The sequence below is a fragment of the Gossypium raimondii genome, chromosome 8, assembly GCF_025698545.1.
Source record: "Gossypium raimondii isolate GPD5lz chromosome 8, ASM2569854v1, whole genome shotgun sequence".
In the NCBI taxonomy this organism is placed as follows: Eukaryota; Viridiplantae; Streptophyta; class Magnoliopsida; order Malvales; family Malvaceae; genus Gossypium; species Gossypium raimondii.
This window is the reverse complement of record NC_068572.1, coordinates 55853396-56107670: the sequence shown is the minus strand read 5'-3', so window position 1 is coordinate 56107670 and position 254275 is coordinate 55853396. Positions and strand designations below refer to the sequence as shown.

Below are 254275 nucleotides of genomic sequence, written 5' to 3'. Positions count from 1 at the left end.
TATGATATTTTTATTGTATTTATTTTTAAATAATAAAATTAAATTATTAAAATTTATCTATAAAAAATTAATATTTTAAAATAATAGAATAAAATTTCATATAAGACAAGAAAATATTTTATATAGATAACTTGTTGGTCAAGAACTAGGCAAACTTCAGTTTGACTCTAATTAGCCAACAATCTTGTTGATTCTTGTACTTGTTTTCTCAAACAATTCATAAAATATTGTCTAAAAAATAAATTCAAAATATAATAATTGTAACAAATATATCAAAAAAAAAAAAATTCAAATAACTTAGGGGAATCAAGTCATAGCACAACATAGTCAGGAGTTTGTAGGGGGAACAACAACTTCAATTAATGCATTCAACATTCATCCATCATGAAACTAAGTTCGAAGGTAATAAAAATAATATAAACATATTAAACTCGATTGGGTCTTAACTTGATTGATATTGATATTATTGTTGATACAGGAAAACGTGAGTTCGAGTGCGCTGAAACCTATAAATAGATTATTGTGTATGGACCTATTTATGGGTCAGATAGTTCACTTGGCTCGAGTTTGAGCAAATGTTTTTCACATTAATTTTGCATGGTTCTACCTGGATTTGATTTAAATAAAAATTTAAATCTAAATTTAATTTTAATTTTAATTTTAAAACATATAAAAATAATATAAATTATATTGTTTCAATAATTTATTAATATATTAATAGTGAAATAGGCCATCAAATCGAGTTACGATATAATTTGACACCTAAAAAGATTTTATGGAAGGATAAAATTTTGGATTGATTTGGAAATTTTAATAATGTTTATATGTTAATAGTGAAAATGAAAACACATGATACCACATGGAATGGTAGTAAAGACCTTTGAAATTACAAGGATGGAATATTAATTAAGAGATCTGCTTGAGATTGATGGTATTGAAATTAATCAAAAATTGAGATTTTTTCCCCAAATATATTCAGATTGTTTTGCACCAAACTCTCATGTGATGTTAAATATAGTCAATTATTCTGTTATTGACCAACTAACAATTAATTAAATTGTTCATTATTAAGGGAAATTAAGATGATGGGAAGTTTAGTTTAAAGAAACAAAATGGTACAATCAAAGTCTCCCCTCTCAACCTGTGTTGGTACGATGGTTAGGGTATTCACTGTCTCAAGTGTGGTCTGAGTTTGAATCACACTAATCGCGTTCCTGTTGAAACTTTATCTTCCTCTTATAACTCAAAAAAAAAAAAATCTCCCCCTCTCTATATATAAAAATTCAAAGTAAAAGTGTTTATCAGTCGAGTTTATGCTTAGTATGGTACTGAAATTATATGTAGTTATTAAAGTTCGATCCGTTTAGTTCAATCCATATTATTTTTATTCTTAAAAATATGATTATTTCAGTTATTATTTATTAAATGTAATTTTTACTATCGTTATATTTTTTATTGAATTTTTTTTTGAAATAAAACTGATATTAGATAACAGCTCAAGGTGAACAGTAACAGAAACGTCAGCAACCAGAAAGAAGAAACGACAAGCCAAACAACTGTAAACCAGCAAACGAAAAGACATAACAAATTAAAACAAAAAAGCAAGAAACCTTGAGCCAACCAGCAGAATACCAGCCCCAATATCAGCCACACTCTCCTTGCCTTTCGAATCCGAACCAAGTATAATGAGAGAAGAACCTTTGGATGAACCAAATTCATTTCCAAAGTAAAAGAAGCTCAGCTCCTCTGAAACCAAGCCGAACAGTCCTTCAAAGCCGCCAGTCGCACCGACGCCGGCACTCCCTGGACCCAACTCCCACAAACCTTTTGCTTCTTGCCCTCTAGTGCCAGTGCGTGGGCCGCCTCATTAGCTTCACGGGGAACAGCAAGGTAAGAAACTGTTTCAAAGCTCATACCCAGATTGTAAATGTGATGAGTAATCGAGCTGATCACTGAGTTATCATTCCATTTCTTTTGAATATTTTTAATTACTGTCAAGGAATTGCCTTCCACAATCAATCGTTGACTACCCATACTTCTTGCAAAAATCAATGCCCTTTCACAAGCCCTTGCTTCAGCCACGAACGCATTCACGATGTCAGCAAACAGATAAGTTTCTGCTCCTACAATTTCACCTGTATCATTTCTGGCAAGCACAGCTGTTGTAGCAGTCTGCATCAAAATTAAATTTAAGAACTCCCATATCTGGGGGTCTCCAGATCCCTTTAACCTTAGATCTAAGAGTAGGACAGAGTAGCAACCGACTGCAATAAATTTCTTGTTCGTAACCCCGAATAAACCCTAACACCGCCTGCATCGAAAAATTAATGCCCTCATGAACAGACTTATTTCTATGGAACCAAAGGCTCCATATGGCAATTACAATGATCCGTTTCTGTTGGTCATCTGCTGCAGAAAACGTATTAACAAATCGGAGCTTGTGGCTCAACGACTCATCAAACGATGGGACTTTAATGGAAAGCGATGCCCAAACCTGTTGCAGAATATCGCAAGACCACACCAGATGATTAGTGTCTTCCAGTTCGTACTTACATAGCGGACAATATGTGTCCACACACAACATTCTCCTCGCCAGATTACCGAAATGCGGCACCAGATTATTAACAAGCCTCCAAATGTGAATTTTGATTTTATCGGGAATACTTAATGACCATAAATCTTTGTAAAAATCTATGTAAACCTTATCAATAATAGGCATGTAAGCAGTACTTTGTAGATGAGCTGCAAATAGTACCCGATACCCACTCTTGACTGTATACTCCCCAGAGCCTTCATGTTTCTAGACCACCCTATCCTCTGGTCTACTTATAGATATGGGAATAGCAAGAATTCGGTCCGCTGTATTCTCATCAACGATCTTTAGAAGCAGCGTTCTATCCCAGGTACACGAATCTGCATCGATTAGCTGATTAACCGTAGACCACGATTGCTGAATTTCCTGTACTTGAATATGGTTGTTCTCTCTACCAGGAAGCCAAGGATCGTTCCAGATGTTAATGCGATCCCCCTTGCCAACCCGCCACAGGACCCCATCTCCAATCACTTCACGCGCAATACAAATACTTCTCCAGGTAAATGATGGGTAAGCTCCAATCTTTCCTGATAAGACATCAGACTTAGGAAAATACCGGGCTTTAAAAACTCTGGCAAGCAAACAATGGGGTTGGTCTAAAATACGCCAAACCTGTTTCGCAAGTAAGGCTTTATTAAAAAGGAACATAGCTTTAAAACCCAACCCTCCAAGACACTTAGGCTTGCATAACGGTTCCCACTTACTCCAGTGAATGACATTCAGTGACTTATTATTAGCCTACCAAAATCTGTTCATAATACTCTCAAGCTTTCGGCATAATGATTTCGGCATAAGAAAATATTGCATTGCATAAATCGGTGTCGCTTGTAGAACTAATTTGATAAAAACCTCCTTCCCCTCATAGATAGGTATCGCAAACTCCACCCTTCGATACGTTTCTTAAATCGATCCACAAGGTTAACAAACACCCATGTTTTCCTCCGGCCTATCATCATAGGCAGCCCTAAATACTTCTCTGAGTTCAAAGCCTCCCGAACACCTAACAAATTAACAATATCAACCTTAAGATCTGAGTCTACATTCGCCCCAAAATAAATCAGAGACTTATCAAAATTCACCCGTTAGCCTGATACAGTCTCATATTCCCGAATGACATCCCGAACTACTCTTGCTCCATTACTCGTCGCATCTCCAAAAAGGATACAGTCATCAGTAAAGAACAAATGATTAATGGTCAACCTCTCCCTACCAATAGCTGCTCCCACCATCTGCCCCTTTTGCTTTGCTTCCTGAATAAGTGTAGAAAAACCCTCTGCACAAATTAAAAACAAATAAGGGCTGAGGGGGTCTCCTTGTCGCAACCCTCTTGATGGAGAAAACCAATCACCAACAGCTCCATTAAGACTGACGGAATAGGAGACAGAACAGACACATCTCATAATACGTACAATCCAGTCAATATGAAACCCAAGATGCGCCATCATTCCTGCCAAGAAGTCCCACTCAACTCGAACATAAGCCTTGCTCATATCAAGCTTCAATGCAAAATTACCCTTTTTACCTTTTTTCTTCATTTTGAGAGAATGGAGTACCTCGTAAGCAATCAAAACATTGTCAGAAATAAGTCTTACAGGAATAAAATCTCATTGGGCTTCATTGATGCAAACACCTAGTGTATCACTCATACGGTTGACCAAGACTTTCGCCACAATTTTATAAATGACGTTGCATAGACTTATAGGTCTAAAATGGCCCATATTCATTGGTTTGTCCACTTTAGGAATCAAAATGATTCGCGTTTTATTAATGTTCCCCACTTCAGCTTGGCCATTCAAAATTGATAAACAATAACTAGAAACATCTGACCCAATAATATACTAGTACTTCTGGAAGAAAAGTGCTGGAAACCCATCAACCCCTGGAGCTTTTAAAGGGGCCATCGACTGAACTCCATTAAAGATATCCTCCTCAGTAAAATGGTGTAAAAGTTTTTCGTTCATGCTATCCGTAATTCGTCTTTCAACTAGCCCGAACAGATGTTCATCCGATCCCACATCTGATGCTGTGAAAAGCTTTTCAAAATAATCTAATGCTATTTTTATGAACTTAGAAGTCGAGGTAGTACGCCTTCCAGTCTCATCTTCTAACTCAACAATCCTATTCCTTAAATGACATTGCACCGCAATCTTATGGAAATAGCTTGTATTTCGATCTCCATTTTTCAACCAATTCACACGTGCTCTTTACTCCCAAAACACTTCTTCTTTATCAACTTCCATGTTAATTCCTAACTGGGCTTCCATAATATCTGCTAATATTTCATCAGAAGGATCCTGAGAATAAAGATGATTTAACCTATTTTCAAGGTCCACCCGAGTCTGTTTCTCCTCTTTAAACTTGGCTTGACTCCACTGTTGCATTTGAAATCCCAAACTATCAAGCTTACTCAAAACACCACCAGGGATGTCTTTCCACCATTTTCTAACCATCTCCTCAAAAGAATTCTCCAAACACCACTTAGCCTCAAACCGAAAGGTCTTAATCTGTTTATTCCGATCATACGTACCTGGCCCCGTGGTATCAAGAAGAATAGGACAATGGTCAGAAAAAGAATGACTCAAGTGTTTGAGTTGATATCCTGGAAAAAAATTCATCCAATTCAGCGTAGCAACTCCCCGATCTAGTCTTTCTCGAATGTTAGTAGCAAGAAACCGACCTCTTTCCCATGTGAACCATCGACCAATGTAACCCAAATCATTGAGACCGCAATCCTCTAAAGCCATACAAAATTCTTTCATCTGTCTTTCTGATCGGAGTCGACCTCCCTTTTTCTCAAAAGACTTGGTAATTTCATTGAAATCTCCCAAGACTACCCACGGAATGGATGGATCATAGTTTAAATGCCTGAGTAGATTCCATGATTCATATCTACACTTTTCATCCGGATTCCCATAAAACCCTGTTAACCGCCAACATCCACCACCTTCATTATCGTGAACCACAACATCAATATGAAAAGAAGAGAAACTCTTTAGCGTGATTAGAGAATTCCCATTCCAACCCAAAAATAAACCCCCTCTAGTGGCCATCGCCCCAATGTCAATTCCATTCGCAAAACCACACTTCATCCTAACCCATTCCATCTTATTCGAACTTAATTTTGTTTCCATGAGAAACAAAATTCGGGGATTAATGGCCCTCAATTTATTTTTGAGCCTACTCACTGTTCGTGATCTCCCCAAACCACGAACATTCCAACTAAGTATTTTTATTGAGCCCGGCTGCTCTGTTCCCCAGAGCTAGCCGAAAAATCCATAGATCCTGGTCCACCTTTCGGGCCCAAATAATCAAACGACCCCTCCATCACTCTCTGCCTTTTCTTACCCTCCATTATAGCTATGGGATCATTTTCCTCCTCCAATGCAAAGTCCATGGGTCCCTTTCCTACTCCAGCAGATACTAAGCCATCTTCCCCCCAATTGCGCCAATTCTTATTCCCACCCGCAACATTCTGTAATAAATCAGTAGAACATTGAGAACCATCTATCGTTCGTAACCATTTACTCGATTCTGTAGCCCTACGCCTCACCACCGCTCTTATTGATAGATCCCAACCAAAGACAATTTCCATCGGCTCAATTCTTAATCTGAAAGGACAGTAGCTCTCCCCATGCCCTAATTTTCCACAAATAAAGCAAAATAAGCTTAACTTCTCATATTTAAAACGAGCATAAGTAGTCATAGCCTTCCCAAATTGGATCTTCTTCTTCCGTTTCAATGGTGCATTTACATCCAGACAGACCCTAATGCGCATATATGATTTTTGCCCCAAAAGTGGGTTATTAGAATCATACTCAATAAACTTTCCACAGAAGTTACCTAACTACACAGCCATCGATTCAGATATCAGTCCTGGAGGTAAATCATGGATCTGAACCCAAAATTCAGTGGAGTTTAACTCCACTACTGCCGGGTTATCTCTATACGATATTCTCTTCAATAAAAGCAGATGGTTATTAAAAAACCAAGGAGTTCCCACAAGCACCCGTACAATGTCAACTTCATGAAAAAATTGGAATAAATACCTTTTTTCCCCAATATCAGTAATACAGATCCCTCCAATAGGGTGCCAAAGATCTGCCATAGTATTCCTTAACGAAGGAAAATGAACCACACTGTCTGTTAAACAACGCCCCACAAGACACAATTGCGAAAAGTTTTCCACAGCCGTAACATCCTCGTGGATTGCTTCTTCATCATCATCAACTAGCCTCAGATTGGCCAACACATCTTCCATTATAAAACACGGCACCCGACAAACCGAGCAGCAAAAGGAATCAAGACCCCACACTGTACTCTGTCAATGCAAAATAAAGCACTATACCCCAACAACACAAGAAAAACAAGAAAAAAACGTGCCAGGCGGCAGACTAAGAACACCGTGCCAAGCGGCAGACTTTAAGGTTTTTTTATTTATTGAATTTTTAAACATAAGTAACTAAGTACATTTTTTAATATTTACATTATAGTAATATATTTTTTAATATTTTTAATATATTTAATTTTCATATGGTATAAGCTATATAATATATAAACTTGAAAATGGATTGGTTTGAGCCAGGTTTGGGTTTAAATATTAGAGTCCGAATTCGGTTCATATTTTAAATAGGTCTAATTTCTTTACCAAATTTCAATTTTTGGGCTCAATATTATTTTTCGATAAATTTTTGAACTTGGACAAATAACTTGTACCCTTAAACAAGTTTACTTCAAAGCTTACATTAACCAATCTAAAAGGAGAGGACGTTAGCACCCGAACTCAAACCCCAAATATTGAAATGTCAACACTAAATTTTTAACCATTAATTTATTTGAGTTTGAATTATCGATTCATAACATCGTCAAATTTGTAAATAGAGTTACGAATAAAATTTTATTATTATTATTTTAATTTATGAATAAAATTACCCATGAAAATATTTAGTTATAAAATAAAATATTATGCAATTTAAAGTTAATTATTTTAGACTTAAGTTATGAGTACTTAAATTATTATTTTAATTTATCTCAAAAATAAAAATCAATAATAATATGATAGGTGGTACATTCTTATTAAATGTCAATATTTTTAAGAGTAAAATAAGACAAAATGATAATTTAAATAATAATAAAATTTGAAATTGTAAACAACACATAACCCCATTCTTAAAGTAGAGAATACAAGCGTTCAATGACAAAACATAATAAAAGGACCCTCCAAAATTTGAAAAATTGTCATCAAGACTTCCAAAATTTTCAATTAGGTTCTCAAATTGTTTTGAAAATTTTAGGTGAGCTATCTAAAAGTTTTAAAATTTTAATTAAATCCTCTAAAATTTAAAATCACACTATTTCTCTCAAAATTTTTAAAATTTTCAATTAAACTCATTAAAATATTTTAAATTTTTTTAATAAACATTCAAAAATGTTAGAAATTATTCAATTAGTAGCCATCCAATTTTGAAAATAGTTTGATTGTGCCAATTTAGAAAGTTGTAGGTGAAACTGTGGTCCAAAAATCTTTATCATCAGTCAGCACTATCCATAACTCAATTTTCCAAGACAAATAGGGCAGCTAGATATGAAAGTAACTATTTTGACTTGATTGACTGGGAATTTATTTATTTGATTTGTTTAATTAAATTGAATTTTCACTTTTCCGACTCTTTGAAATTTTTTAATTTAAACTTTTTAGTACCTACAAATGGTTTGTGGATAACATTTTTTTTAAATGATTCGTTATATTGAATTTTATCGAGAGAAATTAAAATTACCTTCTTTTAGTATCCATAAATCTTTCGAGATTTTGTTAATATCAAGTTTCTTTTTACGAATTTGAACTTACATTTTCACAACAATGCACTCTCCACGTGATATATACCAAATAGGATGTATATGATGCATGGAGAATGCCATGTAATGTTGACCACCAGTTTCACTCTAAATTTTTAGAATTGGATCTGTAGCTAAATTGATTAAACTATCGGTTTGTCAGCGCGACCGACTCAATCGATTCAACTGATTTTTAATTTAGATCAATTCGTCTGATACTTTTTTTCAAATCAATACTCTCATCAATTCTTAATCTAATAGACCTGCGCGACTCCTAATGAAAGTGAGAGACAAGACCTTATAAAAGCGAATGGGCCAACTCTAAACTCTAGAGAGATGAGTTAATAAATGGGTTACAACAGAAAAACACCTAGAAAGAAAGAATGGCAATGATCAAAATGTGAATGGGGGACCAATTTGACCAAATTCAAAACCCAACCCTTTCTTCATTATCCACATTCTGATTCTGTTTGTAATAATGTATCCAAGAAACTGGAAATCTATCCATTGGCAGCTTAGATTGAGGGAATTTTTTTTGCACTCGATATCATAGAGGGTGGTCCAGTTGCGGTCCATGGCCTATAGCCTAAAATGCCTCGATAGGTTTATACCTTACCTCCAAGGCAGAAGCTATTCCGTGAGGAATTCATATGGACTGCCAACTCCCCCTACTTCCTTTCATTGCTTTTTCATTTCATGTATAGTTGTCGCTTTTTCGTCTATAATCTTTCTTTTTATTTGATAGTTTATTTAAGGGTTAAAAAAGGTTAATTTTTTGCAAAATTGTATAATTTAATTCGAACCCCTCAAAATTTTATATCTTTTTTTATGACAAAATTATATTTTTACTATTATAAAAATATATAATTTAATTCAAACCCCTCAAAAAAGAAATTTTTAACTTTGCCCTTATATATCGCGGCAAAGAAATGTTGAATCGTGAGTTTTTTTGCAAAATTTTAGCTTCTTCATATCATAATGTTGATGTTAAGATTACTCAATTTAATGATCCACCTGATGCTCTTCTAAGACTTTTACATAATGATTTGTTAGATGTGACAATATGTGTATTACTTTTTTTTAATCGAAACAACTACAAACTTTAAAGAAGTATTAACTTATAAAAGAGTACTACGCTTAGCTAACAATATATTTCTTACAACATCTAGAGGCTCCCAAAACAGTTGTACATCACCCACATCACTTGAATTTATTTTGGCCATATGATCCAACAACCTTATTCTGAAATCTCGGAATGTGAGAAATCTTATTTTAAGGGTAAAGAAAAATTAGGACAAACTACGTAGATAATCATTCAACTATTAAAAATTTTCATTTTAGGTATTCAAATTAATTTTTTAATTATTATCAAAGTAATCATATTTATTTAATATTAATATAAATTTTAATTTTATTATTATATTTCTTTGAAAATATTTATGTATTTTTATACATTTTTTAGAATTAGGATTATATTTAGACTATTTGTAAATTTTAAGGGTTAATTTTAAAATTTTGAATTGTTATCATACCAATTTTTTAAGCGCCAAATCGACTTTTCTTTGTGATTTTAACAGGAGAAATGACGATACTATGTAACATGAGTGCTTAAATTATAAATATTCTATTTTGAGTGCCTAAAATGAAAGTTTTTGATAGTTAGACAACTATTTATGTAGTTTACCTGAAAAATTATCTTAATCACATTCATCCGTTATAGGTTTTTATTAGGATTATACATAATCCCTCCCCAACCTTTAAATAGGAGGATAAACGCACTTCAATGCATTTTAATTCACATTCTCCTCCACTACAACAATATTGATGCCAACCAAGCTAGAACTCAATCGACTAGATTTTTATTTATTCAAAAAAAAAATCCTGTGTAAATTTTTTGGCTTATTGGGATTGAGTTATACTATCATGTTGAAGTTATTCAATTTAATAATTAACATGTTGCTCTCATAAGAATTTCATAGAATAATTTGTTATATATGACTCATCCTAAATTATGTGTTACTTAAGCAAATGTTCCTTACCTATATATATATATATATTATCAATCACATTCCTCTTGCTTAGCATTCAATTTCATTTATTCATATCATGAAATTTGGGATTTTAGGTTTACATGTACTCAATTATGTTATTTTGATTATTTGATATTTATGTTTAACACTCAAATATGAATATAAAAATATAAATATTTTTTAAAATATATAAATAAAATTTAATACTCTAATATTTATATTTAAATATTTTATTAAATTAGTGTCATTTAACCAAATCATTAACTCAATTACGAAAATATAATTTTTTAAAAATTAAAATTAATATTTATAATAACATTTTCATATTTTCATACTTTTATATCATTTAAAAAAACTACAAATCCAAAGATAAAAACAAGTAATTAATGATATTAGAATACAAATTTATTATCACTTCTACCTATATTGTTGTTTTTCGCTCATTGAGTGTAATAAAATTTAATAAAAGTTAAATACATTCAAATCCAATACATCATCTACCCATGGTATAAGTAAAAATATTTATATATCAAATATATTTATAAAAGAATTGATATAAAAATAAATCAAGAAATGATTAAGTGAATAGTTATTATTTTATAAAAAATAAATCTATAACTATATATAAAAAGAAGAAACATAGAGTACTGAAGAAGTGTGGGTTAGAGGTGGGAGGAAGGAAAGAGAGAAAAAGGTATAACTATTTATCAATCCCTTATACTTTTCATACTTTTAACATTTAATCCTTTTACTTTTACTTTTACTTTTAAGAATTTATTCTTTTACTTGCTTCTAATTTCAAGAATGTAGTCCATTTACTTCTTTTATTTAATAAATAAACTTTAATTGACAACATTCTTAATTGATATCTATTAAATTATATTTAATCTATACACGTTAGTGGCTTTCTTTCTTTTCCTTCGTTTTGGGTTCAGGAGGGAAAGAAAGAGAGAAAAGGTATAATTATGTATCAATCCCTTATATTTTTCAAAATTTTAAAATTTAATCTTTTACTTGCTTCTAAGTTAAAAATGGACACTTTCTTTTATTTAATAAATTATTTAATTTAATTGACAACATTGTTAATTGATCTCTTAAATTATATTTAATTTTTAAAAATATTAAAAATATTACTATTTTTGGTAGAAAATGATAACATTAAGCGATTATATTAGATAAAATTATAATCAAAAGTAAATAGACATGTCGCGATCTTTTCCAACAAATTCTTGACCAAAACTGTATCAAAGAGCTACTTGTATCAAACATGCCTCATAAATCATCTTAACAAATTTATTTATTTATTTATTTACAATTTTGCTTTAAATCATGCGCTTAAAATGATTGTCTCAAAATCATCTTAACAAATTTAAGTAACCGTAAATTATTATCATAAATTTAATTTTCATAATTAAAAATTTAAGAATATTAATATCAAATAAATTATGGAAAAGATTATAAATCCCTATGCGTAAATGGGAACATAAAGGCTAGTTTTAGTAAATTTTCACATCAAATTAAAAAGTGGCATCAACTCAGCCAATTTTATTAATATTTTATTTCTCAAATTTCCATCACAACTCTTCTTTGCAGCAAAAATACATGCAAATACATGGCAACCCACAATAAATCATAAAAACTTTGAATTTTCAATGAAAATAAAGATGGAGGTGAAAGAGGCTGAAATAGAAATAATAATCAAGCATGGTAATAAACATTTTCAACTATATATAAAATATGTATTTATATATGTATGTACGTTTCCATAATATGGGGTTGCTTTATACAATAAAAACCCAGGCCCCATATGGCAAAAGAATAACCAATATAAAATAAAATTTAAAAAGAAAAAAAATCAAACCAAAATCGTTGAAAATGCCAAAGAAAAAAATGCAATAGAAAATTTAATGGATGTAATGAGAAAAAAAATTATATATCAAGGGGGATAGATGAAATGAAAAATGAATTTACAACAATCATTTTAGTTGGCAATAGGGTTTTTAAGTCTCCATTGCCACAAGAAATTGGGGACGGATAGCACATCGATTCGAAGCTTCCTAAGCCTTACTCGAGTAAAAATTCGAAGGCTGAATTCTGGAGAAGTTCGTCTGCTGGTTTGACTTCCGAGAATTCTTTCTCTTGGAGCGATTTGGCAAGATCGTCAAGGGAGAAGGGAATGCTGTATTAAGGACTGATTAGTTCATTACTTTGTTTCTACAATGTAGATTTTGAATGCTCGATATGGCTATAAAGTTGTTTTGTGTGTTACGTAATACGAGCTACAAAGAAATGTTGAATTCTTTGCGAATTCACATTTACGTAGAACCGGACATCGTATGTAGGCAATATGAAGGGATTTTTACCTGGAATTGTCGTCCAATAAAAAGGAACTACTAACAGCATCATTGGAATCCTCTGTCATCAATACCCTCATGCTGGAAATAACCTGGTAACGAAGTGCGGGTTTGCCTATTAATCATATCAGCTTTACGAACTTTGTAAGCAATCAAGAAGAAAGATTGGTATTTGAAACTTACATCTGGAGAAACACTTCGAGTATTATAGTTGTCGTCCCAATACAGGGTACATATTCTGTACAATTGCTGTACACTAAGAATCTGAAGAAACAAAAAGTAAATGTCAAAGAGAATGAGAAAAATGCAATGTTTTCAGAACTGGACTGGTGGTTGAACCAGTCAAGCCACTAGTTAGCTGATCCAACCGGTTCAACAAAATAAATCATTAAAAAATCATAAAAGATAGAAAAAATGTTAAAAATCCGGTTCAACCGCCCAGTTCAACAGGTCTGTACCAGTTCCCAGGTCAACCAGTTCAATGCCCTTCTCCGAACCGGCACCCCGGCCAATTTCCGGTCCAACTGGCCGTTCAAACAACCTTGGAAAAATGGGGAGGGAAGAGAGAGAGAGAGAGAGAGAGAGAGAAAGAAAAAGGCCTTACAGGGCAGAGATCATTTGTAATGTCATCATATGAAATTCTGTACTTCTGATGTATAACCTGTATAGGATTTAATACGATTCAAGTTAGAAGCATAACTTTATATTTACTGCTATTAAATATCTAGAGAGATAAGCTGGAAACTAATGTCTTTCTTCAAGTAGTAAAAATAATCTTCTGGATAAAACGACATTTCTAATTAACACTCAAAAGGAAATAACGAAGCAATGGTAAATCCGGTCCTTATAGATTCCCACATCTGCTCTCCCGAATTGTCATGATTTGGGAAGTCAAAAGTTAAAGCTTTCACTTTCCTATCTACAATTATTAAATTCAAACTCATATTGGCTTTGCTGAATGGGGCATTTGAGAACTATTAACAATAAATATGATAATGTTGAACTCAAACTATATGCAGTGTCAAACATATTAACAAAATTGAGTACGAACGACTGCAAGCTGATAGGATTTCGGAAACAAACATACACGAACAATCCATCACATTATCTATATTGTCAAACAGTGCCTGACATACCAAAAAACCAACAGCCTGTCTAATGTGCTTAAGTTCATCCCATGACGACCCTGCATACTGCAGTTCAAGGCAAGTGAGGTATAGAATCAGCACAATAATGGGCCTTAATTAAGCCAATAAAAGGAAGCAAATAGTCCAGCAAATATGTAGCAACAACTACGTGTACAAACACGGATGAGAAGAAAAATAAAAAAATAAAAACCTTACCTCTTCTTTCACTTGGCAACTCCAGAGCTCTAACTCCGCTAACCCAGCTTTAACATATTCTCCGTTGCTAAACGTACAACACTCACGGCGTAAAAGAAGGCTGGAAAATTATAACAAATTCTAATAAGTACAAAACGAAACCTTTTGAATTAAAACCACAAAGGAACTATCTAAAACCCACAAAAGATTACCTATTAAACAATTGTACATTTATGTACGAAAATGTTTGAGTAAATATCTTCTGGATAAGAACTTGTGGCACCTGAAAACCAAGCAACCGTAAACATCTCTATACATATAACTGGATATCAAGATGCAATGAGTTTATGAAGCACAGTGAGAGAAAAAAAAAAAAAAAAACAGGTTCCTTACAAAATTTTCTTTCAAAGTACTGAGGAGGGTGTTGAGGCTATCAATAATGCCCTGCCAATGAGTTGAAGGAGAATCTTTGCCAAAGGACCGTCCAGATCTTAGTACATTTCCCTTAGATGTTCTAGGTGCCTAAATTTCATCATGACCAGTTGGGAAAAAGAAACACGAAGGAATCAAGTTAAACTTAATTATAGCTACCTACCAAACAGTTGACATGCAGCTTCAAACTCTTGACCAGAAACTAAATGAATCACAAGATACCTGGATGCATAGAGAAAGCAAAGATGATATCTCTTTCTTCAAGTTGTCTCTAATAATTCCATAGATCTTTTCCACATATGCTGCAAGCTGCTGCTTGAAAAGCAACGCAGGGTATTTTCCCTCTACCTTGCGAACTACTGCAAGTGCAGCAGCTGCAGCAAGGTTGTTGGATGAAGGGGAAGAGCGAAAACTCTGAATTAAGAGAAAAAGGAACGCAAAATTAGTCTTATTCTTCCTTAAAATTGAAAATTTTAGAAGGGAAAGAAAGAATTTCAGATACCATTGTCATTCTTCCAAACAGAGAGGTTGGAGTGGGTGGTTTCCGACTTGGAGTTGCACCATTTGCACCAGAAGCCTTTAGAGTCTTTTGGAGCAAGAACAATAATGCTGATGCGTTGGACAACCAATAAGCCATATGGCCATTGTCTTCTTCATTCTACAACCAAAGAAGCTTTCATCACTTGTTAATGAACCCTCGTACATATTTTACTATAGCTTAAAGAAACAGAAGAAAGTGTGGGCTTCTAAAGAAAGCATTTTGCAATTACACAAGCAGGACAACCTAAGAAAAGGGCAGCAAATTATGCAAGTAAAAAAAAATCTTCAACAGTCATGTCTCAAACCCATCACAAGCAAGAACAGTAACTCGCCTTATAAGGACTGCATTTAGGAATTAAATAATATAAAAATAAATACAATCAAAATCCGCGAAAATAGAAGACATGCAAGAGGAAGAATAATAAAGGAAAAAGAAGGAGATACTCCACAAACAATGACCATGAATTATAATTTTTTTTTTACCTCAATTGCAGTGCCAATCATCTGAATGAGACGGTCAAACACATTGGTCCTTTCTGCTTCAAAAGATTTCCAGTGAAGAAGACATTTATAAATGGTAAGCGCAGCAACAGGCTTTCCGTGACTGAACCCAATGTCCTTTGTAACGCAATTGATCAGTGCGTCGACGTTCTCCTGTTTGAAAGAATGATACAAAACAATATCTGACACACTGCACAAAATTATGAGGCTTGAAAATGCATAAGCCAATTATAGCAAACACATACATGTTGGCGTTCAAGATTGGATTTTTGCAACTTGCCATTAGATTCTATGCCAACCTTCTTCACCGGAGTCACACTCTGTGGTTCCTGCACAAACAGGTCATCAATGGCCATACCATAGAAACAACAGAAGTATGATCATATGTTAACAATTATGTAACATACATTTGATTTGTTTGCTTCATCTATATGGTGACCATTTTCCAGATTCTGCAAATTTACAAAGAAAAAGGATAATAGGAAATATCAACATGATGACAAAAGAGGGAGGAAGATTTTAGATAGAAAAAAAAAATCTATGTTATATTTTACCGGAGTGGCTGGAATCTGTAGATGCTCTGAAATCTTCTTAACAGGTGTACTTAACAGGGTTTGCTGCCTCAGAACTTGGTTTTCAGATTCCATGTCCAAAATTTTTTCTTCAAGCCTGCAAACAAAAGATACAATGAGGACCAGGAGAAGAGAAAAAGGAAAGTGAAAACCATGAATAACTACAGCTTCACAAATATGCACGCAAAGGTCCATCTAAGATTCTGAAAGTTAATAGTACGAATCTATCTCAAAATCTTTGCCCAGTAATGGCACAAGCTAACCTGTGCATAACAGTCTTCAACTGAACTATTTTTGATTCTGCCTCCAAAGCTTGTTTCAACCTTTCTTCACTAATCTTGTTTGTCTCTTCAAACTTTTCCTCCGTTTCACCAATTTTCTTTTCCAATGAACTCACCATTGCCTGTGGATAATCAGCGCACAAGATATGTACTATGAAACTAGTATTCTACCAAGCTTAGGAAAAAACTCCAGGTTATCCTAAATTATCATATGTTCACCATATCTTTATGCAAAACATAGATACTAGATTCAACTTCCCCACCTTCAGTTTTTCATTCTCACTTGTAAGCTTCTCCAGCGTCACATTGTCCACCACTAGAACCTCCTGAATTACAGGGACCACCTCAGCTGCCCTTCTGGCAGCCTCGCGTTCCTTGGCAAGCAATTCTTTGGTTTCTTTAAACTGAAGTTGCATGTCTTGCAAAGCAGACTGTAATTTTGCGTTTTCTTTTGTTTTAGCCTCTTCCATGTCAACCTACAGAGTAAGAAAAGAATGCATAATTAGGAGAGAAGAAAATTATAGATGCAGTGTCCCACCTGTAAGACCATTATATTATTAAAACTGATTTAGAGGAAGAGACAATGAATACACAATTTTAACACCCTTTCTCAAACTAAAATGGCACATTGAATAAAAAAAATTGATTGACACATGCCAAGCACATAAAATGCCTCAGTTCATACGTTTCTCCGGTCAATTTATTAGCATGCTTACCCAACTAGCTTCAGTCAATTTATTATCATGCTTACCCTCATACGTTTCTCCAGCTGTAATCTCCATGTCAGTTCCTCAACTTGCTTTTCCAGTTTGTTCTTGGCAGCTTGCAGAGCTCCAGTTTCCCTAGCAGCCTGCAAATAAAAAAGAATAGCGGAAAATCTGAGTGATACATTCATGAAACAAGATATCAGCATACACAAGGTTTTAGATATACTAAATTGTTTCAGAGAACAAAATTAGCAGGTAGAGAAGAAAAAGGTGTAGGGTTTCTTTATTTCCCTCCATTATGTAAGCTGATAGGATTATATATTGTTATTTTGATAGATAGGATTGCATTTCATTGATTGTTGATAAGAAAGATTTTTCCAGAGATAGGCTTGAGATGACTTCAGCAGTCAAACTCAAATTTGAAGAACTCCTAAATTACTTAGCAAGGACACAACTTTTTACTGTTTTGATATCAAATTTAAGCAAAGAAGAGGACCACATAAAGCAACCATTCCAACCGCAAAGCATTTTCAAAGATCTAGAAGCAGAAGACAATAGAGATTTCCTAATGAAATTCATGACGAAGTTTTGCCAGAAATGCAACAGATGATAAAGATGGGAATACCATCTTAAGCTTCCGCAGTTCCTTTCGAGCAACTCTTCCTCTCCATGCGCATTGTGTTGCAATTGCTGCTTTCTTCAACTTCATATAATGCAACTGGGCCAAGAACTTGCGGCATTGGCTCTGGTAAGTACAATAGAAGTCATTCCAAGTTAAAGAAAGTAACTAATATAAAACAAAAGGAGGTTCAGCCTCTCAAAGAAAAATTGAAGATTATGACATCTTTTCTAAAAAAATTATCGCATGTGCAGTATGTTATAAGAACAATTTAAAAACCTTGACCAACCTGAACTATAATTGATGCTCTGGTCTGCCTTCTGATGCATAGCTCATTGCGAGCAGCCATCCCCCTCAAGACCGTCTGAATGGAAACAGCAGAGGAACACAATTCTTTATAAGCTTTCCTACCAAGATGCATACGCAAATGTCTCTGGATCCTCAAACTTGCAGCTTCTCTTCTCATGCCATTGTAAACATTGCGAGCAAGTTGTCCTGAAATCATCACAGACAAAAAGTATCACTATCAACATGTGTACATAATACCAAAAGCCTTAGTAGAGAGTAAAGGTTAGTTAAATTACACCAGACACACACAGAAAGGTATAAATGTACCTCTGCAAACAGATTGAATCTGTAATGCAGACCGACGAAGCATGATAAAACTTCTCCGAGCTAAATAAGAACGGATTTTCCTCTGGATAACACTAGCAGATCTTCCTAAGACCTCACTCCTACGGGTATCTAGTTCAGCCATCTGACCAGCCCTGAGAAAAACCTTTGTCTTACCAATCTGCCAAAGATAAAATGGCATCAGTATGATATTTCCCAGAATTCAACTAGAAGTCAGATTTGTAGAACATTTGAGTGAACAATCATAAAACAGCGGAAGAATATACAATTTGACAAAAGGAATGAACTCCCATTTGGAAGCAGCAGGTACCATTTCCATTTGCACTTATGCTACACGTTGCTCGCAACCACAAGCAAGAAAAGTAGAGATAATAACATTAGCCAATATAGAGCACTTATGACATCAAGTTTGTAGCATGAATCCAACTTCTTAGATTCTGTACATGACAAGTGCTTTGCTCTTTGCTTGCAGTTGCTGGCTTCCGGTAATTTCTCATCTTGGGCCTAGTTTCTAGGGTTATTTCCTAACCTAATCCAAATTTGGGCACTTCCGGTAACATGTTAATGGTCTTCACCCTAAAAACAGAAGAGTAGAGCGGGATCTCCTCAGGTTATTATTGCCAGTTGGCATAAACCAAAGGCCAAACATAAATATTTGCCAATTGAATGTCTATGATAAATTTTATTGACATCTTGATGACATGGTTTCTTGCATAAGATATATCCTAATGATTCAAGAGGAAATCTAGTATTGGCAAGGAAACTAAATTGACTAAGAGAAGATTGTTTGAATAACCGTCAGACATTTACCTGATAGCCTTGAAGTTTCCCCTTCTCTAGAAGTTTCTTGCACGCAGTAACCTCATCAGAACTAACATGTATAGTAAACAGGTCAGAGTAACGTTTTGAAGAAACCTTTAGAGAGCCAAGAAAATTATTAACTGTACCTCCCATCCAAAACTTCAGGTGCAAGGAGGCCAAATCGGTCTACAAATTCAACAAATGGTTTTTAGTAGGGTATCCAGCACAACTAATCCTGATTGCCTCCATAACTCCCTGAAATGAAATAAACGTGGATAAAATAGGCAAGCAGAACTAATTAAAAAAAAAATACATATTTCAGCTAAACCTCATAGAACATCATCATTCTTACCCCACACTGTAGTTGTTGTAGAACATTTTTATTCTCAAATATTGAAGGCTTAAGAAGATTATTGGGCTTTACACAACGTATGTAATGTGGCTCTGTGGAACTCAGGGTTTCAAGTAATGCTTGTAATTGTTGCTGTATAATACCAAAAAGAGCACCACTTTCTAACTCATTAGACTGGAAAGAACAGGTAACAATCAGCATTTAAGAAATAGAAATACCAGCACACCTTAAATCGAGAACCTATTGAGGAGAACTTTGATGATTTGGAGGACTCCTGAGCTAAAGGTGGAAACAAACCAGAAACAAAGGAACATTTGGAAGCAGTCAAAAGGGCCTGATGTTCAGCAACAACATAATCTTTGTTCTTGTCCAGGAATAATTGAGTTTGATAAGTGACCTGCAGAGAACATATATTTTCTGTTTGAGTACATAAATAGAAATTCATTCACTTCTTAGTTTAGTTCTCCAGCATGAACTTACGAAAAAGAGAAAACAAACTTACATCACCAGCATAATGGCAGATTGTAAAGTCGCTACGGGACAATTTGGGTTTGCTGAAGCGCTTATGGTTTTTAAACATCTGGTACAGCTTCTGAGCAAATGTTTCATGTGTTGATCTTGGAAACATGCTTTTAAAATTTAATAACGGTCAGATATTATTATTAATATATGGTAGAGTAACTGAAAGAAACCGAAATCAAGTTTTGAGATGTCAAAAATAAGTAAAAAGCTAACTACATCTTACCAAGCCTCATCTAGAAGAGCAATTATTCCACCTGGTTTCTGGAAATCAAAAACAGGGAAATTTTTAAATACATATAATAAATGCAACAACCACAATAAAAATGCACGGATCATTTAGCACTTTTAATTTGTCTATTTGTTTACTCAAAGTCCATCACCATACAGGGCCACGTTAGGTAAGAATGTTCAATAAATCAAATAAAATTTTTACGATCAAGAATATATTTCCTTGTCCAAAGGAAAAGACAAAAATACAAGCACACAGGAATGCATGGAAAGAAAAATTACAAGCATAATGCTAATCAAGTAGTTCACACCAGAAATTCCCAAAGGGGGGTCCAACAATAATTAATAAATCAGTAAGAACAATCCAACATGAATGACACTAATACAAGATTTAGAACTCAGTTAATATAGCAAACAAATTAATAATTACATAGGATTTATCAACTGAACTATCACTCTTATATAATTTCCACAGCAATTTGATAGAAGCAGGCAGTACTTTCTGGCACTGCTTGCACAAGAAACTCATTTTGGACTTGTTAATATGAAATGAAACTAATATGATTTGGTCTGGTTATAACTCAACAGCTTTGTATTATGCTAGACAATAGCTGGTGGCTTTATAACTATTTCAAGACCTGACAATTAATCCATCTTCTCTCTTCACATTCCTCTTTTCCCATCTTTCTTCCACCAAATTGCTTATCTTGTTTTCAAGCTGAGCATTTTATGACACAATCCTCACCAATCAGGTTTTTAGCATGTTTTAAAATTTTCAATGAGAATAAAGCATAAATGTGCCACTACCACTTAATCTTCTATATAGCATGAAAAAAAACTACATAGTTCATTTAACATCTAACATAAAATAGAGAGAACGGTTTGGCACTTTGGCTTGTCAAAAGTAGGCAATTCCATTTGCGACCACAACATTACATAGACTGTCCATTCACCACAGCCTTCCCACATGTGTTCCATGAAAACAGAGAATGCCAAATGGATGCAACTAAAACTGGAATCACAGGACAAAAAGGAAACAATATCAAATATTTACAAGCGAGAGTGCATAGTAATAGTAGGCTCTATCATAAATTTCTTTTACTAGAGATATATAGTTAACAACACAAACCAACTCCAGATGATACAACACTAAAACAGTCTGTAAGAAACCAGCCAAATAAATTGCAGAGGTAGATCCAACAGACCTTTTCAATGAGGTCCAGAATATCCTGATTATCAACAAACTCAATGTAGCTCCAATTAATTTCTTCTTTTGTATACTCTTCTTGCTCCATTTTGAAGACATGCTGAGGAGCCAGAGGTTTAAGCATTACAAACTAAAACAGATAATGAGATATCTTAAGAATGATATAAGCATGTTTTCAGACACAAACCTGGTTGAAATGCTGCTGCAGTTTCTCATTTGTCAAATTAATGCAGAATTGCTCAAAACTGCAAAACAAAGTGGTGCATCAAGCATCAGATGAACAGAAGCAAATAGCAAACATCCAAAAAGGTCACAATATCTCTAAATTTGTTTATCCTAGAGAAGCACAATTGGAACTAACTTTATCTATCAAAAAGAAGCACAATTGAAACTAACTTTATCTATCATAGAGAAGCACAATTGGAACTATCACTGTCTGAACTCCCAAATCACTACCACGCCTTAAAAAGGCAATTTGGAGAAAGAATAGGCTTCCTCTAATCATTGCTTCTTTTAGTATCAATCAATACATGACTGCCACAGTATTCAAAACGTGCCTCTTTAAGACACAACTTCCATTTACATCCATTGGTTTCAGAAAACCAACTTCAGTCAATCATAAAAATAACAGGCATACCAGTTAAGCACCTGTTTGTCTTGAAACTCTCAAATCCATAAATATCCAACACCCCAATTAAGAACTTCGAGTCAGGATCTTGACCAATTGAACTATTGATTTTATCCACAATCCTGTGAAAAATAAAAAAAGGAAACCCATTGTCTCAAAAAAATGTCCACAACTGAACAAAAAACAAAATAATAAGCACAGTAAACTCTAACATATCATATTCAAACAGCAAGATTGAACCATACCAGTCAAACAATCTTGAGTACACAATTTTAGCCAAAGCATCTCTACTAAGTGCAGCCGATTCTGGATCCAGCCATTTTGTAATGGTTTCATCACGAGTTACGATTATACGCTTGCATAGGGAATCTTCTAATAACTTCTCATCGCACCTAAACAAAAGTGGGGATTAAAAATGATCCCTTTCTTATCTTACAAAGCATATGAAGTGAACAAATATCAAAGAAGTATGTGTTTCAGTATATGCTAGTGCAAGTCTCAGATTGTCCACCTACATGAGAAGCTCAGCAGCAGTTCTTAGATGGAACCATGATTTTTCATCTTTGGGCACAGATGAGTCTATTTCTTTCCCTTTAGCAAATTCAATGTTCCCAAGATGGAGAATTGCAGCCACAACGCAGAATATTGCATCCTGAAGAGGGCCAAATGCAAAAACCAAAAAGATGACAGAGAAATTTCATAAAACATTATGCTTAAGAATTGTCTGGCAAGTTCATATTTCATTAAAATACCTGCTCCTCAGGACTTATTCCAACGACATCCATTGCCCTTCTCGTTGCAGTATATTCCTTAGAATCATCAATTCCATCCAATTCAGTAGCAATTAGATTGGTTCAGATAGTGAAATGTTCTTGGATTTCCCAGTTTGTACCGCTGAATATCCTGAAAAGTAAAATGGAGAAAAAATGGAAGCAGAGGAAGACAAATATCAGAGAATTGATTTTCTGAAGCATTACAGTCTCATGTGTGATAAATTTGCTCTCAACTTTTCGAAGAAATGTGAACAACAAACTACATACTATCCATAACTGAAGATATAGGCCAAGAAAATTTTCCTACTCTTTCATTGCAGAGAAGTTAAACAAAAGGCTAAAAACCGGTTTTCTAGAAACAAGAAACTGCCTCATATTTGATGTTCCATACCACAACTATTACAAGCTGTGAATGTCTCTTGGGACCACTGGCATGCTAGGAAATCTGATACAAAATCACTAGACACTAAACTTGGAGGATAATAGATTGTATACACTAACGCAGCTTTAGAACCCAAATTAATGATTGGAATTAAAAGAAGGTGAACTAGGTAGGAGCCATAAATGACTCATGTCTATAATCACATCACATGGAAGCCATCACACAATCACATAATAATGCTATCTCAGGGCCTCCAATGTACATCCTAAAAGACCCCAGTTCAACAATAATAAATTTGACAAAGAGAATGTTAAAGTGAAACTCTTTAACTTGTAAGTTGTTCTTCTGTTGGCTAAGAGAATGACACCAATAAATAAATCAAAGATAAGAGAGAGATGGAGAATCAAATAGAAAAGGGGGATAGATAAGAATGAGAGATAATAAAAATTATCATAGTTCAACCCAAATTACAACCTTCAAGCATTAAGCATATCCAGATATATTGAAATCTCAAGCTAAAAATATGGGAAAGATCATTCTCACAATAGAACTTCCCAACCCAAATCCTTTTCTAGACAGAACATTTTGGTACTAAGATAATCTAGAAATCATTAAAAGTAAACATGGAAAATGCTTAATGGGGGAAAGACTATATAAGAACACATTGTATCAAATAATTTATAAGCAACTTGATTAAAGCAATCAAAAACTACTTACTTCTGGTGGTGCTGCACAAAGCATGTAGAAACAGTGATAATTTCTCTCAGGATCAGACACTTGACAAACACGTGATCTTTCTAATAAATAAGTCCTGATGGCAGCTCCTGAAATCCTTCCCCTCCGGTCAAATTGAATCTCCACAAACTTACCAAAACGACTACATCATTCAAAACATGCATGTAAAGGTAAAAAAAACAATTATAACATAGAATCTACTACATGCAAGGTGTAAAACTTGTTAAAACAAAATACACTCACCTTGAGTTATTGTTCCTAACAGTCTTTGCATTACCAAATGCTTCTAAAACAGGGTTGGACTGCAGATTAGCAGAAAACAAAAATAAATGTTGTTGTTAAACATGGTTACTTGGATGACGGATTCAAACTATCAACATTAAATTTATTGTCACACGAATCCAAATTCATAGCCATGTTTACCTCCAGAACTTGCTGCTCAACTGTTCTCCCTCAGCAGCTGCTCTCCCTCCCATGTAAGCAAGATACTGCATTAGCAATTTTGTGCTTTCTGTTTTACCAGCCCCACTTTCACCACTAACCAAAATCGACTGACTTATTCCCTCATTGATCATTAGTCTGCATTAATGAAAATCATTTCATTGTCAAATACAAGTAATCATATTAAATGAACTTCTGGTCAGAGTAACAGGTACCTGTATGCAGCATCAGCTACAGCAAAGGGGTGTGGACTCAACTCACCAAAGGCTGCCCCTTTATATTGTGCCATCATATGGCTATCATAAAGATGAGGTAGTTTTCTGAATGGGTTCACAGCAATCAATATATTTCCTGTATATGTCTGGAAGCACCAATTGGGGCAATTGCCACCTTGAATCAGTAAACATTGAAAAATGATGAAACATAAAGATCTCACCAACATTCATCAATGCAATATATGTTACCGCAAAGAAAGCAAAACATACATCCATTTCAGCAAAAAAGTATATAGAAAAAGACAGAAATAATGCCGATACATTGAAAGAATAAGATGAATATCTGTTTGAAATCTTACATATATTTCATTCATATCATATCTTGATCTTAAATTTTGAAGGACTCCAGGTTCATGCAAGTAAGCCAGCTTTGTCATATCATCAACTCCACATGGTGGGGCCTCGGCATCTTTAGGATATAAATTTGAAGCCTTAACAACAACCTGTTGCAAAAGTTGTGAAATAAGCAAGTCAAATTAAGCAACTAGCTCATCCAAGAATTTTTATGTTCCCAATGAATTCCAATAGTACCATACTGGACTTTCATGACACGTAAAAGGGGCAAGGAAGATTATAGCAAGAGAATTAGCAAAATATATTTAACATTCACTAAAAGAAAAATGAGATTATTATGCACATAAAATAATCCAATTAAATTTTATAAAGCAACTCACCGTCTTCCCTGAAGTGCACAGAACTTTAATATCTTCACCATTAACCTGCACAACTTCGCCATCTATCCAGGCAATGTCAGGATCCTCCACCCAGACGAGAGATCCAACTGCAAGACTGGTCATGGTAGCCTACAAAAGCCATGAGGGCCCAGGATCAACCAATCCATTTGATATCTTTTATAGACACTTTTCACTCAAGATTCAAGCATTAACGCAAAACCATGTAGATAATAACTTCTTGCTTTTCAGTCTCGAAATGACTTTAAATAGGTATTAGGATAGCACAGAGAACAAGTAAACATGCAAAAGTAAAATAAGGATGGTAGGCAACCACTGTTCCAACTTCGTTACAGATTTAATAACAAAATAAAAAAAACTAGGTTCGGATCACGGAGGTGGTTACTCTATTTTTTGCTTAAAAAACAATAACTTAGATGAGGGATATTTTACACTAACATGACCCATCTTAAACCCTCATTCTTATCAAATTGGAATATCTTTGAGGGATAAATTTATCTAGGGCATGTTGCCATTCTGGCTTCATCGGAGATATGGAGTCCATTAAGTAACACTAAATCTCTAAACTGGAAAGTCTATGAAGGCCTAAGCACCAGAAATTTCAATTTCATAGCTCTATTATCACATGAGCAAAAAAAGACATCCTAGTTTTCATGCTCCAAAGATAGTTACAACAATAGATAAATCACCAGACCAATCACAGTATCACAACCCAGCATGAAACCTCCACTAACCAAATATAAGCACAAAATCGCAAAACAATGCTCAAAGGCACATTACTTCATATTAGAGTGAAATGTACAACTTAAAGTTCTAGATAACGGCAATATGGCTGTCAAAACACCTTAATTTCAACTATTTTCAACTAACATAGCAAACAAAACAGTTAAAACCTTGAAAGGTGGATCTCAACAAACAAAAAAATTTGAACATATCCAAACAGAATAATAGCTAGCTTCAACACCAGTCCAGATCAGTCAACGACAACAACAACTCCTCAAAATTACCAGAAACAATTTTTTTAAGTCACGTAAAATGAAATCAACACATTCCAAAGCGAATAAATATCAGAAATAACGAAAATAACGCAATGCAATGAAAAATCCAAACATATCATCGATAAATTACCATCTGTTTTACCAAAGATTGATCGGATCAGAAACCTGTGTTGCTTCTCGATCTACTCCCAATGTGTTGAACAACAATCACTCAATCCAATCCTTTTAAACAAATGAAACTATTCGAACTGGTCTAATTCGCAATAATAAGCAAAACAAAGCCAATAATAATCGATTAACACTAAAAAGTAGTTCCGAAAAAAAAATTGAATCAAAAAATGAGAAGCTTAAACCTCTTCAACAAAAGTTCTTTTTAAAAATAAAGTATCTTGAAGGAGAGATTAAGCCTCTTTTGGTATGCTTATGAAAGCAGTTTGGTTGTAGTTTTTTAGTTTTTGTACTTTCTACGTTTTTCTAATTCTTTTCATTTCTTCTTCTTCCCTCTTCTTAGGGCTGGTCTTAACACTATGAAACTCTTTTTTTTTTTTTTTAAATTTTTATTAATATTATAATTCATTATTAATTATTAATTAGTTTTTAATTAAACCGTAACTTGGAGAGTAAAATTCCGAAAATACCCTAGATTTGGGAACATAATTACGAACTTTGACGATAACTCAGATTCTTTTGAGGGGCCAGTACGACAACTCAGATTAATTTTTTAAAGAAAAAAGCGCGTTTGGTTTGAGTCCGGTTCTCGCAGAATCAAAATGGATGATGGTTCGATTTAGTGACGGTAATACATAAATACGTAAATTAAGTCAAATATATGAATACAACAAAATTTTGAAATTCGTTTATTAAATAAATAAGATGTGAATAAATTTTAATTGGTTTATTTATGTTCATAAATAAATTTGTTTATATTTGTTTAACAGAGCATGTTTATTATTCGATTATTATGTATTAATAATATTATTGTTATTTATGTGCTTCTTTCATTTACTTATTATATAATTATTGAAATTTATAAATAATTATTTTAAATCTAAAAAGTATATATGTTTATTTATTGAATGTTTATAACTCAATTTTTGTCCATAATTTTGATGCTTTTGAGTAGTTAGTGCTTTATGAATTTATCATGTGAGCTTAAAGTATTAAATTTTGGTAGCTACTAGCTATGATTGGTGCTTTTGTGGTAACTTTGTTGAATACCTTTTGTTAATAAAACATGAGAAGTGTTTGATTACTCCATTGCCTATATTATGAGTCAAAGTTAAAGGCCCAACTGAGTAATTGAGAATAGGTGATTGAGTTGTGATTTGTCTTTGTGTCGAAAAATTTTATGTTTCTTAATATATTTCACTCATATAGTTACTAATAAAGTTAAAAGGGTTGTTTATGTAACACCTTACACCCCGCTTGAAAGATAATCGAATATCGAGCGTCACACCCGTTGTCAGTGTTACTCAAAGTGAATGTATAAATAATTATGATTAGACAATTTCGAATGTAAAACATGTTATCTAATGCATAGAAATCTTACAAATCAATATAGGTGAAAATTGAATTCAAATGGGTGCACATACGATGATTCAGGGTCAAATATGGTCAAATATGAGGCTAGATTACAAATTTTAAACCAAAATATCAAAGTGCAATGCTATGTCTTGAGACATGCTTTCCCTACTTAGAATTGCAGAAAATTAACACTTAAACTATACAAACATGTCCCTAACATATCAAACATATTACCAAAGTTATGTAAGCAAATATGGCATGTCAAAACATGAAAATCCCTAACCATAAACTCATTAAATCAATAAATGATTATGCAAGTAAAATGAAAAGCTAAAACATATTGCATACATATAAAATCATCAACATAAAGTCAATATAAAAGTGTCTAATGTTACCACATAGCATTAACATGTTCTAAAACCTCAAAACAACTAAAATCAACATCAAGTTCGTAATAGAATACTCGAATATCAAACTTTAAAACCTAAGTACATGGCATACACTACTAGAAACATAAAAGATTATATAAATAACAATTGAGCAGATAAGATCCCACAAGATGATGCAATCCAACACTTGAACTACTTCCAGTTCACCTGTAGTCTACGAACAAAATTTTACATAATGAGCTTTCCTTAAAGTTTAGTGGTTGCAACAGCCCGTTTTTAGTAAAATCAGAATAGTGGTTTCGGGACTACAAATCCGAGTTCGGAAGGAAAATTATTTTAATATTATTGCATGTTCTGCACTATGACAGGAATGTCATATGGAAATTTCGTTAAGAAAATTTTACCGATTATATGTTTAATTAGATGGAAAGGAACAAATTGTATAAAATGCAAAAGTTGAATTCTAGTAGCTAAAAGGATCAAATAGCTATGGAATTCAAAATTTGAGGTTCTTTATATGGCAAATAGACCATTAATAGGGGTTAGTAGATAAGTATGATGATTCATCCATGGAAAATTAAGAAAAGAAAAGGATAAAATTGGAAATATGATAAATAAAGATGATAAATAATAAAATAAAACAAAATATCATCATTTATCATCTTTCCTAAAATCAAAATACATGGAAACCCTAGCTAAGAGAAGATAACTCAAGCAAGCTTAGTTGGCTTAATTGGGTAAGTAATCTTGTCATGTTTTTAGTAATTTTTATGTTTCTAAGTTCGTAATAGCTTAATCTAGCTATCTCAGGGATTAATTTGTAAAGTTATCAAAGTACTAGGGTTTTTCCATGGACGAGTATGCATGAATTATGAAGTTTTATGGTAGAAAATGAAAGGTTGTTGATAGATAAACAACTTTTGTAAAGGGAATTTTGATGAAATTATGATTTAGGGACTAAATTGAAAAATGTAAAATTCATGGAAAAAATTCTAAATTTTATGAAATACATGGGCTATTATTGTTATATGTAAAAATCTGTTAGGCTTGGAATAAGGATTAAATTGCATGAATTTCATTTTCCGAGCCTAGGGACGAAATTATAATTAATCAAAAGTATAGGGGCAAAATGGTAATCTTGCCTATAATGTGAATTGAATTGAATTGATTACGAATTGTATTAAATTGAGTTAAATTTACTCGTATAGATCCAAATAACTCAAATACGAAGTTAGATCGTGGAAAAGAAAAAGTGTCGGATCAGTAGATTGCAATTCACGAACATTCGTCAAGTTAAGTTCGTGTAACTAAATTGATAATTTATATGTGTTAATTGAATTGTATGTGTGTGTGTTGGTATTATTGTCATGTATATGAAAGTATTCACATATTCGACAATGACCGATAAGTATAAAGTCCCATTTGAATATATGAAATTCGATGGATATAGGGTTCTCAAATTGGTTATGGTCCTGCATATGCTGTGGACACACCACAGCTCGAAAGAGCGTCTCGTCATTAGCCCTCTTGAGCTTCTCGTTATATGGTTCTTTCAAGCTTCCCGTTAATAGCTCTTCGGAGCATCCCGATTGGTTGTGATTCGCATGTGTTGTAGACACACCATAACTCTTACGAGCGTCCCGTTATATGGCTCTTCGTGAGCTTCCTGATTAAAGGTTCTTTGTAAGCTTCCTAATTAATGGCTCTCCGGAGCTTCCCGATATGACTCGCTTGAACTTCCCGATATGTGGCTATCCAGAGCTTCCTGATTAATGGCTCTTCGGAGCTACCCGTTATTGGCTAGCACAAGCTTCCTAATTATGGCTCCTATGAGCTTCCTGTTATACAGCCCAGATAAGCTTCCCGTTACATGGCTCACATGAGCTTTTCGTTATATGACTTGAGAGAGAGCTTCCTGGTTATGTGTTCTAATAAGCACTCCCGAATATAAATTGACGGATTACATATTCGTACACTTCGTGTGTACTACCTGTGTATCCATCGATATTTTAAACGATTCAACGAACAAAGTTCTGACATGAGAAATTATGAAATTGAACCGAATTGTTACGAATATATACTTGAAATACAAGATATGATATGTGCATGTCCATGGACACTTGATGTGATAAATATATGTATGCGGAAATTGAATATTGATGAGTTCATACATGTTTCTTGATAGTCATATGAATTACATAACTAACATGCTTGATGAGGATATGTGTTTAGGCAAATGGCCAAATTGGCTTGAGCATGTTTATTTGCTTACCTTAAATGTGAATTTAATGGTAAGTTAATTTCCTGTTATACAAACTTACTAAGCATTAAATGCTTACTCTGTTTTATTTCCTCTGTTTTATAGTACTTCAGAAGCTCGTTGGGTTGGAAGCTTGGCGGAGATATCTCACACTATCCATCGGCTCATTTCGGTATAAATAGTAAATTAATTTTGGTTATAATGGCATGTATAGGTTTAAATAGCCAATAGTGGCATATAAATGTTTTGGTTGTAATTAGCCATTAGAATGGCTTGTGATGAATGTGTTTTGTTGTATATATATGAGATAATGTCATGTTTGATAAGAGTGTTTAGTATGGTTAATTTGTAGTAAACTTCATAAGTATGTCTATATGCATTTTTGGTCAAATAGGTAAGTTTGGATATATAGATTTATGAAGTGATATGTCATGCATAAGACTTGATTTTGGCTTGGTTTAAATGTCTTGGATTGGCTTGTGAATGTATTAAAGTGTTTATGTAGGTCAAAGACAAATTGGGTGAGAAAAGTGGCCTTCAAAATGGTCTATTTCCGTCCATATGTGCAGAGACATAGGTGTGTATCTCAGCCGTGTGTCCCCTACATCTTTGAAATTCAAAATAGAATGCTCAGAATTGATCACATGGCCTAGTATACGGGCGTGTGGCTTGGTCGTGAGACCCTTGCACTTATTTAATGATGTTCACATGGCCTAGCACACGGTCGTCTGGCTTGGCCGTGTGACCCAAGTTAGAGAGTTACACAGGTACTAACACGGGCTGGGACATGACCGTGTGCCCTATTTTGAATGCTCACATGGCCTAACCATACGAGCGTGTGTCCCCTGCACCTAGGAAAAATTTTGAAATTTCGCGAAAAATTCTCTAAATACCCAGCTTAGTCCTGATTTGTTTCTAATGCATATTTTGGGCCTCGAGGGCTCATATAAGGGAAGATATGATTCATTATGAATGATTTCTGATATGAATGTCAAATAACATGAGATGTTTGTTATACATTCTGTAATTTCTAGTAATGCTCTGTAACCCTGTTCTGACGACAGATATGGGTTAGGAGTGTTACAGTGGTGCTTTACAAGCTTTGAATTACATCATACACCGATTAAGTCAAATGCATACTAAATGAACATAAAGCCAAAATTTAAGCATATCAACATAACAATTATAATGCCCGAAAAATTCTAGAAACGAAAAGCTTGGAAAATGTCGGGAATTCTTAAATCAAGCCATTCCATGAAGTAAAATTAAGAGGTTTCTGGGAATGAGTTCAGGTGGATGTTATGTGTTATTATATAGTTAGTAATTGTTATTAAGTTGATTTACTTTGTTTTAACTATAGAGTTAGAATTTTGAGATATGTACTTTATTGTAAGAGAGGTCAATGTTTTATAACTATACATATGGATTAGATTTAGAGGAGGTCTTTAAGTAGTAATTTGACTTAGGTTATGAGAGCAATTTTACCCATTTGAAAAATTAGTTGGAGTGAACCATTTCCTCTTGTCATTTACACAATTTCATCAAAGTTTCTACATAAAATTCTTTTATGTTTCTTCATCAAATCTTGACTTCTTGTTATTTTATCATAAAATAATATTAATTTATAATATAATTTGTTATTTTGATTATTATTTAATTGCATAATAAATAATAAAATAATCAAATGTAGTCGTCTAAGCCTTAACTCGGTTAGCATTGGCGTTGATATAAAAAGAAGTAATTTAATATAACAAAACTTTTATTGTTTCTATAACCAACTTTGTTGATTTGAACAATTATGATTATATACAAGCTTTCGCGTTGGTTATTCTCTTGTTTAGACTTAAAAAAAAAACAAATTAGAAGTAGTCATCTCTTCCTCTACTCTCCGCTTTCTATCCATTTTTATCTTTTTCTTTGCTTTCAACACATAAAAAATCTTAACCTTTCAAATTTGAGACATATTCTTTTTTTTTCTTAAGCTATCTTTTTCTTATAAGAAACTAAAACTCTTATAAATCATAACACTCAACCATTATTGTCTTTCTTTGTTTAGGCAATTCATTCTTTTTGTTTCTTCTTTTTTGTTACCAACTTGTAAATCCATTCTCTACGTCTTCCTCTATTTCAAAAATAAAAAAGTGTTGAGGTTTTTTTCTTGATTTATGTGTTATTATGTTGAATTGATGAACGGATTTTTGTTGATTAATCTTAGAAAATCATTTTTCCTGTCATTTTCTTTTCGGAGAATAGCAATTTAGTGCCAATAGCTGTAATACCCCGAAAATTACTATAGTAAGAAAGTAAAATAATATCCTTGATATAGTAAAATAAGAAAATAAAGTGACAAAAAGGGAAATTTTGAGTTATGACAACATTGGGAAGTATATTATGACATATTAATTCAAGAAAGGATTAAATCGCAAAAGTGAGAAAAGTTTTGTTGCCCATGAGTAAATACTCAAAATTTGAGGGGTTAAAGTGTAAATATGAAAAATTTAAAGGACCAATAGTGTAAATATTTTAAGGGTGGAATGATCTAGAAACTAAAGAAAATGGATGAATTAGGATCAAATTGAAAAGGTGAAGAATTTTGAGGGACTAAATCACAATTTTACCAAATTAAGTGATGACTTAAGGATGGAATTTTAAAAGATCATAAAAGGTAAAATGATCAATTAGAAGAGAGAAAATCTAGAAGGCAATGATGATGTTGGTGATATTTTAGATTAATTAATTAATTAATTATTAGTTTATTAATATTTTCATGAGATATTTTATTATTTTATTATTATTTTATTTAATATATAAGGAGAGAAAGATGAAGAATTATCATCATCTTTTCCATGCACCAACGTGAGAAGAAGAAGAAAAAGAAAGAAAGTTTTATTTTCTTTACAATTTGGTCCTTTCACCAAATACTCACCATTTTCAGAAATTAAAAAAATTTTCATATCCATCAAGAGAGAAAGATAACAATGAAACTATGGAGAGCTAGAATATCAAGTTAGATTCAAGAAATAGAAGCTGGAGGAGAGATAAAATCAAGTTAAAGGTTGAAACTAATAGGACAAGGTAAGAACATCAAGATTTCAATATATTTGTAAGTTTGATATTATTAAAAAACCATAGAAATGATGTTATAGTAGAGTTTTCTTATATAAGGTCTTATGTTCTTGATATATTAGTGAAGGGGAGTAAGTGAACGTGATGAGAAATATTATAGAGAAAGGGAATACGAGAATTATAAACTTAGTAATCAACATCTTGCACTAAAACAGTTTTGGATAGCAGCAGTAGGTTAAACTTTTAAAAATCACCATAAATTGTGAAGATCGAATTAGAGGATGAAAAAAATATGGAATTAAAGCTTATTGAGTCTAGTTTATCATAGAAGAAACGGTGTAAGTAATGGAATTGTAAATCATGAGATATAATAAATTTTGTGAGAAAATGTCAGAATGAATTTGGGTTCCGCTGTTCTGACTTTGGAAAATCATTAAAAATTATATAAAAATAATTGTGTTTAGAATTTATATGTTTAAAATTCTTAATTAATCTATTTTCAATAGAAATAAACAGGAACATCATCCGAATCCCGTAAGAGGAGATAATTAATTTTAGTGAATAAGGGTTGAAATTGTCGATAATAGAACAAGGATAACTTTAAAGAATAAACTGTATTTATTGGCTAAAACATAAATTTTGAAAATTTTATGGTAAGAATATATGTGAGTCTAGTTTCTTAAAATTTAGCGGATCTTAATTTGGAGTTTCATAGCTCAAGATATAAATAATTTACTGACTATGACTCAAGTGGACAGCTTTGAATGAACATACAAATAAATAGTGAAATTATAGATAATGTTACATATAAGCATGTTATATACATTAAGGATGTGGAATGAAGAGAAGGAGGAGAAAATTTTGTATAAACGTCAAAAAGTGACCAAATTGCATGAAATGAATTGTTTTATTATTTAAATTAATAAATTGAATGAAATATTAATTTAGATCAAGATTGGGTGGAAATTGAGAAAATAGAAAATTACCAAAATGTCCCTGAATTATGGTATCTTTACAATTTAGCCTGGTGAGTTGGTATGAACTATATTCTGTGTAATTTTAATTAAAGTGAATGTTATTTGGTGATGAATATTATATAAATATGTGTTTGGTTATTGGAATTGAATTATTATTGGTAATATGTATAATTATTAGATGCATTGAAATGATTATATGAAGCTCGATTGGGTTGGAAGCTTGTCGGAGATATATCACACTATCCATTGGTACTATCGGTAATTTTGGATGATTTGATTCTGGTTATAATGGCATGTATAAGTTAAATTGGTCAACGTTAGCTCATTAATGTTTTGATTTTGATTGATTATAAATATGAATGCTTGAAGAAATGAAATGTCTGTAAATTAATTTGTAAACTCCGGTTATACTCTATAACCCTATTCTGGCGATGGATACGGGTTAGGAGTGTTACAATAGCACCTCATTTTTGCCACTATTCCTGCAAACCTTACAATACGAGGTAAATTGAAGGAGGAATTGGCGCTTGCCCTTGAATTAGATAAAGGTGGAATAGAACCTATCTATAAAGAATATCCAAAATAAATCGAATAAGCTGATGTGTATCCAGTTCAACAAGAGTCTTTGGTTGTTCATAAAGTGCAAGAAAGATTGAAGGAAAGTGATAGAACAAATGTGATGCAATCTTTCCAAGAAAAACTACTTGCAATCAACCATCAATGTTGACTTGTTCACTACACTTTAAAATATATTAAAATATATGTAGAAAAATAGTTAAAATATTATATTTATATATGTATATATAAGTCATATGTTTGTTTATTTGTTTTTATTTTGGTTTTAAGTCTATCGTATATGGGTTTTGTTCAAATTTATTCTATTTTAGATCCAAATATATTTTGATTATCAATCTCATCATATTTTTGTAATGGTTAATTTGGTAATAATTATTTGGATGTATATTGTTTCAACTGAAAATTATAATTATATGTGTAATTCAACAAAAAATGGGAAAAATAATATAATAAACACGATACAATAATTTCAATCTTAAATAATATAATATATATATATATATTTAAAGTACTTCAAATGAATTTATGAAACCATAAAATATATTAACATAAATTCATGAATTATCTTTGTTATAACACAAAAGTTTATGTGGCTTATTATGACAATTTACACCATAAGGGGACAAAAATGAGGGGTAGTTCACACCACAAAAAATACAAATGCCCAATATACTTGTGGTATTCTAGGAAGCTTAGGGGATGTAGTTTTTTAGCAAAGTAAAGTCTATATATTCTTCTTGTCTTTTACTTTAGTGTTGATGTTGTATTTACAGAGAGAGGAACTAGACATAGGTTCCATCCCTTGAGTTTTCTGCTCCCGTCAATGTCATAATAAGGTGGCAGGTGTCAACCTAGGGTACTAGTGGAGTCAACCTGAAAGGACCGAATAAGACATCTATTGAATGTGATTGATTGAAGGATACCATAGAAGACCTTTCCCAATATATTCTGTGTATTGTGTGAGCTCGCTAGATAAGATGTTTAGATGAAGTCACGAGATTGAGTTCTCCTAATGAAGTTATGATGAAATTGCATATTTTTAAATTCTTTTAATGGTTAATTATTTTAATGAGTGCCGCGAAATTTTCTTATGATGTGCAGGTGTACACAGTCGCTCTTTAAAACAATAATTGCAAAATTAATAACGACAACTTGGAAAGTAAATAAAAATATGAGTGAATGCAAAGAAATATACGAAACAAGCTAAAAACAGTAACACAAATTAATATCAATGAGATGAAGAGTCAGAACAATTAGTTCCCCCTAATATGCAACTATTTGTAGCAATGTCATAGCAATGTTGTGGCAATATGACAATTTATTAATTCAAAATCAACAAGTTGTAGGCTTCTCTCGAAGTCTGTACGTTCAATCTTTTATCAATTTAACATATATCTATCCCAAGTTAATATCAATATTACAATTGCTAGCACCGTTCCTACAAGATTATGCACAGTAACAATATATGTCTATACCATTACAATTTTAACATCAAGGAGAGTAAACATGCACCATTCAAGCTTTATGTCCATTAATTACAACCCTTTCAGATTTAGCAATGAACTCAATTACCCACTAATGTCGATTAGGCAATAGCAAGCATTAAACGTGAAAATCACTTGAATGAATAAACATCAAATTGCACCAAGCATCCTTCACGAAGTACCAATAATCCCATATTAGGGTTCAATAATCATTCTAGCTAAATAACTTGTAGCCCATAACCATCAAACTAAAAACACTCAAACAAATTTCAACCATGGTTTCAAACAACAGAGAAACGAAATAACAGATAAAGAGAAATGTGAAGAGATGTTGAGCCAAATGTCGGTCGTTCTTTGCAAGTCGTTCATGTCTCATTCTTCCTCCTATTCTCTACTTCTTTTCTAGCGCATTTACTCTGAAAGTTCCATTCTGTTTTGTGAACCCGATGACTACTCCTCTCCTTGCTAAAAAATATGGTATGTATATCCCTTCAAGCAAGATAGTCTAGGTCAACCATTGTCCTTTTCTATTCTTGTCCTCTTGGAAGTGATTTGGGCTTTTACATTCTTGTCTAGCCTATTTTTCGGGTCCTTTGATTGTTATCAGCACTTGATTAGGGGGTAATTTAAGCCCAAAAGATGATATGGCATTCTTTAGATATGAAGTTTTCAATTGTTCTTGTTGGGTAGGACACTGTAGCATTGCTACACATTGAGCTTCAATTGGTGAATTTTGGCAAATTATTTTCTCCTCATCTTCAATGTTCTACCAGCCACCTTCAAGGATAAAAATTTATATTTTTAGCATAGAAATTAGCAAATACATTATTAAAATACAAGCTTCAAATATTAACTACTTAACAAAAACATAATTAAAACAACTACTAAAACACTCTTAATTTGAATAAAATATAAGCTTAAAATAATAAAATAACTCTATATCCTAGAGTTATCAACAAGAAAAATCTAACACGAAGGTGTGGCAATTATATTTACACAAAGACCGAAAATAAATAAAAATCCAATTATGAGTTGGTTGAATCTGAGCAACTCTCTTTTACTATTTGTAAGAAAACAAAATTGAGTTTACTATTTGTAGTTAAAACATGAAACCCTAACATAATTATTTCCAAATTTTGCATGGTTTAATGTTGAAGTTAATAGAAAAATAAAATGCAATACATAGATTTTTTTTTTATTTTTTGGTAGGGGACCTACCCCAAGCTTTATGTGTTTCTCCATTAATGTTGGAATCTTCTTTAATTGCACCCATGTGTATGGCCTGGTCACACCCAAAGTATTAATTCTTTTATAGTATAATAAAGTATTAATTTTGAGTTAATAGTAAATGGTATTACAACCAAATAGCTTTGAATTTAACTGAGTTGGGGTTTGGGAAAAATTTTGTGTATCAATGGTGCTTGAATTATTATTTATGTAATAAAATTCTTTATTTAATTTAATTAAAAGTTTTAATATTTATACTATATATTAAATTTTGGGTAAACTATATTAATAGTCATCTAATTATTAGTATTTTTTTAATGACTCAACTATGGAAAGTTATAAAATGGTTATCCAACTATTAATAAATTTCTTTTTGGTTACCCAATTATAAAAGTGACAAAATGGTCACTTAACTATTCAATTTTACTGATAGTTGAGTGACTATTGTAATACCCAAATTTTGCCCTGTCCGAGCCCAAAATTAAAACCCAAATATAATATATATATATATAATAAATATAATAAAAGTCCAATACAGTCCAGTATTACATCCAAACCTAGATTACATTAAGCCTCAAACCTAATTACACTTAGCCCAAATCAGCCTAGGCCAAAATTACAACCAAAATTTAACTTAGCCCACTAAATCAGAAGACCTAGCCCAACACCTAGCCTAACTAAATCAGAAAACCCTAGCAGCTAGCAGCAATGGCTCCCAGCGCCGCGACAGTAGCACCTCTCGGCCTTCCCTCGTACGTGCGCCACTGCCACATGCCACGCCTCCACGTCCACTGCCCCGTACGGCTGTACCTGCACACAAGCAAACAAGCCAAAACAAACACAAAAACAACAGCAAAGGATAGCAAAAAATACAGTAAATAGGGCAATATTCTTCTGTAACTTTATTTTTATTTTCATTCTGTCATTTTTCGGCCATAAAAAGGCCATTTTCAGCATTTGTAAAGGACATGGACACTGAAATACAAAAAAAAATTAAGAAATCAGTTTGAGGAAGGTGATTTTGAGTTTTTTTTCTTCTCTCGTTTTTGGTTTTCCAGATTCTTTGATTTTTTTTCTTTTATTTACTATTGAAGAAAAAGAAACAGAGGAAGGGCGAGGGATTTACCTGATTTTCGTTCGCTCCGTCACAATCGGAGTCGGACGAGGGTTGAAGGTCCCCTCAACAGTTGATTTACAGATGCGACGTAGAGGGTCTGTTCATTTTAGGTTTTTTTTCTTCTTCTTTCTTAAAAAATGGTGAACAGTCTGCTTAGATTAGGGTTTGTTTCAGTTTTTATATAGCTAGAAACGGCGTCGTTTGAGGCCGAGTTTGGTGGTCTCAAAAACGGCGTCGTATGAAGCTGGTATTCGCGCGGTGACCCAACCCAAGGGAAGGATCCTCGCGTTTTTGTGCGATGGTTTATTTTGCAATTGGTCCCTTTGCATTGAATTTTATTTTAAATCAGTTTTTCTTCAGGATTTTTAAATTTCGCCGCATATTTTATTCTGATTTCATTTTAATCTGCGACCAAACGGCATCGTTTTCGTTAGGGGTGAGCAAAACTCGATTCGATTCGAAAAAAATTCGAATTTCGAGTTAAACGAATCGAGTTAATCGAATTAATTCAAATTTTTTTTCGAATTTCGAGTTCGAGTCGAGTTGAATTTTCGAATTCGAATAATTCGAATATAAACCATATTTTTTTTATTTTTAAAATATATTTTTTATTTTTAAAATACACTACATTTAAAACAAAAGTCACTTCTAAAATCCCTAAGCAGCCCGTGCCCTCTTCCTCTTCCCTTTTTTTTCCCAATCCACCTCCACCGATCCACCTCCGGTCCTCCACACGGCTCCGCCCAATTCCAGAATCAGAGGTTAGCTTAGAGCAGTGCTTCTACCGTTCTACGTATTCTACCTTTGAATTTCAAAGGTATGTTAACTTTTATTCCTTTCCTTACACTGTATTTCTTCCTCCTTACACTGATCCATCAATTTTCTTCATCTCATCTTCCAATCTTTGAAGATAATCCGTAATCTTGGATAACCTTTGAAACCCATTTTTAATCTTGAAACTTCTTTCGAAACTCGGATATAGTTTTCAGTACATAAACCAAACTCAAATCCAAGCTTTGAGGACCAAATCCAAACTCAAATCGTCGATAACCAAACTCCTTTCTTCCGCTTCTACCAGCGTTTCATTTATTTATTTTTAATTTTATTTTCGTGGTTTGGACATACATGGCGAATCTATATAAACGAACAAGGGATTAACGCATGTGTACTTTGTCGACGCCCATTGCATTTTTTATTAATTAATAATTGAATAAATAGTTACGTTCCATTATTCAAGGCGATTTGAGCATTGTGATTACTGTCATATTCTACCACTCCATAATTTGGTGATGAATCGACATTGTTTTTCTGCTCATTTGATTTTTCATGCTCGACTAAACAAAAGGGTGTATCCCTTTTTTTTGCTAACGAAAATGAAATATTAGGTTGCAAATGCTAGTGCTTGCTTCATTTTTGACCTTGTACAGTTATTTTCAAATTTAAACTACAAAAATTTTAGTAATTGAAAATGCATATAGTTCTCATATGCTTTTCCATGTATGTACAGGCATATTTTTCCTATCTTCATTCAGCACTCTCTTGGTGCTTAGTTCCTTCCAGCATATTGATTAATTGTAGAAGATAGTATAGTTTGGTCTTTTTTGTTCTCTTCTTTCCCTCCCATTCCTCCTTTCTTTTTAAAGTACTCAAGTCGTATGTTGTTTGGAAAACAGCAGAGTATTTCTTGAATGCAAGTAAATGATTGATATTGATGGCGTGCTAGAAAGTTGCATAGCTTGGTTTGCGATGCATAATGCCTATCGATTCCTTGGAGTAGTTCATTTTTGCCACTAATAATTTCTTCTATACCCCTTCATTTTGCAAGATAGTAGGCCCTCAAAACATTCTTTTGCATATGTTGAATGGCTAAAAGAAGATGATGATTTTAGATATACTAGTTCGGACATCTCCATTTAACGGCATGCCTTTCCCAAAGCTGAAGTGCGATATAAGCCTTCACTTGTACAAGTAAGCAATATGTTTATGTGTCTGCATGTCGTCCTTGCATATTTGTTTAATTGTATCCAAATTTGATTTATTCCTTTTCTTTTTGCTTTTTGGTCTTCATAATTGTATTGTGTTCTTTTTACGTGATGCGGTATACACATTTGCCTTTAGCTAATTACTATTGTAAAAGGCTTACATATTAGTTGTAACTGTTTAACATAGAATTTCTTGATGGAATGTTTAACTGTTTTAAATTCAATACTATTACACTCCCACCGGTATTTAAATCCTAATGGAAGAAGCATATTAATTGTAACTTCATAATTCATAAAATAGCTACCTTTAATGTAACCTTACTACCTTAGCATGCATGCTGTTGATATGCTTCATAAAGGATTCAACAAACTTAGAAAGATGAAATTAGGTGGAAATAATAGGATGAAAGGTACAAGATTCAAAGCTAAAAACACCCTCACCTTGTGTCTTCAACATTTAGGTGAACCTTATTTCAAGTAAATAAAGGAACACTATAATTTTTAGAACTTGGGACTTCAACTTGGAGGATTTGGATTCAGATCTTGTAAAGGGAGGCTAGGTATATGGAATGTGAAAGAGCCATCTTTTTTCTATGATTCAAGTCGACTGGCTTCCTAACATACTGAAAGGATAAAATGTTACACTGTTAAATCCCTATTTCCCTTGTTTTTCTCACAATATAGTTCAACACTTTAATCGGTCAACTTAACGGTATCTAATAATCCCTAGTTGTCCTACATATTGTAGCATAAACTTTAAAAATTGTATTTGTGGTCTAACTTTATGGATCTGTGTTCTTCCAACTTGTTCGAAGCATCGATTTCAGATTAGGATTTTACTTATGTTTAGGATGGAACTATTTGTTGAACTTGCATTTGATGATTGTGACTATAGACAATTTTTCATTAATCTCATTGTTCTTTTGATGTTTGGGCATTTATATACCTTATTTCTCTCTCTTTTACTCATCCAATTCACTTGAATATACACACACAAAAATGTGTAAATATCGAGGTTGATTGCAATTACAGCAAAGTTGATTGCAAATGATATGAACCCCAAGTTCTGGTTGGTATATATGTTCAATAAAACGTGAAGTATGAAATGGCGTTTGGATGACTTTTAGTAAATTTCAAACAATTGATTATTGAAGACAAGTAAGCTTGATGCTTATGTTTTGTTTTTTATTATAATGTTGTTTATTTCGACTCATGCTATTTACTTGGACTTTTACTTATGTTTTTATTATAATCTTTTGTATTATGTTTGTTATTTATTTGGAATCATGTTGTTTATTTGGGTTGATGTTGTGTTACTTTTATTTATTCACTTATTTACTTCAATTTTTGTTGTATGATTATGTTTAAAAACTTTAAAGAAAATTATTTTTGAAAAATTACATAAAAATAAACAACAATAATTTTATTTTATTTTTAAACTTAACTCGAACAAATAATTCGATTCGATTCGATTCGATTTCTATCTCACTCGATTCGATTCGATAAAATTTCAAATAAAGTTAGGATGATAAAATGAGATTCGAAAACTCGATTAACTCGAAAATTTTCGATTCGATTCGATCGAATGCTCACCCCTAGTTTTCGTTGACCGAGTTTGAACGCCCAAGTTTTTGCGTTTAATTGTTGTTTCAGTCCCTCGGTTCTGAGTTAATTATAAATTTAGTTCATCTATATTCTTCATTTTATTTATAGTTTCGTGTTTTATTTAGATTCCAACTCCATTGTTGTTATTATTATTACTCTTATTTCTTCTTTATATTTTAGATTATGTCTTAATTTCAGCTTGGTCTTTAATAGAATAATTTTAAATCGCACTAGTACTTATTTTAATATACTTATTTACGGCCTATTTTAATATTTAGTTTGACATTACTTTTAAACCTATTATTAATATAGTTTTAAGATGTAGTATGCTGTATTTTTTGAAATCATCATTAACTTGTTTTAAGTTTATCATGCATTATTTTTAATCCATTACATGCTTTTACTTTCAAACTTAACATGTTATTATTTGATTCATTATTTACTAATATATATTTCTATAAGAATTTGATAAAATTTGTATATATTTTAATATTTTGTTTTAGGTTATATCTTAAAGTTCTATATGCTAAATGTTTGCATAGTAATTTTTCTTTTTTTTAAATGCTATTATTCAATGTTGTTATTTTTCTCCTTAAGTCTATTTGGAAGTCATGTATATAATTTATTGTAATTTCTCATATATAGAATATATTAATTATATTGTCTTTGTCTTAGTGTACCTTTCAAGATAGATGATAGGTTTATTTAGATTTCGAGTTTTGATATTATTATTTGTATAATGTGATTAAAATCATTGTTGCTATTCTTATTTGCATTTATCTATTGCTCATTCAACTATTTTGTACATCGAACTTCAACATTTAATCATATTACATTTGTTTTAAAATGGTGCTTCATTGAAGCATTCAAATCATTTTATTTTTCTAAATTTTTAAAGTGCTCGGTTTTCACGATTCTCGAGAGGATTGCGCCCTAACTCACTGGGCTTCAATTCTTTACGACGAATTTAGATAGCCAAGTATTTATCTTGCAATGAAACCAGTTAAACATAAATAAAAAGCTCATTATCGGGAATTCGACATGTTGTGTCTTAACGCATTGGATATGACATGTTGTTTTCTCGAGACGAGGATTTTTTTTAAACAAAATCAAAATAAAGGCAATATTCGATATTTAGGAATTTTGTGAAATCGAGCCCTAACTTACTGGGTTTTGATTTTCTCATTTGACCCAAATAATCTGATATCCTTCTCAAAACGCATAGGTTTTAAAAGTTAGGAAATAAATTTAATTTTGAGGATTTAAAATGTTGCACTCTAACTTACTGAGTGTGACGATTTATTTCTTTGAAATAAGTGAATATCATCGTCCAATTCATTTTACTCAAATTTTCTTTTCAAAGGATCGTATTTTAAAATCTTTTCAAAGTTTTGACACTAAGATGTTAAACAATCGATTCGGTATCAATTTTGGGCGTTACGAGGGTGCTAACCCTTCCTCGTGCTAACCGACTCCCGGACCTATTTTCTCAAATCTCGCAGACCTAAAATTTATTTTTAATGGTGAACCGATCACACCTTAATAAGAGATCAGTGGAGACTCCCATTTTCATTTTTAAAAGTCGATCCCTCTTTTTTCTAAATTTAAAAAATGGTGTCAACAACTATTTTGTAACTTTTCGTAACTGAATGATTAAAAAAGAAATTTATTTTAAATTATTTACTAAATCGATATTATAAGTCAATTGAATGTCAATTTAATTGATTAATTACTTTAAAACTTATTTTTAAGAAAGTAAATTATAATAACAACAATGTAAATTAAATTGAAGCAAAATAAAATAAAATTGAACAGGCCAAAACCCATGAAAATGGTTGATGAGCATTTCTTTTAAAGTTGAAGGATAAGTTATTATTAGTATGTTTAAAATAGTTTTGTGACGTTTAAATTTAACTAGAAATTTTATTATGCGTGTAAAATTCGTATTTAGAATATGACAGTGTTTAAGAATAACTTTTAAAAATAGTAAAATGTATGGTTTACAATTAATTAATTATAAAGATACATGCAATACGTACTATGTTAAAATGGAAAAATAGATTAAATTGTGAGTAAAACGAAATTTAAACACATAAATGCATCAGATTAAGAATATTAAATGCACTCCTATCATCAATTTTAAGTTGATGTAGAGTTAACTCATGACATCGACTCAATCAATAACATTATCAATATATATAATTGGTGAAGGTAATATATATTATTTATTTAAAAATTCAAGTACCCAAAATTAGTATAACTTATTTTAAATATGGAAAGATATTTTTAAATTTTTTTTAATAAAGAAATTATATATTTTTAAAAGAAGAATGATGTAATTGATGCTTGGATATGGGGAAATCATTGGGACATTTCAACGATCGAGAAAGAGGAAAAAAAATCAGTAGGACAAATATTTTTTTTAAATATATAGATTGAGACATGCACGTAGATTGATTGATTCCGTGAGTGATGGACCCACGGCCACGCACGAACTCTTCGCTCTTATTATTTTTATTATTATTAGCTTTATTACTTCATTTCATCGCAAGAAAATTTGTTTGACGAGGGATGGGAGTAGTATTTATGTAATTTATTATTTTAATAATTTATATTTTTATAATTTTGAATGATTAAATTAAATTTTTATCATTTTGAGAGGTGAAAAATAATTTTATTATTATTTAAAATATTTCTAAAATCATTAAAATCTGAAAAATCCAAAAATATAATTTTAAAATTATAAAACATATTTTAAAATTATAACTACGCTAAACTTCAAAAATTTGTGGTTTTATAAAATTTTAGGATTTTTTTTGCATTTTCTATAGAATCTTTTATATAAAATTTTAGATTCTTTTTACGAGTGATAATATTTGATTAGATAAAATATTTTTTAATGAAAATATTGATAGAGTAATGGAGTATACATAAAAAAAGTACAGAGCTAAATTGATTGAAAAATAATACAAATATTAAAGTGATAATTTAACTATAATTCTGAAGCCAAAAAATGTATTAAGCCTTATTATTATTAGTTTTTAATATAAATAACTCAAAAATATTAATTCATTACGAAAATAATTTGGTGGGAAAATTATATACAAAAATGATTCGTTTGTTATAAAGTGTCGTTTGACCAACCGGCGACACCGCCCTACTTTTTCCCTAATCATGACTCAATCATCAGTGTTAAAAAAAATGGTGTTGCCACTGTGTCAGGTGACACTTGTATGTTTTTTGAAATACATGTGAAAAATATAGGTATTAACAGTGGAGAAAAAAAAGAGAAAAATATATTTTAATGAGTGTCACTGGTTTGTTAGATGGCACCTGTCAATTTTTTTCTTAAAGTGTGTCAATAATAAAAAGGAAATTTTTTTTTAATTGCTGACGTCGGTGAGTCAGGTGGCACAGGTGAATTTTTTTATTTGGTGTCATCGGTATGTCAAGCAGCACTAGTGGCAAGTTGACAGGAAAAAAAATTTTAATGGGTGTCACTGGTGTGTCAAGCAACACCAGTATTTTTTTTTTTTGAAAAAAAATTATTAGTGGTGTCGCCGAACCCCACCCCGGCCAAAAATTTGTATATGTTTAATATTTTGGTTTTTGTTTAAGCTTTTTGTATCTATTCAAGAGAAAGAAGAAAAGAGTGGAAGATTTGTGTTTAGGAGGGAAGAAAACTGAGAAAAAGAAAGAAGAAAAATTTGTGTTTAATTTTTAAAAATCAAATTCAAGCTTATAAGATTAGTTTGTAATTATTTGTTTGAAATTATACATTTTTCTAATAGGAGCTACTATTTTTTTAAATAAAATCTATTTTTATTTTTATTTATTTTACAAATATTGTATCAAAGACGAATAATCAATTCTTTTTATACGTTCATTTCAAGGATAATTTTACAAACAGCAGTTGATTATATATTTGAATCTCGTCAGTAAATAGGAATAAAGTTTAATAAGAATGTAAAAGTCGAAGATATAAAACAAAATATTAGTGTAAAAATAGCTCGATGTTGTGGGAAGAGGATGTTCAAACTATTCTACAAATTTTCAGTTTCATCAAAACTGTAAATATAAGGAGATGAAACTTGTAGATGATGAAGATGTGGAAACTTTGATCGCACTTTATTGTTGATGTTTCGATGTCCAATTGTTTGCTTCTTTTACCCTCTTATTAATTTCATGGACACTGTCAAAGTTAGGTGAAATGTCCGAAACATCTTGTTTGCACCCAAAGTGTCGTAGAACTCGATTCCCGTTGTACCACTCAACAGTTGAAAATTTCAACACGGGTGTGTTAATGTATCACACGAGTGAATCGTTGTGAGCCCATAGGGGAATGATAGTCAAAACATTCGGCACAGTATATGGCATTCACACGAACTGCACAATTAATAACATGGTTGTAGTGACATGAGTCAAATAACATAAACAAAGTAATTATAGATGACATAAATATAATTTTGTTTTGAAATTTTTTTTACCTCCTCCACGACATATTTCTCAATTATTTGTCAGTATACGAAAAGGGTTTTGAACTTCTCGATATTCGAACAAATAAACCATCTAAAAATAAAGCAAACTTGTTAGAATACATTTTCAGAAGAAAAAAATTATTGATTGAAGTTTTAATTTTTTTTTACCTATTTACAAGTGGGAACACATGTGATTAATGACTCACTGATGCCAAAAATAACATCCTGTACAATGTCCAGAACTATAGCAGTATCAGACACTCATCTATATCTTGTGTATCATGCTTTGCCTCCCGACAAAGCTCATGATACAATGTTGCTAATACTGTTGAGCCCCAACTGTACGAACATGTAGCATGCAAATAAGTCAATAGAGACAAGTACATCATGTGGACTTTATTATTTGTGTCTGGCATAAGTACCCCCTATCAATTGCAGTATATACGCTCGAGCGGCGCACATCTTCTCCCACTCAATGACACAACTCGATAAGGTTTCAGATTTTTTTTAACCAATAAAATTTCAAACTGGTAAACCTAGTTTCACCACCAAAGGGCGAGCGTCCAAGCAGGTGGTAGCAGAGTGCTACAGGTTCGAATACTTTACTTGAACCCATGACAGCATCATTGTCAACAGGGAGTCCGAGCTGCAATGTGACGCCTTTCATGATAAAAAATTATTTTTTTCCTTTTTTCATTGGTAGCAATTTTTTTTTAAAAAAAATTCGATTGGTGCTGCCTGATAGACTAGCGACACCCATTAAAAATATTTTCCTCCTTTTTTCTCCACTATGAATACTTGTATTTTTTACAAGTATTTCGAAAAAACATACGGATTCCACCAGACACAGTGACGATATCAAAAAATATATATTTTAAATTTTGATGATTGAATCATGATTAGGGAGAAAAGTGGGGTCGTGCCGCCAGTTAGTCAGGCTATACCGACTAATACTATAACAAACTGATGTTTTCGTATAAAATTTTTTCATAATTAATTAATATTTTAGATTCTTTTATATAAAAAAACATTTATTATTATTGGCCGAAACTGCCGCAAAAGCATAGCCCAACCATCAAGCCCAAGGAATCGCCTCCACCTTATAAAATGATCACGTGTCCGCCTCTCAAACATTCCAAAAGCTTAGCTCCTTTGATATTGGCGAGTCCTTCGGCTTTAAAAAATTTAATATTATACGTAACAAAAAAAAAAAAAAAAAGAGAGAGTAAAGGATGGCACGATAGCCAAAGATGAATAAAACTCTATTCAATTTAAAATTGGTTTAAATTTTGAGTTAATTAAATTAAGTTATTCAAGTTGTTTGAATAAGTAATTTAAGTTCGAATTAAGTTTAATTTTGCAATTCAAATAACTTGAATAACATAATTTAGTCCCTAACAATTTTGAAAATGAACAAATTGCTCTTTCACTCTCAACAAAAATATAAAAAAATTAAAATACTTTTTAAAATTCAACATATTTATAAAAATTCTAAATTTTATATTTTTAAAATTTTTTATAATATATAAAGAGAGTTAAAATTTTAATTTTTTTTTAAAATAATAATTTTGGGACCTAAATAATTAATTTAAATTCAAGTTTATGTGGTTTTAAATTTATGTACTCTAATATGAAATAAGTTATACTATAACAATATTTTAATTTGGTGTTTAAAATTTTAACTTTAACTCAAACAATTTCACTCTATTTGACTCAGAAGACGGTTGAGTCACCCCCTGTCTTTTGTTCTGTTCTCAAGTCCCTGAACTTATGAAGCCTCGTTTCTATAGTGAGCCAATTTGTTAACATACCACCGAGCCATTTTCTATTAACATAATGACACCGAACCCTTATTGCAGCCCGCGCCACCGAATTAGCGGCTTTATTTTTGGTACCAACAATTAAGAATTGTTTTCCCTTACTTGCCGCATCAAAAACTAAATTACAAGCTTCTGATAAAAAACGAGCGGTTCTAATTAGATTTGTAATATGAATACCCTTAAGTTTTGCACGACTCAAATTTCATTTTATTCAACTCGATTTAAAAAAGATTCAAATTGAATTAAGATGATAAAATAAAACTCAAAGAATTTATTTGGCTTAGGGTTTCATCTATATTTTATCTCGAGATTTTAAGATGCAACTCTATGGCTTTATATGAATATATTTATTTTTTCAGTTCATTCATATTCTTTTAGTTATTCAAACATATACTGTTAGTGTAGCGTACGTACAAAGAAATTATTAATTTAAAACCCATAATCATCATTTTCTTAGTTTAACAAAATTTAAATTCCACCTGAATTAAAAACAGTTCCAAATCCTAACCTCATTTAGTTTGCATTGCTACATGAAATGATCAAAAAAAGGAATGATATTTTTGTTTGCAAGAGCGATTAACCCAATTCAACCCCATGGTTTGTAGCAAAAAAGATTCAGCATTGGATCATAAGAAATTTAACTCTTTTTTCTTGCCAATTAACATAAAAACAGTCGAGAAGTTTTCAACTTACATCTCCATTTTTTTTTGTATGGTAAGGAATCAAGACTTAAAAATAAAGTAGCTAAGGTCGGATCTCTCTCCTCGACGAACATGGAAACACTCTGGAATCCCCGAAATTCTGCTACCCATCAACCACACCCTGGCCTTTTCGATCTCTGTACAATTCAAAAAAAAAATAGTTGGGAAAAGAAATGCTCAAACCTAATTGGAGTCGCTCCAAATTCGTCTCGGAAGGAGTCCCCCATGCTCGCTCATGCTCCCTCTTAATGTATAAAAGCTTGGCTTGCTTCGGACCGTTCTCAATGGACCTGATCTGTTACCGTGTCTAATTGGTAACGATGTTCTATCTCCAAACAAACTTGAAGTTGAGAACGGTCGGTTTTCCATTTCGTCAAGTTGACCAGAACTATAGTCCATTGTGACGAAAGGATAGGATCGTCCATAAGTTAAACTGGGGGTAACCGCACCAGCATTCCACCAACTGCTATCAGAAGGGGCTAAATCTCCTTTAAAGTCCGATTCGGGGGCAGAGGACTCCTTTTGACTACAACAATCCCCGCCAGTTTCGTCAGTGTCGTTGTATATAAGCTTCAGAGCCTGCACAACTTCACCCATAAAAGGTCTGTGAGTCACCTCAGGGTGAACACACATGGACGCTATGGCTGCCACCTTAGCCATGTCGTCAAAGTTATATGTCCCAGCCAAGGAAGGATCTACCAACTGTTCTACACCTTCCCGACTGCTTAGTAGTGGCCGTGCCCAAGTTACGAGATTTTCCTGTCCCTGAGGTTGGGACATATCCACAGGTTTTCTTCCGGTTAAAAGCTCAAGAAGCACAACCCCAAAACTGTAAACATCACTCTTAACAAGTAGATGCCCCGTCATAGCATACTCGGGAGCAACATATCTGCAAATTCACAAATTTCACCTTTAACAATATTTTGAAGAGCGAAAGTGTTTTTATGGATCAATTCATAAAATTCGCATGAATTAACTTTTGATACTTATTACTCTCCCTTCTCCGGTAAGTTGGAAGACATGTAGAAGTATGTAATACGTTTCAAGGAAATTTAATGCTAACATATGATAATTAACGCAAAAATGAATAATTACCCAAAAGTTCCCATGACTCGGGTAGAAATGTGCTGGCTTCCTTCAGTTGCCTCCCTTGCTAAACCGAAATCTGAGACCTTTGGGGTAAAGTCATCTTCTAATAGAACATTACTAGCCTTAAAATCTCGGTGAATCACTCGAGGGTTAGAATCTTCATGAAGATAAGCTAATCCTCTAGCAGCTCCAAGGGCAACCTTCAGCCGTGCATCCCAATCGAGAGGTCCTTTGTTTTTGTCAACACCTAAACCAACAATATAAAGGAAACTTGGATTAAAGGTCAATCCATCTTTGTCAAACTAGAATTGCATATTTATATACATATATATTGGATAGCATTGCAACAGTCATGACCTAGGCAACATATTTCAGGATAATTGAACAAGCAATCAGGCCAATAAACGAAACAGACAAATTTGATAAGGAAATCATACCATGCAAGTGTGATTCCACACTTCCATTTGGAACAAGTTCATACACCAAGCAGCGTATGCGTCCTTCAATACATATACCGACAAGTTTGACAAGATTGCGGTGGTGCAATCGGCTTAGCATCTCCACTTCTGCAATAAATTCACGGTCTCCATTCTGATTATCTCTTGTAAGTAACTTAACAGCTACCTCACTTCCATCTCCCATAACACCACGGTAAACACGTCCAAATCCTCCTTCACCGAGTATCCTCATTGAACTGAAGTTGCTTGTTGCCTTCTCAAGCTCAACAAGTGTAAATGTTTTAACCGGGAGAGCACAAGTAGCCATGGTGGAAATGAGTGACATTGATGGAGAGCTTGTTATACTGCTTGACAGCATAGAACCAATGCCTGCATTAACACAAAGGAGAGATTATCATATATTCCAACTTCACATGCATCAAATTAGTCCATCCAAACAAGGAAATGTAACTAGCTTAGATCCAGGCATCAAAATTCCAATTATTGCATATTCAAACTTCACAGCTTTAAGAGAAATTAACCATTAAAATACATAAAGATATACCAGCTTAGGATTGTGCGTGTGTGTGTGTGCCTAAACAGCAATAGTGGAAAACCAGTTACCAGCATCGCATTACATTGCAATTCCATGCAACAGAATCTAAATGTCAAACATAAAGCCAACTAGTAAACCTACCAGATCTTTTGTTCAATGAGGAAGGAAAAGCTGGACCAACAGCATTGGACGGTCTTCTAACCTTCCTCCATTTTATGAGGACAGAGATTGCTCCAGCTAAAACCAATAAGAGCACAAAAGCAGATAAAACAATAATGGCAATAATCCTGATGTTCATCTTTTGGTTCTTGTTAACAAAATTAGCTGTGATTGGGAGATCTCCAGTACTTCCAGTTGGACCACTCCCGAAAATATTACCATATGGCGGTGAAGGAGGAACCCCTGATAACATGTTTTCAAGTTATAACCATGACATAACAACAAAATAGCATGACGTTAAGTTATCTAAAAAAAAACAGATCACTACCTGGATAACTGATGGATACCACATCATATGTTCCAAAAAGAGTTGAATTTAGAGACAGTCTTTTGTGCAAAAGCCGGTCAGATGTAAGTATTGCAGTTGTATTATCAAACTTCTCTCCAAGTGGAACCAAGTTAATCTCCACCAATGTTCTCCCTTGATCTTGAGCATCAGCAGTAGCACCCATGATTTTCACTTGACTTTGTTGTAAGTATAGGCCTGCAGCAACCTCAATCTCTAGCTCATTCATCACAGGGAAAACAGCATAAGGAGCTACAGATAGAAGAAGTTTGACTTTCATAGGGAACACACAACCACAAGGTGAACCAAAAGGGGTTGCAGTAAGTGGGTCCACGCATTTTTGATCGCAACCTGACAAGTTTAATAATCAAAAACCACAAAGAAGCAAAAGAAACTATACATGTATTTAAACAAAGTAAATCAACATCACCATAATCCCCTAGACTAGCAATATGTTTGTAGTTCCCTCAATTAAGGTTAAAATTTAAACAGTAATTTCTTTTTCTTTTGGGACAAAAGAGAAACCGAGCATTAGAGGCCATCTCCTCTAGATACTGCTTAAGGACCATAGCAAGTTACCTTGCTCTGAAGGAGATGGAGCATCTGTTCGGGGTTTAACATGATGACGATGATGATGACCACCATGACGATGTCTGGGTACCAAGTGCCTACTGGGGCTAGCAACAGGAGCTGCAATGCAATATGCATCAGCCACATGATAGCATTAATGTAGTAGCAAGGTGCTGGAAATGGATTGCAATAAGTACCTTGATAGATAGGAGAAGGTGCAGGCGCAGTGGCTGGTCCAAAGGAAGGATTACCATGATCTTGGGATGATCTTGGTTGAGAAAATAACACACGCATTGAAATCAACCTAGCTGCTAGGAGTGGAGCAACCTTATTGGTAATCCATGTGAAAAGCAATAATGCACAGTAATGAAAGGGAAGTTAGAATGCCTTTAAAAATCACCCATTAACCAGCCCCAAACATCTATAGCAAATTGGTAAATATAACAAGTTGACCTTGTACTGTTTGCCTTCTGTTAGTTATGAATTTAGCATATTGGGTTATATGCCCAAACAACTAACAGGAGGATCAACAAAGAGCTTCCGCTTGAGCTTTCTAAAGATCAGATACACTGAGGGGAGAGAACCAGATAGCATAAACGAACAAGAAGAGCATATCTGATAACTAACACATGCTTCATAAATAGACAAAACTCAGAAGAGGCAAATCGTCTTATGATATCATTTTTTTGGCTAAAACAATTAGTGAGAAGAACATATACAACTGTATAACAGAAATCCTAAACTAGTAAAAAATGACAACAATTTTTCAGCAGGTACATGCCACTCCATCAACAAGAAGTAGACAAAATATGCCTCTTTGAATATTTTCAGTCATTTGTTATACTTGCCAAATATGTGGTGTTCATGAAGACACATGGCTAAGAGCAAGTTCAGTAGCTTAAGGCATGGTAAAGCACTTCAGGACGATAATAGCTTAGGCCACAAGAAAACACATATTACTCTAAAGTTCCTTTTCTTTAAAGACCTTCAGTTAACATTCTTCATGATACTACATTTCTACATCAAGCTCCACCTATTTGGATATAAATGGTAAGTTCTTTCAAGTATAGACAGGAGGCAAAATAAAAAGAACTTTATTTGACTACATTAACATTTATATAAATGAAAATAAATCATTACCATGGTCAACTATTGTTTCCACAGCAGACAACCGGTGCACTGGTTGTAAAGGATACGAGAATACTTGCAGCTCTGAAAATAAAGAAAAATAAAATGGCAATGATATCAATCTTCCATCATGAACCATAGTTAACTTAATCACTGCACTGATACATGTTCATGCCTTTATTTCAGCTACAGCTATCATTACTGGCCAACAAGTATTGGTTCTGAAGAAAAACAATCTTACAATATTATTTTATTTTAGTATAACCTTTTTATTCGTTTAACTAATTACTAATGTTTTTCACTCATGATTATTTTTATTTTCATAATTTCACTCAAAAATCAAATATACTCATTAAATTAGACTAATGAACCTAATTAATAATAATTTACTATTTTTCTAATATTTTTATGTTCTTTTTATTTATTAGATCTTCATAATTTTGAAATTTTACATTTATATAGATATAACGGATAAAGATAAATTTGCATCTACATATAATATATATTTTAGTAGAAAACTTGAAAATGGACTATATATGAAATATTTAACAGATGCCGACAAAACCCGAAACGGTATATCGATTTGGTAAGTACCAATAACAAAACAAAAAGGGTATGCCTACAAGGTAACGACCACCTTTATTAGCATGGATCATGTAACAATTGTATATTACAAGTTCACAAAAATATGATAATTAGTACAAAGATTTTAACAGTTCCAAGAGTGACTGATTTTGACCCTTTACTCATAAAGGATATACCCAAAAGAAAATGCTAAAAACATTCTTTAATAAGATATTCAACGCTCATACTTCCTTTTAAACGACACCATGACGAAATAAATCATATATGTTTATACATGAAACATGGTATAAGCACACTTAACCACAAATTTTTCAGTTAACCAGCATAAAACTAACACGGAACGACATGTTGCTGAGTGGCTAAAATACTAATAAATTATCTAACATATTTTTTTCCCTCATTTTTTTTCAAATTCGCTATTTTTTTCCTAATACTATATGGAACTATAAAATAGAAGACGGAACAATTACTCAAACAGCAAAGCATCTGTTTTTTTTTCTGTTCATTTTTTTTCGGCGAAGGCCAGAGAATGAGCACTGAGCTAAAGGGAGAACTTTATAGTGGAAAAGATAAGTAGCCATAGGAGAGCCAATCAGCAAAGTCTACTTAGCTTAATAAAGTATGTTTAGTTTTTATTTGTTTCCAAATAAAATTAAAGCTTATCTCGAACTCAATTTTACTCCACATTTCTTCCGTTTTGCTACTATATTTTCCAGTAACCAAAGTAGATTAAAAATAAATTTAACTAAAAGAAAAAGAGCAAGTATCCAGAAAGAACAATACCTAAACAAGAACAAGAGAGAAAGCTGAGTAAGTAAACAAGAAGCAACTGAAGCAGAATCAAAGCAGGCATCTTATCTCGCCGAACCAGAGTCCAAAACAACCATCGTCAAACACAGATACCAACTCGAACCTCGTCAGAGAACAACCGGTGAGTCCTAAAGCTCCATTGTACCATTCTCCGCCGTCCAAACTCTCCGTCCAAAACAACACACCTCATAACCAAACAAAAACTGAAGCTCCACTGCTCCAACAAGCGACAAAATTAAAAAAAAAAAAACTAGAAAAAAAAAACCTAGAAAAAAATAAAATATTAAGACAATGTAGCTCGCCGCGATTGTAGATCCATGAAATGCGGCAAAGATCTACCGCAGAATTGCAGAAAACAAAAAAGAAAATTTCTTTTCTTTTCTTTTCTTTTTCCTTTCCAGAGAGAAAAAAAGAAAAGGGAAAAAGCAAAAGAGGGATCTAAAAGAGAGAAAGTGAGGAAAATAGAAAGGAAGAAAAGGATATCTGGAATAGAGAGTATATAAAATTTAAAGAGAAAAAATATACGAAAATTTTTTTGAGAGTGGGGGAAGGTGGGAGGTGCTTTTATTGCTTGAGTGTAGCTACAGCAAAGAGGCAAACACGAATAGTAATACTGATTCTTTTTTGTATTAAAAAAATAAGAAAAAGAATTTACTAAACAGTGTACTTGTAGATTATAAAATTAGTTTCTTCACTATTTTATTAAAAAATAGGGTAAATTGTATTAGTAGTCATTCAATTATTAGTATTTTTTTCATTCAACTACAAAAAGATACAAAATGTTTTAACAATTTAACTTTTTTCTTTTTGGTCACCAAACTATTTCAATTTTTCTTTTTGGTCACCAATCGTTAAATTACTAACAAATATATAACATGGTAGCTTTTAAATTTTGTATAGTAACAACTTTGACTCTCAACATTTATATATTGTGTCAATTCAGTATTGATTTAAAAAATTAACTCTCGACATTTACACATCGTGCAATTTGGTCATTTTTTTTCTTTTACTTTTATTTGTAACATTAAGGGTTAATTTTAAAAGGATGAGAAAATACGGAAATAATTATCTTGGATTGATAGGTGTTTTCATTTTTGTATATTTCAATCAAATTTATTTGATAGATTTGTTTTTAGTTTTTAGGTAAAATGATCACAAAGAAAAGTAAATTGAAAAAGAAAACCAAATTACACAATGTGTAAACGTTGAGGGTTAAATTTTTAGAACCAAAGCTAAATTGATACAATATATAAATATTGAGGGCTAAAGTTGCTATTATTCCAATTTAAAAGTTGTCACATCATTTTTCTATCGACCAATAAATAAAAAAAATCGAATAATTGGGTAAAAAAGGAAACTAACCAAAAGTTGGGTGACTACTATCGTAGTTTACCCGTTATTAAAAAATATGTATGCTTAACAAAATCCAGAAAATAATAAAATAAATATTGTTTGGGGGCAATTGATGGTGGTTGTCGACCACGATCCTTTTAATCAGCGCGTGGTTGTGACGCACCGACGAAAACGACAAACCTTAGAGCCGTTTGTTGCCGTCACTTGGAAACTGTTCGGATTTTTTTATTATTATCTTCTATACTATTAAATTAATTGCTTATTTCATAAATTAGTACCTAAACTATAACATTTTTTCATTTTGATACTTAAACATTTTCTTTTACAAGTGATTTCTAAACTATTCTTTTTCCAATTAGGTACTTCCATTAGCCTAATTGTTAGCCAAACCTTTAAGTGTATTTAAAAAAAAGCTTAACATACAATTTGATACATAAATTATGCATTTTTTCCATTTTGGTTTTTTTTTATCACGGGTGGTACTTAAACTACTTTTTTCTCATGTTGATACCTCCACTAGTTTGATTGCCAATTTCACTGTTAAGTCTATTTTTTTAAAAATCACTAAGTAAAAATGGTCATGTGACAACAAAAAATGAAAAGTATTATTTTCTCTTTATATATATTTATGTATTTTTACTTTTCATTTTTCTTCTTTCTTCTTTCTCTTAGGGTTTCTTCTACAAGTGTGAGTATTTTGGGTTTCATCGTTTTGATCAAGGTATTCATAACGAATTGATGTTGAACCGGTTAGGCTATCAGTTCACAGTTTGATCAATTTGTCTAGTTAGATCAAATTATTTATTAAAAATATATATTTTATAAATAGAGAAAATCGATTCAATTGATTTTTTTGGATCGATTCAATTGGTTTATATCAATTCACAGGTTATTCGATTTAACCTTATATTTAAATTGATATCTCATTCGGATCTTAGTTGAATTAGTCCACCCAGTTGATTTGATTCTAAAAACACTATTTTTTATCAAAGAAAGAACTTTGATCTTGTCAGGTTGAACAAGCAGGTGGTGAAGTTAAAAGCATAATTAATTGCCATCATCTCAACCCCCATAAGGCAAATTTCAATTATTGTTGGCATTGATGTACATTATAAAGGAAGAAAAAAATTAAAAATTTTAAGAGAGAGAAGTAATGTAAAAGAAAAAAAAAATATTTCAAAAAACAATTATATCACGTGCCATCTAATATTGGCTGAAATATCTTTTAATGGATATAACATTTTAGTGCAAAATGAGTATCGGAAGAATAATTTAGGTGCCACTTGTGATCAAAAAAGTTTAGGTACCAATTTAGGAAAAGAATATAGTTTAAGTACTAATTTGTAAGTTAAGCTTTTTCTTTTAATTGACTTAACGGTTTGACTAATAATTGGATTAACAAAGTTATCAAGTTGGGAAAATATATAGTTTAAGTACAATTTATGACAAAAAATGACAATATGAAAATATATATATATATATATATATATATTTAAGTATTGATTCGTGGCTTAAGCCTAATTAAAGCTATCAACAAGGTAGTTAGTAAAAAGTAAAAATATTAGTTTTGGCATAAAGTAATTTAAAATTTTAAGGGTAAACTATACCATTAGTCACTTAGCTATGGATAAGTTTTCGTTTTAGTCATTTAACTAAAAAATATATAAATTAGTCACTATTGTTTTTGAAATTGGTCTTTTGGTCACACAACCATTAAGTGGCTAACTGTGGCACTTTTTATTTGTATAATAACACTTTTATCCTCAGCTTTTATACTTTTGTCAATTTGTCATTGGTTCAATATAAAATGATGAAAAATTGATCCTTTTAAAATTTAGAAATTTATAAAGATATATGGAAAATTTTAAAATTTAAATGAAAATTTTAAAACAGATAAAGTGAGAAAAAAACGAGGGAAATTGTTATTCATTGTAAGAAAATAAAAGATTCGAATATAATTTGTTTTTACGATTTAGGATTTGAAAAATAGTTTAAATGAATTGAGTTTGAAAAGAAATTTCTATGGTACATTTTGCATATTTTTGGTTATCAAAGTCGATTTCACAAATCTCTATAATATCGCTTTTAGAAAAGTCTTTCAACAACGTGGAACTTAACTTGAAGATATTATTAACTTAGTTTTATTTTATTTTTAAATTGTTATTTGATTATATTGAATGACCATTTCGTTCTTATGCCTCAATATTGAACAATCTTGAGTTATATTATATGACCATTAGTTTTAATTATATTTAAGCTTTATATTAGACGAATATTATGTTAAGAGATTAATATTGATCTATTTTTAACTCGACTTTCATGATTTTATGACAAAGTTGAAGATTTGTTGTTGCAATAACCTGGATTTTTATATAGAAATTTCTAATTTTTAAAATAATTTTGATTTATTTGTAATTTTTATATAGAATTGAGGTTAAATTAATAGAAATTATAAAAATTGAGGACTAAAAATATTATTATACCTACTAAAAAGTGCCACAATTGCCCCTTAGCAGTCAAGTGAAAAAAAAAATTTCAAGTACATTAGTGATCAATTTATAACTTTTTTTAGTCAGGTAGTCAAAACAAAAATTTACTCATAATTGAGAGACTAGTAATTAGACTTGTCCATGGGCCGGGCCGGGCCCGGAAAAATATTCGGCTCGGCCCGAACATGGGCCTGAAATTTTGCCCAGGCCCGGCCCAGGAAAATATCATAATTATTTTAAAAGTATTTAAAAAATAAAAAAATTATTTTAAAAGTATTTTAAAATTAAAAAATAAAAGTGGTGCCCGAGGCCCGGCCTGTTTTTTTGCCCAAGCCCATATGTCGGGCCTATATTTTTACCCGAACCCTTCCATATTTCGGGCGGGCCATCGGGCCGGTCCGGGCCGCCCAGCCCATGGACAAGTCTACTAATAATGTAGTTTACCTATTTTTTCAAAAAATTTTATCCTCTATGTATTTTTTTGAAAAATTGTTCCTCATTTTTTATCAAAATAAATTGGATTTTTATTTTTTATTAATAAATGTTGATTTCTAAAATATTAAATTATGGCTGTAAAAATATACATATTAAAATATAAAAGGTTATTATTATGATAAAAGTATAAATATTTGTATTTTTTTAATTAGTTGACGCGGAGTTGACTCCTAACGTCAAATTTAGCCAAAAAATTTAATATAATATAAAATCATAATAATATAATTTATTTTATAAAATATATATACTTTTTTATGCATTAATCATCTATAATTACACTTGTATTAAAACAATGAATAAAACCACAATAAACCAACATGTATTGAGTGCAATGATCATGTATATTGCATTATTAAGGAGAAAACTCGAATCCAGGCATTGAAGATGACATTATTGAGAGGAGTAACTACAAATCCCTAAAGGATTTAATCGTCGTGACAATTGTAATACATGTTCAAGTGACTAGAAAGTAAAATCAAACCAATAGAAAGCACGAGTAGACAAAGAACTGAATAATTCGAACTAAAATGGACCCACTTGACTAAAACCCACACATGACGAAACTACATACCCGCACATAAGAATACATATGATGAAACTTGAACTTGGATAGTAAAATCCCGAAACCTTAACATTTGTCAACAATGTCAATGTCTAATTGAGGACGTGGGTTGAAGTGTGCACTGTATCGAAAAACAAAGACTAAAAATCGTGATGTTATACTCATATAAAAAAAAGTAAATAAAAAACATTCAAACTTTGCTTTCAAAAAGAAAAAAGAAAAAAACCCCAGATAATAAAATTAAGATATAACGAGAAATTTAACCCGAATGAAGAGATTTTAGCTCCCTTTGTGAAATGGGAAAATACTATTAGTAATCCCTGTCAAGTATTAACCATTTATTTTATTCTATGCCTTTCAATCATTCAAATAAATAAAATAAAAATAAAATAAATTATATAATCTAAGTCTTTTAGAATACAATTTCTAGCTTTGTTTGTCTAAAATTTTTTAGAATTTTATCTTGACCCCCAAACAAAATTTCTAGCTTTAATCTTATTTTTTTCTTCATTACTCTATCCTTTAATCTTCAGTGAAAAAGTTGACCAATTTGTTAAAAGCTCAATATCATTGACATGAAAATTTAGGCAAATTACACATAAAGCCCTATTTTTTTAAAATTTATCGAAATGGGCCTGATATTTTATTATTTACCGAAATGAGCCATTTTTCCCGAAATTGCGTCCATGTCAGCGCGATGTCAGGGGACGTGTCAGCAAATCGCGTCCAAGTAAGCGATTTGCGCCGCACGTGAACAGTACCCACCGGTCAAAAAATTGACCGTTTATGTTTTTCAGCTTGGAAAACTTTGAAAGGCCATAACTTTTCGCTCGGTTGTCCGATTGAGACGCTTTTTTTTTATTTCGAATAACTTTTCGAGATCTACGCGCTGGCAAACCGCCCGCAGTTTTCGTCGAAAAAGATCTTTTTTTACCTCTAAATTTTGATTTTTTCGGTTTAAAATTGAATTTTGAAACATCCAAATCATTATTTTCCTTTTTTTTTGAAGTAAACACCAGATTTTTTTACAGAATTGTTGTATTACTTTTTCTGATTTGACACGTGTATGGAATAGGTCTGATAAATTGTTAGAACGTAAGTAATATAATTAAGATAATAACAGTATTTTTATAATATGTTAATTAATTAGTTTAGCTTAGTTGGTTAAAATGATTGCTCTTTTCTCTTAGTACCTTGGTTCAAATCTTGTTGGTAATAATTTTGAATCTTTTTATACTTGTTGCATTTATTTTTTAATAATTAACTCTTCAATATTACATTAGTATATATTATTAGTACAATAGTATAGACGGATTGACAATTTGAGCTACAATATTATGAATATTAACTACAATACATAATTTGAGCTACATATTACGATAATACATAGTGGGTAAAATAAAAAAGCCCTATTTTTAAAATTTACGAAATGGGCCGGTATTTTATTATTTACCGGAATGGGCCATTTTCCCCGAAATCGCGTCCACGTCAGTAAATCGCGTCCTCGTAGGCGCGATTTGTGTCCACGTAAGCAAATCGCTCTGACGTGGACGTGATTTGCTGACACGTCCCTTGACATGGTGCTGACGTGGACGCAATTTCGAGGAAAATGGCCCATTCCGGTAAATAATAAAATACCGAGCCCATTTCGATAAATTTTAAAAAAATAGGGCTTTTTTTGGTATTTTGTCCTAAAACTTGCATGATAATTCATATATACTTTATAAAATTAAAAATATTAAATTTATTTAAAATTCAATAAAATTTAAAAATATTTCTTTAAAATTATCCACTTCAACAATAAAATATACATAGACTATTATTGTCACATTAATATCGTTAAAATTTTAACAATTAATACAACTTTTTGTCCCCAAAATTTTGAAGCTTTAGGTTGGAGTGATAAAAATGTAAATTAAAGTAAAAAAAAAGTGAGATTAAAATTATGAATTAAATTTGTTGTTATACCAAAAAATAATTAAAAAAGAAAAACAATTTATGTACTAAATTACAAATTTGTTGTTATACCAAGGAATTATGAATTAAAAGTGAGATTAAATTCGTTGTTATACCAAGAAATAAAAGAGAGACGTTTGACCAAAATTCCATTCACACAAGTAAACGGTAAAAACCCCATCCCCAGCGGCGTCGTTTAATTACATCTACAAAACGTCAACGCTTTAGCCGATCGGGAAAAAAAATCACTTGCTTCGTTCTTTCATCTTCGCCATATTTCTTTTTTCATAATATAAAAATTTATGTACTAATATTTTTTTCCAATAAATCTCTGTCGTCAGTCCCTTCAAAATAACCGCTGCTAAACCCTCTCCCCTTTCCCCCCTGATACCCTTCACCTCATTTTTTTATTTCGTGTTTTTTTTTTTTGGTTCTTATTGCTTTCGTCACAGTTGGGGAACTATTCATTCTCTGTACGTACAACTTAGCATTTTATTGATCTTTTAATTGAATGAATTACTGTTTAATGATTCTTTTATTTTTCTTTTTGTTATTAATCTTGTTGGGTTGTAATTTTTTTGGGTTTTGGGTAGTTAATTCAATTAGCAGTTTTTTAAGTTGGTTTATTGAATTGAATGCATTTGTGATTCCCCTTTTAATTAATTTGGTTGTTGTTATTATTTGTAAGATTTGATAAAGAAAGAAAATAATTGGGTTCTTTGTCTTTTGTTTATGGAAGCTTTTTCTTTTCTGAAAGTTCAACTTATTGCTTTGGAAAGTATTTGCTTCTTTGCTTCTTGATTTTAGTTTTCTTCCTTTGGCAAATTTTGGGTATGTTCAGAACTGGATTTCTTCTTCTATAATAAACATTAATTCAACATTTGAATTACTTTATATAGTTTCCTCTATTTGGTTTCTAGGTCTTCAACCTTGTTACATTGATTGTGTTATTTATTTATGTATTTGTCATGGGGATTTGAGATTTTTCTTGAATGAATTTTCGACTAATTGGATTTTATTTATGATATAGGAAACTGATGGCAAGTGAAAGAAATGGGCATCTTTGATTTTAGAAGGCAAGACGGTTTATCCAAACAGTTTAAGGTTTCCCTAAACACAGCTCGATGGAGAATTCGCCTACCACGCTAGGCTCTAAAGGTTTAATAAATAAGCATGAATTTTTAAGAGTTATAATTCAATGCTTATACTCTCTTGGATACAAAAAGTCTGCTTCTTGTTTGGAAATAGAGTCCGGTGTTAGGTACAAATCCATAGAATTTGATTTGTTGGAATCGCAAATCCTTAGTGGCGATTGGGATGATTGTATTGATACCTTGAATAAAATTAAGGACGTGAAGGATGATACACGATCTTCAGTTTTGTTTCTTGTGTTCAAGCAGTGTTTTTTGGAGTATTTGAATCGAGGTGATGATTCTTTGGCTTTGTCAGTTTTGCAAAAACGGGTTCCCACTTTACATATGAGCAACGAAACAGTTCATAAATTAGCTTATAATATACTTGCATTGAAAGAGATGGAATTGGGTAAGCTAGATGAAGATGTTATTAGTGAACTGCGAAAAAGGTTAGTGATGGAGCTAGGGAAACAGCTTCCTCCGCCAATTGTATTGCCTGAGAGACGTTTGGAACATCTAGTTGAAACTAGTGTAACAGCCCAAATTGATTCATGTATATATCATAATTCCCAGGACGCGGTCTTGCTTTATGAAGATCATTGCTGCGGCAGAGATCAGATACCTACAGAAACAGTTCAGGTGTGCTTCTTGTTGCAGTCAATACTGTTATTCATACGATAAATCATAGGTTATAAAATGAACACAGGCCTTTATGAACACAATGTTTTCAGTTTTAATATGATATTTTCTACATTTTATCTTGTGTTTTCGAACACCAAGCATTTGTTTGTTCCTCACATTTAGCATTTCTATTTTTTTATTTACTGTCTATCTACATTTTCAATAACGTTGCCACAATAAACTTCTGATTTGGTGGAACAAATGCTAGGGGTCAAGTTCCTAAATACTAAAATGAAGCGCCTTGCCGCCTTCAAATGATGTAATTTCAGCCTCCTGCATCCATCTAATGCTACTTAATCTTCATTCGCTCATCTTGGTATAAACTATGAGGTGGTGATGAATTTCCATGTTGTTATTCATAACTTGTTTATTTTTACTGATTCTTTGTCAATTTGAACCCACATATCAAGACAATATTTGCTTGTATTCAATGAAGCCAATGGCTTGGAGTGGTGGAAAAAGTTTGTCCAGATTTCCATTTATCATTTTGAACCAAATAAGAAATTTAAAGTTCTTTTTTTTTATGGTATTCCGGATAAACTAAATAAAACATAATTTTGCAATATGAATTATATAGCTGACTTGTGTGGTAGAAATCTTGTCCTCATCATGTTGGAAAACTTGCTTATACTTTCATGGAACAAAAACTCCTTTTATGTTTATATTTCCTGTCAGTTCATGGATGATCTTATCTTTTTTAATACATTATTAGTACAACTTCCTCTCAATTCATGCTATTTTTCTTTGGCTGACATGAAGGGAGTCATAGCAATATGTTTTTATAGTTCTAGAATTTCATATTATGCTTGCTGGAGGCAGGGCATGAAAACCATTGAGCTATGCAACACCATGAAATTAGAAAGTTGAATCACCCTTTAGTAAAAAGCTTAAAGAAAATTATGTTCAGTAGTTTTTTTTTAAATAATAACTTCAGTGTGTGCCTTTCACTAAAATATATTCCAATTTCTCAGTCTAAAACCTGATATATAGCTTACATGATCTTTCTTCAAGATGATTTCTCCCACCTTAAGATGAGAATGTTTAATGAGTTGTTCCATTCCCTTTGTGCTGATTTATACATGAGGAACATGCAATTTTTGAATTTTCTTGTCCAACTGCCTAAATTGTGGCTTGTTTATCATGAATGTTTAAGGCGTATTGTGGCCCCTTTTGTTTCCTGTGACTGCAGATTTTGACTGAACATAGCAATGAAGTTTGGTTCATTCAATTTTCAAATAATGGAGAGTACTTAGCCTCTTCATCAAGTGACTGTACAGCTATTATATGGAAGGTATAACTTAATTACTTTTTGCTTATGCATATGGACAGATACACACTTTTTTTTTAAGAATATGTGCATGCATGTGTCTCTGCTGCTTCATCTAGAAGATTTGGAATATTGTTTTTGTTGTAACATGTTGTCAGTGAGATATGATAAATTAGAATAGCATCATAGGAGTTACACATAGTGGCTCAATTAGGGGTGCATCTAACTCTTAATGCCTCCCTTTTCCCACTTTTCTTTTTTATATTTGGTCGGGAGGGGGTTGCAAATAAGGTATAGTTTGTTGTTATTCTAAAAACTGAAACAAACAAGAAATGACCAATTTCATGTACGAATTCCTGATTGTCTCTTTCCCAAACTCGAAATAAATGAAATGAAATCAATCAGATGTTGATGTTCTCTTTCTCGTACTGTGTTCTTTTTGTTCTGTTCTTTAATATTGATTCGATTTAGCGTGTTTGATTTTTTCACTGGTAAACTTCCCTCTTAAGAAATGTGGCTCTAAGTGGCTTTTAATGCCGACCATGGGGTGTCTAGATTTAATGTTCTACACCAGACATTATCCTAAGTTTAAGCAGAGGACCTTGTTTTCATGTTGAACGCATCTTGAATATTTATGTACATTTTATATTAAAATTTACGGGTACTGGATTTTGGTCTTGCTCTCTAAGATTCTTTTTTTCTGAAGTGTTTGACTTGATTTTTTTCCACTCGCTGAATTTCTTAGGTCATGGATAATGATAAGCTGACAATGAAACACGTGCTTAGAAGCCATCAGAACCCTGTATCCTTTGTGGCTTGGAGCCCGGACGATACAAAGTTACTCACATGTGGAAACTTGGAAGTTCTCAAGCTTTGGGATGTAGAAACAGGCACTTGCAAGCATACATTTGGGGACCACGGCTTCACCGTTAGCTCATGTGCTTGGTTTCCAGACTCAAAGCGAATTGTTTGCGGCAGTTCCGACCCTGAAAAGGGCATCTGCATGTGGGACTGTGATGGGAATGAGATGAAAGCTTGGAGGGGCATGAGGATGCCCAAGGTTTTGGATCTTGCTGTTACATCAGATGGTGAAAACCTTATCAGCATATTCTCTGACAAAGAAATTCGGATATTAAATTTGAGGACAAATGCTGAGCAAGTAATCTTTGAGGAGCATTCAATCACATCTCTTTCAGTTTCCATCGACAGTAAGTTCTTTATTGTCAACCTAAATAGCCAAGAGATACATTTGAGAGATGTTGCCGGAAAATGGGCAAAGCCCTTAAAGTACACAGGACACAAGCAAAACAAGTACGTCATACGGTCCTGCTTTGGTGGTATCAATAGCATGTTCATTGCCAGTGGCAGTGAGAACACACAGGTAATGCTTATGTCTATATAATCATTGTTGTTCATGTTTAGCTAGTTGTAAATTTATTACACCTTTTCTCGAATCACTTGCATTTAGGTAAAATACCATGAAGGTCCTTGTATTAGGAGTCAAATTGTATTTTGCCCCCTCTAGTAAAAAATGGACAAATTAGTCCCTGTACGATAGATCAAAGAACAAATTGATCATTCTGTTAAAAAATTCATCCATTTCTATTGTTAAAAACTGGTCCTTGTGTGTCGGAATGAGATATACGTGAAACTTCATATGTAATTGTCTGGTAATTCTGTCAATCATGCCAGTTTTTAACAATAGAATTGGATGAGATTTTAACAAAAAAGATCAGTTTACTCTTTAATCTAACGTATATTAATATGCCTATTTCTTTAGTAAAATGGGCAAAATGTAATTTGGCTGCTAGTACAAGGGTCTCCATAGTGCTTTGACCCTTGCATTTATTAATCATTTCTGGCATTGCGGGCAGCCATATGATAACCAGTCCAGTCCAATAACATCTTCCAATTCCATCCACTTCATCTTACACTAAGATGCTGATACTGGGATACGCTACATGTGGCGTCGATCCCCATTAACACTTAGCATACCTACTTTCCTTATGTAATTGTGATACATACTGATTTTGCCGATTACAGAGGACCTTTTTTGTCAGGGTCATCTCCGATAGTGTTATTTTTTCGTGTCTAACTCGTATATATGCACATGGACCTCGGCAAGTTCATTCATTCGCTTATACATTATGCAAATATTGGCAGGTGTATATCTGGAATCGACAAAGCTCCACACCAATTGAGGTATTATCTGGCCATTCAATGACGGTGAATAGTGTCAGCTGGAACCCTAAACGGCCTCTGATGTTGGCATCAGCTAGTGACGATCATACAATCCGTATATGGGGACCAAGCCAAAGCAATAAGATTCAACCAGCAGAGACTTCCACTTGAAAAATAAAAGTTTGAAGCCATTTGTCTATACTGTAGCAGATCATCTGTTTCATTCAAGAAATTTTACAAATTAGCATAAAAAATTGTTAGTTTGGTGGGTTTCCTGTTCTTTGCCCCCAGCCAAATTTTGCTTGCACAGTTTTTATTTTTGCTTTTCATTTTTGTAAATATTTTAGCCCATTTGTTTTTGTAACACTGCTTTTGTCTTTTTTCACATGATTTAACATTCACAGTACAACTGTTTCAGTATTTTAATGGTGTTTGCCTTGACTTACCTATACGAGTAAAGTGATTTTGTTTTGGTTAAATTTTGATATTTTGCACAAATTGTAGATTTAGTTTTGAATTATAATTTAGTCATTTTAATTTTTGTATGTTTTATTTTTAAAATTTCAAACGTGATCAAATTGAATGGTATCTATTAAATTTATTAAAATTATATATGACAAGTAATGTTTTGTTAATTTGTTATTTTCATACGTTACTCGCAAAGCTTGTTAATGGATTTAACCATTGTTATTTGTATCAAGATTGAAATTTTAAAATTTGAAAAAATATAAGAACTAATGATTATATTGAAGAACATGAACTAAATCTATAATTTTACGTGCAATAAGATCATTTGTAGAATTTATCTAAAATGGATTTATCTGTTACTATGGGATAGGATTAAAATTTCACAATCCAAAATATATAAAAACTAAAATTGATTCTTAAACTTTAAACTATAATTTTATAAAAAAATAACGTGAAATTCATTATTCCTTAAATTATTTTTACTTTTTTAATTTTTATAAATTTTTAAGACACGCGTCATTATTTTATTGAATATCAGTACAAAAGATAACGGTGTCTACTAAATTAAAAAAATCAATTAATGGTTTCCAAGTTTAGATAAGGACTAAATAAAAGGAAAATTAAGTGCCATTGAGTTCAGGGGATGAAATATATATTAACCCAGTAAATGTATATATAAAGAGTAAATAAATATACAAATAGAGGTTAATTTGGATGGGACATGCAATAATAATTTCGCCTTATATCCAAACTAAAACCCAAAATTGGAAAAAAAAGCAATTCTACTAGCCGGGCCTATAAAATGCAATTTTATAATTTATAAAATTTTAAATTAATAATAATAAAATTAGGCTTTAACTTTTAAAATGATAAAAAATTAATTTAATTTTTTAAAATTATAAATATATAAATTATTAAAGGATAAAATTATATTTTATTATTATAAAATATATAATTTAATTTCAAATTTTAGAGTTGGTCCCTATGTAAAAGAATTAATGGAAAAACAACAGCAAAAATTAGTGAAGATATAGAGAATAAATAATAATGAGATATATATAATTAGTGATCACAAGAGGATGAAGAAGAAGACTGAAATTGATAGTGTTTATCAACAGCAATGGAAACATCCCAAATGCAACTAAGACCTTTTGGGATAATCACAAGATCTCCTGCTCCAAACTCTACCATCTCAGCCGTTGATGTTGATAATGAGGCTTTTGGGTAAACCCTAACTTTCCCCTTTAACAAATAACATGTTTCTTCAGCATCGAACTTCAGCTGGTATTTCCCAGGCGAACAGCCCCATCTGTTATTCAATTTTAAGAAGAAAATATTAAATTATTTATTCCAAATAATGGAGATTGTATATATATATATATATATATATATATATATATATATGGAGCTTACTTGGGCCAACACTTGATGTTAAGCTCTGAGAGTTTCGAATCTGAAGGGTTTTTTTCTACAAAAATTCTAAGGCTATTTTCAGCCATATGGCTTCGATATTTTAGAAGAAGAAAGGTTTATAAGATTTTACAGACAAGAACTATAAGATGAAGATGGAGAAGCACTTTCTTCCTTTCTTTCTTCTTCGGTTTGCTGTTATTAATGACAATCACATGATTTAAACCATCTCTTTTTTCTAATTAGGAGTTAAATATTTTCAAATCTTATTACCAAAACAGCAATATTCAAATCTAATTTATTTGGAGAGACGCATTTACCCTCCTCATTATTATCATTTGACTTAATTGCCCTTCTTTGAGATTTTCAAAATAATTTATTTATGTTGAATTTTCATTAACTTCAATTTAATTATATTAAATTTTAGTTTAATTGATATGAGTATTATTGTCAATGCAAGACGATACGAGATCAAATACACTGAAAGTAGAACTGAGAATGTTCAAAACAAAATTCATGGTAAAGGTAGTGCAAAAACTATATTTTAAATTATTATTTAAATGAAATTTTAATTTAGTTTGATAAGATTTGAATTCTTAATGAAAAGGATTTTATTAATTTTAATTTATACGAATATATTTATTAAAGTAAAATATTTTAAATACTTAAAAAAAGCAATAACATCCTAAATTTAGATTACCATGACACATGGATTGATGTTAAACTAAAGGATCTTGGAAATACCGACACTATGACACACAGCTGTGTCAGTCAGGCTAAATCAGTCATTTCCACTTTAGTTGAATGAATACTGCCGATGCCGCACGTGCACTTCCACGTGTAAACATCATCTTACTCCAAACTCTATTGTACCATTTTTATATATTTTACCCAAAGTTAATTCCACCAGAAATTTTCAATACATCTCCGAATTTTAAATCATTTTAATTACATATTAAATTATCGATATTATATAAATATAAATAATATTTAAAATTTTATATTACATAATTTAAAACAAAAAATTAATAAAAATAAAATATTACTGCATAACAAGTATAGTATAATTAAATAAAAAAACGATGATTTTAAAAAAAATTCAAAAATTTTCGAGACCAACATTTTTACAAACTAATTTTTTATAATATTCACATTTTTAATTTTTAATTTGAAATTATCTTAAATAATTTTTTGAAATCAAAATTGACCCGTTCGAAAATCTAACTATAATAAGCCAAAAAACGAAGAAAAGTTTTGAAACTAAACAACACCAAACTTGCCGCTTTTATTTACAGGCATCAAAGCAAAGAACAACACTCTCACTAGTTGTTATTTGTATTAAATATTACATTCATAACCTATGGTGACTATATTTCTTCAACACTGTAATTGACATTGAAACCAAAAACAAAAAAAACATTTCTACATTGGCTTTCTTCTCTGTCTCTGGTTTTGTTTCTTGTTACCTTGGAGCTGTAAATTATGAATGAAACTTGAACTTAGCTTAGAACCGGAAAAAGCATAAGACGAGGGGCGAAACCAAAAATTTTGTTTAGAGAGGTCGAAATAAGATTATAAAATTAAAGGGACCAAAGCTACAAAAAATTGTATTAAAAATGCTAAAATTAAATTATCAATTTTTCAAAAGGGCTAAAAATTATAATTTTTTTATTCAATCGAAAATAAAATAAAAAACCCAAATTGAAAAGGGCATAAAAAGCACCTTTGGCTACACCCCTGATAAGACCAGAAAAGTATGAATATATGCATTCGTACCTAATCCAGTTGCCTCAGATTTCCTCATGATCCTAAGCCTTTTCACTGAAGTAAGGAACATCCTGAATCAAAACCCGAGAACATGCACGATGAGTGTCAAGAGATGATGACTTTATTCTGAAGTAACCGATCAATGGTTTATGTAACGCTAAACCCTAAACCGAAAACTTTATTTATATCACATGTATGTATGTATATTTGTTTTTAAATAAAATTAAACGTATAAACGTAGTGGAAACTCTCAGGGATTTACGTTTTGGTTTTCGGTCCAGGCAATAAGAGCAGAAGTTCATTTTAGAAATACCGGGGACATGGAAATAATTAATATGTAAAGTGAAATGCATTATTGAAATTATACGTACTCCCAAGGAACATCTCCGACAAGCATCCAGTCACCTTCCTTGTCCTCGTAAGTAAGCACGAAATCGGATGATCCATCCAGCAGTTTCGAGTGTCTTGTCATCCTGTTCAACATATCAAGCTGCAGCGCCGTTGATCCTAATCACAAAAATTAATGCAAACCTTCATAAAAAGAGAAACACGCTTCGATGATCATCTACTAGGTTTAATATTTCCTATTTTGACACAATGCTCAAGCAAATACAAAAAGGGATGGTTTTGCATTTATCGGTTTTGCTAAATTTCATTTATCACTTACATGGTCATCATATAGACCCAGACATCTGCATGGTCAATAATCAATATAAATTAGGAAAGCTTACCAGATGGATTGACACTCGGGACGGTTTCGAGAAACATATCTTCCAACGTTTTCGCTAACTTTTCATACGATTCATGGGCATTCAGATCGACCTTCCTTCCTATTGGGGTTCCATCCATATTCACCTTCACAAACGTGGATTTCTTCATCTTAGTGTTACCATTGTTACGATAGCCGCCGATGGTGCTGTTCTCGACCATCGAGGTCTCCTTTTTGCGGTTCTCCATTGTCAGCACTTTTGCTTGATTAACCATGCTATTCATTCTATAAGCTCTGATAGGAGGCCACCCCACGACTTGACTGTTTCAAATTCAAAGAAAATTAATAGTTCAAGCAGCAGAACTCGAATAGGTATGTTTAATAGAAAGAAAAGCGATTAGCTACTCATGAGGTACCGAAAAGATACTGAAGTATAATTGTACACATTAAACAGTCTTGATGGCATTGATAGTGCCATATAGGGCTTGATATAAACCGGTTTGCTGCTTAAAATTTGGTTCAAGAACTTGAGAATTTGATCAATTATATATTACAGGGACAATCACCTATTTTATGCTTTACAAGTTGGCAATACAACACCTAAGATCCAATCCATTACATTTCTGTCTATTTTCAATACACTTACATTTGCCATTCATATATGTTGGACCGACATGTTAATCGAAAGCAGGACACCCGAAAGAGGGGCAGAGGGAGATGAACAATCAAACAATTCAAAGCTAATTATAGAATTAACAAGATCTACCAGCATTTATATCTTCAAAATAAGTAGAAACACTAAATAGCTAGGTTACTCGGATTTAGGTATAAAGGTACGTGTCCAACACGGGTATGTTCGATTTTCCTAACTTTTTCCATGTATATGGTAGATCCTTGAAGTAACAGGCACACAACAAAGCATGAATACTTTGATAAAAAAGAAAAGTCAGAGCAACATAGTTCACTAACACGATCCCGTCTCGACAAGAGTGGAAAGGATTCAAATCTATACATAAATAATCATTTTAAGGAACATGTTTAAGCCTAATTGGAAGATTCTAGTTTTCTCTCCTTTCCTAATTCTCTATCCCCTGATCTTAACTAAGTAGTATTATAGAGTTAAGGAAAACATATGCAAGACACAATTCACATATATATAACATTAAGAACATAAGCGGTGAAAACATCATGGAAAGCCCTTATACTAGAAGTCAGATTGCAATTTACCCCCTACTAAAAAGTATGCACTTTTGTCCGTTAAATCAAATAGCAAATTGATACTTTTTGTCTTGAAGAGCTAATTAGTTTTTTGTTAAATATTTCATCATTGTCAAATTGATGGTTAAAAACTGATATAGCTGGAATAACCCGAAAGTGACAATGACAATGTGGTGTGCCACGTATATCTGAAATAGTTTTTAATATTAATAGTTTTTAATAGTAGAAATGAATGTCATTTTTAATAGAGAATGACGAGTTTATTCATGATCTAATATATAGGGACTAAATTGTCTATTTTTTAAGTAAGACACCAAAATACTATAGGACAGTTGCCTCCTACCGAACATAAGCATATTCAGGGACATGATTAATGGAATGAACCCCAAAAACTTAATTACATGAAAATATGGAATCACAAATCAAGCTTAAAACTGAAGCATATACCTAGATCCGTTAGCAGCAACAGCCACAGATTCAGCAGTTCTCTTGGTCCCAGCTGTGACACTAGCTTTGCTTAAAGATGGTGAGGATGATGATGACGATGAAGATGATGATGGAGAAGGGAAATCTTTAGCAGTCAAAATCCTAGCATATGGACCACCTTTGGAAACATGATGCATCTTAAAACCACCGCCTTGGCGGCCGCCGCCACCACCACCACCGAGGCTCAAACCAAGACCCAACTCCAACCCAGACTCATCCGGGCACGAAGAATCTTCAGAAGACACCACCATGTTCTCGTCCCTTGACACTGTAGACATTGACCCACTTTCAGAACCGCCGCCGCCACCACCTTGCATTTAAAACTGAACCCCCAGGTCCTAGGTTCAAAGAGGAGAAGAAAAATGATCAAATGGAAGTAAAAGGTTGTATATGGGATTTTTGCAGGCAGAGAGAAATGGGAAAACCAAAAAGAAGATTTGTGAGAGGAAATTGAAAACGAAAGGAAATAATAATAGAGGAGTGGTAGTGAAGAAGGAGAAAAATGGAAAAAGGTTGGTTGGGAAGGTGATTTTGGTTTACCAAGGTGCTGGTTCTGCTATTTGTTTGGGTCCCTACCTTGTCTGGCTTTCATATTCGGCATTAGTGTGTGTGTTTTTTTAATTAAAAAATAAATAAAATAAATTACACCTAATATTACTAAATTATTAATAAATTTATATTTTTGTTATTAAACTTTAAACAATATGATCATTAAATTATTTAAAAATTTTCACTTAAGTTATTGAATTATTTGAAAATTATTATTCACTAAAGTACGGTGGATCAATATCCATTGTCAAGTAGAAGAACATATTTTAGATCAAAGTTAATTTGACAGTTAGTGTCGGAAATCAAAAAAGAAAACTAATTAAATTTTGGTTTGTTGATTCGGACGTTCAAAACTATTTCACAAAAAAAAAAATTTTAAACCATGGAAGAGAAAGGAAAAGAGAATTTCCGATTAGTGTAGGTAGTGTGAACAGATAATACCATACAACAATAATTTTAACAGCCTAATAACTTAAACCAAAACTTTCAAATAATTTAATGATTATTTTATAACTTTTTAAAGTTGAGTGACCAAAATAGATATGATTTAGAATTAAATCCAGCTTAGATATATTTTTATAATTAATTATTTTTAAACCTTATTTTAACCTAACCTTTAAATAACTATAATTATATTTAAAGAATAAAGCTACTAAAAATCATTTATCAAAAAAAAAAGAAGGAAAAAGAACACATAATATAACAACAAAATGTTAATAAATGATTCTAGCAGGCTTTGATGGCATTTATTATATAATTTTGGGATAATCTTCTTGGGAAATGGGAGTGTCTCTGTTTTATACAAATTAATGTTGGATAAGATTAACAAAATGCCAAAACCTAACTAATTAATTAAAATTTCATGATTTTCTTTCCTTTTCGTATTTTTAATTATTTCCTTTTGAATTTGTGCACTTCGATTAATTTAAACCTATGTTTGCATTTATATAAAATTGAGTTTAAAATAAATTGAGGATTTTCGATTTTTAAGTCTTCAAAATGTTGAAAATATAATAAATCAAATAATTTTAGAAAAATAAGGTGATTTTAAAATTTTAGAAATATAAAATCTATTTTATTGAGATCCGTCACGTTAGATGATCGGTTTAGTATATATATATTACATATCGTGTTTCATAATTCTTTTAAATAGTTGAATTATTACATGTAAACTTTCTGTAAATTTATCATGCATTGCCATGTGTCAACTTCTTATGAAACCACTAATGTTTCAAGAATCAAACTTGTGGACGAATCGATCATACCATTAGTTTTTGATCCAATTAATTTAAATTAAATAAATTATTAATAAATATCATAAAATTATAAATTTCGGTTCAATTAACTTTTAATCCATTTCAATCGTTCCATACTGATCCACGAGTAAACTAATTCTTTTGCCTTATTTCGGATCAATACACCAACTTGTTTCTAATGTAAAGGATCAATCCGGTTTAGTTCACATTATTTTTTAAAAAATATTTATTTTACTATCATTTTAATAATGCAAGACCAAAAGGAGAAAAACGGTAAAGAACAGTTAGTGGGTGGACCCATTCAGTGCAAGCGAACCAAACGACAAGCCGACAAGAGTGGGCCCAAACATCACAAGACTCGACACGTCAGACCTTGGAGCCCATCACCACAATGTCGGAAGCACCTCATAAACATGAAAAATGTAAAATATTGGTTTTAGTCCATGAACTATGTTTCAATCACAGATTTAATCCTTATAATCTATTTTAGTCAATTTTTATTCCTGAATTTTTGAATTTTAAAATTTTAGTTTCAAATCAAATGCTAATTTTAAATCTATTAAGTTAAATTATACGATAAAAGTACTATAGAGGCTCTTATACTAAGAGTGAATTGTATTTTACTCTCTCTACTTAAAAACGTGTAAGTTAATCCATGTACATTAGATCAAAGAGTAAAATAATCTTTTGAAAATTCCATTCATTTCTACGGTTAAAAATAGGTCTATGTACATTAAAATGAGGTACATGTGACATGTCACGTATAATTGTCTCTAATTACTTTGTTAACCATGTAAACTTTTAGCAATAGAAATTGATAAAATTCTTAATAAAATGATCAATTTACTCTTTAATATAATGTATAGAGATAAATTTATTCATTTTAACTAAAGGACAGTATGCAATTTAGCTCATAATATAGGAGCTTTAGTATAGTATTTTTAAAATCGTATGCAAGTAACATATTATCACTAAAATTGACCAAAATTAAAGTATTAAAGCTAAATCCGTAACTTACCCAGGTACTAATAACAGAATTTTACCAAATTAGTAAGTAAAACACGCGGATTTTGAATGAAATGATAAAAAAAAATTGACAGCTCGACATATCATTAACATTAGACCCACCCGCATCAAATCAAACCCCTTCATTCCCTCCACTTCCTCCTCCTTTTCTTTTTTTTTATAAACAAGGTTTCAGTTCCGATTACTATACTGTTTTCAGGTCCGAATAATTTTTTTATATATAAAAAAAAATCAGAGGAACAATCATAAACACACATGTTTTGCTTGTTTTTTTTTTTTTTTTTGAGGGCGGCGTGGCTTTTTGTCTGATATTGGACGGTTTTGGACGGTTTGGGGGCCAGGAGACAAGATAGAATCCACGGTTTTTCTATATTTTTTTCCTTTTCAGGTAAATGACACCGAGGTGATTAAACTATTAATAAAATTATATTTTAGTCACTCAACTTTAAAAACTTATAAAATGATCATTAAATTATTTGAAAATTTTTACTCCAGTCAGTAGGTTGTTAAAATCACTGTTGCAGACTTTCTCTATTCACAATATATACATCAATCAAAAGCTCTCATTCTCCTTCTCTTTTAAATATTTTTAAACGTCACAAATTTATGAACTAAAATCCAAATAATTTTCTTCTTTGATCTCAAACACTAACATCAAAAAATTAACCAAGTGACTTAAATAAAAACATTTAAAAATTTCAGGGACTTAAATGAAAATTTTTGAATAGTCAAAAGTTAAGTGACCAAAATATAAACTTACTAAAAGTTCAGTGACCTTGAGGTCAATTTATCAGTTTGTTTCTTATTAACAATTTTTTAATATTTAAATTATGAAATTGCCGGTTGGAAGAGTGGGACCCAGTTGATAAGATTAGATACAGCTGAATCAGTATATCTTTCGACGCCCTATTCTGCTGGTTGGCTGACACGTCACAGCTTTAACTCTCTAATTATGACATCTGTAATTTAGAAGATAAATACAAAAATAAAAACTGTAAAAAACCCGTAATGAATGCCACGCATTTTGATAACGACTAAGTTCTATAGTGCACCTCTAGAGTCGAATGAAATAAAAAGGTTACAAAAATCTTTAAATAATAATTATTGATAAAATAATAAAATATAATTGACAAAATAATGTTACAAGTAATAAATTATCTATATATAGCCCTTTTAATATATAATTCCTGTTTTAAAATTTTTATCGTTTAATAATTTTTAAACGGATGAAGATTAATGCTCTTCATTGCTCATCCCTAGAATTTCGGGTGTTTTATATAATTTGTAAGTGAATTTTCTCTTTAGATTTATTCTGAATAATCTTTAGTTGAATTAGTGGGCTTTCTCTTTTGTTTTATTATAGTTAAGTGGTTAATTTAAAACTGTGTTACTGGTTGAGTAATGATTATGATTGAAAATATTATTGTATTTAGAATTTAAAAATAAAAAACCTTTTGAACCAAAAATTAAAAAATATAAATTATATACAAATGTTAACCCACGAAAGAAATTATATAAATTTATAAATTTAGAATATGGTTATAATATAAATTTAATATAAACTTTAATTAAGAGAATTCAGTTTTCAAATTTTCCCTCCGGTGACCATATATATATATTTGTTCCTTTTTCTAATAAAATTGTGAAGAAAGGTGATTTTCTCACTTTTGAAAATGATTTCATTTTGTTTTCAAAGGTCATAAATAACGATATTTTTTTGTCTAACCCCACACTCTTTTTTATTATTAAAACAATTTAATATATAATTTTGTAATTAAATTTAAATAAAAATTATCTGCATTGATACATACTAGTATTTAACACTTGTCTAAAAGTAACAAAGGTATAAAACGAGGGCTGAAGAAATTAACACTCAAATTAGAGTAAGAATCACAAGCTCTATAGATTAAGCCGAAGGCAGAAGGTAGAAAATTTTTATAGGGATCAAAATGCAATTTCATCATTATACTACTTTATAATTCTATAATTTCTAAAGGACTTGATTGCTATTTTACTGTTTTTCGGGCCAAGGATCCTACCCGTACCTGGCGCCAGCCCTGGCCGAAATCTGATTCCTAAAACAAAAATGCTGACATAAACGATTTAAGCATTTTGAAATGCTTCATATTGTTTGAAGGATTGCCAGATGAACTAACCATCTCTGCATTTCAAATCACAAACAAACCATATAACCAGAATATCAAGATTAACATTTCTTACAAAAGGAATGAATTTTAATCCTACAAAAGCAGAGATACCTCACAAGAAAAATTAACTAAGTCTTCTGTTCTTCATGCTTTAAACTTCAAAAGAAAGGGACCTTGTAAAGCATACCACCATTTCGAGACCAAATTAAAGGACCTTAAAACAACTATATTTTAAAGATACAATAGAACCCAGTGCCTACTAGCTTTTCTTTATCCTTATTATTCACCCACAATCGAAGTTCAAGAAAAAAAAAAAGTAAAGGGTCCTTTTCTGATTTTCTGGTCTCAAAGGGTCAACCCAGTTCACCAATCTTAAAAAGCATTGGTTTAGACCAAGTGTACCGGGGTCTCTTTGGTCCTATAATGCCTTTAAGGTTTGATACTTGATAATATCCATTACTTTGTCTCCACTACTCTTAAAAGTAAACAAATCATCTTCAATAAGTCTTCTTCAAGACTAGGGTCCAAACTCTCTAATTCTCTATCAACCATGATGTTTAAATAAGTTGGTGAGGCACTATGAGTTCAGATTACCTCGTGTTTTAAGCCACAACCACGTATACAAAGAAAATAGTTCCCAGAATCCATGTCAAACTAATACTTTGGTTTTTTTTCTTTTAAACCTTTTATATTTGCCAAGATTTGGACCACCATCCTCATCTACATATGATGCTTCATCAGTTCTTATTGTTGCACCTATTGCCTAATTTCATTTCACTCTGCTGCACTACATGCCTACACCTGCATCTTATGTCTAGAGTTACAAGCAAGTTAACCAAGAAGCAGATGCTGAAGCAAGATATGTAAACATAGTAAGGCTCTGCTTGGTACGAAAGAAGGAAAGAAGTGAGGATGGAAATTTTGTTAATCTAATGGTTAAGCTATAGAGTAGGAAGGTGGTCATGCATCTTAACCATTTGATTGACAAATTTTCCATCTTCACTTCTTTCAGTCTGCATTCCAAGAAAAGCCTAAGACTTTCTTTCCTAAACCTCTTTAGTCTAAGGTTTACACTTTAAAGGCCGTTTTGAGCTTGTGACATGAATAAATAATCATATGAGCTACAAGAGAAAACTTCTAGAATACTAACATCCCTCACTAGGGCAAATTATGTTCAGTGATTTTGAAATTTCTCCTCCGTTGATAATTTGATCCCCAAAATTGCATTTCACATGGCCATAGGTGAAACTGCCAAAAGAGTGTTGAAAGCTTATGTTGTAGTTACCAAATATTCCCTATTGACTTGATGCCAAAGATTAGGAAAAATAAAGACATGAAGCACTCGGTGAAATAACAGCATTTTTTGGCAGAAGGATTTTTAGCCTACTAAACAGTAAAAGATTAGCATGCTCCTGGACAGCATATAATCTGTGTCCTGATCCCAATCTCCAATGACCAAAAATTGAACTAAGAGGTTCTACTGCAAGAGTACTCTCAGAAGACCCTATATTACATTCTTTACCACACTGAACCTTTAGAAATAAACTTTTATAAGAAAGGGATCACATTCCTTAAGTTCAACAAAGACGGTATTCTCCTCATCCTTGCTTGTGACGTTTATTTTTCCTGTCTAATAGATTCAACCAACAATACAACTAGAAAACAAACACCCTAAAATTCTCTCGGAATAATTAGTTCAACAATGAATCTAACAACTCAAATCCATTAAGAACTTAATAACTCCAAGTTTTCTTTATGACATATTATGAAGCACCAACTTCAAATTGAAAGTCAAAAGAACTGATGTATTTTAATTTTCATGCTATCAGAAATAGCCATGACAAAGCTAAAACTCTAGCTACCTTGGTGCACCTAATCCCATATCCTAATGGTTCATGATTCTTGAAATTCTAGAACTAGTTGAAGCATATCAGAATCATCGGGAGAACTACCAAATCGAGGGTGTGGTGAGCTTCCAATAATTCTTGACCCTACTCCAACTCCCAAGTCCCAACTAGTTATCAATAAAGATAATGGTCAACACCAGAGTGAAATTCATAAAAAAGGATCAATACTGAAAGAGAACATTTCCAAGATACAAGTGCGGACTCTTCAAACATCAATGTATGCCATGTATACTCAACTGCTGCAATGTAATCTAACAATATTCAATGCAAAGCGATCAAGTAATAGCATTTGACTATTTCAGTAAATCTTTGGTTAATCAAGATGCAACCAAGAAAAGATCATTCCATAATCATTTGGTTCTCATTCAAAAGTAGCAAAAATGAAAACTCCTAAATTTCGAGTACTTTATTACAACAATATCAAAGACAACACAGTTTCACTTGAAATTCATAAGCAATAACTTGATAAAACCAAGTCCGACAACGCCATTCCACAAGAAATTCAAACTTGAAACACCAAAAAAGAAGTAAAATCTTGAATTCCTTAACTACATCTAAAACTCATACATGATCGAAAGGTTACTGTAACTCAAGGGGAACGGCCTAAACAGGCAAAAAATTGATGAAACAACAAGCTCTGACCTGAAATGACCCAATCGGACTTGATCACTTACTGACGGACGCAGTAGGCGGGGCACCAAGGAGACTAGCTTGCTGTAGCTCAAGCTCATTGAGCTGCTGCTCACGGTCCATCTCGATGATCAAAGGGACAGCTAAGATCAAGAAAGTTGTTCCGGCGATCCAAGCAGCCTTTCCGGTGCTACGGAGGAGCTTCTTGGAGACGAAAGCGGCGTCGCACGCGGCTTGCTTACCACGAGAAACGAGAGGGGAGGAAGTGATCCTGGCGAGGACGTTGGATTCCGGCTTGGCGGCAGACCGCCTCTCGGGTAGGGAAACTCCGCCGCGTTTGGGTTGAGCCGCCATGGTTTATATTACGAAATGGAAGAGGGTTTTTGTTGGAGGGTTTTTGAAACTGATTCTTGAGGACGGAGTATAACGGAGAAATTTGACAGCTTCAGTATTGAAACCACTTCACGCTCAAGGTGGGCTCAACACTAGCGTTTTCGTCACGCGCTTTTATAACATAGCCAAGGGGTTAAATTCTGCTAATAGTCCCTGTACTATACATAATTTGTGGATTTAGTCTTTATATTTTAATTTGGTTATTTTACCTGTTTTTTCTAAATTTTAAAATTTTGATTGGCAGTGTTAAATACATTAAGTTATGCTATTTTTAAAATTTAATGTGGAAAAAATGATATATATATATGTAATACTATTATCACCTTGCTATTTCTATGTGTGAATTAAAAATTCTAATTAATTGATTTAACTGTAATAATTTGTGTCAATATTGAAATTCTAAAATTTGAAAAATATAGTGACTAAAAATAATTCAATTGTAGAACATGGATTGAATTTTGTTGTACCCCTACTACAGCACAACACGTGACAAGCTGTCGAATGGTCCATGGTGACCCTCCACAACTCTTGCCAGCTAGCTTTGAGATGGTCTATTGTGCACCCCTCATTGGGACCACCTAAATATAACCATTTTGTACTATCCCAAGAACAAAGGTACCACACAATACACGTGACGGCAACTAACCTGTAATGGCAATGACACTTGGCCAACCCACACAACCCTGTAATACATTGTATAAACCATCACGCAACACTGCAAGATGACCAATAACCCCATATATAAGCTAGACTGCATGAGGGATGGGAGATCGACTTCTCTCCCTAGTAACTCTTACACAACAACCTTAGAGTATTCTCATTCTCTCTTTGCATCAATTTTTCACTTGACATAGGTGAATCAACACTTCCCTTCAACATCTTCTCATCCTTGTTGATAACTCGTACCAACAAATCTACAATTTTACGCATAATACATGCTTAATAACATAGTTTAACTAGAGTCAAGATTGAAATTTTAAAATTTTAAAAGTATAATAATTAAAATTGACAAATTTAAAAAGTACAAAATTAAATTTCTTCAAATTAAAGTATAGTGACTAAATCCATAACTTAAGCATACTACAGGGACTAATAGTAGATTTTGACCTTGTCATTTTGTTCTTCAAAAGGAAAAAATAATCCTCGTATTTTTCGTTTTTTTTTTCTCAAACCCCAAAAATTGCCCTATGTTTTCCAATTTTTTACCTTTCGAACGCTAAGGTCACTCTCACACCGAAAATTTCTGGTATGATTTTCTGGTCTACGATTCTTTCCTTTTCTTTCTCGTTCTCACTTTCAGTGTTTTTTTTTTCCCCATATTTTTCAGTCGAAGTTTTTGTTCCCGTTACATTTGAATCCGAGGCTTTAATTTTTTTTTCTCAGCTTAGTGCATTGGTTTTTGATAAATTCTTGGCTTAACTTCTGTTTGTCTGATGGGAAAATGTCGTCTAGAAAAACTTTTTCCTCATAAGCAATGAATTGAACTGTACGGTATTCGGTAATGCAGTACGCTCGCTGAAACGAAGTTGTTTGATCTCTGAAACGACACTAAAAGAAAGAAAAAGAAAGAAATTAGAAAGTCAAACTTTTGAGCTTCTCTAGAAACGTTAAAGATGATTTTCCTTTCAAAGAAAATCAGATTAGACGAAAGTACTAGGCTCATGTAATGTGCTTAAATTTTCCTAGGATGTGAAAATTTTATTTATTAAAAAAAAAAAAAACTCATTCCTGCGGTGTTTTCTGTCTTAGATTTAGATTAATTTAATCTTCAAGGGTTTTTTCTTGCTAAGGTAAAAAAATGAATTGGTTGATCTTTTTTGCTTGTAATCATGAAGGCTTTAGCTTTAGGTTTCTTACTTGAACTTGAATGATCTTGAGTGTGTAATTGTATTAATTAAAGTTGTATGATGATCTTTATTTTTAGGTTATTGTTTAGTTCTCTTAATTTAGTTGTAGACATTAGAAGTTAAAAATGTTTAGTTTAGTGGTGTTTGCAATCCTGGAATGAGACTGACTGTTCTTGCCTACCTTCTCTGGCCAAAATGGAGAAATGTAGGTAAAAATAGCGGTGTTTGCAAGCCTGCAAAAGTGATAGCTGATAAAGCATCATGGCACCAAACCCCAGAGTTGTGCAAGCCTTCCGCACGATGAAGGAAATAGGAATTAGCGAGGAAAAAGTGAAACCAGTATTGAAGAAGCTTCTAAAGCTGTATGACAAAATTGGGAGCTAATTGAATCAGAGAATTATAGAGTTCTTGCTGATGCTATCTTTGAGGAGGAGGACAGCAAGGTACATTTTCCTTTATAATACATTTTAGTTCAAGATCAACTTTCATTTCTTGATGTCTTTGATATTATTCTTGCTTTTCAGGTGTCAGAACCTAAAAAAAGCACTGCACATGATGTACGTGACTCACCTCTCTAACTTATGCTGGTTCTGCAGAATTTTTTTTCCTTCTTCTCATCATCCATCTCCGTCAACTGATATGTTTTGATTTTCTTACCTAGCAGGAGGACATTGACGAAGAAGGTTCCACACCTGTTGAGCTTGTTCGCCCCTTAAAAAGAGCACGATTGAAAAACCAAGAAGGGCTGGCCACTTGTTCTCATACAAATGGAAGCTCTAATGTTGCTGGAACTCTTTTAAAAGAGCCTAAAGTTGAGGAGAATGAAATACCTCCTGCTTCTTTACAACACCGGTCACTTCAGTCCAATGTTGGAAATATAAGGACAGAAATCCTGCCTGCTTCACCTGGTCCTGTTTGCCCTCAGCCTCCCTCTCATGCTCCTGTTTCACCCCATCATAGTGGTAGGGATAAAGGAAAGCAGATTGTAGAACCTAGGCCTAACTACAAAGGAAAGGAACCTATGTCACCTCATGTTGCTTCCAAGGGAAAAGGCCCTGAGAGAGCATCTGTTGCCTTGCGTATTAAAGATCCAGCTCCTGAGCCTGGTATTATTCCTAACAATAGGGTCTCTGCTACTCAGGCACTAATTATACCCAAGGAAGAGCCCTTTACTGATGACATGCCACAGGATGAGGTTCCTCTTGCAGTTATTCAGCCAGGTAATTATTGTAATTCCCATATTAATGCCGTTTGCTTTCTTTTTCCTCCATAATTCACTTTTCATTTCAAATCAATATTTGATTAGCTCTGTGGCAATTCTCTAGCATCTAATTTAATTGAGTCCATTTTGATGTTATAAAGTTTGGTAATCTGTACTGTAAAATGGACATCCTTTTAATAGGATTGGTTACATGTTTCTTAAGTCATGAACCAGTGTTTAAAAACAGTGGAAATACCTTTTTAGGAGGTCACATTTTCAACACTTAATTCTTTTATGTGCAGCTTTTATTGGGTCCTGGTGTAGAAATATAATATTCATGGTTTGTTATCTATTCAGCTTTTCCAGTTTACTCAAAAATTACTTAAAAACTGAAAAGCATGGTCTGGAGTATGCCATGTAGCTGTATGTCCTATAAATTTTGGCATACAATTTAGACTGTATAGTTCTCAACCTATTACCTTGGCCGTACATAATCTCGGGTTACACATTCAGGTTTCAGCTGGTATCTACACTTGATAATTTAGACGTTTGGAATATGTTGAACCTGGCTTTATTAAAAAGAAAGAGAAATAAAGATGTAATGCATATATATGCTTTTCTCCACGGACTAATGAATTTGCAGTTTGTACATATTACTATTACATTTTGGTTTATACCATTGACAGACTAGGAGTTCAATGTACATGTTGCTTTTCCCTCTTTCTATTTTCTAACATTTTCAATCCTTTATTTATTTATTTTACCATAACATTTTTTAATAGATTCATTAAGCGGAAGAGATTTGCCAATTGGGGATTTTTCAACTGAAAAATCAAATTGGCTGGAACCTCCAGAATCCTTGCATGCAGCTGAAATTGCAGGTTCTAGTGCTTCAGCTTCAGGAAGTGAGAGACATACCAGCTGCGAGCATGCTACTGTTCCTGATGAAATTCCTTCTATCCTAGAGATTGCCTCATCACAATTGGGAGAGGTGACGATTTCTCTAAGTTACAATTCTGCTCTTGGAGGCCAAATTTCCAATTGCCTAGTATAGATGAACTAAGAGGACTGATGGAGCTGAGATGTCTCCAGTCTTATAAACTCATTGACCCAAATTTTGATGTTATCAAAATTCTGACTGATATGTGTGAGTGCATCTCGGAATTGGCAACTAATTCTTCTAATCAATCGCAGGAAGGTAATGAGATGCCAGCTCTTGACGTATTGAAGAAATCTCCTTCAAGAGGTGATGCTGAGAAAAATAAGGAAAATGGTTGTTGTGAGGCAGCTATGATGTTAAATGAATCTTTCGATAATCACTGCTCTGGTAATGGATTTGTTGACAATGTTGGGAGGAAGGAATTGGTGGTTGCTCCACAGCATCATCTTACATCTAATGAATTAAGGCGTGTTCTTGATGCAAGTGACATAACCAAGGGAGAAGAAAATTTTGAAATTTCATGGGTAAATGAAATTAATAAAGAGTTTCCTACACCGTTTCAATATATATCAGACAATTTGGTATTTCAAAATGCCCATGTTAGTTTTTCTCTTTCTCGGATTGGAGATGAAAGATGTTGTCCTACATGTCTCGGGGATTGTCTCTTCTCCCAGAAGCCTTGTGTATGTGCTTGTCAAGCTGGGGGAAAATTTGCTTATACCCCGGAAGGTGTTATTAAGGAAGACTTCTTAGAAGAGTGTATCTCTATGACTCGTGATCCTCAAAAACAATGTCTTCTTAATTGCACAGAGTGCCCTCTTGAGAGATCAAAAGCGGATGACTTTCCGGAGCCTTGTAAGGGTCACTTACAGAGAAAAGTAATCAAAGAGTGTTGGATCAAATGTGGGTGCAATAAGCAGTGTGGCAATCGGGTGGTGCAGAGAGGTGTAAATTATAAATTGCAGGTTTGGTTCATCCTAATCTTGTACATTTTCTGGTCCTTGTTATCTTAGGTTGCTTTTCAGGTTTAGGCATTTACTTTTGAATTTGCTTTTTTGTGACAGTGTTTTACATGACTAGTTTTCTCTGAATGCTAGGTGTTTCTGACACCTGATGGAAAAGGTTGGGGCCTGAGAACTCTCGAGAATCTCCCCAAAGGAGCTTTTGTTTGTGAGTTTGTTGGAGAAATACTCACCATCCCTGAGTTTTATGCAAGGAACAGGGAGAAACATACATCTCCAGTCCTGCTGGATGCTTACTGGGGGTTGAAGGGAGTTCCTAAGGATGAAGAGGCCCTCTGCTTGGATGCAACATGTTATGGAAATGTTGCTAGGTTTATCAATCATAGGTAATCGTATGTATGCATGTAGTATATTAAACTTTCTGTGCCCTTATTTTCTTAAGTGTTCTTCAAAAACCTTCAATTGCTTATTTGCTTGTGCATCTGTTTCCATGTTGTGTATTTTTGTGGCATTGGTAACAGATTTTGATGACATTAAAAAGGTTCATCCGTAGTGTAAGCAGGGAGATGGGAAAATATTTTCGGGGTACAAACATTAGATGAAATATTAGACTGGTTACCTGCAACATTGACTAAATTTCCACGATCAAGGTTTTTGTTTCAATTACCATTGTGGTTAAGGCACATGATGACAAATGCATTTGAAGAAATATCTGAGCACCTTGGCCTAAACTAATATTTTAAAATAACTGATTTTTTGTCCCCTTATATTGCTAGATGTTTAGATGCGAACTTGATTGAGATTCCTGTTGAAGTGGAGACTCCAGATCTTCATTACTATCATGTACGAAATACCGGTTTCTTTCACCCTCATTGTCGTATTGTTTTGCTGGCTTAAATTCTTTTCAATAGCAAGTCTAATTGAGCATGTACTGCGTGCAGCTAGCCTTCTTTACAACAAGAGAGGTTCATGCGCTTGAAGAGCTGACTTGGGTGAGTGATTAGCTATATTATTCAGAAGCTTGTAGTTTATATATGTTGCATTTTATAAGGTTAGTGATTAGATTCTTGAAGTTGCCCAAGAAGAGTTCAGCTTTTAATTTATTTCTCTTATATTCGATCTGTTATCCATATCAACTCCTTCCTGTGTTACTTCCATTTGGTGATAGCTTACCTCCTTATCTACAAGGGAGTTATATGCTTGGGTTTTGACCTGAGAATGTTTCTACAAGTTAATTATAGTTTTTTTTGGGTTCCATAAGTTATAATGTGTGGCATTTAAAGGATATTCAGAGATTTGTGTGACTGTCCAGCACACCACGCACCATAGACAAAGACTGTATCGTACTTGTTGAATTTTATGGTCTTTAACACATACATCCAATAAAACATGTTCAAGTGAGTATGACTGCTCATTTATCCTTATTTGTTAATCATAATTCGTACTTAGTGTCATTTTATGTTCTGAAAATCATGCAATGGTTAATTGCAATGAAGTAGGAAAATAAGTTTATTTTCTTACCAAGACTACATTCTGCTATTCTCGAACCATGCACGATGATCTAATAATCTCTATTTTCTGTATTTTATAAATTATGATGCATGATATACATATATGCCTTTTCCTTGTTTTCTGTAACATTAATATGGTTAATTATTCTGGCTCTAATGCATTCTTTTATGGCATATGTATGCATGAGAATTCTCATAGATTGAAGATCCCATGCATTTTGTGATGCAGGACTATGGTATCGACTTTGATGATCTCGACCATCATGTTAAGACATTCCAGTGCAGATGTGGCAGTAAATTTTGCCGGAACATGAAACGTTCAATTAGTAAGTAATTATATCATGTTTTAACCATTCAAAACTACAACAATATCCGTGCACAAAATTTTGAAAAATTGATAACCTTTCATGTGCTTACCTCCTCTTGGAATACAATTGAACGAAATTGTATTCTTTTCACTCAATCTTAGAATTAGAGATGCATTTTACTGGATAAATTTTTTTGGTGTAGGTAATTGTAATTGTCGATGCAAAGAGTAAGTTAAATGTAAATGGAATGTTGATATTAGCTAGCTATGAAATAGCCAGCAATCTCCATGAGTACATACTTTCATGACATTGGTATGGTTACTAAGGGTCTTCTTTTATCCGGTGCAGGGTCCAAGTCTGCGACGAGATGAGCTGATTTTTGGTCTGGAAATGTTTTGCCATCGTCGGTTTACAATGCCCCCAAAAAAAAAACCCTCTGATTAATTTGGCGAAAAATATATATACCAAACTGCTTTGTTTTTAAACGGTTAAACTGATTGCAGCTTCATGTAGTCATTAGTTCATTCTCCAGCCAGTTTTTTTTTTCTAAACCTGTACATTCTGGCTCGAAACCCGAAAATGACTTCAACTTAGAATAATTCAAATTAGAATTCAAAATTACTCAAACATGACATAGCTTGGAAACCTAACAAATCCAAAATTGAAATCAAAATGCTGACAAAAAAAAAAAAAAAAACTAACCTGAACATGAAAATTGAAGTACATACATGTTAGGAGCCCATTGACGAAACATATTGCACGCATTTACCTGCCAGACATCGACTCCTTGTTGTGAAGTCTCGATAGGAATTTTGCTATTAATCCTTAAACCATACGTAAGTTATTTCTCATTTGTGCGTTGGTGTGTAAAGGTTGATCTTAATTTCTGGTGATATACCAACAAAAAAGTTTTGTTCAGACTAATGATAGTTCTAGTACCATATTAAACTCTCAATAATTGAGCAAAGAAAAAAATCACTATTAGATCAACAAAAGAGGAAAACTCTCTAGGAAGGAATGAATCAAAAGAAACTTGAAAGAGAAAATAATATGTAACTTAGGGGTGTAACGATCGAGTCAAGCTTGAATTTTGTCAAACTCGAACTTGACTCGAAATTTGAAACTTGATATTTGATTTAAGCTTGATTGAACATTTATTTTAAAGCTCTAGCTCGGCTTGAATATAGTCGAACTATTCGAGCTCGAGCTCAACTCAATAATTAAGTTTAAGGTTAATAATATATATTAAGGGTAATAATATATTTTAATAATATAAAAATATTACTAAGCTGGAATTTGGCTCGATCGATAGCTTGAGCTCCTATAATTGCAGAATCAAGTTTAAATTTTTTTCGAATTAAACTGGGAATAATTTACGAATACCAATGTCTCATTTACACTACAATGTAAAAAATGAAACTGAAAGCTGAAACCAGTTGATTATGTCAATTACTATTATAGATAAACTTAGTCATAGCTTAGTCAACAATTAAATACTAATTGCTAATAACAAACTAACAGATAATAGTTGTAATAGCTGGTTGATTTGACCATGTGCTTCATGTTGCAGCAGTGACAGCAGGGACTAAATTTTAAATTTTGTAAAAGTCCAGAGACTAAAAACAGATTTGACCAAAAAATTATCAATTTCAATGAAAGGAATTAAAGGGCGTCTCGGCATGCTCGCATCAGTTTGCGTCGGCGACATGGTAACGGCCAACGTCGAAAAAGGGCAGCCCGGCCGATTTGAGTAAAAGGTTCTGCCAGCTGTCGTCGTCCGACAGCCGCAAACCTTGGCGTAGAAACGACGGCGTTTACATGTACTTTGAAGGCCTAAATGATTTCCTTCTTCTTGAAGTTTTATTTCTTCGATTTGTTTTTTGTTGCTGGTTCTGATTGTTGGTTACACTTAATGAGAAGCATAAAATAATGATAATTTGCTAGGTTTAAACAGCATGATGTTATTGTTTTTTTACTGTTGCCACGTATTTCACAGCTTAATTTGGGCTTTATCCATCTGTTTGAAGATAATGAAAGGTATACCAACCAATTCATCTTCTTCACTCTATTTTGTTATATTCGATTATAATAACAGTGTTTGTCGAATTGTGGGGTTAAAATGCTAAAATTTAGCTGTTATGTTGCTTTGAGCTATGTTCAAATGAAGTTTTTTTTGGCATTGGGTTCTCTCTGGTTCACTTGTTCTTGCAATATTAGATGTGAAATCTTGTTGTAGATGTGAAATCTTGTTGATCTGCCTGGTATTTCTAAATTCCATGAAGGTGAACATCCCTCTGTGACTATGACCATTCACTTAAAGAATCTGATTTCTGTTCTTCTAAATTAACATAAAACCTGGGGATGTTAGTTTTCTTTTCTATAAGTATGGTTTCCCAAAACATTACTTGAAAATATGTTTTTATTTGCACTTGTGGTGGCCATAGATGTAATGAAATTTGTTAGGCTGGTTCTATCGATACCTTCATTGTTGGTTTGTTGCTTAGTGGCAGAAAGTGATATGTTCTTTGATTTGATGCTTTGGAACTTATTTGGGATACTTGATTTGATGTTTTTCAGGATCTGCTGTCATTGGTCCCATTAGAACGGAGTGCTGATCTGTGGCCTAGAATTACAAGTGCTGCCAATGCTATTATTTCCCTTTAACATTTTTCTGAGGGATTTTGATCAAACAATATGTTCAAGGTTCTTTCATGATGTTGCAATTCGCAACTGTTTCCTCATGTTTCCATTGATCTTTTTTCAGCTCAAGTACAAGCAACTTAGATCCTTCATCTGCAGGAACCATTTTCAGACTCATTTCATTGTCAGTACAGATGAATAGAAGATTGGACAATTGGAACAATTATCGGCCAAGAGACAAACACAATTGCAATATGAAAGCTGACATTTACTAGCAGAAAGGGTTTAAAACAGTGATCCATCCACTATGCCAAACCTGTAAGGCCACCTAAGGATGCCTATGGTTGCTAGTTTCTTGGGGAACTGGAACCTGACAATCCAACTTATCGACTAGGGACAAACATTTAGAAACAAAGTTCATCTTCCTATGTGATATAGGACTTTGGCCAATAATTTTCCCACAGAAAATTTTAGCCTTCTTATTAGTTTTACTTCCTTTCTACTTCTGATATCCAGTTAGCTTGCTAACAGTTATACTTCCTAATGGTTTTCTCAGGCAAACCTGTGTTCGTGCTGATAGTTCTTGTGCCAACAAACGCATGGTTGGTCTCGACTCTGCCTCGATATTTGTGCATGCCAAGCCCATTCTGACAACGAATTCAACTTCCTCTGCTATTTTGCCCCTAGGAGGTGGGAGTCGTTGGTCTAGCAAATCCTTCAAACACATTTCTCTATTTCCAGGTGACAATGTCGAAGAAGATGATGATAGGGGATTCAAGAGTTCCCCTGGGTGTCTTCCCATCATTACCTCTAATGCCACTACTCCAAAGCTATAAACATCGCATTTATTTGTCAGCTGCATGGTGAGTGCCAACTCTAGACATTCCAGGTAAACAAAAAGAAAAAACTTTAAGCCTTCATATAGTGTTATTCAGAGAGTATGTGAAATAAGAATGCAGAAATTATATTGTTAACCTGGGGCCATGTAGCCATAAGACCCAACAACAGCCGTCCAATTGGATGAATTGGGATCCAACAATCTCGCGGTTCCGAAATCTGAAAGTTTTGGCTCCAATCCAGCTTCCAACAAAACATTACTCAAAGATATGTCTCGGTGTATAACAGGTGGGGAACAATCATGATGCAGGTAAGCAACCGCGTGAGCCAATCCTTGCACAATTTTCACCCTTTTAGCCCAGCCTAGCTCAACTCCACCTTCTTCTCCATACAATGCACTTTTTAAGCTTCCTCTTTCCATATACTCATAAACCAAGTACATTAGCCCTTTATGAGAACAAGACCCGTATAGCTTGATGATGTTTTGATGCCTAATTTCTGTTAGCATAAGGATTTCATTCTCAAAACTTTGCCGATTGATGACTTCAACGTCAATGGAGTCTGGTATATTGAGTTTTTTAACTGCAACTACTTGACCTGTAGGCAATTCTGCTATGTAAACACTGCCTGATCCTCCTTTCCCAATGCAGTACCTTTCATTGAAATCCTCTGTTGCTTTTACTATGTCTCCAAATTTGAACCTTCTTTCTATTGTGTTCCATATTGACTCAGAATGTTCGAACTTTCTACCTTCAGCTTCCTTATCTAGTTGATTTCTTCGGTGACGACAAGTGAAAATTGCAGCCGCAGTTGCTAATACGCCAAAGACAGGAAGTGTAATACCAAGAACCACCTTTACGGTACGCTGTCTCGAGCTCTTACTAGTTGAAACTGAACCACAAGGAGAAAGTCCTTTGATATTTGCACACAATCCTGAGTTTCCAGCAAAGGCTTCTTGGGAAGCATTTTGGAATGGACCAGCAATTGGAACCGAACCCGTCAACTCGTTGTAGGAAAAATCAAATGAATAAAGACTGATCATTTGGAGCAACGTGGTCGGGATTTCACCAGAGAGATTGTTGTGTGAAAGATTAATATTCTCCAGTGAAATCAGTCTTCCCAACTCTGGAGGGATTTTCCCTGAAATTGAATTGCTGCTGAGGTCTAATGAATACTGAAGAACATCCAAGCTCCCTAACTCACCTGGAAGGTCACCAGATAACTTGTTGTGGTTCAAGTTCAAGCTCAACAACTTGTTGCAGTTCCCAAGCTCTTTTGGTGTTGTTCCAGTCAAGCTGTTTTTGGACAAATCTAAAAATTGAAGCTCCAATAGACCACCGATGGTACGAGGTATCGGTCCTGACAGATGATTGTTGCTCAAATTGAGTTCAAACAACTTCTTCAAATTCCCAAGCTCACTAGGAATGGTCCCAGTCAACTTGTTTGAGTCCAAAGTTAACAACTGCAACTCTGTCAACTTTCCGAGCTCAGCTGGTATTTCACCCGAAATTCGATTCCGGTCCATCCGTAGATTGGTAAGGATTTTGCATTCTCCCCACTCTGGCGAGATTTCACCAATGAATTGATTGTCCATGAGGTTAATAAATTTGAGATTCGGATGAACTCCAAATGCATTCGTAATGCTACCTGTAAATTGGTTCCCATCAAGACGAACTCTGTTTAATCCACTGCAGTTTCTCAGGCAAGCTGGCAATGACCCTGTGAAGTTGTTGCCATTAACAGTAAACATTACAAGAGCAAAGCCACTACACAATTGAGGAGGCAATTCCCCAGAGAAACTGTTGTTGGCAAAGTCAACAAAATTCAGCTGAGGAATGTATCTCCCAAAATCCTGAGGAATTCTCCCTGAGAATTTATTGCTAGACAACGAAAAGCCTTGTAAATTAGTGAGCCGAGAAATGGACTCTGGCAACTCACCGTACAGTCGGTTCGATTCAAGGTTTAAAGATGAGATCGATGTCAGATTACCAATATCTTCCGGTATTGTGCCTTTGAGATTATTTTCGAAAAGTTGCAAGAGTTCCAGGTTTTTCATACCCCATAGAGTCAGAGGAATGGGGCCCGAAAGCTTGTTTGTTGAAAGGCTTAATTGTGTGAGATTCTCCAAGCTCCCTATCTCAGAAGGAATCGGTCCGGATAGTTTGTTCGTAAACAAATAGAGGAGATTGAGCTTTCTCAATAAGCCAATTTCTGGAGGTATCTTTCCAGTGAAAGAGTTGAACTGAAGTTGCACTGAGATCAAGTTGGTCCAGTTACTGATAAGAGAAGGTAGGATCTCACCAGAAAGTAAATTATGAGACAACCCCAACTCAGATATTTTGGTGAGATTAGACAATGACAATGGTAATTCCCCAGTAAGTTTATTCTCAGCTAAGGCCAGAAAAGTGAGATTAGAACAAGAACCAAGCTCAAAAGGAATTGTGGAATTCAATCTATTGGAATGAAGATCAAGTTTCTGGAGCTTTGTTAATTGGCCTAAAGAAGATGGAATCTTGTTTTCAAATGAATTTTCACACAATTCCAAGGTTTCAAGATCTGAAAGGAACCCAATACTCTCAGGGATTGGACCATTTAACTTATTGGTTCCTAAATGGAGGTTTATGAGCTTAGAAAGCTTGGAAATGTTTGGTGACAATGGTCCCTGGAATGAATTATTTGTGAGGTTAAGATACTGAAGCTGACCCAAATTGGTGAAAACTGACTCTGGTATTGGCCCTGTTAGATTGTTCACTGACAAGTCAAGGAAAGTCAAATTCCTACAATCTTGTATAAAACCAGGGAACCTCAAAGTAAGTGAATTGTTTGCTAGACTGAGGTGTCTTAACAATGGCATAGCTAAGAACTTGGACCAATCAGGTGAGTCTAACTTGTTACAGCTAAGGTCTAAGTACCACAATTTTTGAAGAGTGCTAACTTGGTAAGTGATTGTACCATTGAGATTGTTGTTAAACAGGTTGAGATATCGAAGCTCTGGTAATTGTCCAAGCTCCGAGGGTATGTTACCTTTGAAGTAGTTGTCGCTCAAATCCAGGTAAACAAGCTTAGACAGGCTACCGATGGCGACAGGTATCCGTCCATTCAAACTGTTGTTCTTGACATCAAACCGTGTTAGATTAGAAAATGAAGTGAAATCTAACTCGGTGAGGGTTCCATTGATGTTTGAACTCAACAGGTTTAGTTCAGACACCATGCCAGCACCGTCACAGGCAACTGAAGTCCAGTTGCAGAGGTTGTTAATGTTTTCAGCAGACCAAGATTCCAGAGATGTTGGAGAGTGAACCAAGCTGTTCTTCCATTGAATAAGGGCTTCCCCTTGTGATCTTGCTGAAGAAAAGGTAATATTAAAAGGATTTAAGCTAAGAAACATAAAATGGCAAACAAAAATGGAAAGCTTTTGAATAGTTGACATGGGGTTTTATTTAGTTCTATACTTGCTTCATTGTTCTTGATTAACACTCTCATTTATAGCTGCTACTGATTGGCATTTCTGTAACAAAAAATGTGAGTTTTTCATTTCATTGGTCTCATATTAATATACATTATTTTGGGGTTGTTAAACAGATTTATCTAACCAAAGTTTGTCCTTTATAAAGGACTAAATTCTAGTTTCATGATTCAATTTATACAATTTCTTTTTTCATTTCTTTTTATTGTTTAGTTATGCATCCAATCTCAATACTATCCGAAATTTAATCCATTTACTTGTCTGGTTTAAACATTAAATTGGTCCTCAAACTATACCATTTTTTTCACTTAAGTAACTAAGTTTTTTTAGTCAAAAGTGGTACCTAAACTATCAATTTTGTCTTATTTTACCCCAAAACAGGATGCCAGCCAACAAGAATGTGACACTTGTATGATCTTATTGGACGTTGTACATTCTTTTTTGTGTAAAATAAGACGAAATTGATAATTTAAATATCGCTTCTAAATAATAATAAAAAAACTTTAGGTACCTAAGTGAAAAAGTGGTATAATTTGGAGACTAATTTTGTAGTTAAGCCAAAATTAAACTCCAATTATTAATACTTTTAACTGAATTTTTAGTTAAATTTGACTATACCTTGTGAATTGGATTTTAATTTTAAAACTAGAATTAAAATATTGCAACAAAAAATCTATTAACAATTAAAGCAAAGGATTAAGTTTTTAAAAACAAAAGTAGAGGAATTAAATTGTGCAAGCCTGAAGAGTCCGTTCAAAGTAAAGGATGAAGTTTTTTTAAAAATAAAATTAGAGGGATTAAATTGTAAAAGTCCGAGGCGTACAAGTCGAGGGCATATTTAAATTTTTTTTTTTTACTACATAAACTATGTTTAAAACAGTCTACTTTGAACAGCTATAGTTAACCATTTTTGTCTGCAATTTTGATGCTGACATATTAACATTTACAATTATATTTTTCATTGACCACTAATTTCAAATTTGAGATAATTTTGGCCTAAAAATTAATTTCTCCTATTCTTATAGAGATAATATTTAGCAGTTGTAAAATTTTCATCCCTTGTGCTTGTCTTGTTTGGATCAATTTTTAAAACTGTTTTTACTTCACTGTAGTTGTGTTCACACTTGATTTGTTAAGATGATTTATAAGGTAAATCACATTCAAGGTCACTAAATTATTAGTAAATTAATATTTTGGCTACTCAATTTTAAAACATTACAAAATGGTCATTTAGCTATTTGAAAGTATTTATTTAATTCATAGGGCTATTAAAATCGCTACTGTATAGCCTTTTCCGTTCGCACTATATGCTCTAGTTGAAAGCTCTCTTTCACCTTCTCTTCTACTGTTCATTTTTTCATGAAACAATTTTGATTGTCACAAATCTACAAACCAAAATCTAAACTGCTTTCGTCTCCAATCTCCAACACTAATCGTTAGATCGACTGGGATTTAAGGTGTGTTTTATTTTTCAATCGGTATTGATCCATTGTACCGATCATCAAATTGTCGTTTGGAGCTCACTAGTCGGACTTTTTTTAAAAAAAAAAACCCTAACAATTTAGTGATTTAAATAAAAACTTTCGAATAATTCAATGGCTTAAATGAAAATTTTCAAATAGTTCAATGACCATTTTGTAACCTTATAAAGTTGAGTGACCAAAACATAAATTACTAATAATTTAGTGACCTTAAGTATATTTTACCCTAAGCTATACTATATAATATAATGAACTTAGGTGTATAATTGAGTTTAACAAAATTCTTTTTTTTTTCATTTTGTTTCCATCTTTCTTATTCTTTCTTTCTCTCTTCCCTTTAGCTGCTGTTACAAAAAAAAAATAGGACTTAAAACCAAAACCCATAAACATTGAGGGTATTTTCGATAATTAAAAATATAAAGCCAGTAATCCAACATCTAAATGTATAATGCCAATGATGTACAAATGAGTAGTTTTGCAAAAACAAAATAAGAAAAATGATGTTTTTCGCTAAGTATTGACATTGACTATGAGAAGGTATAATATTTTTTATGGTGGATGTAATAACCTTTAGATATCTTATTAATTTGACAAGACATGAAAGATTTGACAAGAGTCCTATGATTGTTGTTATAATCTTTATATAAATCACTATATAGTGGAAATTTAGAATGCTGAAAGCATACAAAAATTCTCAAAAAATTATTCAAAACAGTGATGTAAATATTTATATGAATTTATTTGAACATATGCATTAGTATAGAATGATCATGAACAAAGTTTTGTTATGATTGTTGTTAAAAACTCCTGAATAAATCAAAATATATTTCGCCAAAAATTTTCCTCACTCCTGATTTTCGAAAGAATGGTGTTATAAATGCTTAGCAAATACGTTCAAGTGATCATTTGAACAGGCCCGTTCTTGACATTTTTGGGCCTTAGACAAAATAACAAAATGGAGTTTTATGTTCCTTAAAAGTTAAAAGAAAAATTTTTTTAGGTCTCTTAAGAGTTAGTAGTAAAAAAAAAATTTAGACCCTTAAAAGCTAACATTTTTTTTGGGGGCCCCTTAAAAGTTGGTGAAAATTTTTTTGACCTTTGAAAGTTAAAAAAAAATTGGGCCTCTCAAATACAGAAAAACAATATTTTGGACCCCCTTTCAGCCTTGGGCCCTGGGCCCTGGGCAACCGCACCTTCAGATGACCTCCAGGGCTGGGCTTACATTTGAAAAGCTAGCATTTAATATTTGAATACGTAGAATATGATATATTATGTGATATTGTTATGAGAAGGGTAAATACGTGTTGTACTATTTTTCTCTTAATCAAGATTTTGTCCCACTAGATTTTTCTGATAAGATTTTTAGTAAGACAACATGTTATCCATATTATAGGTAAGTGTACTCTTTTTCTTTCACTAAAACATTTTTCCCACAAAAATTCATCTTAATAAGGTTTTAACGAGACATATTATCTATCAATAGACATTTAAGGTGGAACGTTATACATATTTTATTATTAAGTGGATGTTCATCAATATCAAAATAAGTTTGATATATATCGAACTTTAATGTTTATTTAAAGTAGAATTTTATATCATATATACTTCTTATGTCTATAAATATAGATTTTAAAACAACTATTAATTTTATATTTCAACAAAATTAATTTCATATAATTTAATTTAATTTGGTGGGTCAATTTACATTGCAATAAACAACATTTAGTGCAAGTCTTGGTCAATCACAGACCTAAGAAAAAACAAATAATAACGTAATCTAATCTAATTAAAAATACATACAAATATTAAAGTTTGTATAAAATAAAGTATTAGTTATAGAAATTGTTAAACAATTTCAAAATAAGTATGTAGCAACTAATCTGAAGAATTTTGAAAACTTAACCATTCAACGGTTGAATATATTTATAACTAAAATTATGCGAAAGATTAGAAAATTATTAATAAATTTATGTTTTGGTCACATAATTTTAAGAAGTTACAAAATCATCATTATACTATTCGAAAGTTTTCATTTAAATTATCAGATCGTTAAAATTGATGTTGTATGGCCTTTTTTGTTGTCTTAGTTGCACCAATCAAAAACACTCATTAGGCTTTTTTTTTCATGAAACAACTTTAAACGTCACGAATTTGTGAACCAAAATCCAAACAACTTTCTAAGGTATGTTGTTCTACTCGTTGATGGGCACTGATCTACCATATCGATTGTCAAGTCGTTGCTTGGAGCTCGCTAGCCAGACTTTTAAATTAAAAAAAAAAAACATTAACAACTCTATAACTTGAATAAAAACTTTCGAATAGTTTAGTGACTTAAATGAAAACTTTTGAATAGTTTTGTAGTCATTTTATATCGTTTTGAAATTGAGTGATTAAATTATAAACTTAACTGAATTGTTGTTGCGTGAGAGTAGTTCACTAAAGTACGAGGTTTGCTTATTCAATTCTTTGCGGCTAAGTTTTTTTTTTTTTGAACAATTTCATTGTAATCTCTAATCATATCTGCTCTTTTTTACACAATGCCTATAAGTATCTATAGCCCCTCCCCCATCCCATAGATAGGATGATAATGCGTTTTATTTTAGTCAAACTCGCGTCCTCTTGCATTGATAACAACGCTCATGCCAATCAAGTTAAGACTCAATCAACTTTGCGGCTAATTTAAACATTCAGAATATATTAATTGGTTATAAGTCCTTGGTGGTGGCACATTAGTTTTCCTATACGTCTATCGAAATTAATCTAATGGCTTCTCAAATCTGGTTTTCGGTATGTTTTAGGTCGATTCATGGCTCTATTAAGGAGTTTTACTATCTTCTCACTCTGTTGTAAGAACTTTCATATCGTTTTAATATGCCAATATGGTGACATGTATTGTTTACAATGGTATGGTTTAGGCTTCTAGTATTGATTTAACTTATTTAAAAATATATATAATACTTAAAACTACCAATAATCTCTTTTTATCCGTAAATAGGAGGATAAATGCTCTCGAACTTACCTCTTCTTGTCTGACAACAATATTAATACCAACCGAGTTAAGACCCAATCGACTAAAATGACTAATCCTATTTGTAAATTTAAATTCATTATTCAAAAACAACACAACTATTTTGTTTACTAAACCAAGAAATAAATTGTCCACGTGAAGATACCTCTTGTCGCCTCTCAAATTGGCAATGAAGCCAAGCTTTCCTTGTAACGAATAAATCGCCCTTGTGATTGTAAGGCCCAATTTCTGCCCAGAGCCCAATATGACCCAAACAAAACCATGCCCAAAATTAAATAAACCCAACAGGCCCAAAAAAATTAAAAAAACCTAGCCCACAAAAAAAACTTTCAGCAGCAAGGGATGGGGAACCCTAGGGTGCGCCACACTCTGCCCATGTGCGCCGCTCCAGTTCCTCGCACGCTGCCTCCGCCCAAGGCTCGCCTATCACCGCTCCTCCACGCCTCTGACACCTGCAAAGAAAATTAAATGCAACAACAAAAGAAGCACGCAGGCAATGAATAGAACAATGGTATCCGGCTATAAAGGCCTAAAGTTCCTCTTGTAAATTTTTTTTACGAACACTTGAAATCAAAAGAACAGGTTGCTTCCTCTTTCGGTCTATCTATTTTATTTATTATTTATCTATTTTTCATTTGTTTTTTTATTTTACGAATCTTTCTTTAATATTAATAAAAAGAAAAAAGGGAAAAGGGGAAGAATAAACTCACTTGAATCGGCTCCTGAATCCGACGTCATCATCGGCCCTTCACCGTCGCCGAACGCGGGTTTAGGAAGGGGCAGAGGCTTTCCTTTTTCTCCTCGTTTCCCTGTTTTAGGGCCTTGATCTCTGAACGCGCTTCAACGTGCTGATGGGCGGCGCCCTCGCATGACTCCGGCCGCCGCGATGGGGAGCAGTGGTCCGACGACTGGGTTCCTATGCTAGGCTGAAACCCTAGCAGAGAAAGGGGAAACCCCTTTTAAATTTCTGTTCTCTGTAAAATATTTTGAAACAACTAAACAAAAGGAAACTTTTTTAGCTGTTATAGTGATTGCAAAGCGGCGCCGTTTGAAGGAGGGAGATCTGCGCATTCATGCGTTTCATTTTAATCTGCGCTGAAACGCAGCGCCTGAGGGCTGGGAATATTTTCCCAATCAGTCCCTCACTATTAAAGCGCGTTCTACCTTGGCCCTTAATGCCTCTTATTTATTTACAGTTTCAGCCCCCAGATTCTAGTCCGTTTCCAGTTTCATCCTTGGTTCTTTAATTTTTTTTTCTTTTTAATTTTTTTTGTTTATTATTATTAATTTTCTTGTTTGATTTGATTTACTTTTTATTTGTTTTTTAGACTGTGTAGTTTTTTTCCTTTATATATATTATTTCATTTAAACAGTTTTTTTACGTATTATTTATATTAAACCATTTTGTTTATATATATTATTTTAAAATTTCCTTTTCTATATGACATTCCAAATTTTTATATGGTATATTGATTTGCTTTTATTATTATTTATTTTATTTTATGTTAAGATGTATTATATATGTTAACTATTATAAACTGTTTTATACTATTTCCTTTAAATTGCCTTTTTATTTTGAACTCATTTTACGTATTATTTAGTTAAAATTGTTTTATTATTTTAAAATTGATTAAATGCAACTTATTTATTTTAAAATGCTTCATTTGTTTTTCTTCTCAAAGATTTTTCTTTTTTATTACTTATCTTATACTTTTATATATATATATATATATATATGTATATCACTTGTTTTATATTGTCCTTTTAAAATTGTCTTGTATATTATTAACCTTAAATTTCTTGTTTTGCATTATCTATTTTAAACTCATCACTATCATTTTAAAATTGTTTTTTTTACATTTTATTTGATTTTAATTTGTTTATACATTTTTTAAATTATTGTTTAATTCATTAGTCTTTATTTATCGATGTTTGTATTTGAATGATGAATGTTGTGAGATTATTGCCATTGCGTGTACTTTAATTCGCTTATTCATTTTCATATCATTAGCGTTCACTTGTATGTTATTGTATTCGTGTATTATTGTCTCGTGCGCTATATATTTTATTTCATGTCATTGCAACGTGGATGTTTCAACGTTTTCGTTCGATATAATCCATTTTGTTTTACTCCCAAACGAAATAAATGTACATCTTTAAGTGTTGTTCTTGCGACTATTCAAAAAGATTTTCTAAATAAGGCAATATTTTGCGTTTGGAAATTTGAGAAAACGTGCCCTAACGTGCTGGGTTTCGATTTCTCGTTTGACCAAATAGCCAAATATCCTCTTAAAACTTCAAAGTATGGGTTTTTGAAACTATAAGGTGATCTTGGTTTCTAGGGTTTAAACTATCGTATCCTAACGTGCTGGATGTGATATTCCTTCAGAACAAGAGAATCTTAAATTTCAATCCATGCTATTCAAGTTTTTTTTTAGGATCGTATTTTAAATTCTTTTCGAGTTTTCAACTGTTGACATTAAGACACTAATTAATCAACATGGTGCCAATTTTGAGAGTTACGAGAGTGTTAATCATTCCTTGTACGTAACCGACTCCCGAACCGGTCTTTTCAAATTTCGTAGACCAAAAACATTGTTTTAATAAATTCAAATCATTTATTAAAAACAACTGTTCTATGAGATGACCCGATCATACCTCATCAAAAAATGATTGGTGGCGACTCTAATATTCATTTTCATTTTCTAATTCAAGTCGACCCTGTTTTATCAAAAAAAAATAGCGTCAACAGTGATAATATCTCTGGGAGCCTCTCAGTTCGCTTGGTTTTTGTCTTATACCAAACAGGTCTTCGATTCCTGTTTCGAAGGACAAGATGAAGTCAAAGTTCATAACTGGACTCAGCTGGCCATGACTTGGATAACCCATGGTCTCTCATCGCCCATAAAATTATTAACAGTCGCATTTACTTGAATCAAAGAAAGGCAATTCCAATATCCTGTAAATCAATTTCTTGAAACGATATGATTAATCTTTTGAATGACGGTATTTTTCGTCCTTTCAATCCACATGCTAATAAAAAAACTCCATTGAGAAACGCATTTCTTTGGAATGGAAGCACCAAAACCCACCCTATCTCTGACTTCTATGAGTTCACTTGCTATTTTCTTCACTTCCTATGAGTTCGTGTTTAGACTATAAATTTGGAATTATTGAATTTATGACTAAACCCAAAGCCAAGAATAAATTCTTTAGAGTAATGACAAATTCTATAGCATTCTCTTAATAGGTGACCTCTCAGCTTACTGTATAGATATCTTTTTGACTTGTCATATGTCCTAACACGAGTAAATGTATGATATAGCTTAAACTTGAATTCATGGAAAACGATTAAAATAGTAAAGTTAAGGTGAATTTTAATGCCTCCATTCCAAAGCAATGCATTTTTCAAGTGAGCTTTTCATTGGTAGATATTAGAAAAAGAATATTTCAAAAAAATAAATAATATCATTTCAATTTGATGGAGAGATATTTCAAAATATTAATTGGCCAAATCATTCTTCAACTTTTGAAATATATTCCTTACGAAATATCGAAATTTTTTTAATTCGAGCAAATTCGAATGTTTGTGATTTATAGGTGATGAAAGAATATGGAGTATCGAATTCTTAAGTTAAACAATTCACAATTGAAGTACCGATCCCACATAATCAACTAATATTTAGACCAATTATGAACTTCAAAAATAATGGCCAACTTCATCTTTTTCGGAGATGGTAATTGGAGAAGAATTGTTTGGTGTAATATCCAAGCAAATTGTCTTCGGAGATAGTAATTGGAGAAGAATTGTTTGGTATAATATCCAAGCAAATTGAATGGCAACCACAAGAAACTATCAGAAGGGAGATTTTTTTTTTTTTTTTGTTTCGAAAGAAAGATTATAAATCATTCTCAAATAAATTTGTTTATGAGACAGGCCACCCTACCCGACCCAAAGACCCATCCAAAAAGTAAAAGAATTTGGACAAAAATATAAACTCAAAAAAATATAAGCCCAAAAAGTGTGAGGGTTTCAAAAAAAAAGTCTTTCGTATGTAATGATCAAAAAAATGTTATTTTGATAGTATATTAAGAACAACATAGAACAATGGATAAAAATATTATGGATTTAGATTACATTTTACTTTTCTACTCAAAAAATGAGTAAATTGCTCCATGTATATTAGATCAAAGAGTAAACTAGTTTTTATGTTAAAAGTTTCATCCATTTTTGCTGTTAAAAATTAATCCTTGTATGTCAACACGAGGTACATGCATTTTTAACCATACAAAAGGATGAGCTTTTTGACAAAAATAACCAATTTGGTCTTTAATCTAATGTACAGGAACTAGTTTACCTATTTATTGAATAGAGGGGACAAAATGTAATCCGACTCCTAGTACAAAAACCTCACAATACTTTTACCAACAATGGGATAACTGTCAAAATTATCTGAATGGCTCAATAGGTGCTGACTCTTCAAGAATGGCAGCAATCTCAAAACATTCAGCCGCTTCTTCCATTGATGAACCAACTTCTTCAGATTTATGAAGCAAACCAAGATTATACCATGCCAACCCATTCATTTGATCGACCCGAAGAGCGTTCATCAGCAAGCTTTTTATGACCGCATTGCATTGGCCACCAACTCGTCTGAGCACAGCAGCAGCAGATATCATGCTCGGGACATGATCTGGATCAATATCCAGCGCAGTACAAAACGCCTCCATAGCTTCTTTTAGCAAGCCTTTTCTCTCATACAGTACACCTGGAAAATAAAATCTCTAGAATTAACTATCTATACCAATAGGATAAAAATCTTGGGGAAGTTTATAAAGTTACCAGTGGCATGAAATCGAACAGCGTTGTAAGAACTTATAGCTTTTGATTTCGAAAGACAAATCTCGGCATCTCTCCATTGTGACAAGCTTATGTAGAGATATGCTAGATCATGCCATATTTCTTGTTCGAAACTTGTCAAAGAGTATCTATGATCCTGTACACAATTTTTTGAAAAAGATTAGTTGCTATAAAGGTTGTTTCCCTGAAAATATTTTCACTCGAAACATGACAGAAAAAAGAGGTATTATACAATGCAAACTTGGGTTTAATGTTCTAAGAACATAAAGAGCTTTTCATAAGTTGAAATGGACGTGGTAAGTTTCAAAACCGGCAATCGTAGCTTCCCTCATTCGTACGCTAATAGGCCATTTCAAAACCAGTTAAAATATAGGTAACAGAAAGTACGCTAAGCACGTAACAGACCTTATGAAGCTTCTTCCCCAAAGCAAAGCTTTTACACTGTACTTGAAGAAGGGCAAAAAGCTGACTATACGTCTCAACGGCACTCTTGAGTTGTCCCCGTGCAATTTGAAGCTTAGCTTTGGTGCGCAACAATTCTCCTTGATCCCATTTCCCGATTTGATCCAAGGCAGCATCAAGAACAATTTCACCATCCAAGAAACATTTTTGAGCTGACAATATACGAGCCAATAACAGCCATCCCTTAATGTTAGAACCACCTTCTAGTTTTAACAAAGACTTTGCAAAATAAAGTGCAGCTTCCAGCTTTCTCTGCTCGGCATTTTCCAGGCTAAGATGATAAAGAATACTGGGATCTTTCATGTTTGTGATTTTCTGAGCACTTTCCAAAGCCTGGAGGGCCTTGGACTGTATTGCAACCCTCTCAAAATCGGATAAGACGGACTTCGAATGCATTGAACAAGCCACACCCAATAAAAAGTTACTGGTACCTTCCAATTCATTGCACTCATCCTCCAGGCTTTCAAGGGCTCTATGAGCAAAACTAATCCCTTCTTCCGCAAGAATCGGTTTTTCCCCGCAAATTCTTGATGCCATCATCAATGCTGGAACACAACATGGATCCTCGTTACTGTTCAACAATTTTCGGAGTAGAATCAAAGCAACCGAATCTTCACCTGCTCCGTGGTAACAGAGAGATAGAATACGGTATCTTTCTTTGCGATTAATTACCCCCGGAAGCAGTTCTTCTATTTGCTTAGCCAAAGCCTTTAAATCACCACATACGGAGAGAGCAAAAGATAGATGATCCAAAATTGATGGATCCCATTCGATTCTTTTTAGAGCAACTTTTCTTAATAGAATCATTAAGAGCAGTATAGCCTCCTCTATGTTATTCCTCGGGACAAATGAACTGCCCATTTGCGAGCGGAGGTTTGGGGGACAAGCTTCATCTCCGCAATACAGGAGAAAAACGGCAAAATGTTTTTGAATCCTTGCAGTAGTTTCCGCGTCAAGATTCCATGTATGAAGAAGCGCCCACCGGTAAGACAAGATTGCTTCAAATGGAGCATCACTTAATTTCCATAACTCCGGAAGCAACTCGACTGCCTTGTTTAGAGTCTCCTGCAATTTACAGTTGGCACCAAAGTTTTCCGGCAAGCCATCCGGTAACGAAGATTCTATTACGTCCAGAATAACTTTACAGGTTTGAGCAGCTTCTGCAAGAATGATCACAAATATAAAACAAAACAAATAAAGCCAATGTAAGATCAGTGCACAAATACATAAATCGTTACCATTACCTCGAAACCTTTGGAGATGTTGCAATGATTGTGCTTTGAGAAAGATTGCTTCAAGCAGTAAACTAATGGTATGAACAGGCATTGGTGGAGGAGCATAATCATGAGATTGTCTCTTACGCCTTTCAACTTTTCGAGTAAGGCTGAGTTTCATTTTGGGAATTATTGCGGCGATATCTATTCCTTCAAACACATGTAGTGCAGCTTCGATATTTCCTTTCTGATATTCGATTCTTCCTAGCAATGCTCTAGCTTCCTGCATAGCAAAGACACCTTAGCTCGCAAGAAAAGTAAATAAAACCGAGAAACGCAAAGGCAGGAATGACCATAATTATACCCATCCTAACTGTTAACCGGGTTACCAGTCAAAGAGACAAAATATATCACACGCATTTAAAGTTAAACTACTACTAGAAGCCTAAACAATACATATTTATACTGTATGAAAGTTCCTACAACAGAATGAGAAGATTAGAAAACTCCTTAATAAAGGCATGAATCGACCTAAAATGTACCGAAAACCAGATTCGAGAAGCCATTAGGTTAGTTTCGATAGACATATAGGAAAACCAATGTGCCACCACCAAGGACTTATAAACAACAAACTTATTCTGAATGTTTAACTTAGTCGCAAAGAATTGAAGAAGCAAACCTCATAATTCAGTGAACTACTCTCACGCAGCGACAATTCAGCTTCTTCTATGTTCCTGGTATCTGGCTTGTTCTCACCATTACTGAATTTAGAAGAATGACCACACAGTGAACGATCTTCTACGGCAAGGGATTCTGATGGAGGTATCATCTGTTCTACTTTGATTAATTTCTCTCCGGCGCATAAACACTTCATTGTCTGCCCCAAGTCCCGAAAAACTCCGCCTCGTCTCGGCTTTTTAATCCTTATGCTGCTCCTCATAGTGTTTCACCACTATCCAAGATCTTCAAGCAGGGGAACAAAATAGCCATAAGAATCCAAAAAAGAAAACATCAACAGAACTTAAATACAAGATCCAAAGAATACACAAATTTCATAACTAGGTCACATGATACAATATGATGATCAGTGCAAAATTTACTATCCATAAACAGTAAATTTCAAGATTTTTGCCACATAAAACAAACGATTATTCAATAATATGAAAAACCCACCAATATTTCACTGACCTCATTTCAAAATTCTCATCAAAAAGCCAATCAAATTCCTCAATTATAGATTATAGACAATGCGACAATAAAATTACCCAGAAAAAAATGTAGAAATTCAAGCAATGAACAATAAAAAAAACTCTACAAAAGAAATGACAGTATGATGAAGTCCATCTCAAGTTTATCAGTCAAAAAAAAGCTCACCTTTTGTTTTTCCAAAGAGAAAAAAAGCAAAGAGACAACAAGCCATCGACAGCAACACCACCCATCTCTGTTTCTTTTCAAACAAAGCCCTTCTTTAATTAAAGATTGTACCTTTAAAAAACAAAATTAGTAATCAAGTAACAACCCAAAACTAAATAGCCAAGAACTTTTTTTTTTTTGTCTTTCTTTTGAAAATTTTCTTTTACTGTTTTGGCCCCTTTGTTTTCGTTTATTATTTATTTAGATTTAAACTTTAAAAAGAGAAATGGGAATGTGAATTGGATCGTGAAGAAGAAGATTTGGAGGTTCAAGATTTGAAGAAGAAAAGAATATTGATAATTAAAATGAGAATTAAATAAAGTAGGTTAATTCTTAATCACGTGGGATGCTTTTTTTCATATGTTTTAGTGCTGGATTTTGACTCTTATTAACCAGATTGATTGACATTTTATTTAATTTGTTTTTTATTGTCTTTTTATTTTTTTATGAAATAAATATGAAGAACAAAAAAAAAACAGTGCCGACAATATCAGCAATCTGAAAGAGTTCGACAAAGAGAACAAAAATCTTGTTCATGGGAAGCTTACGCTCCCATTATTTTGGCCCCTTTTTTTATTTTTTGTTGAATTAAATAACAATAAAAAATATATTTATTAAAATATTATGTAAATTTTGAATAAATTTTACTCTAATGTTGGAAGTTGAAAAATATATCGTCTTAAATTTTATGCGAATTTTATTAATTTTATACATAAATATAAAAATATCTCCTAATAATATAAATTACTTTGTATATAAAATCCTTTTTATCTATTTCTAATTGAATTAATGCTAAAATAATATAAATAAACTCAAAATTTTTAAAATTTTTGGGTGAAATTTTAATATGATTTTTTATACATTACGACTAGATTTGTTAAAGAGACAGCTATTCATTCAAATATTGTTATGTTAAGATTTGTACGAAAGTATTTAATTTAAAAATAAATTTAAATAAAAAATCCAACTCGTTCTAAATATAGATTAGGTTTAAGCTCAAATATTCAAATTTAAGTCCATTCGAATCCAACCAATTTTCAATGTCATGATATATTGGTTTTATTTTAGTTTTATACATAATGTAATTCAGTATTATATAAAAAATAAATATAATAAATAACTTGTTTATTCTTAAAATTTTAAAAAATATATACAAATATATAAAATATATATTAAAATGAATAAATTTAAATGGACTTGGGTTAGTCATTTATAAATATAGACAAATTTAAACAAAATTTAGGGATAAATATCAAAACTATTCATAAACTTTGATCCAATGTGTAATGTGAGACGTGAACTTGATTTTGTACAATTTTATATATGAAATTTTGGTTTAATTCAATTTTCACAAATCATTAACAACGTTATCAAATTATTACCATTTATGTTAATATATTGCAAACACAAATAATTATATTAATCCAATATGAAAATTAATATATGTATTCGTTTCTTTAATTTGTACATTGACTTTTTTTATATGTTCTATCGTTCTGATCATATTTGATTTTTTTGACACAATGCTTAGAACTACCCACAACCCCTCCCCAACCTATAAATAAAAGGATAATGCACTTCAACGCACTCAAACCCACGTCATCTTGCATTGACAACAATACCCTCTCAATCGACTATTTCAAGTTAAACTTAAATGAGTATATATAATATTGATATTGTATATGGACCCAATTTAAAATTGACCCAATCATGTACACCTTTAATTACATAAAAGAAAAAAGTAAAGAATGGTGGAGATTGAAATATGAAACCCCTTTGTATAAGATATAAATGCAATTTGCTTCATTCTTAGCATTTCAAAGACTTAATCCATGGTTTAAATAAAAAGAGAAAGATTCTTAAGATTTCTTGTTACCAAATAAATGCATCTTAGTGGCTTGGTTAAATGGGCAATGAATAAAAAGCAACCCTTTTAATTATGGCAACCATATTGTGCAATTATTTTTGGTTTAGTTATTATTAGAGATTTTAAGTGATTACTTAAAGTTTTTGCCTAACATGTGTCTGCTCATAGAGGAGACTGCTAAAGTTGTTTAGGCCATTAGGAATTTGGCAGCTTAATTTAAAAAAAAAAAAAAAACCTTCTTAATTAATATATAGCTGTGGGTTTAAGGGGTTTACTTTTGTGCTTTGATATTAAAGTGTTGGGTTATTAATATTTATAAAAATTATTGGGATAATGTCACATTTGGTACATGTGCTTTTATAAAATATTCAATGTGGTACTTGAACTATCAATACGTATTCTATTACAGTACCTGGCGTTAACACCGTTAGTGAATTGCTAAATCAACTAATGAAATTGGATACGTAATTTTTTCCTAAATGAATTTATTTTTTTTTATTAGTCATGTGTTTAATTCTTTCTTTTTCTATCTTGAGGGAAAAGAGAAGCAATAAAGGGAAAAAGACACTAGTAGTGATGGAATGAGAAAGATCCCTTACTTCTTTGTGCACCTAGGTTAATATAGTAGGTCGTCCCTTGTCTCGTAGTGCTGCGCATGGTTGTACGGGCTAGCTAAGTGTCAATGTCGGTATAGGTCAATTGTCGTCAAGGTATGTGTTGTGTGATTTTGCTTACGTTGTAAGTTGTCTTAGTCTGACACCTATGTGCTTTAGATTGTATGACACAATTAAGCCCACGTGGCCTTGGCGAAGGGTGCTTCGTGGGGAGTTAGTTGTGGACTGTTTGTAAGCTAGTTCATTGAGCTTTCCGCGAAGGGACATTTGCAAACCGTTGAACAACTTGCCACGTGTCCTGTTCTATTAGGGTATAACAAGTTTATTAAAGATAGTAAAACCTGAACAATCCCAAATATTTTGAATCGATCCATTGTAAATGAATTTTTTTTTTTTTGAAAAGTAGATGCAAGTCAGAGTGGGGTGAATTTTTTATGGGAACAATGGGTATGGATTGTCTATGGTAAATGGTAATGGTTTGCCCTGCCCCACCCTGCTCCGTTATATGAAATTACTATTTTACCCTTGTATATTTATAACTATTAAAAGGATAAAAATGTATTATAGAAAAAGCATGTATATTTTATGTTTAAATATTTTCTTGAAGAATTATATTTAAATATTTATTTGCCTTTAAAAATTAAAAATTAAAGTGAGGATGGAAGCATCCAATATCCATGGAAGTGGTAATAATTTTCAAGATTTCCCTTCATAATAGAGCGGAGTGAATAATGAGGCAAAGCATGTTAATAGTGGAACGGTAATAAATTTGACGTTTATAAAAGTACATATGATGAAGTTAAAATTCTTTTAAAATTAAAATTGAAATATATTTTTCCACTAGAGTAAAGATATAATTTTACTATTATATTAATTTAATAATTTTGAAGAGTAAACTATAATTTCATTTTAATTTTATAAACTAAAGCCCATTTTTATGACATTGAAGCCAAGAATTTTATATCCGAGAGGTAAAAATTAAATTATTAACTTTTGAAATATTAAAGGAGAATTTTACAATTTTCGGAGCAAGACAATATTGGAAAACCTAAAATGTTTGGATGAGATAAAATTGAAGCATAAAAAACATGCAAAATGTGTGCCAAACCTAATAGTCTGCCTTGTTACACCACACATCTTTCAAGGAAGCAAAATTTTTTCCTTCCAATTTTTATTATTTTAAATAAAAAAATCAGAAAAGTGATTTATTAAATAAATTTTAAATATTTTATATTAAATGTTTATTTATTTAGTGATATTATTTTAGTATTATAGCTCCCAACTATTTTTTTTAGTTTAGAGTGGCACAATGAAAGTAAAAATACAAATAGAATCAGACAATTACAACATAATTAGGTATAAAGATGTTCAAATAAATAAAACCAGATTATTACAAGCATGATTTAATTAAAATTTGTAAAAATTTAAACAATACCAACTAATTTGGACTAAAACCTCACATATGGTGAGACTCAAATCTACACATACAATTGCATATGACAGATAACGTGTAGTTTTTATTAAATTGGTTCAATTAGTTAATTCGGTTTGACTTTCGATTATATTAGTCTGTTTAAATCTTAGAATATTTTCATTTTCATGTTAATTAATTTTTCTCATACAAAATAAAATATTGTGGTCATAAAACCACAAATTGCACATATAATAATATTTTTTTGGTGAAATAAGCAAAAGATTACATAACCTTATTCTTAAGTAAATTACCTCTAATATTTTCTTCTATTATGACTTCTTGAGTCTCCGTAGGGGCTCTTTGAACATGTGCAAACCTTTAACATTTGAGAGAGCCATTTTTGCTAACACATCTGTAATTTTATTATTTTCCTTGGAGAAATGTCTTAAGCACCACCTCTCTTCGACCGATAGAATCTGTCGAATCTGCCTAACTAGAGTAGAGTTTGATCCTTCAAGTTTTCTATTGCTAATAGCAACAATGGCTTCAAGATTATCAAATTGGATGACGACTTCATCGTGTCCTTGCTTTTGGAGTAGAAACAGACCATCTAATATTTTTTAAAAGTTATAACTTACTACTATATCAACAATTACAATTAAAATAATCGTTATAAGCATTAAATTGAACAGTTAACTCAATTCAAACTAACTCATCATAAAAAAATTCAAATCAAACTAATGGCAAAGACAAAAGGGGGCAAGCAGCGGACTTGACCATTTAGCCCCTTAAAATTTTATGAAATTATATATCAGTATATTGATAAAATTTCACTTTGCCATTCCAAACAATTATGATTCATCTTTGATCCCCTAAAATATTTTTCGAACTTCGCCCCTACATTAAATAAAGCCCCTACATATGCTGAGATTCCTCATTACCATTAAGTGATTATACAGGTCAAATAAAGCGGTGCAATGTGGTGTATTTAATTTACTTTTTGTCTCACGCTACAATATTTAATCTCATCGCCACTACTATTTTTATACAAACCGCAAGTAAACGCACCATTCATTTAAACCAACCCTAAATCTAAATACTAAAAAAGGTTGCAACATTCATGTACACTCAAAATATTGTGCTCTTCAAGAAAGTGAAAAAAAAAATGGTAATATCCCTCATGTGAGCCGCCCGATTGGTCGGTCTTCAATGATCTAAATTGCAAGGCTTGAAAAGCATCAAAAGCTTTTGATTATTAAGCAAACCTAAGATTCAAGTTTTTTTCTTATTCCATTTTTTAGGAAAAAAAATACTTGGAATCTTTTACTTTTATAAAATAAAATAAAAATTATATTTAAATTATATTTTTTTGTCTAGACTTTTCAATATTTTATAATCATATTAAGTCCGATTAAATTTAAAATAGACCTTAAATCGAACTAAATTTTTTTAATATTATTGTTTATCCACAAAATTCAACTCCAAATTTTACTTGAGAGATATCGAGTTCCATATTTTAATTACTAATAAATGTAAATAAATATTTAATGAAAGTTAGTATTGGAATAACATTTTGGACAACCAAATACCAACCTGTATGAAGTATGAACCATACCTACCACTGGCTCTATTTGCTGCCAGCGTATTAATAGATAGAAAAATATATGTAATTTTTATTAGTAAAATTATACAATAATATTATCAACATAGGTATATTTAGGAAATAAACTTTAAAACCCTAATTTTTTAAAAATAAAAAATATTAATATGAGGTATTTTTTAAAAATATAAAAATACATTTTTATATTTTTATATGGATTTTATAAAAAATAATTTAAATAATCTCATTATAGTCCCATTATTTTCTTAATTTATTTTTATAAATATAATTTTTTTGAATAATCTCATTATAGGTTCGGATTGTATTTGCTCTTTTTGACACAATGCCTAGAACTACTCATAGCCCTCCCCCAACTCATAAATAAAAGGATAATACGCTTCAACGAACTCCAACCCATATCCTCTTGCAATGATAACAATGTTTATGTCAATCGAATTAAGACTCAATTAACATAAATATAATTATTTTTACGCTCAATGAATGTGTAATAATTTAATTTACAATTATACTCTATACTTCAATTTTGTTGTCCCATTAATTAGTCAAAATTATGAGTTGATAAAAAGTCAGCCCATTTGTCATATTATTTTATTTTTTAAAATCAGGCCGAGGTTTGGATAGGATTTTGATCCAAGCTAATAACCTAGAGGTAGTTCATACATTCCAGATGAGAACTTCGACTACTTTGACGTCAGTTCTAGTTAGGTGGATTCAACAGTTGCTAAAGAATAACGAACATTGAGTAGTAACACTTGCTCCTAGAGAGACTGATCAGGTTGCAGATCGGATTACCAAAATATTACAAAGTGATTCGGAGGGATGTTTGAACTAATCAGTGTAGTTTAGTTCTCTAAACTTTGTTTTTATTTACAAAAAAAAAATCAGTTTTAAATTATTAAAAAAAATAAAAACTCATAAAAATAAGATATTTCTATTTTGAAATGATAAGTGCTTTAATCTATTTTTGGGTACAAATTAATTATCCAGATATATTCTAAATTGATGGGCAGATCAACTTTTTTTTTCTCTAAAATATAATTTTTTTTCTTGAACTATTTAAATAATTACATAACAATTATTTTTTTAATAACTCGTGAAACAAGAGGGCCAGCTTTGTCCTTTTCCTATCATATTTTACCAAATAAAATGCGTGATTTAGAATGAAGATAGCAACATCTCGTTAATACGGCGTCGTTTGCGAGGCCTGCTGCGACTGAGACCACTTTATTAATAATTCAATAATAATGCTCAATTTGATTGAGACTTCTAAAAAATATTGGGATTTTTATTTTTGTTTACTATACAATATTGAGAGAATATTTTTATTTTTATTTTTTGTTTACTATAAAAATAATTACCATTAGAATAAATTATTACACGCATTAAACTGAACAATAATATAAATCAATTTTAAATTTTTCTTCGAAAATAGATAGATGTAGATGCTAAGTTGACACGTAGTTGAATGTCCAAATCATTCTCTTGACAATCAAATTTTAAATACATAATTTAAAAATATAATTAATTGTAAGTTTATAAAATTATAAAAATAATTATTAGGAATTTAATTTTACCTTTCTATTTTTCGAGCAAATTGGATATAATTATTTTAAAATAAATTCGATAATGTTAAAAATCAATTTAAGCATAAATATAAAATGTTTCTATTTAAAACATGTCGTTTAAAATAATCGGGATAAATTTCAAAACTATACATGAACTATGATTTAATATGCAATTTTATATATGAAATTTTGATTTGATCCACTTCTTGTAAATTATTAACACAATTATTGATATAATAAATTTATCTATTTATTTCTTTAAATGTGTGTGATTAAATCAAAATTAAAGTTTCAAATATACATTTGAATCATAACTAAAATTTCACGTGTATAATTGCACCAAAATAAAGTTCATGTATACAATTACACATTAAATCAAAGTTTATGTATAATTTTAAGATTTATCCCAACATAATATTAAAATTAAAATATATTTCAAGAAAAGAGTTCAACACGTATCAAATATTAACTCATTAAGGGATTTTGTTTTAAATGTAAGATGTAGATTTGCAAAATCTTATCCATTATGAGGGATTTTATAGGATTGTATTTAGAGGCCATATTTAAAGAGAAAAGTGGTGTCGAGTGAATTTTAGTCTAGTTGGTATTATCTTATCAATGCAGGAAGATATAAGTTCAAGTGTTATGAACCGTGTTATATATAATTCTAAGCATTATATATATATATATATATGACAATTTTCTATTTTAAAATTGCAATAAAAATATATCATTTTATACATAACTGAATAATTAATTTAATAATAAATTTAACTGAATAACTTGAAACTCAAATTTTATTTACCTCAACTTTGTTATTAACCAACACCGATGGGCAAAAGATACAAGTTAAATTGTCAACACCATTATAATTTTTGGTTAAATTTGAGTTCGTTAGAATGTCGATTTTTGTTATATGTCTACTAAGTATTATTTTATTTCAAAATGTCATACCAACAAATTTAATAGAAGAGTTTAACTAGCGACTTTAACAATTAGACTTTAATTTTAAAATTTAAAAAGTCCAAGGGACTAAAATCCTAAAAGTAAAAGTAAGGAGACTAAATTACAAATGAATAAATAGTATAGGGACTTGGAGCATATTTTAACCATGAATATTTTATACAGTCAATCATTTCTATAACAGCTCTCCGCTATAACAACATTTCGCTATAATAGCCAAGTTTCTATTTTATGTTTTATTTTAACATTCCATAATAACTTTTCACTTATAACAATAACATCCATAGTTACGAATCACATTCTTTATTAAATTAGTTCTTTATAACAACATATGATCTAAATTTTAAGTAATTTTATAGTTATTTCATATAAGCAAAGCTCGTTAATTATCATTTGTCGAATGAAAATGATCTTAATTAAAATATTATTTCAATAAAATAATTAAATTTCATGTGAATAAATATATCAATAATATTTTATTAACGAAAACAATCTTCAATGAGTGAAATTAAATATATCAATTTAAGAAACTATTATGTTCCTAATTAAATATTCTACTATAAATTGAACATCATAAACTTATAAATTGATTGCTTGAATTTAGTAACTCATTGTAAAATAATTATTTTAATTTCATAACTCATATTGATTAATTGAATTTATTAGATTTATGAACTTTATAAAAACAAATTTGGTGAATTTCAAAGGTCTAATCTATAAATAATTCTTTTAAAAAGCAATCAATGTAAATTAATCATGTTTTTTTTCAAGAAAAAAAAAACAATACAATAGGAAATTATATTAAACTATCATGAGCTAGAAAAAAAAGCCATTAGCCCTGTCGACATGTAAAAGTGTTTCGAGTTTTGCAAGAATGTCTTCAAAAACTTGCATTTCAGTAGACAAATGAGAAGCCATCTTGACAATGCAGTCAGCCACTTGATTTCTCTCCTTTGAGATGTGTTTGATATTCCATTGATCTGTAGACGCTAGCAGCTAATAAATCCTTCTTATCAAAGTCGAAGTGGGCTTCACCAATTGCCTGTCTTGGAAAATGTTGGTAATCTTTAGATTATTTGTATAAATCAATGCCTTGTTAAAACCCTTTCTTTTGAGAAGAACCACTCCATCGAGAACACCCTAAAGTTTTTCATCGAAAATTGAATAATATCCTAAATAATGATTAAATCCAAAAAAGAATGTAAAATAAAATATGCATAAAAACAATAATGCATGCCTCTATTATACGCCTTTTAATTTTATTGATTAGATTCCCACTTTATTTATTATTTGAACATAATTCTCACTTTCTTTATTTAATGAAAATTTACGATATAAATTCTATTGTAAACTCATAACGATTATCTCTATCTAACAACACACGCTTATAAGTGTATAATGATCACCTCTCTATAATAGGTAAAATTTGAGCAGACAAATATAACTGTTATAGAAAGGGTTGACTATATTTTTGCACTATTATTAATATTAATAATTAATTCTTAGTGATGGAAAGGTATACTACACATAGTTATGTAGAAAAAATTAAAGTTGTCTCTTTTGAGTCCTTTTATTGAAAGTTTAAACTTTCAATATAAAATAATTATATATAGCTTGCTATCAAATGAATTAATTAAATTTTTATGAAATTAAGTTTAAAAATATAAGGAACAAATATATTTAGTATTTTTTAATTTAATAAGATTTTAGAAGTGTTTATGGGTGAGTTCCGAAATAATTCGTAATTTTTATTCCATTGCTTACTTTAAAATAATATCAAAAATTATTTTTAAAATAATTTATTACTTAAAATTTAAAGTTTTATTAAATTTTTTAAAAATAATATTAATTATATTAATAATTCATTAAATATAATAATGGATATCCAACCAACTAAATAAGGGAAAAAGAAAAGAAAAGAAAGCCACGTGTTGCACTTTAAGCTAACCATTCTATAGTAAAGCAATTTATTCTGTTTTTATATATGTTATAGATTTGAATATTTTTTTGTTTATAAGAAAATTATTATTTTCAATAACCAAAAGAATCATAAATATTAGCACATGAAATAGAGGATGCCAAATGAAAATTAAAGTTAATAACAATAATTTTCTTTTTTTAAAAAGTTTTTTTGGTTATTGAAAATAATAAACAAGAATTCTTTCCTCTTCCCATCTTGTCCTCATTTTCCTTTTCCATGAGGTTAAATTATAAAAAAATCACTTAATTTATTTCATTCTAAATATTTTCTTCCTCTTCATTCAAATAATTAGTTTAATTAAATATACTAAATTTCCAAAATAAATAATTTCTAATATTAAAAAAAAAAGTAGAACGAGATAGACCACGATTGAGGATAACTTTGTAATTTAGTTAAACGATGGCAATCTTGTAGTTTTTTTGATCTCAAGGGCCAAATTTCAAACCCTTCCCTATAAATACATACGTGATGCAGCCTATTCTTTTCTATCCACCCTTTTTGATTTCTCTCTTTAAAGAAAATACTCTCTCATTCGCTCTCTCGCTCTCTCTTTTTTTTTTTTTTTCTTGTTTCCTTTTCATTTGAAAAGCCAGATTCCGGCCACTGTTAAATTTTTTTTATTTAACTTTTTTTTTTGTTTTTTTACTTTTTTTAAACTTTTTTACTCTTCGCCATTTTTTCCGCCTGTTATTACCCTAATAACTCTTTTTTTTAAAAATAAAAAATAAAATAAGGGGTTATTTTTTTAATTTTTTAATATTTATAATTTTATTCCGTCTTTTAGTTATAGTAGTTTTTCTTTTCTGACGTGGCATGTACCATAAAAGGCGGAATCATGAATACCAAAACGATGCGTTTACCGCCCCGTCGGGTTTCCATGCCCAACAACAAACGAAAAGAGAGAGACGATTTTGACATCAAACGGTTAAACCCTCCACCACTCACAAAGTTACCCAAGCCGGCTGTTTCCTTAGCCGGCTCCGAAAAAGCCGCTTCCCAGCCGGGTCTCTCCAACCAGCTCCTGGCTGGATACCTGGCCCACGAGTTCCTCACTCACGGGACGCTGTTCGGCCAAACGTGGGACCTGGCTCGACCGCAACAAACTTCGGCCGAATCCAGAAAGCGAATCGGAGAAGACTCGGCTCCGAACCAGAGATCCGACGCCGAGCCGAAGCCAAGGGAGGAGAAGCGTCAAAGGTACGTCGAAGTGGCGAGTTTGCTGAAGACAGATGGGGCCCACATACCGGGCATCGCCAACCCGACCCAACTCGCCCGTTTCTTACAGATGTGAACTGTTTCCTTACACGTGGAGACACCTCATTGGCCACAGTTTTCTTTTAATTTTTCGCTGTATTTTATTTTATTTTCTCCATATTTCAACTGAAGTTGTCTCTGTGGAGTACGTAGCCATAGCTCAATAGTTTAGTTGGTTTTTTTTGTTTTTGCTTTTTAAATTTGAATGTATGCATGAGAGATGCATGCATTCATGCATGTACATCTGATGTTGTTAGTGTATGATCTGAATGAATAATGCGCAATGAATTTCCGAATTTTTTTTTTCCATTTTCGATTACGTTAAAAAGTTAAATTCTCATGCATGCACATTTTGTTTCCTTTTATTTAAAAAAAAAAGGGGTGGTTTTTAATGCCTTTCCCTGTAGGCACATAAATGTAAATAAGAATTGTTGAGCGATTCCACTCGTTCGATAGAAGTCTTTCGTTGGGTAATCGGATAAACCCCCAACAATGGTAAGTATTATCTCCGGATCGTGTCGGGTTTTGTCTAGTAAGGGGAGGGAGGTGAGTGTTTTCGCCTTTGGGGTTTGAACTCGTGAACTATGACCTTTAAGTCACCACATAGTCGTAAGATCTTTGTCCACTGAAACACCAGTTGAGTGGTAAAAGAACTTGGGGAAGTGCCTTGTGGCAATGGGTTGTATGTGGATGCACACCCACCCATCATTTGGGAAGGTTAAGGTCTCTGCCTGTCCCCTCAACCACCCAACAATTTCGATCTTGATGGTGTTTGAATCCCTTACCTATGACATATAATTTCTCCACTGAATCACCGATCGAGTGGCCAAAAACTTATTATATCAGTGAACTATTTTATTAAAGAAGACAATCGAATGGGCCCATAATGAAATTGAGGATCTTTGAGTCAACCTGGTTTCAGTTTTATTTATTTATTTATTTATTTTGGAATGTAAACAACAGAAGGCTAACAGTTTTTAATTTTGTAAAAAATATTATTTTAAAGGTGTTGATATTGGAATTAATGGGATTGACTTTGTAAGGATGTATAAGTAGGTATGATAAACGTTGTTTTCATAGCTTATTAAATAAGTTTGATTTCTTTGACAATTTTTTTTCCATACCGAATCACATTGTTGACAAATTAGTTACTTACATTGGCCAAAAAGCCCTTCTCAAAATGTAATTAAAAATCATGTTCACTGTTAAAATAATTTGACCAATTAATTAAATGATGACATGTGAGTTTCATCTAATATCTTTTCATAAAATTTATTAAAATTATAAAAATTTAAAAATATTATAAATTTTAAAAATTTTAAATTAAAAAAACTTATTTAAAAAAAAGTATTAGAATTCTTAAAAACAATAAAAATTTGTAAAAAAAAATCTTAAAATTGATATAAACTTACAAAAATTATAAACAAATCATAAAAACTTGAATCGGATCAGTTAGCCCGAAATTGATAAGGGTATCGATCTGGAAAAAGTCATTAGACCAATTGATTTGAAAAACGGGCGATGGAACCGATTTCTCAGATCAACTATCCAGTTCTCAGGTCAATCAATCTAATAGCTTTCTTTGGACCAATAGCCTTGCCAATTCCAATTTAGTCGACCCAACCAAATGATCCAGTCCAATTCAAGTTTTTATGATTTTTTTATAATTTTTATAAGTTTATATCATTTTTTATACTTTTAATAATTTTTATAGAATTTTAATATGTTTTTATAAAACTTTAAATATATTTTATTAATTTTTTAAATTCTTTTAGAATTTATTAAAATTTATTTTTATAATATTTTTTATAAGTTTACATTAATTTTCATATGTTTTAATATTTTTAATATTCGATAATTTTATGATTTTTATAATATTTTATGACTTTTTAATCATTTTTATGAGCAAAATATTAGATTAAACCAGAAGCTACCACATGTCACCATCTGATTGGTCCATCAATTTATTTTAATGGTCAACGTGGTCAATGACAAAAATCGTTAACGGTGAGACTTAATTGATTATTTTAATTAACAGTAAGGACTTAATTGGGTGAGAATTTAATATAGGGCCTTAATTGGTCTTTTTTACGCCTATTATTTATTAGTGAGACCTTAAATGATTTTATATATTTTCTATAACTTTTTACACGTTTAATATTTTGATAAATTCAACGGTCATATGTCATTTCTCAATCATATATGTCATATTTGACATAAATTAAAATTTCTAACGATTTATTTTATGTAAAAAAACTTTCAAATGTCAAATATATATTAATATAGACAAGATTTTAGATCGATATGATTGAGATATTAAATTAATTCAAAATTTTACATGCATGATAAGTACAAATATTTTGACAAATCTAATAGTTGGGCTGTTAAAATATTAAATATATAAAATTTACAAAAGGCGTAAAACCATTTAAGTTTTACACTCTCGTAAATGGATCGTTCTATTATTTATTTGTACATTTGTACACATCGAAATAAGGGCCGTTTCATTTTCATTTTCTTGAAAAATGGAAAACAACAAAGAAAAAGTCGATGGATAGTATTAGTATTTAAGTGAATTTTAATTTCTAATTAACGATTTAAGAACTTTTAGGATATAGGAAGTTTACTGCTGTTCAAATTTGAGATTTAATCTTTACATTTTAAATTAACATAATTTTATTTTATTTTATTTTATAATATCATTTATCAATTCGTTTTAATAGTTAGCATTATTGATCAAAATTTCAACACACACAACATCTATCTCAACATGATAAATTAGAAATGGTGTTTTTTTCTTCTTTCTAAATTCATGCATCATTTAACCGAAATAATTAATAAAATTAATAATATTATAAAAAGTAAAATATTAAATTATACCATGCTATCCATTTTTGAAATTAGACGTCCATGTTCTTAAGAGCGTTACTTTTTTAGAAGTCAATTCTGTTTCGAATGTTGATACTTTTTTTATTCATGACGTTGATGTTTTTACTGCCCTTATTTCCTAAACTCCATTTTTTTCCTTTGATCCAATGTTCCGAATTTTGGTGATTCCTTTCTTTTGACTTTAAAAATTTGTTAAAATTTCCATGCCAAAGATTAACTTGCATCTATTTTCTCGTTTACACTCGGGATTTTTTTTCAAAATTTGATGATGTGACCGATGTTCTTGAAACATGGTTAGATTGGTCGGTCGGATCAATTGGACCGAGATTGATCCGATTGAATCAGAAATCACTGGAAAATATGTAAAAACAAACTAGGACAAAAACTTTACAATTTTAATTAATTATTTTTTTATAGTTGGTTTAATAGTTGAACTGATTGAATTGGGAATATCGAATCGGTTCAACTATTAGCTTAATTATTAGAATACTATATGTGACGCTTAAAAATTATACCACGTTATCATTTGAAATTTTTAATTTTTGAGTGATGATTATCAAACTATTTTTATTTGTCAAGAATCAAAATAAATTTAAATGTGAATAAAAAATTACAGTTAATTCCGAGCCAAAACTTATATTTTATGTATAAAAAGAAAAACAATAGGCCAAACGCAATTAAAGCTAAAGGAAATCACCTCAAGAAGTAAATGACAGATATTTCCAATTTTTATAAAGCTCATTGTTTTCTTCCTCTAACTCGGCTGAGTAGACTCAGTGGCTCACCCTATAACAATGTTATGGAATTCAGATTGCAGAACTGAGTTTTAATTTCCAAGTTTCAAACAAGTTGTTCCGATGGATTCTTTTATCATACAAGGTTTTCCCAAGGTGGGAAAGAAGAAAAAGAATCCAATATATAAAAAAAAAAAAGGTGTAATCTCCTCTTGGTTTCCGCTAAAGCAAACAATATATATATATATTTAAGTTTCTCTTGTACCTTCTTCCCCATCTTCAAAACCCGAACCATATCTAGATTCGGACCCAAACTCCGACCCGGAATCCAAATCCTGGGTCTGGTTCCGCTTGGTTGTTCCACTAACGGCGCCGTCTTTCGTCTTTTTCCGACGACTGCTTTTCTTCGGCAGGTCTTCCGAGTTCGACTCAGTGGTTTCACTCGGATCTTTGGGTGCTTTTTTAGGCTTGCTAACAGTATCGGAAGAAGAGTTCTTCGATGGCTTCTTCGAATGTTTAGGTTTATCTCGTTTCTCCTTTGTACCTTCCACCCTGGATTTCACGTTCGTTGATGAACTGCGTTTTGATGATTTGGGTTGTTCGGGCATATCTGAAAATGAAGAACTTTGGGTACTTTGTGAATTTTTATCTCGTTTTTCCTTTAATGGAGGATCTGTTCCGTTTGCAGATGAAGTGCGCCTAGATGATTTGGGTTGCTCTGGTTTATCTGTTGTTGATGATGAGGTTTGGATTTGTGAGATATTGTCACGTTTTTCTTTTAATGAAGAATCTCCGGTGCCGTTTACATTTGTAGATGAACTTCGCTTTGATGATTTACCCACTTCTGGTTTATCTGTCAAAAAACAAAAACAATAGTGGGTTAATTCAACGAACATCCTTAAATTATTGCCATTCTAAGTGAATCCAAAGGATCAATCACGTCCTTTCCTTGATCTAATTGTCAATTTAGGACTGAATTTCAATTACAAGCACGAGTACCTTCTTGGGTCTAGGTGTAGAGGCTTGGGTCTTTTGATTAAACGGTAGAATTGCAATTTTAGTCCTTTTCAATATTAACACTTCAATTTAATTGTTGTTAACTTCTTTGTTAAAGGGAAAAACTACATTTTTGGTCCATATTGGATGTTAAATTTTCAATCTAAGCCATTTTAATGCAGAACTTTTAGATTTGGCCCCTCCCAAACTTTTTAATCTTTTTGGTTCTCCATCATACAATTCTTGGCTTCGACTTTACTTGGATTTGACATGTTAAAACAACTATTAATAAAAATTTAGGAAGGTTATTTTTTTAAAGTGTCAAATCTAAGTTGTTCTATGCATTAAGTATACATGCATTTACGGTCTGATTTCACGTTTTAAATATGCTATGCATCAAATTTAGCTACCATTTAACATTTAATCTAATGTTTAGATCGATGAAAGGACTTGAGAACTTAATTGAAACATTTTGAAGTTTTTTTATCAACTAAAATTTTGGATTATAGTTTGAGGACGTCTGATACAATTAACCCAGAACCAATATATGGTATACCTTGTGAGACAGGTTTGGCAACTTCTCCTCCATTAGCTAAATTAGGTGCTCCTGGTGCTGCTGATTTAAGCTCATTCATCTGCATCTTATATGAATCATGTTTGCACTTTCACAATTTCCTTTTTTGTTATAATCATAATAAAAGAAACTTTCGAGTAAACTACACTACTCTCTCAAATATTAGCGAGTTTCCTTTTTGGTTATCCAATTATTAAAAAGTCACTTTACTATAAGTAAATTTCTTTTTTGGTCATCAAATTATGAAAAGTTACAAAATGATCACTCAACTATTCAATTTTGCCTTTTTTGGTCATTAGCTTACTAACAGTGGCAGCTCTTAAAATCGGCATAATACCAACTTTAACCCTCAATATTTATAAACTATATCAATTTAATCTTGATTCTAAAAAAATCAACCCTCAACATTTGTACATTGTGTAATTTGGTATTTTTCTTTTTGCAACTTTACTGTTCTTTATGAATTTGAGGGTTAATTTAAAAGAATGAGAAAATATGAAACTTATTATCTTGGATTTTTGGGTGCTTCTATTTTTTTTGGGTACATTTGCAATCAAATTTAGTAGATAAAATTGCTTCTTCTTTTTTTAGCTTTTTAGGTGAAATGGTCGTAAAGAAAGGCAAAACTACAAAAAGGCTGAATTACACAATGTATAAATGTTAAGGGTTAAAGTTATTATTATGACAATTTTAAAAGTTGCCACCGTTTGCGAGCTAGTAACCAAAAAAGACAAAATTGAATAGTTGGGTGACCATTTTGTAACGATTCGTAGTTGAGTGATCAAAAAAGAAATTCACTAATAGTTACATGATAATTTTTAACTTTTCATAATTGGGTGACAAAAAAAAATACTAATAGTTAGATGAGTATTAATGTAATTTACTCTATAAAAGTTATATCAATAATCATACAATGCTTTATTAGTAAAGTGGCCCCTAAACCATACCCGAATTTTCAAATTAATTGTTAAACTTTTTTTAGTCAAAGTGGGTAATTTACTTTGGATGCAATATTAACCAATAAAAATACGACATGTGGAACATTTTATTGAATATAACACACTTTGGGTACGATGAGACTAAAGTTATAGTTTAAGTATCGCTTCTGACTAGAGACAAAAATTTTAAGGACCAATCCACAAATTAAGATATAATTTAGGGTTCAATTTATAATAAAGTCATAGTAGTGGTAGTTATATAGTATTACCCAGCTGGGTGCATTAGAATTTACAGATGGGCCATCAGCTCCTATATGAGCTACATGCTTTACATCTGTTGGCAAACCAATCTGCATTTCAGGCTGTTGATCTTCATCATCTGCAACATTAAATTTTGCCCATTTTTTTTTTGTTATTATTAAGCAAATAAAAAAACAACTCAGTAATATTTTTAGTTACTCTTATAAAATAATTATTTAATTATTCAAAAATATTTTTAGTCACCAATCATTAAATTAATAATAAAAATTAATTTGGTAGCTTTTAAAATTGATATAATAACAACTTTAGTCCTTAACATTTATACATTAAATCAATTTAAATTTATTCTAACAAATTTAGCCCTCAATATTTACATAATTTTTCTTTGTGATATTGAGAGTTAATTTTAAAAGAATAAGAAAAGATAAAAACTATTATCTTGGATTTTTTTTATGTTTTCATTTTTGGGATATTTTCGATCAATTTTAATTGATAATTTTTTTAACTTTTATGTGAAAGGATATAAAAAAATAAAACTACAAAAAGACCAAATTACATAATGGGTGAATGTTGAGGGTTAAATTATTTTAAAATAAAGATTAAATTGACATAATATCTGAATTTTAAGGGTTAAAGTTGCTACATAATCTTAAAAACTTTGAATAGTGAAATAACCATTTTGTAATATTTGATATAGTTAGGTGACTATTAATATAATTTATCTAAATGGATTAAAGAATAAGAAGTGTGACGAGCAAAAGGAATAGCATACCAAATATTTGAGAAATGTATCTAAGGCCTTTTAACAGGCCCTTCATCTTGTTGTTTGCTGCCATTTTGGCTTTAATGTCTAAAACTAAAGCACCTACCTTTAAATCTGAAACCCCAAAAAAGAAAAGAAAAAAAAACCAAACTTTCTTAGCATCCAAACATTTATTTTCTCTGAGAACTGAACTTTTTTCCCAGCTAGTTTTTTTTTTTTTTGGGGGGGGGGGGATGATGAAATCTCTCACCTTCAAAGAGAACAAATTTTTGTTTGAATATTGTAGAAATTGCATTAATTAACTCATGCATGCAACATATGGAAAAAAAAGAAAAGGACAATATTTTTTGTAAAGTTTAACTATTCATTTTTCAATAAGAAAAACAAAATAATTTCTAAATTCAAAGAAAGAAAAAAAAACTGTTAAAATTTATAAAAAAATAACAAAAAAATTAAAAATAAAAAAAAGGGACAAATTGGACTGTTTTTGACAAATGTTTCTGTGAGTAGGGGTGTGGTGAGAAGAAAAAGGTAAAGAATTAGGAAAGAAAATTTTGTTGTTAAGCAAAACTTGCGTTAATTCAGTGGTATTTCATGGTTTCATAGTTTAAAAAAGACTAGTCAATCTTAAACCAAAAGGAAATCGAAATTTTTGGTAATGGTTTTTTTTTATTTTCTTTAAAAAATACTAAATTTAGGAAGTTTTTTTTTTAAAAATTGTTTTATTTTAGTTTGATAATTTAGATTATTCAGGTTTTCTTTACATAAATAAAATATGTATAAAATCTAAGAGTGGGTATAAATACTATGAAAATTTTTGTATTAAAAGTCGGATTACATTTTATTTCATTTATTCAAAAATAGCAAATTAGTTCATTTATGTTACTACAAAGAACAAACTGGTAATTTCAGTTAAAAATTTCATCCATCTGTATTCTTAAAAGCTAACTTAGCTGACAAAATAATCAAACAATAACATGTGATGTTCTACGTATACCTTATACTGATATACAAGAACCCTTTTAACAGTATGAATAGATGAAATTTTTAACAAAATGATCAATTTACTCTTTAATCTAACGTACAATGAATAGTTTGCTCATTTTTTAAGTAAATGAGGCAAAATACAATCTAACTCACAATCCTTTTACCCTAAGAGTTTTATTTAGCAATTGTGACAATTATTGGGTTAGCATACCATCTATGTTTTTTTTTTCTAAAATCAATTCTAGATTTTAAATTGAATCATAAATTTTAAATTTTTTATTTGAGTCCTTAAAATATTAGCCTTTATGTTTAGACATCATTTCAAACATGAAGTACTAGTTTGAACTTAAAATGGAGTATGTTTAAAGCATGTGAATCAAATTACAAACATTTATGTACCTTCAGATCGATAATTGAATCTAATTTGTAAAAAAAAAAAACAGAGTATCATATTAGAGTTCTTTTTGTTTATATTAGATCTACATTATTCATATATTATCTTTACTATAATAAAATACTTAAGTGAGTTAGTGTCATCAATCAACTGAGTCTTAATTTAGTTGAAAAATTATTAAAAAACCATTATTTTTAGGGTAAAGTACATCCAAAGTTACTAAACTATTAGTAAGTTTACGTTTTGATTACTCAACTTCAAAAAGTTATAAAATGATTATTGTACTATTCGAAAGTTTTTATTTAAGTTACTGAGTTGTTACGTTTTTTTTAATCCGTCTAGTGAGCTCCAAGCTGCGATTCGACAATTGGTACGGTGGATCAGTACCCATTGACAAGTAGAAGAACATACTTTAGATCCAAGTCGGTCTAACGGTCAGTGTCAGAGATTGGAGAAAAAAGTTGTTTGGATTTTGGTTTGTAGATATGTAACGTTCAAAGCTGTTTGGATTTTAGTTTGCAAACCTATGATGTTTAAAGTTGTTTCACGGAAAAAAAACTAAATTATAGAAGAGAAAAAAAAAAAGAACGGAAAGCTTTATGTTTGTGTAGGTAGTGCAAAAGCCATATAACAACAATTTTATCAGCCCATTGACTTAAATGAAATTTTCGAATAGTTTGATGATTATTTTGTAACCTTTTGAAGTTGAGTGATCGAAACGTAAATTTATTAATAGTTTAGTAATTTTGGGTGTACTTACCCTTATTTTTATAAAGTAAATTATATTATTACGAGTGTGCTTTTATTAGTAAATTATATTATTACGAGTGTGCTTTTATTTTTAGTTTTTATATTTTTATAAATTAATAAAGCTTTATCCTGATGATATTTGAACCAAGAACACTATACATAATCAAACTTTTAATTTTATAGTTGCAACTAAAGCATCATTTAAATTTTATATGATTTTTAATAAATATATTTATTAAATTTTTATGATGCATTTTGGATGATTTAATTATAAAATCACTAACATCAAATTAGATCCGTCCATGAATGGAGGAGAAATTATTTTATGGACCCTTCCCACCACATCATCTATGATTATTTTTCAATTATTTAATGACATTTCAGTATTTGACACATAAATTTAGTATCTTTTTTTTATCTTGAACTCTGAATCTCAAACCTCGAATCTTAAATCTTAAACCCCAAATCCGAACCCCAAACTCGAACATTGCAAGTGCATAACCAATATAAGCTAGAATCGAATTCGATACAAATAACTGGACACACCCTCAGCCGGAGTCGGGTCTTAGGAACATCGGCAATGCATTCCGGTCTAATGGGATAAAATGCATGCAACTCTTCTGTTCCGGCAGTCGTAGCGAACATATCAGTTATTGCAGTCCAACCAACCATCTAAAATCAATTGTCCCAAAAATCATTTATTGCCTCTTAAACACACAATCAAATTGAATTACATTCAAACAAGATGAATACACAGAAAAAAAACTATGAACATTTGAACATGTAATCAATTAAAAAACATAATTTCAAGAAAATTTAACATTTGAATGTCAGATAAGTTTCATTCATTGCCTTAAAAACCCAGAAACCTCTTTGAACATATCATTAGATTATCAATGGTGGATAATATTTCCTCAAAAATCAAATGCAAGGAAAAGCACTTACTTGGTAGAGTGATGAATTTCAAATAAAGGGGGCAATTTTGTGCTGACATTCGTCCATAGAAGCTTATTCTTCTTTCAGACTAAGATGGAAATAGAACAAGGTAATGTAAGAACGATGCGGAGGAAATACTGGTAATTTAGACAAGAAAAAAAAAAAAAACAATACATGTGTTTCAAGTCTTCTTTTTTTCCTCCCCAAATATTTGTCTTCTAGTTTTATTATTTCTCAAAATATTACTGTTTGATTTTTATGGCTTAATATATCTTTTGGAACACGAGTCTATCACTATTTTTAGTATGATATTTATGGTTTTTAGCTCAATTTTGCACTTATATTTGATAAAAGATATTTTGATATTTAAAAGATAATAGTATTAACTTTTTTAATGTTTAATTCGGGTTTTATGATCGTTTTAATAAATTAATTGCTAATATTATTAGGTTTGTATTTATCATGATTTTGTAAATAAAATAAATTTAATGTTAATTCTGAATTTGTTTAATTTTATGATTAATTAGTCAAATACAGTCCAATAAATTTGATATAATTCAATTTTATGGTTAATTTGATGAAAACTAATTACTAATATTATTAACTAATTATAACTTTCATAGAATCAAATCTAAAACCGAATTAGAAATTAAAATGTTAACAATTTTGATCAAATCAAATTTAAAAGTGTAATAATTGAATTGACACAAAACCAATACAAACTGAACTAAAAATCAATTAAATCAGAATTTTTAATATTTTTAATAAATTATTCAATCAAATCTATTATAAACCTAGGATATCATCTATAAGAAAAATGAAGTGAATATACTTTCCACGAGTACATCAAACTAATAATTCAAATTTTCAGGATAAAAGGGAAAAACACAAGAATAATATTTTCTTATTGCAACCATCCAAGTTGCATATGACAAATAAAATTACAGAAATACATGAATTTTGTTTCATGATGTCTAGAACATGTTACAATGGTCATAAATAAACTCTTAAAACAGGGGGGAAAATCTTGGAAAAATGATTGGTAACAAGGGAAAACCACATGAACTGTTGAGGGTAGTGATTATGGAGCTATATATATATATATATGTCCCATATACACAGTTGTGAATGAAAGTTCTGAGAAAACATCAGTCTAATACTTGAGCCAATCATTTCTTAATATTGAGGAGCTCAAAACTTCTAAGTGGATGATCATCATGGCTTCCTCTAGCGGCGGTGCGGCCTGTTTTGGCCTCGATGGCAAGTTGGATTCTTTCTGCTGGGTTATGGATACGACTGCCGGTTGATAGCCGTCGAGTTTTTGGAATGTCATTGGCTTCACCGGCTGAACTAGCCCTGCTTGCTATTACAGCTCTTCTTGAAGTGCTGCCGTATCGAGAGGCACTATGTCTTTTATCTGAATCATGATGCTGAAATCGCAAACCGATATCAGAATGCCAAAAATGAGCCCTCAAAGAATGCAATATATGAATAGAACAAGTAAAAACCAAATGAAACCAAATGAGTGACCCTTAAATCACAATAAATTTGACATCTACAAGAATCATATATAAAAAACCTTACGCCAGGTACATGTTCACCGCTATCATCTCTTCAAGTACTAATAGTTTCATGTTATTGTTTAATGACTGCATGGCTCGAGATGTCCTACGTGACTAAACCGTTATAAACGGGTTTCTCTAATCTTTATCATCTAAAGGAGCTATCTCAACTTGTAAGGCAATATCCCCATTCCCAACTCTAATCCTTCCTAGGTTTATCGCATGTCGCTTTTAATATTCAAAGCTGAACTAAACTTATCTTTTGCATATGTTGCTTTTCATTATCCAACATTCCATAACATATAGCAAAGTAAATATATTGCGATAACACAAAACTCCTATCATGTTTCTCCTTTGCAGTTGGTAAATAAATGAAAGATTTCCGTACGCAAAATGTAGGCTAGATAAATGAAAATTCATTAACAGGAATTCAAGCTCACCACATGCTTTGACAAATTGACATCCTCAACAGCCTTCTGTCTCGTTGTCGAAATGTGTCTTCTGGGAACCCCTTCGACTCCACCAAATCTGTCCCGAAAATCTTTTCCGCCTATATGTTATCAATCAGGTTAAATGACCCACAAGGGTAAACAGGAGATTAGTATATAATATCATAACTAATAAAAGCATGAATGGTGATCTTTTATGCTCCCTTAGTTGTTTTGGATAAACACAATGAACATTTTGAAAACCAAATAGTCAAGTAGGCATTGATTATACTCCTAACGAGAAAGCATACCTGAGAATTTTTCTGGTTTTTCAACAGCTGGTCCGGCAGCTAAACCTGCTTTTCCACCGGAAGGCTGAGAAACAGATGGAAAAGATTGATTTATAATAATATTCCAACAAGACGGTAACCGAAAACTAAAAGCTTATATATAAGTACTTACCCGCCCTTTGGAGCCGCCGGTAATCTGTGGGTACTTCAATAAAGTCCAGTCAAAGATATAGTCAAATTGAAAACCTGCAGCAATACCAATTTCAGACCCGAAAAAGGGAGGAAAAAAAAAAGACAAAAGAAAGTTACTTTACATTATTAAGGCACGAGTATAACTAACCTTCTCTTACAAACAAGTCTCGGAAAATCCTCTTCAAATATGAATAATCTGGCTTATCTTCAAACCGTAAAGATCGGCAGTAGTGAAAATATGACACAAACTCAGACGGAAATGACTTACAAAGCACCTGTTAGACATGCACACACGGATATTACTGAACAAGGAAACAGTAATAATACCATAACATGGATTAACAATGAACCTTGAATCCAATGCTGACTGTAACTTAGTCTCAATAGATGAATTTGCTTTGTCAAACTTATTATATAGCACTTTCCGTTTGTTAGTAAAACTGAATTACACTTCACGCTAACAACAATCGAATTATTAAATCATCCCCTTTTTTTATATTAAAGTTGGTAAAATTTGCCATCACAGAATTCTATGCTTAGTAAATAAAAGTACCATGGAAGTCCTTGTATTAAGAGTTGGATTGCATTTTACCCCCTCTAATAAAAAAATAGACAAATTAGTTACTGCACGTTAGATCAAAGAGCAAACTAGTCATTTTGTTAAAACTTTCATCCACTCTTACTGTTAAAAACTGGTCCATCTACATCAGCATAAGCACGCCACGTGTAACTGTCTGGTTATTCCACCAGCCACACCAGGTTTTAACGATAGAAATTGATGAAATTTTTAATGAAAAGGACCAGTTTACTTTTCGATTTAACGTGTAAAGACTAATTTGCCCATTTTTTTAGTAAATGGGGCAAAATACAATCTAACTCCTAGTACAGGAGCTTCCATGGTACTTTTACGGTATATAGTATTTATTAGACATGCCATAAAATGGACAGGAAGCACTAGAAATCCATATATCAGTGATATAAGTAAGTCAACTAAATTTCTTTACGGAAATCAATGTCTAAGTATAGCATAAGTTACATACCTCTATAGGAGTCGATACCTTCTTTTCAGTAATCCTATCATATTTTTGCTTTTTTGTACCCGTTTTTAACCCCTGCCAAGGAAGGCTGTAGCAAAGGAAGTGTGCAAATTGAATCAAAATCAACGGGAAGAAAACTAACTTCGAAGATTCATAAAGAGTAACAATCAAACATCATTTGGAAATGTATAAAACATTGAATGAAACGAGCATGTGGAACTATATACTCAACCTTCCTCTCAGGAAATACAAGAGCACATAACCAATGGATTCCACATCATCTCTCCGGCTTTGTTCTGCCAATTAAGTAAAAGAATGTATGTTAATAAAAGTAACAAAACTAGTTGGAAATGTGTCATTTCATAACGTCACTCACCAATTCCAAGGTGAGTGTTTACACTTGCATAGCGAGCTGTGCCTGTTAGGTTCTTGTTTTCTCTGCAGCAAAGAATTTGGTAAGTTGATGCATGTATTATGATGAGATTTATACTATCTTGAGATCTTCAAATCTGAAATTCTACATTAAGAAATCGAAAGAAAAATAATTACCTGTATGGGATATGTTTATGAGTTTGAAGATCCCTATACTTCTTAGCAAGACCATAGTCGATGATATATACCTGTGACGGCAATTCTTTATTTAAAAAAAATGATACCGGTACGTATATACCATATACTGTTTGAGTGTATCAAAGTGCACTTTCAAGATAAAAGTACCTTGGAGACCCCTGTACCAGAAGTCATATTGCATTTTGGCTCCTCTACTCAAAAAATGGGTAAATTAATCATTATACATTAGATCAAAAAACAAACTGGTCCTTCTGTTAAAAATTTCATCCATTTTTAGTGTTGAAAATTGATTCTTGTACATCAACATGAGGCACACATTGCACACCACATGTCACTATCTGATTATTCTATCAACCAGACCAATTTTTAACAATATAAGGGGACACAACTTTTAACAGAAATGATCAATTTACTCTTTGATTTAACGTACAGAGACTAATTTGCCCATTCTTTGAGTAGAAAAGGCAAAAACTAATCTGACTCCTATAGGGGCCTTCATGGTACTTTTACCGCACTTCCAAGCAATAGAATAATATTCTTATCGTAACAAAAAAATAGAAGGTGATTGTGCTGGCATTCTAACAACTATGGACATTTTATATTTGCCAACATAACATACAAGAAAAAAACACAATAACTAGTACCTGATTGGCCTTGCGCCCTAGGCCCATCAAGAAGTTATCAGGCTTTATATCACGGTGAAGAAAACCTCTCGAATGCATATATTCTACTCTACTAATCTGGAATAACAAAATAAAGGTTGGAAAGGGAGGAAGTTAAATACAAAAAGGAAACCTGGAAAACCTTTTTTTACCACAGAAAAGCCATATACTTACTAATTGATCAGCAAGCATCAACACCGTTTTTAATGAGAGCTTCCTGTTGCAGTAGTTAAACAAATCTTCCAAGCTAGGTCCAAGAAGGTCAATTACCATGACATTGTAATTCGCCTCAAGTCCAAACCATCTAAGGCGGGGAATACCAGCTATATCAAGGAGAACTCACACCAAGTTATTTAAAAATAATAATATGCTTTTAAAAAATTGTATCAGAAAACAAAATGAAAGCAGAGGCATATTCGAGATGGACAGAGAAATGAGAGCGAGGCAGAGACGGAGACGGAGACTTACTTCCTCCTTGAAGAAGCATATACAATTTTGACTCATAATGAAGCTGTGGATGCTTGGTTTTCACAGGTTCCTGAAATTAGGAATAGATTATAAAAATATAAAACTATATAATGCTACATTTGGTTGGAGTAATATTTTTTATGCATGTTTCAGTATAAAGTTAACAATAAACTAATTCAATCGGTAATATTTAGCCACTCCTATGACTTAATTTTCAGCAAAAAGAAGGGAAAATTTTCACTTATTTTGAAGAGATCTTATTTTTACAAGAGTTTTACTCATCTTTCTAATTTCAAGTTTAAATTTATACTAACTATTCTTTATTTTTTATGTCTAACTATTGTAATACATATGTCATAAATAAGCTTTTTCCTCATATTATTACACTAATAACCAAACAAAGACATAAAAAGTATTAAGTCAAGGTTATTGCTTTCAACATTAGAAAATATGGAATGTTCTAGTCAGTTGATATCTAGTAGACTAGCCATTGATATAATGACAAAAGACTTGCGCTGTTATCAAGCAATCAGTTGAAACCTTATATCGTAGATTCAAACCTTAAACAAATCCCCTCCCTTATAAAAAAAAACACTTCCTCAAGAAAAGATTACATACCAGTTTGACAGCAACATCTTCTCCAGTTTGCACATTAACCCCTTCAAAAAAAAATATTCAGAAAAGGACATATTTTACATAAAATGAAATAGGAAGCCATTAAAGATTTTTTGGATTAGTACCATACCTAAATAGAGTTCTCCAAAAGAGCCACTGCCAATCTTTCTTGCAAGCTTAAACTTACCACCAATCAAATGATCCATTCTGAGTAGTAATAATAATAACAAACTACTGTCTTCAATAATACCCAATACCACAAAGGGGCTTAATTTAAGCTACTCTTCACTGGGAATAGAGTCAAATTCAGTATTTATAGCCCAGGCCCTCAAAATTCAATGGATTTACCAAATTGAAACCTCCTAGCCTCCAATAGATCAATTATTTAAAAGGGGAAAAAAGCGTGGAGCTAAAAATCAAAGGAAAAAAAATAGAGATTTCAATCTAAACCCAAGAAAGGTAAAATTATATTTTTTCAGAAAGGCCCTAGCTTCCTCTACTGCATAAATTGATAGCAAAATCCCCAAAATTTGAAACCGAAACCCTAGTTTTGTTGAAAAATAAATAAAGCTAAAAATCAAAGGAAAAATTGGAGATTTTCAATCTAAGCCGATGGAAGGGATATCTATTATTTTAAGTATTAGAAAGGCTCCAATTTCCTTCCACTATATAAAATTGATAGCAAATCCCCAAATTTTGAAACGGATATTAAAAAAAAAAAACCTGGAGATTTCAATCTAAGCCCATGAAGAAAAATGGTAAAAGCATTTTTTTTTATAATTATTAGAAATGCTCCACCTTCCTTAACTACATAATTCGATAGCAAAATCCCCAAAAATTTAAAGCGCAAACCCTAGTTTCTAAGGGGAAAAAACAAAGCTAAAAAAAGCAAAGGAAAAAATTGGAGATTTCAACCTAAGCCCAAACATGTAAAAACATAATATTATAAGAATTAGAGAAAAAGGCTCCAATTTCCTTAACTACATAATTTGATAGAAAAATCCCCAAAATTTGGGGAAGGAAACCCTAGTTTTGGGAGAGAAAAAAAAACCCAGCTACAGTGACCTGCGAAGAAGAGGAGGAACCAACTGGCAAACCCCAAACGTCCGATTGTAATCAAATGACAAAATAAATGGTTGAAAAAAAAGCCAGAATTTGGCGAAAAACAAAAATCAAATGAAATAAGAAATTCGTTTTTTTTCTGTGATAAAAAAAAAACCAATATTTATTATAAACCAATTGTAGTTTTCAGTTGTTTGTTAACAAGGAAATGACAAGGAAAATAAAGAGAAAATTGAGGAAGAAGAAGGGAAAATTAAGGAAAATTAAAATATTTTTATTTATTTTATTAATAAAAGGATAAATATTTAAGAAGGTCCCTTGTATTATGCATTTTGATAAATTTTATCTCTCTAATATAATTTGATTTTTTTTCCAAAATGTGTATTTTCAATATTTAACTTTAAATTTTTTATTAATTTTGTAAATTAATTTGGCTTGACTTTTTTTATAAATATAGCATATACACCTTATCATTTTTAATACAATTGGATAAATATTATATTTTTCTTTTGAAAATATGCAAAAATTATCCAAATGTGTAAAAATCAAGATATATATATCATGTCATTGTATATTCAAAAATAATAATATTTTTCATAAAGTAAGTAATTAGAAACCATCAAATTATAGTAAAGAGACTAAATTAATAAAATGTATAATATAGGAATCTTTTGTAAAATTTAACCAAAAAGAACATGAAGTGTTAAGCGGTATTTTGAAGCAAGCATGATAATTAACCTGCAATCCCAACCCCTTGACTTGGATAATGATTTTTATATATTGAATCGAGTAATAATAAAAGTATTTTTTTTAAATTTAGATTTAATTATAAAATATATAAAATTAATTAAATATATTTTATTATTTTATTATTTTTTAAAAGTAAAATGAGATTTTTGGATGGACCAAGCCCTGGCGAATCTAGAAAAATATTTTTTTGGCTGAAATTAAATTGTAATTTTTATTATAGTAAAAATGTAATTTTTAAAAGATTAAATCAAATTTTTATCATTTTTAGGGGATTAAAGTTTAATTTTATCTTTAGTAATTTAAATTTTTAAAAATTTTAAAGGGCCAATTTTAAGGGGGGCCGGGACCCTGCCAGCCCCTTTAGATTTGCCCCTAGACCAAGCCAGCCTAAAAACAAGCCTTGGCATAAATAATTAGTATGATAAAAACAAATTCTACAAAAGTAACAAAATTTAAAATTAAATCATCATATGTATTATGCTAGTCTAAAAAAATAGTTGATAATACAATTACTAATGAAAACAACAAGAAAATAAACATCATATGCAATTATATCTAATTGTTCTAGTGCATATTTGTTATGTTAGTCTCTCTTTAATATTTAATATATGCTCTTTATTATCATCTCTTGTTTCTTAACTGAGTTCATCGTCATCTTAATTTGAATCTACATTATTAAGACTATCAAAGTATTTTTCTTCCATGTTTTCTATGAAATATAGATCATCTTAATTCCATCTATGATTGAAATTATGAAATAAGTAACATTACGATCCAACATTGTTTTTTATGCTATACTAAAGTGATATTGTTAATACGGAAAATATTTTTTTAGAACAATAAATGTCTTCTCAACCACATTTCTAAGTATTAAAGGTCTCAAATTAAAAGTTTTGCAATCTATCTACGTTGCTTGTGTCTAGCACATTCTATCAAATGATATCGTACCCCACGATATGGCACAAGAAAACCTTTTATATTTATATTTGGGTTCCACTCTAAATAGTTTGTAGCTTTAATTATAAAAGCTCATATAAACTAATTTAGAGAAAAACTTATGTTAGATTATATCATTTTTTATAATACGTAAATTTTATACTATATAACCTTTATAAAAAAAGTTTTATAAATTGTTCAAACTTTCATGACACTTTGATAAATAATATAATTTTTGCCATAATTTTAGAAATTTATTTTTATAAATAATTTATGATAAAAACTATAACATTTTTTTATGAATAAGCATATTATTTTATAATATATAACATGGACACATAAATAAATAATGTCCATATTTAGCCATAACTTTTATAAAAATATATTATAACACTTTTATAAGATATAAATTATTTTTTATAATAAACTTTTGACCATAACTTTTGAACTTTTTAAGATTTAAATAATATAATTTTATTATAACTTTATAAAACATACAAATTATTTTTATTATAAATTTTAAAGATTTATAATATAATTTCTTTTACCATAACCATTCCAAACACTCATACGTATTAGTGTTTATAATATAATATTTATAACTTGTATAAAATATATTTTTAAAATTTGATTTGCATATAATTATCATAGTTACTCAAACATGTCTCACTTGTATAATTACAAGCAATTACATCCAAATCCAATTACTAGATTACTTTCTAAACACTACTTAAGAGTTAAAATATAATTTCACCATTGTATTAATTAATATTTTATAATTTTTAAAATATTTAATTAACATGTTCTCAATTTAAGAGGGTCAAAGTATAATTTTATCATTAATAATTTATAATTTTATATATTTTAAAAGGTAAAATATAAAAGTTTTCAAATTTTGAAAAACTAGGCACTCGACGCCGTTGGCTAAAAAGTCACATCATTTGTGAATTCATTTTAGTTTTAAATTGGTTTATATAGATTTTATAAACATAAAAAATAGAAAACATTCTTATAATAAATTTTTTGAATTAATTGCATTAATAAAATTTGAAAAGACTAAACAAGAAGCCTAACACCTTACACTTTAATATTTTTCTTCATAAAATAGCTTTAAAAATCATAAATATGTATATCAAATTCTAAATAATTTTCTTTTTGATCTCTAACATTGATCATCAAATCAATTTAGAGTTTGTTAACTGGATTTAAAGAAAAAAAACTTAATAGCTAAATGACTTGAATAAAACTTTTGAATTATTTAGTGACTATTTTGTAATTATTTGAAGTTGAGTAATTAAAATGTAAATTTACTAATAATTTAGTAATGTAATTTACCCTTAATTTAGTGATAGAAAAAGAATGTGATTTTTCTACAACTTACATAATTATGGACTAAACAAATCACTAATCCTCCATTCAACCAGACCAACCAGACCCGTCACGCAATGTGGTCATTGTCCAAGCAGAAGCTGTAAACAAGCAAGTCTCTTTCCACCCAAGCCTATGTGTTCCATCGTCTCCTACAAGGCTATAGCCATAACCAGGCCAAAACATGTTCAACATCAATTCAGTTTCCGCCATGGTGTTGCTGCTCATCGGCATTAGCTGAAACTTACGGTTCCTTGCGAGCTCGCTTCTCCAATTATGCTCGAAGTTATCGTCCCTGGTTCTCGCAGGGCCTCCTATGGCTAACACGTTCTTGATTTCCCTATACAGAAGGCAATGCTCGATGCGGTGCCGGTTAGGGTCTTCGGCCGACAGGTATGATCCGAATGAATCGAAGATGGAGGAGTAATAATGGAGGGAATTCACAAATCGGTCCAAGAAAGACCCGTGGTGGGATAGGTCTTGTTCGACCAATGTGAGCACCGTCGGAGCCAATTGTTCGATGTGTTTTAATGTGTTTTGGTTGGGTCCCGTGGCATCATATAACGAGTGTTGTAGCCAGTGAATGGCTACGGCCTCACCCCTTTGGAGTTGTATCGTTTCAATATCAATTTCTCCGAATTTTTTCGCGATCGGGTGGAAGTCGAATGGTATACCAAACTGTCTCGCAATGTTCGAAAGTTGATTTCCAGTCTCGACTAAAAGCTTCATAGACCTGCCGAGACCGGTTATGGTGACAAATGGAGGCCCTTCAGTACGAGTGGCTAGGGTGTGAAACAAGGCCGACCATTGCAAGCCTTGCATGATATCAAGGTCTATGATGTGAACCCGATCGTGCCAACGAAACGCCTCAAGCATGGCTCGATTAGAAGTGAAGCAAGCGAACTTAATAAAAGGAGAAGCATCATCGAAGGCTCGGAAAGCGCCACGAACGGTTTCATAATCTATCAAAGGAGAGCAATGCCCTAACCATGAATTAATAACCCTACTAGACATTGCCATAGCGAAATAAGCAATCACCCTTTCACCACACGAAACAGCATGAGGGGAAGCCATTTGTCTTATTTCAAGCAACATTGTATGAGCTTCACTGAGATCGTCGACCGAGATAGCCACGGCGCAGTCCAAAAGAAGCATCATCAAGCTTAAAACTTTATCACCCACCGGCCACACCATCGATTTCTCGGTTCGTAACTCATTAATGACAGGCTCGGTGACTTGTTCAACCCACTCGGAAAGCTCGTTTCTCTCCATGTCTGAGCTTGTTGATGGTAACCCAAATGACGGAAGCTCCCATATTGGTTCTTGGTGAGGCTGGATCATGTCTAGAGTCGCATGGACAACTTCGAATCCTCGATTCGTCATTGGGAAATTAGTGATGTAAATATGGTGTAAGGCAAAGGGAAAAATTGGAGGTGTGGAAGGGTGTTAAAAGAGAAGGGTTGAAACCATGTTAAACCATGTTAAAGTACGAAAATTTGGGCAAAAAGAATGAACAAAGAAATGGAGGCGAAGACTCGTTTTTTGGGAGTCAGTTTAATGCAAGAGCTTGGCCGGCATAGCCAGACACATAGATAGAGATGAGAAGCTAAAAGCCAAGCATATGCGTGTCAATTTTTTGTAGTGATTTTGCCCTTATTTTTTCTAGGTTTTCAATATACGTACATGCATGTATATGTTGAAGCCACGAAAGCATAATTCATGTTAAAAATCTGTGAATATATCACGGGGAAATTACTAATGGGAATATGCTTGGTTGTAGGAAGAGCTATACCTACAATAAAAAATATTATTTTCTTCAATTTTTCTCACCACCCAAGTAAAGTGGGTTTTAACCCCTAAACGGTCCATTTTCTTAGTTGACAAATTTATACTGAAATTTTATTTAAAGAATATCTAGTTTTTATTATGAAAAATACTAAAAATTTCAAATATCTGGTGCTACAAGATTTAAAAACTTTAATTTTTTTCTTCTAAGGTTTTTAAAGGAAAACTAAGACAAAATGGTCACGTTAATCTACATATTTATGTTGAATTATATGTTACATTAAAAATGTTAAGCACAATTCGTAAGTAAAGAAATTCAATTTTATACGTTGGACAGACATTCCGTTCATAATGAGTGAAATCCAATGATTCCAAGTGGTAAAATGTTTTAATTAGGCTTAAATCATAAAATATTATTTAAATAATTTTTTTTCAAATTCGTACTTAAATATTTTTTTTATAATAAGAGTATCTAAACTATATTATGTTACTCAAATTATTATAAAAAGTTATCACGGTTAAAAAAAAATTTAGCCAATCATTTTGCAACACATGATAATTTTAAATTAAAATTAAAATATAAAACAACTAAACTAAATTAAGTTTGTTGAGGTTCTTTTTTGTCCTCCTCTCCTTGGGAGAAATCTTTCCATATTTATAAGGCATGGTTCCCTGATGTGACGTGCTAAGGGATAATTAGGTGTCATGCATATACGATACGTTCTCCCTTTAGGCTCGACACGTACTCTTAGATATCTCTTTGGTAGAAAGGTATCATTGTAGGGCATGAGTAATGCCCGCATGTCCCTCGCGAGATGGTGAGGCATGATGGATCAAATTGCATATGGACCACCTCACGAGATATCGGTGGTGTATGGTACTCACATGTGTTGGCACTGCTCGTTCCCTACAGTGATACATTTCTAACAAAGAGACACGTCTAAGGGTACATGTTGAGCCTGTCATCTAGTTATATCCTAACATGTCACATTAACAAATTGTGCTTTATAAATATGAAAAGATTGCTCCCAATGAGAGGAGGATAGAAAAGAATCTCAACAAAATTAAAAAATTTCTAATCTTTTTACACTATCTCACTACCAATTGCGATCCTTTCTTCTTTTTTAATTGTTAGATAACTTTAACCAGTAAATATTTAAAAAATGAAAAATTATTTATAAGAGAAATAATACATTGGTTTTGAATTGGGGTTTAAAACGGAAAAGAAGCTCATACAATATGACTTTTGTTGTTAAAAACTGGATTTGGATTCTTAAATTTGTTGTCATCGAAATTCTTGTGTGAAGAACAAAATATATAAATATGTTTTCAAGTTTTTATTTAAAAAATTAAGGAAATAATATTTATTTTTAGATTTTAAGTTAAAAGTGTCACATGTCACATAATGATTAGTTAAGATTTTTTTAACAATATTAACTTTTGAAATAATTTAGATGATAAAGTATAATTTAAATACCACTTATGACCAAAAAACATTTTAGGTGCCAACTTAAAAAAAAAGGTGTAACTTAAATACTATTTTGTGAATTAAGCCTTTCAGTTAATATTTGAAATTGTAGGTTAAAAATCTGAATTTTATTTTCGGTATTTAATTGTAATGAATAATCTTTATAAATACTAAATCATGTTACATGGCTAAAAAATTAACTATATATATTTATAAACATCCGTTTTAACCAATGTCATTGCTAATTAACATTGTAGAAAAAGTTAATTAAATGGTCAAAAGGCATGGTTTGATATTGGTTAGATTATAATGGTACACGTTGAAGCCAATGGAGTGACAGTAAGCACCAACCAATATTATATCAAAGATGAAAGCTGTATTTGATATTAATGGTCCAATATTTTCCCTTTTTTTTCTCTCTCTCTCTCAAAGTATACAAATATATCAACAAGGGATAACTTGAAATCAAATTAACAACCAGATCCCAGCTTGATTTATTTATTTATTTGTTTTTGTATGTGTGTTTCGAAGACTTGGATTGAAGCCTTCGTAATTTATAACACCCAAACAAGTGCATAGGTTAACGACCTAACCAAGTTTAAGCTTTGTATTTTATATATATATCGAGTTGTTTATTTTTAATTAGTATTGAAAATTTTTATATGAATATTGGCTAAGTAAATATAATGAAGTTTAAAATAAAGAAATTGAATTTATATTTTATTAGATAGATGAATTTAACTAATTTAATCAAGTAAATTTAACTAGTTAAAATTTTATATTAAATTAAGCTTAAACTTACTGATAAAAATCAATCAAATTCGCTTAAATCACAGATTCTAATTGGAATCAAGTTTTTAAAATTAAATCTATGATTAAATTGATCAAATTATCAATTTTAATTTGACCAATTCGCTTAATTTAATTAAATAAATTATTAAAAATTTATAAAAATTTAAGGAAGAAAAGAACACATATTCATGTTATACTGTATCATAAGCGTATTATATTCACGTTATATTGATTTATAAAAATATAATAAAATGTATTGGTACAAGAACATTTTTAACACTAAAACAAGGAAAATAAATATTTTTACACCTATTTGAAAATGAATCAGTAATTACAGCTTAGTCCCTTTTTTTTTTCCTTTTTCTATTCTCTCATTTGTTTTTATATTTATTTAAATAATGAAAATTTTAAAAATTTATTTATATATATAAAACTTTGGTTAGCAGTAGTTTTCCTTGGTATATAGATCTTAAGCTGTAAATCAAACCTGAAAGTTCCAGCAGATATAGCCACCACCCACCAATGAGACCAACTGCAAAAGGCAATATGAAAAAAACGGGTACCTTTTGTGTTGGTTTACTGGTTTAGTGATGCTACTGCATTGACTTGGTTCGAAAAAAAAATGGGGTTAATCGGATCCGCACTGATCTTTCAGTGCCTTCCGGTTGCAGAGGCTTAAGAGATTCAAGAAAAAAGCTTCGTTAAACAGACTGATCGTTAGCGGCTGAGTCCGAACCGTCCTGTGAGTCTTCGCCATCTATAGGAAATATGGTGGCAGTGAGGTATGGTTATTGCTTTATGTGTATGTAAAAAAAGTAAAAATATCATGGAGACCTTTCTATTAAGAGTTAAATTACATTTTGCTCCCTCCACTAAAAAAATGGATAAATTAATCATTAAATATTAGATCCAAGAGCAAATTAGTCATTTCTATTAAATATTTCATTTATTTGTACTATTAAAACTAACATGATTGACGAAATATCCAAACAATGACACGTGGCATGCCATATGTATCTCATGTTGATATATAAAAACCGATTTTTAATAGTAGAAATAGATAAAAAAAAATTTAACAAAACTAATTTGCTCTTTAATTTAACTTATAGGGACTAATTTATTATTTTTAAATAAAAGCAAAATATAATTTAACTTGTGATATAAAAGCATCCATGATATTTTCATTTTGCTATATGCATTATAATAGACGAATGTGACAATACCAAAAAGTGACTTTACTGACGGCCTCCTTGATTGGGTGCTCTTCTTCTTCAACTCAGCTACAAAGAGAAAGCAAATCTCGTATCGTAAATGTAATTTCCTAAGTAAAAATATGGACAATTGTAAAAAAACATGGTGCAAAAAACAAGGTACTATTCTGTAACGCTAGTAATAAACCAAATAGGTTAAGATACTGGTGTGCTTTCCTGTTAGTTTGGGTTGGTTATAAGAAACTATGTTGGTTAAATGCATAATCACATGAGTATGAGATATGACTCTAAGGATCCTTTACATGCATAGAAAAACTTAGATATTAAACATAGTTACCATGAATCTAATGTAATAACCCTTAAATTCAATGATTGTGGATAAATCTTGGTGCAAAAACAAGGTACTATTATATAATACAAGTAATAAATTAAACAGGTTAAGATAAATTATTTTATAATAGTGCTCCATACATATTTAGATATGAATATAAATTTTCAAAAACTCCTTTAAAATACTCATATTTAAGAGCGAAATCTGAATCATATAAATAATATATCTATGACTACATTCACATCACCATCACCATGAATGTAATGCAATAACCTTTTGTTTTAATGATTGGGGATAGATCTTTAGTGCAAATTACTAAAAAAAACACTATGTTTAGCATGTAGCAGACTTGAGATAAAAAGTTAAGATGCACTCTTCAGACAACCACAGCTTATACAACGTAAAAGTAATGATCAAAGAGGCTTTTAGCATCTTAAAGTATTGGTTAGACATGCATTCTTAGACATGATTATGAAACCAATACCATGTCTGTCTATGTACATAACTTGGTAAATAAAGCGGAGAAAGAAGCATACCCATCCCAGGCACTGCATAGTCATTGACAATTTCAAAATTTTTGTATGTGTATCCCACAAAGTTGAGGTCCTTTGACGAAAGCATCTGCAAAGTAAATGGATAATCAATCAAAAAAGGTTATGTCATGAATTGCCATGCCATGTCAGGTTTAGAGAGCATGAAATGCAGACAGTACACCCATGCAAAATAATAATCTATATTTATTTGTATTATATTTAAGATTTTGATTAGTTGGTGTCACCCATTAATCGAGTTAAACTCAATTGTAAAATTACGAAAAACCTTTTATTTTTATAAAACAATGCATATTATTTTGAGAATAAATTTTTTTTTCATATAAAACCTACCAAAAATATACTGTCATTAGCTAACAGCAGACTGAAATGCAATGAATATATGAAAAAGATGCTTAGAAACTTACTTTCCTCCATGGACCAGATTTTGATGATGGTTTTCGAACCGGATTCTCAGACTGCACAGTGAAAAATAAGCAAACATCATGAAAGACGTTAAAGTTGCCACACAAATAGTTGTATGAATCCAAAAATTAAGGGATAAAAGTACCTCATCGAACTTTTCAAAATTTTGAGTATCTAGCTCATCATTAACCTCGGGAATAAATGCAGCATCCATTTGATATATCCTATCCCAGTCCACACCTTCAAACCATGGATGAGCCTAAAGAAGTAAAAAAAGAAGCCAAGATAATCACCTTCGTAGGAAAACAAGTTTTAAGCAACAGATTGAAGAATGAAGAATAGATAGGACACATAAAACAATACCTTAATTTCATTTGCTCCGTTTGATCCTAGTCTTTGATTGACATTACACAGGAGTTTGTTAATCAGATCTTGTGCCTCTGAAGACAAATTGGCTTCTTCAGGAAACTTCAAATGATTTTTCCAGTTTACTATCTATGAAAGGAATAAAAAAAATTGACATTATTAGACAAGTGAAACTTGTTTAAATCCCCCTTTTTTTCCCAATTCATTCATTTTATTAAAATAGAAATGCTTGTATTACTGGACTATGACAATTTCTTTTCACATTCTATCTTTAGCTTAGCCAGCGCCAAATAAATGGTCTTCAAATGAAAATAGCAGAATAGTAAAAACAGAGATAACATGAGCCAGATCCAGACTAATTAACAAATAAAAAAACGGAAAAAGCACACAAACATCAATTGGCAATATTTCTCAGGTTACCTTTCTACAAGTTGTCATCGGATCATCTGAATAAAAAGGTGGATATCCCACTAGCATTTCGAACATGATGGCACCAAGTGACCACCTGTGCAAAATTATTATCATTAGTCACAACAAGTTTTAATATTGGCGGAGCAAGAAATTAGGGCATTCTAGAAATCATCAGAGGACAACATCACTTTAATTTACTATGAACTATTGATAGATGGATTTCTTTTTTTGTCGTAATTAGAGCATCTACGTCAGTGATAAATGAAAATTAATATTCAGTAAGAAAGCCATTACTCCAATGCAAGACGTAGGGCTAGTTTAATATTGTTTTGAAAAGTGCGGTGAAAAGCATTTTTTTAAATGTTTAATTTAAGATTTAATTTTTTAATATTATTGTCAAAAAAAATATTTTTAAGTAATTTAAATATTACATAAAACACAAAATAAAGAATAAAAATCTCATTTGATTCTAGAAATGCTTCTCCAAAAATGTAAAAACTAAAAAAATGCTTTTACCTTAGATAAAAAAAGGACTACAAAAATTATTTATTTAGCCTTGCTTATAGCTCTAAAGGTGCTTTTTACCCCCCAAAACATTCTTAAAATGCAAACTAAACAAAGCCATAATCAATTGCTACGTCAAACAAAAAGGATAGTGGTATGTGAAACAAAATGGAATTTCATTTCAAATGAATAACTACTAACCAATCACATTCCATTCCATAACCCTTCTTCAAAAGGACTTCTGGAGCAATATAGTCGGGAGTACCAACAGTAGAATAAGCCTGCAAATTCAAGCATTTGACCCAAAAAATATGAATCATCCAATTGTCACTACTAAGTTCTTTCAAGAAGCTTGTAACTATTACTTTAAGACACAAAAACATGTAAAAAGAAACAATTCTAATTACAAATATACAAAACCAATACAGGGTCAGGGTCTTCATCCAGTGATTCAATGAATGAAAAGATGCGTAGATGAGACCGAGTTCAATTCACAAAACAAGAGCAACATAGCTCACAGCCACCAATATGTATTAATTTATTATTTATAGCATGAGATATAGAGAGATGAAAGGATAGGTGAAACACAACGGCTGACAACTTACAAGCATTCTCCGGTTCTTTTGCCAATGCTCTAGTTGCTCTTGTTGTGTTCGTTTTGGAGCTGCTGAGCGTTCATCATTTTCTGTACCTTCATTAATGTTCGCACCAGAAAAATCCTGTTCTTGGAGAGTACTGCAATCCAAGGGTTTACATAGTCCAAAATCTGACAATCTCAAGTGTCCATATCTATCCAGAAGCAAATTATCAGGCTTGATATCCCTACAACATTTAGACTCCAAAGATTAACCCTTTTTTTCAGAGAAAGCACCTTGACTTTTTTATTTATATATATACTAACCTATGAATATAATTGTGTCTGTGGATAGACTCAATAGCCAAAACTGTTTCTGCTACATAAAATCTAGCTTCATCATCACTCAAGATATCCTTTCGCATAAGTAAAGTCATCATATCTCCACCAGGTAGATATTCCATTATAAGATAAAGGAAATCATCATCTTGGAAAGAAAAGTATAGTTTGACAATACAATTGCTATCAACTTCAGCAAGTAGGTTCCTTTCAGCTTTCACGTGCTCAACCTAAAATGAGATTGAAAATACCCGATATGAGTAATATACAAAAGGCATAATTGATAAATTTAGTTCGTTAATTTAACTTTTGTTTTTTTAAATTAAATTTGGCTCTTGAGACTCAACCCGTCAAAACGAGTCAACTTGTCTTTTTTTTTAATGAAATGTTAACTAAAACATTAAATTTTTAACGATGTTGACTTGACAACCCATGTGGCAGTTTATGCATACTTCATATTAACATAGCATTATTTGTTATATATGTTATTTCAACAAATAATTTAAAAATAATAAAATATTCAAAAATATCTGTTAAAAAAACAACAATTCAACTCTTTGTGAAAAGTTTATGATCAAATTTGACTCTTTTAAAAGGTTGAAGGCTAAATTTAACTCAAAAAATAATAAAAGGCCAAATTAAAAAAAATATAAATATTAAGTGCTAAATTTATCATTATACTAATTCAAAACCACCACAACAATGCCATATGGCCAGAATAAACAAATACCTGGCCTCTTCGAAGCATTTCTGATTTCTTAAGCTTCTTCATAGCATACACTTGGCCTGTTGTTTTTCCCTACAAATTCTAACCTGCAACATAATATATATATATAAGTAAATCAAAACGTTAATTTTAATTGGAGAATAAGGAAAATTAAGTGCGATCTATAGCATTAATACTCCTTTCACAAGGATAAAACAGATTATGATCTATGACAGATAACATTATAGAGAAGTATACCTCTCCAAACGCACCCTTGCCAATTATAGTTAATAATTCAAAGTCTTCAACACCAATTTTATGCCTCTGAAGGCGCATGTATTCAGTTTCCTTTTTCTCCAAGAACTTTAGTAAGTTGTTTTGATCTTCCTCGGAGACATCAGCATCTGCCAACTTCTTTTCAAGGACCATTCGTCTATTAATCAGAAAAAAAATAAAATTATTTATAATAGAAGATAATAATCAACTAAAATTGGCAAAATATTGTCATAAAAAGTCCTATGTCATAATATCATCATAAAATCAGCTCGGAATTATTATCTACCCTGAACCAGCTCGGCCCCGCTTACAATTTTAATTAATTTTTATTCTTTTGGTACAAAATTGAATAATTATTTTAAATAAGATAAATATCCACCTTATACATAAACACAATGTCTAATGAGAAACATAAAATTAATTTTTGTGCAATTATATATATTTTAATTTTAAAATTTTAATTTTAATTGAATTTTTATAAGTTATTGACTTTGTAATTAATGTGACATCATTTTAAGTTTATTAAAACAAATATATGTAGTTAAGAAGAAATGCATTTATTTGTTTTTTCTTAATTGTGTAAAGCTCATAATTAAAGTTTTATGTATAAAGTAAAAACTAAAGTTATATATATAATAATACCAAATCAAAGTATCTCTATCACGCTAATCAATAATTTGGAACTTAACACTTTTAAATTATTAAATCAATTAAAAATAAGATGAACGAAAGATTTCTATAAGTTAACCGTAACGATTGCAGCAATTTAAATCTCTGATCTCTACAAACAACAATTATTTACTCAAATATCGTTGTTTCTCAATATATTTGCAACTTGTATTAGCAAATTTAAGCATAAGATTAGGAAACCATACCTCTCTTTTCTGTCTTGAAGATTCTTCATTTGCTCCTTGTAATGATTCTCAATATACTGCTTGGCAGCAGCGGCTTTTTGTTTGGTGATATTGGAAAGAGCTTCTTCATCCGTAATCCCGTCTTGATTGCCTTCGCCTCCTCCACCTCCGCTGCTTGACGATGCTTGATTCTTCCTCGATGACCTCGTCTTATCCCTCGGCTGTAACTTCGAAAGCCAACTCCTCGACGTATTACTGTTATCCATTTTGAATTTTTGTCTCTCTAATAAAAATTTATTTTTCACCTCAATCAAAATCCACTGCGATCTGCATTTCATCAATACTAAATAAGCAATTAATAAAAAAATTAAATAAATACAAAAAAATAAAGAAAAATAACAGATATCTGAACTTTTTGAAATGATTTGAGAAGAAATGGAAAAAGTAAAATCCAGCAAAGAAAATTTTCACGCTACCGCGTTGTTTGCGTTAGACAATACGATCCGCGAAAAGGTCTCCCGGCAATTTCGAATCGTTTCTAAAATATATATTTTTTGGCTTTCTATACAAAAATGGAAATGAAAAAAAAAAAACACCCTGAGAGAGACGGTACAGTTTTTGGATTTCTTGGCGCGCGTTCGCTTGTTCAATTCCCGCACGTTCCCTTTTTTTTTAATATTTTGGGAAATTTTATTGGATCACACGAGTTTGAACCGATAATATTAGCTGGCCGCTCTTTTTTTTTTTACTGATTAAAATATTTAAAAAAGTAAATGTATAAATTTCAAGAACATAAATTATTATTCGAATAATGAAAAAAATATACTATATGTATTTTTACGGTATTGCAATGATTTTTATAATGAAAAAAAATTATTATTTGTTGTAAAACTTCATTTAAAAGATCACTTATAGAGTTTATTTCTCATAATAATATATTATTTTGACATCGACTTCTATAAGAGTAAGTAAATCGTGAATGTTCATTTTTTAAAAGCTCTTGACGGAATTTTGTATAAATTAAATTTAATTTTGATATAGTGTGGATGCTTGGCTGGCAATAATATTAGGTTTAATTAGGTAAATATGTTGATTTTAAAACGAAATTAGGGTTTTAGGCCTTTTATTTGAAATTTAAGAAAATAGATCGTTTTTAATAAACAAATCGAAAACGAGGAGAGCGCTTTTGAAAAACTTTTCTATAAAACATGTTTTCTTTTGACACATCAACTCATTTGGTTAGATGATCAAATAATACTAAATTCCCAAATTTTATTACTCTTCTAAGTAGATTTTATTTTTATTTCATATTGTTTCAAGTTCTTTTTTGTTTTTAATTAATAAATATAATGTTTTCAAGTTCTTTTAATTAATAATTCTTTTATTTATATAAATAAAATAATAAACATGTAATTATATAATAAAAATATTATATATATTGTTATGTTAAAATATATTTGATTAATAACTCCTTTATTTATATAAATAAATTAATAATTGCATAATTGTATAATAAAATATATTTTTATATATTTATCATTATGTTAAATTTATTTTATTTTAAAGTATCAACTAACTTTTTTATATTTTTTATTTATATATAATATTTATATGTCAAATATTTATTTTCTTCACCTACATTGTGGTATGGTGATTTCTAATATTATAAAATCAAATAATTAAGTAAAGAAAAATATACCAAAAAATTAGTTGATGTTTTTAAAAAATAAAAATATATATTTATATATTTATTAATTATTTATATAAATAAAGGAGTTATTAATTAAAATATTTTAACATAATGATATATATAAATATATATTTTATTATATAATGACATATTTATTATTTTATTTATATAAATAAAAATATTAATTAAAATATGAATTAAAAAACTTAAAACAATAAATTTATTAATTAAAAATTAATTAAAATTAAAAAAATGTGCTTAAGAAAATTCAAACTTGAGACTCAAATGATGAAATCACTATTATTTGACCATTTAATTAGAGGAGCTGACGTGTAGAGGTGCTCATGGGCCGGGTCGGATTCAACTAAAAATTCAGGCCCGTTTACTAGCCCCAACCCGAAAAATTGGCCTAAAATTTTGTTCAAGCACGACCCGGATAAAAATGTTAAAACCCGAACTCGACCCGGCCTACCCGTATTAATTTTTTATATTATTTTTATATAATTTTTATATATATATATAATACATCAAAAATACTAAAAATATCAAAATAAATATTTCTCAACAAATTGAAAATAACTTTTAAAAAATATGTAGACTTAAATAACACTAAGATAAATGCAACTTAAAAAGCAAATGCCTCTAAAATAATAACAAAATTAACAAATGCCTTTAAAATAATAACAAAATTCACAATAAAATAAATTTTATACAATACCCAAATAATAACAACAAAATAGTAGCAACATAATAGTAAAATAGTAGCAAAATAAGGAGAAAACAATAAGAAAATAACATTAAAAAAAAAGAGCAGATTTTTTTGTCCTTTAGTGAATTCGGGTCGGGTCGTGCCAAGGCCAAAAATGCCTTACCCGAGGCCTGGCCCGTTTTTTAAATGGGTCTTATTTTTTTTGTCTAAGCTCATTTTTCGGGTCTATATTTTTACCTAAACCCTCTCACATTTCGGCTGGGCCTTCGGGCCAGACCGGGTGGCCGGACCAGGTGGCCCAACCCATGATCAGGTCTATTGACGTGTCAAAATAAGTGTTTTGTAGAAAGCACTTTTCTCAATACCCATTTTTAGTTTCTCTCTCCAAACCTATTTCCCTAAATTTCGGGAAAAATGACTTAAAACCCTCATTTTGTTTTAAAATTGACTTATTTGTGTAATTAAATATCGATATTGTTGTGTAAGTTTGAATTCATTGAACCATATAGAAAGAGATTATGGATAATTGTAAGCACTAAAAACATCCAAACAATCCCTTATTTGTGGTTATTCTAAAAGATTTTTTTCTTATCCAAACAATGCTTAAACGCTTATGAGAAATTATACTTGAGCAACAATCTCGTCATCTACTATTTGCATCTTCTATATAATTCCCACGCCATACGATCAAGTCGGCTTCAACAAAAAAGTGTAAGATTATGGTTTAAGGTATACCAATTGTTAATGTTATAGAAGATTTGGTAAAATCAAATAGATATTGTAAGAATCTCGATTGGTTCTTCGATTAATTCGATGTTCAGATAGAAGTTTGGACAAAATTGTTTAAACACATCAAAGCAAAAGACAAAATAAAGAGAGAAATAAACACAAATCCAACACATGATAGAGAATCAACACATGATATTTATTAACACAAATTAGATTCAGCAATTACTCTACGGAGCGTCGCTCAAAAAAATAATTTTATTTATCAATTCATCCGGTACAATCCTTAAACAAAGAGTGTGTAAATACACTCCCAAATGGATAATGTTGAATCTAAGGAATAATGTTGAATCTAATTTGTGATAAATCACTCTCCCCAAATATCTCATATTACATACAATATATTTCCATAAAAATCCCTAAACAAAGAGTGTGTAAATACACTCCCAAATGGCTCAATAAAGAAGTTGATCTACCGCCTATTTATAGGCTAATACAGGAGTCCATTTAACAAAATTTTGATAGGCTTTAAACTCTCGTTTAAAAGTTGAATATATCACTTGAATTATCTTAAATATTTATCTCAAAATAAAAGCTTATCAGACCAAATAAATCAACTTAATCACCTAATAAATAACTTAAAATATATAATGTTTGAGATGAGATTATTGATCATTTCTCCTTCTATTTTTCCAATTTCGACAAAGACCTTTCAAGATATGATAAAACATGACATAAACGATCATTTGAAGTAAAAGCTGTTATCATTATGAAATTCAAAATAGGATAACTAAAGCCAAACTTGTCTTAAAAATAAAAATCAATTTTATTAAATGCCAAATATGATATTATAACGTGGGAAAGAATTTTATGAAGGAAAGCAAATGTTACTTGTAAGTCACAAGGCCTAGAGGGGAAAAAAAACAAAATAAAAAAGCCCGAGGATATCACAAAGCAATAAAGTAGTTGAAAGTGTTCTTTCAATATAATTATGTAGTGTACTCAATAGAATATTGATGTTAAGATTTGTAATGTAATGTTATGTTAAAATTTTTTTATGAATTTTTTAGTATTTTTTTGTCTATATTTAAAATAAAATTTATTAATAAAAAATAAATTATATAAAATTTATCTAATCAAATAAAAAATACAATTATGATAAATTCCGTCGTTAGAACTATTATATTGCCTAGAGTACGATTATGGGTGGACCTCATACAAATTGTTATATGCTTGAAATAGCGCAAAAGTATTATTCAATATCTAAACCGACACCCATGATGATATGCTCAACGCGTGCGTCTTAATAGTTAATCTAATATTGGCGAACATTAGGATAATATAGTTCATTTCTCCCATCAAATTTAACACTATGAAGGTGATTGAGATTCTTTGATTATAGTAGAATATCTTAAATATTGTCAGAAAATTTAGTTAGATTAATGTTACTCAACGATGTAAAAACACATAAGTGTTATGTTCAGTATGCTTTTAACAATAATATGATGGTAATATCGTCATCAAGTATGATGTGCACATAAACGTGAACATTTAACACAATTACAAATAAAATATTTTATGATATTAATTATATTAATCAAATATACATATACCAACAAAGTATAAATTCATATGCATATTGATTAATTTTCAATAAAATCTTAATAAGATATCTCATGCGATTGATGTGATCCAAACGATTACTCGCTTAAATATTAAATATAACTACTATTATTAGAAAAAAACAACACTTATAATGCAATATATTTATTTATTTCATTGATTACTTATTGGGATGCTCAGTATAGTGCTTCGTAATAACAAAATTGATAAACTTATATATATGTTTTGTCCAAATCCAAATTAATGAACCGTGGAAGATACATTATTACGATCAATTAGATTCAATACAATCAACTAAATTTAATATTTTATTTTTAAATCAATAATGATGTCAACATTTGGACTAATATTTTAAATCAAGCAAATAGGAAGACTTAATTTTATCATTTCAAATACATAATCATATATTCGTATTCAATAACTATATTAAACTTTAATTAAATCTAAAATTCAATCAAATTAAACCTTTAAATTAAGAGCCTACACTCCTAATATTATTCTCTCTATACACAAAATTCGAATCTTTGCTTAAGAAATATGCAACCCTCATGGCTCGAGCAAACAATCGGTGACCATAATTAAATTTCAAACTTAACTAGACCAGGAAATTTAGACCTATAGGTGGGTTGAAACGCACATGTACGACGGCGTTTTAATAAAAAATACGAAATTGAATTTTTCTTTTCCTTGCGGAGGAAGACAGAAACAGCGAGCGTAACGAAAATAAAATCCACTTTGTTCCTAATACGACCTCCATTTGGGTCGTATCGAAGCCACAGAGAGAAAAAACTGGAGGGGGAGCAAAGGGATACTGGAAAGAGACGGCGCAAAGCAAAATCGAATGAACCGGTGAAATAAGAAAAAAAATTCTTGATTTGTTTCTGATTTATCATTAATAATAATCTTGAAGAACAAATCAAATTTAAATTTAAATTTCTCTTTTGCAACGATTGTTATTGCAAGTTTTGGGTATGTCGACGAGCTCTTCATCAAATGCTTTACTTTTCATTTAAGGAAAAAAAGAGGAATTATTTCTGAATATTTGTTTGTTTTTAATTTCTTTTATCATATGAGCATCTTAGGTTAATAGTTTGGGCAGGAATTTGACTTAATCGAATCAATTACGGAATTATACATTTTCTTTTGCAGTTGAAATTGGGGGGCGAAATTGGTGTGTTGAAGAAAGAATATATCGTGATTTTGATTTGTTTATTTATATGATGAGATTGTAGCTGAGGTTTTTTTAAGGTAAATTTTTGATGGAGGAAGAGGAGGATAGGATATTGTTGAGTAGTTTAGGTGTTACGTCCGCAAATCCTGAGGATATCGAACGGGATGTATTAGCCAAGGTATCAGCTCTGATCTCTGTTATCAATTCGATTTTAAAATGTTACTGTTTTGTTGATAATGCTGTTGAGGTGTGGAGATTTTGACGGTGGATAATTGTGTTGAATGCCAGGCGGAAAACAATGCTTTGGATGGTAGTGAAGTAGGAGGGAGCACTGAGGAGGAACCGGCCGATAAGTTGGAAGGGAACAACCCATCGTCGTCGGCCAATCAGGTGAAACTCTTGAATAAATTGAGGGCTGTGGAATTCGAAATTGATGCTGTTGCATCCACTGTTGAAGAAAGGAAAGATGTCACAAGTGGTGACCATGATGCGAAGGATGAGCATGTGGAGGAAGGGAATAGAGAGGATGATGATGAAAGTGCTATGCAGTTACATTCGCGTGATTCAACCCTTCAACGTGCCTTAGCTACTGATAGGCTAAAGAGTCTCAAAAACACTAAGGCCCAACTTGAGAAAGAACTGTCGGGGTTACTCAAAGAAAGTTCGTCCGAGGGTGTAAAGCATGACAAGTTGATAAAAGACCTGGTGAAGGAAGAGCCTAGGCTGAAAAGGAAGTCAAAAGAAATCCAAAAGCCTAGCAAAACTAAACAAAAGCGGAAGAAATCAGTTTCTTTTAATGATGATGTTGATTTTGATGCAGTGTTGGATGCAGCATCTGCAGGATTTGTGGAAACTGTAAGTTAATCATGGTTCCTAATATTCTGTTACTTTTTGGCTTGCGAGACACTTTTTAGTTAGGGAGAAGGGATTAGATGGTTATTACATATGTCTGCAATAAATATATATAGATATAGGGAGAAGGGAGAATGCTGCTAATACCATACTATTTCTGGCTTAGGAAAGGGATGAACTGGTGCGGAAGGGGATATTAACCCCTTTTCATAAGCTTAAGGGATTTGAGCGCCGTCTTCAACAGCCTGGTACATCAAATGAGCACAGTGTTCCTTATGAAGAAGATGAGAAAGATGATATTGTTTCTGCTAGTGTTGCTAGAGTTGCAAAGTCGATATCAGAGGCTGCACAAGTTCGCCCATCAACAAAACTACTTGAGCCTGATGCTTTGCCAAAGCTTGATGCACCCACCTTTCCTTTTCAAAGGCTAAAAAAGTCTTTAAAGTTTTCTCAGTCAAAAGAAGTAGAGGAGAATAAAGGCTCAAAACGGAAAAAGAAGAGGCCTTTGCCTGACAAGAAATGGAGAAAGCGGATCTCTCGTGAGGAAAGAGATATGGAAGTGGGAGGTATGCTCAGCTTAATTATTGCTAATTGACTAGGCATTTTTTGACTGCTTTAACCATTATCTCTTTCCGAGTTTGTTCATAATAGTTGTGAAACAATCTGGTTATTATGAACGATTGGGTGCAACTGTTTTGGTTTTTGTTGAACATATGTGGTTTGCATTTTCAGCTGAAACTTGTTTTTCTTTAATGTAAATTTCTTAAATTTTGTGCAGAAGATGTGAGGGATAACTTGACTTCCCATGATGAAGAGGAAGACCAAGAGGGCTCGGAGGATATGGATGATAATGACCCTGCTTATGTAACACTTGAAGGCGGGCTAAAAATCCCTGAAACCATTTTTAGCAAGCTTTTTGACTATCAGAAAGTGGGAGTACAGTGGATGTGGGAACTACATTGTCAAAGAGCAGGTGGGATCATTGGGGATGAAATGGGTCTTGGCAAGACTGTCCAGGTCTTGTCTTTTCTTGGAGCTTTGCACTTCAGTAACATGTATGAGCCAAGCATTGTTGTCTGCCCTGTAACACTCTTACGACAATGGAAAAGGGAGGCACGTAGATGGTATCCAAAATTTCATGTCGAGATACTACATGATTCTGCTCAAGATCCTGCTTACAAGAAGAATCAAGCCAAATCTAATGAAGAAAGTGACTATGAAAGTGAAGGATCAGTGGACAGCGACTATGAAGGGAACTTGTCTTCTAAAAGCAGCAAAAAATGGGATTCTTTGATAAATAGAGTTTTGCGGTCAAAATCTGGGTTGTTGATTACAACTTATGAGCAACTCCGAGTGATAGGGGAAAAGTTGCTTGACATAGAATGGGGTTATGCAGTTTTGGATGAAGGACATCGAATCCGAAATCCAAATGCTGAAATCACTCTGGTTTGTAAACAGCTTCAAACAGTTCACCGTATAATAATGACCGGTGCACCAATTCAGAACAAGCTTAGTGAACTATGGTCATTATTTGATTTTGTTTTCCCTGGGAAGTTGGGTGTCTTACCTGTATTTGAGGCAGAGTTTGCAGTCCCTATATCTGTTGGTGGATATGCCAATGCTTCACCATTACAGGTATCAACAGCCTACAGGTGCGGATCATGTATCTCTAAAAAATTCAGTTTATTTTTAAAACAAGTTGGAAGAAGTAGAACCTGTTGTTGCCTTGGGTTTCTTTGTACTGAAATCTTTCATTGTTCGTTATGATTGTTTTCTGAAATTTTAAATTGGATAATGTGCAGATGTGCTGTTGTCCTCCGTGATTTGGTCATGCCATATCTACTCCGGCGCGTGAAGGCTGATGTGAATGCCCATCTGCCTAAAAAGGCAGAACATGTACTTTTTTGTAGCCTTACTGCCGAACAAAGATCTGTCTATAGAGCATTTCTTGCTAGCTCAGATGTGGAACAAATACTGGATGGGGGTAGAAATTCTCTTTATGGAATTGATGTGATGCGTAAGATCTGTAACCATCCTGATCTGCTTGAGAGAGAACATTCCTGCCAGAATCCAGATTACGGAAATCCTGAACGGAGTGGGAAAATGAAAGTGGTTGCCCAAGTTCTCCAGGTTTGGAAGGATCAGGGCCATCGTGTCCTTTTGTTTGCTCAAACACAGCAAATGCTTGACATTCTTGAAAACTTCTTAACTACAAGTGGCTATTGCTATCGACGAATGGATGGACATACTCCCGTAAAACAGAGAATGGCTTTAATAGATGAATTCAACAACTCCGATGATATATTTATTTTCATTTTGACTACGAAAGTAGGTGGTTTAGGAACAAATTTAACTGGAGCTAACAGGGTGATCATCTTTGACCCTGATTGGAACCCGTCAACGGACATGCAGGTATCTTTTGACTGACTTCTTTTTCATTGACATAGTGTTTAAGGTATATAATACATGCGGATATTTCTATTAGAATGTTAACTTTTCAAAACTGTTGCGGTGATGGCTTTCACCGCTGACAGGCAAGGGAGCGTGCTTGGCGTATTGGTCAGAAAAGAGACGTAACTGTTTATAGATTGATTACTCGTGGAACAATCGAAGAGAAGGTGTACCATCGGCAGATTTACAAACATTTTCTTACCAATAAGATACTGAAGAACCCTCAGCAGAGAAGATTCTTTAAAGCTCGAGACATGAAGGATCTTTTCGTTCTGAATGATGAAGGAGAGAATGGGTCGACCGAAACATCTAATATTTTCAGTCAGTTGTCAGAAGATGTAAATATCGTTGTTATGCAGAAAGATAAGCAGCATAAGCAGGAACATTTGAGAGCAGCTGGTTCTCATTCTGATCATGGTGGTGGTAGAAACGGCAATAGCTTAAACGGCATTCATTCAAAGAGGAAAGGAAAAGAAAAAGATGATCATAGTGATGGTGAAGTAGATGAAGAAAAAAATATTTTGAGGAGCCTTTTTGATGCCCAAGGAATACATGTAAGATATGTCTCTCTATCTAACATTAACATTATCATGGAGGTATGAACTAGGAGTTAGATTGCATTTTGCCCTCTCTACTAAAAAATTGAGCAAATTAGTCATTGTAGGTTAAATCAAAGTGCAAATTGATTCTTTTTGTTAAAAATTTCATCCATTTGTGCTATTAAAAATTGACAAAATTAAAGGAATAACCAGACAGTAACACATGGCGCATCATGTGTACTTTATGCTAATGTATACGGACCGGTATTTGACAGTAAAAATGGATGAAATTTTTAACAGAAAGATTAACTTGCACATCTAATGTACATTAATTAATTTACTCATTTTTTAAGTAAAAGGGCAAAATACAATCCGATTCTTGGGGCATAGTACTTTTACCACAATTTTTGGTTTTATTGAATATATTCATGTTTAATATAAATTTATTGATAAATGGATTATATTAACTCCATTGATTCTGATAAAACATTTTTCCCACAATTTGTTTGTTTTTCTTTTTTCTCTTAGAGTGCTGTGAACCATGATGCCATAGTGAATGCCAATGATGAAGAGAAGGTGAGGCTTGAGGAACAGGCTTCACAAGTGGCACAAAGAGCAGCGGAAGCATTACGACAATCACGAATGCTTCGAAGCCATGATAGTATTTCCGTTCCTACTTGGACTGGGAAATCTGGAGCTGCCGGTGCACCGTCAGCAGTTCGAAAGAAATTCGGCTCGGCTTTGAACGCTCAGTTAGTAAAACCCTCAGGTGAGTCATCTAGTACCGGCATAGCAGCTGGGGCTGCTGCTGGCAAGGCATTATCTTCAGCAGAATTGCTAGCTCGAATCCGCGGAAACCAAGAACAAGCCATTGGTGCTGGACTTGAACATCAGTTCGGATCGGTTTCAAGTTCGTCGAACACCACAAGACCCTCCATTAACAGGACTTCTAGGTCCTGGTCATCTTCTAACGTATCCAGCGTGCAGCCTGAGGTACTAATACGTCAGATATGTACATTCATACAACAAAAAGGCGGCAGCACGGATTCAGCCAGCATCGTGGATCATTTCAAGGACCGAATACCATCAAACAATCTGCCTTTGTTTAAGAATCTATTGAAGGAAATTGCTAAACTAGAAAAAGATCCGAACGGATCACGTTGGGTTCTAAAGCCAGAGTATCGGCAGCAATAATCTGTTTATTCCGAGACTCGTTGCTTCGACAGCATTCATAACAATTCAGTGTTCATAAGCAGTTTGAACATTCATGTCTGGCATCACGATCGACGTGGTTGTGGCAGTAGTGTATGCAAGTCCCAGGGGGAAAATGAAGAGAGGATGGAGTCAGCCTATAAATTTTTTGATGCACTTAATTTTTCACTACCACAAATGTTTTTCACTGTATAGAGTAAACCACAGTTTCTCCCCTGAGGTATTTTGTTTTGCTATTTAGCTGATCCAAAAGGAATTGTAGGTTTATTTTTTAATGTTTCGGCTTTTTCATTTTTCTTAAAATATGTACGGCATTTGTGTCTAATGCAAATCTGGACATGATTCTCAAAATATATATATATATATATATATTAAAATCTTGAAAATAATTGATATGGGATACATATTTATATTCGATATTTACATCCAAAATTATGGCTTTGACCAGGGATTAAACCAGTAAACGAAATTTAACCTTTTATTAAATAAATTTATCCATAGGAGGGTTAATTATTTCGACGGGTAGGATCCAAGTTTTTATAATATGGATATAAACCGTGTTTAAAATTTAAGCAATGTGTATTAAATATATTCAATTAAATTGAACTAATATTTAATGCCTAAAATTAAAGTTTAAACTGATAGAATAACCTAATTGACATGATATTGATATTTTAAAATTTTCGATTTTCAATTTTTTTAATTTAGGGACTAATTTAAATTTTGGACCATAGTTTGAGGACTAATCAACGTATTTTCTTCCTACTACTAACCGTTAGGGATTTTGGTTTGGTCCAAAGACTCCAAAATAAACTGCAAGATTTTTGCGCGCAGCAAAGACCGCGAAAACTTTACCCTCCAAAAAAAAAAAAAAAAAAACTTCAACACGTAATCTCGTACGTTTTAAATTTTCTCGATCGAACTGTTTCTAAAACCCTAGGGTTTCCCCAAATTTATCTCTAATTTCTTTTTTTTCTTTTTTTTTTCAAATTTCAAATCCTATGGAAGAAATTATTGGCAAGGAGAAAATGCCGGTTTTTAGGCGGTTGGCTGATTACCTGTTGAATTTTGATTGCAGGTAATGGCTTGAAGTACCTGTATTCATGGTTCTCTTACTCTTTATATCGATCCGTGAAGCTGTTTCGATGCTTTGATCCGATCTCCGATTCTCTTTCGATCTGCTGCTCTCGAACTCTTCACTCCCGTCAATGGATCCTTCTCTCACTCTTCGTATCGATCAGTGAAGCTGCTTCGATGCTTTGAACCGATCTCCAATTCTCATTGATATGCTGCTCTTCAGATCTTGACTCCCGTTCATGGATCCTTCAAGAGGTTTTCTTAAACCTTAATCTGTGTTGTTATTTTATTTTGTTTCTTCATTTGGTTAGTAAGGGAAGAAATTAGGGAAAAATGGAGTATAAAATACCGTTGAAGGCCAAACTTAGTTAACTTTATAAACATTTTTCCTAAATAAATCTATATGAACCTTTTGATATTTTATTTTATTTGTTTGGAATTATCGAGGTATTTGAGAATGAGGTTTAGGAATGTCTATCGTATTTGATGTTATCGATCTCACCAGAATAGAAGAGACATATTAGGCAATAGGCACTAAGAACATTTGAGGTTCTTGTAATTGAAAAGAAGTCTGATGTATTGGCCACAACTTACCATGTCATGATTTTCAACTCCAAAATATTTTCCCTATGCTTTAGAGTTTCCTAGGTATTATTTGAAAATTTGCACGCTGACATGTAGTTCAAGAGCTTTCAACATTGTTTATCCATGGCGATTAAAATTTGCTTTCTTTTTTAACTTTGTAAAAGGGCATTATACGAGACTTTATGCTTCCATCAATGGTGCAAATTCATTGGTTGACAGTTGACGTCTACCTTTTGGTTGTAGGTTTTGTACCCATGATGATGATGAATGAATGCTGGGTACCGGTTATCATGATGCACTTTCATTTCTATGCATGCAGTTTGTGCTTCATTTGGATGCATGGTAGGAAGGCATTCCCACCTCTGTGAAGTATGATTGGGTCCAATGCCATTTTGAGGCTTCGGCTCAGTGGAATCACATCTCACCATCCATCCAAATGGTGCATTGAGCAAATTTACTAGTTTGTTATGTTGACCAAAGGACCTTATTTACCCAGCTTCTCACCATGCTTCAGTTTGTTTCTAGTTTTACTCTTGCATCCTACATATATATGCTACATTTAGCTGGACAAAATGCTCTAGCATTAGTAGCAAACCACCTCCTGAAGCTTCATTGAGAACTCGTTGTGGATGTGCTTTAAGGCCCATCAGGTTCAGATTTCTACTTGTCCTTCTTTAGAATGAAAGATATTCTTTGAAGCAGCTTGTAGCTGAGTTTGGTGCCTTGCAGGCATTGCTTGAGTTGACACATGAAATCAACATGGAGCACATATTTGTAGTTGGAAACTTTTAAAAGTAGTTTGAGATGGTTCTAGTTAAGTATCTTTTCTTTCATAGGTTAAGCATCATTCTGGGGTTTATCACATTAAAATATTATTAGTAGTTAGTATCATTTTAAATTTTTCTTCTGGAACATGATGTGAATATTTTCATTTGGAAACAAAAATACATCTATCGATTTATGCTCTTATTAAGAACTTTTCCTGTATTGAAGTTTTCTTCAAGCGGGTGCAGTATATTTTAACTTGGTTAAGATTTGACACTATTTGTCAGATAAATATACGAGAATTTGCTTTCTTTTTTAACTTTGTAAAAGGGCATTATACGAGACTTTATGCTTCCATCAATGGTGCAAATTCATTGGTTGACAGTTGACGTCTACTTTTTGGTTGTAGGTTTTGTACCCATCATGATGATGAATGAATGCTGGGTACCGGTTATCATGATGCACTTTCATTTCTATGCATGCAGTTTGTGCTTCATTTGGATGCATGGTAGGAAGGCATTCCCACCTCTGTGAAGTATGATTGGGTCCAATGCCATTTTGAGGCTTCGGCTCAGTGGAATCACATCTCACCATCCATCCAAATGGTGCATTGAGCAAATTTACTAGTTTGTTATGTTGACCAAAGGACCTTATTTACCCAGCTTCTCACCATGCTTCAGTTTGTTTCTAGTTTTACTCTTGCATCCTACATATATATGCTACATTTAGCTGGACAAAATGCTCTGGCATCAGTAGCAAGCCACCTCCTGAAGCTTCATTGAGAACTCGTTGTGGATGTGCTTTTAGGCCAATCAGGTTCAGATTTCTACTTGTCCTTCTTTAGAATGAAAGATATTCTTTGAAGCAGCTTGTAGCTGAGTTTGGTGCCTTGCAGGCATTGCTTGAGTTGACACATGAAATCAACATGGAGCACTTATTTGTAGTTGGAAACTTTTAAAAATAGTTTGAGATGGTTCTAGTTAAGTATCTTTTCTTTCATAGGAATCTCTAAGGAAAAACACAATTCTTTGCTTGCAAATCTATGTAAAGAGAGAAAGTCCTTTATATGGTCTCATACTAACTTGGCTGATCTGTCTTATGGCCTAGAGTTTTAGGTTGATGAAATTTAGCACATGATTGTAAAAATCAGTTGAATTGAGTCACATGACCATTTGCTCTAGCCATTAGTCCTGTTAGGGGACTGGATTTATTCATCTAAACATGATGCTTACACCAGTAAATAAGATTTGGGGTGACAAGCTGTGACAATTGTATCTGACCTTTGATTTAATTGAAGATGTGGGATAAGAAGTTAATATTAGAGAAGATCATGCTTCTATCCTGTCTTTACCTCCCTACAATCTCTACTGTGAATTCTTCTCATTGACTGAGTTCGCAAGTATCACCATCTGTGAGATCTGATGCTACATCTATATTATCTGATATTGTTACGTCAATTGTATTTTCATACTAACTGGAGAAAGAGAACGTAGGACCAATAAGGTTATTGTTATGATATCTGTACAGATATGACCTCTAGTAGGGTTATATGGAGAGACTGGATTCTCCTTGTTGCTAGGATAATTAATTGTTGAATGATTCGTTTTTGGGGTCCATGATGTTGTAGACTAGGGGGGTCATCAATAACTGGTAGGAGTTTGTCATATTTGCATTAATCTCTCATAAATGTAATAAGATTTGTCGGAAGACCATTTAAACCTTTTAGAGAATAGGGTACTTTTGTTTATGCCATAAGGTGGAAAGCTTTCATCAGGTCCATGTCTTGGCTATTTTGCCTTCATTTCATAGCCCATTGTGTCCTATTTCCCTGTAGCTATTTGTTATATCCTTAAAGGTTTCCTTGACATTATCCATTTGATCAGATTGCATATACTTGTTATATTGGATGCCAAAATTGAATATGCATACATGCTTCTAATGGTGAGAGCATTGATACATATAGGCAGGTGTTTAATATTGTGTATGGTTTATTGGTTTCTCTAGTTTCATAACCAGTTTCATACTTTTAAAACCATGCTCAGTTGATTATATCTACATCTGAGAAAACTAAATAATGGTACGAATTCTTGGACATGAATTGCTTGAATAATTTGAAAGAGAAGTGCCTAAAAGTACGATTAGATTAGCATATATCCCGGCAGCTAGTTCTACCTGATTTTGAGCGCTTTTATACCATAAAAAACAATAGATGTTCTTTGGCAGTTCTCATCTATGTGGGCTCATCAGTTATCTGGATGCCAACTACCAAGCAAAGCCACCCTGCCTAAAACCTCCCTGGCCAACCCCAGGTGCTGATGTCTCCATCCGGTCCATGCAACCATGACCTCTCAACATCATTTCTTGCTAGCTGATAGTTCAGGTTTCGTACTCGAAAAACCGTTTCCTAACCCTTGTTTTTACATTTCCACTTTTTTTCAACAATGATGATTATTCTCTTTAACTAGATTTTTTTTCTTCAGACTCTTAGCCATTCATCAAATAGAAGAATTATAATGAATGTACTTGAGAGGTCCCTCTATTATAGGGATTTGATCAAATTAATCCCTCTATTATTAAATGGATCAATTTAATCCATGTAATATTAAAAAGAATCAAATAAGGCTAAATTGGAAGTTTTATGTTTTCGTAAATAAAATCTTTTGTCTGAAATTGAGTTGTAATTGAAAAAAGTAATTTTAAGACATTTTTATATGGTAACTGTTAACTCTGCTACAAATTGGATTTGTTATTCTTTTAATGGTATAGAAATTAAATTGATCCATTTAATAATAGAATGATTAATTTAATCTAGTCCTTACAATATAGGGACCTTTCATGTACTTTAACAGAAGAATTATAGAAACCAGAAGGATTATTTCTTCTTCCAAAATTCAGGTATGAGATGGGTAAGTAGCAAGAGTGTCTTCTTTTACTCCCATTTAGATTGATGCTTTTGGCTTTTAGAGTTTTACTATTGTATGATGAGAAAATTATACTATTTACAATAAGTAGAATTCTTATATTTCATGAGTTAGGAAAAGAAAATCAGGTGAAGTAAAAGAAAGTTAAAATATATCATATACTTGTATGTTTTATTCTCTTCACAAATTTAGAATTTAGTCTATTTATTTTTACTTTTAGGAATTTAATTTTTCTACGATTTCAAAATCAAGTTCCATTGTTAACACTGCTAATTTATTTTTTGTTAAATTGGTTGGTGTGACATTATGAAATAAATAAAATACTATGTAACTAAAAAGATGACGTCGTAATAAATTTGAATTTAATAAAATAATTTTAACAGTGTTAACAGTTGAATTCGGATTTTGAAATTTGAAAAGTAGAGAAACAAAATTTCTATAAATAAAAATAAAAAATTAAATTCCAAATATACGAAGAATATAGAAATTTATGATATATTTTAACAAAAAAAACCATTCAAATTGATATTGACAAAATAAACCTTATGAAATAAGTTAATCATGTGATGTCATGCTTTCAAAACTTCCCCTTTAATTTATTAGGAGCAATCAAATTAGGTAATCCATCACAGGGTATGATATGTAATATTATAATAAAAATCTCATCGTATGGGGTATAGGAATCTTTGTACAGGGGTCTTTTTTTAACAGAATCCTTGAGAGGAATATGCGTCACTGCAAGAATTAAATAAACGAGAATGAAATCCTTTTACACAAATAAACATGGAAATTATTCCATTTGAGGTTAATACATGATTTTGAAAGCTTCTCAAGTTCACATATAAAATCTCATTTGTGGTCAAATTCAAGTAACCTGTAAACCCCAAATCTCTTATTTAAATGCAAGTATTCCCACACAAGAAAATTTGCTGTTAACTTTATATTAAAGAATATATTAGATGTTATGTTACTACCATACTTGATTTTCTCTCTTGTTTTGATTATATTTTTTGTGTGTATTTTATTGCTATTTATTCTAGAATTTCATGAAAAGAAGCAAATCAGAAGACCAGAACATAATAATTATTATTTAAGTTTAGCTAGTTTTTAATAATTATTCTGAGTTGTTATTAGGAAAAGCATTGACCAATTTACCGGTTAAGTTTTGTTAAAGGTAGTTTAAATTAAGGTTTTAGAATAAATTTATTGATTAAATTGATTAGATTATTGGTTTGATCAGTCGATTGAATAGTCGGATTTGATTAGATAAATTATTAAAAATTATTCTTTAAAAATAAAAATTAGTTCAACCGATATTTTGGTCCAATTTAATTTTTTCGTACCCATTTGTAAGCCAACCAATTCAACCCTTCTTATCATATCAATACTCTAATTGACTTCCGTCTAATTCAAACAATATTGGCTTAAACTGTTTGCTATATGATTCTATATGTTACAAATTACTCAATCATTTCCATCGCAAATCTTTAGATCCAATGACTTAAGGAGCTTTGATTCCTTGAGTAGAACAATTGCATCACAAGAAGTTGGATTGATTGTAGGTTAGTTCATAGGAGCTACCTGCCAAAATAATCATAATTGACATGGTGGAAGAAAATAGGTGAATTTGAACATACAAGCTTAATAATTTTGGTTTGGATTAGGTTTCTTGTTTGTGTGTGAATCCCAAAGTTTAAATCCAAGGTGCCATCACAGACTTGAAAGATGTTATCAGCGTAGCTTAGGACAGATTTATAGCAGTAAAAGTATTATAAATAGATTGTATTTTATTCTTTTATTAAAAGAAAATATTTAAATTAATCTTTATAAATTAGATTAAGAAGTAAATTGATTGTTCTATTAAATTTTTCATCAATTTTTACTATTAAAAATCGGTCTTTATACATAGTCATGAGGTACATATAGCACGTCACATATCACCGCTTAATTATGCTATCAATCATGCCAATTTTTAATAATAGAAATAGATGAAATATAATCTAACACCTAATATAACTTAACTAAAATATTGCATATGCATCCTTTCTTAATTTTAATAAATAATAATGAGAATTGGTAGGACATGTTTATATTATATAGAATCTCAGAATGATTGATTGATTGATAGATATATCATTGAAAACATTAGTATATTTGTCGATATTTGGACAGCAAAGCAGTTCAAGATAGAGACATGTCTTCTTTGGAGTAAAATCTTTTACTTGTTATAAGCATATAGTTTTTATTCTAATTGATTTATATATGTAAATTTCTTTCAAATGATCATAGCTGAAAGAAGAATTTGTCTTAGGTTATTTACTAAATATATATAATACATGCATCTATTGAATATATAGGTTTATATGTCTAAAAATTCTTACTTTTCTCATTTGATATATGACATATTAGGCTTGGAGTCATGATTAGTTTATTCAATTTATTTCACTTACGAAATTATTTTTATTATTTTACATTTTGCTTATATGTCTAAAAGTGGTGTTTTTATTTTAAATTTCGGATAATATGAATTTTGATTCTTAAATTTTGCAATTAGGTACATTTTAGTACTGTATTTTTTTAACTGCTTTTGGTACTTAAATTTGATAATTAAATTTATTTTAATTTTGAACTTGAAAATTATAAAAGATTGATGATGTGGTATTTTGAGATTTCGTCACATCATCATTTGAAAATTTAAAACTTATATAAATTTTCAAGTGATGACATAGTACAATCTTAGAATGTTGCATATAATGTTCTAATAATTAGACCAATGGTTAAACTAGTCAAACCATTGGTTCATGATTCAATCAGTTTGATTAGTTTAATTGCTATATCAACAATAATTAAATAATTAATTTAAAACTCATAAAATTTTACAAAATAGAAAATTTTATTAAATCTAATTAACCTGTTTAGCTATTGGTTTTTGTCTCAATTTTTTTTATTGGTTTCAAGCAGTTTCCAATTTAAGTGGTCCAATCGGTTCGACCAACTAATCCAGTCATTCCAAGAACACTGATCACATCACAAATCTTAATAGAATCTAAATTTAGGGATCAAAATGAATCTAGTTGTCAATATTAAAGGCCAAAAATTATATAATCCCTTCAAATTTTCTATGGTTATTATTTCACGTGGAACTAATGCAATCCGTACTTCCATTATTTACAAAATAATGATCTTTCTTGGCTTAGACATCACGGATGCCCCCAGATGACGATGATTATTATAACCGTGAGTCTAATTGCTCTCTCTCCTCTCTTTCCCTCTCCTATATGATTTATCTTCCTATCTTTTCTCCATTATTGAATATAGAAGTACCAGCCTACAGAGCTTTTAGATTTAAATTATTAGGGAAACAAACAAACATTTTGTTTAGATTTCAGTGGAAACAGGTTTAAGCTGCTTAACCACAAGATAAGGGCAGGGACAAGAGTAAAAAAACAATAACTTGCTCACTTCCATGACCATCAGATGATCTGAGATGAGTTTGTTGTTTTATAAATATTTTAGGGGACCAAAAAGCTTTTAACATCATGTTTACAGTAACCTGTTTAGATTAGGATAAGGGATGGAAAGCTTTAAAATCAGATTTATAGTTGTTATACACAAATCATCGTCAACCCGAAATCCGGATAAAATCTGGGTCGCCTACCTGCGACCTGGTCAAGCCCACCAGATGGTATATGTGCAAGGCATACAACGAAAGGACAGCCAGGGAGCTCGCAATATCAGCTCGCACGAGTCAAGGGGAGTTCGAGATCCCAACTTGCATATACCCGAGGAGTTCGCATGTAGGGGGCCGTGAGGTCTAGTAGGTGACCCAGAACGGTACACGTGTTCAACATGCCCAAGGCCTACTCAGGATGTCAGTCCCATGAACAGTGGGGGTCAAGTCCATGAACAGTGATAATATGTATAAATACTTGAATGTTCCACAAAAAATTACTCAACAATAGTAATGCAATGTTTGGATTAGAATGAGAGAAGGAAAAACACTAATCCTAGGTTTGGATGGAGTATTATTTTAAATTATATGTATTTTTATAAAAAAAGTTTCAGAGGAATTCATTTATTCCAATGCAAAATTAATATGATTTTATACCTTTTAATTTTTTTCTATGATTCATATTTTAATAATCTAATTGGTGAATTTATTGATATAATTGTATTTATATATGTAAAATTTGAATCAATTTGATATTTTATTATATTGATATAAAATATTGTCTATATTAATAAATGTATCTAACGGTTGAAAGGTTTTTTTTGCATAAATCAAATAGTTAAAATAATTTCTTTACTCTAAACTTGACATGTATGATTTATAAGAATGGAACATGAAATATGAGGATTAGATCGGGGTGAAGTAGGAAATTTTTTTGGGAGCCGAGATAAGATTGTAAATTTTGGGGGTCAAAGTTAAATTTTTGTATTAAAATACTTAAATTAAATTATTAATTTTTTAAAAGAGCTAAAATTATAAAATTTTCATTTAATCAAATGTTAAAAAAGATTAAATTAGATCTTTTAATTTTAGGTAGGGGGTTATAAAATAATTTTCCAATTGAGCCAAGGGGCCTAAGACTCTTGCCTGGACCTTTGGCTATGCCATTCGATAAATATCAATAATAGAAAAAAACATTAAATGGTGTAAAGTCATGTTATTTTACACTAATGTAAGTAAAGTTCTTCTCAAAAAATTATAAATATAAAAAATCATTATGATGAGTAATTTTTATTATTTAAATAAATAAAAAATTATTTAAATTATTTTATTTTTATTAATTTTAATTATCCAAAGAAAATAATATATATATATATATTTTCCTTTCCTTAATCTTCCTTGCTTACTTTATTTGCTTTTGCTTTATTACTATTAACCATTGTTTTCAAAATCAGATCATGTTGGCTAGATCGAGAACATATTAGGTATCAATCCGAAATAAGGGATTGGATTGGTTGACTCGTAAACTGGTTGAATTGAGTTAAAAAATTAGTTGAATTGATAGTTAAAAATTGACTATCTTTTTTTATTTTTTTAAATAATTTTTTTATTTTTTTAATAATTTATTCAATTGAATTTGTTATACCTCCCCAACAAATAGGACACATGGTAGATCGGAAGGTCACCCGAGTGATGTACCCCACCTACTACAAATCAGAAGGTCACCAAGAGCTTCACCTCCCGTTCTAACTACCTGGACAAGTGAAAGGTAACCATTCAAGGAAGCTAACCACCCATTCCTCCAAGCACCCGGTCTTCTGCTAAGAACGTGATCCTTTTGGTAACCAAATCTCATGTGGGTTCAACTACTTCATACCACTGAATTAGAACAAATGATAGGGTATGCCTCATCACAAACATCCTTGTCCAATCAAAGACATTCACCCCACACGTCCCACAATTATGGCCTAATTGTGGGTCCAACATGTTAACGTCATCCTGCACGGGACCCCACCTATAGATAGCCCCCAAGACGATGAAGAAGGGATCGACTCTTCAAAATACTTGCTTACACTCTGACAACTTGCCTTCAACACTCGATCTCCTTACTTCCTTCACCTTCACTCTTTATAACCTCTAGCTCTTCGTCTCAACCGAATGAACCAACTCCCATCAACACCGCTACACCCTCCTTCATATCTCCTCGCTATTGAACACTTTATGTTAATAGAGCCAAACAAACTAATTAAATTAATCAAATTAATAATCTAATTAATTCAACTATCCATCTGGTTTCGAAACCATACTATCAACCCAAGCGATGGAAGCAAATCTCATCCACTCTAAAAATAAAAATTAAAAAGAAAACACTTATATTTCATGGTTGGGTGATTTTGGATATGTGGGACTTGTAAAATTCGGATAATTTTGACAACTTTTTTAAAAAAAAAAAGAAAAACAAAAGGATCTTTTCATGCGATAGTTATGATGCATGGTATCTTTGCTTTTTATTTTTCTGTCAAAGTAAAAATGTTTTCATGGTTTTCCTTTAAAAAAAAAAAAATCTTTTCATATTTTCTTCCATCGGCATGTCTCTGGTTTTGGGTTCATTTAAGAACATTTTGCGGCGGATGCTGGCGTCTTAAATTCTCATAAATCACGTCAACCCTTTCTCCATACACGTTTCCTACTTTTCTCTTCCCATCACAAACCCTTGCTTAATTCCCTTTTCTTATCATTATTAGGTTAAAATAAGTAATAAATCTGTTTTTTTATATAAATTTAAAATTTAGTTTGCATATTTTCATTTTTAAGAATTTAATTATTTTAATTTTTTGATTTTTAAATTTAAATTTAATTAATAATATTGTAACCACATCTTTTAGTTCATTGCTATTAAGTGTTTATTTTAAAATGTCACATCCATCATTTAATAAAAAAGTTTGATAATTTTAATAATTGAATTTAAATTTTGGAATCTGAAAAATAAAAGATTAATTTTTTTAAATTTACATGGGCTAAATTCCAATTTTTTTATATGTACAAAGATTTATCATATTAACTACAATTGTCGTCATATTAGTGCGCCAAATGGCAACGTATAAGTTGTGCCACATAAATATGATTACGTGATCAATATAAATTTAAAAAAAAAACGACAAACATAAATCCAATGATATTATACACCCCATTGGAGGTTGGTGTAGGTGAAGGTGAAATTTTGCTATTAGTTCATGTACTATGTGAATGTCGTTGATTTAGTTTTTGTATTATAATTTAATTTAGTTTTGTATTTGAAATTTCAATCTTAACTTAAATAGCAGTAATTAAATTCATTAGGTCGATTTTGCTATTAGTCTCATACTATGTGTAAACTATAAATTTAGTATTTGTTAATTTTTTTCATTTGTAGTCATTAAACTTTTCAATTTTGAAGTTTCAATCTAATAGTCGTTAAATTCATTAATTAAAATGAAGTGGCTTTTTTTTGTGAGGTCATGTACAAATAGCAAGTTAACATGGTATTACACGTGATAATTGCTTGTGAGTTTGCCACATAAGATTTTGAAAATAACATAATTTAACTTAACAGATCTAACAACTATCATTTGAAGAGTATTGAAATTTCAAAAATTGAAAAGCACATGGGTTATAAAAAAACCAAATTAGAGTACAAAGACTAAATGTCACTAAACTATTAGCAAGTTTAACCAAATTTCAATAATCAATACCATAATTTTATTTTTAGTGTAAACTACACTTATTGTCACTAAACTGTTAGTAAGTTTACGTTTAGGTCACTTAACTTTAAAATGTTACAAAATGGTTATTAAACTATTTGAAAGCTTTTATTTAATTCACTAGGTTGTTAAGTTTTTTTTTTAAAGTCTAGCTATCGAGCTCGAAGTGGTGAGTCAACGGCCGATACAATGGATTAGTACTTGTCAACAAGTAGAAGAACATACTTTAGATCCAAGCCGATTTGACAGTTAGTGCAGGAGATCGGAGAATTCTTTTTTTTTTTTAGAGTTTTAGTTTAGAGATTCGTGACATTTAAAGTTGTTTTATGAATAAAAAAAGAACGGTAAAAGAGAAGGGTAATGAGAGCTTTCGATTGGTGTAGGCGATGCGAATGAAAAAAAGCCATACACAACAACAATTTTAATAGCTCAGTGACTTAAATGAAAACTTTCGAATGGTTTAGTGATCATTTTGTAACTTTTTGAAATCGAATGACCAAAATGTAAACTTATTAATAGTTTAACAGCATTAAATGCAATTTACCATTATTTTTATTACTCCAACAAGCAAAATTTAGTTCCACTCGTGGAAATTCCTTTTGATGGAGTAATGGCCAAAAATTTCAATTGCACAAACTAGAAATCTACCTAGCTTTGTTGAAAAACGAGGTGTCTACTTTGTTCCTATGCCTTCAAATCTTAGACTTAACTTTAAGCATCACCTTTTGGTTTTTGGGTTATAAATCAACAATAATATTCTTAGCAAATATCTTTCTAGATTTTGTGAATTTTTTTTTGTTGGTAAAACGACCTTTGCAGTCTTTTTTTAATTTGAATTCGAGTAAATTAGTCCTTAAAAAGATTGAAACATTTTAATCCCTCTCAATTTTGAAAGTGGGTAATTAAGGACAATTAATCATGGTGTTACTATCTTTCATCAACCGTGCATAATTCGATTGGTATAATAATAAATTTAATCTTCGATTTTGACATATTTTGTTAATTTGATGTTGATTCTAAAAATTCAACAAATTTAGCCTCAACATTTACACATTTGCAAAAATATTGTGGGCTAAATTTGTTAAATCGTAATCAAATTGATAGAATGTGTAAATTATGAGAGCTAAATTTATTATTATATCAATTTAAATTTATGTAGAATTCACGAAGAACATTAACGTTGTGATTACTTGTCCTTAGTTGCTCACTTTTGAAATTAAAAGGGATTAAATTACTTCGATTTTTTTTAGAGGAACCAATTTGCTCAATATTGAAATTGAAAGGGATTGAAGAGGTCCTTTTACCTTTTCTTTCTTTCTTTCTTTCTTTTGAAAAAAATCAAATTAAAAAAAAAAAGGCAAAAACAATCAATTTCAAAAGTCCAATGACAAGATGTATATTTTTGCTCCAATAATTATGAATTGAACGTTTGTCTTTACAAATTATGTTTCAAACAATGATACCCCAACAACACCTTTAAGAAAAAAACCAACACTTTCTTTTTTTTTGACAAATTAAAAGCAAAAGAAAAGCTTGCTTTTGATAAACTTTTATAGAATAGGATGTACTAATAGTAGAATTAGTTTTTAATGGAATTCATCAATGATCTTATCAACTTGGTATAAATTTCAAAATTAAAGATTCATCTTTTTAGATTGAGTCTTAGTTTGATTCGCATGCGTATTGTTGTTAATGAAGAAAAACCTGAATCCGAGTGCATTAAAGCTCATTATTCTCCTATTTATGGATTGGGAAGAGGCTGTGGGTAGTTCTAGGCATTGTATCAAAAAAAAATGTGATCAAAACTTATAATGAGATTGTTAAAAAAAATTTCCAAATGTTTAACGAATGAGTTTTGAATTAACATTTTATAATTTCAGGGTTGTTTTTTCAAATATATAATTGATTATTTTAACACTAATTCAAGAATTTAAAAAATAAAAATAGGATACCATAGATAAATCTATCATCAATATAAAGTTATATAGAAATTCCATGCATAGTTACGGTAGCTCGTACAGTTATTTTGAAATAGGGTAAACTGCACTATTAGTTACTAAACTATAGATAAGTTTTTGTTTTGGTTACTTAACTAAAAAATTACAATTTTGTCATTGAACTATTCAAAAGTTTTCATTAAAGTCATTGGACTGTTAAAATCAATAATATATGGTTTTCTCTGTTTGCATGACTGTACCAATCGAAAGTTCTCTTTCTTCTTTTCTACAGTTTAAATTTTTTTATGAAACAACTTTGGATGTCATGAATCTGCAAACTAAAATTCAAACAATTTTTTTCTTCAGTCTCCAATACTGACCATTAGATCGACTTGGATCTAAGGTATGTTCCACACTAACTATTAGATCAATTTGGACCTAATGAATGTTCTTCTATTCATTGATGTGTACTAATCCACCATACCGATCATCAAATCGTCACTTGGAGTTCACTGGCGGTACTTTAAAAAAAAACTTAACAACCTAGTGACTTAAATGAAAACTTTTGAATACTTTAGTGACTTAAATAAAAACTTTCGAATAGTTCAGTGACCAAAATGAAAACTTACCCATAGTTTAGTGACTAATGATGTAGTTTACCCTTTGAAAAAAAAGTATAATATTAAATTTAGCCCTTAAAGTTTACATCTTTTGGCAATTTGACCATTATTCCTTTTTTTTAGTTAAATTTGGCTCTCGACTATTTAAAAAGAGTTGAATTTGACTATCAACCTTTCAAAAAGAGCCGAATTATTGTTTTTAATAGAAATATTGACTAAAATAATAAATTTTTAAGCATGATATCTCGCATGACAGTCCACGTATACTACATGCTATTTTCTTTTGAATTTTATGAACTTTCAATTTTTTTGAATTCTTTATAAATTTTAAATTATTTGTTGACGTCGCATATAAACAAATAGTTTCATGTTAGTATGTAGTATAAATAGCAACAACGTTAAAAAATAATGTTTTAGTTAATATTTCTATTAAAAAATGATATGACTCTTTTAAAATATAAACGATCAAATTTAACTAAAAATAAAAATATAAAATTGATAACTAAATTTATCATTATATAAAAATTGACAATCAAACACATGAATTTCAAACCCATCATATAAAATCTAGTTTTCTTTTTTTTTTTTCTTATATATATACACATATACTATACATTACATCCTTTGGGCACCAAAAATAAATATACTTATTTACTTAATTGTGTTGGCTTTTGTCCATCCTAGACTCCACTTCGTTGCCATCCATACTTACCTTTTTTTTCCTTTTATAAACGGATGTTCGGAATTTGTGGCGGCTTCTTTTAACAATGTCATCTTCAAAATTTAAAATTGAGTCTTCTCCTTATGAATGCAATGTGTCTTATCATTGCACCCAACCACTTATTGATCATACTTATCCTTATATATATATATATATATATATATAATCCCTACTTACTTTTTAAAGTTATTTTTTGGACAAAAGTAAATATGTTTTATTTGTAAATGGTAATACAAATAATTTATTGATAAAATTATTATTTGTCCTCCACCTCCTGTCTACTGCCATCCTTATAGGCTGTATAAAATATAGGTGGTTGTTTTTAACCAATGATTTTGTTAGATAAATTTGGAATTGTATAAAGGGTCTGGTTCTTTCTCTTTTTTTTTTTGTGTTAATCAAGTTATTATGAATTGTGTTCAACATATTAACTTCAATCATAATTATTAAAATTATATCGAATTAATTAAATACTCATGATTTGGATATTATTATGGGATATTATTATATATTATCGTAAACTTTTAAGCATATATTTAGGAATAAATTATATATCTTTCCATTTATTTAGGAATATATTATATATATTTCCTATTCCTACGTGACTATTGCAGTATAAATATTATGTATATTCTTGAGGTTTATCAATAAGATTAGAAGGGATTACCTTATTTTTGTCATGATATCAGATCAGAATAAGGAGGATGACGGCCAACCATCGACAATAGGTGTTTGGCCATCTAAACTGAGAAATAAGAATATGGCTTGGAGTAACAGACAACCAAAGCACGGGAAACAGAGAACAAAGCTAGAAACACGACAAAAAGGGCACGAAAATAAAATAAAATTAGAGTTTCAGCAACGACAGACACCGTCCACAAAATATATCTACAAACTGAAAAGAGAGAACATGTGAAGTGAATGAAAAGAATAAAGAAAAAAAAGGTTGGTGGGAGGGAGAAAAAGGCGGGTGATAACCAGCTCGAAGGCTGGCACCATCGCGCCACCGGACAAAACAAAAGATAAGAAGCAAACGGCTTGGAGAAGAAAAAAATAAATAAAAAGGGAAACCTAGGCTCTTGATACCATAACAAGAATAGGGTAATCAATAAGATTAATAGGGATTACCCTATTCTTTTCACTCATCAACAAACCTAGGCTCTTGATACCATAACAAGAATAGGGTAATCAATAAGATTAATAGGGATTACCCTATTCTTTTCACTCATCAACATCTTGATAAACTAAGGTTCGAGACTCATCAATACTTTGCTTTAATATATTTAGAAGAGAATCAAATAAGTGGGTCATCGCATTAAAAAAAGATAAACTATACCCAATATTATTAAATTATTAATAAGTTTCTATTTTAATAATTCAATCTAAAAAAAGTTATAAAATAGTCACCAAACTATTCGAAAGTTTTCAATTAAATCACCGGAATGTTAAAATCGCTATTATATAGCCTTCTTTGTTCGCACTTCCTGCACTAATTGAAAGTTCTCATTCTCCTTCTTCTTCTCTTCTATAGTTAAGTTTTTTTTTTCATGAAATAGTTTTAAACGTCACAAATCTAAGAACCAATATCCAAACAGCTTTCTTCTCGAATCTCTGACACTAACTGTTAGATTGACTTGGATCTAATGTATGTTCTTTTGCTCGTTAATGGGTACTAATCCACTGTACCGATCGTTGAATCATTGTTTAGAGCTCGCTAGCTAGACATATATATATATAACATGCTTAACAACTCAATGAGACCTAAATAGAAACTTTTAAATAATTCAGTGATCATTAATTTTATAACTTTTTGAAGTTGAATGATGAAAACGTAAACTTATTAATGAATGACCTTGGATGTAGTTTACCAAAAAAAACTAAATAAATAATTCCTTGTAATTAATTATTATAAGGACATTGATAATTTTGGAGGAAATATGGATGACTTGATGCTTATTATCCCATAAATTCAAATAATAATTAAGACCATAACTTATGGAAATGTATAAAAGTAAAATTGACTCACTTTTGAAAGGGAAAGGAAATGGCTATGGGAGGGTAGTAATAATAATAATAATAATAATATGGTTCGCTAAAAATGCGAGTGAAAATAATTGTATAATAAATATATATTTTATATATTTAAAAATAAAAATTTAATCGAATTGGTAAAATTAAAGTTTGAAAATCATGATGATTTGTATCTAAATGTCCCTATATTTTGATTTAAATTGATTTTATATAAATTATATATATAAAATAAAAGAGATTAAAACACTCTCAAAATTATATTTATTATTTGTAAAATGTTATTTATTATTTACCTAATAAATTTACTGCAATTTTTTCTTTTTGGCAAAATGATATTTATTATTTGTAAAATGTTGACATGGTATTTTATTAGGTTAAAAATAAATATAAATAAATTATTTCCACCTAGATTAAAAAGAAAAATATTTTTTGGGGAAAATAAGAAATCCTCTTCCCAAGTATATTTATTTTTAATTCAAGTGGAAATAATTTAAATTTATTTATTTATTTTTAACGTAATAAAATGTCATGTCAACAATTGACACATAATTTAACAGAAAATTGTGTCACATAGATAATAAAGCTAGTGAAATGTAAAAATTGATGTACATAAATACACCGAATTAAAATTAATGTAAAACATGTAAATTATATCAAAGTTAATATATAGTTTTAGCATTTATCCCGAGGTTAAATTATTCCAAACACAACAACCTTCTAAATATTTATTTATTTTTGAAGTATTTATTATTATCGAAGGTTTCCAAAGAGGAAGATCAAGCCGTCACTCATTGTCCAACAATACAACAAACTATCAAACCACGCCTAACGCAAGTTCCCTCTTGCAGATTTAAAATATATATAAACCCTAACCCCTAGAATTCACAATCATTTGAATTATTTATCTTAATTTTCTATTTTATTTTTACAATAATCTAATCCAATATTTATCTCTTTGTTTATTTATCAGTCATTCATGGATTTTTTCCACAAAAATCTTCATCATCCAAATTAATTATTGTGTTCAACAACACGTAGATCTAATTTCAGATTCTTTTAATTTTTAATCTATAAAAACGTATTTTTCGAGTTTAAACTTGAGATTTAATGTTTAAGAAAGTTTAAACAACACAAATCATGTATCCACCCGTTCCGAAAATGAAAAATTTTAATTATGGCATTTTATTATTATAAAATTTTAAATTAATATATGGTAAAATAGTATTTTTAACTCTTATAAAAAATACAACTAAAATCCGCTCCCATAAAATTTTATGGTTTCGCCCTGAATGTAACTCGTTGACATTATTTATTATTATTTTATAATAATTTTCTTATAAATAGATATCTAATTTGTAAGTAAAAATTTTAATTTCATTAAACGGATATTATTGTTTTTCTTTTAATTTGATGAGAAATAAAAATAAATAAATTTCACATCATCGTAATTCATAAGGCAGTAATGAAATTATAGTTCCATAATTATTAGAATCTAAATTGTATTGATTATTTGATGACACCCAATCCAGTCATCATCTATTATGTATCTAATTATTACCATATGTTATTATCATGAGATGGTATGTTCTATATGACAAATATCCTTTTGTCCTCATTTTCTTTAATAATTATTAATTATTATTGTCCTTTTTTTAAACTGATATCAACCATTTATAGATTTATTGGTATTATTAGTATTATTTTATAAATTTAATTTTATAGGTTTTTATTCTAAAAAACATTTTCTAGAAATATTTTCATAATAATATTCAATTATGATTTTTAATGTCGTAGTGTATCATTTTAGTTGTATAAATAGAATTAAAAAAATTCTGTACATTGCTAGTGAAATAAAAAAATTCATAAGCGGGTGCAAGATATTGTCATATCTCTTTATAGAAATATAAAAGACAACAAATAAGATACATGACAATATTCTATACTCGATTATGAAGTTTTTCATTGTTACGTAAATGGTATAAGGCTTTTTTTCAAAAACGTTACAAGCTAGAGTTAAAAAGTTTTATATCGCATTTATTTGTTTTTATTTTTTAAGTATCAATTAAGGATACGTTACGATTTATTAATCTCACTTGTGGAGTTAAAACACTCTACCACCGGTATAACAAATAATTATCATATATATTTATATTTTTTACTATATATTCTACAACGGTATATTATCCCATCAATTTTGCTTGTGAAATTTTTGAACTTCGTTCATCGTGTACCATGTAGTTTCTTAATAGGGTAAATATACTTTTTTTCATATATATATATATGAGTTTGGCTTCAATGTTCAAATAGATACATATGTTTTTTTTTGTTTAAATTAGTACCCGAACTTGGCTTCTCTTGCGCATTTTAGTTCATTTTGTAACTCCGTCAAAATTGGATGACATGGACCAATCATATTGTTGCACGTGATAGGTAATCAACTAATGATGTGGCATGTGTGCCATGTGTCTAAACCTGATTGGTCCAATCAGTTAACATTAATAGAATTGCAAAAAATGGATACAAATGTGTGATGAAAGTAATCAATTTGAACAAAAGAAAACATAAATACCAATTTAAACATTAAAACCGAACACAAACACCAAATAGTATATTTACCCCTTATTAATAAAACACCCAGGTCACTAAATTATTAAAAAGTTTACGTTTTGATCACTTCACTTCAAAAAGTTACAAAATGATTATTGAACTGTTCGAAAGTTTTCATTTAAATCACTGTGTTGTTAAAATCGTTGTTGTGTGGCTTTCTTTGTTCGTATCGCCTGCACTAATCAAAAGCTATAATTCTCCTTCCCTTCTACAGTTCAATTTCTTTTCATGAAACAACTTTGGACATCACAATTTTACAAACCAAAATCCAAACAACTTTCTTCTTTGATTTCCAATACTGACCGTCAGATCAACTTAGAGATTTAAAGTATGTTTTTTTACTCATCGATGAATACTGATCCATTGTACCGGTCGTCACTCGAAGCTCGTTGGTAGGACTTAAAAAAAACTTAATTGCCTAGTGACTTAAATGAAAACTTCCGAATAGTTCAATGACCATTTTATAACTTTTTGAAGTTGAATGACCAAAACATAAACTTAGTAATAGTTTAATAACCTTAGGTGCAATTTACCCTTAATAATATTGATGATAAGTACATCATTAGTGGACCCAGATCAAAGACAAGCCATCAGGATATGGCCCACTGGTTTTTGGTTTGAATCCATCCAAAATTTTTCTTATCTTATCAAAATTTGATTCACTTTGGACTCTCTCTCTCTGATTATCAATTACTGACATTTATTATAATAATTATTATAATTAGGGTTCAATAATTGATATTTATAGACTATTTAACAAATTGTTTAATTAATTTTATATGATTTTCCTTTTAAACGTTTATTAATTTTAAATATCACTTTAATCCATATTTAATTATAAATTCATCTACTTCCAATTATTTGTCTCTATTATTGCTCCGATCAATCTCATGGGTCAGATCTTTTGAACCCTTTGATTGAAATGTCAGACCATAAAATTATTATTCCAAACATTATGTTAAAAAAGTACATGATTAACTATAAGTTTTGTTATTTTGATTCCTTGCCCATTTTTTAGGATATGTGTGCTCGCTATTTACCCCAGTCCGCGAGATATAGTCCAATTAATTATGATCTTTTTCATCTTCAGCTTATTCATATTCTTTAAAAAGTATTTGAAAATACGTATAATTTTTAATGATATAATATGTTATTTAACACATCACGTCAATAATTTATGCATTATATATATGAAAATGATGATAATCATTGTCAACCATTATAAAAAAAATATAATGATGATAGTAATCATGGCATGACACTTGGATTTTATTGGCATATATTTTATAATTATATTTTCATTCATTATTATCTATACCTTATACTAAAAAGAATTCCTGATAGGTCGGTCAATCCTTAATCAATGGCGGGCTACAAATTTTAATGTTATTTTAATTTATTTTATATTTAGTTTTGATTTTTAAAATTCGTATTTTTTAGTTTATGTGGAATATTGAATATTCCATTCCTAATTTGTATTAATTAATTAAAGTAGGGCTGAATATTAAATATTCTATTTCTAATTCTACTTTTATTTTCTTTTCAATAAAATAATTTATCTTCAAAGTTCTTTCTCTTTTCCGCTTTTTTGTTTTTGTTTCCTCCCCCACAAGTTGTAAATGAATCTTATAAACCACTGACCACATAGAGTATAGAATTGCAATTAAAAATAAAATTATAAGGACCATGGAAATTAAATATCCTACCTTGCTTACAATTGGTTTTATGAAATATTTGAGTAAATTCAAGAATTTTATGTTGAAAGAATCAAGATTAATGAATTTTAAATCCTTTTGGGACCAAAACTATAATTTTACCAATATTTTAACAAAAAACCTTTCCTACATCCTTGGATTTTCCTTATTTTAACTGAGCTCGTTTTTATACACTAATATTTTAGTTCTATAATTTTATTTTTAAACCACTTTTCATATATTTGAAACTTGACTTTTATTTTTAAGAATTTAATCCTTCTATTTTTCAGATTTTAAAACTTTGTTTATAACGCCATTTTTATTATTATTTCAAAATATCACACCATAAAATATAATAATCAAATTTCAAATTTCAACAATTCCCAAGATTTTCTTTCTTTCTTGATTATCTTACATTAAAAAAAGTTCATCTAAATATAAAAGAGAGGTAAAAGGGTGTTTTGGAATGATTGTATTAATAAAGTATATAGCTTAGCTTAGGTTTCTTGTAACTTTGGTTTTCATTCACATTTATAACTAACTAATTACACAAGCATGACGCCATATATTTGAAAAATAGAATATTGTAAGAAATTCTAACTGATCAAAGCCATTCAATTCTCATCATACAACATGCATACATACATATATTATCATATCATATCATACAATACCTTGAGTTTAAGTAAAGCTTTTCTTTTTTTCTTAAATTTATTTATTTGCCACCCCATTTATATTTGCCATTGTTAGCTTAAAGAGAGAAAGGAAAAAAGAGATGGGGTTAAGGGATATAGGAGCAGCACTGCCACCTGGGTTTAGGTTTTATCCAAGTGATGAAGAGCTGGTTTGCCATTATCTCTTCAAAAAGGTTGCTAATGAAGAAATCTTGAAGGGTACTTTGGTTGATATTGATTTGCATACATGTGAGCCATGGCAGCTTCCTGGTACCATCATCATCATCTCTTCTTCTTCTTCTTCTTCTTCTTCTTCCATGCTTTAGGGTTGCTTTAGAATCTTTTATTTATATTTTCCATAGCTTTTCTGTGGTTCTACTGTCTTACTTCTCACTGAATGGCTTCTTCTGGTTTTCGGGCTTTACTTTTTTGGCTGAAATTAAAAGTTATATAATCATGAAACAAAACCACATTAATTATTTGGTGGATATTTAAGCAAACTAGGAAGGTGATATTTCTCTTAAGCAGTGGCGGAGCGAATGGGACAGGCAGGGGCCACCGTCTGAACAAATTTTCATTTAACCTCTTTATAATTTATAAAATTTTAAATTAGTAATAGTAAAATAGTACTTTAACTCCCTAAAAATAATAAAAATTTAATTTAATCCTTTAAAAATTATAAAGATATAGTCAATTAAAATGGTAAAATTACATTTTTACTATTATATAAATATACAGTTTAATTCCAACCCCGCAAAAAAATTTTCCATGTTAGAAACAGCACAGCCGATAAATAAACACGTTTCATATATCTTTCGAATGCAGTAATATCTTAAACATTTGAGGGGTTTATAAGTAATTTAGGAATTATAGAATTCAGACTTGATTTCATATCGATCGGTTCTCATACTTTACAAAAGCTAAGAAATTACTATAAAGTTTTGTCACTGAATTTTTCATATAAAAATCAATAGTTTAGTAATTATGTGTAAGGACTATTTTAAATTTTAATAAAATAAAGGGATGAGAATTTAAATTAGACCAAATTTTTATAATTTCTTTTTGCATATGTTTCACCTTGTGAAATAGGGCCTTCTATCACAATTGTCAAACTTAATTAATGGTTTGGATAAAGAAGATCATAATATTTATTTTGGAGTCATAAGGATAGAGTTGAAATGTTTTCTTTTCCCTACAATATATATCTACTATGCCTATACTGTTTGTTACACACTTTTGTATTACGATAATATTTAAGATTAACTTTATATATTTAAAAGTTTAAAAAATAAATTGTTTTACTTTTATTTAAAAGCTTCAATTCAATCATTAAAATTCTTAATTTTCCGTCAAAATTAATTAACTTGACATTTTAATTATGTTACTCTCGTGTCATATGATTGACTAAAAATAAACATGCTAAATTTATATTTTTTTCCTAAAACTACTGATAATTTTAATGAACGAACTAAGATTTTAGCCAATAACTCAAGGGAGTTAGAAAGAGTTTTTGTTGGCATTTGAGGCTTAGGGTTCAAATCGTGACAAGTACATCCCCTCCCCCAATTTCTAATGTACTAAAATAGATTAAATTTCAAATTTTGTAAAAGTGCAAAGACTAAAAACATATTTTCATGTAAAAATTATTTTTACAAATATAGTAAGTGTTTGCCTATTTTTTTTTCATAATTAATTAGACTTAATCTTTTATCGTCAAATGTAGTAATAATTTTACTTAAACATGATGTACTAAGATAATATTCAACAAATTATGTAATTTTGTGTGTGTGATGGGACTTTGATTTTTTTTAATGAAAGAGGTGGCAAAGCTAAACGCAAGCGAGTGGTATTTCTTCAGCTTCCGAGATCGGAAGTACGCGACGGGGTTCCGAACGAATCGAGCGACGGCATCTGGTTACTGGAAAGCAACTGGAAAGGATCGGACGGTGATCGACCCAAGAACACAAGAGGTGGTAGGGATGAGAAAGACGTTGGTGTTTCACAAGAACCGAGCTCCAAATGGAATCAAAACAGGTTGGATCATGCATGAGTTTCGTCTAGAAACCCCGCATATGCCTCCTAAGGTTAGTTTTCACTCGTTGCTCTTTTCAATGTTACCGTTAGAGGGTGAACTGCTTCTCTTTGGATCCGTCCCTGTATGCAGTATGTTGATCGAATTCAATTATTTTTTCATTATTTTTATGAAAGTTTGATGATCTCTTGAGGTAACAACATAAACCAGTTGGATTTTGATTGTTTCGGTTTGATATAGTGTGTATAATCTATCAGTCTTGTTGTCAATTACAAACCGAAATTATTTCCTTTCAATACTCATAAGTTCATCGTTTTAATATATTTTTTAAGCGTGTCTCCATAGATTCAAACTCACATTCTCATATATGAAGGAAAGTACTCTGCAGAATGAATACCAATTAATCCATTAAGAGTGACAAAAAGCTTGAGGGGCTTGTAATTTTTTGAATTATGCATTCAAGACACGATTTGATGAATTAGGCTAAGTCGTGACATAAAAAGGCATTAGATCAAATGGATAATCATTCCAAAAAAAGCACTCCTCTATATAGGAAATTGTGCATTCGAACATATAGAAACACACCTAAGAGTAGTAAAACTTTGAAAAACTTGTGAGTGCCAAAAGAGAAAATTTCCAATTTGTGTCTCATGATGCAACTCAACAGAAATTTACGACTCATTTATATATACATATGTATTGGCATTGTTGGTTAAGGCAGAAGCCTTGAATCCTTCAACACTTAAATTTGAGTCTCCACCATATGCAATTGCGATACACGAATCTCTTATCTTATCATATACGTATGTCATATATTATATTTGAGTTTTGTCTAATTCTTCATTCGTTGTGCTTTATGACAGGAAGATTGGGTTTTATGTAGGGTTTTTCACAAAAACAAGGGAGACAACATCAACAACAACCCAACGACGATGTTGGAGACATCATCGTCTCGTGCCTTTTCTTTAAGAGACCAAACAAGCTTGCATTATGGGCATCAACTCCAACAAATAGCCACCTCTTTGTCTTTCCCGCAACCCCATCCAAGCCATGGCCAAAGCTTGTTGAGCTTGCTTCAGCAAAATAACAACAATAATCCCTACACCAATGAAGTAATTAGCTCCAAAGTTGAAGATGAATTCGATTTCTTTTGGGACATCAACACGGTAGAAAACAACTTGGAAGACATAAAATTCGATAATAATGAGGATGATGATAATGTGGGTTTCCTATGAAAACTGATTGTATTGTTGACCTGTGATGTTGGGTATGGTGTTTTGTCTTGGGACGATATACAAATAGAAAGATTGTGTATTTTGGTTTAGGGTTTATTTATTTATTGTATATAATTTTGGGCATTGTAAAAAAAATTATATTTATATATATAAAGCAAATTTTTTACTGATTTTTTATTTAAATATATATTTCTTTAAATTTAAAGGTTAAAAATGACTGCACAACACATATGAATAGTTCGAGCATCATACCGTAAAGAGTAAATATGATCAAAACCTATAATAAGATTGTTCAAATGGATACATAAATTTAATTATTGAATTTTTTTATCATTGAAGTCTGAAGATTAACGGTGGGTTTGGATGGATGGTGCGTTTAATTGCAGATAGTGTAAAAACAGCGATAATAGTGAGATTAGATACTGTGGCGATACTGTATCATGAGACAAAAAGTAAGCTAAACGCACCATACCACACCTCACCGCCCATTCAAATCCACGCCCAAAGAGTTGAGCTATCGAGATAATTTTTTTTTGGAAAAATGTATTTATTTTAAAATTTTTAGATGATGTATACTAATATATTAAATATAAACTTTTTTTTAAAAAAATCCAAAAAGATTTTGAACAAATATGTTGTTATCATACAAAATTTTAGTTATAAAAAGTAATAGAACCAAATTGAAAATAAAAAATAATAGAATTGAATTGAATTGATTACATTGAAATAATAATAACTTAATCCGAACGAATTAAATAATATGGTTTAAATCAGCTTTCGAATGTTCTAAACATTTTTTCTCAATCATAGTTTGTCTAGGGATATGGCCTAATAATACCTTTCAAAAAGATTAGTTGAAGATCAAAAGTGCTCATCTCACTCGAAAACTTTAGTAGAGAACAATGCAAATTGCAATAACTTGTATGCTAGATGCCGAAAATTATATAGCATGAAGTTTTTGGCTAAATTAGTAACTTAAAAGTAGTAATGGGGGCTAAAATAAGGTACCACCAAGTTGGAGGAAGAAAAGGTAATAATGATTAATGACATGCAAAGGGTACCTATTTGTATAATTTAAAACATAAAATGCTATTAAAAAAAGTACATATATTATATAGTTAATCTATACAATGATTAATGACATCCGTATATTCCTATATCCAATTATAGCAGTTGATTTCCTAAAGAGTTTTCGATAAATCACAAACATGAAAATGAAGAACTTTAAGAGGGATATTAACACCTTAACTTGAATTATAGCATTTGCTAAATCAGTCACTATGGCGATTAAAAAGAGAAGTCAACAAAGTCATAGTTAGAATATGGGAGAGAGGCATTAAGAAATTATTTGTAGAAAATGCTTAATGATAAAACATTGGAAACTGATGCTAAGTTTGGTGTGAATTATTAAAGCATTGTTAGCTAGGGAATGGACTGTGAATGTGATGTATATTCTACTCACGGTAAATATGGTTGTTGATTCTATAGCAGTTTTATGTAAGAACGATTTTATTAGCCTGAAAACTTATAAATTTTCTCTCAAATCGATTGTTGTGAAAGTTCTATAAGAGAATATTAAAATTCATCGGAAGATTATTCATAACTAATTATATTTAACTTCTTAAAAAATTATCATCAAACCTAATCTCTTCATATTTAAAATTCTTCTCAAAATATTAAAAGTTAAGATGATGAAGAAAGCAAATGGCAAATATGAAAAACTAATAAAGTACCTAAAAAAAAGCCTTTTTTAAGTACTATTTCAGTCTTCAAACTATTTGCAAGTCAATGACGGATACTAACACTGTTTGCATCAAAAGCAGATTAACCAAGTAATATATAACCCGAGTCAAGATCCGATTAGGATTTGATCCGATCCGACTCGATCTCAATTTACTCATTGTTGTAGCTATTCATATAGGGTTTAGCTAATGCATGTTTCAACATGCACCTGGTGGTGGCGGCCGCGGCGGCGGCAATGGCAGAGATGGGGTTTGTTGATGAGCTGATGATGGTCGTTTACGTTTCTTCTTCTCGTAGCTAATCCCTCTTGCTTTTGACTGTAAATCACGTACCTCAAGAAGATAAAGCCTCACAGCTCGTGTCCCAAACGGGTTCGCCTCAGGTTTTCCTCCATTTTCTTCAAAAGCAGCTCGGAGTCGGCCGATGAGAGCATCGAGGCTACCCCAGGCTTGACGGAACGGGCATGGACAAGGAGCCGGTGGGTTCGGGTAGCCATAGAAAGGACATATCGGAGTGTGGACTTTGGTTTTGCCGAACCGGTCGAGGTATCTAAGGAACTCCAAGACATGAGCTCCACTGCACCAAGAGAGTGCCAGTGGGGGCCTGTGGTTCTTTAGATACTGCATGAATGTGTTCCAGTCACGGCGCTTTTGGTTCTCGTAGCGACTCGCGGTTGAAGACGACGATGATGGTGCATGTGAAGCTACACCGTCTTGGGAAATGGAGCTATTATCCATTTCTTGAATTGAATCCATTGTCGTCTACAATGAAACCTGTTGTCGGATTTTTCTTTTCTTTATTAACTAAAACGGGAAATAAGAAAGATTGATAAGAGCACTTCTTTAAGTGATTCAAAGTTATATAGACATAATCAGAAACAGACTGATCGACGAACTGGATTATAAATGGTTGGGAGAAAATTTTTACATCCATTCAACAAATTTTTAATATACTTTTTTTATTATTAATCTAATTGGTTCAATCGCTGATTCGATCTTGAAAATCTTATTAATGTAGTGATAATACACATCGTCTTAAAACAAAATTTAGATTTAAATTTTGAAGAGAAATACTGTTGATAATTACAACTATAAATCCCGAAATGAATAATTTTCATGTATAATAACACAAACAAAAATAATATTTGGGTTATATAAAATATATTATATATATACTAAAAAGAAATGAGTTAATTTGATTTGATCGAGTATTTTAAAATTTTGAATTATTTATGATAAATTGAATTAGTTAAATTTTCAATTTTATATTAATTTTGAGATTTTGAATTCCATTTTGGCAAGATGACTTTGTTTTATAGCATGGAGACATTATTTGAAAATTTTCTAATTTTTTTAAAACAATAATAATTTTTAATTAAAGAAACTAATTAATAACATTTATAGAGTTTTTAAAAATATTTTCTACTATAAAATATTTTTATATAATAAAAGTAACATTAATTATAAATTAAATAAAAATAAAATTTACATAACCATAAGATTAAACATATAAACCAAGGTTGAAATCAATTTTGGATTTTTCAAACTTTTTTGGTGGGGTGAATTAAGTAAAGACGACAAATATTGGAACTGTAGTTTTGCCTGCCATTTTGTCAGTGAATAGTATCTTTGTCTAAAATTTAGCGTGCTGGGGAGTAAATTTCTTTGATTTGTAATAGCGTCTGCCATGCACGTGTTCCATTGCCTTGTTCTTGTAAGTAACACAAATAGAGTATATGGGGATTGATTTTTGATAGAATAATTTTTTATGGAGTAATTTGAACTTTAATTTTCTTAAGTTATTTTGTTTTGATTACTTCAAGTTAGGGTGAATTTTAGAGTTGGGTTATTTTAATATAATTATTTGAGTCCTTGAGGTTTTGTAATTATAAATTTGAATATTTTAAAATTTTTGAGTTATTTTATATTAGAATTGATTTAAGTTTAGATATTTCGGATTTGAATTCATTTGTGTTTAAATGGGACGACATGAAATTATTGATTTTTTATGAATAAATTTCAACTCATACAAATAAAAACTTTACAAGATATCAATTTTATTTGATTTTAATATATTTTAATATTTTATAGACATAATGATAAACTTCATCTTCAACATTTACATTTTTTTTCAAATTGACCATGATTTTTTAAGTTAAACTTTGCTTTAAAAAGAGTCAAATCTATTTTTAATAGAAATCTGATTAAAATATTACTCTTTTAATTATATTGATGTGACAATCCGTGGTAGTCCACAAGCACTTAATGCTGACATAGTACTATTTAACTTATATGCCACGTGAATAAATAATTTAAAAAATTATAAAAAATTTAAATTAAAAGGAAATTTATAAAAAAATCATAAAATTCAAAAATAGCATAAAGTACATATGGGTTACAATTTGAGATTCCATGTTTAAAAAGTAACACTTCAATCAATATTTCTATTAGAAAATAACAAATTGACTCTTTTGAAAAGTGAAGGATCAACTTTAACTCTCGTTAAAGGTTAAAAGCTAGATTTAATTAAAAATAATAATCAAATTGACAAAAAAATATAAATTACTAAGAACTAAATTTATCATTATACCTATTTTACAATAATTTTCTTAAAATCTTTATCCAAACAAAATATTAAAAACCATACATTTTATAACACAAACATATGGATATCATTAATTTTATCAATAGGACTGTTTGAGAAAGCTTGTACGTTTCTAATTCTAACACATAAATATTGGGTGCCCACATATTTACTTTTATTGACTTTTTAATGAACATACCGAATTGGATCCCATAAAACAAAGAACACAAAAATCGTATTTTAATTTTGAAATAATTGATGAGCTTGTTAATAAGTTTTTCATATGTTATTTATATTTTAAAATATTTTAATTCAATATTTAAAGTATTAATGTCGTATCAAGTCTCTAACCATCAATTTAATATTAAATGCTAGCTCAAATTTAACTAGATGCCATGAGCACAATTAAACCATTGACGAGACTCGTAATTCAGTATCAGGTTTGGCAACTTCGACAACAGTGGCGAGAGATGAATCTTGCAATTGGATTCATGGAGTAGGTAGAAATATTGGTGCGTATGGTGTGGAGCAAACGTGGGATGCCCAATGGCGAGATATCTTCGTGGAAACAGATTGTGCACTTGCTTTTAAAGGGATCACTAGGGAATTGAGGGCGCGTGTCCAAAGAGATTTGATTGTTAGAATTCGAGAATTAATAAGTCATGATTGGAATGTTGTCTGCAAGCAGATCCCAAGAGAGGTAAACTCCGTTGCACATTCGTTGGCTGGTATGATGAAGGAAGTGCCGGTTGATATACAGATAGTTATAACACCCCCTCTTTGGTCAATCATCTTGTAAGGATGGATAGCATGCTTGCATGCTCGAATCCCGCTATTTCTTGCTAGTATTTTTAATCCTTCTCTTGTTAAAAAATATACATGGATTAAATTATAAATTTGTAAGTGTACTTGTCCTAGGGGCAACTTGACTGTGTTGTCCTTTAATGCATCTAACTAGTGCATAATATTTATAATTTGATCTCTCTGTTTCAAAATATGTCTATCCTAAACTAAAAGGATAACTCACTAAGTTCAAAAACCAATTTAGAATCTATACGATAGTTTAAGTACATTTGTGCTGTTAACCCTATACACATAAAACTTAAGCGTGCTTGCAAATGCCATAAGCAGCGGATCATGGTGTTTACAGTTTGCGGTAGCAATAAGTACACCAATGGCCGACCTGGATCCAGATTTAATGATTTCGGTCTAAAGATGTATCCACTACTTAATAATATGAATTTACACCTAACTTCCACTGTGCCTGTCCTAACCTCAAATTCCTACCACCTCACGTGAAAAAAGAATACCTGGTCAAAAGATAATTTGGGAATCAATTCATATATAAATGTGTCGGTCAAATCTGGTCGAAAAGACAGTATTATCCAACTACCTAATTGCGAGCTGGTAGGAAGGATCAAATCCAGAACTTTGTTAATCAAGACTTCATTACATCACGGACTCAAATGCAAGCTATTTATATGATTTGGGTTCATGCAATTACCTTGGGTTTATGAACCAGTGGGAAATGTAAAGAGGAAATAAGTTGTGTGGCTTTAAGGGATAACCTTAGGCAGGTCCTTAGCCATTGATATTGGCTTCGGCTTTGTTTTTGGTTTGTGCCATGAATGGCACTCAATGCTTTTGGAACCACCGATTTAAGAATAAAAAGCACAGAAAATGGGAACATTTGAGATAAAATATCCTTTAGCAAGTTCCTATAGCAGATTACAAGAGATTTTGTAGAAGAGCTGTACTAAGAGTCGCATTCCATTTTATCTTTTTTACTCAAAAAACGATCAAATTAGTTCTTAACCATTAGATCAAAGAGTAAACTGATCATTTTTGTTAAAATTTTCGTTCATTTCTACTAATGAAAATTGATATGGCCGACAAAATAACTAGAGAGTTACAAATATAACTTTTGATAGTAGAATTGGATGAAATTTCTAATAGAAAAATTAATTTGATTTAACTTACAGAGGCTAATTTACCCATTTTTTGAGTAGAGAGACAAAATGCAATTTGATACAAGGACCTTTTACCCACATATCTACACAAACTATAGAACCTATCCGTTACTAGTTAAACTAAGGGTGAGTTTGGATGGGCGGTGTGTTTACCTGCTGTTAGTATAAAAACAGCGGTGGCGGTGAGATTAGATACTGTAGCAATACTAGCGTGAGACAAAAAATAAACTAAACGTACCGCACCGCACCCAATCGTCCATCTAAACCCACCCTAAATGAAGAAAACAAAATGAAAACCTACATTTAATAAGCCAAGCTTTTAAGGAAACATATGAAGCAAATTAAAGAAAATTATAGTAGTGCTGATACAAGTTTTGGGTTGAGAGTTTGGAGATGGTTCACCTCGGAAGGGCAGAGAGCCATAAGGCCGAGTGGTCTTTGGAAGTATGGTGAAAAAGGGGGGCTTGTAGCTTCTCCAAAAAGACGAGTTCTCCATGGTGTGTATGAGATCCCAAAAATGGGGATTCTCCCGTGGGAGGTGGAAAAAATTGGAGAGAGTCCTCATCTTCTTGTAGAAGCTACAACCCCCTCCACTTTTTCACCATACTTCCGAAACCCCTCGGCTTTACAGCTATCTACCCTTCAGGGGTGAATATTCTCCAATCTGTCAACCCAAAACTTGTATCAAGAAGTAGCAAATTATAAATATCATAATGCTAATGCATATCGCTGGAGAACTAAAAGACTGCATGAAACAGAACTCAAAAAGGACCCATTTATCAGTTTTCATGTCTTGCCCGATGTAGTGTCTGCAACAGTGAATATATACACACACATATACATATATATGTACCATGTACTTTCTTATGTGCAACAAGAAAATTTTCTTTAGATTAAACAGTAATCAAACCTGCAAGTAAAAAGCAAACACAACTTTTAAGGTTTACTGAGCTTTGCAAGAAAACCTTATGCCTTTTTGATGTCCCTATAAATAGTTGGACAAGTCATAGAACCCCCTCCATAGATTTCATCACACAAAATATCAGCAATATAATCACAATTCAACTTAACTGGTTAAGTATGACATGAAATTCACTTATCGCATTGCTATCCCAGATACAGGAGCAGACAATGCAAGGAAAGGAGCACTTTAACAGAAGAATAGGAAAAAAAACACTAAGCTGCCTACCTTTTCCTTTGCTCTCAGTGGGCTAGGCTGAGACAATGTGACATGGAGTGGCTTGGCCCATTCTTGTAAATAGCCAGCACCTTCCTTATACATTTTACTAAATGCTAAATCCGATTGCAGGTAAAACGTTAAGGAAAGAAACCGAGGGAAAAATAGAATTCAACTACATAATGAGACAGAACAAAATCTAATGACACCTGACTGGTGAAGCATGTTAAGTACAGAATAAAAGAAGATTGATTCCTCAGATGATTTGCGGAAAACTGTAAAAAGGGTAACCTGACAAAACCATATCGAAACATCCATAGCTTCCCGCCTCTTGGAAGGATTTTTCGGCAGTTTAGTTATACATTTAATAATAAACACAAAATAAGTACCATGAAAAAACAAAATGAGAATCTCACATATCACAACCATCAAAATGCAAGTGATCTTTAGTTTTTCGGCTTCATTACTAACTAGCTCAAGCTACTAAGTATTGCCACCAAATCACTCTTTTTCATTTTGGAAAATCCCTTTAACCCGCGAGATTTTGCAAGCGCTCTGAGTTCTGGTAGTTTCAAAGCACTCAAATCCTCATGCTCAATATGCTGTTCTCTGTCCTCCTCATCAACATCAGAAGATTCATCCTCTGACAACTCATCCAACATGTCAGATTCTTGATAGATTGACTCGGATTCAAGCTCGGGATCGGATTCAGACTCTAGTTCTTCCTCTAATTCAGGCACATCATTGACAGCAGGATGTGACTTGGCCAAACTCAAATTTCTCTTCCTATCAGAATTGACATGTGTCACGGAATTTACCATCTCCTCATCAGAATAAAGTGTCTGATATTTCATTTGTGGAACAGGTGATTTCTTTCGGAAATTTGATGCTGGTCTGCTTAAACTAGGGGCATAGGATTCTTTCGTCTCACTCCTCACTCTATCATTTGAACCAAAGAAACTAAAGCTTTTATCTTCATTTGAAGAGCCATTCACTTCGGGAGTATCTAAATTCAAGTCTCTGCTGCTGACATTGCTGTTCTTTTTCTTACCTTGTTCGACCGAGTGTTTCCTCAATAACTTAAGGAGAGAATCAACAGTTTCACTCTCTTTGCCCTTTCCTTGTGAGGCTTCGATTTTCGTATCTTCTTTAGCAGCAGTTCTTTCTCGAAGTTTAGCTTGGACTTTCCTAAAAAGCTCCACAATCTCCTTCTCTCTTGGACCTGGGGCAGCAGTGGCTTGAAATTTTGTGGAACCAGAAAGGGAAAGCAACGGCCCATTTTTTGAAGATATCATTTCGGATTCATCTAGATTTTCGAAGTTCTCCCTGTCTTCATTTTGTCTATTCTTCCCTCGATATCCAGGTCTTTGCCTCGAGAAGTCAGGGTTTCTCCTACGGCCACCAGGACCTGCTCTGCATACAAAAGATATTATTCCCCTCGAACTACATTTCAAAGATCTAACATTCACCTGTGTACAAATTTTGTGGTCACTATGTGAAGAGCAAGGAGATAGAGTCACTGCTCTTCCGGAAATGCCAGAGTAGGAGAGATATCGGCAGTCTGTCGGTCCATAACCTACAACAGTTCAGTACTGAGTGAGCCAGAGTTAAGAAAATAACCATTTAAGAAGCAATATTATCTTCGGGTCAAATTCTTTACCCATAAATCACATTCCAAAAATCCAAATAACTAAAAACAACAAAATATGAATCACAAACCAACAATCTGAACCATGAACTACCTTGGGTAAAACCCACAAAGTTGCAAACAATTTAAACAGGAAAAGATGAAAATGAACTTTCAAATCAACCAAAGCATGCTCATGTGTAGAACATATACTCATATTTGACATTCACCCAAGCCAAGTTTAATCAACTTAGTTTACCCTTCTTCAACATGTAAAAGTACCATAGAGGCCCTTATATTAGGAACCGGATTGCATTTTGCCCCCTCTACTATAAAAAGCAAATTAGTCTCTGTATGTGAGATCAAAGAGCAAACTGATACTTATTAAAAATTCTATTAAAAAGTGGTCTTTATGTGTCACGCCACATGTAATTGACTGGTTATTTCATCAGCCATACCGGTTTTTAACAGTCGAAATGGATTAAATGTTTAACACAAAGGAGCATTTGCTCTTTGATCCAAGTAAAGGGCTAATTTACCCTCTCTCTTTTTTAGTAAAGGGGAAAAATGCAATCTTACTCAAAATCAAAAGCATAAATTCAATATTGTTTCTCTTTCCAAAGTGCAATTAGAAAATAACAAAAAAATTAAGCAACTTCCCAAACCACAAAAATACAGATCTAAAAAAATTTAACATATCATCCTGGACTAACATCAAACCATTTCATAGAATCCAGAACGAACAGTCAAAATAATCTAAGGATAAGACTATTGAATAAAAAAAAAGGTACCAATTAGAATAAATTCAAAATGAAAAACACCCGTTAACAAAAAATGGGGTGTTCATAAAAAAAATCATTATAGCCCTCAACCTCGAGTAGAACAAACATTTCCTTCAATTTCATTTCATTTTCTTAGTAACCAAACAAAAATCAAAACCACACACCCCAAAAGAAATAAATACAGAAGGAGGAGAGAATTTTACCAGGAATGTTATTGGGGACGAGATGAAGTGCATGCGACATGAGTGAAGCTTCAAAACAAAGCGTTGTGGCGGTTTTGCATTCTTTTTCGCAGGGTTTTCTGTTTTTTTGTTTGATAAAATGATATATAAGCGGAGAGACATTGATAAGGGACTCATTCGGCAATTTGTCATTTTGTTTATGGGTAATTGTGGATCAAGGGTTTAAGAGGCTGCCGGGCCTCATAAGAAAATACCAAAACGGCCCAATTCATTATCCTTTTTTGCATTTCACTACAACCAAGGTAAAAAAACTATTAGTAAGTTTATGATTTGGTTACTTAATTTTAAAAAGTTTTAAAATTGTAAATTATTGAACTATTCGAAAGTTTTTATTTAAATCATTAGAATGTTAAGTTTTTTTCTTTTTTAAAATTCAGTTAGCGAGCTCCAATTATGATTCGAAGTTCAATACGGTAGATCAATACCCATCAATGAGTATAATGGCATACTTTAGATCCAAATTTATCTGATGGTCAATGTTAGAGATCAGAGAAGAAAACTGTTTAGATTTTAATTTGCAGATTCATGACGTTCAAAACTGTTTCATGAAAAAGAACTGGAATTGTAGAAGAGAAGTGGAAGGAAAACTTTCGATTTTGTAGACGGTGGGAACGAGAAGGCTATACTACAACAATAGTTTTAATAGTCTAGTGACTTAAATGAAAATATTTGAATAGTTCAATAACTATTTTGTAACTTTTTGAAGTTGAGTGATCAAAACGTAAACTTACTAATATTTTAGTGACATTGAATGTAATTTATCCTATTTTTTATTAAGGGTTTAATTGAATGCTGTTTCGGATTAGGTGCTAAGTCATTAAATAAAAAAAATTAAAAACAATGTTGTTTTAAAATAGAGGGATTAAATTTTAAATGTGCAAAAACTACAGTGACCTTTGAGCAGATTTTAACCTTTTCTTAAACCTTCAAGAGCGTCCTTTCAAGTAATTTCACACACCTAACATGGGCAACGAAAACCCTAATCTTTTAACTCATCTTTCATATCAAAGAACAAAACTTTATTCTTTAACCAACAGGCGCCACTTGATTCCATCGTTATTTTTTTCCAGGGAAAATTCCAAAGAAAATTTTAGTTAATTTCATTAACCGAACAATCCCCAAAGTTTCATTAACATAAAAATTAATCGAAGTCTCCTTAGTTACCCATATTTTTGGTAAAAAAAATCCGAATTTTATACCACATTCAAATGTATTTGTAAAAGACCAAACCCCCTAGAACGTTTTTCTCAAAAAAATTTTGGTTAATTATGGCTAGTAGGAAACTGGTTCGTGATTTTCTCATTGCAAGACAGCCCCTTTTTCATCGGCTTACGACTCAACAGGTACAGAGTTTAAGTTTCTGTTTAAATATTTTCCCATATTTTATTTTGTTTGTTGGGGTTTTGGTATTTTAGGGTTCGAATGTAAGATTAAGATTGCTATCTGGAAAAGGTTATTCGAGAAATCGACAGTTCAGTGTCTTCAATGAATTCTCCAAGAAAATTAAAGGCGAAGCTAACAGGTATTTGAAGCTACTTATATATTGCTTCATTTTGAGAAAGGATTAAGAACAAGTCTTTTTTATCTTTATTTTGACGGGGTTGCATCATATTGTAGAAATCAGGATTTTAAGCAATCAGTTGAGGAGCTAAAAGGGAAAGCGGAAGAGCTGAAAGTTAGGTAATTTTTCTCTTTTATTGAAGTAACCACGTTATGTCTTTGTTGTAAATATTAGCATTGTTACGGTTAATAGGCTGAGACATACACTTGTATGTCAAGGGGATTGGCCTGACATGGTGAAATGGCGAATGCAGAACGAAGCAGACGTCCGAGCAGCTTTACAAACAGGTCGATGGTGTGTGGACAGGGGCCGAAGCTACAGCTAAAAAGGTTGGGGTTTTAGATTTATCTTCTCTTCATTGTTTACTTAAACTAATTTATAATGACACTATTTTATGTATCTGTTGTGTTTCTTTTCCGAGTCGCATTTCTTTGTAATGCATGTTTATGTGAATTTCTTAGTACCCATAAATTATATGTAGCTTTTAATTGTGTGTTCTGTGTACAATTCTTTTTGTGGAGTTAATATGCTAGAATTCGGCCATAGCTTTGGCATCGGGCTGATTTAGAGAAAAAGCTAAGGATGATAATTGAAAAGCGACCTCACTTAGATTTTATATCGCACTATTTTGTAAATATATAAGTGTGTGTTACCTTATGATGATTAAGCCAGGGTTCTGGTAATTTGGATTCTATATTGGTTGTTATGTGGAACAATATGACTAGAATCATATCTAGCATTCTTGTGTAAAAGTACCATGGAGGCCTCTGTACTAGGAGTCGGATTTTATTTTATCCCCTCTACTCAAAAATTAGGCAAATTTGTCTTTGTAAGTTAGACTAAAGAGCAAATTGGGTTTTTTGTTATCAATTTCTATTGTTAAAAACTGGCCCCTGTACCTCAACATACATGAGGTACACGTGATGTGTCACTATATGGTTATTCCATCAGCCACTCCACTTTTTAACGGTACAAATGGATGAAATTTTTAATAGAAAGGACTAATTTGCTCTTTAATCTAACCTATAGAGACTAATTTGCCCATTTTTTTGGGTAGAAGGGTCAAATTGCAATCTGACTCCTACTATAGGAGCCTTCGTGGTACTTTTACCAGCATTCTTGTTGCTACATGAAATTAGTGTTTTATTGTAATTTTTGTCCTGGTTGTGCGATGTGAAAAATGTTTTGTTTATTTAAAAATGTGAAGCTTTTGATGGAGCTTTTTTGTTACGTTAGTGATACCTAATTCATATTTGATTGGTATTGTGTCGGTAGTAGGTTTCTGCCAATGTGAAAGAGAAGATTTCAGCTGCCAAAGAGGAGGTATATTTTTTTTTAAAGCAAGCTATTTGACCTACATATTATGTCCGTGACCGCTTTTATTAAGTTATTCGATATCACTGATTTAGGTTAAGGGAACTTTCGGGATTGGAAAGGAAGAGTTTTCACAGTCGACCGATACTTCAGCTCAGCAGGGTGCTGATGCAAAAGATGAAGGCACAACATCATCCAAAGAACAAAATGACCAGCAACCTGGAACGAGTGATGCCGCGGAAACTGTATTTGGAAAATTTAAGTCTCGCATGTCTTCTCCAAAGGTTTCTTCAGCTTTCCAAAGGTTAAAGGAAGCAAAGGTTGTCGATTTAGCAAAGAAGGGTTATGACATTGTTAAGGATGAGTTAAGTGGTAATCCGAGTAAGAGAAAACATCTGGAGTATACCCCACCTCCTTCATCGACGGGTGAAAGAAGTACAAGAACTGATATTGTTGTTTTGCCATCTAAGCAATCCCCTTGGAGTAAGAAGTGGGAGGCGTTCAAAGAGAAAGTAAGTTTATTGTAGTTGTTGAGTTTTACTTGAATATCACTTAAGTTTTTCTTCTTATTTGAACGAACTTTGTTTTCTTCTGTATAGATGCAAGGTCATCCATTATTCAAGCGTGTTAGTGGGATGAGTGAACCCGTTGTGACGAAGGGCCAAGAGGTAAGTTTCCATCCTATTGCTATTTATTTCGGTTTTGATGCATGCTCTATATATTTGCCTATACTGTACTGTCTTGATTCGTAAAATCCAGGAAAAGTTATATACCCGAACCTTTCATTGAACTGTTTGAAATTATAATATGGTTGCATTGGCAGATTGCAGAAGATATGCGTGAAAGATGGGAGACCAGTGATAACCCCATTGTTCACAAAATTCAGGAGTATGCTATACTTTTCCGCTTCCACTTTTCTAGTAATCTTTCAACTTACAAATTAGGAAGTTATTGATGCAGTCTTTTTGTTTGCTGATCCCATAACATGTTTTGACAGTATAAACGAGAGTATCTTTCAAGAAACAGATGCTGCAGCATCATACAAAGAAATACGCCGACGAGATCCGTATGGTCACGTCTCCTTTTGTTTATGCTTCAGTACTTTATCTTCCATTTCTTGACAACCTTCTTTGGTGCATGGAATATAGGTCATTTTCTTTGCCAGAGTTTGTAGCTGAAGTTCAAGAAGCAATCAGACCAGTCCTGAATGCTTATATAAAAGTAAGGGGTTCTCCTGGCTTTATGTTATACCGTTTTATATTTTCCAATAAAAATAATGTCTCGGATAGTGGCTTTCTCTAATATACTTTATACATGCAGGGAGATGTTGAAACTTTGAAAAAGTATTGTAGTCCTGAAGTTATTGACAGGTGCAAAGCGGAGCATATTGCTTATCAGAGCCATGGTATATTTTTCGATAACAAGGTAAGTTGGGATTATCGGGTTCTAAATCTCGTGTTCACTTAGATACTTGATATGAAGCGCTGTTACTAATTCAGGCCTTCACTTTTTGTTGCAGATTCTACATATATCAGATGTAGAAGTTAGAGAGACCAAAATGATGGGGACTTCCCCTATTATCATAGTGGCGGTACGAGTTTTTCTTCTTTTGCTTCTTTGATTACTTAATCAATTTAAGTTTCTTAAGGTTTGTAAAGCTGATGCTGATGGCCTTTTCTCGTTTTGATGTTCGCAGTTTCAAACGCAACAAATATATTGTGTACGAAATAGAGATGGCAAAATAACAGAAGGTGGAAAGGTAAATGAAAAGTTATTTTTCCGCTTTTCATACTTTTAATTGAACTAGATGGTTCCCAAACTATGGCTTAGATTCTAAATTGGTCCCTGAAACTTCTAAGCAAGTCTTTCTGTCAGCTTGGTCGTTAAATGTTAAGTTGGTTTTGACGTGGAGCATATTTAAAATACATGGATCAATGTTTAAATGTGTACCGTTTTGGATCTGACTGTCAAAAAAAGAAATAGTCTCTAATATTTTGAGGACGCAATTAGTATGTACGTTTTGAAGTTTGAGGATCAGTTTAGAATCTGGACCAAAGTTTAAGGACATTTAGCATTCTCCAGCCCAAGGGTGGTGCTAGAGAGGGCATCTTATTTTTGCCCCTTTAAAATTTATGAAATATTTAATCTAGTTTATAGCAAAATTGCATTTTGCTCCCCAAAAAATAATAAAATCTTGATTTAGTTCTTTAAAGAATTATAAATATATAAGCTATTAAAATGATAAGTTCTCTCATAAAATTAAATATATATGTTATTTAATTTTGGCCCCCAGAAATTGTTTTTGGCTTCGCCCTGTCCACCCTTAATATTGTATTGATCGAAAAAAGAAAGAAAAATATATTTTGATCTTTTATTTACCATAAAACTGTCTGTTTTTTACTAGGATACAATTCACACTGTGTATTATGCATGGGCCATGCAACAAGTGGATGTAGAAGAACTTGGAGAGGGTGCTCTTTATCCAATATGGAAGCTTAGAGAAATGCAACAAATTGGTATACAGGCCCTCATCTAAAAGCTCGATTTTATGCCGATGTCCTCTTATAAATGGATATTGTAAGATTTGACCCCTCGATAATATTTTTTCTGATGATATGATCCTCCTCTCTGGGTTTTGTTAGTTTCTTTACCAGGGAGATTTTAGCTGATGAAATGAATTTTTTATTTATTATTTTCAGCAAATAAAAGGAATTGTTACCAAAGCATGTTCATGTTCATTTATGTTTAAGATCAGGTTTACCTGAAATTGTGAATTGCAGTTCAATGTATGATGTTCCTCATCATTGATGAATCTTAGCACTTATGATTTAAATTCAATGGCTCCTTTGTCACTGCAAATTGTTAATTTTTATCCGACTTTGGATATTCAATGGATGGCTAAACCTTATTTGATTTGATTTGAAAGAAGTGGATTTTATCTTCTGAATTTTTCAAACGGATTGGATTTTAATTTTTGAAAAATAGACGCTTAGTATTTGTAAGTGTGGTTTTTTTCCAATAGCGGAGTGATTAAGTTATCAACTATTAAAATGATATATTATAAAAGCAATTAATATATTTTATGAAAAATTAAGATTAAAATTTACTCAATTTTAAAAATATTGAAGATATTAATAGCAAAAAGTGAATTGGAACAGAACTAGATAGGTCAAAAATGGATGTATCAACATTTACGGAGATGATAGTACTTTTCAAAATTACACATCACAACGGAGCGAATGATAGAAACTAAGCATGCCTACCGCGGACGATGGAATTTTTTATTCATTTAATTTTATCATAAAAAAATAATCCTTTAAACTTGATCGACCAATTTGAATCTAAACTTGATAAAAAAAGATCATACTTAAAAAAACTCAAAATTTTCAAATTCAAAACCACTTGAACTTGAAAATACTACCTTTGTTGAATGGTAATAATACCGCTAAAATGAAACAAGAGAAGGAACTTGTTGCCTGAAACTTGGTCAGAAGCTTTCAACTGTACAAAGTTGATTTACATTGCCATTCAACATTGAAACCATATGTACCCCATGATTCAGTTTGAGCACCATGAAAACGTAAACCTCAAAATCCTGAAAATAACATCCGCCATTAATGATCGTTTCAGAACGAACAAGTTAAAAGCTCGAGGAAAAGGCCAAGAAGCATTTCATCAGATAAAAGAGGTTTCAAAATGTGACATCAGGATCATCATCATAGTCAAAATCTGGTTCACTAGAGTGTCTTATTCTCTTGGCTTCTCTAACTCTTCCCTTCTTTGGCTTTCCTCTGTAAAAAAAGAAAAAACACAAGACATGAGTTTTTGATTGTTCTGGGTTTAGAATTTTGGATTAAAGTAAATTCTTTAAAGAATTAATGCACTTACTGCCCATTGGCAAAGTAACCTCCACCCTTAGACCGACCGGCACCATAGTACAACTTCCCATCTGCTAAACACAAAGGAATAACAACCAATGAAACATCAAGAAAGGAAATCTGTTGATGCATCTGCATATTATAGGCTCACCATCTCTACCGGCAGCAACCTCTTCGGCCTGAAAGAAACAATGGCAGAACAAAAATCAGTCGGAAAAACTTGCTCGTGATGGGGACACCATATTATTTATCCATTCAAGCCATTCAATTACTTTTAAGGAAAAATAGCTGCAGTAAACACTAAAAAACTACCATACTGAGAAATTCATCTTTCATGCTGTTGTGGAAACATTTAGCAGGATCTTCTATAGAGTGGACAGCAATATATTAATTTTGATGTATATAGTTGAGGAGTGTGAGAAAGGATTGGTTTATGAAGGCATATAAACTATGGGGCTTTTATATGCAGCAATAGTAACACATACACGAAGCAAAACAAACCCCATCTGCAACTCTATATAACAGAACAATAGTTCAGTGTTGGCATTTGACGAAACCAATTTCCTATCTTACTTCATTTGACATGACAAATAGTAGAAATGCAAGTAAACAAGAACACACACCGCGGGTGAAGTGACAGAAGACAACGAGAATAGCCTATCTTCCGGCTGAAACTTCCTGGACCGCTTCAAGCTGCAAGACAAGTTCAATACATAGTTCATATTCAATATACAAATCCATAAGATAAAATTGCATTGGAACTTTTAGAACTTTAAAAAATTAGCTAAGCTGCAGTGTCCTTGAGCATGCATCTAATAAAATCTACACTTACAAATCATGTTTTTTCCCCCTAAATAAACCCTGAATATATATAAAATTGAACAAAACAGGCAATTTTGGACACAATATGAGAAATGCAAGACATCTGAATACAATTAGCACAACACATTTAACACGAGAATCGTATTCGTGTAGATTTTCGACACATTCAATAATTCGTGTTTAAGCTAGAATACTAAACGTTATAAGGATATATAAACAAGCAGCTCTACATTCCATGAATAAATAAACTAAGGAAAAGAGTGTTAGAACAGGCAATCCATACAGCGCAGTATTCTTCGATGAAGAGAGGAATCCCTCGAAACCTTTCAAAACGTGACCGCATTGGCTTGGATCCTGCAAATAACTTGTTTCCATATCATATACCTGCATTTAAAAACAGGAAACTTAAAAAAAAAATCAAAATCGAATCAAATCGGGAGGGAAAAAGAAGAACAAGGAGAAAAATTATGAAATCACTACTTGTCTTTCGATGCTTCGTAGCTCTTCTTGAAGCTTAGCTCTTTTATTAAGCAGAGAAGCCAACATCGTTGACGGTGTTGCTGATCCTCTTTGACCTAAAAAATACAACACAAAGGTTTCAATCCATTAATAATAACAAAAAGGGCAATGAAAATAAAAAAAAAATAGATTGAAAAGAAAATGGCGATCGTAACGGCTACCATCGTAATCCATATTTTCGCGCGAAATCGTTGAGATTATTTTAGAACCCTAAAAAAACCCTAAAGTGGAGCTTTCCCCAAATCTTTTTTATGATGGAAGGACCTCTTTGAGAACCGGATCGGATCCCTTTCGAAATTTAAAAGGTCGAAAGGAAAAAAAATATAGAATCCGATTTCAAAATTTTAAAAAGTTGACGAAATTTGCGAAATTGTCAGTCCGATCATAATCTTCTAGCCAACAGTATTGCGCCATTTATACGCGGGGTATGATGATGGGTCTATAAATAATCCAAATATAGTATATTAAGTTGGATTAAATAAATTATCAAAATTTATAAATATTAAATAATTAGTTTAATCGTTGATTTAATTAGTTTGATGTGATTTACCAAATAGATTCTTTATTTTATTATTTAATTTGATTTGATTTAAACAATCACGATTTGGGTATAAATAATTGATAGATTTTGTTTATTAAGTCGGTTTTACTCTAAAATATATATTATTTATTTTTGAATTCATCTTTAATGTTTAAAATAATATCTGAGTTTGATTTTAATGTTCAGTTTATTATTTAAAATTTTTAATTTGATATCTAAAGTTTTCTTTGTTCTATTACTTGATTCTGATTTCAATTTTTAATTTAGTAGATGAGCTCTTTTTGTCCTTTAATTTTGATACTAAATTAAATATTAAATTTAAATTAAATATTTAAATGGATGAGAAAAAAATATATGCGGCCCACCAGAAGAGGATAATTTCATGTCGGAAATATTAAAAATATACAAAAATGGAACAAAATGCAATTTTATTTTTCTTCTTTTTTAAGATTAACTTTACAAAAAAACAAACCAGAATCAGATAGACAATGGAACAAGATTTAACAGCCCCGAAATCAGCCCCCCTAAAGGAAAAAATGGGACTGCACTAGGATATCAACAAAAAGAAAATCTGAAATGGAATCAAAATATTGAGGTTAAAAAAAAATACCACGATCCCATCGTCGTCGACACCGTTTTCAACACGAACTAAGAAGCTGTTCCAAGTAATCAGCTCCTAAATCCTCAAACACCACCAGGTTCCGTTGTTGTTGTTGTTGTTGTTGTTTTCCGACCACCTCGTTCCGTTTACTTCTCTTGTTCTTCACCGTCGACGACGACAATGATCTTTTCCTTAAGTAATGCCTCTTCTTCAAAGCCACGACAGGTGAACAACCTTCTTCGCACCGATACTTCATTTCTTCAAGCGATTCCTTAACGACTTCCATCGGAAAATTGAGTGTAGCCAACGCTCCTTTCATAGCGAACGCCGCTTGGTCGTAAGCTAAAGCAGCTTCTTCAGCACTGTCGAATGTTCCTATCCATACCCTAACGCCGTTCCTCGTTGAGTCCCTTATCTCCGCCGCGTATTTCCCCCACGGCCTCTTCCTTACCCCTCTATAATTCCGTTCCCCTTTGGGCTCCGGTTCGGGTTGTTTAACCTCGGAAGTAACCTCTTCGGGTTCGGGTTTGGGTCGTCCGCCTTCAGCCAATAAATCCATCCAAAGCAGTTCTTCTGCGTCGTTGAAGTTGAAGAAAACGGAACTGTACGGCTCCGGCGAGCAAAATGACGACTCAGGCGAGACTTCGGATGTCGTTGAGTATTGAAAGAAAGAAAGAAGATTGTCCATGGTATTTGTTTTAGTTGTCTCTAAGCGGCAACTGCTAGCGAACTGTGTTTTTTTTGTTTGTTTGTTTGTTTGGTCTCACGACATTTTTCAACGACCGGACTCTGTTTATATACCAGTTCGAGAAAAATATTGAACAAGAAAAAAAAAGATTTACGCACGTGAGTCAATGACGCACGGCTGCGCGTTAGACTCAAAATTGCATACATGTATAGTGACATGGCAGAATAATTGGTTTTTTGCCTACGTGGCAGACATTTGTCACTATATTGTGGAAGGGGCTTTGGAAAAAAAAAGTTGGAGTTGGAGACTACCAGAGAAATTTATTAAAAAATAAAATTGTTTTTTTTTTTTTAAATCAAGGATGAATTAGTTAATAAGACTAAAAATTTGATAAATACAGATAAACTTATTTCGGACTAATTCTGGTTTTAGTCCTTCTATTATGTTAAAATTTAAAATTTAATTTTTACTTTTATTTGGTATGATTTGGTCCTTTTATTTTTGTTTGATAATGTTATTAGTTGTTATAAATTGATAACATTGATGGTTAATCCCATTAAAGTTAGATAATATAAATTTTTTAAATGTGACATTAACTCAATTCTAAAATCTCATGCCCGAGTAAAAAGTTAACTCAAAATCTAGATTTCGATATCTACTCCTACGTGAAGTTTCATCATTCATCAAGCCTTTAATGATTTTGACTCATCTACATACATTTTTCATTTTCATTTTTTTTTCTTTCTTTCAAAAAATCCTTATTTTTTCTAAACTTCTTCCTTTCCTCAAAAAACCAACCACTGTCATGAACCATCGTGCATGACATCATTTTCGACCAGCAATGTCTTCAATCAACATCAAGTATTTCATATGGTCCTTCCAAAAATCAAACCAAAATCTAATAAGACTTATTAAAAAGTTAAAAATGGTGTCATTCCATAGGAAGGAAAATTTCTAAAAGAAAGCTAATACATTTTGTTTTATTGCTCGTACTCCATCTACATTTCACTTGTAGATACTGTAAAATAAAGTAATAAAACAGTAGGAATTAGTGTGCTACACATAATTACAGGTATAGGGAAAGAGGGTTTGGAAATTGAAAGATATCATAACGCTGAGAAATTTAATACCTCAAATCCATCTTATTAGTTCAACCACAACTAAGAACCTTATATAAGATGATATTTAACCAAAAATAGTTAATTATGGGTATTGTATTAACTATATATTCAGACAAAAATACTACAATAATATTTGTTATATTTAAATTATTAGATTTGCACATTTTAATAATCTGAATTTTTTATTCCTATAATCAAATTTTATATTAAATATAACCTAATATATATATATATTATTTCTCAAGATATCTATCGGAGTAGCTCAGTAACTAATTTTAAAATTGCTCCATGCCTAATATTTTTATTATATAAAATGGATGCAATACTTTAATTTCTAATCTAATCCGTATCAAATATAATTGATAAAAATACTTTTCAAAAATTTAAAAGTAGGGATTCTTAGAATTTTGAAACCAAATCTTTTTTATAAATATAATTTATTATTTTATAATTATGAATACGATTACTAAAGAAAATTTTGTATTCCAAATTTGATAATATGTATTAATAAGGAGCTTACCTTTAATTAATATTATTAAAATATGATAAATAAATTTTTTTGTAACTTCAAATTGCTATAATATATATACAATGTGATTCAAGCCCTGTATTATTTATACAATTGAAATTTAGTCCCTTTAACAATTTTAATTCAATGACCGTAGTCTAATTTTAGCATAATTAAAAATATTAAGAAAAATACAAAAAATTAAGCTTGATTGTCTAGTCGAATAACAGTAAAAAAATTCGATACAACGAATTAACCTATTGTTTCCATAAGCTTAAAATTAATTAATTAATTAATAAAGGGGACCCCTCATCTAAGTGTTTAAATAAAATGGGTAAGCTTACACAACGCACCACCTCTAATTTGCGTCAACAATTACAACATCGAAAATGACCAAAACGACATTTGAAAACGACAAGTGCGATCACTGCCCTTGGTTCTTTCTTCATTTTTTTTTCTTACTTAATGTTCTATTATTAATCTTTAAGAAATTGAAAAGAAAAATCGAACGAGTTTTAATTCAGTTGGTATTGGTATTATCGTCCGAACAAGAAAACATGGGTTTGAAAGCGCTGAAACACGTTCATCTTCCTATATAAGGGTTGGAAAGGGATTATGGGTAGTTCTAAGCATTGTATAAAAAAAAATTTAAAACTTGTTGTTAGTCCTTGTACTTGTATAAAATTAGAGATTATGTCAATCCTATTTTTTCAATTTAAAAATCTTAGTCCAATCAATATCTTCGTTGGTAATTTTTGTTGAAATTTGTTAATTTAACATGTTTATTTTCTATCAATTATATGAGAATAGTATAATAAAAAAAATCAAGTTAACAAATATGGATAGAAAACACTAGCGATTTTAATGATTGGACTGATATAATTAAATAAAAAAAACTTGAGTGTTGAGGGTGGTCTTGGAAGTGTTGTCCATCGGGTAGCCGGTCGAACCTCCAACAACCAAAGGTACTTTCCTCGTATCAGGGTTTAGTCTCTATCCTTCGCAAAAAGCTGTGTACGATTCAAAGAGAAAGGCGCATCGCCCCCTTGGTTGGTGGAGATATGACTTGCAAGACTTGAGAAAAGTGTTAGCATAGGACGTGTGAATAATAATTTAGCTACTTGAGCGCGAGGCGACTAGAACCACCAACCTAATTAGGGTTAAATGGTCGTTACCGTACACAACTTTCCGCAGAGGCTAAGGACAATACTTTTGGTTGTTGGAAGTTCGGTTGGTTGCCCAGCAAACGACACTTCAAAAACTTCTCCCAAAGGAGCCTACCCACTCTTAACAAGGAGGATTTAATTTTTAACTTTTTGAGTATAAGGATTAAATCTCAAATTTTATCAAAATACAAGGACTTACAACACAATTTAACAAAGGAAACTCACTTATCCTAAAGATGAAAAAAGAAAGTCAATATTCATGCAAGAAAAGACTAAGATCAGGGCGTGCTTTCCGTCGTAGTTTCATTGAAGAATATATATTATGGTCCACATTCAGCCTCCCTAAACTATCATATATTTAGAAATATTCGGGTTTCTTAAAACGTTTAAGCTCTTCATATTATCAACTTTTTGGATTAAATTAGGTTTAATCTTTGAAAATAATCATATTATTGTCAAAACCATAAAACTTTTTTAAGTGGCGAAATTAAATTATAATTTTACAATAGTAAAATGTAATTTTACTATTTTAATAGTATATATTTTTATAATTTTTAAAGGATTAAATCAAAATTTTATATTTTTAGGGACCAAAGTGAAATTTTACCTTTACTAATTTAAAATTTTAAAGAGTCTAAATAAAAAAAATTCATTTTAGGAGGACCCGAGGCCCTTGCCAACCCCCTAGCTACACCCCTGATTTATTGCTTTATCCAAGTTTTTTTAACAACTTTATAAGTATATATACAATTACAAATAATACATGTTCGAGTAATTATAACTAAAATCGAATGACTACAACATAGGTAAAATTATCATGGAGGCCTCTGTACTAAGAATCATATTACATTTTCTCTTTTACTAAAAAAATAGACAAATTAGCCTTTGTACGTTAAATCAAAAAGCAAATTAGTCCAATATGTTAAAAGTTTCATCCATTTTAAATTACTTTTAAAAACTGGCTTGGTTTACAAAACAATTAGATAGGTACACGTGCAGAGCCAATTTTTAATAGTAGAAATTAATGAAATTTTTAACAGAATGACCAGTTTGCTCTTTGGTCTAACATACAATGACTAATTTATTCATTTTTTGAGTAAAGTGAGAAAAATGCAATTTGATTCTTAGTACAAGAGCTTTTAACCGTACAAAATATAACTAAAATGTAAATAAATCTAGACAAAACTCAAACAAGGTAAAATTTAAATCCAAAATAAATATAGGTAAAAGTGGGACTTCAACCCGAAATATCAAAGTTCGTAGGCTTCTACTTTGCCATCCAATTCTTTTTAAAAGTAATATATATTTTTTAAATGACAAGTTACATGCTCAAGTCGGTATTTAATGTTTTTTTTTTTCGATTTAAGTTGGTACTTTTTTGTTAAAAGTAAATTCATTAATTCATTCAATGAATGGAACCATACAATTCAGGGGAAAAATAACAAACATTCGTCGTAGATGGTGAAGGACAAGCTCCATCAACACAACAAAAGCTTTAGCCTTAGCATCAATAGAACATCATGACACGTTGACAATTGGCTTTATCAAAACTCAAGCACGGCATATTTGGAGTGATTGCAAGCACTTAATACGATAAGAAAATCAACCCCAGATGGTTCAAAGCGGCAAGCAAAAATCGACAAAAGAATCGAGCATTCGCCAAACTCGAGAGGACGACAACAAAATCATCCCTAAAATCACTTGTAAAACTAAGGTTAAATGCATAAGCAAGAATAAAAAACGTGCTACAAGAGCAAACAAAAACTTCTAAAACTAAAAACTTATTAAACAATGGAAAAACAAACAAAAAACACATAAAACTTAAGACAACACTAGTCCAAATCGACTCGTGAAATCATTTATTATTCTGAAATACTCTCAAAATAGAAGCATATTAAGAGCTGACACAGAGCCACCCACTTTTCAAGAAAAATTACTGGTGGCCGGTGGAGTTTTAGTAAATGACAGGTGCCATTTGTCCATCACAACTTATGAACTAATAAAGATACTCATAAAATAGATCTACAAACTGAAAATGAAAAAGACATGTGGAGCGAATGAGAAGAAGAACAAAATAAGGGTGGGTGGGAGAAAAATGTGGGTAATAGCCAACTTGAAGGCTGACACCGCTGTTGGATAAAACAAAAGATAAAAATCAAATGTCCTACAGAAAAAAAAAGTTTTTAGGGTTTTTAAGTTTTATTATTATTTAAGTTGGTACTTAAATTTATATCTTGTCGTAAATTTTATCCATTTTTAACGATGTTAATATGTGATGATACATTAATTTAAAATTACATTAAATCATCATTTCTTTTAAAAATATTTTATAAGAAATTAATATACATAAATTCTAAAAATTAAGTGATGATGTGGCATAAGGTCAAAATATCATATTATCAAATCTTAATGGTGTTAAATAAAAGGCATTTGTTAGAAAACAACTAAATTTAGAAACTAGAATGAGACTTATCCCTTGGAGAAAATTACCTAGAAACCACATAAGAATCAAGTAGTCAATTAAAATTTGATATCACTCTCAACATTCAAATTAAAATCAGAGGCCCAATTCAAATATATATGAATGTAAATTTCAAATTTTAATTAATGTGAGTTAGCATTTGCTTTTAGAAATTATTTTTTGGACTTTTTTTTATTACATCATCTATGATTCCTTTCTAATTATGTATAGATTTTTTTTATAAAATTTCTCATGTCATTGGTACCTGATTTTTATCTTGAACTCCGAACTTCGAACCTCGATCCTCGAATCTTAAATTCTAATCTCTAAAACCCCTAACCTTTAGGGTTTAAGATTCAATATTTTGGATTAGGATTTGGTGTTCAGGGTTAAAAGATTATCAAAATTATGTGTTAATGACATAAAAATTGCTGAAATATCATTAAATAACTGAAAAATGATCATGGATGATATGGTGAAAAGGGTCCATAAATCAATTTTTTCTTTACATATAATTTATTTAAATAAATAATGACAAAAAAAAGTTTTGAAAGGTTACATTGAGATTTAATTTAATCCATTCATATGATCATTAAAAATTGATATGATAAAGCAATTTGTCGTAGCTTTTTATCCCAAACCGATTACTAATGGTTGGAAAAGGATTAGACCTCGAAAAAGATTTGGCAGTACTAGTTTACCCCACCTTCAATGGATTCATCGTACGTGGTCTGCTCCTAGACTAGACATTCTAATATTTATTCTTCTAAAATAAACTATTATTTTTATATATATAATTTATTTAGTAAGCCCTCGATCACGACTGGTTTATATATCCCCATCAACTTTTGACATCTTTCATTTACTTTACCGCCGGTCTGCGGTGACCAACGGATTAATGTTCATGCCCGGAAATAAATAATTCGATAATTCACAGGGTCATATTTGAAATATTGATAGTATATATAGATGTATAGACCGTTAGAGAATTAGATTTTTTTTATTATAATTTTTATAGGATTTTGATATGTGACGGAAAAGTTTTCAAAGAATTGTTCATCGAGAGTTGATGGATTCTTTCAATAGGTTTGGTTTTGAGTGTTTATGCTCGATTTTATTTATGGAATTCAACAATCATGCAAATTCATAATTTATGTTTGGTGGGAGTTGAATGGACAATTTAGGTTACCATTTGATCTGGCCATGGAACATGTGTTCAAATTCCACCAAACGCGAATTGTGAATTTTCATAGTGAGTAAAGGTGTTTTCTCTCCGTAAACTCAACAAGGTCTTCGATGGAAGCGGGAGACAAAATTGAGGGATAAAACCTGACGTAAACACTTTAGAGCTCAATATTGAACTTTATTAAAGAGGATTTGTTAATCCTCGTCGGATGACACTTTAAAAACTCCTCAACGAGAGATCATCAAAATCTCCTCAATATACATCATTATAAATTTATTTTTATTTTTTTATTATATGTTACTATATTTGTACCTAGCTTATCTTAGCTTGATGGATCTACCAAGCAATCTATTATTACAATAATAATATTATTGAAATTCAATGATGAAAAGCAGAAAGCAAGTTGATGTGGTCCTGGATGATACATATTTATCAGGCTACGTAACTCAGTCGAGCAAATGGGTCTGACGTAATATATATACCAAATAAAATAAAATACAAAACATTTATGGTTTATAAATATAGTAGATTTATCACACCCTTTTTGGGGTGAAAAATATTTTTTTTAAAATAATTATATTTGAAACATAAAATGAATTATAAAAAAGTATTTAATTAAGAAATTATTTTAATAAATTATTATTAAAATTAAAATGTTGAAATACCCTAATTATGTTTTTCTTTTTGCAATTTTAATTTGTTTTTGTATCAATTGTTCAAGTTGTAAAAAGTAAAGTCAGTCCAGTTGGAAGAAACACCAAGACTTAATCACTTCCATTATAAATAAATATAAATATAATATATTAAATACAATTGTAATATTAAAAATAACGTAAATAACTACTTGGATTTTATTTTGATATATAATTATTTGAAATTTAAATGGCTAACAACTATATCATTAAAAAACATAATTATAAACGTGCTAGATTTACATACTAGATATTATTTAATATTTTTTATGTAATATAATATAAATTACATATTCTTTTTAGCTTTGATGACATATTAAATGCTTTATCAAATAGTCGATTTATATACCGATTAAGTCTTAATTCGATTTTATGGACATTGTTGTTAGTACAGGCAGACGCGGGTTCGAGTGCGTTGAAGCGTATTATCCTCCTATTTAAGGGTTGAGATTGTTTAAAAAATTAATTTATATATGTAAAACAAATACAAATATTAGTAAGAGAAATAAAAAAGTGAAATTTTCCAATCCAATACTAAACATAAAGTTCATTAAAATGCTTAGAGCATGATTTTTGGTTTCCAAAATAGCTAATTTTATTGTTAAAAATATTAAAATGCATAATTTTATATTAAATTAAAATTAAATTAAAATTTGAATCTGACTGACTTAATTCGAAAATAAATAATTGTCTAAATTTGATTTAATCACTTGATCGTGAACAGGTTTAATGCCAAAGAATTAATTATAATAGATCATCAAAATATACAAATTTGAACCATAGGAGTTAAGTGAGATGACAAGGGTCTCTCTTTAATCAATGGTTAAGGTTCGATCTTTTCTCGGGGTATACAATAGTTTTAAAACTCGTGGTCAATATCTACCCATTAATGGACCTACAGAATATGAAAAATTAATTACTGAGCTCGCCCCAATAGATACATTGAAAAATAAAAATATTCGTTTTTAAAAGAACTTTTTCAAATATAAAAAGAATTCAATAAATCCAATTTGGCCGTCGGGTCGATAAATTTGAATCTATGGCTAGCTAGAGGTTGCTTTTCTTTCTTTTTCCAAGTAATTTATATAATTTTATTTATATAAACTGAATTTAAATGAATATCAAATACTAATATTCAATTAAAATTCCATTTTGCAATGAATTTACGTACTTTTTCATTTCGGGATAATGTAACTTTTATTACTTGAACTTAGTAAGTCTTTTCAATTTGGTCCATGAATTTCTTTTTGGTCCACATTAATCTTGGAATTTGGCAACTTTTTCAATTTTGGTCCATGTGATGACGATAAACTCTAAGATTGTGTCATGTCATCACCTAATTTTCTAATTAAAAATTATAATTTTTATGTGGGCTAAAATATGCCATTAGTCCTTGTACTTTGAAAAAATTGAGATTTATTCATGGTACTTCAAATTAAGTCCTCTTACTTTTCTAATTTAAAATCATAGTACAATCATCATCCTCATTGATAGTTTTCATCAAAATTTGTTAACTTAACATGTTTATTTTCTATCAATCATATGTCACATCATATGAAGATAACTTAATCAACATGCGAAGCTAATAAATTTTGATGGAAAGTGCTAACAATGTTAATGATTGGATTGAGGTTTTTAAGTCAGAAAAGTAAAAGAACTTAATTTTTAACTTTTTAAGTATAAGACTAAATCTCAATTTTTCTCAAAGTACAAGGATTAACATCATATTTTAATATTTTTAGGTGATGACGTGACACAATATCAGAGCGTCACATTCTAGAACTAACGTGGACTAAAAAAGTTTAGGAGCTAAGTGGAAAAAGTTGTCAAGTTTAAAGATTAAATACATATATTCAATTATTATTTTTGGTAAAAGCATTATGGAAGCCCTTGTTCTAGGAGTCAGGTTGTATTTTGCCTCTTCTACTAAAAAAATAGATAAATTAGTCATTGTACGTTAGATCAAAGAGTATATTGGTCCTCCTGATAAAAAATTCATCTATTTCTATTATTAAAAACCGGTCCTTATATGTCAAAACGAGGTATATGTGGTACTCTATGTGTAATTGTTTGATTATTTTGTCAGTCACACCAGTTCTTAACAGAAATGATCAATTTGCTCTCTGATCTAACATTCAAGAATTAATTTACCCCCTTTTTTTAGTAAAGAAAGCAAAATACAATCTACTCCTAATACAAGGGTCTCTATAGTATTTTTAAATTTTTTTCAATTATTTTACATATATTAAATGAATATAAAAAATAAATATTCAAATAGGTAGGAAAGTGGGCTAATTTAGGTAAGTTTATAAGATGGTGGTATTGGCATATAACATGTTTTTGGCCAAACAATTGTACTCTACACTCCTTCCCACGTGACTTAACAGCGACGAGGTAAGTGCATGAATCTTTATCCACCATGTCGTCACTAAAATATCTCTTTCTAGAAAGTCTTATAATTTAACTAATAATAGTGTTTCCATTTTTATTTTATTTTTTGCAATTTTTATGTCACGATTTGGGAATTTGGGGTATATTTTAGTTAGACCAAAAATAGAAACTTTTGTTTGTGATCCGACGGTTTTTAATGATTATTAGTTTTAGTGACAGAAGATTATGACGATTTTGATGATGCGTGCATGGAGTAAAATTACATGAATTTTTATTTTAATGGATTATGATAAAATTTTCAACCCGCGAAAGTTTTCTTCGTATGAAGGGTTGTTTTTTAGTTTTATAACGCATATTAGTGGTGAAATCAGAAAAATTGTTAGGGGTTGAAATTAAATTATATATTTTTATGATAATAAAATTATAATTTTATTATTTTAATAATTTATATTTTATAATTTTAGAAGGTTAAATCAAGATTTTATCATTTTGAGGATTAAAATATAATTTTACTATTACTAATTTAAAATTTTAAATGAGTTTAAATAAAAAAAAATTCTATTTTAAGGAGTACAGGTCCTTGTCACCCCTGAATTCGCTACCGAGGCATTAAGAATTAGGTCATTTAAATGTTTATAAACAAATTATTATTGAAAGAGTTCATGAATTCAAGTAACAAGTTACTACTTTTAAAGTAAATTTATATTTGGAGGCTTAATTATGTTTCTTTATGCCAACATGTGATTTCATTAATGATGCATTAATAGTTTTAAAGGGCTTTTGTAACACCCCAAACCCGGTCTAAACATTATGACCAAATCAGGCGATGTCACATTGTAACACTCCTTACCCGTATTCGACGCCAAAATAGGGTACGAGGCATTACTAAAAGACATACATTTGCTTACGTATTAAACCGAGTTACAAAATTTCATCCGAATTAAAACTTTTAAATTATTAACGTGCTTTTATAATTCTTTACAACATATCATCGAAATATTATATTCATAACAAATAGGGCTTACGAGACCCGATATTTACTCATGTAATTCAAAGCTTCATTTCCATTTCATTCAATTCACAATTTCTCATGTTCACAATTCAAATCAATTTCTCAATCCAATATATATATTTCAATCATCTAAGAATATAATTCAAGTTACACGAACTTACTAGGCTAAATTGCAGAAATACCAAAATTCAGGGACATTTTGGTAATTTACTATTTTTCTCGAATTTCTACCCAATCTTGATATAAATTAATATTTCATTAAATTTATTAATTTAAATAATAAAACAATTCATTTCATGCAATTTGGTCACTTTTTGACATTTTACCAATTTACCCTTAAAATATTACTTTTATTCAATTTAGTCATTGAACCTAAAACATGCAAATTGGCCATTTTAATGAGAACTCATGCTAGTTGAATAATCATTTATTTTCCTCCTCCTCCTCTCCATTCCACATCCTTAATGTATAATATGCTTATATGTAACATTATCAATAATTCCACCATTTATTTATATATTAATTCAAAGCTGTCCAATTGAGTCATAGTCACTAAATTATTTATATCTTGAGATACGGAACTCTAAATTAAGATAAGCTAAATTCCTATGAAACTAGACTCACATATCTTCTTAGCATAAGATTTTTAGAATTTTTGGTTTAGCCAATAAGTACAGTTTATTTCTTAAAGTTTCTCCTGTTTCACTGTTTGACAGTTCCGACCCCTCTTCACGAAAAATTAATTATCTCTTTGTACAGAATTTGGATGATATTTCCGTTTGTTTCTATTGAAAATAGACTCATTCAGGATTTTAAACATATAAATTTAAGCCTCTAATTATTTTTATTCAATTTTTTATGATTTTCCAAAGTCAAAACAGGGGAACCCGAATTTATTCTGACCTTGTCTCACAAAATTTATTATATCTCATGATTTACAATTCCATTACTTACACCGTTTCTTCTATGAGAAACTATACTTAATAAGATTTAATTCCATATTTTTTTCATCTTCTAATTCGATTTCCACAATTTATGGTGATTTTTTGAAAGTTAACCTACTGCTGCTGTCCAAAACTGTTTTAGTGCAAGATGTTGATTACTAAGTTTATAACTCACTAATTCTCTTTCTCTATAATATTTCCCATCAATTTCACTTATGTCCCTTCACTAATATGTCAAGAACATAAGACTTTATTTAAGAAAACTCTACTATAACATCATTTCCATGTTTTTTCAACAATAACAAACTTAAAAATATATTGAAATCTTGATGTTCTTACCTTGTGCTATTGATTTCAATCTTTAACTTGATTTTCTCTCTCCTCCAGCTTCTATTTCTTGAATCTAACCTGACATTCTAGCTCCCTATTGTCTCCTTATTATTTTTCTCTCTTGGAAGCTATGGAAATTCTTTTGATTTCTAGGTGAAAATAGTGAATTTTTTGTGAAAAGACCAAATTGTAAAGAAAACAAAACCTTATTTCTTCTCTTCTAACGTTGGTTGCATGGAAAGATGATAATTTTTTTCATCATCTTTCCTCCCTTTTATATTAATCATTTAATAATAAAATAATACTGAAAATCTTAATAAAATATTAATTAAATAACATTTATCTAATTAATTAATTAAAAATATCACAAACATCATCATTACCTTCTAGAATTCTCTCTCTCTCTCTATTTGACCAATTTTTCCTTTATAATCTTTTGAAATTTCATCCTTGAGTCATCACTTAATTTGGTAAAATTGCAATTTAGTCCCTCAAAATTCTTCACCTTTTCAATTTGGTCCTAATTCATCCATTTTCCTTAACTTCTAGATTGTTCCACCCTTAAAATATTTACACTATTGGTCCTTCAAATTTTTTGTATTTACACTTTAACCCCTCAAATTTTGAATATTTACTCTTGGGCAACAAAACTTTTCTCACTTTTGCAATTTAATCCTTTTTTGAATTAATATGTCATAATATACTTCCCAATGTTAACATAGCTCAATATTACCCTTTTATCACTTTATTTTCTTATTTTACTATATCAATTATATTATCTTACTTTCTTACTCTAGTAATTTTCGAGGTATTACAACTTTTTCTTCTTCTAAACTAGTTTGGAGAAGGTAATTTCTTATTTCTTTTAATTTTTTTCGATTTAGGATAACATTAGTCGTATTCATCAAGTTTAATCAAGTAAACATGATAAGTTCCATGACTAATAAGTCTCCTACTTAAATTAAATTTTATCAATAACTTATCGTTTAAGATAACAAGAAATCCTTGTTAAAGTTAAACTTATTATTCTTAAAAACTATTGTCGTATGAAAGAGAATTAAAACTCTTTTTAAATCTAGTTTCCTGAAAAATATTCAACACGAACTCCATTTGTTGCTTAATATAAATAATCAGTATTATTTTTATGGGGTATGCCTTGTATTTTCGGTCGAACAGATGGTGACGTCACGACAAGAAGTTTCTCAATGTTATGACGACGAACGATGCAAATGGGATGTTGCGACGTGTCCCCACATAAATCGAGTTTCTTCTCCCAGTTAAACTCTGTTTTTTTTTCCAGTTAAACTATGATTACTCCAAGGAAATTTTAGTATGACTAGACCTCTAATCTTAGCCTATTAAAAATGACATTGTATCTCTATTTTAAGAGGACAATTAAGAGTCAATTAAAGATATAGTACTACATGACTTTTCTTTTGGGGATGACAAGATGTAGTCGCAGATGAATTTTGGTGAGGGTTTTCGTGGTAACATGGGGAGAATTTTATTCTCAAGTTAGGGTTTTGTTTTCAGGATTTGAGTTTGTATGTTTAGTACATTTAGGTTTATTTTTTTATATTGTACTCTCGTTTGTTTACTCATTTAGTGAAAATGTGAAGCCTCCTTTACTCATAATTTTTATCCTCTTTGGAGGAGTTTTCCACGTAAATATTTATGTGTTTAATCTTCTCTATTTTACTTGTTCGTTCCTTATACAGATGATATTAAAATTGAAAATAAAACAAGATATACTTTCACATGCTCTAAATCAATTATTCTAATTGTTACTTGAACATGTTTCATAGAAACAAGTCGTCGGAAGTTTCAACAAAAGGATTGAAGATTTTCTTGGTTTATTTCAAAATTATTTATTTATCATGCAATCTTGTTTGTGGGTTTTATTATTATAATGATCTAAATTTATACGTAATTTTACTTAAATCACATAAATCAATAATTACATTTATATGAAATAAATAATTATATTTACTCATGAAATTAATTAATTCATTTTTAAAATGTAAAATGAATGTATAATTATGATAATTTGAAGTTATATTATTGTACATATTATAATTTACAAATTAAAAGATGGTTACAACAGTGTTTGAATTTTAGTATACAAACTATGTATGTGTTTTGTTCGGATTCTTCGTTTATTATGCTTTATATTTATTTACATTATACTTGCTTTGATATATATATATATATATATATTTATATTTATATTATACCTATAAATATACTCTGACTTCTCATAATTTGATTGCTTTAACCGGTTAAATCATTATGGTTATGTGATTGGTACCTTAATTCATTTAATTGGGAAACATATATATACATTCAAGCATAAAATGGAATCAAAGTTCTCAAACAAGCTATAAAGAAGATGAAAATATATTGATTCCATATGAAATACAATGTACCGATAAATATAAAATAACATAATCTAATAACAAAAAATTAACTTGTTTCATTCAATCATTAATTTAAGCCTTTTACAGCTTAAAAGGCTGTAAAGCTAAGTCAGCATCCCCTTCCATGGAATAAAAATTATCCAGGAACTCCTTGAATTGAAAACCTCTACACAGTGGTGGATTTGTTGCAGTAACCACAGATTTCGCAGGCTCTATATTGCTATTACCAGCCGGATTCATACAGAAGACGACCGATATCCGATGATCGCTCGAATTCGTCACCACCCGATGTTCAGCACCCTTCAACTTATTATTACTGATCACCTATATGTAAAATCAATGACACAAAATTAGCCATTCATTACCCTGCAAATAACCCATACATACATACATACATACATACATACATACATACATACATACGTACGTACGTACATACATACATACATACATACATACATACATACATACCTGTAATATGTAGCCTATGTTAACTACAAATGCATTAGGAATAGGCCTAACACCAATCCATTCCCCATCTTTTAAGACCTGAAGGCCACTTATATGTTCTTGAAGTAGGATGGTTAAGATATCAGGGTCAAAATGTTTAGGAATTCCTAGAGTTAAACTTGGATCAGGGCATGGTGGATAATGGTTAGCCCTTAGTAGCAGATCTTCGGTTAGTTCGTGTTCGAAGTACCCATGTTCAATGCCTATGCCTTCGCAAAGTAACTCAAGGATTTGTAATCCTAATTTCTTTGCTTCAATTGAACATGCTGCTACTACCTCTCTGCAAAGTTAATTTTAAGTCATTAGGCCAACGATAAACGTGATAAGACCGAAAAATTCTTTCGTAGCGTTAAGTACCGGTATCTAAGGGGCTTTCGAGGCCAAAATTCGATGCAGTCCGGATGACAAGGGTGTCTTAAAACATCGCGCCACAGGTGGATCTTTTCGCGGTCGTAATCCAAAGTGCTGGTTACCAGCTTGCATCTCTTTGGATCGTTTGTGTACACGGTGAGGCTTGCCTTGTCTTCGGCAGGTAACTCGAAGAACTTGTGGAAAACACTCATGGTTTCACTCATGATATTTGGAGGAACCCCATGGTTAACAACCTGTTTAAAGAACAAGCAGTTAAGTTGTAAGAAATTAGATATTTAATTTACTTTTTTTTGGGTGATGAAGAACCTGAAACAATCCGAACTCTTGGCTAGCCTTCAAGATTTGGTGAACTAAATTGGTTCGGGTATCGCTGAGATCGATTACCGGCACGGTGTTGCACCTAGGAACAAGTAGCTTGCCAGGTCTTTCATGGGGTGGGAATATGTAAGATTCAGGCAAAGATTGATCATTGTACCAGCTTGAAACAAGCTTATCCATAAATAGATTTTTTTTTTTTAAAAAATTGGGGATAGTTGGAGTTGAAGGAGGGTTCTTAGTGGAAAACTAAGCTAATAATTGCTATGTAAATTGACACTTTACAATAATGGTCACCCTAAATAGCCCACACTGTCTCTGCTTCAACCAACTCATTGAATGCTATGAGAATTGTTTATACTTAAAATATGTGTGCTAGATCCAAAGACAATACAAATGGGTTCAAGTCTAAACAAATATAAAAATTGAATCAATGAGTCGGCTAGTTAATCATAAAAAGACCCATAAAAGTTATCCGCTCATAGCATAACGAGAATAAGCTTGAAAAGTCTCGTAAGGGACTTTTTCCTACAGAGCTCAAAAGCTCTTAGGCAAAGTATCTTCCTTGTGCCTTCATGAAAGAGCAAGAAACTATCTTCATAGGGAAGAAGCTAGAAGAAGTTTACCTTTAGGGAGCTAAAATTAAATTATAAGACTTTAAGGGGGTCAAAGTACAATTTTATCTTTATATATGCTTGTTATTTCAGAATTTTAAACAGATTAAATTAAATATTTTTCATCTTTGTGAGGCCAAAGTGTAACTTTACCATTAAATTAACCTATAATTTCAATAACTTCAAGAGACAAAAAATAATTTGCCAATTTTAGGGGGCAAAGGACCCAAGTCCCTTGCTTGCCCTGGCGCCGTTTTTGAACCATGCGGAAAGATGCTTAAGTACAAACGGTTGAATTTTGGCACCAATTAGGGCAAGTGACACAAGGCTTATAAATATTCATTTTTAGGAATATAAATGAGACATCGGTGCTCACAAGCTATTTCAGTTCGACTTGAAAAAAAATTAAACTCTATTCAGTAATTATCAAGCCGAGTTCGAGCTATCGGTCAAGTTGAATTCGAGCTTAGTAATACTCGACTCGAACAGCTCGTGAGTCTTATCAAGCATTTTATATTTTAATATTATTAAATTACCTTATTGCTCTTAATTTATATTATTAACTTTAAGCTTAATTATTGAGTTTGAGCTTGAGTACAAAAATTAGCAAACGAGCTTAATTGAGCTCGAGCTTGAGTAGCTCGATTATATCTCGAGCTGACCTCAAGCTTAAAAATAGATATTCGATTGAGCTCAAACCGAGTATCAAACTTCAAATTTCGAGTCAAAACTCAAACTGGACAGTATTTGTGTTACAGCCTAAATCACCAGACAACCAACCACTTGAGTAAATATTTTAAATTTAAGCTATTTATTGCCTTACAAGGTTGACTCGTTGATAACATATACTAATACAACATCATTAGATTTAGCAATATCATTTGAGCATAAAAATTACTTGTTATAGTTTAAAATGGCAAAAAGGAGTAAAAGCGCAATATTAGTTTTAGTCATATGATCTTACTATCGTTGAAGTTTAAATGTAACAATTTTTATTTTTATTTTTTTATAAAAGGGTGAGTCGACTTATAAACAAAAACCAACTCTCAGCACCTAAAACTATCATAAATACATGGTATGTACATCTGAATCTGATCACTAGGCCCGAGAGTACTATAAGGGTGCAAACCGAATAACAAAATTGTTGCTCACATGCTTGGTCTGGCAACTCCTTGGCAGCGATCTATTTTGAGTAGAAACCGGATCCACCTGAAACCACGTAAAGAAGATTAGTCATCACGCTCAAGTGATCCAAACCATATTTTTATTCTTATTTCAAGAATCGGATGAGAGATTTAATGCCAAGGAGATAAAAAGGTTATTAAAACAGTGAGATTTTTTCCTTGTATAGAACTTTGGTTTTAACTTCCACATAACCAAGGATTTATTCGTGTTTATCGCAAATAAAGCAACCAGCATACTAATTTTACATTTAAATGCATGAATATGATCCAAGAGTGGCCTATTCAACCTAAGAACGGATGCCAAACCACCACGGTTCTGTAGGGATCTCAATGGCCATTGTACTATAATGACAAGACCCAGGGTACAATAGTGAACCCCCCCCCCCCCAAGGCCGCAAATACAGTATTGACACAGTTGTCACGGTGAAATAAAGGCCTCAAAAATTACCTTAATTTCCACAGTTCAATAGTGGCAAAGTTGCCACGACTCCATAGCGGCCTCAAATGCCACGGTTCAGCAATGGCAAGGCTCCCAAGTTCCTATACTGGCTTCAATTGCCACGGTTCAGTGGTGGCAAGGCTGCCACGTTGCTATAGTGGCCTCAATGGCCACGGTTCAAATTATGGCAAGGCTGCCACCTACTTGCTTCATTTCCCTACTAAATCATTTGTACATGCCACTCTATATATAAGCATCATTTCAACACTCATGAGTTTTTCCATGTTTTTTTTTTACTAAACATTTTATTATAACTTAAGTTCAATTTCGTCGAATACAATAAGAATTCACACAGTTTCACAACCGAAACAAATCATAACTCAAATATAAATATTGAAACATGAATGTGGTCTGTAATAGGCTAAATTTGCCCGGCCCGTTAGTAAAATAAATCAAATAAAATAAAACAATGGTCTAAAAAAATATAATGTCCAGATTACAAACCCAGTTAAATCAAGTAGGCCCAAATGCACTAGCCTAGCCCAATATCCCCAACCCAATCACTTAACCCTAAGCCCACTAGCCTTAATCACAAGCAGAAACCCTAGCAAAGATTTTAGTTTTTTTTTTCATGCTGCAAATGTTTTTGAAAAGAAATCTTGGTTTAAATAACAATACCAAAACGACACCGTTTGAAGTCTGACATGTGGTTCCAAAACGGTGCCGTATAGGCCTGTGCCCGGTGACCCAATCCAACTGCGGCTAGATTCGCGTGTTTGGTAGGGGGAGGGGTAATTGCGCGCCGAGTCCGCCTTGTTTTGCGCAGTATTTTAATTCGATACCTATTTTATTTTATTTCCTTTCTAAATTTAATCTTCTATTTCATTTTTGTTTTAATTTGATCCGCAACGAAGTGCCGCGTTTTGAGGGACGGAAATATTTCCCTTTTGGTCCCCCTGTTATTCGCGTATCTCGTTTCAGCCCCCGCATTATGATTTATTTCCATTTGTTACCTTTAATTCTGCTTTAAGTTAAAATTTGACCCTTATTAAGTTGTTTTATATTTTCTTTTTAATATTCGTTATCCCATTATTATATAGGTAATTTTAAATCTAATATTATTTTTAATATTCGTATTACTTTAAAGTTATTGTACGTAAGATCTATCATATAATATTATTATGTACTATATTTTAAGTTTAGCACATATTATTATTTTAAACCTATTATGCATTATTATTTTTATTTCATCATGTATTATGTATTCATATTTTTGAAGTTATTGTGCATTATTATTCTAAAATTATTAGTATTATTACCTAAAAGTTATGTTGTATTATTTTTTTATTAGTACATATTTTAACGTATTTCATTTTATTTATAAAATTCTCCTTTATATTTTGTGGTGCTTTTTCTAAATAGTTCTTCATATAAATAAAACTCTCATATAATATTATTTTATATCTTCTCATTAACTTACGATAAATTATTGTTATTTCTATATGTATGGTATTGTTTTTATGTCATTATATTAACTTTCAATTCAATTTTTACTATTGTCGTTAATGTTTGTATAATATGTGCTATGAAATCATGGTATTCATGTGTTTTGTATTGCTCATTTGTACTTATTGATTGTTTGTCGTTCGTTAGTATACGTTTTAACTTGCGAATTATCACCTCGGGGTCTAATTTATCGTTCAATCACATTTATTTCGTTTAAGGGGTTGTATTTGGTTTAAATATCGAAATTGATTTATCCATGAGTTTTCAAATATTTGGTATCCAAGATTCTCAAGAGGATTGCGCCCTCACTTACTGGGCTTCAATTCTCCTTGTTGAATTTAAATAACCGAATATCATTTTTCAATTTAAATGTATTAAAACATGAATAAAAAGCTCATTCTCGGGAATTCGACACGTTGTGTCCTAACGCATTGGATATGACATGTTGTTTTCTCGAGACGAGGATTTCTCTAATAAATGAAAATAAATGCAATATTCGATATTTAGGAATTTTGTGAAATCGAGCCCTAACTTACTGGGTTTTGATTTTCTCATTTGACCCAAATAATCAGATATCCTTCTCAAAATGCATAGATTTTAAAAGTCAAAAGATAAATTTAACTTCGAGGATTTAAAATGTTGCACTCTAACTTACTGAGTGTGTCAATTTATTTCTTTGAAATAAGTGAGTCTCATCATCCAATTTATTCAAGTTTCCTTTTCCAATGATCGTATTTTAAAATATTTTCAAAATTTCGACACTAAGACATTAAACAATCAATTCGGTACCAATTTTGGGCGTTACGAGGGTGCTAACCCTTCCTCGTGCGTAATCGACTCCCGAACCTGTTTTCTCAAAATTCGCAAACCTAAAATTATTTTCAAGGTGATCCGATCACACATCAATAAAAGATCGGTGGCGACTCCCTATTTTATTTTTAAAAGTCGATCCCCATGTTTCAAACCATAAAAAGTGGTTTCGACATGGTCAATATAAATATTTATAATCGCAAAAGTAGGATTTCCTTCAAGTGATGCTTTTCCTAGTTCAGAAGTCTACAAAAATAAAGATCCACATTTACCAAGACATCTACAATGTTTCATTCCCAATTAGCAAAATTCTTAATTATGAATACAATATAATTCGAAGGGTGCAACATTAACCTAACTTTTATCCATAACACATAAAGCCATATACATGAACAATGAATACATTTTTACTAAACAAGATTAACAGCCTTGAACAATCATGCATATATATATATAAGCATATACAAGAAACATTATTTATAAGTAAATTACTTACCAAAACGTTCAGCTCATGCTTCATTCCTTATGAAGCTCCTTGCTCTTGTCTCGTACCCCTCCTCCTCCTTGACACATTTGAGAAATCTTTGCATCAATTTTCTTTTATTTGACAGACCCTTAAAACCGAATCACCCAAGCCATTTGTACACTTCAAATTTCAGCAATCACACATATAGTTGTACATGCTCAACAAGAAAAGTTCAACCCATGGTACTATCTAACATTAGAATTAAACTAATTGAAAAAGGGTTTGCAGCAAGCATCCTTGCTCCTCTCTACATTCGGTCTAAGCCAAAAACCTCACTCCAAATAAAAAAAAATTGCTTGGGTTCACAAAAATCATGATTACTAACCTTGATTTCTCAATTAATTGAACTAACTAAGCTTCCAGACTAAACCTTCTTCCCCTCTATTAAGCAGCCGGTGGTGGAGGTGCCTTTTTCTCATTGGAGGATGCTTCAGAGGTCAAACTCCGACACCATTTAACTCATTTTTTATCTTGCAAATCACCAACCCAAATTGGAACAAAAATTACTTTTTTTTTCAGCAGATCCCTTATATGTGCATATGTATATATTGTCAAATGTGGCATTGGGATGTTAAAGAAAAAAGTGAAAATGATCTATTCTTGTACACCATAATCAATTGACCACTTAAACAGTGAGGATTTATTCTTTTGATCCTAAATAGTAACTATTTTGGGATTTTGTTACCCAATACATCTCCCCAACTTTGAAGAATTTGCAGAGATGGCCCATAGTTTAAACATTATTGATCAACCATGTAGTTTAAAGGGTTCCAAACTTTTTTCAGAATTTCCCCCCATTGTTACATAATTATACAAAAATTCTTTGAATTTAAAAGCCCTATAAGCCGGAGACTCATCAGCCCTGATAAGAGATTTAGCAGGCTCTACAATACAATCCTCAGACGGGTTGAGAAAGATAGCGGCCGTCGTTCGAGCAACCGTCGAGTTCGTGACCACCCGATGTTCAGCTCCCTTCAGCCTGTTGTTACTAACAACCTATGCACCAATCCAACATATTGTTAGTTCGGATCAAATTCAAACATAAGTCGAGCTGAGACAAGTGGAAAGATAATGTACCTCTAATTGATGGCCAATGTTAACCACAAATGCATTATGCAAAGGCTCAACACCAATCCATTTACTATCATTGAGGACTTGGAGACCAAACACATCACCTTGAAGCAAAATAGTTAAGAGGCTAGGGTCACAATGTTTGGCTATTCCAAGGGTTAGGCTTGGATCAGGGCATGGTGGATAATGGTTCACTGATATTACAACTGATTCACTTAATTTATCACCAAAGTACCCTAGATCAAGCCCCAACCCTTCAGAAATCAAATCCAGGATTCTTGAACCTAGTTTCTTTGCTTCAATTGAATATGCAGCCACAATTTCCCTGCAATGGAATCAAGGTCAAGAGAATTGGGGAAATAACAAGGGCTAATGCCCTTGAACTTGGCAACTAACCGTTGAATGCCACTTTCAAGATTTTAATAATCGAACCGGTGGTTGAATAGGTCAGACCACCAATTCTCAATTCAATCAGTTCAATCGGTCAAATCATTAGACTAACAATAACTAAATAAACAATTAAAAATCTAAAAATATTTAAAAAATAATAAATTTTATTAGACTGGTTCAACCTTTTCAACTATCGGTTTTCGATTTTTACCAATTTCAAGTAGTTTTCGAGTTAATCAGTTCAACTCCTTTGTTCGAACCATTATGTCAATAAGTTCTCAATCTGTTCAATCTGGTCTTATTCCTGTAACACTAGTCATATCATCAAATCTTGATGGAATTCAAGTTCAGGGACCAAAATGGTTTAGTTGCTAAATTCAAGGACCAAAGTGAAAAAAAATTATAGGTACAAAGGTGTTGTCAAGTTCAGGGGCAAAAAGTTATATTATCCCAAATAACAATTATGAATGTAAGTGTACCTATATCTAGTTGGCTTCTGAGGCCAAATTTTGATGCATTCTTCTAAAGGATGACAAGGGTGTCTCAAACTATCACGCCATAGATGAACCTTGTCACCATCATAGTTAGCACTGCTTGTGTAAAGCTTGCAAGGCCTATTGAACTCCTCAGAATAAAGGTCGGCTTTGTCTTCGGCCGGTAACTCGAAGAACTCCTTGAACACATTCATGGTGTCATTCATCAAGTCTTCTGAAACTCCATGGTTAATTACCTGTTTTTCAAGAAGAAACAATATGATTGAATTTGACTTGCAAAAATAAGAGTATTTGTAATTTTCTAAAGAAAAAAAAGGGCCATTGACCTGGAAAAATCCGAACTCTTGGCTAGCTTTTAGAATCTGTTGCACTACGAGGGTTCGGTCATGAGCCGAAGCGTTGCCGAGGTCGATTACCGGAATGGCATTGCTTCTAGGAATGATATGGTTACCAGGCCTTGTTTCGGGGGGGAATATGTAGGATTGGGGTAAGGTTTTATTATTGAACCAGCTTGAAACAAGCTTCTCCATCACTTGAATGTTGAAGTTTTTTTGAGATTTTTATCTTGTTTTTGATGATCATGACGGAAATATTAGTAACAATTTAAAGGGTTCATATAGGATTCTTAGACAATTGAAAAAATACAAGATTATGTATACCAGGGACAAAAATAAGTTGAATAGTCCTTTTCAGAAAAGGACTAATTGGTATAAATTAATCCCACAAAATGATGTATGAGTCTGCAACTACTTGAAGATAATCATAATAATATGTATAGACTCTTTTGTTTTATTCTGTTTTTTTTTTTTTTTTGATGAAGTAATCATAATATAGTAAATGTTTTTATTAATTGAATCATTGATCATGATTGACATTTGACCTTGATGGTAAGACAATTTAGCCTTTCATGACCCTGTAAATAACCCACAAATACATACACACACATATATATATACGTGTAATTGGTAGCCTATGTTAACTACAAATGCATTAGGAATAGGCTCAACACAGATCCTTTCCCCATCTTTTAAGACCTGAAGGCCACTTATATGTCCTTAAAGTAGGATGGTTAAGAGATCAGGGTCAAAATATGTAGGAATTCCTGGAGTTAAACTTGGTTCAGGGATTGGTGGATAATGGTTAGCCCCTAGTTGCAGATCTTTGGTTAGTTCGTGTTCAAAGTACCCGTGTTCGATGCCTATGCCTTCACAAAGCAACTCAAGGATTCTTAGTCCTAATTTCTTTGCTTCAATTTGATATGTTGCTACTACCTCTCTGCAAAGTTATTATTAAGTCATTAGGCCAACGATAAACCTGAAGCAACTGAAAAATCGGTTTTTAGGCATATAAATACCAGTAACCGGGGGGACATTTGACACCAAAATTCGATGTAGTCCTCTAAAGAATGATGAGGGTATCTTAGAACATCATGCCAGAGGTGAATTTTTCCAAGATGGTAATCAGAAGTCTTGAACTACAGTGATCGTAACTCAATGTAGTCCTCTTAAAAGATGACAAGGGTATCACATAGATTACCGGCACGGTGTTGCACCTTGGAACAAGCAGCTTGCCAGGTCTTACATTGAAGGGAATTTGTAAAGATTCGGGCAGAGATTGATCCTTATACCAGCTTGAAATAAGCTTATCCATGAACAGATATTTTTGTTTCAAAATTGATATCAACAAGAGTCAAAGAAGATGCCCAACTGAGCCCAAATTGGATGAACAGACACTTACTTATTGTGAGCAGATCCCTCTTATATATATCGTTAAAGGTGACATTGGGATATTAAAGAAAAAAGTGGAAATGTTATATTCTTGTACACCATAATCAATTGACCACTTAAACAGTGGGGGGTTTATGTTTTGATCCTAAATAGTAACTATTTTGGGATTTTGTTACCCAATACATTCCCTAACAAATTCAAAGTAAAGTGATTTTGCCATAATCATTATAAAGTACAGTTTGATTCAATAACAAGAGGTAAAGTTATGGAAATTAATGATCAACCATGTAATTTAAAAGGCTCCACACTTTTTTCAAAGTTCCCCTCCATGTTTATGTAGTTAAGCAAAAACTCTTTGAACTCGAAAGCCCTGTAAACCGGAGACTCATCGGTGCCGATAAGAGATTTAGCAGGCTCTATAATGCAATCATCAGATGGGTTGATAAAGAAGGCGGCTGTCGTTCGGGCAACTTTCAAGTTTGTCACGGCACGATGTTCAGCACTCTTCAGCTTGTTGTTACTGATAATCTATGCAATAGTGCAAACCAATCCAACATATTGTTAATTCGGATCAAGTTCAGGCTTCAACATGAACATAAGTCGAGCCGAGACAAGTCTAGTTTGATATATTTAAGGAAGGAAAGACATGTACCTCCAACTGATGGCCTATGTTAACCACAAATGCATTATGCAAAGGCTCAACACCAATCCATTCCCCATCTTTGAGGACTTGGAGCCCATACACATCTCCCTGAAGTAAAATAGTTAACAGGTTAGGGTCGCAATGTTTAGATACTCCAAGGGTCAAGCTTGGATCCGGGCATGGCGGGTAATGGTTCAATAATAGTACAGCTGATTCACTTAGTTTATCCCCAAAGAACCCTGAACCAAGCCCAAAGCCTTCAGAAAGCAACTCCAGGATCCTTAAACCCAGTTTCTTTGCCTCAATTGAATATGCAGCCACAATTTCCCTGCAAAGGTTATTAGCAATGGAATGAAGGTCAAGAGAAATGAGGAAATGACAATCATGTATGTAAGTGCAGGGTTCTTAGTACTTATATCTAGTTGGCTTTTGAGGCCAAATTTTGATGCATTCTTTTAAAGGATGACAAGGGAGTCTCAAACTGTCACGCCATAGGTGAACCTTTTCGCGATTATAGTTTGGACTGCTTGTGTAAAGCCTGCAAGGCCTTTTCAGATCCTCAGAGTAGATTCCGGCCTTGTCCTCAGAAGGCAACTCGAAGAACTCCTTGAAGACATTCATGGTGTCATTAACCAGGTTTTCTGAAACTCCATGGTTAATTACCTGTTTCAAGAAGAACAATATGATGATTTGACTGCAAAAAAATTGTACTTTTCTAAAGCAAAAAAGGCCATTGACCTGGAAAAATCCGAACTCTTGGCTAGCTTCCAAAATCTGTTGAACTACAGCAGTTCGTTCATGAGCCAACGCCTTGCTGAGGTCAACTACCGGAATGGTATTGCATCTAGGAATGACGTGGTTCCCAGGCCTTGTTTCAGGGGGAAATATGTAAGACTGGGGCAAGGTTTTATTATTGAACCAGCTTGAAACAAGCTTCTCCATCTCTTGAATGTTCAAGTTCTTGAGATCTTTGATCTGTTTTTGATAATTATGATGCAAACTTTCGTAACAATATAAAGGGTTCATCGACGATGCTCAGCCAATTGAAAAAATCCAATATATGCATATCAGGGAAAAAAACAAGTTGCATAGTATTATAATAATGTCCTTTTTTTTTTACGAAGTAATCATAATATAGTCAATGTTTTATTAATTAAATCATTGATCATGACTGGCACTTGACCTTGATGGTAAGACAAATTAATAAGACAAAACTGAAAGGAAAAGGAATATCTTAGGTATTGACAAATTGATCCTAAAATGTTAGAATTAGATCAATTAATTATTGTCACATAAGTAAGGTATAATAAGAAGTTGTGATGAAACACAAAAACTAGAGATTTTGCAGGATCTATAATGCTGTCACCGGAAGGGGACCGATATCTGAGCATTGAGTTCACCACGGCCCAATGTTCTGCACCCTTCAACACGGTGTTACTGATTTACAAATATGTGAATCTCTGAAGGAAAATGAGTCATTCATGGCACTGCAAATAACCCAGAAATATATACATACATGTGCGTATATATACTTGTACTGTGATTGTACAGCTTAACCAGTGGGATTTATGTTTGATCCTAAAATATTTGGGGGGTTTTCACCCAATACATTCCCCAAAACAATCAAAGTACATGGCAAGATAACCCTAAACCCTAACACCTTATACCCAGTTCGACTTAAAGAACATGATATAGGAATATTAAATTTGGTATCAAAGTAATTTTGACTAATCATTAATATATTTGAACATTAAAAAAAATTTCACTAAATTAACTTATATTTTAGTCCCTACTATTTGGAATACACTTGACCTTTCTAAATATATATCATTCTATTCAAAATTTTAAAACATACCCTCTTAACACTTGGAGATATGTTGAGATGGATGTCCACAACCTCAACTATGACTCTTCAAAATCACTTTACCTATACATTGAAAATAAACGCATTAAGTCGGTGAAGACTTAGGTCTGTTCTTTATTGCTTAAAAAAAGTACTTCTGACTCCAAAACCAAAAGCACTTTTGGAATAAAAGTTGTGCTAAACAAGCTGCTTTTGGCTGAAATTTTTAGCTTTTCAGAAATGCTTTTTTGAAAAGGAGAAGCTAAAAATTTTAGCTTTTCTTCTCCCAAAAGCACTTTTGGTGCTTAATTACTTTTTCACCCCTCCAATAATATAGTACTTTCCTTTTTTTTTCTTGGTGCTTAATTACAAATGTGTTAAAATCATTGATTAAAAATAAAAAATATTTTTTAAAATATTAATTATAAATATTTAATGTTTATATTTAAATATTTAAAATATAGCTTATATATTCTAATTAAATTTTATAAATAATTAATATGTATTGCTTAAAATTATTTAAAATTTATATTTCATATATTAAAATATTAACAACAAGTTATAATAATTTTTTATATTCTTACTAAAATATAATAATATTAACTAATTTAAATATTATTTAAATGCATATTTGTTACTTGATAATAACATGTCTAAAATTGATATTTTATTTCTCAAAAGTACTTTTTGACAGCAATGCTAAACACTCAAATTTCAAACTAAAATTTTCAAAAGCACTTCTCAAAAGCACTTTTCAAAAGCATTGCCAAACTAACCCTTAGTAAGTACCCATGATTTTCAAATTCTATTAAATTTCTTAATTCCCAATATCTCGTTTCTTTGTTTATTTATCATATTCATTTGTAACTTTTTACTTATTTCACAATTTAGTCCTTAAGTCCTCAGATCAACTTATAAAAATTACTACTCTTTTTATACATGTATCATATTTCACCATTTAGTGTAAATTTTCATGATTTCCTCACTATTTCTTTCACAATTTATTTTTACATATTTAACCTACTATTCATTGTCTTTCTTATACTTCCTCAAATACATTCAAACTTACGTCTTCACTTTACTAATTCAACATTTCAAACATGAATCGGAGATGAACCTTTACCTTATAACGAAAATTGTTTACCTTTTTAGCAGAGGCTCAGTAGACTAAACAGAACACTTAGGATATACGAAACTGATACAGAGGTGCATTATTATGCATTATTAAACAGAGAGCACTAAAGTGTCATACAGAGAGCACAAATGTGCTAAACGGAGAGCACTAATATGCTAATAATCGGAGAGCACTAACGTGCTAATAATCGGAGAGCACTAACTTGCTAATAATCAGATAGCGCTAAGGTTCCTTAATGGCATGCCACTAATATCCCAATAGTACTTATTTCGTCTACTTGGGCAAGTCATAATATACACACATCACTTTTACACTTTTCGCATAATGCTTTTACATACTTTACAATTTAATCATTGTACCAATAATCCGTATACTTATATCTTCACTATCTTTAATACATGTAATATATTTCTTGTGATAGCCTGAAATAGGGCCTAATCGAAATAGTGGTTTCGTAACCACAAATCCGAAGTGAAATAGTTTAATTTTATAAATTTTTATTAATTACTGATTGAATGAAATATTGTGTGAAAATATGGATAGGAAATTTTAATGATTTAGTGCCTAATTGAATTTTTAGGACTAAATTGAGAAAAATGCAAAGTGTGTCCAATTAGTGATTAAATGACTTAATTGAATTATTGCATGAAATTGGAAGTGTTTATGTGGCAATTAGACCATAAATTAGTGTTATGGACACAAAAGGGTAATTCTAGAAAAATATCTAAGTAATGGGTCAAGGGCATTTTTGTCCAAATTGAATAAAAGACAAAATAAAGAGAAAATAAGTGTCCATCTTCTTCAAAAATTGAAGAGTTGCTGTCGAAACTTTCATGTTCTATAGACTAGGGTTCTTGATTTTTCTAAGCTCAATTGTAAGTGATTTCTTGCCCCGTTTTTAATTATTTTCGTATTTTTATGCTTATTGAAGCTTGAATTTCATGTTTCTACCTTTTAATTTAAATGAAATTAAAGTTTAAAAATTGACTCATTCATGATATAATTGTAAATTGATTAGTGATGTTAGATAATGAATGTTTGAAGTGTTAATTACAAGTTTTACTAGATGAATTTAGATGAAAATGTTGAAAAGGACTAAATTGTGAAAGATAGTAAAGTGTGCATAAAGTTGTGATTTTTGAAATTTAGGGTTGTTATGAGTATGAAATATGATTTAGTGAAGTTTGAAATTTAAGAATTTAGTGAATTTTATTTTTACGAGCTTTGGGATAAAAGTGGAATTTTGAAAAGTTATGGGAAAAATGTAAGTTTGCCAAAATATTGTGTATGAATTGTATTTGAATGAAATATTGATAAAATGCATTAAATTGTGTTAATATAGATCAAGAAAGAAGAAATAGTGGAAGTGATCGAAGAAAGAGAAGGTTATCGACTAAATTACAAAATAGTCATTTTGCATCCGAGGTAAGTTATGTGTAAATAATAGTAGTATATTTTTATAAATTGTGAATTTTATTTGATATGTGAATCAATATTGAATGTGGAAGGAAAACTGTTCATGAATTATTCAAGTGATAAAGTGTTGAAAATAAAGTGTTAAGTGTAAATTCCCGGTTGAACTTAGGAATAGAAGTGGATACAAGTGACATGTTACTAGAGATCAGTGTTACAGTGTTACAGTGAGTCCCGAGTCCTGGGTGATCTAGCATGTGTTGCAAACCTGACAGCTTGTGTGAGCAGGCCCGTGGACATTTCTAGTGTTATTGATCAGTGGTAGCTTCGGTTACATATCAGTGGTAGCTTCGGCTACATATCAGTGTGGCACTTATGTGCTAAATCTCTACGTATCTGTGTATATTCCGAGTGTTCAACGGGATTAATAATGAGTTAAAGTGAATATGAAATGAAGTGTGTATGTAGGTACGTTTAAAAGAATGAGCATATGTGATAAATGTTAAGTGTAGGGGTGAGCAAAACTCGATTCGACTCAAAAAAATCGAAAAAAATTCGAATTTCGAGTTAAACGAATCGAGTTATTCGAGTTAATCGAGTTATTCGAATCAACTCAAATTTTTTTTTCGAATTTCGAGTTCGAATCGAGTTGAGTTTTCGGATTCGAATAATTCGAATATCAAACTATAATATTTTACATTTTTACCCCAAACTCCTAAACCTTTTTACTTTTCCCTCAAAACTTTTACTCCTTTCCACTTCCCCACAAAACTTTTACTCCTCTTTCCTCCCAACCCCCCACTCTACCCAAAAGCCATTTCCTATCAAAATTTTACTCTCCCATTTACTTTTTCTCAAAATTTTACTCCCAAAAACCCTTAAAACCTTTTATTTTCCCCCAAAATTTTTACTCCCTCCCACTTTTCCCCTAAAAATTTTATTCCCTTCCCATCCCACCTCCCATCTACCCCAAACCCTCCCCCTTCCAATTTTTTTTTTACTCTCCCTATTTACATTCCCTCAAACTTTTATTCCCCAGAACTTTTTATTTTCCCCCCTAAACTTTTACTTCTCACCCTTTACTCTCAAATAAAAAATAAAAATTATCCAAAAAAATCACTAAACATAAATAGTATTAATTTTATTTATATCTACTATTTATATTATTAAATTAAATTAAATTTCACATTTTATATTATTTATATTATTGAATTGTTTAGTCATATTGAATATTTATATTAAAATTGAATTATTAATTATGCCATAAAATATTCAGTATTAAAATTTTATATTGGTATCAATTTCACATTTTATTTTTAAAATAACTTTTATTAAAAATCATATTTTTACATTTAATACATTTTTAATTCCAAAATACATAGTGACAAGAATTTGAAGATAATTGAAACAACTAAGCAAGCAAACAAGCTAACCAGTATATAAAAAATTAATAAATAAATTATGAGGTGATGAAAGTTAATAAAAATTTTGATTAAGGTGGACAAATTTTATTACGATGGGTGACAATGGTTACAAGGACCCAAAATTATTTTTTAGAATTTAACTCGAACAAATATATTCGATTCGATTCGATTCGAATTCTATCTCACTCAACTCGATTCGAGAAAACTTCAAATAAAGTTAGGATGATAAAATGAGATTCGAAAACTCGATTAACTCGAAAATTTTCGATTCGATTCGATCGAATGCTCACCCCTAGTTAAGTGTACAAGTGCATGTGCAAGTGAAATGGGTAAGATTATGCATGTGTAAGTGATTGAAATTGCTAAGAAATGTTTGATTAGTTATATGAGAGAAATGTCAATTATTAAATGAGTACTTATTGTTTACATATAACTTACTAAGCTATTTGTAGCTTACACATTTTCTCCTTTCCTTTGTTTTATAGTGATTTGAGCTTGTTCGAATTAGGGATCGTCAGAGCTCGTATCACACTATCATAACCATCTCGGTATTATGTGTTTTCAAAATGTTTAAAACTATGGCATGTATAGAGTCTTAATCATTTTGAGTATGTTCATATGATATGACTAAGATTAGCTATTGAAATGGTTAGTAAAGATTATGTTTTGGTGTTATGTATGTTTAAATGGTAGCTAATACAAAGAAACAGTTTCTTTGACAGCAGCAGTGATGTGAATGTGAAAATCACCATAAATAGTAGAAATTGAATTAGAGAGTGAATGATATATAGGATTAAAGCTTGTCAATTCTATTTTTACATGAAAGAAACGGTGTAGGCAAAGGAATTTTATATTTTGAGATATTTGAATTTTAGTGAGATAGGGTCAGAATAGTTTTGAAGTCCCCTGTTCTGAATTTAGAAAATCCTTATAAATTGTATAGAAATAATTATGGGTTATAATTTATATTTCTAGATTCCTTAGTGAGTCTATTTTCAAAAGAAACAAACAATAATATTATATGAATTCTGTACAATGAGATAATTGATTTTTAGTATCAAGAGGTCAGAACTGTCGAGTAGTGAATATGAGAGATTTTAATGAATAAACTGTACTAATTGGCTAAACCAAAAATTCTAAAAATTTTATGGTAAGAAGGTATAAGAGTCTAGTTTCAGGAAAAATTTATGGATTTAAATTTTGAGTTTCGTAACTCGAGATATAATTAAATTAGTGACAGTCGCGCATGTGGACAGTTTTGTTGTGAACAGTGAATTTAATTTTAAAAGCAAATTTTTATGCTCCGAATTGGTAAGTTAAGTTGGATGACATCTCGTACTCGATTTCGGTGATGGTCTCGGGTAAGGGGTGTTACCTTTCTAAATTCATTATTCATCCATAATTCACTAATAATCCTTATCATGTATTTCACATATCACTTTTATATATTTTGTAATTTAGTCATTAGTACAATATTTCGTGTAGCAATATATTTTACTTTTAATAACACATATAACATAATTCAATACTTATTAATATTCTAAAATTCACTACACCAATTTTTCTCATTTAACCCTTAATTTCCACAACTTAGGAAATAATTGTAGTTTGGATTACAAAATTCATATATTCTTTTATTTTTCACTATGTGCTTTATTATCAATATTTCCTTGTAAACTTTTATAACTTTCCAATTTAATCACCTTTTTCATAAAAGTTCTCTATTCATTATTACACAATTTATCTTTGACATATCACTTAATTCACATAATTAATTTCACTATCTCATTTTCCACATCAAATTTCTATGTATTTTACTTGTATTATTTCCACCACATGTATTTCTCAAGTCTTTCAATTTAGTCCTTATTTCCATAAAATTTCACATTTTCCCATAATTCCACTTATCTAATTCTTTGTATATTTTTCGCTAACACATAACCCAACTATTATACTTTTATTATAAATTCCTACTTCACATAATAAATTATTTCACACTTTTTATTTTTTACTTAATTACCACTTACTTTACAAAGATCACATTTTAATCCTTAAATAATAAGGAAGTTAATAGGTACTTACCTCTTTTCTATCAAAATCTCTTGTTTTCTCTTCTCCTACCACTTGATTCACTTACTAAACTTCTCTCTTCATCATGTCAAAAACACAATATTACCTCATGAGAAATCTTTACTTTAACATCATTTTATGCTTTTCTATAGCTAATAAACTTAAAAATAACATAAAACATTAACATACATATCTTATTCTCTTGAAACCATACTTTAACTTGACTTTTCTCTCCTCCAACTTCTATTTTCTTGAATCTAACTTGATATGCTAGCTCCCATAGTCTCCTTATTATCTTTCTCTCTTGGTGGCTATAAAAGTTCTTTTGATTTCTAAGTGAAAATAATATATTTTTTGCGAAAGGATCAAACTGTAAAATTTTCTTTCTTTCTTCTTCTTCTCACATTCTTCATCTTTCTTTCCTTATATACTAAATAAAATAATAATTAAATATAATTAAATGTCAAATCAAAATATTAATAAATTAATATTTATTTATTTAATCTAAAATATCACTAGTATCATCATTACTCTTCAAAATTATCTTCCTTGCTAAATGATCATTTTGCCTCCCATGATTTTTCAAAATTCCTCCATTGAATCATCACTCATTTTAGTAAAATTATAATTTAACCCTCATACTTTTTCCACTTATTCAATTTGGTCCTAATTCATCCTTAGTTTCTAAATCCTTCCACCCTTAAAATATTTGCACTATTAATCTTTAACTTTTCTATATTTACACTTCAACCCCTTAAATTTTAAGTATTTACTCTTGGGCCACAAAAGTTTTCTCACTTTTGCAATTTAATCCTTTCTTGAATTAATATATCAAGATATACTTCCTAAATAGATTTTGTTGATATAACTCAAAATTTCCCTTTTTTTGACTTTATTTCTTTATTTTACTATATCAAGAACAATATCTCATTGTAACAACTTTCGGGGATGTTACACAAAGTGTCTTTGCCATAATCATTTAATAACAGTTTTGCGTTTAGAGGAGGTAAGCTATGGAAGCTGTGGAGGTGGTCCAGAGCCATTAATCAAGCATGTAGTTCAAAGGGTTCCAGGCATTTTTCAGGGTTCCCCATCAAGGATGAGTAGTTAAGCAGAAACTCTTTGAACTGGAAAGGCTTGTAAGCCGGAGACTCATCGGTGTCAATAAGAGATTTATCAGGCTCTATAACGCAATCATCAGATGGGTTAATAAAAAAGGCCACTGTCGTTCGAGCAACTCTCGAGTTCGTCACTGCCCGATGCTCAGCACTCTTCAGCTTGTTGTTACTGATAATCTATTCAAAGTGCAAACAAACCCAACATATAATTAGTTCAAATCAGGTCAAGCTATGGGGCACCAAATTAACAGCCTCCAACATGAAAATGTCCATAGGCCGAGCGGAAAGAGGTCTATTTAGACTTAATTAAGATATACCTGCAACTGATGACCTATGTTAACCACAAATGCATTATGCAAAGGCTCCACACCAATCCATTCCCCATCCTTGAAGACTTGAAGTCCATATACATCTCCCTGATGTAGAATAGTTAAAAGGTTAGGGTCACAATGTCTAGATACTCCAAGGGTCAAGCTTGGATCCGGGCATGGCGGGTAATGGTTCACTGATAGTAACAACGATTCACTTAGTTTATCCCCAAAGAACCCTGAACCAAGCCCCAAGCCTTCAGAAAGCAACTCCAGGATCCTTAGACCTAGTTTCTTTGCCTCAATCGAGTATGTAGCCACAATTTCCCTGCAAAGGTTATAAGAAATGGAATGAAGGTAAGAGAAATGGGGAATAAAAATCATGCACGTATGTGCAGGGTTTTAGTACCTATATCTAGTAGGCTTTAGAGGCCAAATTTTGATACAATCTTCTAAAGGATGACAAGGGTGTCTCAGATTGTCACGCCAAAGGTGAACATTTTCGTGATCATAGTTTGAACTGCTTGTGTAAAGCCTGCAAGGCCTTTTCAGATCCTCAGAGTAGATTCCGGCCTTGTCCTCAGCAGGCAACTCGAAGAACTCCTTGAAGACATTCATGGTGTCAGTAACCAGGTTTTCTGGAACTCCATGGTTAACAACCTGTTTTAAGAAGAACAATATGATGACTGATTGAACATCTTTTTATCATTGACAAAAAATTTTCTGCAATAAATTGTAATTTTGTAAAGCAAAAAGGCACTGACCTGGAAAAATCCGAACTCTTGGCTAGCTTTCAGAATCTGTTGAACTATGACAATTCGGTCATGAGCCAACGCCTTGCTGAGGTCAACTACCGGAATGGTATTGCATCTAGGAATGACATGGTTCCCAGGCCTTGCTTCAGGGGGAAATATGTAAGACTGGGGCAAGGTTTTATTACTGAACCAGCTTGAAACAAGCTTCTCCATCTCTTGAATGTTCAAGTTCTTGAGACCTTTGATCTGTTTTTGATAATTATGATGCAAAAATTTGTAACAATATAAAGGGTTCGTATAGGATGCTCAGCCGATTGAAAAAATCCAATATATGCATATCAGGGACAAAAACAAGTTGCATAGTCCTTTTCAGAAACCAATTAATTATTTTCAAATCATTGCATATTCATATAGATTATCCCAAACAGATGGGTGCCTGCCTCCGCAATTATTCGAAAATAATCATAATATAGTCATTAATTGAATCATTGATAATGACTGACACTTTAACTTTATGGCAAGACAAAAAGGAAAAGAACTGGTATAAGCAAGTATATACTTGAGGCAAATAGCACATATATAAATGACATATCAAAATAATATCGAAATTTACAAGAATTAAAGATAAAAACAAATGTCTCAGATTGTGAAATGTGATAGCAGAGCAAAAGCTATCAATTCTCCAAGCCTACAGTATAGAGCTGGCTGAATTCTGGGTAAGAGGAATACTGGGTTGCGAATTTCTTGAAGCAATACTATATTGTGGCAAAGGCAAGGCCTGTGTAGGAACTCGGTTAGTGGATGTACCACGGGCTTTTGTCTTTAACTCTTCGAGAGCATGCCGAGCTTCTCGGAGTTCTTCTGTACTTGGTCAATGGCCTTCCCAGGCATCAATTACTCGCTGCTGGAATTCAATTGCAAGGGTATAACTGAGACATCGAAGAAAATGAATTCTTCCAATCTGAATTTAACCCTAAAGGCTTAATACACATTTACTAACTGATTTTCATTTCAGTTGATGTTACCATGAGAATGTATAGTTGCAGGCAACGCATATGTTTGTCCATCTAGATGTATCAGTGTAACATGCATGAAAGTTTTCTATAGAAACATCAAATTTTAGATTCTTCAAAGTGGTACTTCCATTATTGACCCTTTGAAATGCAATTTTCTTTCAGCCATGAACAGGTTTCACTTCAGCATGGCACCAGGCTATCTCTCATGACCGGGCACCATTAAAAGCAAGATATTGAACTAGTAAAGGCAAGATGCATAGAGACTAAAGAACATTTTACCTTCCCATTGCACTATATGCTTTAGAAAGATTCTGGCAAGTTTCAATTGAATCTGCATGATGAGGACCAAGAGAGACATCCAAGATGTCCTTTGCAACTGCAAAGATTTGTGTCGCTGACTGAGGCCTATCTAATTCCAAATATGCTGCCCCTAAATTGTTGTAAATATACCCGACCCCAAAATGCCTGGAGCCAAAGCTGTCTTTCAATTTCTCTACTGCATTCTCCAAGTAAGGAATTGCCTGTGGCACCTCACCTTTTAACAAGAGTAACCACCCTGTTCTAGCAGAAACACCTCCCTCAGATTGCTGTTCTTGAGGTCGTTTCTCAAGTATAGCCAATGTTCTCTTCAACAATGAAATTGCAGTCTCGAACTCATTCATATTCTCATATAGCATTGATATCTCACAGTATGCCTCAGCAACTTCAATCGGAGAAACAGTCTCTTTCTTGTCAAGATTTCCACAAGCAATCTCCAAACACCTCTTCGAGTCTGCAAATTTTTCCCAATGACAAAGAGCTTTCCCCATTGAAATAAACACCAGAGCTCAATTCTCACTGTCTTTCTCTGTCTGCTGAACTATACTTTTCAAAGTATTAATAGCCTCATCATACTTTCCCAACGCAATCTGCATATTAGCAGCATCAATTTCCGCACGAAGCAACTCAGAACTAAGACCCCAATTCTTCAAAACCCTCTGTGACAACTGATTCTGTTCCAATGCCTTCTCATGCTCCTCCATACGTGTAAAAATAACCCCAAGAATCCTCCTATCATGTGCAACCTCCACTGAATTATGCCCTAGCCCCTTCCTATGAATCTCCAATGCCTTCAAACCGAAAGGTAAGGCCTCCTTAAAATTTAGAACCGAAACATAAGCTTCAGCCAAATCCCTATATCCCACCCCTAATTCCTTACTATCCTTCCCAAGAGTCATTTCCTTAATTTCCAAAGCCTTCTTAAAATTTAAAAGAGCCTCCTCTCTCCTCCCCATAGCTGTCTTCACATTCCCCAATTCAAGCTGCACCGCATGTAGCACTGGCCTTATATTCTCAACATTGGCAATACCCTCTTCCTCTAACCTACCAAGCAACCTATTAGCCTTATTAAGATACCCTAAACTATCATTAAACCTTTTTAAACCATAACTAACAGAACCCATCAATTGTAAAGCCACAGCAACTAGTAAAGAAGGTTTACCATCTTGATCCAATACTTTCAATGCTCTGTCAGCAAAAGATAGAGCCTTTTCAGGGTCTTCACCTTATCGGTCAAGTTTGAGTCCAATTTTTAATGAAGCTATTCCCAGCTCTCTCTCGTCAAAACAAGCTTCCATATCTTTAAACACTCTGAACATTTCCCCAGAGGTTTTACCAGACTCAAAAGCTTCCTCAAGATCGGATTTTTCTCTGAGTTTTCTCTAGCTAGAAGGCAATTGGGTTGGTTTTTCCACAAGTGTGTTGAGATTACGAGATGGATTTGTTTGGAATTGGTGTAGCTTGAAAATTAAACCTCGGGTTTTTGCACAGCATTGAAGGTGACGGCCGGTTGAGTGAAACTGTGAAGAAGATGATGATGATGGAGAATTCTCAGAAATGTAAGCTCTCGAGAGTAAAGGAGCGGCCTTTATGGATCTTTGACGATTGAATTTTGATAACAGTAAATTTGAAGCCTTCTTCATCCTGAAATTGAGAAATTCTCTGGGGATTTTCACAAGCTTTGGAGCAAGGGTTTTTTTTTGTAAAACCCTTGTAAAATCCCTTGTTTTTATCTCAAGGTTTAGTAAGGGAAACAGCACTGAAACGTTGTCGTTTCGTTTCTAGTCCTACCTTTGTTAATTAGAATTGTCTTTGTCCCAATGCTTTAGTACCAAAAAGAAAAACAAAGAAAAGGGTTAATTATGCTATGCGTCCTTAAACTATAATCAGATTTTTATTGATCTTTAAATTTCAAAATATTTTAATTGAGTCTTAAAAGTATCATTATTATATCAATTAAGACCTCTTTTTCACCCTAACAATTAGTTTGGGCGTTAAACAGTCCTTCAAACATAACAGGCAACATATTTAGTACACATGAATCAAATTATCAATACGTACTTGTTCCTAATTAATACTATACTAATATATTGATGATTCAATTTGATCATTTTGAAATAATTTGAGCATGTTTAGTGAAATTAGCCCCAGAAAAAAAAAAGCTTAATCATGGCAAATACGTATACATAAACAAAAAAACTATACAAAAAAACACATGGATTTGAATGAATCATTTGAAACGATCAATGCCTTACAATTGTTCGTTTATACATATCAAAAGGCTAACACTGAATTGGAGTGCAATATATTTTCTCTAAAATGGAGTTTAGGCCTTAAAGAAATGAACCTCATAATGAACATATATATACAACAATGAATATGGAAAGTTGGAATTTGATTTGCATTCCATTCATCTGAAGGTAAGTACCAATCCAGAAACTAAGAGCTTATTTGATTAATGGAAGCCCGGGGGTCTTAAATTTACGGTGGGAGATTCGGGAGATGTGGTATAGATACCGTCAAAATGAAGATTTATGTCCCCTCCAGCTTCAAGATCATCCATGTAAGACATATGGGATAACCTCCGAGAATCCTGCCAATCAAGGTATTGATCTTGCCCTTGTATGCTTCTCTCGGATAAGTATCATACCGACAGTCTGCAGGATAGTGGTTGAAATCAGGAGGCTCAAGAAAACTTGCTTGGGGCTGTGAACCGTGTAAGCCACTTCGGTCCCACCAATGGCTCCATGTATGGTGTGCCAAGTCATTTGCATCATGATGCTGAAGTGCACTGTCATGGAAGAAAGGAGCTGATGTCGAAGCTTCAAGTTGCGACTGCGACCGATTGTCATAGTGGTGTAGCCAGCGATCTTCATCTATTCCTTCATTATGTCCTAGGCTAGTTGGCCCCCAATAATCCACGTGCTGTTGCTCGGCCGGTTCAAATTGCCTTGTTGTGGTGTCTCTCCTATGACTTCTCACACGGTGAGGTCGAGAGGTATAATACCAATCGAGAAGATATGGGTGATTCTTTTGAACAGCGTCAATTATCCATGAAGACCTCGAATCATTGCCGGAGCCCGGAATATTGTGTTGCATTTCTCTTGATGAAAGGCCGTTTCTATCTCTGTAAGCTCTTGGTGGGCTACCACGCCACAATCTATCCAGAGAATATGTGTGTCCAGTTCCTTGCCCTTGCAACTTTTGCTCCCTGAAAATTCTAATATTTGACAGGAACTGCTTACCCTGAGCATCCGGTTCCCACAAAGGATAGCTACTCTGGAAACTGCACACGCAAAAACAGAGAAATTATACACGAGGAAAAAGAAGAAAAGAGAGGGAAAACACCATAATTAAAGAATACCATGAAAAAGGGAAATCATGGCTCTAGAAGGAGAGGAATGCATTCGAAGCACTAAACCAATAAATAAATCGCAAGTAGCAGAAAAACAGTATTTCGTACAAAGCAATAGCATATAATGTCCCATCAGATAGCAGTTTAAGGTTAAAGCCGAGACTAACTGTCAACTTCTATCATGGCAAATGTAATAAGTAGTATAACATTTTGGGCTGATTTTGGGTTTTCCGATTTACATTCACCTCATAAATAGCTCTAAGTGCAGCCGTAGGACAGAGCAAAATCATACCTCAAGAATGACTTCTCCATTTTCCCTTGGGAACTCCTTTGTGCACGAGGCACATTGTGTGGAGACCCATATTTGCTATTGCCGTGGTTTTGGAAATCAAAGGCACTAAAACTGCAAAACAAAGGGAACAATCGTGCACGTCATATCATTTAATAGGCACGTGATATAACTAGTAATAAGGTCCAAAAGAAGTTAGAAAAAGAGCAGTCTACCTGCAAACGTGACCGACACCTTCAACATCTATGGTAAAATCGGCGATGAACTGTAAAATGTCATCCACCTGCTGCAAAATAAACATTCTAACAGTCAACATTTTAACTTGAAAAGCAAGATGTAGGGTGTGGGAATCAACAATAGAAGAAAAGAGACAGAAATAAAACCTTTGGGACAACAAATAGAAGCAACAATGGAGGGAGGAAAATCGAGGCCATCTCCTCTAGCAATATCATTCCAGTGTACTGCATCACAACGACACAACATTGATTCAAACAAGCACTTGATATAGCAAAATACTCGAATGAAACAATATTTCCCGGACTTTTATAATCAAACAAGCATGCAACTCCAAGATTACGAGTATAACAAAAATAGGGATTAAGTGGGGTTTACCTGATATAGAGTTTCAAACTCTATCCGGACTGTTTCGATGTTTTCTTTACCACGCCATCTCTTCGGCATATAATGTGTATGCTGTACCACCATAGACATTGCTCCTCCTGGATCAAGGACCAGAAGTTCATCTGCAACAGCAGCCCGGCTAATTGCTGTTATGGTTCCAAAAATAGCTGCATACCAAAACAAGTTCCGACCAAATATCTACAAATTTCAAATAAACATGTAAATAACTAAAAAGTAAAAATATAGAACAGTTGAACGGAAAAGAAAATAAAAGAATTTGAAAGGGTGAAAGCTTTAGAATATTACATGGCCCTCTAGCAAAGATTCTTCCACAAAGGCAATGATGATCAAGACAGCAGCAAAGCCGCCAGATACAAATGAGATAAATTTTGCGATAATGGAAATAACTGGTGAGGGAAATTGCTTTAGGTACTCGGAAGCATGCATTACACTGCTATTAATCCGATGCCTAAATAAATGTTCAACCTGTAAAAAAAAAGATAAACAGTATATATAAAAACACAGCATGACAGCATGTGAAACAAGAGAACCTATAAGTGTAAAATATGCATTGCAAGAAACAAATTGTTATCATCTTATTCTCACGGTAGATTCTAAACAACTTTTCTTCTGTATGAATAAACTTGAACAATGGACTAACACTCAAGATTACTGGATAAAAGTAATAACACAAGCTTGTGAAAATAGGCAAAGAGGAAGGGGAGATGATAATACCTCGTTGAATTCCCTAAACATCCATTTTGACAAATTAGACCATCTTCGAGAAGAAGCTGTACTTGGATGATTATAGAATTGCTCAGCATGCCTTAAGAAGAGATAAACCAGCATGAATATGACGAGAAATGGAGAGAGTAGAAGCATAGTAAGCCCAACAATTATAAGCCTCTTCTTCAATGTTCTAGGATTAGTAATGAAGTCCCTTCTAACACAAAAGTTTCTGCCAAAAAAACAAAAAGGCGTTCCAAAAGGAAGTTGGTTATGAACCCCAGAATTGAGGTGTATTTTGTTTCTTAAAAGTAAAAAAGAAAAGAAAAACCAATCACGAGTGCTTTTAGATACTAAAATCAGCAAAACCTCATAAATATGTCAAGGTTAATTTCAGGGTTACATTTGAAACTTGCAGTACTTCATAAAATATTTCCTTCCTAAACATAGAAAGACAATGGATCAGTAAAACCTTTCAGAATTTTGATATATATATATATACGCGCACGCGTACACGCACATACATATATATGAAAAAACTGTATATCTTGATAACTTGTCTACAAAAGCCCCGCAAAACTTATCTAGAGAAAAGCAAAAACAATTCAATGGCATCACTTTTGTTCATATTTCAACACCAAAAATGTATCTTGTTATACTTCCTCACACGATAAGGATTGTATAATAATCTTGAAATGAAAGTATAATACATTAGAAAAATGAAGAAATAAGCAATTTTATCTTTAGTTAGAAAGTAGAGAGCCAAATGTTCATGTAAAGCTAAACATACCGGTCAAACATGCTTTGCAATATACACCAATTTAAGGTCCATTCAAGTGACTTTGTCAGGATCAGACGATGTCGCATTCCACCAGAGCCAAATTTGACAGTTGGACCAGCACCTGGAACCCAAGGTGAAATAGGAAAAGCAAGCACTCCTTTATTAAGCATTCCAATCAAGTAGTTCTCCTTCCGCATCAATCGCATAACCACATCATGAGTAGAAAGATCCTTGACCACACAGAGTTGTGAAGAACTTTGTAATCGGACAACCCTTTCAAGTATCGTTGCCCAAGGCATGGTCTGAATCTCACTGTCGGTAATATGGAGACTGCAAAATAAAATTAAAATAATTATAAAATCATCAAACAATTATAAGGCACTACTGCCGTAAATGCTCTACCAAAATGCAAATCTTGTAACTTACCTGTTATAAAAGAAATGTTGTATACCAAGAGTATCCTTTAATTGTGCAAAAAACCTCAAAAAACAGAATACCCAATAGACGGAAAAAAGCACCAAATATCCAACAACAATAGCTTTTGAAAGTGTTAAGGGAGTTAATGGGTGCTCATGAAGTGCTTCCTTAGCAAGATCACACGGTTTAGTTCCAGACTCAACCGCATCCATCCCACATTTTGCATTGCGGAGACCATTCCAATCAACAAACAATAAGAAAAACCCTGAGAAACATATGGTAAAGCCCACACTCAGAAGTTCAACTATCCATTTTATAATTATGTACCAAAGCCCCTTTTCACAATAGTAGCTATAGAGCCGCTCGAAAAACAAGTCCAAGTCAGCAATCGGTTCCACATTTAGACTCTCACCATTGAGAAGCCCCAAAGGGCATTCGCTACGAGGACTAGCTGGTAACCTTCCATAGTCAGACAACTCAATCTCAGGAGGCACATCACCTAGTAAGCCTGTTGTCAAAGAGGATTCACCACCCCATCTCAACCTAAACATGCCAAGAGCATTTGCAGCCCTTTGCCCCCAGAACATCATTTATAAATCTTGATGGCAGATAAAAACAGCCAGTCCATTCCCAAAATACGCAAATGTTTTATGAAAAGGTTCTGCCAATAAGAAGAAAATCAAAGAATTTCCCTTTTTATGATGTACATTTGCACATGCTGACATTCATCAGTAGGTGGAAATAGAAGCAAAAGTGAAAACCAATCAATCATAATGGAGGATAGGACAAGAAACAGATTAAGCAAAATTATGGACAGTGAAAAACCGATAAAGCAATTACTGGGACAAGTAAAAACCAATAAAGCAAGATGTTAAATCCTTGCACTAATTAATTAAGTTCAAATACCTGCAAATCATGGGTTGGAACAGAAGCACGACCGTTTCCTCGATCAACCAGCTGGTAACAAGTTACTAGATGCAACACTCTGAATCTAGAAACTTAAATTGCCGATTTTTGAACACCGACAGCAAGAACTGTCTGCAAAACCATAAGAATAAGCAAATAGGAAAAAAATTTAAACCGGGATAAAAATTTCAGCAGTTATATGCTATGTGGTAACATGAATTTGGAATGCATATAAGAAAACATGAACTTTAAATTTACAGATATCTACTAGTAGTTCAACTTTACCACTAAATAAGCATCCAACAAATCCACGAATTAAAGAAAATAATCATAAATATTACATTTACAGGTGCTTTATTACACAATTTCACTATTCTCAAAATCCAAGTCCATTATTTTAAGATCTAAAAGTTCCCAAACTCAACTCTATAACATCCTAAATATCACAAAAACAAAACATTACTCCATAACATGCTAAAATTGGCCATTTAAGTCAACCAAATATTTCAATATAAACTAAAATAAACCCAAAATTTATCCATATAAAAGATAACAAAAATAAATAAATAATCTGCCAAGACTATTCATTTTCTACAGTAAATTACAAAAAGTTCTCGAAATTTACCTCCAACCCATCAACGAGCAGCTCCTACAATACCCGAAAGAACAAAGACATAGTCAAAAAGCGCGAATTTGGCCAATACCCACCAAAGATTATTCCACTAAACAAAAGAACACAAAACCAAAAGATTGAACTTTACCCGGGAATTATAAGAAAAGGAATAATGCAGCGTATGGAAGGGAATAGATAGGGTCTGTAAAAAAACCAATTTTTTATTAATCAATTCAAGAATTTAATGAAATGTGTATTGAAGGGGTTTTTTAATTTTTAATTTAAAGATTAAATGCCCTAAACTTCGCTTTGAGCGGCAGAAGGAAGGACATTCGTTTTGGTTTTGGCAATGGCAAAACATCTATTTACAAGTTTCTCTTTCAGAATATAATAGTGGCTAATTTACCAAAAAAATCATTTTTTAAAAAAATTACCGAAATGGGCCGGTTTTTTAATTATTCACCGGAATGGGTCATTTTCCGCGAAATCGCGTCCACGTTAGCGCAATGTCAGGGTACGTGACAGGACATCGCGTCCACGTCAGCGCGACCTGCTAACGTGGAAGGAAATCGCGTCCTTGAGGAAGCGATTTCCTTACGTCGCCGCCAGTCGCTACCGACGTGGACGCGATGTCATGCCATGTAGCGCGGTACCGGGGACGCGATTTTGACGCTGATTTTATGTTTGGGTTTTCTGGTTTTTAGGGTTTAGGATGTAGGCTTTTTAGGGGTTAGGGGTCTCGGAAAAATTGTTTTCGAGTTGATGTATCTGGTCAAATAGTGAGAAATCGCTTCTACCAGGATGCTATTTGAGAAGAAATTGTGAAATCGTGGCCTCGTGGACGCGATTTCGCTACAGTGGTCATGTAAGAAATAATTTTTTTTTGACGTTTTCTGAGCAAATAGTATAAAATCGCTGATACCAGGATGCTATATGAGAAGAAATTGTGAAATCGCGCCCTCATGGACGCGATTTCGCTACAGTTGGTCATGTAAGAAATAATTTTTTTGACGTTTCTGAGCAAATAGTGTCAAATCGCGCCCTCGTGGACGCGATTTTGGTATGATAACAAGTTTAATGAGGCTATAAATTAGGCAGAAAATGTTCTTAGAATGCATAACTCACAGCAGAAACATTTTAGAGAGGCTAAGAAACTTAGAGTTTCAAAATGAGTGAACATATTAGTGTTGTTATTTACTACGATGGTGAGGTTTGCCACACCGAGAATGGTGTTGTTTTTTTGTCGGAGAATACGGTGCGACTGTCATTTAGCCAAAACATAGATTTGACAGAACTCCGTAAAAGAATTAGGCGTAAAATCTTCGGAACGACGCCAATGAAAGTTCTGTCAATGACGTATCGATTTTGTTCTTCTTTTGATCCGGTGACATATGACTCGTTCGACATAAAAGGTGCTCGTAGCTTGGAGGCAATGGTGCAGACTCATATTGCTAGCGGAGCAGCTTATATTGAGTTATATGTACAATTTACGTCGCCAACTGATGTACTTCCGTCCGGTGTTCGAGATGTATACACGATCCCTGGCCGACACTCGGTTAGCGTGTTACAAAATATGGAACAGCCCATGTTCGGTAGCGGTGTCGAAAGCACATCCCCCCTAGACACTCTGTCGGTGGATGGGACATGTACGTCGGTTGCTTTCGACGTTTGACGCCTGAAATACGAGCTAGGAACGCATCAAGTTCTCTTGGATGGCAATCTACATCCAATTGGGGACGTTATCAAATGCCCAGAAGAAGGGATGACGTACTACCTACGACATCAACCGGTGAGGGGACGTCGTACGCCGCAGATGATTGTGGGTTAGAAGGTGACTCGATGTAGATCCACCTCGAGAGCCGGCCGGATGGTGAGGTGGGATTATTTTCAACCGAGCCTATTCCAACAGAAGGTGAAGATGGTGATAGCAGTGCAGATGATGAAGAAAATCCACGATTCAGAGCATACTCACCTCTAGCCCACATGCATAATGTGGATCTGTCAAATGATGATGCGTTAGAGTTTCCAGATCTACCACACCGGGTGCGCAATCGTATAAGTTCGGGGGTAGATCTCGGTGAACTTGAAGTTGGTAATCAGTTTACCAATAAGGATAGTTTTATTGGTGCTTTGAAACAACATCGCATCAAAAATGGCGTTAATTACCACGTCGTTAAATCAAAATCTGATAAGTTTGAGGCGAAGTGTGCGGTGCAAGACGGCACATGTTCATGGAAAATCGTCGCCTCGTTAAGGAAGAGGACAGGGTTGTGGGAGATCAAAAAGTACAAAGGTCCACATACATGTACTGCAGGTACAGTATTGAATGTGTCTGAATAATATTTTTATTTTCCAATGTTGCATTATTTAATGTACTCCCTCCCTCTGTAGGTGTTTCAGAAGATCATCCGAAAATGGATTCAGCTATGTTGGCTAGCTTGATACTGCCCACGATAAAAGTAGATCCTCGGACTTTAGTGTCGGTGATAATTGCCAATATCTGTAGCCAAATGGGGTACACGCCCTCTTACCGCAAGGCTTGGATAGCTAAGCAAAAGGCATTGGAGAAGATGCATAGTGGGTGGGACGCCTCATATAATGAAATATGACAATGGTGTCAGGTGGTACAGAGATACGTCCCAGGTGCCATCACAGACCTTGAAACGGAACATGCGTACTACAACGACCAATTGCTACGTGGATGCCAAGTGTTCAAACGTCTATTTTAGACCTTTAAGCAAGCCGAGACGCATTTCCCTACTGCAAGCCGTTGGTACAAATTGACGGTACCTTCATGTTCGGTAGGTACACTCATCGGCTATTAGTTGTAGTGGCACAGGACGGCGGTGGGAGAATTCTTTCAATTGCATATGCAATAACACCGGGGGAGTCGTCTGATGACTGGGATTTCTTTCTCTCTAGGTTAAGGAGGCATGTGTGCCCCCAACCTAATATTTGTGTTATTTCAGATCGGGGCGCCGGTATACTAGCTGCATTTGATCGAGAGGGAAGCTTGTGGCAGCATACACACCATAGATATTGCCTGAGACACGTTGCTTCGAACTACTACAGGCAATATCCATCTAAGACGGAATGACGACAAGTGACCAACATGGGTATTTACTGTATAACTGTATTATTTATTTTGTCAAATTGAATTAGTTTTATTGGTAGAAGCGGTATAAAATATTCATTATGTTCTTATATTGGTAGGGTATGAAATGAATAAAGATCGTTTTCACGAGATGTTGGCAATCTTGCGATCCCAAAACGAAGAAGGGGCGGACTACCTTTGCAACATACGTTTCGAACAGTGGGCACAAGCATACGACGGAGGCCTACGATATGGCCATATGACGTCGAACCTGGCAAAATGCATAAATTTTGTTCTTAAAGGAACACGCCATCTACCGATAGCAGCGGTTGTGCGAGAGACATATTTCCGTTTGGCGGCGCTATTTCTAAAGCGAGCAGCAGGTTATGCAGGCCAGATGCAGGGTGGGCATGTATGGTGCAGTAAGGTAGTTCAAGAAATTAACAAGGCGAAGGCGAGGGCAAACATCATGCACGTTGTGTGTCACGATCGAGACAATTTATGGTTTCGCATGACGGAGTTCGACATA

At 31.9% G+C, this 254275-nt stretch overlaps 24 protein-coding genes, 3 long non-coding RNA genes and 2 pseudogenes across 46 annotated transcripts; 8 read left to right on the top strand and 21 right to left on the bottom strand.

The window, feature by feature from the left end:
• Positions 1–12160: 12160 nt before the first annotated feature.
• On the bottom strand, positions 12161–26953 carry LOC105792329 (myosin-6). Its single transcript, XM_012620849.2, is given in 42 exon segments — positions 12161–12634; positions 12819–12901; positions 12993–13073; positions 13414–13470; positions 13946–14002; positions 14153–14252; positions 14344–14414; positions 14525–14653; positions 14786–14977; positions 15066–15221; positions 15587–15757; positions 15850–15933; positions 16012–16056; positions 16159–16273; positions 16440–16579; positions 16721–16933; positions 17209–17307; positions 17790–17909; positions 18073–18278; positions 18399–18576; positions 19227–19287; positions 19364–19427; positions 19430–19472; positions 19570–19701; positions 19796–19966; positions 20072–20198; positions 20315–20352; positions 21525–21626; positions 21714–21771; positions 22175–22276; positions 22400–22546; positions 22670–22806; positions 22907–22990; positions 22992–23057; positions 24027–24186; positions 24288–24346; positions 24468–24499; positions 24502–24623; positions 24701–24846; positions 25060–25203; positions 25435–25563; positions 26581–26953. Coding segments are annotated over 42 exon segments (4539 nt in total). The 5' UTR covers positions 26584–26953; the 3' UTR covers positions 12161–12519.
• A 22623-nt stretch (positions 26954–49576) lies between these two features.
• On the bottom strand, positions 49577–55853 carry LOC105792328 (receptor-like serine/threonine-protein kinase ALE2). Of its 3 annotated transcripts, none has more exons than XM_052635097.1 (9): positions 55310–55853; positions 53954–54025; positions 53011–53124; positions 52823–52933; positions 52226–52594; positions 51880–52140; positions 51183–51572; positions 50752–50992; positions 49577–50545 (listed from the first exon to the last, which is right to left on the bottom strand). In XM_052635097.1, exons 1-9 carry the CDS (start codon positions 55377–55379, stop codon positions 49840–49842), a joined length of 2334 nt encoding a protein of 777 aa, XP_052491057.1. In that variant the 5' UTR covers positions 55380–55853; the 3' UTR covers positions 49577–49839. The 3 variants fall into 3 exon arrangements, with proteins under 3 accessions (XP_052491057.1, XP_012476302.1, XP_052491058.1); XM_012620848.2 differs by having other exon boundaries at positions 53011–53121; positions 55310–55851; XM_052635098.1 differs by lacking the exon at positions 55310–55853 and having other exon boundaries at positions 53011–53140; positions 53954–54003.
• Positions 55854–62496: 6643 nt separating this feature from the next.
• On the top strand, positions 62497–67898 carry LOC105792327 (WD repeat-containing protein WDS homolog). The gene is made up of 5 exons (XM_012620846.2): positions 62497–62664; positions 63222–63963; positions 65195–65296; positions 66018–66653; positions 67436–67898. The coding sequence occupies exons 2-5, from the start codon at positions 63316–63318 to the stop codon at positions 67622–67624; spliced, it is 1575 nt and encodes a 524-aa protein (XP_012476300.1). The 5' UTR covers positions 62497–62664; positions 63222–63315; the 3' UTR covers positions 67625–67898.
• A 1054-nt stretch (positions 67899–68952) lies between these two features.
• LOC105793695 (uncharacterized) lies at positions 68953–69745 on the bottom strand. Its single transcript, XM_012622541.2, has 2 exons — positions 69335–69745; positions 68953–69230 (listed from the first exon to the last, which is right to left on the bottom strand). Exons 1-2 carry the CDS (start codon positions 69418–69420, stop codon positions 68984–68986), a joined length of 333 nt encoding a protein of 110 aa, XP_012477995.1. The 5' UTR covers positions 69421–69745; the 3' UTR covers positions 68953–68983.
• Positions 69746–70583: 838 nt separating this feature from the next.
• Positions 70584–74047, bottom strand: LOC105792325 (auxin-responsive protein IAA11). The gene is made up of 5 exons (XM_012620844.2): positions 73473–74047; positions 71830–72128; positions 71470–71605; positions 71108–71169; positions 70584–70804 (listed from the first exon to the last, which is right to left on the bottom strand). The coding sequence occupies exons 1-5, from the start codon at positions 73826–73828 to the stop codon at positions 70794–70796; spliced, it is 864 nt and encodes a 287-aa protein (XP_012476298.1). The 5' UTR covers positions 73829–74047; the 3' UTR covers positions 70584–70793.
• A 6691-nt stretch (positions 74048–80738) lies between these two features.
• Positions 80739–81501, bottom strand: LOC105792326 (mitochondrial import receptor subunit TOM9-2). Its single transcript, XM_012620845.2, has one exon. The coding sequence runs from the start codon at positions 81378–81380 to the stop codon at positions 81063–81065; it is 318 nt and encodes a 105-aa protein (XP_012476299.1). The 5' UTR covers positions 81381–81501; the 3' UTR covers positions 80739–81062.
• Positions 81502–82575: 1074 nt separating this feature from the next.
• LOC105792324 (probable inactive histone-lysine N-methyltransferase SUVR1) lies at positions 82576–88719 on the top strand. The gene is given in 12 exon segments (XM_012620842.2): positions 82576–82665; positions 83468–83633; positions 83636–83709; positions 83791–83823; positions 83928–84486; positions 85250–85492; positions 85495–86372; positions 86505–86755; positions 87146–87212; positions 87311–87361; positions 88110–88206; positions 88537–88719. Coding segments are annotated over 11 exon segments (2382 nt in total). The 5' UTR covers positions 82576–82665; positions 83468–83527; the 3' UTR covers positions 88560–88719.
• A 1127-nt stretch (positions 88720–89846) lies between these two features.
• On the top strand, positions 89847–95334 carry LOC105792323 (uncharacterized). 8 transcript variants are annotated; one of them, XR_008198636.1, is made up of 4 exons: positions 89849–90008; positions 90185–90225; positions 90766–94752; positions 94859–95334. It is a non-coding gene; the product is annotated as an uncharacterized LOC105792323 (long non-coding RNA). The 8 variants fall into 8 exon arrangements; XR_008198634.1 differs by having other exon boundaries at positions 89847–90008; positions 90185–94752; XR_008198633.1 differs by having other exon boundaries at positions 89848–90470.
• A 4347-nt stretch (positions 95335–99681) lies between these two features.
• Positions 99682–100962, bottom strand: LOC105792320 (uncharacterized). Its single transcript, XR_001133271.2, has 2 exons — positions 100351–100962; positions 99682–100092 (listed from the first exon to the last, which is right to left on the bottom strand). It is a non-coding gene; the product is annotated as an uncharacterized LOC105792320 (long non-coding RNA).
• A 2929-nt stretch (positions 100963–103891) lies between these two features.
• On the bottom strand, positions 103892–108034 carry LOC105792319 (protein NPGR2). Of its 2 annotated transcripts, none has more exons than XM_012620835.2 (6): positions 107552–108034; positions 106857–107140; positions 106208–106460; positions 104907–106123; positions 104484–104637; positions 103892–104409 (listed from the first exon to the last, which is right to left on the bottom strand). In XM_012620835.2, the coding sequence occupies exons 2-6, from the start codon at positions 107115–107117 to the stop codon at positions 104090–104092; spliced, it is 2205 nt and encodes a 734-aa protein (XP_012476289.1). In that variant the 5' UTR covers positions 107118–107140; positions 107552–108034; the 3' UTR covers positions 103892–104089. The 2 variants fall into 2 exon arrangements, with proteins under 2 accessions (XP_012476289.1, XP_012476290.1); XM_012620836.2 differs by lacking the exon at positions 107552–108034 and adding an exon at positions 107366–107511.
• Positions 108035–118138: 10104 nt separating this feature from the next.
• Positions 118139–119176, top strand: LOC105792318 (uncharacterized). Its single transcript, XM_012620834.2, has one exon. The coding sequence runs from the start codon at positions 118451–118453 to the stop codon at positions 118904–118906; it is 456 nt and encodes a 151-aa protein (XP_012476288.1). The 5' UTR covers positions 118139–118450; the 3' UTR covers positions 118907–119176.
• A 3299-nt stretch (positions 119177–122475) lies between these two features.
• Positions 122476–125371, bottom strand: LOC105792317 (CRIB domain-containing protein RIC7). Its single transcript, XM_052634889.1, has 3 exons — positions 125270–125371; positions 124016–124123; positions 122476–123406 (listed from the first exon to the last, which is right to left on the bottom strand). Exons 1-3 carry the CDS (start codon positions 125354–125356, stop codon positions 122741–122743), a joined length of 861 nt encoding a protein of 286 aa, XP_052490849.1. The 5' UTR covers positions 125357–125371; the 3' UTR covers positions 122476–122740.
• A 4593-nt stretch (positions 125372–129964) lies between these two features.
• On the bottom strand, positions 129965–136179 carry LOC105792315 (casein kinase 1-like protein 9). The gene is made up of 14 exons (XM_012620831.2): positions 135046–136179; positions 134919–134959; positions 134301–134370; positions 134007–134155; positions 133815–133910; positions 133150–133220; positions 132977–133038; positions 132833–132896; positions 132604–132688; positions 131712–131838; positions 131544–131617; positions 131393–131456; positions 131094–131203; positions 129965–130521 (listed from the first exon to the last, which is right to left on the bottom strand). Exons 1-14 carry the CDS (start codon positions 135119–135121, stop codon positions 130261–130263), a joined length of 1350 nt encoding a protein of 449 aa, XP_012476285.1. The 5' UTR covers positions 135122–136179; the 3' UTR covers positions 129965–130260.
• Positions 136180–139079: 2900 nt separating this feature from the next.
• On the bottom strand, positions 139080–140414 carry LOC105793438 (protein SCARECROW 1). Its single transcript, XM_012622349.1, has one exon. The coding sequence runs from the start codon at positions 140412–140414 to the stop codon at positions 139080–139082; it is 1335 nt and encodes a 444-aa protein (XP_012477803.1).
• A 2895-nt stretch (positions 140415–143309) lies between these two features.
• Positions 143310–150207, bottom strand: LOC105792314 (uncharacterized). The gene is given in 15 exon segments (XM_012620829.2): positions 143310–143833; positions 144300–144356; positions 145155–145239; positions 145577–145627; positions 145720–145833; positions 145938–146069; positions 146361–146445; positions 147057–147136; positions 147461–147677; positions 147757–147998; positions 148499–148560; positions 148563–148581; positions 148733–148907; positions 149626–149931; positions 150081–150207. Coding segments are annotated over 14 exon segments (1620 nt in total). The 5' UTR covers positions 149871–149931; positions 150081–150207; the 3' UTR covers positions 143310–143777.
• A 4853-nt stretch (positions 150208–155060) lies between these two features.
• LOC105792313 (protein CHROMATIN REMODELING 8) lies at positions 155061–160928 on the top strand. 4 transcript variants are annotated; one of them, XM_012620825.2, is made up of 8 exons: positions 155061–155201; positions 155502–155701; positions 155812–156378; positions 156542–156941; positions 157154–158027; positions 158178–158787; positions 158910–159380; positions 159894–160928. In XM_012620825.2, exons 2-8 carry the CDS (start codon positions 155612–155614, stop codon positions 160557–160559), a joined length of 3678 nt encoding a protein of 1225 aa, XP_012476279.1. In that variant the 5' UTR covers positions 155061–155201; positions 155502–155611; the 3' UTR covers positions 160560–160928. The 4 variants fall into 4 exon arrangements, with proteins under 4 accessions (XP_012476279.1, XP_012476278.1, XP_052490493.1 ...); XM_012620824.2 differs by having other exon boundaries at positions 155103–155321; XM_052634533.1 differs by having other exon boundaries at positions 155103–155701; positions 157157–158027.
• Positions 160929–161419: 491 nt separating this feature from the next.
• Positions 161420–165630, top strand: LOC105792316 (uncharacterized). Of its 6 annotated transcripts, XR_008198534.1 has the most exons (4): positions 161490–161909; positions 162483–163820; positions 165228–165384; positions 165485–165630. It is a non-coding gene; the product is annotated as an uncharacterized LOC105792316 (long non-coding RNA). The 6 variants fall into 6 exon arrangements; XR_008198536.1 differs by lacking the exons at positions 165228–165384; positions 165485–165630 and adding an exon at positions 161420–161473 and having other exon boundaries at positions 161656–161909; positions 162483–164330; XR_008198533.1 differs by lacking the exon at positions 165485–165630 and having other exon boundaries at positions 165228–165465.
• A 17783-nt stretch (positions 165631–183413) lies between these two features.
• On the top strand, positions 183414–186850 carry LOC105792311 (NAC domain-containing protein 21/22). Its single transcript, XM_012620822.2, has 3 exons — positions 183414–183670; positions 185219–185484; positions 186296–186850. Exons 1-3 carry the CDS (start codon positions 183502–183504, stop codon positions 186665–186667), a joined length of 807 nt encoding a protein of 268 aa, XP_012476276.2. The 5' UTR covers positions 183414–183501; the 3' UTR covers positions 186668–186850.
• Positions 186851–188403: 1553 nt separating this feature from the next.
• On the bottom strand, positions 188404–189335 carry LOC105792312 (protein LIGHT-DEPENDENT SHORT HYPOCOTYLS 3). Its single transcript, XM_012620823.2, is given in 2 exon segments — positions 188404–188668; positions 188671–189335. Coding segments are annotated over 2 exon segments (603 nt in total). The 5' UTR covers positions 189166–189335; the 3' UTR covers positions 188404–188560.
• A 5036-nt stretch (positions 189336–194371) lies between these two features.
• LOC105792310 (rho-N domain-containing protein 1, chloroplastic) lies at positions 194372–196894 on the bottom strand. Its single transcript, XM_012620821.2, has 2 exons — positions 196753–196894; positions 194372–195716 (listed from the first exon to the last, which is right to left on the bottom strand). The coding sequence occupies exons 1-2, from the start codon at positions 196790–196792 to the stop codon at positions 194611–194613; spliced, it is 1146 nt and encodes a 381-aa protein (XP_012476275.1). The 5' UTR covers positions 196793–196894; the 3' UTR covers positions 194372–194610.
• An 872-nt stretch (positions 196895–197766) lies between these two features.
• LOC105792309 (mitochondrial import inner membrane translocase subunit TIM44-2) lies at positions 197767–202504 on the top strand. Its single transcript, XM_012620820.2, has 14 exons — positions 197767–198134; positions 198207–198313; positions 198409–198471; positions 198606–198681; positions 199631–199675; positions 199762–200178; positions 200266–200334; positions 200490–200554; positions 200664–200732; positions 200815–200887; positions 200987–201091; positions 201186–201257; positions 201363–201425; positions 202071–202504. The coding sequence occupies exons 1-14, from the start codon at positions 198060–198062 to the stop codon at positions 202200–202202; spliced, it is 1431 nt and encodes a 476-aa protein (XP_012476274.1). The 5' UTR covers positions 197767–198059; the 3' UTR covers positions 202203–202504.
• A 405-nt stretch (positions 202505–202909) lies between these two features.
• LOC105792308 (uncharacterized) lies at positions 202910–205311 on the bottom strand. Of its 2 annotated transcripts, none has more exons than XM_012620817.2 (7): positions 205047–205311; positions 204847–204941; positions 204650–204750; positions 204168–204237; positions 203696–203723; positions 203555–203618; positions 202910–203457 (listed from the first exon to the last, which is right to left on the bottom strand). In XM_012620817.2, the coding sequence occupies exons 1-7, from the start codon at positions 205057–205059 to the stop codon at positions 203358–203360; spliced, it is 471 nt and encodes a 156-aa protein (XP_012476271.1). In that variant the 5' UTR covers positions 205060–205311; the 3' UTR covers positions 202910–203357. The 2 variants fall into 2 exon arrangements, with proteins under 2 accessions (XP_012476271.1, XP_012476272.1); XM_012620818.2 differs by having other exon boundaries at positions 203555–203615.
• Positions 205312–206064: 753 nt separating this feature from the next.
• On the bottom strand, positions 206065–206787 carry LOC105792307 (ethylene-response factor C3). Its single transcript, XM_012620816.2, has one exon. It carries the CDS (start codon positions 206713–206715, stop codon positions 206065–206067), a length of 651 nt encoding a protein of 216 aa, XP_012476270.1. The 5' UTR covers positions 206716–206787.
• A 14120-nt stretch (positions 206788–220907) lies between these two features.
• On the bottom strand, positions 220908–222430 carry LOC105792306 (hyoscyamine 6-dioxygenase). Its single transcript, XM_012620815.2, has 4 exons — positions 222132–222430; positions 221811–222058; positions 221415–221733; positions 220908–221267 (listed from the first exon to the last, which is right to left on the bottom strand). Exons 1-4 carry the CDS (start codon positions 222321–222323, stop codon positions 221025–221027), a joined length of 1002 nt encoding a protein of 333 aa, XP_012476269.1. The 5' UTR covers positions 222324–222430; the 3' UTR covers positions 220908–221024.
• Positions 222431–227790: 5360 nt separating this feature from the next.
• Positions 227791–229762, bottom strand: LOC105792304 (hyoscyamine 6-dioxygenase). Its single transcript, XM_012620813.2, has 4 exons — positions 229501–229762; positions 229160–229410; positions 228297–228615; positions 227791–228215 (listed from the first exon to the last, which is right to left on the bottom strand). The coding sequence occupies exons 1-4, from the start codon at positions 229702–229704 to the stop codon at positions 227967–227969; spliced, it is 1023 nt and encodes a 340-aa protein (XP_012476267.1). The 5' UTR covers positions 229705–229762; the 3' UTR covers positions 227791–227966.
• A 1201-nt stretch (positions 229763–230963) lies between these two features.
• Positions 230964–232591, bottom strand: LOC105792303 (hyoscyamine 6-dioxygenase). Its single transcript, XM_012620812.2, has 4 exons — positions 232283–232591; positions 231957–232207; positions 231554–231872; positions 230964–231429 (listed from the first exon to the last, which is right to left on the bottom strand). Exons 1-4 carry the CDS (start codon positions 232568–232570, stop codon positions 231181–231183), a joined length of 1107 nt encoding a protein of 368 aa, XP_012476266.1. The 5' UTR covers positions 232571–232591; the 3' UTR covers positions 230964–231180.
• Positions 232592–240475: 7884 nt separating this feature from the next.
• On the bottom strand, positions 240476–241823 carry LOC128043073 (hyoscyamine 6-dioxygenase-like). Its single transcript, XM_052634888.1, has 4 exons — positions 241620–241823; positions 241265–241515; positions 240865–241183; positions 240476–240724 (listed from the first exon to the last, which is right to left on the bottom strand). Exons 1-4 carry the CDS (start codon positions 241821–241823, stop codon positions 240476–240478), a joined length of 1023 nt encoding a protein of 340 aa, XP_052490848.1.
• Positions 241824–242122: 299 nt separating this feature from the next.
• LOC105792302 (protein KINESIN LIGHT CHAIN-RELATED 2-like) lies at positions 242123–244642 on the bottom strand (annotated as a pseudogene).
• Positions 244643–245144: 502 nt separating this feature from the next.
• Positions 245145–251006, bottom strand: LOC105792301 (autophagy-related protein 9-like; annotated as a pseudogene).
• Positions 251007–254275: the final 3269 nt, after the last annotated feature.

Excerpts from the sequence above, each read along its gene's own strand:
- LOC105792317 (XM_052634889.1), bottom strand. The coding sequence starts at position 125,356 with ATGCAGATTGGTTTGCCAACAGATGTAAAGCATGTAGCTCATATAGGA. Across the intron at positions 124,124-125,269 it reads ATTCTAATGCACCCAGCTGG|ATGAATGAGCTTAAATCAGC; the intron begins GTAATACTATAT and ends TATAAGATGCAG. Across the intron at positions 123,407-124,015 it reads ATATTGGTTCTGGGTTAATT|AATGGCAATAATTTAAGGAT; the intron begins GTATCAGACGTC and ends GGATTCACTTAG.
- LOC105792328 (XM_052635097.1), bottom strand. The coding sequence starts at position 55,379 with ATGCCTGCTTTGATTCTGCTTCAGTTGCTTCTTGTTTACTTACTCAGC. Across the intron at positions 52,934-53,010 it reads ACCTTCTCCTATCTATCAAG|CTCCTGTTGCTAGCCCCAGT; the intron begins GTACTTATTGCA and ends ATTGCATTGCAG. Across the intron at positions 50,993-51,182 it reads TGTGGAATCACACTTGCATG|GTGTTGACAAAAACAAAGGA; the intron begins GTATGATTTCCT and ends TTGTTGGTTTAG.
- LOC105792309 (XM_012620820.2), top strand. The coding sequence starts at position 198,060 with ATGGCTAGTAGGAAACTGGTTCGTGATTTTCTCATTGCAAGACAGCCC. Across the intron at positions 200,179-200,265 it reads GGGAGGCGTTCAAAGAGAAA|ATGCAAGGTCATCCATTATT; the intron begins GTAAGTTTATTG and ends TCTTCTGTATAG. Across the intron at positions 200,555-200,663 it reads ATTGTTCACAAAATTCAGGA|TATAAACGAGAGTATCTTTC; the intron begins GTATGCTATACT and ends ATGTTTTGACAG.
- LOC105792318 (XM_012620834.2), top strand. The coding sequence starts at position 118,451 with ATGAATACCAAAACGATGCGTTTACCGCCCCGTCGGGTTTCCATGCCC.
- LOC105792310 (XM_012620821.2), bottom strand. The coding sequence starts at position 196,792 with ATGTCGCATGCACTTCATCTCGTCCCCAATAACATTCCTG. Across the intron at positions 195,717-196,752 it reads CGTCCCCAATAACATTCCTG|GTTATGGACCGACAGACTGC; the intron begins GTAAAATTCTCT and ends GAACTGTTGTAG.
- LOC105792327 (XM_012620846.2), top strand. The coding sequence starts at position 63,316 with ATGGAGAATTCGCCTACCACGCTAGGCTCTAAAGGTTTAATAAATAAG. Across the intron at positions 63,964-65,194 it reads TACCTACAGAAACAGTTCAG|ATTTTGACTGAACATAGCAA; the intron begins GTGTGCTTCTTG and ends CTGTGACTGCAG. Across the intron at positions 66,654-67,435 it reads GTGGCAGTGAGAACACACAG|GTGTATATCTGGAATCGACA; the intron begins GTAATGCTTATG and ends AAATATTGGCAG.
- LOC105792326 (XM_012620845.2), bottom strand. The coding sequence starts at position 81,380 with ATGGCGGCTCAACCCAAACGCGGCGGAGTTTCCCTACCCGAGAGGCGG.
- LOC105792319 (XM_012620835.2), bottom strand. The coding sequence starts at position 107,117 with ATGAGGAGCAGCATAAGGATTAAAAAGCCGAGACGAGGCGGAGTTTTT. Across the intron at positions 106,124-106,207 it reads ACATCTCCAAAGGTTTCGAG|AAGCTGCTCAAACCTGTAAA; the intron begins GTAATGGTAACG and ends TCATTCTTGCAG. Across the intron at positions 104,410-104,483 it reads TGTTCGATTTCATGCCACTG|GTGTACTGTATGAGAGAAAA; the intron begins GTAACTTTATAA and ends TTTATTTTCCAG.
- LOC105792307 (XM_012620816.2), bottom strand. The coding sequence starts at position 206,715 with ATGGACAATCTTCTTTCTTTCTTTCAATACTCAACGACATCCGAAGTC.
- LOC105792311 (XM_012620822.2), top strand. The coding sequence starts at position 183,502 with ATGGGGTTAAGGGATATAGGAGCAGCACTGCCACCTGGGTTTAGGTTT. Across the intron at positions 183,671-185,218 it reads TGAGCCATGGCAGCTTCCTG|AGGTGGCAAAGCTAAACGCA; the intron begins GTACCATCATCA and ends TTTTAATGAAAG. Across the intron at positions 185,485-186,295 it reads CCCCGCATATGCCTCCTAAG|GAAGATTGGGTTTTATGTAG; the intron begins GTTAGTTTTCAC and ends GCTTTATGACAG.
- LOC105793438 (XM_012622349.1), bottom strand. The coding sequence starts at position 140,414 with ATGACGAATCGAGGATTCGAAGTTGTCCATGCGACTCTAGACATGATC.
- LOC105792315 (XM_012620831.2), bottom strand. The coding sequence starts at position 135,121 with ATGGATCATTTGATTGGTGGTAAGTTTAAGCTTGCAAGAAAGATTGGC. Across the intron at positions 131,204-131,392 it reads AAAACCAGAAAAATTCTCAG|GCGGAAAAGATTTTCGGGAC; the intron begins GTATGCTTTCTC and ends GATAACATATAG. Across the intron at positions 130,522-131,093 it reads TCAATTTGTCAAAGCATGTG|CATCATGATTCAGATAAAAG; the intron begins GTGAGCTTGAAT and ends TTGCGATTTCAG.
- LOC105792304 (XM_012620813.2), bottom strand. The coding sequence starts at position 229,704 with ATGGAGAAGCTTGTTTCAAGCTGGTTCAATAATAAAACCTTACCCCAA. Across the intron at positions 228,616-229,159 it reads CAGAAGCCAACTAGATATAG|GGAAATTGTGGCTGCATATT; the intron begins GTACACTTACAT and ends ATTCCATTGCAG. Across the intron at positions 228,216-228,296 it reads ACATTGGCCATCAATTAGAG|GTTGTTAGTAACAACAGGCT; the intron begins GTACATTATCTT and ends ATTGGTGCATAG.
- LOC105792303 (XM_012620812.2), bottom strand. The coding sequence starts at position 232,570 with ATGAACCCTTTATATTGTTACGAAAGTTTGCATCATAATTATCAAAAA. Across the intron at positions 232,208-232,282 it reads AAGAGTTCGGATTTTTCCAG|GTAATTAACCATGGAGTTTC; the intron begins GTCAATGGCCTT and ends TTCTTGAAACAG. Across the intron at positions 231,430-231,553 it reads ACATAGGCCATCAGTTGGAG|ATTATCAGTAACAACAAGCT; the intron begins GTACATGTCTTT and ends ACTATTGCATAG.
- LOC105792325 (XM_012620844.2), bottom strand. The coding sequence starts at position 73,828 with ATGCAAGGTGGTGGCGGCGGCGGTTCTGAAAGTGGGTCAATGTCTACA. Across the intron at positions 72,129-73,472 it reads GTTGCTGCTAACGGATCTAG|TCAAGTCGTGGGGTGGCCTC; the intron begins GTATATGCTTCA and ends AATTTGAAACAG. Across the intron at positions 71,170-71,469 it reads GTCGGAGATGTTCCTTGGGA|GATGTTCCTTACTTCAGTGA; the intron begins GTACGTATAATT and ends GTTTTGATTCAG.
- LOC105792313 (XM_012620825.2), top strand. The coding sequence starts at position 155,612 with ATGGAGGAAGAGGAGGATAGGATATTGTTGAGTAGTTTAGGTGTTACG. Across the intron at positions 156,942-157,153 it reads AAGAGATATGGAAGTGGGAG|AAGATGTGAGGGATAACTTG; the intron begins GTATGCTCAGCT and ends AATTTTGTGCAG. Across the intron at positions 158,028-158,177 it reads CAGGTATCAACAGCCTACAG|ATGTGCTGTTGTCCTCCGTG; the intron begins GTGCGGATCATG and ends GATAATGTGCAG.
- LOC105793695 (XM_012622541.2), bottom strand. The coding sequence starts at position 69,420 with ATGGCTGAAAATAGCCTTAGAATTTTTGTAGAAAAAAACCCTTCAGAT. Across the intron at positions 69,231-69,334 it reads AACATCAAGTGTTGGCCCAA|ATGGGGCTGTTCGCCTGGGA; the intron begins GTAAGCTCCATA and ends ATTGAATAACAG.
- LOC105792306 (XM_012620815.2), bottom strand. The coding sequence starts at position 222,323 with ATGGATAAGCTTGTTTCAAGCTGGTACAATGATCAATCTTTGCCTGAA. Across the intron at positions 222,059-222,131 it reads AAGAGTTCGGATTGTTTCAG|GTTGTTAACCATGGGGTTCC; the intron begins GTTCTTCATCAC and ends TTCTTTAAACAG. Across the intron at positions 221,734-221,810 it reads CGAAAGCCCCTTAGATACCG|AGAGGTAGTAGCAGCATGTT; the intron begins GTACTTAACGCT and ends TTAACTTTGCAG.
- LOC105792308 (XM_012620817.2), bottom strand. Across the intron at positions 204,238-204,649 it reads TCATCGAAGAATACTGCGCT|CTTGAAGCGGTCCAGGAAGT; the intron begins GTATGGATTGCC and ends CTTGTCTTGCAG. Across the intron at positions 203,724-204,167 it reads CTTCTGTCACTTCACCCGCG|GCCGAAGAGGTTGCTGCCGG; the intron begins GTGTGTGTTCTT and ends TGTTTCTTTCAG.
- LOC128043073 (XM_052634888.1), bottom strand. The coding sequence starts at position 241,823 with ATGGAGAAGCTTGTTTCAAGCTGGTTCAGTAATAAAACCTTGCCCCAG. Across the intron at positions 241,184-241,264 it reads CTAAAGCCTACTAGATATAG|GGAAATTGTGGCTACATACT; the intron begins GTACTAAAACCC and ends TAACCTTTGCAG. Across the intron at positions 240,725-240,864 it reads ACATAGGTCATCAGTTGCAG|ATTATCAGTAACAACAAGCT; the intron begins GTATATCTTAAT and ends CACTTTGAATAG.